Raw genomic sequence first — 255,658 nt, 5'->3', positions numbered from 1 at the left:
GCCAAAAACCAGCCTGAAATTTGTGATCGGCCTTGTTTCTGTTTCAGCCAAAACTGTCTGCATTTTCAGCTGGAATCAAAACAATACTATGCAGCCCCCACTCACTCCCTTTCTCCTCCCAGATCCACTGCCTTCTTCTTTGGCACCAGCCTCTTCCGGGGCTTACCATGTCAGACTCATTGGTGGTTGGTGGAGGCAGAAGCATGCCCATGCCTGCTCCTGCCTCAATATGGCTTTAGGAATTTCAGCATCAGTCTCGTGAGGCTGCCATTGGATGTCACAGCAGCTATTTTGAGATTGGAACTGGCACGGGCAGGAGCACTCCTCAGTTGCTTACTGTTAAAGAGTAATTCTATGAGGAAGTGCCTTAGGTGGCAAGAGCGCTATTCTGTGCCTAAATATGTGCATAGGTGCAAAAAGAACATGCTCTGATGTATGCTATCACTTAAATATCTTTTTGTTCAATTTGCCATGCATGTTTGCACACATACTTTGCATACATCTAGCTTTCTGCACATGATGAAATATCAGGTGGTGAAAATGCTATTGTGCACTTAAATATGAGCTTCACAAAAATTTATATGCAAAAGGTTTTTCAAAGCTCATATTTAAGTATAAAAGAATATGCCAATATGTGCTGGCATGTCTGCCCCCCCCCCCTTTGTCACAAGTTTTCCGCACATACAATTTGAATACATTTAGCTTGAGTATGTGATAAAAGGTTTGCAATAATGAAGTGTCACCAAACAGTTATCTTAATCAAAGTTTCCAAGTTTTATTAAAATGTGATATACCGTCTAAAAAATTGTCAAAGTGGTTAACATCAATCATATTTACAAAATTTTAAAATTTAAGGGGAACATACTTAAGGCTAAGCATTAAACCTAGACGTTGTGGCAGCTTTATGGGCAGAGGACCTGCAGTGTTCCCTGACTGCATTGCAGATACAGCGAGCACTAAAATCCATGAGACGGGTATCTGCTAACATTACACATTGGGAACTACAATTAAAGTTTGTTTTACGTCTTTTTATATCCCCCCTGCGAGCTTATCAGATGGGCATCACTACAGTGCATACATGTCCTAAATGTTCATGTAGCAATGCCTCTTTGGGACACATGTTCTGGTCTTGCCTACATATCTCCCAGTTTTGGCATCGTTTGAGACAATACACTACCTCCCTGTGAGGACGACGTTGGATGCTGGCCCCAAGAGCACTTTTTGGACACTACATCATTGCATCACCAAAACCCAAAGGTCTGACCGCTTTTCTTGCAAGGATGCTGCTCCTTGGTAAGAAAGCCATTTTGATCAACTGGTTGTCCCCTGAACCTCCGTCTTATGCCCAGTGGAGATTGTTGATGATTGTCCATGCCTCCCTGGAGCGTAGACAACTTGAGGACCTGGATTCTAAGCTTGGAAGGCGCCTTTGCTTTATCTGGGAACACTTTTGGATGGACCTTACTCCGCTCGCCTGTGGTAGACTTTTAAACTTATGATTATCTTTTTTCTCTCTCTCATTCCTGCTCTTGATTTGCTGATGATATGTGGGATTGGGGGGTGGAAGGGGGGGAGGTTGGGGTACTGGTGTATTTTGTGCACATAATTGAGAACTCTGTTCGTTTTTATATTATTTGCTGGCATTTTATTGCAAAATCTTAATAAAAAATATTTAAACATAAGACTAAGCACTAACAGGACTTAAACAATCAGGGACTTAAACAATCAGGGAAGAAGGGAGAAGTACAATATATAATAGGAAAGAAGAACATAAAAAGGTTAGTACATAAGGGGGAAGGGAGGATGCTCTTCCTTTGGTCATTTTATTCCATCCATGGGGGAGTTACATATTGTAGGTGTCTGTAAATAAGAAAGCTTTTAAAGTTTATTTAAAATCTGTCAGTGTGGGTCTCTTCATGTAAATGCAGGGGTAATGCGTTCCAGAGAGTTAGTGCTATAATAGAATTTTTTTCCTGATGGAGTCATAGAAAGTATGTCGTAGTAAAGGGATATTTAGGAGATGTTAATTACTGGAACGAAGGATTCTTGAAGAGCAATAGGGGATGAGAAGTCTGTCAGTGAAGGATTTTAGTTTTAAATGTAAGGAGTAGAATTTTATAAGTGATTCTGTGTGTGATTGATAGCCAGTGTGATTTTATCAATAGGAGCGTAACATGGTCAAATTTTTTAGCTTTGTATATTAATTTTTCTGCAGTATTTTGAATAATTTGTAATCTCCTTCATTCTTTTTGGGTAATACCTTGATATAAGGAGTTACAATAATCGAGTTGTGAGATTACCAGGGAGTGTAATAAGGTGTTAAGAGATGATGGCTTTAATAAGCTTGAAACTGATCTAATCATTTTAAACTTAAAGAAACTTTTCTTAACTACTGAGCTAATTTGTTCCTGAAAACTCAATTTGTCTTCTATGATAACACTGATGATTTTAACTGTATTGGAAAATTGAATGGTTATTTTAAGACAGATTGGGAGGACTAGATGTTTGCTATTATTCCAAGAAAAAATCATTCCCTTTGATTTTGACACATTTAAGACTAGCATATTTTTGATTAGCCATTGTCTGATATTTTCAAGTTTGTCATTAATATTTTGGATGTTTTTGCCTATAATGCTGTGCCCCTTTCTCTTCAAGCCCTGGTTAGTCAGCTTCATAAATGTTCATACTTTACATCACAAAGGGCCTCTTGCTGTTGACCTTCTCTTCTGATATTGCCTTAATTTGCTTTGTGTCATTGAAAACTGGCTAAGACCAGGTAAAACTGCGCTATTAGTGGAGGCCACCCTTTCTGACTTTACATTTATGCAATTTCCATATCTCAAAAAAATCAAGAACTTGATGACCCTGCCAGCTTCTAACCAATCTCTAATTTACCATTTTTTTCCAAACTCCTTGAAAAATATGGACCTCATCAAATTCTTCTCCCCTACTTGGACAAATCTCTAGCTTTGCAACCTCACCAAGCTAATTTTCAACAGTCTCATAGCACTAAATCATTAACTGCTCTGTATGAGAGTAGAATGGCACAGAATCATCAGTGTTCTCTAGACCTCTTCATTCAGCTTTGCTGATCATGATTGCCTTATTACCCACCTGCACAATCTAGGTATTTTGGACACTTTACTCACCTGCTTTAAATCATGTCTTTCTGATTAATCTTTTCAGATATCACACAAATGTTCCCCATCTTTGTCACACTATAAAATTTGCAGAGTAACTCAAGGGTCTATCCTTATGCCTAATTTATTCAATATCTTTCTTACTAATACTACTACTTATCATTTCTATAGCGCTACTAGACATATTCTTGCTACATTCCCTGCTATTATGTAGTTGATATTCAGATTTTTTTTATCGCCTTTCTCATCTGACATGACCACTGTTAGCACCTGTTTTTCAATTAGTTTCAACAAGACTCGGAGATAACTGTGTATTTCTTAATATATCAAAATGTGAAGCCATTCATTTCCCATTCCTCACTTGGTTCTTCCAAAACCTTCTTCTGTCAAGGTCACTCACTTTGGTAAATCAACATACTGTATATACTAAGTATTGTCTTCAACTCAAAATTGTCTTTCTGACCTCAAGTAGACTGTCCTATGGTCAGCCTTTGAGTTATATAGGATCCCTTCACTGAGTCACTTCTTGCTACTCAGTCTAAATGAACATTAATTTCCTTGTTATATTCCACTTTGAGTAATGCAATGTTCTTTACAGCAATTTGTGCCTCACGTCATGATCAAGGAGCCAAAAAGAAACTGCAGAACCAATGTACTTGATGTAGGCTTTTTATTAGAAAACGTTGTAAAAAAGGTACCTTATTTCAAAAGAAACGAGGCCCCAACACGGTCTGTGTTTCGATGATAAAATCTTCCTCAGGGGTCCGATCTTTTTTCCAAACAGAAAACGATAAGATTGTGGTGCCTTGAATGAAATAGTCACAATAGTGAGCGTAGAAGTGATCATCTTAGTGCTGTGCTTAGAATGACTTGAGCACCGCTTTGAGAAACTGCTCCTGAAAAGAGCGTGTACTGATGACGGCACTAGCTTGAGGCGCAGCAAAGATGGAAAAAAACACCTTCAGCTTATACAAGCAATGTTTTTCAAGATACTATACAATGCCAAAATGGTTTGACCATGAGTCACCTCTGTTTTCTGAACACTGGCATCCTGTTTCCACTTGATTCTTATGTTGGTACTTAAAGACTGCATTTCTTCTGCCCTCTATCCTACTTTCTCCATACTCTCCTCCAAATGGCTCTTTTAGTGCCCCCACTCCTCCCCCGCTCTCTGCCTTGATATTACACTAAGGTGAATCAGAGGCATTTAACATTGCTGTTATTTTTCCACCCAAAGACAATTAGGAAGCTATTTAAGATAAGTGAAAAGCTTTTTCATTTATATGGCTATTCTGAACAAAGCAGTAAGTAGCTCAAAAGAGTAGCTTAGTGGTTAGTGCAGTGGACTGTGAATCAAAGGAACTAAGTTCAAGTTTCACTTCAGCTCTTTTTTTTATTTATAATTCTGAGGCTTCCAGAAACAGAAAAATACCTATTGTACCTAAGTAAGACAGCCATAAGCATGACAAAAATAAAGTTATAATGGGGTTTGAACCTATCTCCCTTGGTTTACAATCCACTGCACTAACCTCTAATCTAGACTTCTATTCTGTAATGTCATGTGTGTGAACACACTGAATCGGAAGCCAGGGACAGGCCTCAACGATGGGACAAAAACACACAATGAAGATGTCGTGAGGACAAGATGTCAAAAGATCAGCCTTGGCTGATCTTTTGACATCTTGTCCTCACGACTTCTTCGTTGTATGCCATATGTGGCCATAATTTTGAAACTGATACCAGACAGACATTTGTGCCCATGGTGTTTTGTCATTCAAAAGTTGGATGTTTCATTTTGTATGTTTTCAAGTCAAAAATGTCCATCTCACAGTCATATTTGAAAAGGAAATCTAGATCTTTTTCCTATATGGATTATGGCTGTGAGCAGGGTGTTTTTTAGATGTTACGAGCAAGACCCTTTTTTTAACTTAGACTTTTTTGTAATTGCCTTTCATTATATGATATTGTAATTTTTTTTATAATCTCACATTATCCTTGATTGTTGTGTAGTAGTCCTTTCAGCGTGTCTCTTTATTTGGAGGGTTATGTACATTTGGATTTGATGTTACATGTGACATCACATTCTGTTACCTTGGTCTACTGCTATGGTACTCCTTTCTATTCAGCCATCTGGAACCCTAATTACTAAATTAAAAAACAAACAAACCTGGTAAAACAATGGTTATTACAACTTCCATATGGATACTTTACATAATCCTTACCCAGTTTATTCTCATTTCATCATCTACTCGGACTACTCTGCCTGCTTTCTCTTTTGGATTTTTTCTCTTTTTACTATTTTTATAGATTATAAACTGCTCAGTAAACTGCTCAGTAGCAGTAGGGTGTGACTGGCAAAATATCAAGCTTTTGTAAATAAAAATAAATATTCTGACTCATGTAGTGCTAAGAACATTTAACCACTCTATGATAGCACAATAAAAATATAATACATATTAAATTTAAATTATAACTGACTTAGAAGCATGAAGGAGGGATATACAGCATAACTTCAGAGTACTCCTTAGTTATCATGTGCACCAGTGGTACAGTTGCTGTTTATATTGTATGGTAAAGGTTCTTTATATGTACCATAAAGGCAGCCTACTGGCCCTCAGTATCCAGTGAAAGGCAGCAATGTCCTGGCAAGACCCAGACCACTTTAGTCAGAATGTGCTGTCCAAGGAGCGAGGAATGTGCCCTACACAGTGCCTGTGATGCCAAGGTCTCCAGTTGCACAGTCTAAGATAGAGAGCTCTGAAGCTCCTTCTGTGTTGACTTGAAGTGTTTGGGTTCCTCAGAGCCTTAACTGTGGTAGCAGATTGTCTCTAAAAGGTCTGTCTTCTTTCCATTAGCACATAAATGCTTTAGTGTAAATACAGAGCTTGTGCAGATGGGGCTTTTTCCAGCCTCAGTCTGTCACCCCTTCATAGTCAAAGTGTAGTGGCAGAAGCTGCCCGTGACCTGCTCACTGAATGGAGAATTCCGTCTGCATGGATATTAAAAGTCTCAATAACACTTTGAGCAGATGGGAGGAGATGGCTTTGTCCCTGCTCACTGGTGGAGTCAGAGTTCTGGTAAAGAACCATGCTGCTGGAAGACACTGCAGTACAAAAGAAAGATTGTCAACAGGCATATATGTTATGTTAAAGCTTTGTATCCCGCTAAATACCTACAACCAAGTTCAAAGTGAGTAACAATGCCAAATATATCACAATCTCAAGTACAGTCAATTAAAATGTAATTAAAAATTAACAGACAAAAAAGTTTGCAGTTTCTTTCAAAACATCATATGATCAGAAATTAAACAAATACAGTACTTAATTGTGTGGCCTTAGATTTTACCCCTTTCATCGACAGAAAAGACAAGCCAGTCATTATTATAGCTTCTATTAAAAGAACATAAGAGTTGAAATGTAGTTGGAAAGCTCTCAGATACATCCCTGTTCAAAGTTTTAAGATCAGACCACACAATTTAAAATACACCCTTTGATAGGAAGCCAATGAAGATCTACAAAGGAGTCACATGATCAAATCTAGTTTTCTCAATATATCAGTCTAGCAGGGGGTTTTTTCATGAGTTTCAGGGAAATACCAGAATAAAAGGAATTACAATAATCTACCTGAGATAAAACAGTTGATTGAATTAATACTGTAAAATGCTGAGAAAAAATAAGCACAAACTAAAAGTAGCTGTGTTAACTTGAGATTCAATACTTAAAAAGAAATCTAATAGTCTCCCCCAATATCTTAGGAATCCTGTTCACCTTAAAGCATAACCTGCCCACCATTTTAATTGATGTGAGAATGGATTCCTGGTTTAAGCAAAATCACAATAATTTGGATTTTTTTTCCACATTGAGTGTAAGATGATATTCTAATGACCACATTTAGATATTTTTTTTTTCAATAGTATGTATTTTAGCAAGTACATTGTAAAAATGTATTAGTGCTGAGGGAATATGATAGGATGTCCCCTGACTATCTCCAGTGTTTGGAAGGTGTGCCCAGCATAGCACATTCCCCAGTGTAGTCATCTTCCCCACCCCACCCTTACTCCTACACTCTGTTCACAAATGTATGCTAGTATATTCCAAGCAAACCTGTCCCCCCTCACCCTCTGCATTGTTTCTTACCAGCAGGGCTAGAGGTGAGCCGATGACTCGGTAGGTGGTGTATGGTAGTATCCTGGTTCTGTAAGTGTCCTGCCTGGGTCTGGGACATAGCCGTATGCATTCCAGCATTACCATGGGTCCCTGGTTCTGTGGTAAGTACCTGAATAGACATTTATTAAGTTCATATGTTAGGGTTCATCAGGATTCCAAATCTAAATCTGAAGGATAGCTGCTGGCCTATAGAAGGAGTCAGAAGAAGGAGCTTATAGAGATGGCCCCCCCTCCCCTCTATACAAAGCACTGCTGGGCTTAGTTCAAGCTGCTGGAATATTAGATGGTGCTGACTGGCACTGATCTATAAGGTAGCTTACAATAATGAATTCCCAGCAGCCTTGGATAGAGAGGAAAGCGTCCTTCGTCATCCCTCATCCTCCTTACCTGTTTGTTGGAGGTCAGGCTGGTTAGAGTGCTGAGATTGACTGCATCTGTGATCACCATGGTTTGTGGGAAGATGCTAGTGGGCGCATACTGGCCAATCTCTGGCTTATGGCTGTACAGAGCTGTGGACAAGAAATGAAAAATAGGAGAATACATCTCTACCGGGGGGGGGGGGGATCATTCTGCTGCCCCTCAATATTCTCTTTTCTCTCCTTATACACCTTCCAGAGAGCTCCGTTCCTCAGATAATCTACTCTTAGATGTACCCCTCTCCTCCACTACCAATTCCATACTTTGTTCCTTTCATCTAGCTGCCCCCTATGCCTGGAATAAATTACCTGAGTTTGTCCACCAAGCCCCTTCCCTTACCTTGTTTAAAAGCAGACTGAAAACCCACCTTTTTGATATAGCCTTCAATCCATAACCCTACTCCCCACTGCCCTCCAACCCAGCCAGCAGGTTAACTGTATCCATGACATCTTGTTTGTCTTGTCCGTTTAGATTGTAAGCTTTTTGAGCAGGAACTGTCTTCTTTATGACTAAAGCGCTGCGTATGTCTGGTAGCGCTATAGAAATAATAGCAGTAGATATTAGTCTCTAGTACATTTACTCTCCTCTGTCACTATCTCTGTGCAGAAGCTGTAGAGAGGGGCTTCACCCTTCAGTACTGTCAGCTCCTGTGCTGGAGATATGAAGAAGAGTTTATTATTTATTAACTGTCTTTTTAAAAGCTATTCATTCAAGGTGATGTATAGCAAGCTTTGGCTTTTACTGTTAACTCTCCTACATATATAAATAAACTGTATATACTTAGAATTTTTGGTTGTAACTCACTTTGGGCCAGGTGTGAACAAAGTGTAGCCAGAAAGAATTTTGGTGAAGTGGTAGATTAGTTAAATGCTTACCATGGGGACTCTGAAGTTGAGCCATAGTTGCCATGAATGGGCTCTGTGCCACATGACTCGGGACCTGATGGGCAAGGGACTGCTGAGGTGAAGGGTGGAATTGCTGAGAGAACTGCACAGGCTGCAGTGTGGTAAGGCTGCTGCCCACACTGTTTATCACAGGGACACTCTGTGCCTGGGAGGGTGTTAGACCTGCAAAGATAAGAACTATATCTAGGACACAGGAGAACCCAGACACCATTCACATACCCTCCAATCAGAGACATCAAACGGAAAAAAAACTATACGATGGCCTTCTAGCCACACAGGCAGCAAAACTAGACCACCAACTCTCCAATCTACTAATCGCGACCCCAGATTATAAAACTTTCAGAAAAGAAATAAAAAACTTGCTATTCAAAAAATCCATGAAGACTAACTAACACCGTATGAAACATTTCAATCCTCTGAAGCAACCCGCTCTACTCTACTAAATATCAAGGGCCATACAATACAGAAAACCAAGCCAGTTAATGAAGTTAGGTAGACCTGGTGAGCCTAATGGTCTTCATCTGCTGTCCCGTTCTAAGAGAGGTTTAAGGACAGAGGTGGAAGGGGCAGTAGTCAAGGCAGGCTTAATCATTAGGCAGATGAAATGGTCACAAAGCAGCTTAAGCTTAAGCTACTCTGTAACACCTCTGGACATGTACAGAAATCCTCTTCTGTAATTCTGAAATCCTCTTCTGTAATCCGCCTTGAACCACAAGGTAATGGCGGAATAAAAACCACTAATGTAATGCCATCTTCACCAGAAATACCATGGAGGCTGGTCATCAGCTCTGGTTTCTGCCAGTCTTGACCCTGGCAGTGTGAGGTTCACAGTAGTGCCTGCTTTCTGAAGGACTCTGCTGTGAATGTCCTCACTGGACATCTAGTTTAACATGTTTTCCTAGGTTGCCTTACCAATTACTAAGGTGGATGCACCAGTATTGGCGAAGCTTGGTGCCAGAGATGCTGTCTCACCAGCTCCAATTGCCATAACACCAGGTAATGAGGTCATGATGAGATTCTGTGTCTGCTGGCTCAGTACATGTGGGCTGTGCTCCAGGCTGTGCAGGGCAGTTAGTGTGCTGACAGGGGGCAGTATCCCACCTGGTGCTGAGATCTGTAAACAGAGACAAGGCAAAAAGCACAATGAGATTATCCAAAGACTACCTGAGAAGCTGCCACTAAAACTCAGGGGTGTAGCCCACCTAGTTTGGGCTTAGGCCTACTAAGGAAACAGTGGATCTTGACAATACTGGGGTGAGCAGGCTAGACTCCTGAGTCCTGCATCTCCTTCCCTAAAGGACAGCAGCAGCGATTCCCACATGCTACCTACCACTAACTGGAAGCCTCTCCTCTGCTGTGTTTTTCCCCCTCTGTCACACCTTCCTGTTTCTGCATAGGCAGGACATGGCAGAGGAGAGGCTTCCAGGTTAGTGGCAGGCAGCATGTGGGAATTGCTGCCGCTTACCCATTTAAGCGAGAGAGTTGTGAGTGGAGTGGGGTGGTGTGTGGGGGAAGAGAAGGAAGGAAAGATGCACATGGGCTGAGAGGAAGAATTGTTGGACATGGGGTGGAGGGGAGGAAAGGAGAGATGCAGCAAAGGGGTGAAGAGGGGCAAGAAAGGGGAAAATGTTGCATGTAGGGTAGAGCCTGGGGAGAGAGAGAGAAATGTTTAATATAGGATTTGAGAGGAGAGATGGTGTTTGGGAGAGGGATAAATAATGGACATAGGTGGGAGAGATGGTGCATGGGACAAGAGGAAGAAATGTTAGGCATGATGGTGGAGGGGAAGCAGGGAAAGAAACTGCATGGGGGGTAGGTAGAGAGATGTTTGACTCAGGTCACATAAGGAGAGGCAGAAATGCTGAAGATGGCAGAGAAAGGGAGAAAATGCTGCATGAGAGAAGAGTGAGGATAGGTGTTGGATCCAGGGCTCAGTGGATGGAGAGAGAGATGTTGGACATAGGGTGGATGAGAGGTAAGGAGAGATGCACAGGAGGGGGAGAGAGAAGAAAGAGGGAGATGTTGGATCCAGGAGCAGAAGGGAGTGATGGAGAGATGCTGGACAGGGAAAAGATGGGAAAATGCTGGACCATGGGGAAGAAGGCAGAAGGGACAGGGAGATGTTAGGCTACAGAGGTGAGGAGGAGAGAGAGGATAAAGGAGCAGATGCTGAGCTAGAAGAGTGGAGGGAGGAAGATGCTGGGAATGGTGGAACCCTATTGGAGAGACCAGGCGGGATGTCAAGGAAATAAATGAGAGGATAATGATTACAGAGAGTAAACAATATGGTAATGCAGAGTAGATTAAAGATGAATGGAAGGCTAAGGAAGGAATATGATGAGGGATTGGAGAGCTAGTAGGTGAAAGAAGAAGATGAAAATTTGATTGGTAGCTGAAAAAGGAGGAGAAGAAGGGTGAGAAGTAGAAAAGGGCTAAAAAGGAATGATCAATATATCAGAGGCAGGTATAGTGAGGGAGAAGACAGGAGAGGAGAGAAAAGACAAATAGCAGCCACTTGAAGAAGAATTAGTAGTTGACAGGCAGGACAACCTAAAAGAGAAACTGGAACCAACAAGATAGAAAAATTAAATATCCAGACAACAAAGATAGAAAAAGGTAAGTAGAAAAAAAGCATTTTATTTTGAATGTTTTAAATTGAATATGTTATCTTTTGGGAAATGTGCATAGTAAATGTTTTTGTATTATATTGCACTTGGGGAAATATTGATGTTTCTGCTTTTTAGTCCCAATTTGATTCGTCTGCTGGCAGACCCGTTGAAGTTTCAGTCTTATTAGGCATCAATGAGTACTGAAATCTTAGATGATATAGCACCCATGTGACTGAGACTTGGATGGATCCACAAGTCTGATAAGTGGTTTGATGATGAGCTCTTAACACTGAAGCATAGTTGTAGACAACTGGAGTGAGTTTGGCGAAAGCATATGAATTATGTTAATGGAGATTGTTGGCAGGAGGGGATTCAAGAGTATAAAAGAACCCTAAAAGAAAAACAGTGGTCATATTATTCAAGGTTGGCACTGTTATTGGGACACTAGAATTTTATTTAAACTGATGTCCGATCTCAACAATGTCAGAAGCTGTACATAAGCGCTGCAGAACCGCCCAATTAGCTGAGTTTTTTTTAGCTCTAAGATACTATCAATTAGGTAACACTTTGCTTCCAGTGGTTATATCAGAGGGGGAGAGCCACTTGTTGATAGGGGCATGCTGGTGTCCAGGGGACTTGGGCCCTAGCAATCTAACACTGGTCCTGACCCTTGCTGTACAGCTGGTGGGGATCTCCAAGCATCTCCAGCTGAGGACCTCCTTCAAAGATAGCCAGAATTCCCTTATACCAAGCTCTGCAATTGGCAACAGCATCCTTGAGCCACCAACTGAGTTTGCATAGGGTGCCAGCATCTGTGGCTTAGTGATGTTGCTGCTGCCTGCCAGTCCTGCCAAGCTTGGTAAAAGGGAGTTCTGGCCACTTTTATAGAAAATCTTCAGCTGACAGCTTGGGAATCCTCATTAGCTAAAGTATTTATTTATTTATTATTTTTAATTCTTTATTCATTTTTTAATCTTACAACAAGTGTACAAATAATAAAACATTTAAAATTAAATACATCACTTGAATTTATTTCTAGTATAACATCAAATAAATAAATTTATTCCCTTTCCACTCACCCTTTTCTTTAGCATTCAATCAAAAATATACAAATATAAATATTCTTTACTATTGATTAAACCTATAGTAAAACTTTAATTCACCCTCCTCCCCCCATTTGCAAATATACTTTCAATAAAAAATGGTGTCTACTCATTACAGTAAGTCGTCAATGGCCCCCAGATCTTTTTAAATTTATTATAATACCCTTTTTGAATAGCAATTATGCTTTCCATTTTAGAAATGTGACATAACGAATTCCACCAGAAGGTATAATTTAATCTACTGCTGTTTTTCCAATTACTTGTGATATTTTGAATGGCAACCCCTGTCATAATCAATAAAAGTTTATTGTTGTTTGATGAAATCTGACTTTTTGTTCTCATTGATGTACCAAATAGAATCATATCATATGATAATGCTACATGATTCTCTAATAAACAATTAATTTGGGACCTAATTGATTTCCAAAAGGCCATGATAAAGGGACAATAGAATAATAAATGATCTAGAGTCCCTGCTTCAAGTTTACAATGCCAGCATCTATTAGACTTAGAGCTGTCTAACTTTTGTAATCGAACTGGGGTCCAAAATGCTCTATGCAACAGAAAGAACCAAGTTTGTCTCATAGATGCAGACACTGTACACCTCATCCTCCAAGACCAAATTCGTGGCCATTGAGACGCAGAAATTTGATGCTTAATCTCAATGCTCTAAATATCTTTAAGGCCAGTCTTTGGTTTTTTATTTATAAATCCTGTTATCAATTTATACCACTGTGCGGCTTGGTGTCCCAAGAAGTCCTCCTGAAAGCACAAGAATTTCAGACTATATTGATTATTAAGATTCTTCCATTCAGGGAACCCCTCCTGAATAGCCTGCTTTAGTTGCAACCATTTAAAACTTTGTGTTTTATTAAGACCATATTTTTTCTGCAAAAGCTAAAGTATTTATATTTTGAGGCAGTGAGGGGCAGGGCAGAGAAAATCTATGCCCATTCTCTCCGCTTTATCACAATACCGCCCCCACCACCACCACCACCACCTCCCTTCTCTATCCTCTTCAGTCAGGAAGAAAAGTATGTACTTTATACTATGTCATGCTGGGTACACAGAATAGATTCCCAGTGGAGATGGAGAGGAGATAACAGAATAATTTAAAAAAAAAATCAGGTATAAGCTCAGAGGATCCCTAGTGGTAAACAGCTGAAGAAAGAGCCTGAGATAAATAGATTCTATAGCATTGTGTTCTGGTGGTTAGCCTTATGGGATTATGTAGCCTTGATATTCTTGGAATGTGAGTTGTACTAAATATCAAGGACCATACAATACAGAAAACCAAGCCAGTGCTCAGTGTTAATGAAGTTAGGTAGTCCTGGTGAGCCTAATGTTCTGTTCTAAGAGAGGTTTAAGGACAGAGGTGGAAGGGGCAGTAGTCAAGGCAGGCTTAATCATTAGGCAGATGAAATGGTCACAAAGCAGCTTAAGCTTTCTTCTTCAGGGTGAATGGACAAATTTCAAATAGTTTGTTTACTTAGGTAAATGGTTTTGGGAATTTAGATTTGAATTTTAATTACTCATCATTCCTAAACACGAACTCAATATGAGTTACAAGCAGGTACACACATTTATCTGTCAAAGTGGCCTTACTTATCTAAGGACTCCTTTTACAAAGCTACACTAGTTATTCCTGCACAGCAAATGCAACAGAACCCTTTCAATTCCTATGGGCTTTATCACATTTGACACATTGGAATTATAAGAACATAAGAATTGACATACTGGTTCAGACCGTAGATCCATTAAGCCCAGCATCCTGTTTCCAACAGTGGTCAACCCAGGTCCCAAGTACCTAGCTAGATCCCAAGTAGTAAAACGGATTTTATGCTGCTTATTCTTGAAATAAGCAGCAGATTTCCCCAAGCCATCTCAATAATGGCCTATGGACGTCTCTTAGGAAAGTATCCAAACCTTTTTTAAACCCTGTAAAGCTAACTGATTTCACCACATTCTCTGGCAATGAATTCCAGAGTTTAATTACATGTTGTGTGAAGAAATATTTTCTCCGCTCTGTTTTAAATCTACTACTTAGTAGCTTCATTACATGCCTCCTAGTCCTAGTATTTTGGGAAAGAGTAAACAAGCGATTCACATCTACCCTTTCCACTCCACTCTCCTCAGTATTTTATAGACCTCTATCATATCACCCCTGAACCCAAGCCGCTTTAGCTTTTCCTCATAAGGAAGTCATCCCATCCCTTTTATCATTTTCATCACCCTTCTCTGTACCTTTTCTAATTCCACTACATATTTTTTTGAGATATGGCGACCAGAATTGCATACAGTATTCGAGGTGCGGCCATACCATAGAGCAATACAAGGGCAGTATAACATTTTCATCTTTGTTTTCCATTCCTTTCCTGATAATTCCTAACATTCTATTTGTTTTCTTAGCCACTGCCACACATTGAGCTAGTGCGTCTTTGTAAAAGGAGCCCTAAGTTATATCTGAGGCAGTGGAAAGTGACATGATTTACCCAAGGTCATGAAGAGTGTCGGAGAAGCAAGATTGAAACCTGTTTCCCTGGTCCTTAGCCAGCTGCTCTGACCACAAAGCTCCTTGTACATTCAGACATGCATATGTGTACACATACACAAAAAAAAAGCATTTCCCACAGAGCACTAAAAGCGGCAGAAAGCAGTGGGAACAACAATAACAAAAAACCCTGCTGGTGAAGAACATATGACACTTCCAACATGTACAAAATGCGGCAATCAGATTTCTAAAAAAACTCCTCGCCTGCGGCCCTGTCTCCAAGGTTGTAGCATCGGCTCACTGGCTGCCCAAAGCCAAATGTCTTCAGGGGCCTGATGCTAGCGGTCAAATCCTTGCACAACATGGCTACGTGATGGCAAAACTTCCTACATATGTACTGAACAGGTCCCTCCGCTCCCAGGATGAAATACACATAGTAACATAGTAGATGACGGCAGATAAAGACCCGAATGGTCCATCCAGTCTGCCCAACCTGATTCAATTTAAATTTTTTTTTTTTCTTCTTCTTAGCTATTTCTGGGCGAGAATCCAAAGCTTTACCCGGTACTGTGCTTGAGTTCCAACTGCCAAAATCTCTGTTAAGACTTACTCCAGCCCATCCTCCTCCAAACGGCCATGCACAGACACAGACCGTACAAGTCTGCCCAGTAACTGGCCTAGTTCAATCTTTAATATTATTTTCTGATTCTAGATCCTCTGTGTTCATCCCACGCTTCTTTGAACTCAGTCACAGTTTTACTCTCCACCACCTCTCTCGGGAGCGCATTCCAGGCATCCACCACCCTCTCCGTAAAGTAGAATTTCCTAACATTGCCCCTGAATCTACCACCCCTCAACCTCAAATTATGTCCTCTGGTTTTACCATTTTCCTTTCTCTGGAAAAGATTTTGTTCTACGTTAATACCCTTTAAGTATTTGAACGTCTGAATCATATCTCCCCTGTCTCTCCTTTCCTCTAGGGTATACATATTCAGGGCTTCCAGTCTCTCCTCATACGTCTTCTGGCGCAAGCCTCCTATCATTTTCGTCGCCCTCCTCTGGACCGCCTCAAGTCTTCTTACGTCTTTCGCCAGATACGGTCTCCAAAACTGAACACAATACTCCAAGTGGGGCCTCACCAATGACCTGTACAGGGGCATCAACACCTTCCTTCTACTGACTACGCCTCTCTTTATACAGCCCAGAATCCTTCTGGCAGCAGCCACTGCCTTGTCACACTGTTTTTTTGCCTTTAGATCTTCGGACACTATCACCCCAAGGTCCCTCTCCCCGTCCGTGCATATCAGCTTCTCTCCTCCCAGCATATACGGTTCCTTCCTATTATTAATCCCCAAATGCATTACTCTGCATTTCTTTGCATTGAATTTTAGTTGCCAGGCATTAGACCATTCCTCTAACTTTTGCAGATCCTTTTTCATATTTTCCACTCCCTCTTCGGTGTCTACTCTGTTACAAATCTTGGTATCATCTGCAAAAAGGCACACTTTTCCTTCTAGCCCTTCAGCAATGTCACTTACATACATATTGAACAGGATTGGCCCCAGCACCGAACCCTGAGGGACTCCACTAGTCACCTTTCCTTCCTTCGAGCGACTTCCATTAACCACCACCCTCTGGCGTCTGTCCGATAGCCAGTTTCTGACCCAGTTCACCTAACTTCCTAACTTCAGCCCTTCAAGTTTGTTCAAAACACCCTCCTGGTCATGCCCTTCAACTGCAAACTGGCAAACGACGCTCCTACTCCCACTTTATACCAAGCCACTGGAACTGACTACTGCAGATCAGATCCCTTGAAGGACTCCTCAACCTTAGGAAAGCAATAAAAACACACCTCTTCACCTAACTCTCCTGCCCACAAACGATGGATTACAAAGAAATGCATATTGGTATTAGATCCCTACTGTGTGTCAAGGATAAAAACTTGTATTGAAAAATCTTGCATTGTAACTATGGCAAATTGTAACCTGTAAACTGTATATCATGTATATTGGTATTAGACCCCCCCTAGTATGTAACTAGTTAGGATAAAAACTTGTAAACTTGTACTGTTATTATGGCATAACTGTATATTATGTATGTTTAACCTGTAACCTGTTCTGAGCTCTTTGGGGAAAATGGGATCGAAAACATTAAATAGAAGTTTGAGCTCAGAGGACAAAAACCTAGTAATTCCACCACTTAGTATAATAAATACAAGACAAGATACGATCTTTGTGGTTACAGCTCCCAGAATATGTAATTCCGTACCATCATTTATTAAAGAAGAAAAATCACTAAGTAAATTTAAAGGACTGTTAAAATGCTGGTTGTACAAGGATGCTTTTGAGACCTAATTATCGGAGTCTCTTTTGATCCCATTCGTTGCTTAAACTCACATATCCTCTGTCTTAGGCTCTGAGAAATTGAATTAAAAATTTTTAAAAAAAAGTTCTTAATTTTCTATTATATTTTTATCAATACTTTTAATATTTCTTCCCTCCGTTTGTATTTTCCTTTCATGTGTCCTTTACTATACTTATTGTAGTTCTCCCTACTTCCCTTATGTATTGGTACGTCATGTCCGTGTGTGTTGGCTTTAGTTAATAATTAAGACCCTGTCTTAATTGTAAATCGCTTTGAATTAATGATATTGCGATACATCAAAATTTTAATGAAACTTGAAATAATAAATGATCCAGGAATCTCCAAGATAAAACCTTTTATTATAAAACACCTTATCATGAACAGTGGTTGAGCGATATAGACTCGACATGGGTCATGTTTTTGGCACAATAGCACTGCAAGATAGCCTCCTTGGGGATCATTTTCATAGTTGCTGCAGAGACTTCCCATTTGGTGAAACTTCAGAAAACTAGTTAAAACCAACCTGTTTAACCGATTTGTAACCAAAAACTCTTAGACCTTCCCCTGTACTCTTATTCACATGTACTCGATATCCCTATTTTTTTTGCTGACTGTCCAGCTCTTCTTGTTATAAACCGCCTCGAACTAATATGGCTTTGGTAGTATATAAAAATAAAATTATTATTATTAATTATTATTATTAATAAATAGAAGATTGTTTGTGATGGGGATTAACACTTTTGTGTTTGTGTGATATTTCTTATACTAGTATTTAAACCCGTTACATAAACAGGTGCTAGATTTCTCCCCGACCCAATGTCTCCCTTCTCCTCCCCACCCGCCATCCCACCTTTCAAACTGTTATTCAAAGTCGGCGACAGCAACAGCAGCCAAGTCCCTCTGGTCGGGAGCATTCACTCTAACCCTCCTGACGCGCCTTCCTTTTTCATGCCTGACAATCTGAAGGTAGGATCGTGCGGGACGCTGGACCGGAGTGGTGGATTGAGAGCCAGAGTCCCCACCACGTCTTTAAACTTTTGTGGCTAAAGCTGTCTCTCGCTTTGACTGATTGCAGTAGCGCTATATGGTGTGGGGGCTGTGGCTGATGGGAGTTATGAGGTCATCGGTTGTGGGAGGTCAGTATCACATTGAGGAGACGAGGGAATCGTCCGAGCAGGGGCAGATCTTCTGAGAGGAGGGGATTGTTAAATTGGGTCTGAAAAGGAGCAGTAAATATTTAGCGCAGCAGTTCGGTTTTTATAAAGTTTAAAGTTGCCGTGGCGGCTCCTTGCACGATCCCTGCCTGCATCAGAAGCCTTCTCCGACGCAGGTGCGGCTTGTGAGAGGAGTCCCCGCAGCATCTTTAAACTTTAAAATTCACTTCGGCCAGGTGTGAAATGTAACGGAGCCGGTAAGATCGCACATCATCGGGCCGCCACGGACCTACTGATCAAGAGAGGGTACAGCCGGAAACGGAAAAACGGCACTACCGGTTGAAGTTTATTTTAAAGTTTAAAGGTGCCGCCGCGGCTCCTCTCTCAATCGCTGCCTGCGTCGGAAGCCTTCTCCGACGCAGGTGTGGCTCATGAAAGGAGCCACCATAGTGGCTTTAAACTTTAAAATAAACTTCGGCCAGTAGTGCTGTTTTTCGTTGATGGAGGTCTGGGAGAGCAGGGAGGCCAGCGAATTTGTCTGCCCAGCGCTTTCCGATTTGTCTAGCGGCCACTGTCAAAGGTAAGCGCGCATACGCACTCCTGCCGGCCACGGACCTACTGATCACAGATCAGAGATCACGGAAGCACGCAGGTAAGAGTTCGCATGCGCGGCTAGGGTTTTATTAAATAGGATGTGTGAAAGTTAGGTCTATCCTGTTACAATTTTGGAGTTCTTATTTCTATTTTTGTTATGATTGTATCAAGGCGTGCTACAGGGGTTAGTGCGTCGGACATTTCATCACGCGCTAATCCCCATGGCAGCCTAAAATTCTAACGCCTTGTCAATGGAGGCTTTAGGTACTGGCATGGCAGGCGGTTTAACGCGCGGTATTCCACGCATTAAACCGCTACCGTGCCTTTATAAAAGGACCCCTATAAGTGGTAGGCGGTATAGTTTTAATAAACATATTACCTATTTGGGTTTTAGCACCTTTTTTGGTTGTTTATTGGATTCCTGATGAAGGCTATTGTGTCATAACACAGCTAATGTCGAGTACGTACTACCACTGTACATCATAAGAGTGTTTCATAATAAAATTTTTATCTTTGTGATTCCTGGATCTATTTTTGTTCCCATTGTTTCCTGCCTATATATATATATATATGCAGTTACACAAATTCTTAATACAGAATTGTTCTGGGAAGAGTAGTAGTTTATTAATTTTATTTGGTTAAATTTCTAGATGGATGCTTTACTGTACGATCATCATAGCATTCACTACAATACATTTCATAAAATCTCCAAATTCTAGACAAAAATTCCTGACTAAGCTAAACAAAAAATAATCCTCTAAAATTACAAACTATTTCTAAGAGCCATATAGGATTAGCAGAACATCAAGCTATGTGGAACTTATTAATAACCCATATGAGGAACGTCTGAGCAGACAGCACAGTTACTTACCGTAACAGGTGTTATCCAGGGACAGCAGGCATATATTCTCACATGTGGGTGACGTCATCTACGGAGCCCCGATGCGGAAGCATTTTCAAGCAAACTTGATTGAAGATTTAAGTTTGCTCTGCTGCTCCACGCATGCGTGCCTTCCTGCTCCACTAGGGGGTGCATCCCCTCGTGGTCTCCAGTTCACTTAACTAGCCAAGAAGCCAACCTCGGGGAGGTGGGCGGGTTGTGAGAATATATGCCTGCTGTCCCTGGATAACACCTGTTACGGTAAGTAACTGTGCTTTATCCCAGGACAAGCAGGCATGATATTCTCACATGTGGGTGACCTCCAAGCTTACTGAAGAGGGATGGAGGGAAGTTGGCAATTTAAGCAAATAGATTTCGCAACACCGATTGGCCGAATCGGCCATCGCTTCTGGACAGGGAGTCCAGACAGTAGTGGGAGGTGAAGGTATGAACCGAAGACCACGTGGCAGCCTTGCAGATTTCCTCAATGGGTGTGGACCTGAGGAAGGCTACGGAGGCTGCCATCGCTCGGACTTTGTGTCCCGTTACTCGACCATGCAGCGCGAGACCAGCCTGAGCGTAGCAAAAGGAGATGCAATCGGCCAACCAGTTGGACAAGGTGCGTTTGGAAACTGGGTGACCTAACCGGTTTGGGTCGAAGGACAAGAACAGTTGTGGGACTTTCCGGTATGGCTGAGTGCGTTGGAGGTAAAAGGCCAACGCTCTTTTGCAGTCAAGAGTGTGGAGCGCCACTTCTCCGGGGTGAGAGTGGGGCTTGGGAAAAAACACAGGTAAGACAATGGACTGATTGAGATGGAAATCAGACACTACTTTAGGTAGGAACTTTGGATGGGTGCGGAGTACCACCTTGTCGTGATGGAATACCGTGAAGGGTGGGTCCGCTACCAGAGCTTGTAGCTCACTAACCCGCCGTGCGGACGTGAGCGCGAGTAGGAAAATTACCTTCCAAGTGAGGAATTTTGGATGGCATTTGCCTAGGGGCTCAAATGGAGGTTTCATTAGTTGAGCCAGAACCACGTTAAGGTCCCAAACCACTGGGGGAGGTTTGAGAGGGGGGTGGACGTTCAGTAGACCCTTCATGAAGCGAGTGACTAAGGGATGGAGCGAGAGGGCTTTCCCTTCCAGGGGCTGATGAAAGGCCACAATCGCACTGAGGTGTACTCGAATGGAGTTGGTCTTTAGGCCGGAATGAGATAGTTGAAGTAGATAGTCCAGGACCAGGGGGACGGGGACCGACACCGGGTCCTGGCTGTGGGAGGAGCACCAGGTTGAGAATCTGGTCCACTTTTGGGAGTAGCAGGTTCTCGTCGAGGTTTTTCTAGAGGCCTCCAATATCTCCTTGACTGATTGAGACACGGGGAGAGCAGTCAGGGGGAGAGAAACCAAGCATTCAGATGAAGAGATTGAAGATTGGGATGTAACAGTGAACCCTGACCCTGTGACAGTAGAGAGGGAAACAGAGGCAGAGGCAGTGGATCTCTGGCACTGAGCTGAAGTAGAAGGGAAAACCACGGCTGGCGTGGCCAGCGGGGGGCAATCAGGATCAGGGTGGCTTGTACTGTTTTCAGGTGGACAAGGGTCCGCAGTATCAGCGGAAACGGCGGGAACGCGTACAGGAACTTTCCCTCCCAGTCGAGGAGGAAGGCGTCGGCCTCGAGTCAGTCCGGGGAGTATATCCGGGAGCAGAAGAGAGGCAGCTTGTGATTGTGAGGGGACGCGAACAGATCTATTTGAGGCGTCCCCCACCGTTCGAACACTCCTCGTAGGGGCTGAGAGTGTAGTGACCACTCGTGTGGCTGGAGGAGGCGACTGAGTCTGTCCGCCAGGCAGTTTTGTTCTCCTTGTATGTACACCGCCCGAAGGAAGGTGTTGTTGAGATTGCCCATTTCCAGAGGCTTCCCGACAAAGGGGCCAAGACCCTGTGCCCCCTTGTTTGTTTACGTAGTACATCGCTACTTGGTTGTCGGTTCGGATGAGAACCACTCGGTCGCGGAGTAGGTGTTGGAAGGCTACAGCTGCGAGGTAGATGGCCCGAAGTTCTAGCACGTTGATGTGGCAGCGACGGTCTTGTGCTGACCACATTCCTTGGGTGCGTAGGCCGTCCAGATGGGCTCCCCAAGCGTACTCCGACGAGTCCGTGGTGAGTACCTTGCTGTGGGGTGGGGTGAGGAAGAGCAAACCTTTGGAAAGATTTGAAGAGTCGGCCCACCAGCGGAGCGATCGTTGCAATGAAGGAGTCACTGTCACGGAGCGGTCTATCGGGTCCCGGTCTTGACGCCATTGGGACGCCAGGGTCCATTGAGGGATTCTCAGATGGAGGCGGGCGAATGGTGTGACATGGACGGTGGAGGCCATGTGGCCCAGAAGGGTCATCATCTGTCGAGCTGATACTGAGGTCAGCCGAGAGATCCTTCGGCTCAGACTTACTAACGCCTCCAGGCGCGGAGGGGGGAGGAAGGAACGGAGGCGAACCGTGTCCAGCGTGGCCCCGATGAACTGTAGGGACTGCGAGGGGCGTAGTTGAGATTTTGGGAAGTTTATTTCGAACCCCAGACTTTGTAGGTAGGTAATAGTCTGTTGGGTCGCTGAGATAACCCCTTCTTTGGACGGGGCTTTGATTAGCCAGTCGTCCAGGTAGGGGAATACCTGGAGGCCCTGGGAACGTAAGGTTGCTGCTACCACCACGAGGCACTTGGTGAAGACCCGAGGTGATGATGCTAGCCCGAAGGGGAGGACTCGGTATTGTAGGTGCCAGTCCCCTACTTGGAAACGCAAAAACTGGGCGCTGGCGGTTTGGGCTTTTGCCGGACAAGGGAGGCAAACGAGCGTTCATGTTCGGAGAGGCGTTTTGTCGCCGCCTCGATAGTGTCATCGAACAATTCCTTTCCCACGCAGGGGAGGTTAGCCAACCGGTCCTGTAAGTTGGGGTCCATGTCGACCAGGCGCAGCCAAGCTAGTCGGCGCATGGCGATAGCGAAGGCTGCTTCTCTGGAAGAGAGTTCGAAGCCATCGTAGGCCGCGTGGAATAGGTGAAGGCGCAGGTTGGAGAGGGACTCTAAAAGCAGGCTGAACGTTCCCTGCCGGGAGGCCGGTAGGTCAGTCTCAAAGGCTCTCAATAGTCCAATGAGATGTTTGAGGTATGATGTGAAGGTGAAAGTGTAGCTTTGCACCCTAGAGGCCATCATTGCGTTTTGGTATAGTCTCCTGCCGAACTTGTCCAGGGTTCGGCCCTCTCGGCCTGGGGGGACCGCTGCTGAGACCCGGGACGGGTGAGCCTTTTTCAAGGAGGATTCCACCAGCAGCGATTGGTGGGAGAGCTGTGGTTGCTCGAATCCCGGGTAAGGTACTGTGCGGTACTTGGCCTCCATTTTGGAGGGTACGGCCGTGACCATGTAGGGGGTCTCCAGGTTCCTGAAGAAGGCCTGTTGGAGTACCGGGTTAGGTGGTAAGCGAAGGGACCCTCTGGGCAGTGATGGCATATCCAGCTCCGCCAGGTACTCCTTCGAGTATCTGGAGTCGGACTGGAGGTCTAAGTCCAATGCGTGGCCCATGTCTTGGACAAAGCGAGTGAAGGATGGGCGAGATGTCCCCGGGGCCCCGTGCGGGGTCGGGGAACGAGATCTTCGTCGGGTGGAGAAGGATAAGGAGGCTTCCCTCGAGTATCGAGGTTCATGCTCTGATCCATGCTCCGAGGTTGGGGAAGCACTGTGAGAGTGTTCCGGGGTTGTCGATCTTCGGCGTCTCGAGGAGCCTCTCGGAGAGGATGCCGGGGTTAGGGGTACCGATCTATGTCGGATTGGTGACCCCGATCCGGACTCCCTCGGAGAATGTGTCCGAGGGGGAGTTCGGAGGATGCGCGGGTTGGAGAGTGATAACTCAGCCACCCTTAGTGGTCCTGTACGAGGTGTGGGAGAACGGCCTCGTAGGGCTGGTGAACCTCGGGCCTTCTTGGAGGTACGGCGGTTCGAGGTTTATGTCATTCTAGCCCGACGTTTTGCCCCTCGGCGGTCCGCAGAGGGGGAACGTCTCGGGCGTCTCGGCGAGGAGTCCGAGGAGGATGGGATGCGGCGAGGATTGCGCACCTTTCCTCGAGGTTGTTCGATGTGAGGCTCAGGCTGGTCTGGCACATTCGAGGTCGAGGCCGATTGAAACTGGGCCATTGCAGCGGACAGCTCCGACGTGATCATCGCTCGGAGTAGGTCCTGGAAGACGGGCACGGACAGCATCGAAGGCATGTCCACTGCCTCGGTGCGCTCCACCGGGGGCGACCTCGTATCAGAGTATTCCCGTGTGGTGGAGGCACGGCCCGAAGGCTTGGAGGGCTTGGACGGGGCTGTAAGCATGGGGCTTCCGCCATGCGTCGCCGTTGTCCCCGAGGCTGGCTTCTTCGCTGTTGCAAAACCTGAAGAGGGAAGAGGGGACTTACCCGGAGCCGAGGCTTTCTGTTGTCCCGAGGACTTCGGGGTCGAGTCTCGAGGCGATGCCGAGGTTTCCGGGGCTGAGGTCAAGGCCGGGGCCGAGGCCAGGGCCGACCTCGAGGCCGAGGTGGAGGGTTGGTCCGGGGTGAAGAGATCCGCCATGCGGGCTTTTCTTCGGCGGAGGGCCCGGTTTTGGAAATTAGCGCACTGGGGGCAGGAGTCGGTTGGATGAGTCGCCCCCAGGCAAAGGATGCACCGGCGATGCGGGTCTGTGAGAGAAAGAAGCCGCTCGCACCGGGTGCACTTTTTAAAGCCGGCCAAAGGCCGGGACATTAAATCGAAAGTAGCCGCGGCTCGATTAGCCACGCGGCCACGGGGACCCGGAAGCCTCCGGGTCGTTGAAAACGAAGCAGGAATCAAGTAAAAAGGTAAGGAATTCGCGCACAGCGACTTAATCGTGAAAAAAAAAGAAAAAATCGCGGTGCTAGAAGGCAGTTGGGGCAGAGCCTGAAAAACACGTCTTCTAGGCTCGTGGAAAATTTTGAACTGGAGACCACGAGGGGATGCACCCCCTAGTGGAGCAGGAAGGCACGCATGCGTGGAGCAGCAGAGCAAACTTAAATCTTCAATCAAGTTTGCTTGAAAATGCTTCCGCATCGGGGCTCCGTAGATGACGTCACCCACATGTGAGAATATCATGCCTGCTTGTCCTGGGATAATGCGCTTATATTCTCTCGAGGAGCGCAGAGAAAGGGGGGACATGATAGAAACATTCAAATACATCACGGGTCGCATTGAAGTGAAGGAAGAAATCTTTTTTCTTACCGGTCTGACGGCGTCAAGAGGGCATCCGCTAAAGCTCAGAGGAGGAAGATTTCATGGGGACACCAGGAAATACTTCTTCACTGAAAGAGTAATTGATCGAAGGAATGGTCTTCCACGACAGGTAGTCGAGGCCAGTAATACGCTCAACTTCAAGGAATGATGGTACAGACAGGTGGGGTCGCTCAAGAGGAATGCTTAATAGATGGATTCTCAAGGAAGGGACGGATGCTTAATAGATGCATTCTCGAGGATGGGAGGGTTCTTGAGTGGGCAGACTTGTTGGGCCATCGGCCCTTTTCTGCCGTCATGCTCTATGTTTCTATGTTTCAAATGTTAAAACTGATTGAGCTTGATCAGTTGTGCTTTGGTGAATGATCAGTTAAAAATAAAGCAGCACTAATTATGGATCTGATTTCGGATTAAGTATTAGACATGTTTATAACTGATACATAGTTAACTATAAGGAGGGTCCTATAGTAGACTATTTAAGGTTAAGCTTCAGACTTGTTAGTTCATGAATGAAGGCAATTGTCTGAAACTTAATTTGGCTAAAACTCAAGTTTTTGTTTATGTCAGATTTTTCATTTCTTGATTTTTCTACATATTTTATAATGGATGATGTGAATATTCCACTAGTGCAAGAAATTTGCTATTTAGGAGTTCTTTTGAGATTCAACTCTTACTATGAAACCACATTTCCATAAGATGATTCAAGTGGTATTTTACAAGCTGAAACTAGTTAGACAATTGAGGATTACTTATTACCTGCCAATTTTAGGATTGTAGTCCAAAGTTTAGTGGGATACAAAGCGAACTCCCACATTTTGACTGTTGTAATGGTCTGCTTATAGGGTTCCCACGGAGAATGTTAAAATCTTTACTGGTAGCACAAAATGCAGTGGGCTCGGTCATAAGTGGTAAATCAAGATTTGATCATATTTCGCCTGTGTTATATCAGCTACTCTGGCTCCCTGTTGAATGGAGAATTCAATATAAGATTTTGTTGCTTGTTTTTAACATTTTGTATAATCAAGTTTCAACCACTATTGCTTCCACCTTGAGGATGTATCAACCAGTAAGGCCAATGAGATCTGCTCAAAAGGATATGCTAACCCAAAATTTCACTACATTAGAATGGATATGTATAGAGCATCTACATGTTTGTACATTCCTGGAACAAGGTTATAGAATGGGCTTCTTGCACAGTTAAGAGCTATAAAGAGCATTAATGATTTTATTTTAAATGTTTAAGACCTTTATCCTGAAATATCTTATTAGATTATGTACTGTATTAGGAAGCAGTGGTCCAGTAGCTTGTCTTAAACAACCACCTCCTTCCTTGACCCCTGCCCATCAAAGACAACGCGGGAGGGGTCACATAAAAATTGTGAACTCTTCTCTTTCTAATAGACAACTACCAACAGCATTAAAAAGGAAAGTGGTGTGTCTTTTGCTAAAGAAAACCAAAAAACTAAGGAGCATATGTAATAACATCCCATACAGAAACAAAATATACCAGTAACTAGACTAAATTGCCATACAGGATATACTAATGAAATGAACAAAACAACAAAATATATATATGATTAATTAAATATGTGTAAAGTGCTCAGTACCTTCACCTCCTGCATAATGAGCTGCAAGTGAAACAACTAGGGATCATCATTGCACTGTTACTGTCCCTAACCAACCATTGTGTCAAATTACCACATCAGTGGCTCATCAGTGGCTGCTGGGACACCAAGTCCAACATCGGAGCAGCCAGTTTGTCAGTGAGATCTGCCTGCGGTCCTGTTCCACATGGCGTCCGACCCACCACTGTATTGGCTTTTTTTCTCTACTTCAGCCTCACCCCTCTCATTCTCTGTATGTCACTTGAGAGGGCCTCGGACAAAAAGCAAAGGGCTGTTCTCTAATGGGTTAGCCTAGGCCTAGCAAAAGGTTGGAGGGAAGCAAAGGGAGGAGGACAGCTGAAATGTTGGGCTCAGGCTTGGATATGAAGGGGGGAGAGAAGGTAAATGAATATATTTGAAGAAAGGAGGGGGTGGAATAGGCCTGCTAGATGGCTTCAAATTTGTCTGACGGAACTTATAGTTCTGATTTTATATTGTATCCCTGGACAAAAGCAAGACAAGTCCCTCCATGCAATGGCAGAAACCCAGGACTAGATCCATCTGTTGAGTCAATTTGCAGCATTAGGGTAAAGAGAGAAAGTTGGCATGCATCCATTTCCCTCATCACAATTCACACCGAGTCATAGGGTGACATCAAAAGTTCCTGGGTATAAGGAGTCTGGAAAGTGGGTCCCATGCCTCGGTTTCTGTCTTAGCCTGATCTGCAAACATGTTTTTGGATTATTTTCTTGATTTCAATAAGGTAGAACCTCTGCCTTAGATACTGACACTGCTGAATACTTCAGGGGCAGCGGGTTTGGTCCTGGTGATTTCCTTTTTTGTTTCGGCCTTCAACTCTGTCAAGAAGCTGCACTGGGATCTGGGACAATGAGCCTTTATTCAGAGCTACACAGCATAATTTTATATCCCTCTCCCTGATTTAAGCCAGCCTCAGCTAAGGATCATACAAATACACTGTTTCAGAGTAGGCAGTTGTGAACCCTGTGCCTGGCTACTAGGTTTCACTGATTTATGCTAAGGCTTCTGTCCCTCCAGCATCTTAAGCCTTTTTGAATGCCCTCATCCTGTCTGATTATAGCTGAGGTGGTTCTTCTGGTTATGGAAGTATTATAAGTCTGACCCTGGTTAGAAGGTATACTCGTATAGAGATCTATACCAGACCTCAGGTGAGAGTCTCCACCCCTTTACTCACCAACTTGGTATCTGTGCTGAGCAAGTTGTGACTAGGCTCCAGGCAGGATGGGGATACCTGATGCAGGATAGAGTGGGAGGTTCCCATAGTGCTGTTTCCATGGTGGCTACTGCTGCTGGAGGCGCCCAGCTCATTGGCATCTTCCTGTTTGAATCTCACCTCTACAGAAAGAAAGTGATAAAGAAGGCTAAGATGCTAATTATAGAACACTTCTCAACCTATCCAGAAAACTCAGAAGATGATCACAGATTTCAGAAAAGAGATCAGAAGAATCAAGTTCTAGCCTGACACAGAGAAAGAGGGGATAACATTTGTTTTGCTAAGAGAACCCTTGTGCATTTTGTGAGGCAAAAACCAAAGAAATATAAATTAAAACGGAAATGTTGCTCTGCATAATTCTCTTGGTTTTGTGTTGTCTAAACAGCAAAGTGCTGGAAGAAAGCAAAAGCTACCTTTCTGGTTAGGGTGAAGGGTGCAAACAAACCAACATTTGGCCTGCTTCCCCCCCCCCTTCCCCCCCACACTATTAAAATCCTCTTGTAGCTGATGTGGTGTGGGGTAGAAATTGGTCTGACCATGATCCGGCTGGCCCATTCTGTTGGGCTGCCTATGGAAATAGCATATTTTAGGGCTGCTAATTAGATAATGACATGGGGACAAATTTTCCCCATCTCCGCGTGATCTCACTATCTCCGTCTCATCCCTGTGAGCTCTGTCCCTATCCTTGCCCCTTTCCTGCAAGCTCTGTCCTCATCTGCACAAGCCTTAAGCACTTTAAAATCATGAGTAGTCATGAAGCAGCAGGTGGTCCCTGAATAGCAGGCAAGATGGAAGGTAAGTTTTGTGAAACAAATAACTTTGCATATTGCCAGACTGAACTTAAACCTCTTTATTTATTAACTGCTTTTATGAAGAAATTCACCCAAGGCAGTATACAGTAATTATAGCTTGACATAATGTACATTGTATTAACAGTCTAACAATAGTAAAATTACCCCTGTTAACTAAAATATGATCAACAAAGTGAGCAAATTAAATCCTAATAACAGGAATTTACCTTTGTTCTACTCCCCATTTTGCCCTGTCTGACTTACATTTCTTCTAGATTTTGAAAGAGGAGTGTGAATGGGAATAACCAAAGAGCTGAAACCCCTGAAGTAGTCTGAGGGTGAAATGTAGTCATATCAAGTTTTGAATAAAGGGTCTGAAACGTGAAAGATTTTGATGAGAATAGGACATTTTCTGTGAATTTAAGAGGATCCCAGAGACAATAAAAGATGGGAAGCTGGAAAACCACCCATATTTTCTACACCATGTATCTCTTCCATCAGCAGGAGATCTGTGAAGAACTTAACTTTCTATTCCACTGCAAGGGATATCTGGAGATTCCAATACAAGGGATCCTCAGAAACCCCACCTATCTATCTCATTATAGACTTCTGGAAACCCCATTCGTTCTGGCATGTACTATCTTCAGTCTCAAACCTATATATTTATAATTCTAAAGCTTGACAGGTGACAGCTAACAAATCAGTCTCCATGATCATATGGCCCGCCCCCCAAAGCATTTAACTTACCATGAGCTTCGCTTGGAGACAATGCAGAGGGTGAATGCTGCAGGCCTGCTGGGTTTTGAGGAGTTAATGGAGTATTGGTGCTAGGCTGTTGCCCATTGTATGTGTCCATAGCCAGTTTGTGACGAAATGCCTCTTCTTTCCTACGATTGGCAAACCAGTTGTAGACCCGCACCTCTGTGACTAAGTTAGATCCAAGGCCTTGAGCCTGGGAGGGTGACACACCTCTCTGAAGGCACTCTGCCCTATAAGCATCAACCACAGAGACAGCAATAAAGTTCTAGTGCTTGAGAAAACTGTAGCATAGTCATAGCATTGTTGTTATTACAGCAGAAGCAGAGAAATCCTGCGTGTCAAAACTGCAGAGAATGGAGAAACTGACCATAGCAGACATTTCCATTCTAACTAATTCAAAGTCTGATGCTAGAAAACTGGTCATTGTAATATGGGGAAAAAACACAATTGCATTTCCATCAGGTCAGTTTGGGACTATGACGCTATGACGGAGATGTGGAATCGGAACCTTTCTCCTCAAGAACAGATCTCAGGAGATGGGTTACGTCTTCTCATGAAACACCTTAAGCATCTGACCCACTCCATTGCTCTTCAAAAACAGCACTATAAATTCCTTTTACGTCTATATATTTCTCCCTATCGGGCTTATGTTTCTGGGTTTGCTTCCCATGCTCAGTGTCCCAAATGCCACTCTACTCCTGCTGGTCTGCTTCATATGTTTTGGTCCTGTGAGAGAATGCAAACGTTTTGGTCCTTTGTTGGATTATATTTACAGACTATCCTGCATAAAAGGATTCATTTGAGGGCAGATGGCTTGCTTTTCTCTCAGGTCTCTACTTTGGGATTGTCTAGGGGGGGGGGAGGAACTTGTTATTGCAAAATGCTTCTTTAATGGCTAAGAAATGTATTCGTTTATTGTGGAGGCAAGCAGATGTTCCCACTATTACTCTGTGGAGGAATGAACTGTTTACTTTGTTAAAATTTGAATATTTAGATATAAAAATGGGTGGGTCAGGTCAGTGGAGCAGGTTTAAAATAATTTGGTCCCATAGACCTATAAGTGCTCTATGAATTTTTGACACTGGAGTGCTTTGAAGGGGGAGGGGATTGTTTTCTATTTTGGTATTGTTTTCTACCTTTAAGGGGTCCTTTTATCAAGCCGTGCTAGTGGGGTTAGCGCGTCGGACATTTCATCACGCACTAATCCCCGCGGCTGGCTAAAAAACTAACGCCTGCTCAATGGAGGCATTAGCAGCTAGCGCGGCAGGTGGTTTAACGTGCGGTATTACGCATGTTAAACCCTACCACAGCTTGATAAAAGGACCCCTAAGCCTCTGTGACGGAACCACGCAGATAACTTTCTAGTGTCTGTTTTATTATTGACTCGTATTGTTGTGTTTTGAAAAATATTTAAATAAATATGGAAACCCTCCCACAATTGCATTGCTAATAGAGATGTTAGTACTAAGTGACTTTTGGTAGCATGTATCTCACTCCTGGGAATAGATACAAAAATTTTGGCTTGAATACTGGCAGATAGATTGTCGATTTACATGCCAACGCTTATCCATCCCAACCAGGTTGAATTCATAGGAGGAAGACAGGTGGCAGATAGGATCTGCAGGTGATGAATTTAGTCTGGTAGACAAAACGAACTGGGTACCCCTGAGTGGCAGTGGCAGTGGCGGTGGATGCAGAAAAGGCTTTCGACCGCATGGCTTGAAAATTTATGGCTGCGGTGCTAAGACATATAGGGATGGGGCATCATTTTATCTCCTGGATTATGAACTTGTACAACAGTCTGATGGCATGTGTCAAAATAAACGGGGCATATTCTACCCCATTTGAGCTTAAAAGGGGGGCAAGGCAGGGGTACTTGCTCTCTCCACTGCTCTTTCCTTTGGTGACTGAGTCCCTGGCGCAAAAGATTCGACAATTGGACAGGGTTTGGGATTATGAATTAATGAAGGGAAGCATAAATCATCTCTGTTTGCTGATGATATTTTGGCCATAGTGGAAGGCTCAGAGGTGTCACTCTTGGCTCTTCAGGACCTTAAGGCTGAGTATGGCCGGTTATCCAGTTTTAAGGCTAATATGAACAAGACGGAGATATTGAATATCTCAGTTCCAGCAACTGAAATCCAGGAGTTAAAGCATAAGGTTCCTTTTCGGTGGGTGAAAGGCCCAATAAGATATCTGGAAATACACATGGGGATAGATTGGACATCGCTGTTTCATCTCAATTATATTCCATTGGTCTCTTCACTCTTGCAGGATTTTGATAGATGGGATAAATTATACCGTTCCTGGATGGGCAGAATGGAGGTAATGCGGATGATGATCTTACCTAAATTTCTGTATTTATTTAAAGTATTGCCATGTTCAAGTTTAAGGCAGCAGGTGGTTTGGGTATTCCCAGTTTAGGAAAGTATTATCATGCAGCCCATCTTCGGGCAGTAGTAGATTGGCATGCCCTTCCTCTAAAGTTATGGGTACAGGTGGACCAAGGGCTTTTGGTGGGACCTAGAGGATTTAGAACTTTAAGATATCTCTCATGGGTAGGATTAGGGGATAGGGAATTGGCGGACATAGCTAATCCATTCACTTGGTTGGCCATTTGCATATGGAAAGTTGGTGGGTAAGGTCCAGGGCATCCATTTTCTTCCTCTATTGTTTGCTCCAGATTTTTTTACCAGGTAGGTAGGGAGGGGGGAATCTTTAAAAGATGGAAGCATAGGGGATTACAGTACTTTGACCAGCTATTGGATGGGGAGTTCATAAAAGCATTCCCTGAGGTTCAGAATCAGTTTCAGATGGAGTCGGGAAATGCAGGTGAAAAATTACCTTGTGAGGGCCAAAGTTGCAGAGTCTAATGCACTATGGTACTCGGAGTTTGAACTAAGTTTGGGGACCCTGGTGCAAAGATGGTGTATTTCTTTCCTGTATAAATTATTACACGAGGATAAGGGCTGGAAGTCATCCTACATGGTGGCTTGGGAGGTTGATCTCGGGATCGTATATACTCTGGAAGAATGGGAACAGATAACACTCCGAATACACCATATGGCTCCCCTACTGGTGGAGAATACACTCAAGTTTCTGGTGCGTTGGTATGTAACATCGGCCCTCCTCAGTAAAATTTCTAAATCATATACGGATAAATGTTGGAGGGGTGTGATAATAAGGGAACATTTTTTCATATGTGGTGGGGATGCCCGCGGATTAGGGTTTATTGGGAGCAAGTATTCTGTTATGTGAGTAACCTTCTTCAGATTCCTGCTGTAGAGAGGGCGGAGACAGCTTTATTGGGGGTAATGCTAGGGGGGGGAGGGAAAGACACTCAAGACAAACTGGCTCGTCTAGCTTTCATGGTAGCCAAACTGGTTCTGGCTTATCATTGGTGGAGCCCTATGGCACCCACATTAACACTCATGAGGAAAAAATTGGAGTGGGTGTATGAGAGGTATAGGCATGCAGATGGCAACAATTTGTGGATATTTGGGGAAGATATTTAGAGGTGGAGAGAGGAGTACGGTAACTAGAATATGGATGGGACTGTCTTTTCCTGTTTTGGGTATGTTTTTTTTTTTCTTTTTAGTGATTGTATTAATATAATAATAAGAACATAAGAATTGCCGCTGCTGGATCGGTTTTGTGATCCTTAGCTGTTCCTAGGGAGGGGGTGGGAGGAAGGGATGGTGGGGTTTGGTGGGATTCTAGGCTTAATTGTGGAACACAAATTGCAATAGTGTTTATTGCTGTTAGTTGTTGGCAATATGTGATAGCCACTGCAATGCTTAAGGGTATCCTAAGGTGATACTATTCACGATGTATTAATGACTGCCTGCAATGCTCTGTTCTTTTTTCAGTGTTCTGTATTTGCTTTTTCTATAAATAAAGAATTACAAACAACAAAAGAATCTAATCAGTTGGAAAGGTGAGATTTGCCTTTGCTGAACTCATTGTGACCATCATCCATTTTGTGCTGCACCAGTGTTAGGCTCAGTAGTCTTTAGTTTTCCAGATTGTCAATGGATAGGGTTACCATATGGGTCCAGAAAAAGAAGAGATTGAGACATCTGGGTTTTACTTCCATTGAAAGCTATGGAAGTAAAACCCAGATGTCTCAATCCATCCTCTTTTTTCTGGAGCCAAATGGTAATCCTTTCAATGGATCCCTGCAATCCCACGCACATATCTGAACTTGACTCTCTTGAGCTTCATACTAGAGGTCTGCACAGGAACGGGGATCGCGGGAATCCTGTGGGTCCCGCGGGGGTCCGGCGGGATTCCCCCCTAACCCACGGGACTCCCATGGGGACCCCCCTCTGGCCCACAGGACTCCCACAGGGACCCCACCTCTGGCCAACGGGACTCCCACGGGGATGGAAGGCTTTGGAAGCAGGGTTCGTCCATTTAATATAATGGACACGTCAGTCTTAGTAAAAGAAGGGGGTTTATAAGTTAATTATCTGAACAGAAAACAAAAAAAGGGTTCCACCAAAGAGATTCCACAAGGAAAACAGCAGCGCAAACACAAAAGAAACTGTGGAATTGATGATCCTGTCAGAAGTAATTGCTGCTTTTTATGGGGATGGGCATGGTATGGAGGTAATTCCTTGCGGGGATGGGTGGAGTCGAGAGGATCCTGACGGGGACGGGTGGGGACGAAGAGGATCTTGGTGGGGACGGAAAGGATCCTGGCGGGGACAGGTGGGGACGAGTGGGATTTCTCTACTTCATACCCTCTTGTCACCTGCCCATTTTGCTCTCCATCTCCTGCTCCTTTCACACTGCATCTCCTCTGCTTCCCATACCTTTTTGTAACTGTCACATTCTACCTCTCACATTCCCTTCTGTACCTGTTACACTCCTCCACCAGAGCTTCCCTCTCCTCCTTGCTGGGGTTCTTTTGTCTTTCATATGCATGGAATAAGATCTGCTGTGAAGCTGGACCCCACTTAAATCGATTTCTTCTTGCCTTCTTGGTAGGTATTTCATCCCCATTTGGCTCCTCCGTCAGCATTCCTTGTCCAGCATGTGTGAATTCTGTTAGTAGGAATACCATTAAATCCGACCACTTCACAGTTTTTCAGCATACATCATGATCCCTTTTCTTCCTCCCCCTTCCTTTTTCTTAGATTGTCTATAAATCATATCAAAGTCTCTTAGACCCTTGTGTTATATCAAGCATATGTAAATAAATAAAAATCCAGGAACATGCACTATGTTGTCCCAATCTTAATATTACCTGACCATGTCTATAGCACATGCAGCTCTGATATTGAGAACCCTGAGATCCCCTTATGTTGTTGTTATACCCCCTGAACTTGCTTCTCATTATAGAACCCGAGACTACCTATTTTATGGCAGGGCCTGAGTCTCCCTCTTTAATAATATGCCTTCCGTACCTCCCTTTCCTGCAGCAGAACATAAGACTGCCTCTTCTCTGGTAAAGCCCTACCACCTCTCCTTCCTGTGGCTGGGCCCTGAACTTTTCTCCTGTCACTGTTGCTCCATGCCCTTATGGTCGTACTCACGCTGAGCGATCTCTCGCTGCTTGCCCACATACCAGGCATACAGCGCTGCCCGCTTCTGGGTCTTCATTGGGGTACCCTTGTTGAGATGTTGGGACAGGTGTGACTGGTTCAGGCCTGTTGTGTCCACAACCTCTCGCTGTGGGATGTTGTGTTGAAGCAGATAAGACTTCACCATTTTTGCTACACGCCATGGATCCTCCCTGTAAACACAGTGAGGGCAGTGACTGCAGGAGAAATAGTATTAGTTATATGAGTAAGTGGACAGAGTCTGGCCCTGTTTGGGAAATGGTTGCCCCTCCCCTTTGGAGGGCTGGAGTGATAATTGCTGCAGAGATTAAAAACAAAACACAACAGAGTGATTCTGGTGGGAAAACAAAATCCTAAACCTGTGAAGAAGGGAATATTCTGTTTCTGTGGAAGGGGAAGAGTCTGAGCTCTGAGTGCACACTTACAAAGGTTCCTACTTTAAACATTCCTCTTTCTTCAAGAAAATCTAATTTGCTACAGCAGTGTTAAGCAAATAATTGTGGTTGCTGAAGGAACACATATTCTTTGTAAGTTTTTCTATTCCTGCTTGTGTAGCATACAAAAAAAGAAGGAACTACTGAAACAGTTTTCATTTTGCCAAGAAACCACAAGGTCTTTTCTTTTTGTGTTCTGAGCTCTGTGTCCCCATTTTGTTCTATAGTTGACTTGTTTTGATAAGAAACATTTGTTAAAAAAGAAACATTTGCTAGAATTTAGACAAACAAGACAGTATTATATGCCATAGTTATGGAAACTTCCCACTAACCCACCCCCCTTATGTTTTCTATGCTATAAATATGTATGCAGTACTCTGAATAAACGGGACATTTCTTTGGCCATGCAACTGCATGTGTGTTCTTTTCTTTCTAATGAGATGCCCCCCTTCCCCCCCCCCCCCCCCCGATGCATCGGTACCAGAGACAACAGAGTATGTGTGTGAGGCAGTATTGGGACCAGAACCTTTTCAGCTGCCATGTTTGTCTACCTATATAGTAGAAATAAAGGTCAACATATATGTTTTAGGTGAGATCTTTTTATTGGACTGAAATATCTGTGATAAGTTTTGGAGAGTTATCCTTTCTTCTTCAGATCAGTCTGACTGACAGTCAACATATTGGACCAGATTTATTTGAAGGGTGACAGGTACTTAGAATAATTCCCCTTGCAACTCTCCCTTCTTCTGTACCAGAGCTGCCTGAATGGAACCAAGCCCTTGGAAAGACATATTCTTTGTTACCCTTTTCCTTATAGTAAACCAGAACAATCTGGAGGGTGTCATGAATTTAAAATCAGGAGCAGCAGAATGCCTTTTTGTTTGGGGATGCTCATGCTCCTTCCCAGATTCTGCCCAAGCTCCGCCCCAGACTCCTCCCAAGCTCCACCCAAGACCCCAACCCCATAATAATAGTACAAATTGTAATGCCAGAAATCCTGGCTGTCCCACAGTGGCTGTAACAGCATCAGTGGTAGCAACGATGGTAGTAGTGAAGGCAGCCCTGAGAGCACAAAAGTCTGGGCAGTGGCAATGGCAGTCTGGTGGTGTGAGACACAGAATGTAGTAGGAAGTTATATGTCATGTGACTTCTACTCCTGGTTGAATTCTGCGCAAAAAAAATATCAAAGTTCTGCGCAAGAAATTCCAAAGGTCTGTACTAAAATTAGCAAATTCTGCAAATGTATTTGTCAAAATGTATACAATATTTATGTTAATTATTATCCATATACAATTTAAAACATTTAAAATAAAATGTTTTTCTTCTACCTTTGTTGTATGGACATTTTATTTTTCCATCATGTTGGTTCCAGTTTCTCTTTTCTCTTTTCCTGTCATCTGCTAATTCTCCTTCAAGTGGCTGCAATCCATTTGTATTTTCTCCTCTTTCCTGTCTATTCCCTCATAGCACCTGTCATTACATATTGATCATTCCTTGTTAGCTCTTTTCTGCCTCTTTCTTATCCTTATCCTTTTCACTTTTCAGCTACCTATAAAATTTCCATTTTCTCTCTCATTCCCCATTTCATTCCTTAATCAGACCTCCATTCCCTTTCATCTTCAACGTACTTTCTATTACCATATTTCTACCCTCTGTAATATCTATCCTCTCATCCATTTCATTGCCACCTCTCTTCCCCCTCAGGGTTCTACCATTCTCAGTGTCTTCCTTCCTTCACCTTTACAGTCCAGCATCTGCTCCCTCTTCCTTTTCTCCCCACCCTCATAGCCTGACATCTCCCCTTCTGCACTCTCTCCCATGGTCCAGCATTTCTTCCACTCTCTTCCTTCACTCCCATTGCCAGACATCTCTCCATCACTCCATTCTGCTCCTGGATCCAATATCTCCCTCCTTACTACTACTACTATTATTTCTCCTCCTCTACCTCCTGTGAATCTCTTCCTCCCTCTCATCCACCCCATGTCCAACACCTCTCTCATCCACTCCCTTGCATTCTTCCCCATGCAGTATTCTCTCCCTTCCTCTCTTCCACTGCTATATCCAACATTTCTGTTTCTTTCCCAATGCCCATCTCTCTCTCCCCTTGTGCCTTGTGCCCTGGGTCAAACCTCTCTATCCCCCTCTATGCACAATCTCTCTTTTCCTCCCCTCCATTATTATCTGCAACATTTCTCCCTCTCCCCTCACCATGCTTGTCTCCCTCCCCTCCTCCTGTGCCAGCATCTTTCCTTACTCTCACCCCTCCCCTCCTTCCCCTGTGCCAGCATATTTCTTTCCTTCCCTCTCTCTCTTTCTCGGACTCTCTCTCCCTAAGTAAGGCTTGCTTCAGTGGGTCACTGCATCAACAGTGATTCCCACATGCTGCCTGCCGCTAACCCAGAAGCCTTCCTTCTGTTGTGGAGAAGCTTCCGGGTTAGCGGTAGGCAGCATGTGAGAATCGCTGTCAATACCACAACCCAATGAAGTAACACTCTTGCTAAAGGAGATTCTGCACGGGAAAAGGGGGAAAATGCTGAACTGTGCAATTTTTTAAAAAATTTTGCTTTGCGTAGTCGTGCAAAATTCCACCAGGAGTAAACTTCCTACTGCCAATTTATGGGGGTGCCAAGGCACACATGCTCCTCCCCCTGTACTGACCCTAGTAAAAACATTCCCCCTGCACTCTTTCCCTGACATCAGCGCTGTCAGAAAAGAGCCAAACCCTTGGTAAACCATGCTCTTTGTTGCCCTCTTTCTAACAAGTGTATAAGTGCTATCTGGAAGGTGCCATGCATTTAAAATCATGCCCCTTGACATCCGAAAGTACCAGGCCATTGGGAAGCCATGCGCCGTGACACCCTTCCCATGGTCAGATACCAGAGCTTTTGTTTGTCTTTGGGGGTTGGTAGGAGCTTCAGAGATAAGGAAGCCATGTAAGGCCAAAGTCCACACTTGCGTTCTGAAAGTAAACATCTCCAGCTGTTTCCTGTCTGTTGCTTCTCAGAGGAAAAGCAAAGAGGGTTTAATTTAAAGAGGAATGGAAAGACATCCCCATACAAACCAACAAAAGCAGAATCTGAAGTAGCAACATACTTCTTTTCTGGCTTTATTGTTTCCTTTTTCATTTTATTTCTACTCTATCTCTTAAGGAGTGGAGGAATAGCCTAATGGTTACAGCAGGGGGCTGAAAACCAGGAATACTAAGTTCAAATCTCTCTACAGCATTATGATCTTGGACAAGTCACTTAACCCTCCCTTGCCTCAGATTCAAACTGATATTGTAAGTCCTCCAGGGTCTAGAAAATATCTACTCTACCTTGAGCCACCTTTAAAAAAGGTGTGAGTTAATTACGGATTCCCTCATTCTAAAGTAGTTTAGGTATTTTCTCATTTATTTAGAAAAAAAAAAGAATTTGGACTTAATACTAATATTGTACTTTGAGGTGTTTACTAAAATCTCTTTCTCTGGGCTTTTCAAGCTCCATATGTAACAGTGTGATTGCTGCCTAGGGCTTTAATGAAGGTGATAATTGTGATATTTTTTTCTTCCCAATAGGCGGTGGGGATAATAATGTTGAACAATTATTGTCTGTATACATGTGTAAGATTGAGGAGTGGATGGGAGAACAAGGTCTGAAATTAAATGTAGACAAAACTGAAATAATGTTTGTAGGAAAGTCAGATTATCAGCGGCCTACTGAGGTGAAAGATATTGATCATGTTCTTTCGGTACACAAGTCATTGACTATTTTAGGTGTAAGACTTGATTCTGGCCTGACAATGAATTTGCAAGTAACTAAGACCATTCAGGCATGCTTTGCACAAATGCATTTGTTGTACCAATTGAAACCAAGGCTTGCACCAAATGATTTTTGAACTGTTGTTCAGGCCATGGTCTTGTCGAGGCTTGATTATTGCAATGCTCTGTACCTTGGAATAACAAAGGCAAGATGCAGAGCATTGCAGGTTATACAAAATGCAGCAGCACGTCTGATAATGGGTTTATCTAAATATGACCATATTTCACCATATCTCAAAAAAGTGCATTGGCTTCCAGTTGCCTTCAGAATCCAATATAAAGCAGTGTTGATTTGCCATCAATTTATGTATGAAACATCCCAGAATTGCTTAAAAGTAATATACTCAGTTATACACCAAAAAGATCTTTGCGTTCTGAGAATTTAGCTTTACTGAAGACATCTGTGAATCCAAGACTTGTTGAGACTGGTAAAATGACTTTCTGTTGTGCAGGAGTTAAGTTATGGAACTCCTTGATGGACCAGAGACGAAATTGCTTTGAAAAAGGTAGGTTCAGAAAATTACTAAAGACACAGCTAATCGTAGATGCCTTTTTTTAAAGTTATTTTTGCTATGGTTGACGAACTATCCATGATCTTTATTATACACATTATGGTAATTCCCTGAAGATTGTTTATTTTATTACATGTCTATTTTATCATGTATTTGCTTTTATTATGTGTTCATTTTAAATATTGTGTATGTAAATTATGTAAATTGTTTAGTTTTAAATGGTATATAAATTTTTAAAATAAATAAATAAATATGGTGTGGACATCCTATGGTTAGTGTGATAGCAAGATATTAAGGCTTAGTGAAATAGTAAGGGTTTTCTAAGGTGATGTGGGTTGAAGGTATAAATGTGAGGCCCTGGATTGCCCCTTCAGGGAGACTTGGAGATTCCTCTCCCAGTCTCCCCTTGTTAAAAAGGAGCTCCTTATGCAGCTCTAATAAAAAAAAAACCAACCAACTAGTTTAATTGACCACTTGTAGATTGTATTTTACTTTTTGGAATTTACATACTTTCTTCAGTGGTTACTGTAGTAGTGATATACTCTCCTCTACCCTGACTCAATTAAACAAAAAAAAAAACTTGGTGGCTAGTGGGTACTCATCCCCAACCCCTCCCCAGGCCCAGTACCTTACATAAGGCAGGAGCGAAGCCCACCGTCTCCTGCCTCCTGACTCCATCTTCATGATGGCAACACCCAGCTCCACCTGGTACATTCTAGGATGCATTGGGCAGGGTCAATTTGCCATATAAAGGATTAACTTTTGAAGATGATGACGGCTGGAGGCAGGTGAGAGTGGGCTTCGCTCCTGCCTCATGTAAAGTACTAAGCCTGAGGAGAGATCTAAATGAGGTGTGAGTACCTACTAGTCATCAGGACCTTTTCTTTTTGGTTAGTTGTGTCAAGGTGGGTGGTTGGATGAGAGAGAGGAAGGGTGCCAGTAGGCACCAGGGATCATGTATGGGATTTGGGACGGGAGGGGGCTACTCATGTCAGGGGGTGCCACTATATACCATGGCTATTTTCAGAGGCTGGAACAGGAATTGGTCATGTTAAAGAGGAGGTGGCCAAAGAGCTTGTGCAAAACATATGGCCCAGGGCAGTGTGGTTGGGGTGGAGTAAAAGAGGGAGAGCTGCCAGACACCTGCTTCTCTCAACCAATCCTTCTGTGCTGCCCTGGACCTGGCAAAAACATGTCCCACACAAAGCATGCAAATAACACTTTTTTTTAATTTCTGCATAGCCACAGAATATTTAATGACCATATTAACATGCATTTTAATGTTGGGGGGGGGGGTTCAGTAAGGGTTTCTGTATGAGTTAACACCTGTGCTAAAACTCTTCCTGTATTCCTCAGTCAGTAAAACCCGTGGTTTAACCAGGTTAAAGCCACAGTAATGCTTTCTGTGTCATCTCCTTGCATTGTAAATCTTTCAGGGGCAAGGAATACTTCTAACACAGGCGTAAAGCCCAATCAGTTCACGAGTGAGTCAGGAATAAGGAGATGAGAAGATTCTGGAGAGACCCTGCAGAGGAGGAAATTAATACTTAAAAAAAATAAATTTAGCTGACACTTTCTCCTTGTTAGTTCAAGATGAGTTACAATTGTGAACTAATTCCAAGGAAATAAAACATTCCTTCTCTCTTCTCCAGGATCTCGCCACCTCTCTGTTCCTAACTTTCCTTCTTTTCCATCATGAACTGGCTGAGCTTTACTCCTGTGTTAGAGGCATTCTCACCTCCCTTTTGTTTCCTGAACAATAAGTAACCCAGGTAGTTAGTTATAAACTCATAGTGAACAAGGGGCTAGTTGATTATTTATAGCAACTTCTCAAATTTAAATGAAAAGTAAATATGAAGTAGTTGGTATTAAAGAAACCCTAAGGAGAGAGCTGAAATCAGAGTCCGCCTGCTCCTCCTGACTCCTGTGGGAGTTTGTGGATCTCTGCATGCATCTTTTATTGGGACCATAGAACGAAGGGTTCCAAAATATTGGCGATCCAGACATACTAGGCGAGTTACCGTACTCTGGACAGTTGATACACTGGACAATTACATTTTCCTGACCAAGGAAATGCAGACTCTTGGACTGAAGATGAACAAAGATGAGCCTGAAAATAAAAGAAAAAAGGCAAGCCTACCTCTGAGCATAGAAACCCCACTGACCGTACAAGGGAAAGGTAAGGCCACCTCTGAAAGGATAAACTATAGTGAAAGGAAGGGAAAGGTATAACCTCCTCTGGAGGCAGAAGTCACAGTGACTTTGGAGAGCCAAATCTTGAAGTGACTAAAAAAACTAGTAACTAAAAAAAAGATAGACAAATTCTGCTCAGAAGGGGAAAAGAGGAATAAGGCAGTTCAAATCCAGTATGTGATCAATTTGAGCTCAAAACAGGGTTGGCAAATCATTAAGCAAACTAATTGGTCACCTAGGGAGCAGTTTTTGGAGATAATCAAAGAGTATATATATTTAAAGGAATAGGTCCTCAATAGCCACACAAATGAAAAGAATCATCAGGATGTAATATTTACTCATACGAAGGGTGAGCAATTTCTCAAATATCTCAGTTTCCTGGATAAATGTTTTTTTTTGGGGGGAAATTATCCTCTTTACATAGACGTATAGGGAAAAAGTATGATGTGCATTTATGTTGCAAATAACTATGTTGGAGTAATAATAATTGTTGAGGTTAATTAGCAAAACCTCAGGGGGAAAGAGGCTAGGGACTTAACAGTTGCCTGGGATGCCTATTACTCTTGCCCTGGCCCTGCCCTCAGAGCATAGGAGCCAGCTTTATAGGTGCAAGCTTCTTTACTGTCCAGGAAGGGATAATTTGTATTGTAATTAGCATCCCCGATAAATCTGAAATGTTAGCACCTATGGCTCAGAGGGAGGTTGCAAACTGTTCAGGCAGAATATGATATATGATGTCTTCTGAGCTCAGAGGGAGGTTGAGTAGTGTGCAGGCAGTCTGAAATGTAATGAAGGGATGAAATACTTAATGAGGAGAGTTAGAAAAATTATCACTTTTCATCCAATGATAATTATCTTTCACCACCTCAAGCCTCCATCTTAATGCATTTGATAAATCATCAGATGTTAAGAATTCAAACACTGATTTATCTATTTTCTGTGCAACAAAAACAGATCTTACAAAGCAGCTGTATACGACATAACCACCCAGGCGTGTCTGAAAAAAAATCCCAGTATCCTAAGTATGCTGCAGCAAATGTAGATAGAGGGGACGGAGGCTACAAGATATCATGAATGAGAAAAAGAAAAGCTGAAAGTTACAGGGCCAAGGAGAGAGAAAATATTTATCCAGGGACAGGAATTTGAAAAAGTAAGGGAGAAGACAGTAGTGAAGAGGAAAAAGGTTCAGAGTTATTTCTTCTCATTCTTTCTGTTTCCTTATAAACATCACTTCTAGTCCATCCTGCTAGAATAAGGCAGTATATAAATGCATAGATAGATCGACGTTGTGCTCCTTTGCTAGTCATTTGGGAAGTCTCCTTAGTTGGTGAAGTGGTAGAACCTGAGGGAATTTTTTTCCCCCCCAATAAGGAGAGATCATTTTAATTTAGAAAAGAACACCACAGAAAATCAATTCCCTCCTCCCCCACCCTCTTCAGTATAAGTGATTCAGAGGCTTCAGGTCATGCACTTTCGTACAATGCTGTGCATGTTCTCTTAGGAACTGAAGTCACCTATAGTAATTATATAAACACGGAAGCTAGAGGAAATAAGTGATCATAGCTATAATAGGTAAAATGTAGGTGCTCTTAAACTGAATATCAACTGTGTGTAAGGAAACTTCTGCTTGGAGAGTGGGAGGCTGAGAGAAGAGCAGACAACAGAAGACGCCACCTTGCAGGTGCTAAACAGAACACAAAATGACCCTCTCTGGATACAGTGAAAGAGTTTATTCAGTATTGGGGGGTGCTGCACCCGCAGAGCTGGTCCTAATGGCACACAGTGATGGAAAGAGAGAAGTAGAGACTGGAGATGTGTGAGAGGAGAGCGGAGAGAAAGGAGAGAGGAGGAGGAAATGGATTGTGAAAAGAAGGAATATGCCCTTACTGTAAAAGTCTCTCCACCACTGCTTTCTGGTGGGCAGCTTCCTCAGGGTTCAGGCCTTCTAACTCCTTCATGATAGGAGGAGTATAATCGTCTCCATCCTCAGAGGACTCATCCCCTGACAGCCTTGGCTCTTCCATGCCATTTGATAAATCAGGGAGCTGGCCACAATGTTCCCCCCTCTGTAGCTGGCTCTCTCCCGTGAAGGCATAGTGATCCACTTCATCCAAAGCTTTGATCAGGGACTCCCGACTCAGCCCTGATCCAAGCAGTGCCATGACGAGCTCCTGCTGAAGGCAGCTCAGTCTTGAGTTCATGGCACACAATCCAGTCTCTTTCCACCTGGACAGGTTCTTTTCAGGCAACACCGATCCTTGCTGCCAGGACCCAAATAATAATGAATCCACTTTCTCTTCTTTCCCCCAAAGAGTCCTAAACAAGACCTAGTGACCAGCTTTCAACCCCCACAACTCTGCAGATAGGAGCTGATAAAGGGACCCTTGGCTGTCCGTTCTCCAAGGTTCATATTTATCTATGTGTTTAGCAAGTTACTGAACTTTGGACTTAACTGCAGGAGCTGTGCACAAAGTGCAGTGAGAGAGACAGAGTGGAAGAGGGCGGGAGAGAGAGGTCTGGAGACAGGGTAAGAGAGAGGGAGAAAGAACGAGAGAGGAGCAGATGTAAAGGGTGAAGGAAGAAATGAGTGACAAAGAACATGGGTGAGGGGGAAAAGGCAGATAGAAAGAAAGAGGGAGACAAAGTAGTAGAGGGACATAGAGCAGAAGAGAAAGAGGGTGAGAATCTGCAAAATTAAACACAGTTAAATTAAGGAAAGGGAAGAAGAGAGGTGAAGGGAGGAAATGAAAGAAAGAGAGACAAAGAGGGAATGGGAGGGAGACAAAAAAGTGTGTGAGAGAGAAGAGAACTAACACTAGATCATAAGAAAAGCCATGCTAAATCAGAAAGACGCTGATCACCACCAACATGGCTTGCTGGCTAAGTTCAGCAGCCAGATAGACCTGCCTAAAAAGCAGGTCTGTCTATGGCCCCTAGAACAAATCCAGGCAGCCAATGAATATCGGCTTAGCTGGCTATGTCTCAGCTGGCCAAAAACAAAAAAAAGAGAAAATTTAATGCTGATTGCTGGATATGGTGTCGACATTTAATTTCCAGTTTCACTGCAGACTGGGAGTGTGTGTGGTGCAGTGGTTAGAACTACAATCTTGGCAACCTGAGGTTGTGGGTTCGAATCCCGCACTGCTCTTTGTGACCCTGGGCAAGTCACTTAATCCCCATTGCCCCAGGTACATTAGAAAGAGTGGGAGCCCACTGGGACAGTTAGGGAATAATGCTTGAGTACCTGAATAATTTGTAATCTGCATAGAATTGTAGGATATGTGGAATATAAATTATTTTAAAAAGGAAAAAAAAGACTGCGGGAGACAGTCCGAATATTGGGTGGATAATATCTGGATTTGTGGGTTTCCAGAGTCTGAATAGCTTGCAAAATGCAAAGAAAATAGCCAAAACCTCTGCACAGCACTGCTGGAGCGCAATTCAAGAGGTATAGAGAGAGGTCCAGTCAGACTGGAGAGAACTCACTGGACCTGGGAAAAGGAGATCAAACCATGGAATTTGGTGTGTGTTTTGATGTAATTTGAAATAAAGCAGCAGCGATTAATCAAACCAAAAAAGACAAAAAAAAACAACTTTAAATGGAAGGACTGTGATGTGAAAATTTTCCAAGATTTGGCTCTAGCTACTCTATCCAAAGGAGAAGGAACATAAAAGGTCTTAAGCAGCTTTTAGATAAATGCAGTATCAGATACTAGTACTACTACTACTTATCACTTATATAGCGCTGAAAGGCACTGTACATTTTGACATTTATAGACAGTCCCTGCTCAGAAGAGCTTACAAACTAACTTGGACAGACAGACATGACATAGAGGGTAGGGGATGCAGAACCCAAGGTGAGGGGAGTTAGGAGTCAAAAGCACGCTCAAAGAGGTGGGATTTTAACTGGGACTTGAACACTGCCAGAGACGGAGCACGCTGTAGGGATTCAGGCAGCTTGTTCCAAGCATATGGCGCAACAAGGCAGAAGGGACGGAGTCTGGAGTTAGCAGTTGAAAAGAAGGGCACAGATAGGAAGGACTTACCAATACAAATGACTCTTTCCCTTTTTCATACTATTCACTGTTAATGGTGTGATTAAGAAAGCCAGAATGTTCTAGAGATGTCGGAGAGGGAGTTGGGGGAGGAGATCAGGTTACATGGCAGAGAGTAATAGCATAAGGCAAAAGACTTAGTAGACTCTCCAGTTTAGAGCAGAGATTGCCAGAGATGTGAAATCTGGAGTTGTTGATGAAGAAGATTGATTTGAACAATAATGGACTTAGAAGTAAGATGGTATGAGAAGGTGATGAATATGATTAAGATGCACCTTTAGAAACAATGCAGTCTGGGCAATGTGCAGGTTCTTGCACTGGTATTATATAATTAAAGATTGCTAGGAAGAATGAAAAGGCAAGCATGTGGAAAACGGGGATTAAGCGGAGTGTGCTTGGGGTTTTATGTGGAGGGGTCAGGGGTTGGGTGTTCCTTGGTGGATCCTTGGTGGGGTTCCTTACATGGTAAGCAGCAGGAAGTATGCATACAAGATAGGGATGGGGAGGGCAGGGAGGATGGTATGTATGGGAGGAATAGATTGAGGGAATAGAAAAAGGACTGGCTTAACCCTATATAGGGGGTTTTGGGTAGGAGTAGGATGGAGGTAATGGAAACTCCTTGAGTGGAATATGAATGGTCTGAATGCTAAAGTAAAAAAGAATGAGAGTATTTGATGAGGCAGATGCATTGACGTTCCAAGAGATGCACATATGACCTAGGAATGTGAAATTGCTATGGAATAAAACATTTCTCTGTTTCTATATGGCTGTGAACAATAGAGCACTTTGAAAGTATGTATGTGTATGTGTGTGTGTGTGTGTGGGGGGGAATTTATTACTTGGAGGAGAAAAGTCAAAATTCTGAAAGAGCTAAAAGACCGTCAAGGGAGACTGGATGGAGAGCAAGTGATTTTAATAAGACTCCATGCAACAAATTCTGGATAGGGAGAGTTTTATAAACATATGGGAGAAATATTAATGGGGAGAGGGGAAGGGAAGATAATCACAGGTGGGAGGGGCTTCAATTTTGTATTGAACAGAAAGGGTATATGGATAAGGCAATACATAATAAAAAAAATTAAATAAATTTCTGGAAATGTTAGGGAGGGTGGTTTTGAAGTGTAGAGGTTTAAAGAGAACTCAGCAAGCCAATATACATATTATTCAAAAGTGCATCAGCCATATTTATTGTGGTGGAGAAATCTATAGTTAGGAATATAGAAAGGGTGGGGGGTGGAGGCCATTTGATCTCAAAACATGCAGCTAACGAGTAACATTAACATGGGAAATGGATGGTAAGCAACAGTTTGCTAGACAAGGAGGTTATTTGTCAGTAGGCTAAACAGAAATTGGAGGACTATTTCGATATAAATAACAATGAAGAGGTATCACAAGCCACATTATAGGAGAGGATAAAAGTGGTGATCAAGGAAGAGTTTATTTCTATCACCTGTCCAACAAGAAAAGAAAGAGGCAGAAATAAATGGAAGAGTTACAGGGGAGCATTAGGGAGGAAACCTAAGGATACAGGCTCAAAGAACTTGAGAAAGAGAGACAACAATTATCTGCCTTGAATGCAGCAAGAATTGCTTTCCAGCTAGATATTGTGAAAGAACATTACCTATTATGAACAAGGGAATCAGGTTTCCGAGACGTTGGCTAATAAAATTAAGGCTGAAAAAATCCCAGCCAAAACCTTAAAGAAAAATATACCACAGGGTACTATGGGAAGAGGATAAGAGCATAAGCATTGCCATACTGGGAAAGACCGAAGGTCCATCAAGCCCAGTATCCTGTTTCCAACAGTGGCCAACCAAGCAGTAAAACATTCAAAAGGATTTCCAAGAATTTTATAAACAATCATATGGTAAAGATGAAGGAGAAGGAAAGAAGGTATTGAGGATTACTTGCAAAAAGTGCAATTAACCAAATTACTAGTGGAGAAAGCAGTTAATTTAGACAAAGAGATCCAGCATGGGGAAGTAGAATGGGCCATAAAAGATTTAAAAAAGTTAATGCCCTAGAATTTGATGGCCTACATTACAACATTTTACAAAATATTTTTAGTAGAACTAGCATTCAAGTGAAAGGACCTTTTTAATGCAATTGGGAAGGGGGGGGGGGGTGTAGCTGGGGCTTCAATAAAGACAGAATAAATTACAGTTTTGCCAAAGCCTGCTAGAGATCTGACACAATGTAGTTCATACAGGCCCATATTGCTGCTAAATTTAGACATTAAAATTTGATGAAGATTTGGCAAGGTAATCCCGACCCAGCCCCACCTCCAATCCCACCCCCAATTTCTTCAATTCATTTTTCATGTACACATAATATCTTATTAATTCATAATGGTAACCATAAAATAAAAAAAAAAACTACAAAGCACACTATACTAACCCCCACGGGACTCCCACGGGGACCCCTTCTAGCCAACGGGACTCCCACGGGGATGGAAGGCTTTGGAAGCAGGGTTCGTCCATATAATATAATGGACATGTCAGTCTTAGTAAAAGAGGGGGTTTATAAGTTAATTACCTGAACAGAAAACAAAAAAAGGGTTCCACCAAAGAGATTTCACAAGAAAAACAGCAGCGCAAACACAAAAGAAACTGTGGAATTGATGATCCTGTCAGAAGTAATTGCTGCTTTTTATGGGGATGGGCGTGGATGGAGGTAATTTCTTGTGGGGATGGGTGGAGTCGGAGAGGATCCTGACGGGTGGGGACGAAGAGGATCTTGGTGGGGACGGAAAGGATCCTGGCGGGGACGGATGGGGATGGGTGGGATTTCTGTCCCCGCGCAACTCTCTACACTATACACAGAGAAAATGTTAATTATCATTTATATTTAGGGGGGTTTCAAAGATGTCAAGGCAGATGACTTTAAAATATGCAATATCACCTCAGTAACTATAGAAAAATAGACAAATATAGTGCAAAATATAGACAGCAGATATAATTTCTCAAAACTGACACATTTTGATCACTAAATTGAAAATAAAATAATTTTTCCTACCTTTGCTGTCTGGTGATTTAATGAGTCTCTGGTTGCGTTTCCTTCTGACTGTGTATCCTTTCTTTCATTTCTTTCTTTTTTGCACTCAGGCCAAACAATTGTCCTTTTCTATTCCCTCCCTCCTTCCTTCCTATGTCCTTAGTGCCTCCAGTGCCTCCTTCCTATGTCCTTAGTGCCCCTTCCTGTGTCCTTAGTGCCTCCAGTGCCTCCTTCCTATGTCCTTAGTGCCCCCAGTGCCTCTTTCCCATGTCAGTGCCCCCAGTGCCTCCTTCCTATGTCCTTAGTGCCCCTTCCTGTGCCCTTAGTGCTTCCAGTGCCTCCTTCCTATGTCCTCAGTGCTCCTTCCTATGTCCTTAGTGCCCCTTCACATGTCCTTAGTGCCCTCAGTGTCTCCTTACCATGTCCTTAGTGCCCCTTCCTATATGTCCTTAGTGCTCCCAGTGCCTCCTTTCCATGTCCTTAGTGCCCCTTCCTATGTCCTTAGTGCCCCTGGTGCCTCCTTCCCATGTCCCCCTCACTGCCTTCCAGACTTTGTCCCACCCCCACTCCCACCCCCACTCCTGAAGCCACCTACCTCCCTCCCTCCCTGCCGCACCAAAGCCATCCTGCTTACCTGCCTCCCTCCTTCCTTTCCCCCCCCAGTCTGCCACTGCTGCTGCTGCTCTCCTTACCTCCCTGCTGCTTATCGCCGCCCAGAAGCCTCCTTCCCGATGTCAATTCTGACATCAGAGAGGACGTTCCAGGCAGCCAATCGCTGCCTGGCTGGCCTGGAACGTCCTCTCCGACGTCAGAATTGATGTCAGGAAGAAGGCTTCTGGGCAGTGATTAGCAGCAGGGAGGTAAGAAGAGCAGCAGCGGCGGCAGACCAGGGGGGTTTAAATCGGTTGCTGAAGGGTGGCTTTTTTTTTTTTTTTTTTGCACGGCAGGGAAGGACAGGAAGCGTTCACCTATCCCGTTGTCCACACGCACAGCTTCGGGACACTGTCCCTGAAAACGGGACATTTCGGCATCTCAAAGCTGTGTGTGGGACAGGGGATCTGAAAAAGGGACGGTCCTGTTCAAAACAGGACGTATGGTCACCTTAAGCATAGCGTCTGAGCAAACTTTAAAGGCAAATGGTAAGCAACAAACGTGCATGTGTCCGAACAAAACTGAAAGTGAGAGTACACATTGCCATCTGATCTTCTGTACCTAAATATGAGTCTTTCAAAAACTGGTTAGAAGGTAGGAAACAGAGGGTAGGAGTGAAGGGCCACTACTCGGACTGGAGGAAGGTCACGAGTGGTGTTCTGCAGGGCTCGGTGCTCGGGCCACTGCTTTTTAATATATTCATAAATGATCTAGAAACAGGAACGAAGTGTGAGATAATAAAATTTGCGGACGACACCAAACTATTTAATGGAGCTCAGACGAAGGAGGAATGCGAAGAATTGCAAAGGGACTTGGACAAACTAGGGGAATGGGCTGAGAGATGGCAGATGAAGTTCAATGTTGAGAAGTGTAAAGTTTTGCATGTGGGTAACAGAAACCCGAGGCACAATTATATGATGGGAGGGATGTTATTGACTGAGAGTACCCAAGAAAGGGACTTGGGGGTAATGGTGGACATGACAATGAAGCCGACGGCACAGTGCGCAGTGGCCGCTAAGAGAGCAAATAGAATGCTAGGTATAATCAAGAAGGGTATTACAACCAGAACGAAAGAAGTTATCCTGCCGCTGTACCGGGCAATGGTGCGTCCGCATCTTGAATACTGCGTCCAGTATTGGTCACCGTACCTTAAGAAGGATATGGCGTTACTCGAGAGAGTTCAGAGGAGAGCGACACGACTGATTAAGGGGATGGAAAGCCTCTCATATGCTGAGAGATTAGAGAACCTGGGTCTCTTTTCCCTGGAGAAGAGGAGACTTAGAGGGGATATGATTGAGACTTACAAGATCATGAAGGGCATAGAGAGAGTAGAGAGGGACAGATTCTTCAAACTTTCAGAAAATAAAAAAAACAAGAGGGCATTCGGAAAAGTTGAAAGGGGACAGATTCAGAACGAATGCTAGGAAGTTCTTCTTTACCCAACGTGTGGTGGACACCTGGAATGCGCTTCCAGAGGACGTTATAGGGCAGAGTACAGTTTTGGGGTTTAAGAAAGGATTGGACAATTTTCTGCTGGAAAAGGGGATAGAAGGGTATAGATAGAGGTCTACTACACAGGTCCTGGACCTGTTGGGCCGCCGCGTGAGCGGACTGCTGGGCGCGATGGACCTCAGGTCTGACCCAGCAGAGGCATTGCTTATGTTCTTATGTCAAGGTCAAACAATTTTTGCAAGGCTCATATTTAAGTGCAGAACACAAGAAGCTCCAATGAGTGCTGACAGGTGTTGATTAGGGAATCTTCTAGAAGTAGGGAGATCCTGTGGATTCTCTACAAGGAGAACTGTTCTAGCAGTAGGTAATGGAACCCATGTGGGAAGGTACCATACTGGACTTAGTGCTTATAAATGGGGAAAGTGTTTCTGATGTTATAGTAAGTGATAATTTGGCATCCAGTGATCACCACATGGTGTGGTTTAATATTAAGACAGGTGTAGAGAGGGCTCTTATTCAAAAGTGGAGGTACTAGACTTTTAAAAATAACTTTGATCAGATGGGGGATTATGTCAAGAAACTGTCTGGAAGGGAACATCTGGAAGAAGTAAGAAAGCAGTGAGCATAACTGAAAGGAGCTATTGTAAGAGCACAAACCATTTTGTATGAAATGTAAGAAAAAAAAAAGGCCACTTTGGTTCTTAAAAGTAGCAGCCAAGACGGTAAGGAAAAAGAGATTAGCTTTCATAAACAAGCAAAGATTGCAGAAAGAAGATAAGCAAAAATATCTGGAAAAGTTAAGAGAGGCTGGTCGAGTAGTCAAGAAAGCAAAGATGCAAATGCGGGAAAAAAATAGCCAACATGATAAAATGGGGAACAAGACATTTTTTTTAAGATATATTAGTGACAGGAAGAAGTGCAAAAGTGGCACTGTGAGACTCAAAGGTGAAGGAGAAGAATATGTAGAAGCTCCTAAAGATAATGCTGAATTATTTAACAAATATTTCTGTTCTGTGTTCACAGGTGAACTGCTGGGTGTGGGACCACAGAACAAAAAGCAAATAGAGCTGGGGGTGTGGTAGACCCTGATCAATTTTCAGAGGATTGTGTTTGTGAAAAGCCAGCTCTACTAAGGTAGAACGACGATGGGTCTGGATGGTATACATCTGAGGATACTGAAGGAACTTAGGGAAGTTCTGGCGGCTCTGCTGACTGACCTTTTCAATGCTTCTCTTGAGTCGGGAATGGTACCAGAGGATTAGAGAAGGGTGGATGTGATACCTTTACACAAAAGTGGAAGTATGGAAGAAAAAGGAACTACAGGCCAGTAAGTCTAAATGAATGGAAACACTTTTAAAACAGATAATAGTGAAGTTTCTGTAATCCAGCGGATTATAGGACCGGAGGCAATATGGATTCACTAGAGAATGATACCAAAATCTGCAATAGAGTAGACACCCCTGATGGGGCAGTGGTGCCCCTCCCCTGCCCTCTTCTCTGCCCCCCCCAATCATTTCCTTCCATGCACGAGTGCCCCTTCCCTTCCCTTGTACCTCTTAACGTTCCCAGCACGAGCAACAACCCCAATGGGCCAGCGTCGGCTCTTCCTCTGGCATCACTTTCTATTATGTATATGCCTGGACTGAATACAAAGATCACTTGGGCTGTGTACATATGCTGGGCCAGAAATTCCTTATATACATTGTCACAATTATAGACAGATGAAAGAATAATACCTTGGTCTATGCTACAAGAGGAGTATGGTCTCTTGGGCAAGAACTCATTTTGTTATATACAACTTCACCATCTCCTCTTTAGAAAGGCAAAAGAGGAACTATCTATAATTGGAAACATATTTTGAGCAAGCGCTAAGAATTGGCCCTAGCAGAGGATCAATTACCAGACTCTGTCAGGCCCTTTTACTTATATTTGACCCTATACAAAAATGTCAGCAAACTTGGGACAACAATATGACACTAAAACCTGGAATATTTGGAGATTTGCAGGTAACATGAATGAAAATGGGCATAAGATACTGCATTGATGGTATTACACCTCAGATCGTTTGTTTATGATATATGGGTCTGGCTCGCTGCACTGTTTGCGAGATTGTGGAGAAATTTGTACCTTCTATCATATACTGTATGGTGGACTTGTCCTGGGTGCAGACATTTTGGACATTGATTATGCAGAAATACACACAAGTAATGAAGCTGTCATACCTGTTTGGAGGCTCATTATTGGTTACTGCATGTGAGACTCAAACGCATCTCCAAGGAACGTTACCAGCTTGCAAAATGTTGTGTTTTCTTTTTTTTTTTTTTTTGTGGAGGGTAAACTAGTAATTGCAGCATACTGGAAACAAAAGGAATTACCATCTATTGAATATTTTTATGAAAAAGTGATTTTATTTGCTTGATGTTAAAACTTACAGCTATGAAAAATGGACAAAAACAACAATTCCATAAAGCACAGGATGATTACAATGACTGGAGAAACATACCATAATGATTTACACAATTGGGAGGAGGAGGACTGAAGTAGACTCAGCCTAACCTGTAACTAATGCTTAATCATAATGCTTAAGAGGCAGAAGCAGAACTGCCTCCCATGCTCCCCCTTCCTCCCCTTTCTTTCTTTTAAATTTGCTTCATGGGGGGCATGGGTCAGGGATATTGAACCACTGATATATATTGGCTGGATATATAATTGTCTTGTCACACTGAAGCTGTCCTTGCACCCGGTCCGTCCGGGTATGGCAGCGTTTGCTCGGAAAGCTGTAGTTCTGGGCATCAAGACAATTCTACAATGCTGGTTGTCCTCTAACACTCCGACTGTATCCCATTGGAGGACTCAATTGATTCAGCTGGCAGGATTTGAACGCTTGGCTATCTCTAATATGGACACCAAAGCAGGTTCCTCTTACCTTACTTGCTGGTTGCCATTTTGTTCTACGTTACAACCCGCTGTACGTAGCAGGTTACTTAATTAATTCTTTGAACGTTAGCTGAGGCATTGACTGTTCCCATGGGTGGGTGGGAGGGGGGTAGGGGGGGTGGGCATGAGAGATGATTGTTCCTGTGTACTGTTTCTAATATGTGTGTTTCCTTGCTGTGTTCAAAAATTAATAAACAGATTTAAACATAATTGTCTTGTTGGGTTTTTTTTTTCTTCTTTTCTGTACATTTGCAATATATAAATACAATATGATATCGTATCCACCAGCAAGGCTTCTTAGGAACTTACGCCCAGAGAGTATGTTTAACTTGAGACTACCTCTACTTTAGGAAGCAGGTGAAAGCCTGGCTCTTCTCCCAAGCCTTTAATACATGACTAACTGTACACTTATTCTAAACCTGGAATAGCTTGATACACACACTGTAACTTAGACCAGTTCCTCATATCTCATCTATACTGTATATCCCAACTGACTCTGCACTACCCATCATGTCCCCATCTATATATCTGCACTTAGTCCTCAGCTGCATGGTAAGCTGTATTGTAGAAAAGCTGTAGCATCATATCTATGTTATTTGAATGTTCTAATGCATGCTTAAAACATAGTAACATAGTAAATGACGGCAGATAAAGACCCAAATGGCCCATCCAATCTGCCCAATCCTACATGCTCCATAAAAATCAATCATTTCATTAAAGGTGTCCTTTTTCTTAGATATTTCTGGGCCAGAGACCCAAAGCCCTGCCCGGTAGTGTGCTTAGGTTCTCTAACTACTGGAGTTTCCTTCAAAACTCACCCCAGCCCATCTTAACCATTTCAGCCATCAAAGCCCTCCCCAGCCCGTCTCAACTGAATGTATTATGCTGACTGCTTTGACCCTCTTTTAGAAGAGGGTAAAGCAAGTCTTTTTAATAAACAATGAACATCATATTATACTGTATCTATGTTATTTGAATGCAGTGTTGTTAAATGTGTATAGTTTTGACATTGTTTCATGGTAGTCCTATTATCAGGTTTCAATTTGCTGTTTTCAAGTGTATCTCATTTATTGTATTTATGTTTATATTTGATTATTTTACTATTGTTATGCTGTTAACAAAAATGTAAGTTTTATGTTAAACTGTATCTGCTGTACACTGCCTTGAATGAATCTCTTCATAAAGGCAGTTAATAAATCCCAAGAAATAAATAAATAAACCTTGAGTGCATAGTTCCTCCCCCACACACACATTTGCCACAGGTTTGCCATGCATAAAATTTGCATACAATTTTTTCTTGTATGCTGCGGTATTACACTCTTGGTAGAAGCTATGTGCTGAGACAACAACAACAACTTACTACACTTCTCCCTCCCTATTCGCGGGGGTTAGGGGCAGAGCCAGCCCGCGAATAGGGAAAATTCATGAATAACTTTTGGGCCGGCTCTGACCCACCCCTGGACCTTACCTGGTGGTCTAGCCGTGACATGGGGCAGGAGCAATCTTCCTACACTCCTGCCCCATGAAGAGCCGTGCTGTGAGATCACAGGAGCTCACAGCATGGCTCTGCACGAGGCAGGAGTGTAGGAAGATCGCTCCTGCCCCACGTCACTGCTAGATCACCAGGTAAGGTCCGTGCTCCTGGGGCAACTGCTCGCCTTCTCCGCCTCCGATCGACTCCTCCTCCTCCAATTACCTCCCTCCTCCTCCGATCGCCCACCTCCTTGCCCCGATCCAAGTCCTGGGGCCATTTTTTTTCGATGCGAGCGATTATCGGGGGGGGGGGGGCTTGGGGAAAAAAAATTGCATATAATTGAAACCGCGAATGTCGAAACCGCAAATAGGGAGGGGGAAGTGCACACTGTACATGTAAGAGACAGTCCCTGCTCTGAAGAGTTTACAATCTAATTATGACAGCCACACAGGACAAAAGAGGAATCAGAACAAGTGCTCATGTAGAGAATTAGAGGAGGGGCTGATGAGAAGGAAGCATATAGGACAGGCAAATTTTCCAACCTGCAGCAAACTAAATCCAGTGCCCTGGCCGGAAGGCACCTGGAAGTGTGTGGACGTCAACACAATAATGTCACACACATGTGTGATGTCATCGCGTCGACAGCTACACATGCGCAGAGGCCCATCTTGCCGCATCCCACCAGTGGAGGGATCCAAGAGGTGTGGGGAGAAGAGGAGAGATGTGGGCCAGGAGGAGAGTCATCTGCGCCAGCTGACTTCCTACAGGATGCGCTTCTCGCCATGAGAGGCGCAGCCTATAGGCAGGTAGCTGGCATGGACGACTTTCCTCCTCGCCAGTGTGTTGCGGCACCCCAAAAATCTTAGGAGGCACACTGGTTTGCCGCAGCACACAGTATGCGATACACTGCCATAGGACGCAGGGGTAGGGAACTCCAGTCCTCGAGAGCCGTATTCCAGTCGGTTTTCAAGATTTCCCCAATGAATATGCATTGAAAGCACTGCATGCAAATAGATCTCATGCATATTTATTGAGGAAATCCTGAAACCCGACTGGAATACGGCTCTCAAGGACCGGAGTTCCCTATCCCTGGACAAAGGGAAGTCTGAACTTAGTGCTCAAGATGGGAAGGGGGGCTGAAGAGGTGGTAGAGGACCATTGAAGGGATTGAAACCAGGTATGTTGGTAGGGTTAGGATTTAAACGCAGTTTCAGACATCCATGCACAGCTCTACTGCAAGCCTTTCTGCATCAGGGTCTCTGTGACATAGTTTATAAAGACATGTGGTGAGGACAAGCTGGCAGTGGAATGTATTCTTTTTGTTTCCCTCTAGCATCTCTATTCTGAGCTCAGTGTATGCTATAGGAGAAGAGTCACAGAATATGAAAATTACTTACTTTAGCTGTGCGCAAATTGTACATATAAAATAAATTTAACCATTAAAACATACTTGATCAAAGTTGTTTAAAGGTGCAAATGTGTTTCTGATGGTCAGGAAAATGTCTCACCCTGGTACATAGGAAAGTAGGGTGGCCCTGGAAGAACTGGGAAAGTTCAGTGGATGGGATGTGGTTGCTGAACATCAGGGAAGTGGAGTGTGGATTGGAGTAGATAGTATCAAGGGTTTATTGAAAGGCTGCAGTTGCTCAATTTAGCCCCTAGAGGACGAAGCTCTAAAAAAGGAAAAATAGAGGGAAAATATCTGTGCCTCTCTGTACTTGAGGAGAAGAGGAGGGGTTTTCTCTCAGTGCTGGGACAACTGAGATTACAGGGCTTGGCCAATAGAGGGCTGAGTGATATCTGTGCTTTGTGGAATCAATCCATTAATCTTGTCAGAAAAATACAGATTCCAGAGGGTTAGAGTGAATACAATCAGAGTGGTTTTCTGTGCTTTGTGGAATTTATGAATCCTGTCAGAGTAATATAGGTATCCTAAACAAATGCCAACCTTAGATCAAGAAGATCCTTGCTTAATAATATCAGGGATAAAGACTGCAGGTCTCAAGTGCCCACGGTCAATTACCAGAACTAATCTTGGTTAATTGGCCATTCATGTGGGCTATCATTGATCTGAGTCTTTCCCTTCTATTTATACGTTTTTCACATTTATTTTATTACTGTTTAAACAACTATTTTATTACTGTTGTTCTTTATATTCAAAGGTACTATATGGTACTTAGCTCGGGTGTTGTATGTTGCCCAGCTTACTCCGCTGTTAACGCTTCCACTTTTAATGCTGATAAGCGATGGAAGATCTCCGTTTCGCTCTCGTATGGTACTGAGAGCTGCTTCAGGACTGAGCGTTGTATTGTAAAAGTTATTCTAAGAAAAAAAATAAAAAAATGTTTTTGTTTTTTTTAAAGATATTGCTATAAAATAATACTGTATAGCAGTATCTTTAAAAAAAAAACCAATAAAATAAAAAAAATAAACAAAAACATTTTGGCCAATTAACCATGACTAGTTCTGGTAATTGACCTGGGCACTTGAAACCTGCAGTCTTTATCCCTGAAATTATTAAGCAAGGATCTTCTTGATCTAAAGTTGGCCTTTGTTTAGGAGACCATAGTAGATATACTAGAAGAAACGACAAGAGTAATATAGGTCACAGACCACAGAGGACTGGACATTCATACGAGAGTTAAAGTGCTGTTGTGACTTTCCTGAGGAAAAGGGAGAGAAAATCTTGTACACTAATACCTTGTAAGTTAGGTGGAGGCACTAGGGGCATCAAGGATGCTGGTGATAATATCAAAAGAGTTATGTCTTTGTTATGATGGGCCAAGCAACAGAGAATTCCTTTGGCCTTGTTAGCCACAGATACATAAAAAGACTTCAGTTGTGTTAATTGGGTTTTTATGATTGCTATGCTTCAAAAAACAGGGTAGGGGATCACATCTGTGGTTGGGACCAATGTTCTCTTTAAGGATTGATGAGGTGTGTGCAAAAAAAAAAATGTATAAGCGACAAGTTACATACTCCACAAATTTATGAGCAAGCGCGCATGCGCACTCCTATCTGCGTGTTCTGTGAGGTGTAGGTCTGTGGCCGCAGGAATGCGCATGCGCAAGTCCCCAGCCTTACTGGTATGTTCATGCTGTTCTTCGGTCTCCTCTGCTCCTTGTCTTAGTGTATTTTTAAGCTGAAAGACGTGGCAGCGGCTCCTCTCACGATCCCCACCTGCGTCGGAAGTCCAATGCAGTCAGGGATCTTGAGAGGAGCCACCACTGCATCTTTCAACTTAAAATACACTAAGGCGAGCAGGGCAGACCGAAGCTTCAAAAAATATTTCAGGGGGCGGTGCAGAGCGGCGGATGGAAAAAACAAGGCTCCGAGGAGGACGCGCAAGCATGGCGTCGCCCAAGGAGAACGACACGCGCCGGACTCGCACCACTTCCGTCCCCTTTCGCGGTGCCGCAACAGCGCTTGGCCTGAGCCGCCGCCGCCGCTTCCTCTCACCTCCGCCTGCGCTCGATTCCAGTCGCACCCACTGCGTATTTTAGTGAGCGACACGAGAAAAATTATGAGCGACGCCAATGAAAATAGTGAGCGATTGCTCATGCACTCAGCTTAGAGGGAACATTGTCTGGGACTGGGTCATGTACACCAACCCTACCACTAGGATAAGGGTAAATGTGGGTTATTTGCAAGAATTTACTTTGGACTAAGAGATGAGACTGGGCTGCCCAGTGCTCCAGCCCTCCCCCCCCCCCAGCTATTTGCTTAAACAGTGGAATAGTTAGAAGCAGTAATTCAGAATGATGCAGGCCTTTTTTCTTTTTTAAACATATTTTTATTGAAAGTGAAAAAGGTTTCAACCAGACTTAAACAGAATACAAAGCTATCATGTTATGTGCGAATGGCATTTTGTTTACTTTAGCATTCCTGAGACTGAACTGTTTTCACCAGATTATGCTTGTTTTTTAACATCTTTGAGAATACTGGAGGGTCTACAGGTTCAAAGTAATTTATGATAAATCAGAAGTGTTTGGAGTATACCTAGATGAGAGGGGGAAGGCTTTTTGATGAGCATCCTTGATTAAGTGGGCTAAAAAGGCCATTAAAAATATTTGGGGATTTATTTAACCAGTGACTGGGGTGACATGTATCAGGTGAATTATAGGAAGCTGTTTCCAGCAATAGAGGAAGATTGGAGAACGTGGGAATCTTATATTTTTTCATGGTGTGGGAGAATGAATGAGCATCAGAGTTTTAACCACATCGGCCGGCAATAAAAAAAACCCTAATGCAGCTTGATAAAGAGGGGGGAGTGTAAGTCAGGTTCCTAACTTTAGGTGCCAACTTATAGAACCCCCCCCCCGAGTATCTTATGATTTTTAAGCATATTGATGCTTTTCAAGTTTTTATGCCTTTTTATTTTCATACCTAGCATGTCTTAAGATTAATTTTAAGTATATTAAAGTATATACAGAGGTGGTTTTATTCAATTTGATGATGATGTCTTTCTGGAGAGATGTGACAGGAATCAAGCAGGAGCTCTGAAGAATCCTATGGTGCCGAAGAGATGGGTGGAGTATCTCATAGTTGGGAAACATGAGAGGATATTAGTTTGGATTTGATGAGATCACCAGACAGGTATGTATCACTGTACAAAAATGTCTGTCAGGTGTTTGCACTGGAAAGCAGTTCATAAGCAATTCATAGTAACATAGTACATGATGGCAGATAAAGACCTGAACTGTCCATCCATGCTGCCCCAAAATCACACACATTACGAAGCAGAACCTTGGTAAAATCAGAGCACAGTTCATGCTGTATCAGTGCATAGCCACATGGGGCCTCAAGGACCTAAGCCCCCTCACATTTGGCTCTGTGTTCTCAAGGATGGCTGCGATGCCAAGCCCCGCCAGCCAAAGACATCTGCCTGAGTTGAGCATGCAGCAGCACATAATTCAGCAGGTGTGCTTTGGTCAGTTTAGGTTTACCTTAGCATGTGTAGGAGAGCCAAAACATGACTGCTGAATGAAGTGCTGCTGGAGGCGTGACTTAGGCGGGAGACATCTTCAGCTGGCAGGGCTTTGCAGCCCTACCACCAAAAATAATATTTAATTGTGATGGGTGGCTGCAATTGTGTGTGTGTGGGGGAGGGGGGAGGGTAGAACTCCTCAAAATGGACTTCTGGTTATGCCTCTGAAGCTGTATTGATACATGGCTTGAAGTTGCTGGTGCTGAGGTTGTTACTAGCTATATTATTCATTACCTATGCAGCGGTCTTACCCCTACAGGAGGAATAGGAGGAAAGGAGACATGCAACCTCGTGGTGAGTTGCCAGATATGTAGTCAATTTGGCTGTCTATTTATGGTTGAAAATTAATAAAAGTATAAGTGACATAAAACTAAACCAAAACACAAAATGCTGTGCAGGGTAAGGACTACAGCATGAAGAACTGCTAAACAGCATCTTCCAGCATTGACTGGTCAAGTATGTTCTAGGTCAGTGTTTTTCAACCTTTTTACACCTATGGACCGGCAGAAATCAAAGAATTATTCTGTGGACCGGCATCAGTCCGTGGACCGGCGGTTGAAGAACACTGGGCTAAGTTGTGAGCCAGACCCCGCCCATCTCTACCCAATCTCCACCCCAGACCCCGCCCCCATAATAGTACTAATTGCACCTTGCACGTCCCGTGCCTCATCTGGAAGCCTTCCCTCTGACGTTGCAACGTCAGAGAAAAGGCTTCCGGTTCAGGCGCAAGATGCCCGTGGAGCCACTGCCCATGGCTTTGTGCACTGAATCAGTTAGGAAGAGGGAGCTGGCTCGAAGATAACACCGCATCGATCGCACTGTGGACCGGCGGTTGAAGAACACTGTTTTGGGCCTGATGCATGTGCTGGCCCTGTGGACTGGCAGGAAATTTCTGTGGACCGGCACTGGTCCATGGACCGGTGGTTGAAGAACACTGCTCTAGGTCCACCCATTTTCTCATAAGCTTTGACTCCCAAAATGAACATGGAAATGCACTATGCAGTGCAAGTTAAAATGAGTAGGGCTGGACCAACTGTTGTTCTGGAGACATATCCTAAAAAGCCCAGCTTTCCTATGACACTGACATAACCTTGCCTTTTGCTTGTGAACCGTCCTGGTAAGTTACCTCCCTATGCGTCTTCTCACCTTCATTGTCTGAGATTAGTTCATAGCCTGTTTCTTCCCATTGTTCCTCTTTCCCCTTCCACCATAATGGCTTCTGCAATATTCTTCCTCCTGGTACTGACTTTTTCCAACCTCCCCCTTCACCCAAAAGCAATGAAGACCTTAACACCACATCACTCACTTTTTGAACCCATTACCTCACCCTCCTTTTTGTCTACCATCCTCTTCTCTGCCTCTTATTCAGCCATCTCCAGTCTCCCTGCGAGCATTTCGCCTGCGATGCAGCAGGCCCTCCCTTGCTTCCCCATCTTTCACCTGTATCTTCTTGCTCCTTCTTTTGCTCTCTTCTGGGGATATCAATACCAACCCTGGTTCTCTCAACCAACTTCCACCCTATTCATGCGGGTCACACCGCAATGTCACCAATCTTCTTTCTTTTTTTAAATCTTTATTCATTTTAAAGCCAAAAATAAGTGTAACATATTATACAGCCATTTTACACTTTAACAGTACTTTAATTCAATCAAAATAATATTCTATGACAAATACATATATCATTCCCCCTTTCTACATATCTAACAATGGCCCTCAAATTAAAAGTATCTTCCCATCACCCTCCCACCCACCCTTTTTTTTAAAGCAGAAAGTCTGAAATTTTACCAGTCTTATTTCTGTCCCCCTCCTTCTCTGCCCTTCTCATGTGCTCTGTGGAATACCTGCTCTGTCTCCAATAAGCTTGTCTATGTCCAGTAGCATAGTAAAGGGGAGGGGTCCATCCCGGATGCCATTTTAGTGGGGGCACTGGCATCTGTTCTCCTCTCTGCTCCCCCACTACCATGCACATGTGCCTCTTTCCTTCTCCGTACCTCTTTAACGTTTCCGGCAACCCCCAACCTGCTGCTTGCACCAGAGTCAGCTCTTCCTCTGACATCACTTCCTGGACCCGCACATAGGAAGTGACATCAGAGGAAGAGCTGACACTGGCGTGAGCAGCGGGTTGTAATTCCTGCTCACGCCGGGAATGTTAAAGAGGTACGGGGAAAGGGCGCATGCGTACGGCAGGAGGGGGCGGGGAAGTAGCAGATGGGAGCGGGAGGTAGAGAAGAGGGCAGGGTAGGGGCACCACTACCCTGGGCATCTCTCACCCTCATTACACCACTGTCTATGTTCACAACTTCTTCATCTCTCTTTCCATATGCTCACACTGAGACCTGGATCTGCCCAGATGACTCTACTTCGGCTGCCGCACTGTGTAATGGAGGTTACCAGTTCTCCCATATGCCTCACCCAGCTAGTCGTGGAGGTGGCGTTAAGCTATTGCTTTCACCCTCTTGCAGATTTCAACCCCTTATTCCACTACAGTCTCGCCACTTCTCTTCCTTTGAGGTCCACTATCCATCTTTTTGCACCTCTAACCCCATGATAAGTCCCTCTCTTCATTCCTCATTGACTTTGACTCCTCGCTTTCCCTCTTTCTTGAGCATTCATCTCCTTCCCTCATCCTTGGTGATTTCAACATTCGTGCTAACAACACCTCTGACTCCTAGGCTTCTAGCCCTAACATCCATCCTCATTTGATCTTCAGCTGTGCTCTACCACCCCTACCCACCAGAATGACTACTGCCTCGATCTTTTGATTTGATTTTTTAACCCTTCCTCCCAAAGGAGTTCAGAACAGGTTACAAGGTTACAAGCATTTTCCCTATCTGTCCTGGTGGGCTCACAGTCTGTCTAATGTACCTGGGACAGTGAAGGATTAAGTGACTTGCCCAGGGTCACAAGGAGCAATGCAGAGTTTGAACCCACAACTTCAAGGTGCTGAGGCTGTAGCTCTAACCACTGTGCCACACTCACTCTCTTGTCTTCTTCTCTAACTGCTCTATCTGATAACTTTCACAATCCATCACCCTCCCCACCCAGCCCCGGCCAATCTCCGCCTGTACATTTAGGAATCTTCAGGCCATTGACCCCGGCACTCTCTCCACCGCTATTTTGTCCCTCCTCTTTATCGCTATGCTCACAAGTCTGTAAATGAGGTTGTCTCCTCTTATAACACCATTCTCTCCTCTGTTCTAAATATCCTCATTCCCCCTACCCCATACTCTGTAAGGCACCCCAAACCTCAACCCTGGCTAAACTCTAAAATCTGCTACTTCATTCCTGTGCCAAGTCTGCTGAATAGCTCTAGCTCAAATCCTGCAAAACTTGACTACTGTAATTCTCTATTAATAAGTATTACACATAAAGAAAAAAAGCGCCTTCAGATAATTCAGAATACTGCCGTTAAACTCATCCACAACAGTAAAAAATATGATCATGTAACGTTTTCTGACTAAATCTCATTGGCTCCCAATTAACCATTGTATTACCTTCAAAATACCTTTTAGTATTCAAAACTCTTTCCACTAATGAACCTCAATTCATTGATAAATTACTTATCCTTTATAGCACTTCGTGTTCTCTCCAGCCTACTAATCAAAAGCTTATAGTAGTCCCTTCTTTGAAAGTTATTGGAACACGACGACATATGTTTTCAGTGATTGCACCGCAGCTTTGGAATGCCATGCCTTAGCATTTAAGAGAGGAAAACGACTTGAGTCGTTTTAAAAGTACTGTAATTTAAAATTTTCTTTTTAAAGATGCTTTTAATCTTTAAATTATGTTTAAACTTTACATTAGTTTCCTTCTTTGACTGCATTCTCCCCTCCCCTATTGTTTTCTCCATATATGGTTCTCCTCTGTACTTTAAAAATACTGAATTGTAGTTCTGTTCCCTCTTACCTTGTGTATTAGTCAGTCTGTAAGTCTATTTGTGTAACCCATTATTCTAAATTTTAAACTATATCTAAATATGTTTATATTTTTATCAATTTTGTACTTCGCTTAGTAAAACTAAATAAGCAATTCATCAAACTAAAATAAAACTTGAAACTTTTGATATACTTTTGATGTCTAGTAGTGCTATAGAAATGATTATTATTAGTAGTAGTATATCCAAACATAATGAATAAACATCTAATCCAGTAATTCCCAACCTGTCTTGAGGGATCCCCAGCCAGTCAGGCTTTCAGGATATCCACAATGAATATTCTTGAATATTCAAGTACCATTGGTTGCCCATATTTTGAATCAATTTTCAAAATGTATGTACAACACCTACTGTAGATCCCTGTGGGAACAACCTTTGTACCTGAATTGGTGGACAATACTCTATATACCTGTTAGAAGTCTTAGATCCTTACAGGATCACAAAGGGCTCCTTTTTACAAAGGTGCGCTAGCGTTTTTAGCGCACGCACTGGATTAGTGCGCGCTAGCCAAAAAATTACAGCCTGCTTAAAAGGAGGCGGTAGTGGCTAGCGCACGTGACAATTTAGTGTGCACTATTCCGCGCGTTAAGGCCCTAACGCACCTTTGAATAAGGAGCCCAAAATGTCACTACTAAATTTATTGAAAGCACATTGGGCTGCCATGAGGGAAAGGACTTTTTTTTTTTTGTCTTGCCATACAATACAATTTTCACAGCGGTTTACATAATTATGAAGATACAAATTATTAAATAGTATTATAAATTCTTGAAATAGATAGGTCTTTAGGTCTTTTTTTCATCTTAAAATTAGATTGCTGGTTAATATTAGTCGATAAGGTTTTCAAAAGTTTTGCTGCTTGATTAAGCTCATGTGGAGTTAAAAGATCTATTGTATCTTATATTCTTAATGACTGGATAACGAAAAGTGTCTTATTTCTCAGATTCAAAGATGGATTATTGGAAAAATTAAAGAGTTTAGGCATATAATCTGGAATTTCTCCAAAATGTATTTTAAATAGTATACAATAGAATTTTTATAAAGTATTCACCCTTCTATAGCTGGCCAGTGCAGTTCATGTAGGTAAGATTTAATCTTATCACTTTTCTTCAGTCTGAAGATTAATCTAACGGCTGTACTCTGTAGAATTTGGAGTTTTTAATTAGTCCAATTGAGACAAAACTAAAGATTGTACTAACAGGAGGAATTGATAATTGTCTAAATATAGTCCTTTCTAATCTTTCTGAGTTTCCAGAATAGACCAAAGACTATTTTATTAACAGGTTGACCAGAGGTAATAGTGAAAGATTATGATCAAAATTAACTCCTAATATTCTTATTACATTAGCCAGTGGAAAATCAATCTTATTTATGGTTATAACTTTAGTATCGCAATTCATGTTAGGAAGTCGATAATTCAACATCCAATTCTCTAACAACTTCATGCAATAATTCAGTTTTAATTTAATATTATTTAATGAACATGAAAAAGGAATGAGAACAGTAATATAATCTTCAAATATAAATGACATAAATTTAGCTTTTTCCAGAGTAAAACCTAAAAAATGCAGAAAAATATTAAACAGGGTAGGTGAAAGAGTAGAACCTTAGGGGACACTCTAAGGAAGAGACTATTCTTTGGATATAATTTTGGACATTTTTACATTAAGTTCTATTTAAGAAGTTTTTAACCCATCTTAAAGTATTTCTAGACAAGCCAATATCATCTAATAATCCAGCAGTCACCGCTTGGTGAACCGTCAAGCGGCCTTCCTCCAAAGAGGGAGCTCTGATCAGCCAGTCATTGAGGTACTGATGGACCAGCACACCCAGCTAGTGCAGATGGGCAGCCACCACCACCACCATGACGTTGGTGAATGATCTGTTAGCCAACACCAACCCAAAGGGCAGCACCACGAACTGGAAGTTCCTGAGAACATGGAACCTCAGATGATCCAGAAAAAAAAATATTGAGATGTGGATGTATGCTTTCAAGAGGTCCAAGGAAGCCAAAAACTCCCCCGTGCACCACTGTTGCCACCACTGAACACACCGTATCCAGCCAGAAACGCGGAACTCGCAGGAAGGGGTTCACTGCCTTTAGGTCCAGAATTGGTCTGCAATCTTCGGAGTCCTTCATTGGCATGATGAAGTAAATCGAGTATATCTCCGAGCCCAAGTCTCCTTTTGGGACAGGCTCTATAGCCGCCAGATCCAGCAACCTGCTCAATGTGGCTCGCACCTTGCTGGCCCTGTCCAGTATTCCCACAGGAGGGGACAGGAAGAATTCTGGCGGAGGCCAGAAAAACTGTAGTCAAAGGCCTTCCCTGAGCGCGTCGAGGACTCACTGGTCCGAGATTACCATTTGCCATTCCGGAAGGAAGGCCGAAAGCCGCCCCCCAAACTGGGAGGGCCCTGCCAGAGACCTGGTGTCATAATTTTCTCTAGGGTGGGGCAGAAGGCCGGGAGTAGGAAAACTGTTGGCGCGCTGTACCTCCAAAGCAAGGCTGGAGGGAGCTCCGAAACGCTGTCCTGCTGCCGGGGGTCCGGCGTACTGAGAAGTGCGCCAGAAGGGACGAAAATCCAGCCGTACCACACCCCTGGTTGGGCGAGGTCTAGAGCCAGGGAGCACCTCAGGATTATGGTTCTGAACACTGGCCATAAAGTCATTCTGGCCAACTAGGAGCGAACCTTTAAAAGGGAACCTGTTCAGCGTAGCCTTTAGCTGAAGTAGCACCCGACCACTGGTGAATCCAAGTCATTTGCCGAGCAGACCCTGAAGAAGCTCCCAGCTTAGTTCAAGATGCCATAGAGTGCGTCTGTTAAAAAATTCAGATGTACCCAGGCCACAAGGAAGTGGCTGCTGCAGCTTGCCCTCCCACCAGAGCGGAAACAGAAAGACGGTTGAGATCAAAATGCACTCTTCTGTCCTGAACATCCTGCAGAACAACCCCTCCATCTGAGGATAAAGAGGTACACTTGATGACCTGAGCCAAAGCTGAATCCACTGTCAGCGGGACCATGCGCTAGTTGAAATTCGATGCCATGGGATACAACTTCGCCAAGTCCAAGGATAAGGAACCTTCCCTGGACTCCCAAACTTCTAACAGCACTTCCGCCAAAACCGCAGTGCAGCAAGGAGGCAGACAGCGGAGGCATAGAACTCTGAACTGTACATACTGTCAGACCGCATGGTCTAAAACCAGGTTCCGTGTTCACAGTAGCCCAAAAATAAAGATGGGCAGGCGGCTAGTCATGAAGAGCCGGCACTCTGTCCGACGATCTGTAAGGTCTCGGAACCCATTGGTCTGGGTAACACCCAGATCCGCTAAGTTAGCCACCTCTGCTGATTCCGCCGACGAAACAGGAGACAGCAACGGCACATACACCAAAGCAGAAGCAAGGCAGAGACAAGCCGCCTGCTTTCTGGTACCCCAGGAAAGGAACAAATCATCATTTATTTCTACGTTCTGCAGCCAAGGCTGGAATAGATACACCACCCACGAGTTCAGCCTCAAGAGGGATTGTACAAGAAATTTACATTGAGCACAAATTGGCAACCAATGGGGTTTTGTCAAATAAGGGATAACACTATCATATCATATAGCCCCCTAAATAAATTTAGTTGCCATATTCTGTAGTAATTGAAGGTGATCTAAATCAGTGTCTGTGGACCGGTGCCGGTCAGCAGAAAATTCCTGCCAGTCCGTGCAGAGCCGGCGAGATCGACACACTTAAATTTCCTGCCGGGTGTATAGCAGTGCGGGACCAGTCTTGGGCTCACCGACTATGGTGGTGTTGGTGGCAGGCTGCTGTTCCACCCAGCCTCAAGCTCCAGGCGGTGCGCAGAACCGGTGTGTGGATTGGGGGCCATCAGCAGTATCTGGGCCTTCCCTCCGATGGCTCGCTTGTGCGGCAAGAGTCGCCCACTTGCGGGATGCATGCAGGCACTTGGCAGTTGAGAGGATGCGTCTGGGTGCAGCCGGTTGAGCCCATGCGTCTGTGGGGTCATGCCATGTTCGCTAGCTGCCACCGGGTTGTTGACAGCATCAACGGGTGAGCAAGTGGTGCGGCACTGGCCCTGAGCTTTCTTGTCGGTGGGCCGCTTACTCGTGGTGACTCAATGGCAGGGCTGCAGATAGGGGCCTCCGGCTCGTCTTGGGCGGCAGGGCCTGCAGTGCAACACTGTTTGTGTCAGCTGGGGGGGGGAGCCGCGAATGTGCAGGGTGCGCAGGAGTTTGGGAGCAGGGGTGAGTGAGATCATGGGGACCTTTCGACAGTGGCTGTCTCCCCTCCCAGCAGCTCTCATACTTGTCAGCGCAGTGATTCACTTCGGCAACTTCCTCTTTCCTCAGAGGCGGCAAAGGGCCCAAAGCTGCCTAAGTGAATCACTGCTGCAGGCAAGTACTGAGAGCTGGAGGGAGGGAAGGGGAGGAAGCCACTGTTGGGAGGCTGGGAACCTGCTGGATAAAGGGAGAAGCTGCTACTGGACCTTGAGGGAGGTGGAAGGAGTGATGCTGCTGGGAGGGGAGGAGGGGAAGGGATGGGAAGAGAGTTACTGTTGGATAGGGAAGGAGGGAAGGGAGAAGGAAAAAAGGAAGGAAACAGCTGGCAGGGAGATTAGAGGAGGGGAAGGGGTCAGGGTAAAATGGAGAGATCAGATGAGGGAAAGGGGAGAGACAGAGGAATAAGAAAGTAGAGAGAGATTGTTGCTAGAAAAGGGGTCAGCAGAGAAATGAGAGAGGGACAAAGATGCTAGATCTGGTTTAGAAGAGATATAAATGGAGAGCAGTGAAGATGGAATGAATCATGTAGAGAGGGGGCACAGGCTGGATGGAAATGGGAGAGGGGCACAAAGAAGGCAGATACCATATGGAAGGGGGAGAGGGCAGACAGTGGATGGAAGGGGCAGATGCTGGATTGAAGAGACACTGTAAGGAAGAGAGTGAAAAGAAGATGAAAGCAGAACCCAGAGACAACAAAAAGTAGAAAAAAATAAATTTATTTCTATTTTTGTCATTAGAATATATCAGATTTTAAATATATATCTTGCTAGAGACATAACTGGGGACTGCAAAGCCCAGGCAGTGCTTCTTTAGCTTCCAGCTGGCTTAGGGCTCTCTCTGACCAGGGGGCACTCCCCTAACACTATTCCTGTCATGTGTAACTGCAGTGTTCTGTTAGTATAATATTTCTATGTAGCATTCTGTAATAATTTGGCTTGTTCAGTTTTCTTGATAGTAGAGGGGATATATGTGAAGGGGAGGGGAGACAGGGGTTTTGTTGATCCTTGCTCTGTATTTTTGTATTTATAAAATGACAAAATGACAATTGTACAGAATATTGTTTCTTTTTATACTTTAATAAAATATGTTCAATATAAAATCATAACTGAGGCGGATGGGATCAGATGATTTGCGGGGACCGAGCTCGCGGAGACGGGGCAGAAATATTTTTTTAAAAAATTTCAGCCTTAGTAATTTGTCGGTCCACAAAATAATTCTTTTATTTCCGCCGGTCCATAGGTGTAAAAAGATCTAAACACCCTTTAAAATAACCAACATAAAAGGTTGCAATAATCAAGAGAGGACATCTGAACTGCTGCTTCTCTCTCCAGTAGTAAAGTGTGGGAGCTTGTTCCACCCTGTTAGTGTTGTCAGACTCTGCTCTACATAGAGGCAGCCCTGGGGAGGGTTTTATTTATCTGACCTGCTGTTTCTCTCTCCAGTAGTGGGGCGTGGAAGCTTGCTCCACCCCTGTTAGTGACATAAAACTCTGCTGTACTTAGAGGCAGCCCTGGGAAAGGTTTTATCATCTGAAATGCTGTTTCTTTCTTCAGTAGCAGGGTGTGGAAGCTTGCTCTATCCTGTTATTGACTTGACAGTGCTCTATTTGGGTTCTCATTATTGGATTAAAAAATATTAATACTAACTCAAAGTTCAAACCAGGTCAGTATAATAGAGTGGTTTTGCTTTTTTTTTTTTTTTTTTTTTTTTTTTTACTTTATCTGGGTTGGTTTAATTATTAGGGACTACAGCAAATTCCAGTATATCTTACTGTGAGGAATCAAATAGGGATTTAAAGATCCCCCTCCACATCATTTTTTTACTTGACTGTGCAAATCTAGGCTAAAATATAATTCTGACTCTTTCAAACCGCCAGGATGGTTGTCCTAATCTTCAGAGAAGAACCAAAATAATTTTATGCTCTCTTCCTTGATCAAGCAATTATATGGAGACAGAATACAGTTCCATTCCTTATGCCTATCTTAATATTCAATTGGTTAGAGGTAAAACAGTTTTAATCAAGGTCTGGTTGGTGGAGACTTTGTTACATTCAGCAAATTATCCAATATTTCATGAAATTTGTCCCTCAGGTTACAAGATAGTGCCTCTGTGTAGAGAGATTAAACTTGGCGGGGGAGTAGTGAGTATACTTAAATAATTAATAGAATTCAAAGTTCAATATACGAAGGGAATAGCTTGTCAGTTAAAAGATTCTTTAATATATATTTTATATAATCCTGGGATCTTGGGCCTCTGTCAGGGATGAATTTTATAAGTTTGTGTTTGAAAATTTGTCCACTGCTTCCTACTGTTAGGCGATATTAATTTACATTTAGAAAACTCTGAGGACCCTTCTACTAAGGACGTCTTAAATGTTCTTAAGCAATTGGACTACAGTATACCTAGCTTTTCCTCCACTCACTATCAGTGTTCCCTCTAAGCGGGCGGGTGTTGTGAGCAAACTTTTTTCACTGTGAGCTAAAAATATCGGGCGCCAGCAAGTTATGAGCCAAATAAATATGTTGCTTTCTACCACAGAACTTCCTTACGTTTGTATGGAATCTATCCCCTTTCAACTTTAGAGAGTGCCCTCTCGTTCTCCCTGCCTTAGCTACTAAGTCTATTCCCTTCAGTACCTTGAATGTTTCTATCATGTCCCCTCTCAATCTCCTCTGCTCAAGGGAGAAGAGGCCCAGTTTCTCTAATCTTTCGCTGTACGGCAACTCCTCCAGCCCCTTAACCATTTTAGTTGCTCTTCTCTGGATCCTTTCGAGTAGTACCGTGTCCTTCTTAAAGTACCAGTGCTGGACGCAGTACTCCAGGTGAGGGCGTACCATGGCCCGGTACAGCAGCATGATAACCTTCTCTGTCTCTTCAGTCCAGCATCTGCCCCTTCCATTCACTGTCTGTCTTTCCCTGCCATCTCTCCTCCTCCCCCCCCCCCCCCACCCCCCAATTTGGTCTAGCATCCATCATCTTCCTTCTGTTCCCCTCATGGTCTGGCATCTCTATCCTTCCCTCCCCCCTGTGGTTTTTAGCATATCTCTCTTCTCATTTCCTCCACTCAGATCTGATCATTCTCTGCTCTCTCTTCCCTTTTCTTCTCTGGTCTTCCTTCTCTATTTTCTGCCTCCATCTAAATTAAATTCTTTCTTACTATTTAGTCCCGTTTCCCTCTTTTCACTGTGTCTACACACAGCTTGTCACCCCTTTCCCTCACCCCTCCATTATCTTACTATTTTCTTCCCCCTTTATTTATCTCCTCCTTCCATCCAGTATGTGTTCTTTCCCCACTTCCATTCAGCATCTGCTCTCCCTTCTCAACTGACATCCATCTGCCTTCTGCTCTCTCTCCCTTCTTCTCACTTCCATCATCTGTCCCCTTCTCTCTCTCTCTCATCTCCTCCATTCCATCATCTGCCCCTTCTCTCTCTCTCTCTCCCCCCCCCCCCAACTTCCATTATCTGCCCCCCTTCCCCTCACCTTTGTGGGTCACTTTCTTTCCCCTGAGGGTGGCTCATGTCACAGGGGAAGCTTTGGCCGAGCAGAACCGCTTGATTGACAGTGGAACTTACTTGATTGATGTCGATGCTGGGGCCCGTTGCCGTTTGAAGGAAAAAAAAAAAGGTGGAAAAAAGGAACCTGTAAAGGCGAGAGGAAGGGAAACCTCCAGGACAGCTGCTTTTTGCCCTCCTTCAGCGGCCCAAGAGTTCAGACCAGCAGCGGCAGCTCTGTATGCTTTTAACTTCGGCACAGAGCTGCCCCTAATCAATAGTTTAGCGCGGTTTCATGAGGCAGCCTCGGGGCCTTTGATAGCCGGCCCGCTTCGATGATGCGATGTGGGCCGGCCTAGCAAAGGCCCCGAGGCTGCCTTATGAAACCGCGCTAAACTATTGATTAGGGGCAGCTCTGTGCCGAAGTTAAAAGCATACACAGCTGCCGCTGCTGGTCTGGAGGTGCGGAGACAAGGCAGGAGGCAAACGCGGTGGAAGGCAGGAGTCCCGGCGAAGGCAGGAGTCCCGGCACAGCGACTGCAACAGGAAGTTGCAAGTCAGCTGACGCCGGCCTTTCGTTGCGGCGGGGACCGAATCCTTCGCGGACCGGCAAGATTTTGTTTGCGGACCGGCGGTTGAAGAACTGTGCTCTACACTGTGTGCGCTGTGACGAGAAACTTGTGCGCTGCGAGGTAATATTTTGAGCGCCAGCGCACCCCAGCGCAGCTTAGCGGGAACATTGCTTAAAGACCATCACTTAGACCAGTATCTCTCAAACTTTTTAGCTCTAGTACACTAAGGCCCAGATTCTGTAAACTGTGTCCCGATTGTAGGCAGCTGTAGGCGTCCTACAGCTATCTAATCAGCCAATTGGGACACACGTTTAAAAAAGAAAAATGCTTCCCAAGGAGGCCGCCTATATTGAAGGTGCCTCTGGGAGCCTAGGGAGGCCCACAAGCCCGCCTAAACTCCCATAAGACTAGGCGGTAGCCTTAAGCGGACCTAGGCGACCTTATGCGTCTCCCTAGTAGAGTAGGAAACGCTTACAATGTAGGCCAGCATAAAGACAGCCTCTTAGACTGACCCTTATGGGAATAGATAACATTTAGGATAAATATATGCAAGTCAGCCTGTGTTAGGCGTCATATATGTTTCTAAGTTTTTTTTGCAACAGCCATGACATACCCTATATGCTTTATTATTTCATAATCTACTGTAGCACAATTCTAACCTTTTTTGAGTGGAGCCTCGCTGGTGTTGGAAATGTATGATATGCCTCTAAAGTCAAACTGCAGCTTGCTGGCTCTAAAATGGTGGACCCACATAGTCCGCTGAGCCCTACCATCAGCTCAGTGTAGTCGACTGAAATCAACGCTAAAGTCACGTCATTGGTTGAAGTTGCATTGGTTAAAAAACTTCAGCAACTATATGATCAGGCCGAAGATGCCTATGAACGGCTGGATAATGTTTGTCTGGAGCTGGATTGCAGTGAATGTCCAAACTGGAGGATCGATTTACCATGATGCAGCAAGAACATGGTGTGCTGAACAAGTAAGTTCTGGAGTTGAGAAATAAAGTTGATGATTTGGAGAATCACTCCCCTTGTAATAATTTGTGCCTTGTTGGACTACCCGAGTTGGTGGAGGATAATGATCTCATTGGCTTTCTTGAAGCCTGGATCCGATCATCTCTAAATCTTGGGGAACAAGTTACCAACTTCTGTGCAGAATGCAAAGTTATAAAGATCATGCACTATACCAAACGGTATAATTAACGCAATAATGTGACATAAATATAATAAAAATACAAAAAAATCAAGTTCATGGTGAGAGCAAACATACAGGTCCTTTTATGATAGTTTTTTTTATTGCCGGCCAGGCGGTAAAAGCTCCAACGCTTACAGGAATTCTACGAGTGTCACCCTGGCAGGCAATAAAAAACCCTAATATGGCTTCATAAATTGGGGGGAGGGGGATTGACATTTAGCGTTCTCTGTTCAGCAGCACAGCTATGTATAAGCTCACCATAATGCATCAATTTGAACAGGTTTGTGGCATCTCATTAAAGTGAATTGTGTCTGTTTAATAGGCAGTAAGGGCCTGATTCTATAAACGGCGACTATGTTAGGCAGCATTAGGCCCCCTAATCAAGGATGCCTAGTAACACCTAACTTAAATTTGTATACAACTAAATTCTTTTTTTTAATTGGTTAAACAGCATGGTAATTGACCATGCCATTAAAATTTTTTTAAAATTATCAATTAAGATTGCGTGTGGATATTTGTGTGGTACCTAGCAACACCTAATGAGGATTTAGCGGGATATAAGACTGCACATAACATGAATGAAAACCAATGGAAGAATACTCATCCTCAGATAAGTAGCCTTGAAAAAAACCCGATTCAGTGCTTTTAAAGATGTGCTGAGCCACAAGCTTAGGAGGAATTATATCAGCATATGTCTGTACTAGAAAATTCTGAGTGAGTGAGAGGAGTACAAGGAAGAGTCAAGTATCTTGCCAGAACATTAAGAGTAAAGCTGCTGCTTATACTATTATAAAGGATCATGGATTTGATATTTTGCCTTTCTATGGTACAACCAAAGCACTGCAATTTACATGTATTATATGCAGATAATTCCTGTCCCTAGTGAGCTCACAAGCTCAATTTTTTTTATATCTGGGGCAATAGAAAGTTAAGTGACTTGTCCAGAGTCACAAGGAGCTGAATTGTTGAAGTAATTATAGCTACCTTGTGTATGTACTCTATTGTGACTTGCCTTGGGAAAGGCGGGGTATAAATATAAATACCCTAAGGGTTTGTTTGCTACTGTTGTCTTGAATGATTGTTCCATTGAAGAGGAGTAGACTTATTTTGTGGAATCCCCGTGCCCTAGGGAAGATAACTAAAAAACCCAAAACCCAGAGTGTGAATGATATAGCATAAGAGAGACCTGGAAGATAACTCTTCACCCCCACCCCCCATATCTCAGAACTCAGCATCTTCTTGTTTGTGTAACCACAGATATCACTCTAGAACAGGGGTCCCTGTAGTAATAGAAAATAATACAAAGAGAAAAGGCAACAGGGAGAGAAAATCACTCATAAGCGTGGGAAATAGGATAGGACAATGAGCATAACACATACAGACTTTTTAGATTATTGAATTCCTGAGAACTTTATCATAAAGGAGAATCAGTTGTTCAGGGAAGGTGATCCTGTCTCTAGGGTCAGCCCCACCACTGGGCATCTACCTAGGGCAGCACAAATCTTTTTTTTTTTTTTTTCAGGAGGGGAGAGGCCAATACAAAGGTAGCCATCAGCTTGTCTAAAGAAGACCCATTGCAGGCTGGCATAGTGCTTTGAGCCTCTGTGCATGCTCAAAGCCTGCTGGGACCTGTACCCTCTGAACTTCCTGCACCAGGAGGAATGAGACTTCTTTACACTACAATACAATATAGTTCTTGTATTTTGCATGGTATCTACACAGCTCAGTGTGGATCACAGTACAAGAAGCTGGAATACCAAAACAATTACACATAATTAAACAATTAATACTTAATTTAAACTACAATAAAAATAACTTCCATCAAGTCCCTAACATAGATTTTCCTTGGTGCTGCCTTTGAGGTAAGGAAGAGATGTTACTAAACACTTTGGAGAGGGGAGGAGGCTAAATAACTTGGAAGTTAAAGGAAGATGTTGGGTAACCAAGAAAGGGAGGGTAGGGAGGAGAAATGTTGGATTTTTTTTTGAGGGGCTAAGGTAGGGAAAAGGATGCTGAACAGTTGGGGGAGGGGGCTAGGGAAACAGAGAGATAATGGACAGATTGTTGGACTATGGAGGAGTAAGGAAAGGAAGAGGACATGCTGGGCATGGAGAGGGGGATGGTGAGTAGGGCCTTGAACCATTCCTTGGTGGGTGAGAGGTATACAGCAGGTCACCTAGGGCAGAGGTTTCCAACACATGGTATGCAGTATCAGCATGTCTCCTGCAACTGTCCTTGCCGTCACTGCAAGTTTGTCCGTCCCCCCTCCAACCAGCAGCAAGTTGTAACTTGCCTGTACAGCTGCCAGCAATAGTGCAGCAATTTCATCTGGCAGCTTTGAGGCCTTTGCTAGGCCGGGCCTGCCTCCAAGGAACGAGGAAGTTACATCATCAGAGGTGGGCCCGGCCTAGCAACGGCTTTGAAGCTACCAGAGGAAATAACTGCACTACCATTGGCAGCTGTACAGGCATGTTAGAAGCTGCTGTTCAGGGGAGGGTGAAGTGGCGCTGCTGCTCATCGGGGTGGGGGGAAGAGAGGTGCTGTTCCTACTAGTGCTTATTGGGGGGAGAGGTGCTGTTGCTACTGCTGCTCATTGAGGGGGGGGGGAAGGAAAAGTGCTATTGCTATTAGGAAACAAGAAGGGTGAGGTGCTGCTGTTTGTTGGAGGGGAGAGGAGCTGCTGGACCTGGGAGGTCGGAGGGATAGGTGCTGCTGCACTGGGAGCAGGGGAGGTGAGAGAGACAGGTACTGCTGGACCTTGGAAATGGAAGGAAGAGGTGCTGCTGGACTTGGGTGATAGGGAGAGATGGGAGGGTAAGGTACTGCTGTACTGAGGGCAGGGGAGGTGAGAAGAAGTGCTGATGGGTTGGGGGCAACGGAGGGAGAAGGAGAGGTGTTGATGGACTTAAGAGTAGAAGAGGGAAAAGTGCTTTTGGATTGGGTAGAGGGCAGTGGAAAAGGAGAGCAAATGAGAGAGAGAGAGAAAGAGAGAGAATGGATCAGGGGAAGGTGGGACACTGGATTCAGTGAGGTAGAGATACTGTTTGCAGGGGGAAAGCAAGGCATAGAGAAGGAAACATTCAAGCCATAGAGTTGGGGGTGTAAGCAGAAGAGAGGTGATGCACAGAAGTGATAAGACATGGATGGAGGATAGGGACAGACACTCCATCCAACATTACAATGTTGGATGGAGGGGATGGGGACACAGAAGGGCAATACTGATCACAGGGGAACAAAAGGACAAAGACATTGGGCTCATTTTACGAAGGTGTGCTAGTGTTTTTAGCACACGCACCGGATTAGTGCGTGCTAGCTGAAAAACTACCGCCTGCTCAAGAGGAGGCGGTAGCGACTAGTGCGTGGGGAAGTTTAGCGCATGTATTCCGCGTGTTAAGGTCCTAATGCGCCTTCATAAAAGGAGCCCATAGAGATTAGATGCTGGACAGAATAGATAGGAATGCAAGAGAAGATGGAAGGTGGACATGGACAGAGAAATATGTCAGATGGACAGGACATGCTGCAAAGACAAAAGAAAAAAATGGAGAAAAACCAAAAAGACACTGCAACCAAAGCAAATGGATAAATAATATACTCAGACAACAAAAGTAGAAAAATTTCTTTCTGAATTCATTCATTGGAATGGTACTATGTAGAATCTTGTAGCAGTCCCATTGTTCTGGTTTCTCATTCAGGGGTGTCCAATGTCGGTCCTCGAGGGCCGCATTCCAGTCGGGTTTTCAGGATTTCCCCAATGAATATGCATGAGATCTATTTGCATGCACTGCTTTCAATGCATATTCATTGGGGAAATCCTGAAAACCCGACTGGATTGCGGCCCTCGAGGACCGACATTGGACACCCCTGCTTAGGTGTTATATTAGTGTTTTAAGACCTGATATAATATTTAAAGTGTTTTTTCCCCACACATAAGGTTGCTGCTCTTTGAGTCTTCGAAGTTATAATATGATAAGGTCCTCTTTTTTTTTTTGCACAAGTTTGTGCATAGTATTTTGCAGTAGACTCACCTGGCTAGTGGCAGAATTGTGTATCGGTCTTACTGAGGTGATATCAAAACATTTTAATACAGTTTGTGTAATATCAGTCAGAACTTTAGACACGTAGATTAGACTTTAGACTAGAAACTAGTATGTAGGTGTGTATGTCTGTAAGCCAGAGACCTGTATTTGCTATTCTTGCATGATGGCACAGTGCTTGTGCTACATGACAACCAAGCTTCCTCTGTATGTGCCAAACAGGTCCCTCCGCTCCCAGGATGAAATACGCCTCAAAAAATCCCAGTCATGCCCTGCAAACGGCCAATGTTCGTACTCCCACTTGATACCAACCCACTAGAATCAACTGCCCCCACAGATTAGATCCCTTGAAGGTTCCTCAACTTTAGGAAAGCAATAAAAACCTACCTTTTCACCTAACTACCCGTCCACAATAGATAGATTACAAAGAAATGCATATTGATACAAAATCCTCGGTTTATGTCACGTTAGGATAAAAATTTGTATTGAAATACCTTGCACTGTAACTATGGCAAATTGCAATTTGTAAACTGTATATTATGTATATTGGTATTAGATCTAAAAACAAGGACGAAGTGTGAGATAATAAAATTTGCGGACGACACCAAACTATTTAGTGGAGCTCGGACTAAAGAGGACTGCGAAGAATTGCAAAGGGACTTGGACAAACTAGGGGAATGGGCTGAGAGATGGCAGATGAAGTTCAATGTTGAGAAATGTAAAGTATTACATGTGGGAAACAGAAACCTGAGGTACAACTATATGATGTGAAGGATGTTATTAAATGAGGGTACCCAAGAAAGGGACTTGGGGGTAATGGTGGACATGACAATGAAGCCGACGGCACAGTGTGCAGCGGCCGCTAAGAAGGCAAACAGAATGCTAGGCATAATCAAGAAGGGTATTACAACCAGAACGAAAGAAGTTATCCTGCCATTGTATCGAGTGATGGTGCATCTGCATCTGGAGTACTGCGTCCAATATTGGTTGCCGTACCTTAAGAAGGACATGGCGTTACTCAAGAGGGTTCAGAGGAGAGCGACGCATCTGATAAAGGGCGTGGAAAACCTTTCATACGCTGAGAGATTGGAGAAACTGGGTCTCTTTTCCCTGGAGAAGAGGAGACTTAGAGGGGATATGATAGAGACTTATAAGATCATGAAGGGCATAGAGAGAGTAGAGAGGGACAGATTCTTCAAACTTTGGAATAATAAAAGAACAAGAGGGCATTCGGAAAAGTTGAAAGGGGACAGATTCAAAACGATGCTAGGAAGTTCTTCTTTACCCAACGTGTGGTGGACACCTTGAATGTGCTTCCAGAGGACGTAATAGGGCAGAGTACGGTACTGGGGTTCAAGAAAGGATTGGATAATTTCCTGCTGGAAAAGGGGATAGAGGGGTATAGATAGAGGATTACTGCACAGGTCCTGGACCTGTTGGGCCGCCACGTGAGCGGACTGCTGGGCACGATGGACTTCAGGTCTGACCCAGCAGAGGCATTGCTTATGTTCTTATGTTTAGTATGTGTCGAGTTAGGATAACCTTCCCCTCCCCCCAACAGTTTTACTTTAACTACGGCAAATTGTAACCTGTTAACTGGTATATTATATATGTTAACCTGTAAGACAATGAACATGTTCAGTATTTAGAGTGCTCAGAAGCACCTGCTGTTTTTTTATGCAGAAAATGAGGGCAGGATCACAGACCAATATATCACGAACCAAAGAACTACAGAAGGTAAAAAGAGAATGAGCATGCGCTGCGGTTGACGAGTCGTGCTCACGCTCGCTGAATGACGTTTGTGAGGCGCGCGTGCGCGTGGCGGTTGGCTTGCCGTGCTCATGCCCGCTGAAAGACGCTTGTGAGGGGCGCGCGCGCGTTTGCGACGCTGGGTCTCGCGCCGGAGCACAGACAGAGACAGGGTTGGTTCGGCCTCGCCTTTGAGTAGAAGCCACCCTACCGTGCAGCTCGAGCGGCTTGCCGCTTTGTTTCCCGTCATGCCGTGGCTGCTCCGGTGGTGCCGGAGAGCGGAGTGAGGGCTCTGGTTGTCTCATTCTGGAGGCAGAGTCGTGGGGAGGACGCCTTCTCTCACTGCTGGGGAGGCCGCGGCTCCTTGTTGTTCTCATAGTCGCCGCCATGTTGAGCTCGGAGCCGCAGAGTGGGCAGTGAAGCCGGGACACCGAGCGTCCGGAGCTCCGGAAACAGAGATTCCTGGACCTCGGCGATGCCAGTCGCAGCCATGGCTGAACAGACCTACTCCTGGTGAGTGTCCGTCCGCTCACACGCGGGTTACCGGGAGTTATGGGATGACACCTTTTAAAAGGCCTGGGATCATGGTTGTAGGTTGCAGCTGAGCCTCATGTCACGGTATGTTGCTGTCCGCTGTATGAAGAACACATTTCCTTTCTGTAGTGGGTCCAGAGCCATAAGAGATGACGTTTCTAAACGATGGGGGATGCTGAACCTAATGCGAGTACTCTTCCATGCTAAAGGACCTCTATCCTGATTCTGCTGTAGAATCTGGCAGGAGAAAGTGGCAGGGGCGATACAAACTGGAGAGCAAAACTAAATCTCGCTATGCTAGTGAGAGGTAATAGAGGAGCCTGGCTAAGATCTGCTTTCCAGTGTTTTTCCTTCACGCTGTATTGTCTTTGCTTTCCACTTTCTGGTTGTGTGTTTAAATCCGACAAGTCTGAGGTGACAGCAACATTGTTTGTTAAACGGGGTACTGAGTTTATGTGTAATAGTTGGACATGGGACTTTTATTTGTAGTGAAAAGTTTAGAAGCCTAAATTGGGATATTCCAGTGATAACAGAGTTAATTGGACCGTATATGCTGTGCTTTAACTGACTTTCTGGGTTTGCTTGAGTCATTCTGACTTTGATTTGTGAAGTTTATAGTTTTAATGTCAAGGGGAACCTGCTGAGCTAGTCCTGATTTTGTTCCATGTCCATGCCTGCATGGCGATATCATTCTGATTTTCCTATGGGAAAAAGACTGTACCTCCTTTAATATGATACGATAAAACCAGGATTGGATTAGCTTGTCCCCACTGACATTGAGTTATACAGTACTATAATACAGTAAGGTCAAGAACATAAGAATAGCCTTACTGGGTCAGACCAATGGTTCATCAAGCCCAGTAGCCCATTCTCATGGTGGCCAATCCAGGTCACTAATACCTGGTCAAAACCCAAGGAGTAGCAATATTCTATGCTACTGGTTCAGGGCAAGCAGTGGCTTCCCCCATGTCTTTCTCAATAACAGACTATGAACTTTTCCTTCAGGAACGTGTCCAAACCTTTCTTAAAACCAGCTACACTATCCGCACTTACCACAACCTCTGCAATGCGTTCCAGAGCTTAACTATTCTCCGAATGAAAAAAATTTCCTCCTTTTGTTTTTTTTTTAAGAAGTTTTTATTAATTTTTGAGAAATACAGACAATACAATAACAGCAAACAAGAACAACATAGGGAAACAGTCAGGTCTTTTGTGTTATTCCCTCCTATTGGTTTTAAAAGTATTTCCCTGTAACTTAGTGTCCCCTAGTCTTTGTAATTTTTGATGGAATGAAAAATCAATCCACTTGTACCCATTCTATTCCTCTCAGTATTTTGTAGACCTAAATCATATCTCTCCTCAGCCGTCTCTTTTCCAAACTGTACAGAGTAATTATTAATCACTAATAATAAAACCTTAAAGTGCATGCGCACTCCTACCTGCGTGATCCATAACTCTGTGGCCGGCAGAGAAATGTTAAAGCATGTGGCGCATGCACGTTCGGAGCATGCGCACATTCGGAGCGTGCGCGCATGACGGTTTACTGTGTGCTTGTTGCCCAAAAACAAAACAAAACCCCCCAAAAAAAGTAAGTGGGAGAAGGGGCACGATAAACAGACAGGCAGTGGGCAGGGACATTGACAGACAGAAATAGAGGAGGGCTTTGAAAAGGAGGGCAGACGCGAAAGAAGAGCAGCAGTGGTTCGTGCCAGTGGGCCAGAAGAGACCAGGAAGCCGGGATGGAGGAAGGGTAGGAATGGCGGTTTAGGAGCAGGTATTAGGGAGCAGGGAAGAGGGGCTGCTGAGCAGAGGGGAGATAAAATGAAGGGAGAAGGGCTGCTGCTTGACAGGGGGAGAAGTGAAGGGGTGCTGCTGGACAGGGGGGGAAGGTAAAACAAAGGAAGAAGGGCTGCTGATGGACAGGGGGAGCAGTGAAGGGGTGCTTGTTGACAGGGGGGAGGTAAAAGGAAGGTAGAAGGGCTACTGCTGGACAGGGGGAGCAGGGAAGGGGGTGTTGCTGGACACGGAGGAGGTTAAAGGAAGGGAAAAGAGCTACTGCTGGACAGGGGGAGCAGGCAAGGGGTGGTGGTGGACAGCCGAGGAAAGAGAGAGCCAGAAAGAAAGACAGACAGACAGAAAGCGGCAAGGAGAGAGAAAGAAAGACAGACGCACACATCTATTCTAGCACCCGTTAATGTAACGGGCTTAAAGACTAGTACTATATAACAAGCTAATAAACATGTCAAGAAGTTTTGGTGACATTATCTATATTTACAAGACTGACAACTCTGTGCTAGATATTTACTTGAGATAACTTGGTACAGTATGGCCCCCATATCTACGGTTCACCATAGCCTGAGCTCTGAGCACTCCCCTATGCTGTACCCCACCGTACTCACAGCCCCCCAGCCTACCTCCTCAAATCTTTACTGGCAGCAAGCAGCGTCTCCTGCTTGCACCAGCCTTAGCTCCCTCCTTCTGATGTAACTTCAAATGTGACATGAGAAAGAGGGAGCTCAGGTTTGTGCGAACAGCAGGTAGGAGATTCTTGCTATTGGTGAAGATTTGAGGAGGTATGCTGAGGGGTCTGTGGCCAGGGTGGGGTAGAGTATGGGGGGAGCGCTTGGTGCTCAGGCCATGGTAAACCACGGATAATTGTTACAGCATTCACTATTATCTGCAGTAGGACTTGGAACCTATTACCTGCGGCTAAGGGGGCCCTACTGTATACTGTATTATGATGGAACTCATCCCAAAATAATTTGCTGTGCACATACCATAAAAAGCAATGAATCTTGCTTTTAAGTCATGGTATGTTGGTTCTGAGATCAATCTCTAATTTTACTACTGATGCAGTTACTATCTTAATTCTATTTTGCCAAATACTGCTGCTTCTAAAGTACAAGGAATGTGGTATGTTAGACCAGTGTTCTTCAACCTTTTGACACCTATGGACCGGCGGAAATAAAATAATTATTTTGTGGACCAGCACCGGTCCGTGGACCGGCAGTTGAAGAACACTGGGCTAAGTCGTGCCCATCTCCACTCAATCTCTGCCCCAGATCCCGCCTCCATAATAGTACTAATTATAACACTATTTTTTCCATTCATTTTTCATATATACACACAATATAATTGTATTAACAACACATAATGCTTTTTAACATTCATTCCTACCAGAAAATAGATAACCCCATGCAAATGCAAGACCAAAAACTAAAAGTACTAATATTTACAAACAAACCCTAAGATGCAAGACTCTGCAAGCAGTACAACCCCAGAGGAAAAGAAACAAATGCATTTCTTCCTGAACAGACAAATCAATCACTAAATAAAAAAAATAAAAGCATTTCCCCTACCGTTGTTGTCTCTCTCCCTCCATGTGCCTTGCCTTCTGGTCTGCTCCCCGATGTTATCTTTGTGCCGGTCCACTGTGTGAACAACATAGCGTCTTCAGGCCAGCTCCCTGAGTGCTGCATTGCACAAAGCTGTGGGCAGCGGTTCCTCACGCGCGTCCTGCGCCTCATCTGGAAGCCTTCCCTCTGACATTGCAATGTCAGAGAGAAGGCTTCTGGTTCAGGCGCAGGCTGTGTGTATAGGAGCCTTTTCCCACGGTTTTGTGTACTGCAGCACTCAGGGAGCCGGCCCAAAGACGCTGCGTTGATCGCACCGTGGACCGGTGGCTGAAGAACGCTGTCTTGGGCAGGGCTGTGGAGTCGGTAGATAAATGTTCCGACTCTGACTCCTCAGTTTTTTGTACTTCTGACTCCGACTCCAGGTACCCGAAATTTACTCCAACTCCGACTCCTCAACTCCAACTCCACAGTACTGGTTAATTTTCAGATCGTTAAAATGGAATGTCAAGTTGAGAGCAATGAGCATTTTCGACACCACCTTCTTTTTGCTTTTAATCAAGGTTTTAAGGCTGCAGAAGCTGCTCGCAACATTTGTGCTGTGTATATAGTGGGTGCTATAGCTGAAAGATCGCTCGTGATTGGTATGCCCAGTTCAAAAATGGAGTCGGTAGATAAATGTTCTGACTCCGACTCCTCAGTTTTTTGTACTTCTGACTCCGACTCCAGGTACCCAAAATTTCCTCCGACTCCAACTCCACAGCCCTGGTCTTGGGCCCGATGGACATGTCCTGTGGACCGGTGGTTGAAGAACACTGTGTTAGACAACTTAGATGTTGCCTTTTGGAAATTTTATTCCAGTTTTCCTATTTTATTTGTTAAATTTATAACCTACCTAACAAAGTAATATTGAAGGTGATAACGTAAAGATTTATTATAAAATCCCAGATGCAATCATTAAAATATCAGCTTCCCTCTTTTTAACAATCCAGGGATGTAAACTTTCTTACTAGCCACTTTCATCATTCTCAAGCATGCTTAAACAACCCTTTTTCAAACATTGTAAAAGCCTAAAATATCAGTTCTCAGCCTTTCTTCTGTTACTTGTGACACAACTAATAGACCACAATTGACAGATGATGTTCCATATGCATGATATTCTGAAAACTAAAACCCATAACTGAACACACAAAAAAAAATCCTAAATATTGCCATTGTTAAAATGATGCAAGGCAAATAGAAAGTATTCTTAAATAAAATTTGTTTTATAAACTGTTGTTGAATGATTAATTTTATTTTTTCCAAAGAAAATAAAGTGAAAAGATTAATCGGTGAGAAATCTGGGACTGAAATGTTCCATATAGTTTTTTGATATGAGGTTTTCAAAATAAAATCACAGGCTCTCTGCTCTTTATAATAAGACTCCTGACACCTTACCACTCTTCCCATTCCCTTCGTTATTCCCAACAACAGATCACATACCCATAACTTGATTTTTTTCTGTTGTCTGTCCCATGCTATGGAACTCATTACCTCCTCATTTGTGTCATCAGACTTCTTTACAAAACTGACCTTAAAACCTTTACCTTTGAGGATGCTTTTCTTCATGTCTGGTTTCAAGGGGCCCGCAGAATGACTTAGAAATTTCCCTTACCTCTTTCTTTGCTGATCCCCTTTTTTCTGATTTTTCCTGTCAATTTTTGTAGTTCCAATCTCTTCCCACCTGTCTACTGTCATACTCGCTTTTACTCCCTTATCTTTCTCTCTTATACTATTAGAATTTTAAGCCGCTTGGTTATCTCCTCAATGTGCGGGATAACAAGTTCTAAATAAACTTGGAAACTTGAAATAGTAGGCAAATTCACGTTAAACTTCAAGAAACCTTTATGCAGTCTAGAGTCTATACAGTAACGATTCAAACAGAACCCTCTAACGGGAAGAAAAACATTGCAAACAAAGAATAATCCCCCCTGCCCCAAAAATAGAAGGGTGGGGGGGAGAGACAGCTCAAACAACACTGCACTAAAGCAAATGATTGTGATAAAGGAAAGCCCTCAGTCACACAGCTTGCACAGGGGAATAACCCCTGAAGCTCCAGCTGTCACAAGTATAAACCCAATGAAAGGTATTAACTGTGAAACATCCCTGGGCTAACCTTATGTGAATTAAATGTGATAAACCATGCGCTTAATCGGAGTACCATGTGAAGAGAGTAGAGCACTGTCATTTTTCTCGCGAGATCAGCAGCTCGGGGGCAGGATTCCATGCTTGCATTGATCATCTTAGGATGAGTGACCTGTAATCACATTTGAAGTTTGCGATTATCCCTTGTTTTTTGAGTGGATCCACAGATGCTGGCCTGTTGTGTGTCCTTTGCCCTGGGTTGCTGGTTCTTCCTTCACTTGTGACTGGTGGAGGCTACAGCAGACATTTCTGTCCTTTTCCCTTGCTCTTGGTAAGGGCAGTCTACCATACACAGATCTAGCATTAGTGTTTTCCACAGTGCACTTTCTTCTCTCATGGACTTGTGAGTTGCCTTCTTGGACAGTCTAGTACCTTCTTTGGGCCTTATTTTGTCTTCATATCCTTTCGCTGGCTAGGCTTTGGGTGCCATTCATCTGGACAGGGATGTTCTTTGGCTCTTAGTGATATGAGTTCTCCAATGGCCCTTCTATTGTTTTTTTTCTCGGGGAATGTCAGGTTTCTTGGCCTGGTATCTCTGTCTTTATACATTCTGTTCAGTGTCCCACCCTACTAAGTACTGCTTTGCTACATCCCACTCGTCTCTGGATTCATCTGCTGATGATGACAAGGAAGGAAAAATTATGTTCTTACCTGATAATTTTCTTTCCTTTAGTCACAGGAGATGAATCCAGAAGTCCACCCGTTCTGTGAATTCTGTTTTGCCCTGATTCCATAGAAATAGCCCTGTTTGCACACACGACGTGGATTCAACACTGGAGGAGGGAGTTCTGTGCCAATAGGACTGTTCGGCTGATACTACTGTTTTGTCATGAGGAATACTGGAGTCAACTTTGTGTTCTCTATCTCCACCTGTTGATAGGTGGACACAACCCACTTGCCTCTGGATTCATCTGCTGTGACAAAAGGAACGTAAACTATCATTTAAGAACATCATTTTTCTTTTTTACAGACACTCATTCTTGCTGGTATAATCTTCATATTTACAGCCAGATGAAGGTTTCAATTTTTGAAAAATAACATTTTAAGATTAGTTTAATAGTTATCTAAAAGTCCTGATTTAGTTATACTATTAGAAATACATAGATAAATGATTATAAATCAAAACCCTATAACAAGAGTTTTTTGGGAAACCAGTCAATTGAAGATCACCAACCTCCAGCAGAGAAACCAGCAAGTAGTACAGGAGATGTTACCAATGGACAAAAGCTAACAATATAGAATTATGTCTAAAACCTGTCACTTTTCTTTTTCATTTATCATTGATGGTGTTAGTTTAGTTATCTGTTGAGAAATAAAGACCTGGGTGGTGTTCTTGGTTTTTCATTGTTAGTTGGAATCATTTGAAGAAAGTTATTCAGGTCATCTTTTACAAATTGAGATGAGTGAGATGTATACGTGATTACTTCTCAGCTCCCAATTTTGGGTTGTAATCCTGAGTATTGTTATCCATACTTTGATAATCACAATGCTTTTTCTTGGGACTTCTCGATGAGTTTTAAAGGCTTTGGGGACTTCTCGATGAGTTTTAAAGGCTTTGCAGGTTGCATCTGCATGTTTGGTGACTGGATTCTTAAAATATGACCACATTACTCCTTTTCTGTTTAATCTTCACTGGTGGCCAGTCAAGTGGAGAATTAAATATAAAATTCTTTGTTCAACGTTTTGAACTTTTTGGTTGTTCCATTGTTGCACTGTGAGGTTAGAAGAATATAGATCATCAAATTTCTTTATATTCATTACCTCTGAAATGTGGGTACTGAGGAGCATGGGTTTTATTTTAAAAAATCTTTTAAAATAGGTTGAGGGGTGGTAGACTCGAGCAATGAAAGGAAATCCTTCTTTACGGAAAGGGTGGCAGATGCCTGGAATGCGCTCCTGAGAGAGGTGGTGGAGATGAAAACGGTGATGGAGTTCAAAAAAGCGTGGGATGAACACAGAGGATTTAGAATCAGAAAATAATAGTAAATATTGAAGAACTAAGACCAGTACTGGGCAGACTTGCATGGTCTGTATCTGTATATGGCCGTTTGGTGAAGGATGGGCTGGGATGGCGTAGATCAGACATGTCAAACTCTGTCCCGCGGGTCAAATCTGGCCCGGGGTGCATTAAAAGTTGACCTGCCAGACATTTACTTTTTTTGCTTTAATTTGGCCCACTGACACGAACCGCTGCTGCTGCTCTGACGTACGGCATCGTGTCTGCCTTCATCTGGTCTCCTCTTCCTCTTCAAAGCAGCCTGCTGAGGATTGCCGGCCTGCTGTAGCAAACCTCGCAGGCCGCTGTCAACCTCGGTAGCATGTTCCCTCTGACGCGATACTGTACGTCAAGAGGGGCGGGACCGCGGCAGAGGGAACGTGCTACTGAGGTCGACAGCGGCCTATGAGGTTCACTATAACCGGCCAGCGATCCTCAGCAGGCTGCTTTGAAGAGGAGACCAGGAAGCCAGGAGGAAGGAACAGCAGGCCCAATCAGAAGGTGAGACCAGGAAGAAGGGGTAAAGAACCATGAAGTTAATTTACCACTACTGAGTATTGATAATAAAATTTGCAGGAGAATCAAGGGCCAGATCCTGATGCCAAACATTGGTTATGGGAGCAACAAGAAAAACAAACACGTTTGCCATCAGTATTCCACACGTTTCTGGTGCACATCAGGGAGTTTGAGGTGCTCATGATGAGTAACAGGTCCTGTTGCGCAGAAATTGCCTATAGTGTTTATTCCAAGAACCACAAGAGCATTGTAGAGAGGACAACTTGCAATAAAGACTGCAAATCTCAATGCCAAACTTTAGAGTGAAGAGAATGAGTGGATGTTATAAAGAACATTCCAGGCTAGGTCCTCCACTGGAACAGATGCCTTTAGCAGCAGAGGAGATGGAAGGGAAGGGAGAAGGGGTGGGGATGAAGTAAAACAGAGGTGAGGGAGAGAGATGGTGAACAATGGGTTGGAGGGAGGGAAGGAACAGAAAGGGAGAGAAGTTGGACACAAGGAATGGTGTGGAGGGGGGATAGAGATACTGAATAGGAAGGTAGTTGGAAAGAGAATGTGAGAGATGGTGAACCCTGGGGTGGTGGGGAAATAGGGAGAGATGGATAAAAGGGTAGTTGAGAAAAGGAGAGATGGTGGATCTGGGGATTGTGGGGTCCATTGCTGCAGCTGCGTGGATGGAGATGAAAAAAAGGAAAGATGTCAGACTTCCGGGGAAGGGAAGAGAAACGGAAGGGGAGGACAGAGATGGAAGATGGATGGTTAGCACCGAGAATGAAGAAAACGACAAATAGGCAAGAGACCCTGGCAAGTGAGTTATCAGAAGACAACCAGAGCCTGGGACCAACAAAAGGTAGAAAAAATAATTTTATTTTCTGTTTTGTGATTGCAATATGTCGGATTTCAAATGTGTATCCTGCCAGAGCTGGTGTTAGATAGCGAGCGTGAACTAGGACCTAAATGAGAGAGGAAGTCTTTTTTATTTATTTTGTTTATACCACAGAGCCAGCATGGGGTTGGAGATATAACCCTATATTTCTACTAATACTAAGCCTTACACATTTAGGGGTCCTTTTATTAAGGTACGCATTTAGCGCGTGCTAAATTAGTTATCGTACCTTAATAAAAGGACCTCTAAGTATCTTAATTAAAAATTTGGCCCGTGTCTTAGCTTTTTTTCCAGATTTCAGCCCCTTATGTGATTGAGTTTGACACCCTTGGTGTAGATGGACTGGAGTGAGCTTTGACGGGACTTCAGTAGTTGGAACCTAAGAACAGTACCAGGCAGAGCTTTGGATTCTTGCCCAGAAATAGCTAAGAAGAAGAAAAAGAAAAATCCAACAAATTTTTAGATTGAATCAGGTTGGGCAGACTGGATGGACCATTCGGGTCGTTATCTGCCGTCATCTACTATGTTACTATGTATGGTAAGGTGATTATGGGGCAATTTTAGGTTTTACAGGGTATTTAAACTTTGATGAACAGATGGTATGATGTACTATACTATTGAGTCAGTGCTGATATAAGCTGCAAAGAATTGTCAGATTGTGTGACAAAAGTTTTTAAATAAACTTAAAGCAATTTCTTGTTCATCTACATACATAATCTATCCCACCAGGTGCTGGCTAGCTATCATCCTAATGTGCCATCTTACATAATTTCCAAAGCATCTAAGAATACACCTTAATTGTACAGGATGGTAGAGCAGGACTAAAGGAAATGAACAGATATGACTAAATTTCACTTTCCTTAACCTTTAACAATCCTATATTTCATTCTGTAACTCAAGAAATGGAAGTACTTTTGACGCTATCATACTGCTGTAGTTCTGAATAAATTTAAGGCTCACATAGATGCTTACTTAAGGCATAAAAGGTTTCACTAAAGAAGCCGAGGCATTTCCTCACAGCGCTAGACCTCAAGGAAGCGTATCTACATATTCCCTAGTATGGGGACTCAGCCTACTTCTCTGGATTGGTCTAGCACAGCAGTCTCAAACTCAAACCCTTTGCAGGGCCACAGAAAAAAATAGTTAATGTCTTATTAAAGAAATAACAACTTTCAATGAGGTAAAACTCGTTATAGTTTATAAATCTTTCCTTAATTGCTTCTGATAATTTCAGCTATACACAGCTGAAATCAATGAATCAATGCAACATGCAGAAAGATGCAGGAAAGCGCTTGTGTGAAGTTACAGCAGTGAGATGGGCAACATTCCAGAACAATGGTAACATATTAAGGGCCTCAAAATAGTACCTGGCGGGCCACATGTGGCCCCCGGGCCTCAAGTTTGAGACCACTGGTCTAGTAGGACTCAAGAAGAGGAAATTAGCAGGTATGAATACATTTCACCACCTAGCCCACTAAAGCTAGATGCCTTGTTGCTCTCAAAGTGTATCAGGAGTTTTGATGTGAGGGACAATCTAGAGACTAAATTGTTAATTGTAAGGAGGTGAATACACTCATTGTGTAGCTGAAAGAACGACATTCAGAACATGCTATAGAACACTAGTTTCTCTATCTTTGGCTTGACTAGAGGTTGGGAGCACTTTTACATAAAGCAGCCAGAAATAGCTGCATGACGCCAAAGCCATAATTGAAGTCTGTTTTGCTCCCGCCATGCTGGGAGTTCCCAAGTGTGGTCCTGAAATTTAGAAACTGTTTTTGGGTATTCATTTATCTCACTGTATAATAGAGAAGCATGTAGAGGAAGGGTTGAAGATTAAAGACACAGTCTAAAATTTATAATCATTCATCACTTTGCCAAATAATCACATGAACAAAAGATAGTCTCTGCATTTTGTGCATTAGCATGCCTATGGTGTTTGTAAGAGAAAAGGATAATTTTACATATCCAGCTTTAATTTAAACATTACCATAATGATAAATGGGTCATTCCACATGTCCACGCTCAGCCTCCTCCAAATTGAATTTCTTGTACAACCCTACTCTATTCCATATTGCATACTTTCGCTCCTCTGGACTGCCCTCCAATTCCTCAGTTGTCTTCCTACAAGCGAGACAGTAGGAGCTTGTATTACCTGCTCGTGTTTCTTTTCCTTAAATTCAGTCTTTTTTGATGAATTTCAGGTCATTCTTCAAGCTTCGCCAAGTCTTTCTTCATGTTATTTACACCATCCTGGATGTCTACTCTATTGCAGATTTTGGTATCATCCACAAAGAGGCAAATCTTACCTAACAACCCTGCAGCAATTTATAATAATAAAACGCTAAGCGCGCATGCGCACTCGCGCTGCGTGTTCCCTGTTCTGTCGGGATGTGGCGGCACGAGTGCGCATGCGCGCCAGACAAGCCTCCCTGCTCTCCACCTCACGCAATACGGCCCTACCGGCCGAAGTTTCTTTAGACGCTGCAGCGGCTCCTCTCATAAGCCCAGGCCCCGCTCCCTCTCACGGCGCTGGCGGCAGCTGCCGGGAGGAGGGCTCCGAGCCACTGAAGACTGTCCCTGATCAGCTTACCTGAAACGGTCCCTGACTCACAGACTGAGCTACCGCTATCGGCGGCCATGGGTGAACATGTTATTTTGTTATTTGGGCGAGGGGTATGTGTGTTGGTGGTGGATTTGGTAGCCCTTTGTGGATATTCAGTGGTTTGGAGTTCCTTCTTCCTCTCTCCCCCTGCCGATGGACAGACATGCAGCTGACTGTGAATGAGTATGTGGAATGCTTGGTTGGGTGAAGTATGGACTTTTTCATCTTGGGCCGGGGGGTGGTTTCCTGGGGGGGGACAGCGGGGACGGGGAGCTGGGGGCCCTGCTCATATCATTAGTGACTCCGTCGCTCCATCTCCCTAGGTGGGATGGGGCGAGAGTTGGTATTGGGGAGTAAGGGGGGGGGGTTGGGTTGGCGGTGGGGGGAGTGGGTTGGGTTTTGGGGAGCTGGTGGGTTTAGGGTAGGGGGGTGGAATTGTCATCCTTCAGTCATTTTGGGTGTTGTTTGCTGGGTTCTTCTACAGAGTTCCAAGTTTATTAAGTATTTGATTAATCGCTTATTCCAATTTCTAAGCGATGTACAAAATATTAAAATATTAAATTACAGTAATCGAAGGGAAACAAACTATATAAATGTGACTGACGCGACAAACAAGATACAAAAGGAATGGGATGGGAAGGAAATACAAATTTAAAAATAGTAAAGAAGACATGTAGGGAAAAACAATAGGGAAGAGGAGAGCAGTGCAGTGCGCATCAGAGAGCTTAAAAGCCAGGGTACAATTGAAGCGCCTGATCTAATCCAAATTTCAGGTTTGTAGACCAAATTTAATTTTATTAGTTGTCGAATGCATCTTTAAAAAGAAAGCATTTTAGCTTGCTCTTGAATCTATCCAAATTAAGTTCTTCTCGCACATGAATTGGAAGTAAGTTCCACATTTGGGGAGCAGTAACGGAAAAAATAGATTGCTGCCGGGTGTTTATAGTTTTAAGAGAAGGAACAATCAAGGGGCCAGGGAGAGAGGGAAAGGGGGCTGTTTTAGGAGGAGGGGTGTGCTAAAAAAAGCAGCCAAGGAGAGAGAGAGAAAGAAAGACAGACACATATCTATTCTAGCACCCATTAATGTAACGGGCTTAAAGACTAGTATCGTCTATAAAAATGTTAAAAAGAATAGGACCCTGGGTGGGTGGGAGTTCTTGGAGCATTTTCTATGGAACTGGCAGTTCTGATCTTGTGGTTTGGTTTTGAAAGTGCATTCTCTGTATTGTGGTTTATTGTTCTCTTTGTATGCTTTTAGCACGCTGTTCTGTTTTGTATGGTTTTTGTTGGAACTGAATAAAGATGAATATAAAAAAAATAAAAGAATAGACCCAAGAACAGAATCTTGTGGCACACCACTGGTAACATCCCTTTCCTCAGAGCAATCTCCATCGATCACTACCCTCTGTCGCCTTCCACTCAACCAGTTCTTGATCCAGCCCGTCTCTTTGGGACCCATCCTAAGGACACTCAGCTTATTTGTTAGACATCTTTGTGGAACACTGTTAAAGGCTTTGCACAAATCTAAATACTCCACATCTAGCACACATCCTCTATCCAGTTCTCTGTTCACCCAGTCAAAGAAATTGATCATATTTATCTGACAAGACCTACCTCTAGTGAATCCATGTTGCCTTTGATCATATATTCTACAGGATTCCAGAAACTTCACCATTCTCTCTTTTAAAAGTGTTTCTATTAATTTGCTTACCACAGAAGTCAGACTTAATGGCCTAATTCCCTACTTCTTCTTTACTTCCACTTTTGTGGAGAGAGACCACATCCACCCTTCTCCAGTCCTCTGGTACCACTCCTGACTCCAGACTCTTTGAAAAGGTCAGCAGAACCACCAGAACTTCCCTAAGTTCCTTCAGCACCCTCAGATGTACACCATTAATTGAGGATCATCGTTGTATCAGGTTATTTCAGGAAAAAATTATTAACTGTTCTAGCAGTTTTGACTACAAGAACTGATGATTCTTGATGGACACTAATATATGGCAAATTTTGAGGATTTAGTGTGTGGATGTGAAGGTTCCCCTGTATGTTTTTGCTTGTGGATATGGTTATTTAAGAAGGTTTTATAGCTTATAGTTTTTGTATGGTAACAAACATAATGAAAATATTTTTTTTATACACTTGTTAGAAGAATAACTTCTCTGTATAGTGTACCGAATAGTTATTGAAGCTATTGATTAGTATATAAACCCCATTTATCTATAAGGGATTAATGAATATGCATGAGAGAGATTTGCATGCCTACTATCTACTTTATAGGCAAATCTCTCATATGCATATTCATTAGGGATATCTTGAAAACCCAACTAGCTGAGGGTCCCCCAGAACCACTGCTCTAGGGTTTAGCCCCGACTGATCACCTCAAGGACTCCTCATGGCTGAGATGGGACAACTTGCCCCCTGTCTGCTGGTGGGGGTTGCAACCTGTTGGTCTGGTGTCTGGACTGGTCTAGTGGGACTCAAGAAAAGGAAATGATAATAGTATGAATAAATTTCACCTTAGCCTAAATGGCTATGAAAATTGACCTTCCCATAACTGATATTATCCCAGGACAAGCAGGCAGGTATTCTCACATATGGGTGACGTCATCGACGGAGCCCGGATGCGGACGCCTCACAAGCAGACTTGCTTGAAGAATCTCGAAGTTTTGAGTCGCCCACACCAAGCATGCGCGAATGCCTTCCCAACCAGCACAGGGCGCGTCTCCTCAGTTCTCAGTTTTCTGCGGAGCCGAGAAGTCCGTCTTTGACTCTCTGCGTTTAATTTCGTTCACTTTGTGCCTTCTCTCAACCGCGGTTTGTGTTTTTTTCTTCACGAATCGCTGTTTTATTTTATTTCTTTTATTTTAGTTTAAAAAAAATTTTTTTTCTTCTTCCCGTTTGTTTTCCGGGACAGGCCGCTCGGCAGCAGCCTTAGGGCTTCGACTTTGCGGCGGCTATTTTTCCGTCTATGTCCCGGCCTGCTACAGGCTTTAAGAGGTGTAGCAAGTGTCAGCGTGCGATCTCTCTCAAGGACCCTGTCTCAAGTGCCTTGGGCCGAAACATCATCCTAGGTCGTGCCTGCCTTGCCAAACACTTCAGCCTCGTGCATTCAAGCGTCGTTGCATTCTAGTGGACAAGCTTTTCGAGATGGAGTCTCCTACTAATCCCTCGACTTCGAAAGCGTCTTCGGCCTCGACTTCCATCGAGGCTCCTTCTGCACCTACTGCTTCCACCTCGAGCCTCATCAGACTTTCGTCATTTGCAGCGGCTCTTGCTTAGACGTCATCTGTATCTTCCCCTGTTTCCTCAGGTCAGATAGCTCAGCAGTCAGTTCCACCGGTGGTGATTAAAGTGTCCAAGACTTCTAAGTCGAAACACACTCACACTACCTCGAAGGAACCTCCAGCCAAAGCAGGTGGTCCGGTTTCAGACGTGGATCCATCCTTGCCGGCTTCTTTCCAGCCATGTTAGAAAAGCAGTTTATTCAATTCCTTACTAATATGGGGCCTAAACTGCTTCCTCTTATCCAGCCTGGGCATTCAGCAGACTCCCGCGAGGTCGAGCCGCTTCCTTTGTGCCAGTCTGAACTTTCACACTCTTTGCAGGGAGCAGAGTCTCTGCGAGTGACTGGTCTGCCATCCAAACACGAAAAGCAAGGAGCAGATTCTTTGCGAGTGCCTCGACGAGAATCTTCACACTCTAAAAAAGGAGCAGAGTCTTTGAGAGTGCATCGAGGTTCCTCCACCAAGCCTCTGGAGCTTCGATCTACAGCCTCTAGCCCTATTCATACATCGGCATCGGCTGCCTACGTCTCCGAGGCAAAATCTCCTCGATCCTCAAGATTTGGTTTCAGACACAGTTCTCACCGACATTCGAGGCCTTCATCGAGGCATCCTTCCAGGCATCGTTCTTCTCAGGACAGACCATCTTCCTCGAAGCCTCGATCTACTTCAACCTCAACCAAACCACCGACTCTTCGTTCGAGGTCTCCGAAGCCAGACCTCGAGGATGTTCCGGTCTCGATTGCCTTGTCCAAGTCACCAGGTTCCTTTGATGCCTTTTTCCATGCCGAAGCTGCTTCTTCGACCCAGGCTGCCTCGACGTCCTCGAGTCCTTCTCGAGGCAAAGCATTGGCAGATCAGCTATCTTTCTTGTCTTTCCTGCGACAGATGGCTGTAGACTCGGATGTTCAATTGGATACTGGCTCCAAATATTCTAAGGAGTATCTAGAAGTCATGCATCTTCCTCAACCTCCGGCAGTGTCTTAAGCTTCCACTTCATAAGCTTTTGAATTAGACTTTTGCTCGATGCATGGAAACACCTTTTTCCATACCAGCTGTTCCAGGAAAATCGGACTCTAGGTATAAAACTGTGCATCGCAAAGGGTTTGACAACTCACAGTTATCTCATCAATCCTTGCTTGTTGAATCTTCCTTGAAGAGATCCCATCCTTCCAAGGTCTATGCCACAGTTCCTACTGGAAGGGAGGGGAAATCTATGGACAATTTGGATGTCGCATCTACCAGAATGCTATGATGTCCTCTAAAGTCCTCAATTATAATTTTTATTTCATCACTTACTTTGAATTTCTTCTTTCTCTTCTACCAAAGTTTTTGGCTTATTTGGATAACCAAATGCATTTTGAGTTTCAACAAGTCATTGCTTCTTTTTCTCAATTACGTCTGCATCTCCTCCAATCATCTTATGATGCCTTCGAGTTGTCTGCCCGAGTGGCTGCTTGCTCTGTAGCTATGCGTCGTCTTACCTGGCTTCGTACCATTGACATGGACTCTAACCTTCAAGACTGCTTAGCTAACATTCCTTGTGAGGGTAACGACCTCTTTGATGAATCCATCGAGGCAGCCACCAAGAAATTATCTGACCATGAAAAATCATTTGCTTCTATAGTCAGACCTAAACCAAAGCCAGCTCCTGCCAAGCCTGCACGCCCTGCTGTTATCTATCAAAGGTGTTTTGCTCCAAAGCTGGCTCCTTATACTCGCCCTCCTCTGAAAAAACAACAACCTCAGAAGCAACAGAAACCCCAACCTTCTGCTGCACCTAAGGCTTCTCAGCCTTTTTGACTGTTTAAAGCAGAGCATAACCTCCACCGTTCTGTCTCTGTTTCCTTTTCCCCCTATAGGAGGTCGTCTCCATCATTTTTACAACCGATGGACAATAATTACATCCGACCTCTGGGTGCTTACCATCATCAGGGAAGGATACTCTATTCATTTCACTCAGATTTCACCAGAGCTTCTTCCAAGAGAGTATCCTTCCAATCCATCCCAGACCGCCCTTCTTCTTCAGGAAGCTCAAGCTCTGCTTCGTCTCCATGCCATTGAACCAGTTCCCTTGGAACAGCAGAATAGGGGGTTTTACTCCTGTTTCTTCCTTGTACCAAAGAAGACGGTGATCTGCGACCCATTCTGGATCTCAGGGCTCTCAACAAATTCCTAGTCAAAGAAAAGTTTCGAATGTTGTCCCTGGCATCCCTTTATCCTTTTCTCGAGCAGAACGATTGGTTAGGCTCTCTGGATCTCAAGGAGGCCTACACTCGTATCCCCATTCATCCGGCCTCCCGTCAATACCTCAGATTTCGGGTGGGGAATCTGCACTATCAATACAGAGTACTACCCTTCGGCCTGGCCTCGTCTCCCAGAGTGTTCACCAAGTGCATGGTAGTGGTAGCAGCAGCTCTAAGGAAACATGGTCTTCAGGTATTTCCCTATCTCAACGACTGGCTCATCAAAGATTCCACATCTCAAGGGGTTATTGTAGTGACCCAACGGACTACCTTGTTCCTACAAAGTTTGGGTTTCAAAATCAACTTTCCCAAATCTCAACTTCAGCCCTCTCAGAATCTACAATTCATTGGAGCTGTTCTGGACACTGTCCAACTCAGAGCATTCCTTCCACAACAACGTCTGGAAGCTCTTCTTCAACTCTTGTCACACAGTGTCTTCCCGCTCTTCCATCTCAGCGAGTCACATGATGGTAGAAACATAGAAAAAAGCAGCAGAAAAGGGCTATAGCCCACCAAGTCTGCCCATTCCAAGTATCCCCTCCCCTGAATTTACTCCCTTAAAGATCCCACTTGAGTATCCCATTTTCTCTTAAAATCCGTCATGCTGCTGGCCTTTATCACCTGGAGTGGGAGTCTGTTCCAATGATCCACTACTCTTTCGGTGAAGAAGTACTTCCTGGAGTCGCCATGAAACTTCCCTCCCCTGATCTTCAGCGGATGCCCTCTGGTGGTCGAGGGTCCCATGAGCCAGAAGATATCATCTTCTGACTCGATGCGTCCCGTGATGTACTTATATGTTTCAATCATATCTCCCCGTTCTCTTCTTTCCTCAAGTGAGTACAACTACAATTTTTTAAATCTTTCTTCATACGTGAGATCCTTGAGCCCCAAGACCATCCTGGTGGCCGTTCGCTGAACCGACTCGATCCTCAGCACGTCCTTTTGGTAGTGTGGTCTCCAAAACTGAACACAGTACTCCAAGTGAGGCCTCACCATGGCTCTGTACAATGGCATCATAACTTCAGGTCTCCTGCTGACGAAACCTCTGCGGAAACACCCCATCATTTGTCTTGCCCTAGAGGAAGCCTTCTCCACTTGATTGGCAACCTTCATGTCCTCACTAATGATCACCCCTAGGTCGTGTTCCGCCGTGGTCCTAACCAAGGTCTCACCATTTAGTACATAAGTTCTACGCGGGTTTCCCTTACCCAGGTGCATTATCTTGCATTTTTTAGCATTGAAGCCTAGCTGCCAAGTAGTTGACCATTGTTCCAGCAACAGTAGGTCGTGTGTCATATTATCAGGTAATAAGCTTTTGCCTACTATGTTGCAAAGTTTGGCGTCGTCGGCGAACAGTGATACCCTTCCTCTAAGTCCTTGCGTCATATCTCTTATGAATAAGTTAAATAGAATCGGGCCCAGGATCGAGCCCTGCGGCACTCCACTGATCACGTCCGATGCTTCGGATGGGGTACCGTTCACCACCACCTTCTGAAGTCTACCGCTCAGCCAATCCCCAACCCATGTAGTTAGAGTGTCTCCTAATCCTATTGATTTCAGCTTGTTCAGTAATCTTCGATGAGGGATGCTATCAAATGCTTTACTGAAGTCCAAATATACCACGTCCAGTGACTCTCCGGCATCCAGTTGTCTAGTAACCCAGTCAAAAAAGCTAATCAGATTAGATTGGCAGGATCTACCCTGGGTGAACCCGTGTTGGTGTGGATCACGCAGTTTTTCTTCGTCTAGGATTGTGTCAAGATTCTGTTTGATCAGTGTTTCCATGAGTTTACACACTATAGACGTGAGACTCACTGGTCTGTAGTTTGCTGTCTCTGTCCTGCAGCCCTTTTTGTGGAGTGGGATTACATTGGCAGTTTTTCAGTCCAAGGGGACCCTTCCTGTGCTTAGGGAAAGATTGAAAAGAACAGATAATGGTTCTGCCAGGACTTCCCTTAACTCCCTGAGCATTCTGGGGTGTAGGTTATCCGGTCCCATGGCTTTGTTTACTTTGAGTCTTGATAGTTCGTCATAGACGCTACTGGGCGTAAATTCGAAATCTTGAAACGGGTCTTTCTGGTTATCTCCCGTCTGCAGCTGTGGACCAGCTCCCGGCGCTTCGCAGGTGAACACTGAACAGAAGTATTTGTTTAGTAGTTCTGCCTTCTCAGAATCTGATTCCGCAAAGTTACCGTCTGATTGCTTCAGGCATACTATCCCATCTTTGTTTCTTTTCCTGTCACTAATATAGCTGAAGAAAGATTTATCCCCTTTCTTAATTTTCCGTGCTAGCTCTTCCTCCATTCGGAGTTTGGCTTCTCTGACTGCTGTTTTGACAACTTTAGATCTGTCTAGATAGTCCTCTTTCGCCCCCTTTCTGCCTAAATGTTTGTAGGTGATAAATGCGTCTTTTTTCTGTTTAACTAGGTCTGAAATTTCTTTACTGAACCATTGGGGTCTTTTGTTTCTCCTGCGTTTACTTACTGTCTTTATGTATCGGTCTGTTGCTTCGTGTAGGATGGACTTCAGAGACGACCACATATCCTCCACATTGTCAGATATTGCTTGTTTATGTAGCTCCTGATGGACAAAATCTCCCATGCGGTTGAAGTCTGTGCCTCTAAAGTTGAGAACCCTTGTTGCTGTGTTTGTCTTAGGGAAACCTTTCTTGAGGTTGAGCCATACCATATTATGGTCGCTGGAGGCCAGTGTGTCTCCTACTGAGACTTCTGTGACGCTATCTCCGTTGGTGAGAACTAGGTCTAGTAACTAGGTCTAGTAACGCCTGGTCCCTGGTGAGCTCCAATACCAATTGCTTGAGACGTGCACCCTTTATGGAGGTTAATATTCTTTTGCTGCTACCCGTAGTCGCGTAGAGTGTGTTCCAATCTGCATCTGGCATGTTTAAGTCTCCTAGCATTACTGTGTCCCTGCGCAGTGTGATGTTCTTTATGTCCTCGATTAATTCCATGTCTTTGTCCTCCTGTTGTCCCAAGGTATAGGCATTTTTCATTCCCTCTGGCCAGGTTCACCCAGAGGGATTTCCCGGTGTATTTAACATCTGTGATTCTGGTGGTTTTGATGCTTTCCTTAGTGAATAGCGCTACTCCTCCTCCCAATTTACCCTCTCGGTCGCAACGAAGTAGATTGTACCCTGGTATAACCATATCTCACCCATGCGATTCCGTGATCCAGGTTTCAGATATCGCTATCACGTCAAGATCGGCGTTTGTTATCTCAGTCTCTAATGCTAGAATTTTATTGCCCAAGCTGTGTGCATTAACATACATAGCCCTCCATATCTGTGAAGAGATTCCTTTACGAGCTAGTGTGGCTCCTAAATTATCAGTGATATTTCTCCCTGAATTATTGTGGATATCATTGGTACTTACCTTAGACTTGGTAGTGTGAGTGCGACTTGCCTCCTCAGGGTGGTTTCTTACTGCTCTGGGATATAAGTATGTACCCTCCCCCAACTTACCTAGTTTAAAGCCCTATGGAGTAGGCGGGCCAATCGATGTCCAAATACGTTTCTACCTCTTCTGGTTAGGTGGAGTCCGTCTGGTCCTTGTAGTCCCTGGAGCGTCTCGCCGTGGTTTAGGAATCCAAAGTTCATTTCTATGCACCATTCTCAGAGCCATTTGTTAGTCCGTTGAATACGCTCTTCTCTAGCTCTGCCTTTGTTTCTTACTGTAAGAATTGATGAAAAGACCACCTGTGCTCCTATCTGCTTCAACTTCTTTCCCAGCGCTCCAAAATCTCTGGGGATGTTCTCTGTGGCATTCCTAGCAGTGTCGTTTGTGCCTACATGGATGAGAAACATGGGAAAATGATCATTAGGTTTTAGAATTTTGTCTAGGCTAGTGGTACTTCTGGGTCACATGGCCTCCATAGTACACATGACTCCTTTTGCTAGACTTCACCTCAGAATTCCTCAGTGGACCCTGGCATCTCAATGGACTCAGGTTTGTGACCCTCCTTCTCGACACATTTCAGTCACTCCTTCCTTGAAGAAGTCTCTCTGTTGGAGGATGCTCTTTTCCAATCTTTCCAGAGGTTTGCTTTTTCAAATGCCCCCTCATCAGAAGGTCCTCACGACAGACTCTTTGACCTACGCTTGAGGCGCTCAACTTGGGGCGCTCTTCTCGATGGTCTCCATACTCAAGGCCTCTGGACCAGTACGGATCGTCGGTGTCATATCAATCAGTTGGAACTCAGAGTGATCTTCAAAGCTCTCCATGATTTTCACCATTTGCTTCACGACACGGTAGTCCTCGTTCGGACGGACAACCAAGTCGCCATGTATTATGACAACAAACAAGAAGGGACAGGGTCTGCCTCCCTTTGTCAAGAAGCTCTGGAGGTTTAGGACTGGGCAATCCGCCACAACACCTTCTTCAAAGCTGTCTACATTCAAGGGGCAAAGAATTGCTTGGCGGACAACTTGAGTCATCTACTGCAACTTCACAAATGGACTCTCCCTCCATTCCTCGCCTCTTCGCCACATTTTTTCACATTGGGGACCTCTTTGCAGCTCCCCACAACTACAAACTGCCTCAGTTCTGCTCCAGGACATACTATCCTCACCGCCTCGAGGCAGATACTTTTCTTCTGGATTGGACGAATCTTTTCCTCTATGCATTTCCTCCATTCCCTCTCATTCTCAAGACTCTGGTCAAATTGAAGAACGATCATGCCACCATGATTCTAATCGCTCCTTGGTGGCCGAGACAACCCTGGTACTCCCTTCTTCTTCAACTCAGCAGCAGGGAACCATACATTCTACCAGTTTTTCCTTCTCTGCTTACACAGAGTCAAGGATCTCTGCTTCATCCCAACCTGCAGTCTCTACACCTGACAGCCTGGTACCTCTCAACATAACCCCTCTTCAGTTTTCTCAATCTGTAAGAGACGTTTTAGAAGCTTCTAGAAAGCTTACAACTAGACAATGCTATCACCAAAAATGGACTAGATTTTCTACATGGTGTTTTTCTCATCATAAGGAGCCTCAGCATTCCTCCTTATCTTCTGTTTTGGACTATCTTTTGCACTTATCCAATTCTGGCTTCAAGTCTACATCTATACGAGTCCATCTCAGTGCAATTGCGGCTTTCTATCAGCCTATTGAAGGGAAACCCCTCTCTGCTCATCCGGTGGTTTCCAGATTCATGAAAGGACTTTTCAATGTCAAACCTCCTCTCAAACCGCCTCCTGTGGTTTAGGATCTCAATGTTGTCCTTACTCAGCTCATGAAGCCTCCATTTGAACCAATTGATAAGGCTCATCTGAAGTATCTCACTTGGAAAGTGGTGTTTCTCATTGCCCTCACTTCTGCTCGACGAGTTAGTGAGCTGCAAGATTTAGTTACTGACCCACCATTCACGGTGTTACATCATGACAAAGTTGTTCTTCGTACTCATCCGAAATTCCTACCTAAAGTGGTTTCAGAATTTCATCTCAACCAATCCATCGTACTTCCAGTGTTTTTTTCCAAAGCCTCATTCTCACCCTGGAGAATCAACTCTTCATACTCTGGACTGTAAACGTGCTTTGGCCTTCTACTTGGAACGCACCAAATCACACAGAACTGCTCCTCAACTTTTTGTTTCCTTCGATCCAAATAAGTTGGGCCATCCTATTTCTAAGCGTACCATCTCCAAATGGATGGCAGCTTGTATTTCTTTCTGCTATGCCCAGGCTGGATTACCCCTTCACAGTAAAGTCACAGCCCATAAAGTCAGAGCAATGGCAGCTTCAGTAGCTTTCCTCAGATCTACACCTATTGAGGAAATTTGTAGAGCTGCTACTTGGTCCTCGGTTCATACCTTCACTTCTCACTATTGTCTGGATACTTTCTCCAGACGGGATGGACAATTTGGCCAAACAGTATTACAAAATTTATTCTCCTAAATTGCCAACACTCCCACCATCCCATTTTGGTTAGCTTGGAGGTCACCCACATGTGAGAATACCTGCCTGCTTGTCCTGGGATAAAGCACAGTTACTTACCGTAACAGGTGTTATCCAGGGACAGCAGGCAGCTATTCTCACAATCCACCCACCTCCCCTGGTTGGCTTCTCTGCTAGCTATATGAACTGAGGAGACGCGTCCTGTGCTGGGTGGGAAGGCACTCGCGCATGCGCAGTCCGGGCAACTCGAAACTTCGAGTTTCTTCAAGAAAGTCTGCTTGTTAGGCGTCCACATCCAGGCTCTGTCGATGACGTCACCCATATGTGAGAATAGCTGCCTGCTGTCCCTGGATAACACCTGTTACGGTAAGTAACTGCTTTACAGTTGAGTAGAATCCATGTAGTTTAATTAAAACACCGTTTGATGTAACCAATGTAAGTCCTATCATGCATCAGTTATACATAAGTATAAAATTAATTTTTTTCTAATATGTATTTTACCCTTTTTATAGGGCATATTCTCTGGTGGACTCTAGTCAAGTATCCACGTTTCTGATTTCCATTCTTCTTATTGTCTATGGCAGTTTCAGGTAAGACTTTACAAGAATGCTTTACAATATTACAGAAGTATGTACAGCAAATATTAATTTCCTTAGCAACAGCAGCAGATGAATCCAGAGACTAGTGGGATACTGCACATCTACCAGTAGGTGGAGATAGAGAACTGAATTGCAGGTGCTCCTCTTGGATGGAACCCCTTATTGCCATTTAGTATGTTCTATCTCCAGTAGGTGGATGAATGCCAGTCTTTGGGCTCCTGGCTTTACTGACTGAAAGTCAAATTCACTGAAAAAGTGGATTTCACTACTGTTGCTATGGCTTCAGTTACTGCAGGGATGCCTGGCTGAGCGGTGCCAGCTTTGGGGCTTCTTCAGTGGTCTCTTCTCTTCCAATGGTCTCCGATGTCTCAGGATTACGATTGTCACCTTCGTTGGACGCCCCAGACCCTACGCAGCATCGATTGAGGCCAGGGGATGTCCCTTGTGATCCCGGAGTGGTTAGTGGACACAACACATGCCAGTCTGACCGGATGGGGGGCTTAGTGCCTGCAGGCATCAGCGCAGGGCATGTGTTCCCCAGAGGATGCTTGGTGCTCCATCAATCTGGAATTGAGAGTGATCAGATTTGCCCTTTTGGAATTTTGGAATCTGATTCAGGGCAGGCCGATAAGGGTCCGTTCAGACATGTGCCTACATCAACAGGCAAGGGGGCACGAGGAGCCCTCAACTAGCTCAGGAGGCTCGAATTCTGCTTATGTAGATCAAGTTGTGTCTTCCACTTTTGTCGGTGGCTCACATTGCGGGGTCAGCCAACGTTCAGGCGGACTTCCTCAGCAGAAATCCTCTAGATCCAGAGAAGGGGGGAACTGTCACAGGAGGCGTTCCAGCTCATAGTTCAAAGGTGGGGGCGTCTGGAGTTGGACCTCATGGCTTTGGCTTGAAATGCAAAACTTCCTCGTTTCTTCAGCAGATGTCGGGAACCGTCTTCCGAGGGGGTGGACGCATTGGCTCTCCCATGGCCTCCAGGGAGCCTTCTGTATGTCTTTCCCCCCTGGTCGATGATAGGCCGAGTATTACGTCGGGTTGCTCTCTTCAGGTGGAAAGTAGTCTTTATGTCTCCAGATTAGCCGCACTGCCCGTGTTATGCAGATCTGCTGCGTCTGGCAATAGGGGTTCCTCTCTGGCTGCCGGTAACACTGGACATGCTAACGCAGGGTCCGATATGGATGGATGATCCCTACCACTTTGGTCTTATGGCCTGGCTATTGAGCGGCTGAGGCATAAGGGATTTTTGGAACAGGTTATTTCTACTCTGCTGCAAGCAAAGAAAAGGTCTACATCCATGGCTTATGCCCGGGTTTGGAGAGTTTTTGAGTTATGGGGTAGTCAGCGGGATCTTTCCCATTTCCTGATTTCTCTGTCTCATATTCTAGACTTCTTACATGACGGAGTATCTCAAGGATTGTCATACAATTCCCTGAAGGTTCAAGTGGCGGCCATTGCCTGTTACAGGGGACGAATGTCTCACTCTTCCTTGGCTTCTATGCCTGAGGTAGTACGCTTTCTGAAAGTGGTGCAGCATCTTCATCCTCCTTTATGGAGGTCCTGTCCAGACTAGAGCCTTCGCCTGGTGCTTTGTAGTTTGCAGGGTGTCCCCTTCGAACCCTTGAGCATGGTTTCCCTCAAAGATATCACTTTGAAGATGGTCTTTCTGGTGGCTCTGCCATTGGTGCGTCAAATGTCTAAGCTGCAGGCTGTGTCCTGCAGGAATCCCTTTCTGTGTTTCGTGGCTGCTGAGGAGTCGGTACAGCCAGTTCCTTCCTTTCTTCTTAAGGTGGTTTCTTCATTTCATGTCAATCGGTCTTTGTTTCTTCCCTCTTTCAGGGAGGAGGACTATGGGTTGCGCTTCTGGACTTTGTGCCTTCTTGATGTGTGGAGGATGCTGTTACACTATCTTCAAGTTACTAATGAATTTATGCAGTTGGATCACCTCTTTTGTCTTCTTCTTGGGCCCTAAGAAGGGCTTGGCGGCTTCCAAGACTTCAGTGGCCCATTGGGTACGGAAGGCTGTTTCTTCTGCATACTTCCTGGCTGGCAAGCTGGTTAAACTGGATTTGTGCGTGCACTCCACTAGAATGGTTGTGACTTCTTAGGTGGAGTCCAAAGGCTTTTTCTTAGAGGAGATTTGTAGGGCTGCGACGTGGTCGTCCTCGAATACGTTCTCCAAACATTACAGTTTGGATGTGACTGCATGTGAGGAGTGCATTTGGTGCTTCGGTTATCATGGAGGCTGCGTTGGCTTCCCACCCTCCTGAGGATTGCTTTGCTACATCCCACAAGTCTCTGAATTCATCTGCTGCTGTTGCTAAGGAAGGAAAAATTATGCTTTACTTGTTAATTTTCTGTCCTTTAGACACAGCAGATGAATCTAGAGCCTCACCCATTCAGGATTTAGGATTTTTCTGAGGTTGCTTCCCATTGAGACGGTTTTTCATGTTGTTGTTGGTCCGTGGTTGGACTTTGTTCTGGGAAAGAAGCTTTTTTTTATACACATGCAATTGTGTGGTTCCTGATGCTTGGGCAAGGAGCAATACTAAATGGCAAGAAGGGGTTCCATCCAAGAGAAGCGCCTGCAATTCAGTTCTCTATCTCCACCTGCTGGTAGATGTGCAGAATCCCACTAGTCTCTGGATTTATCTGCTATGTCTAAAGGAAAGAAAATTAACAAGTAAGGCATAATTTTTCCATCCACCTTTAAGCAGAAATGGTGCAAACTATTTTTAAGCGGATTCTATAATACAACTGAATTCAGGCTGCAGCCACATATAGAAAATAAGGCTACTTTTGTATAAAATTAAGCCTTTATTTCATTTGTATAGGTTATATTACAGATGCTAAAAATAGCTATTAAAAAAAATAAAATGGGGCTTTACAAACATGCAGAGGGTTTTATTGGTCTATACCAGTGTTTCTCAACACGTGGTACGCGTACCCTTAGGAGTACGTGGGCCGCTTGTTGGGGGTACGCGGCCTGGCTGCTGTGGAGGATATTCCCGCCCATCTGTAGAAGCCACCACTGCCAGGGATCTCGCCCACCCCTGCCGCTGTTGGAAATCTCACCTTCCTGCCTGCTGCATCTGGGGATTCCTACCTCCCTCCCTGCCCACCCATCTTCCCCCTCACCCCCCCCCCCCGAAGCCGAACCAGTTCTTGTTTGAGCAACATTCACTCCTTCAGTTTTCAGCAGCACTCATTGTAGGGACGGCTCAGGCAGTGATATCTATGCTGCACGTAAGTAGCTGACCCGGAAACCTCTTCGATGTCATAGCTGATATCAGAAGGAAGGCTTGTTGTTCATCCACGAGCAGCATGTGAATCACTGATTGCACCGTCTCTGCAAGGAATGCTGCTGAATACAGAAGGAGCGAGTGCAGCTCGAACAAGAATGGAATCTGCTTCGGGGGTGCGGGCAGGGAGGGAGGGATCCTTAGCAGCGGCAGGGAGCGGGCAGGAAGGCGGGATCCCCGGAGGCAGCGGTGGCTTCTATGGACCTGTGGCTATTTATGTGTAGCTACTTACCTGCAGGGAGGGGTGCACAAATTTGACAGATGGAAGGGAGGGGGCATGAACATGGGACACAGAAGGGAGGGAGGAAGGGGCCCTAACTTGGGACATAGGAGGGAAGGAATAGAAAGGGAGAATTGTTGGGTATAAGTGTATGAGTGAGAGGGAAAGATGGTGGCACATGGGGAAAGGAAGAAAGGAAAATTGGTCATAGAGAGGGAAAGATGGTGGCACATGGGGAAAGGAAGAAAGGAAAATTGGTCATAGAGAGAGGAGATATGCATGAGGAGAGAAGGATGAGAGGGAGAAATGTTGGATATGGTGGTGGAGAGGGAACAGAGGGACGAAGGGGATTGCAAGGAGGAGGAATGTTGGACATAGTGATGGAGGGAGAGATGTGGCATTGTTCTGGAGAAGGGGTGATAGAAGGAGAAATGGGCATGGGGCTGGTGGGCAGTGGTGAAAAATGCTGCACATGCTCCAGGGGATGAAAGAGGGAGAAATGTTGGATGTGGCAGTAGAGGTGGTGGGAGAGATGCCTGGATCTCTCAAGACAGATGGACAATGAGAGAGAGGGAGAGAGGGAGACTTGTTGCCAATAGAGGTGGAGAAGAGAGGAAGAAAAGTTGGACTCATGGAGGGACAGAGAGAGTTGTTGGTTAGGAAGAGAATGAGATCTGGAAGAGAGGAAGCGTGCAGGAGGAAGAAAGTGTTGGATTCATGGAGTGAGAGATGAATGAGGAGGACAGAAAGGAAGAAAGGAGAAATGTCACACTCGGAGGGAGAGGACATAGAGCAAAAAATTTGAACTCTTGGAGGGAAAGAGATGTTGGTTGGGGGAGAGAATGAGAGCTAGAGGAGAGGAGGTGTGCAGGAGGAAGATAGAAGGATATTGGACTGGTGGAAAGGAGGGAGAAATGTTGGATGTGGCAGTAGAGGAAGAGATGCACCCTGGATCTCTCTCTTTCTCCACTCCCTTTGCAGCAAGGGAGGGAATAAGAGAGAGAGAGAGAGAGAGAGGGAGACATGTTGCCAATGGGGGTGGAGGAGAGAGGAAGAAAAGTTGGACTCGTGGAGAGACAAAGAGAGGTGTTGGTTGGGGAATGAAAAGAGATCTGGAGAAGAGGAAACATGCAGGAGGCAGAAAGAAAGAAATATTGGATGCACAGTCAGAAGGAAATGCAACCAGAGACTCGTGAAATCACCAGACAGGAAAGGTATAAAAAATTATTTTATTTTCAATTTAGTGATTGAAATATGTCAGTTTTGAGAATTTATATCTGCTGTCTATATTTTGCACTATATTTGTCTATTTTTCTATAATTGTTACTGAGGTGACAGTGCATATTTTAAAGTCATCTACCTTGACCTCTTTGAAAAAAAATCTGAATATAAATGATAATTAATATTTTTTCTGCGTACAGTGTACATTTTGGTTTTTTAATTTTGTGGTTGCCATAATGTTTTAAGATTATATTGTGTTACCTGATGATGTGCTTTTGCAGGCTGTCTGTAAGTTTGCCTGCCTTTCGCAAATATACCACCTTTTGGGAGCAACATTATAAGCTGATCTTCTGTTTGTATATTTTTCCTAAGAGGGCTTATCTTTCTGGGTTTTGTGAGTCAGCTGCTTGCCCTAGATGCCAGGCCCCTGAAGCGGGCTTGGGACATATGTTCTGGACTTGCCCCAATATTTGATCCTTTTGGAAAGCCATTTTTCTTTTTGTAGAGCGTATTTGGACCATTACAATTCAACGCTCTCCTTTGTTTTTATTTGGAGCTGTTCCCCATTATTATCCTCGTCAAAGGGGGGCTGCTGCTTTCCTCAAGAGGACTGTCCTTATTTACCTGAAATATATCTTGCTGAAATGGCTTGAGGGTGAAACACCGGATTATTCTCTCTGGCGGTGCCAAATGATTACTCTCCTGATGTGGGAACGAAGAGATGTGACGGACTTTTCCTCTCTCCCAGGGCACGTTTTTCAATGCACCTGGGAACCCTTTTGGACTACCATGACTCCCTGTTGATTCTATGTCTCTTTGTATTGCTATGTTACCATTGGTATGCCTGTATTGTTTGTATTATCTCATTGCATATGTTGGAGTTGTACTTGGGAGGAAGACCTGGGTATGGGGGGACGGAGGGAGTTGTGTGGGGGGGTATTGTACAACAAAATTTGAGCTTGTTTGCGGTTCCTTTTGTGTATTTGTTTTTTCTTGATGAGCTCAATAAAATATATTTGACTATAAGATTATATTGTGTGTATATGAAAAATGGATGGAAGAAATTGCATTACAATTAGTATTATTATTATGGGGGTGGAGTCATGGGCGGAGCTTGGGCAGGGGTACTTGGTTGATATTTATTAGACTTTGGGGGTACTTGGCTTGAAGAAGATGAGAAACACTGGTCTTTACCAACACATCTCAAACATTCTGAGTTTGCCTTTTTATTTCATTGTGATGTATGTTTTGAGCATATTTCAAATGTGTGTTTTCTGTTCCGCTCTAGGATTTTGAGACAGGCTATGAATTAAATAAAATAATAATTATTCCATTGGTTCTGGTGGGATAAGTAGATAGCTCAAACAAAAGAAGGAACAAAAATCTCCAGAGTCACAGCAACAAAACACAGAAAATGGAGTCCCAATAAATAAATAACTAAAAAAAAAAAAAGAAAATGGAGTCCCAACAATGCTCCAACCAAGGAAGTTAAGAGTACCGTATTTTCGCGGATATAACGCGCGCGTTATACGCGTTTTTACCTACCGCGCATACCCCTCGCGCGTTATATGCCTGAGCGCGGTATACAAAAGTTTTAAAACATAGTTCCCACCCCGCCCGACGCCCGATTCACCCCCCCAGCAGGACCGCTCGCACCCCCACCCCGAACGACCGCTCGCACGCGCTCCCACCCGCACCCGCATCCACGATCGGAGCAAGAGGGAGCCCAAGCCCTCTTGCCCGGCCGACTCCCCGACGTCCGATACATCCCCCCCCCCCGGCAGGACCACTCGCACCCCCACCCCGAAGGACCGCCGACTTCCCGACAATATCGGGCCAGAAGGGAGCCCAAACCCTCCTGGCCACGGCGACCCCCTATCCCCACCCCGCACTACATTACGGGCAGGAGGGATCCCAGGCCCTCCTGCCCTCGACGCAAACCCCCCTCCCCCCCCAACGACCGCCCCCCCCAAGAACCTCCGACCGCCCCCCCAGCCGACCCGCGCCCCCCCTGGCCGACCCCCACGGCCCCCCCACCCCCCTTACCCGTACCTTTGGTAGTTGGCCGGACAGACGGGAGCCAAACCCGCCTGTCCGGCAGGCAGCCAACGAAGGAATGAGGCCGGATTGGCCCATCCGTCCTAAAGCTCCGCCTACTGGTGGGGCCTAAGGCGCGTGGGCCAATCAGAATAGGCCCTGGAGCCTTAGGTCCCACCTGGGGGCGCGGCCTGAGGCACATGGGCCCAACCCGACCATGTGCCTCAGGCCGCGCCCCCAGGTGGGACCTAAGGCTCCAGGGCCTATTCTGATTGGCCCACGCGCCTTAGGCCCCACCAGTAGGCGGAGCTTTAGGACGGATGGGCCAATCCGGCCTCATTCCTTCGTTGGCTGCCTGCCGGACAGGCGGGTTTGGCTCCCGTCTGTCCGGCCAACTACCAAAGGTACGGGGAAGGGGGGTGGAGGGGTCGTGGGGGTCAGCCAGGGGGGTCGCGGGTCGGCTGGGGGGGCGGTCGGAGGTTCTTGGGAGGGGCGGTCGTTGGGGGGGGGAGGGGGGTTTGCGTCGAGGGCAGGAGGGCCTGGGATCCCTCCTGCCCGTAATGTAGTGCGGGGTGGGGTTAGGGGGTCGCCGTGGCCAGGAGGGTTTGGGCTCCCTTCTGGCCCAACTACACAAAGGTACGGGGAAGGGGGTGGGGGGGTCGTGGGGGTCGCGGGTCGGCTGGGGGGGCGGTCGGAGGTTCTTGGGGGGGGGGCGGTCGTTGGGGGGGGAGGGGGGTTTGCGTCGAGGGCAAGAGGGCCTGGGATCCCTCCTGCCCGTAATGTAGTGCGGGGGGGGGTTAGGGGGTCGCCGTGGCCAGGAGGGTTTGGGCTCCCTTCTGGCCCAACTACACAAAGGTACGGGGAAGGCGGGTGGGGGTGTCGTGGGGGTCGGCCAGGGGGGTCGCGGGTCGGCTGGGGGACGGGCGGAGGTTCTTGGGGGGGGCGGTCGTTGGGGGGGGAGGGGGGTTTGCGTCGAGGGCAAGAGGGCCTGGGATCCCTCCTGCCCGTAATGTAGTGCGGGGTGGGGTTAGGGGGTCGCCGTGGCCAGGAGGGTTTGGGCTCCCTTCTGGCCCAACTACACAAAGGTACGGGGAAGGGGGGTGGGGGGGTCGTGGGGGTCGCGGGTCGGCTGGGGGGGCGGTCAGAGGTTCTTGGGGGGGGGCGGTCGTTGGGGGGGAGGGGGGTTTGCGTCGAGGGCAAGAGGGCCTGGGATCCCTCCTGCCCGTAATGTAGTGCGGGGTGGGGTTAGGGGGTCGCCGTGGCCAGGAGGGTTTGGGCTCCCTTCTGGCCCAACTACACAAAGGTACGGGGAAGGCGGGTGGGGGTGTCGTGGGGGTCGGCCAGGGGGGTCGCGGGTCGGCTGGGGGACGGGCGGAGGTTCTTGGGGGGGGCGGTCGTTGGGGGGGGAGGGGGGTTTGCGTCGAGGGCAAGAGGGTCTGGGATCCCTCCTGCCCGTAATGTAGTGCGGGGTGGGGTTAGGGGGTCGCCGTGGCCAGGAGGGTTTGGGCTCCCTTCTGGCCCAACTACACAAAGGTACGGGGAAGGGGGGGTGGGGGGGTCGTGGGGGTCGCGGGTCGGCTGGGGGGGGCGGTCGGAGGTTCTTGGGGGGGCGGTCGTTGGGGGGGGGGGGGGGTTTGCGTCGAGGGCAAGAGGGCCTGGGATCCCTCCTGCCCATAATGTAGTGCGGGGTGGGGTTAGGGGGTCGCCGTGGCCAGATGGGTTTGGGCTCCCTTCTGGCCCAACTACACAAAGGTACGGGGAAGGCGGGGTGGGGGTGTCGTGGGGGTCGGCCAGGGGGGTCGCGGGTCGGCTGGGGGACGGGCGGAGGTTCTTGGGGGGGGGCGGTCGTTGGGGGGAGGGGGTTTGCGTCGAGGGCAGGAGGGCCTGGGATCCCTCCTGCCCGTAATGTAGTGCGGGGTGGGGTTAGGGGGTCGCCGTGGCCAGGAGGGTTTGGGCTCCCTCCTGGCCCGATATTGTTGGGGAGTCGGCGGTCCTTCGGGGTGGGGGTGCGAGTGGTCCTGCCGGGGGGGGGGATGTATCGGACGTCGGGGGGGGGGGCATCAGGCTTTCAGGATGGGGACAGACCTTCAAGGGGGGACAGGACTTCAAGGGGGGACAGTGCACGGAAAGTCAGGGGGGGTGAACGGAGAGTCGGGACAGCGCACGGAAAGTCAGGGCAGTGCACGGAAGTCAGGGGGGGTGAACGGAGAGTCGGGACAGCGCACGGAAAGTCAGGGCGGGCGAAAGGAGCGTCGGGCATCATGCGCGGTATACCCGTGAGCGCGGTATACAAAAGTTTTTGTACATATCATCGTGATTTCTGCACGCTATACCCGTGTGCGCGTTTTACACGGGTGCGCGTTATATCCCCGAAAATACGGTAATTGAAGTAACAATGTTTTTATTTATGTTTAGATGTTTTTTAATAATTTCCAATGTGCAAGCAAACAACATCAGCAAAAATAGAAACATAGAAAATGACGGCAGAAAAAGGCCACGGCCCACCTATTCTGCCCACTGATGACCCACCCCCTAACTTCCTCCATGAAGAGACCTCACATGCCTATCTCATTTTTTCTTAAAATCTGGCACGCTGCAGGCCTCAATTACCTGGACTGGAAGATTATTCCAGCGATCAACCACCCTTTCGGTGAAGAAATATTTTCTGGTGTCCATGAAATTTCCCCCCTCCCTGATTTTCAACGGATGCCCTCTTGTTGCCATGGGCCCTCTAAGAAAAAAGATACCTTCTTCCACCTCGATACGGCCCGTGACATATTTGAATGTCTCGATCATGTCTCCCCTCTCTCTGCGTTCCTCGAGTGAGTATAGCTGCAACTTACCCAGCCGTTCCTCATATGAGACCATCCTGGTGGCCATTTGCTGAACCGACTCAACTCTCAGCACATCTTTTTGGTAATGTGGCCTCCAGAATTGTACACAGTATTCCAGATGGGGTCTTACCATGGATCTGTACAATGGCATTATGACCTCGGGCTTACGGCTGTCGAAGCTTCTACGGATATAACCCATGATTTGTCTAACCTTGGATGAAGCTTTCTCCACTTGGTTGGCAGTCTTCATGTCTTCACTAATAATCACTCCCAAGTCTCGTTCTGCTGCAGTCCTTGCTAGTGTCTCACCATTTAGGGTGTAAATCCTGCATGGATTTTTGCTGCAAAGGTGTATGACCTTACATTTCTTGGCATTGAAACTTAGTTGCCAAATCTTTGACCAATTCTCCAGTAGGAGTAGGTCCTGTGTCATATTGTCGGGCACTGTGCTTTTGCCTACTTTGTTGCATAGTTTGGCGTCATCGGCGAATAATGTAATTTTACCTCGAAGCCCCTCTGCCAAGTCTCTTACGAAGATGTTAAATAGGATCAGACCCAAGACCGAGCCCTGCGGCACTCCACTGATCACCTCCGTCGTTTCGGAGAGGGTACTGTTTACCACTACCCTTTGAAGTCTACCTCTAAACCAGTCCTTAACCCATACAGTTAATGTTTCACCTAATCCCATCGAACTCATCTTACTCAATAACCTGTGGTGTGGGACGATATCGAACGCCTTGCTGAAGTCCAAGTACACGACGTCCAGGGACTCCCTTATATTAAGCTTTCTTGTTACCCAGTCAAAGAAGCTGATCAGATTTGATTGGCAGGACCTTCCCTTTGTAAATCCATGTTGATGGGGATCTTGTAGATTCTCCTCATTCAGGATCGTATCTAATTAGCGTTTGATTAGTGTTTCCATAAGTTTACTCACTATTGATGTGAAACTCACCGGTCTGTAGTTCGCAGCCTCCGTCCTGCATCCCTTTTTGTGGAGTGGAATGACGTTAGCCGTTTTCCAGTCCAACGGGACTCTTCCTGTACTTAGGGAAATATTGAGGAGCGTGGATAACGGTTCCCCCAGGATGTCCCTCAACTCCCTGAGCACCCTGGGGTGTAGTTTGTCTGGTCCCATGGCTTTGTTCACCTTGAGTCTTGATAGCTCATAGTAGACACTGCTGGGCGTAAACTCGAAATTTCGGAACGGGTCTTCCGAGCTTTCCCTTGTTTGCAGCTGAGTGCCAGAACCCGGAGCCTTGCAAGTGAAGACTGAGGAGAAGTATTCATTTAAAAGTTTGGCTTTATCAGAGTCCGATTCTACATAGTTCCTGTTGGGTTTCCCATCTGTGTTTCTGTTACTAATATACCTGAAAAAGGATTTATCGCTCTTCTTGATGTTTTTCGCTAGATTCTCCTCCATACGGAGTTTGGCCTCTCTGACTGCTGTTTTGACTGCCTTTGACTTGGCCAGATAGTCCTCCTTAGATTCCTGCTTTCCTGATTGTTTGCAGGAGATGAATGCTCTTTTCTTCTTTTTTATGAGGTCTGAGATCTCCGTAGAGAACCACTGGGGATTGTTGTTTCTTCGCCGTTTACTTAACTAATTTTATGTAGCGGTTGGTTGCTTCGTGTATGGTTGATTTCAGAGTTGACCATATTACCTTTACATTGACTGTTTCGGCTTGTTTTTGCAGTGCCCGATGGACAAAATCCAACTTTTGAAGTTGGTGCCCTTAAAGTTGAGGACCTTGGTTGATGTGTTTGATTTAGTGAAACCTCTCCTGAGGTTGAACCATACCATGTTGTGGTCACTGGAGGCCAACGTATTGCCTACCGAGACCTCTGTGACACTTTCTCCGTTGGTTAGTATCAGGTCCAGTATCGCCTGATCCCTAGTGGGCTCTAATACCATTTGTCTGAGTTTTGCTCCCTTTATAGAGGTTAATAGCTTCCTGCTGCCACTGGTCGTAGTGGAAAGTCTGTTCCAATCCACATCAGGCATATTGAAGTCGCCTAACAATACTGTGTCTCCACGCAAAGTGATATTCTCTATGTCTTCGATTAATTCTATATCCATGTCATCCTGTTGTCTTGGAGGTCTGTATACTACGCCAAGATACAGGCATTTGTCCCTCCCCCTAGCCAAATTCACCCAGAGGGATTCCTCGGTGTACTTGACATCTGCGATTTTGGTAACTTTGATGTCCTCTTTAGTGTATAGTGCTACCCCTCCTCCCATTTTGCCCTCTCTTTATCCCGGTATATCCATATCCCACCCATGGGAGTCCGTGAACCAAGTCTTGGATATCACCACCACATCTAGGTTGGCGTTCCTCATTTCCATCTCCAGTTCCAGAATTTTATTACCCAAACTGTGGGCATTAACGTACATAGCCCTCCATACCTTATGTTTGCTATGTCTCTGTGGAGATTTTCCCATTTGAATTAATTCAACTATATAGTACTGTTTGCAATGTGTGTACTTACCTCAGACTCAGAAATGTAGTGTGCACATACCTCAGACTCAGAAATGGATTGGTAACTAACCTCGCCAGGTTGGTTACTCACGCCAGTATGTGAGTGGGTACACTCCCCCAACTTACCTAGTTTAAAGCCCTATGAAGAAGGTGGGCTAGTCGGTGTCCAAAGACATTCTTTCCCCTTCTGGTCAGGTGGAGCCCGTCTGGTCCCTGTAGTCCTTGCAGCACCTCTCCATGGTTCAGGAATCTGAAGTTCATCTACTTGCACCATCCGTGCAGCCAGCCTTTTGTCCGCTGGATATGATCCTCCCTGGCTCTTCCCTTGCCCCTCACTAGGAAGATCGAGGAGAAGACCACCTGTGCTTCCATCCTCAGCTTCTCACCTAGGCTCCAAAGTCATCAGGTATGTTCTCCGGGGTGTTCCTGGCAGTGTCGTTCGTTCTGACGTGGATAAGAAACATGGGGAAGTGGTCATGGGGCTTGATGAATCTGTCTAGGCAGGCGGTTACATCTCGGATCATGGCTCCTGGCAGACAGCAAACCTCTCTTGATTGCATATCAGGTCTGCAAATTGGTCCCTGGGTGCCCCTCAGCAGGGGGGAGCTGATCTGTTGTCTTCGGAACCGTCTGCTGGACAACTTCCTGTACCTCATTAGCAGGTCCTTCCTGTAACAGCTGGAATCTGTTCCTCAAGGTGATTTGTGGGGTCGATGTAAAACTGCCCTGTATGTGAGAGAAAGAGACAGAAGAAGAGGAAGGTCTTCTGTGTTTGCCTGTGGAGGAAGTTACCAGCTGCCAGGAATCAGCGTCTCCAGCCTCTTCTAGTACCCCAATCGTTGGTTTCAAAGTTGCAGGTTTGGTCAGTTTGGGCATCTTGAGGATGGTCTTGTCTAGCTCCTACTCCGTCGATGAAGGCCTCATCTTCTAGGATGCTTCTCAGGTGCTTTACCTCCTCTCTCAGGCTCCTCAGCTCCTGCAAGATGTCTCCGTCTAGCTGATCCATCACTTCTGTCTGTGTGAAGACTGTAGTATTCTGCTTGGGGATGGCCTCGGTCTGTACAGAGACCTCTGTCCTCCATCCTGGCTCTCCCTCCGTCTGCACGTAGATCGTGGCCATCCCCTGGATTCCTTCGGTGACTGGACTGCCGGTCTTGATTGTAGTCTTGTGGCTTCTAGTTATTCCTGCCATTTAAAAAAATTTTTTTTTTTTTTTTTAATTGTTTTAGATATTTGTTAGTTAGTTATAGCTGCCTGTTCGTTAGTTAGTTAGAAAGTTCTGCCTGTTAGATAGTTTGGAGGTCTAACTGTCGGAGAGTTTATAGGTTTGAAGGATAGAGGTAGGTAGTTAGTTAATTGTTAGTTAAGTCTGCCTGTTTGTTAGTTGGCTATAAGGGTCTGCCTGTTAAATAGTTTGAAAATTTGAAGGATAGAGTGACTGTAAAGGTCTGCCTGTTTGAAGGATAGAGTGACTATTTAGGTCTGCCTGTTGCTTGAGAGGTCTGTCTGCTTGTTGGCTAGTTAGGAAGGTCTGCCTGGTTTGAGAATTTGAAATAAGGTTTAAAAGAGAGTCTAAAAGTTAATCAGCTAGTTGTATGTGCCTGGTGATTGTACTCCGCCTTGTTCTGTGTTGAGTCCTTACCTTGGCGGTTATCCAGAGCCCTTCCTTGAGGCCCTTCGCAAAGGCGCTCTCGCTAAGGCGAGCGCCTTTTCCGCTTGCCTTTGCTGCACACCAAACAGCTGCGTGCCGTTGGCTCCTCCCCTTTTATGGGGGAATTCGGCTGGTGATGTTGGGGGGGGGGGGTAGGCGGATTTATCTCTCACCTCTAACCCTTGACTCTGCTCGGTCCGCTCCTCTGACTCTGCTTTCTCCGCTCTGCTTTCCCTTTTGCTTGTCCTGCTCTTTCCGCTCCGCCACGTGCTCTCTGCTCCGCTTTGTCTGCTTGTCTCTCCGCTCCTCTCTGTCTGCCTGTCTCTCCGCTCCTCTCCTCTCTGTCCGCCTGTCTCTCCGCTCCTCTCTGCTCTGTTCGCTCTGCTCACCACTCCTCTCTTTCTGACTGTCTCACCGCTCCTCTCTGCTCAGCTATCTCCGCTCAACTCCTACTAAATTTCTTTCAGCTTCCTCCGCTCTCTGCCACATGCTCTGGGTTTAGCTGGGCACCACCTATCTTTCTACTTACACTTACAAATGTGCACACATGATATCATTACCCCCCTAAAAAAAAAAAACCCATCCCCCCAAACAAAAACAAAAGAGAGAAATCCCAAGGACAGGAAACCCAGGAATATTCATGTTATGAGTTCAGTAATCGACTTCTAGCAATAGGCGTAAGACTCAGCCAGAAGCGCTCCCAAATCCAACAGAATCTGCGGCCAGGGCCAGTGTCTAAGTCGGAAAAATATCTTCGCTCTAAAGAAGCATGAATGATCATCAATGATCTCCACTGACTGTAAGTCGGGGGTTCACTGGCCAGCCACTGGGACAAAATTGCCTTCTTGCCGAGCAACACAAAAGCTAAAAGACCTTTAAGTTTAGGAGAAGCAATAATATAAAAACCAAATAGTGCTCTGGGGGTCAGAGTCCACCGTCTACCCCAGAGTGCAGTGGTGTAGTGACCCAATCGCTGCCAGAATTGAAGAATGCGCAGGCATGACCAGAACATATATCCCAGCGAGGCGTAAGCCTGATTACATTTCTGGCAGTGATGTACCTAGGTTATGCCCATCCGACATGCTCGTATGGGTGAAATATATAAGCGAAAAATAAACTTAAGTTGTAATTCCCAGTGTAGTACGTTGGAGGACAGTTTCCTCATATTTTTTACCACTTATACCTGATGAGTAGTAAGCTCACATTGGAGGTCCTCTGCCCAAGTAGCTGCCAAAATGTCAAAATTAGGACCTGGTTGACAATCTCGAATGTCCACATGATGATAATGAAGTGGAATCCTTTGTTGTGCAGACAAACTAAACATCTCCGATATTGTCTCCTGACAAGTGTTTGTCAAATTACCAGCAAGTAGGGAACAAACATAATGTCTAGCTTGTAAATAGGCAAAAACATCTGTGCCTAATAGTCCAAATGTACGTTGCAAGTAAGCAAAAGAGGCCAATTGACCCCCTTCAGTGTTCATTTGAAAAATAAACTGTGATCCAGATGTGGCCCACCTCTGAAACAGATTGCATACCCGGTAAAAAATCCCCATTTCCCTGAAGTGAGAGAAAAGGTGAAATCTTAGGTGACAGCTTCAAACAACCACACATCCAACGCCATATCCTTCGTGCTGGGGCAAAGACAGGATAGCATGTCACTACAGAACGGAGGGCCGGTGTTGTAACATGTAAAAAATAACTAACATGATAAGGGGATAACAATGACAATTCTAGTTCAGTAACAGAAAAATAAGAAGTACCCCGAAACCAATCATTAATATGTCACATTTGGCATGCCATCGCATACCAATGAATATTTAACAGTCCATAGCCCCCCAATCTCTCGAAAGACAGAGCCTAACAAAAGTCAAGCGAGGCTTTTTGCCCCCCTACACATATCTTTGTAACCCTCTAGTAAGTTTAACCCTATGGGCAGGTGACAATAAGAGGGGAAGAACCTGAAAGCAGTACAGCCATTTAGGGAAAAGTACCATATTAGAAAGGGACACTCATCCCGCTACCGATAGAGGAAAATTTTTCCAAAGCTGTAGGCGTTTCAAAGAGTCCTCCAGCAAAGGAGAAACATTGCAAGCATATAAGGTAGAAAGGTCACGAGGCAACAACACCCCCAAATATTTAATAGAGGTCTGTGCCCAAGAGAACGGAAAAGCACCCTCCCAAATGTCTTGTATTGTAGAAGGAATGGCCAAGACCATAGATTTTTGATAATTAAGTGTGAAGCCAGAATAAAACTGGAACTCCTCCAATGAGTTCAAAAGATGGGTAATAGAAAGCTGTGGCTGAGTCAGAATAAATAGTAAGTCATCCGCAAAGGCTAATACCTTAACCGTCTGGCTAGGAAACGCCATGCCCACTACATCTGGATCTTTAGATATAGTCCGCAGGAAGGGCTCCAAATAAAGCAAAAATAAGAGCGGGGACATCGGGCAGCCCTGTCGGGTCCCACGGCCAATCGGGAAAACATCTGTTGTAATCTCATTAACTAAGAGCCACGCTACCGGGCCTCTATATAGAGTCCTAATTGCCCGTGCATATCAGCCAGAAATGCCTAAATATTCCAAAACCTCAAACAAATACTTCCAATCTACTTGATCAAAAGCCCTGGCCGCATCCAGACTAACCAATAACAGAGGTATATGCCTGGGATTGAGCATGAGCCATGGCCAAAAGTACCTTATGGACATTCTGTACCACCTGTCTACCCTGCACAAAGCCCACCTGTGCGGGCCCTATAATGCCAGGAAGGAGAGAACAATATCACTTATAGTCCAGTCACACAGAATACGTTCTTAAGTGCCTATGGGGTATCAGCCTACCCTCAGAGCAGCATAGCTCTTAAAGGGTTAAGTATTCATTTTTTTTTTCCACCGAAGGCATAATCCTCACTATTTTCATATTTTCTTATTTTCTTTAAATACTGATAATTATATAAATAGCGTCATAAATACTTTGTTTCTGTTCTTCAATAAATAGTTTCATTCAAAAAAGTTTTAGTTCAGTGCCAGAACGCCGCGGCCATCTTTGGTAAGCCGACGGCTTTATGAGTAATGTGAAACTAAATAGGTAAGAGAGCTCCGTATAGTGTTTAGGAGGGTGGATTTGTATGGGTTATAATTGTTATTAATATTAGGTTTGTGTATGTTTTTAATTTCAGCCTCCCCATGCCTTGAGAAAGTGAGTGAAACGCTTTGGTCGAGGGGATTACCAGTAATGGCTGGAAAGTTAAGTTAAGTGAACTATCAAAAACTTTTTTCAATGAAACTTTTTTGAATGAAACTATTTATTAAAGAACAGAAACAAAGTATTTATGACGCTATTTATATAATTATCAGTATTTAAAGAAAATAAGAAAATATGAAAATAGTGAGGATTATACCTTCGGGAGAAAAATGAAGAATTAACCCTTTAAGAGCTATGCTGCTCTGAGGATAGGCTAATACCCCATAGGCACTAAGAACGTATTCTGTGTGACTGGACTATAAGTGATATTATATAGATTAATAAATAAAGAGCAAGAACATTGCATTAAGGAAGGAGAGAAGACAGGCAATCCGCCAATAAGAATGTTTTTATTTATATAAATGAATTGTGCCACAAAATTTTAAAATATAGTTGATCCAACATGGTGTGTGTTGGCTCAAAAGAACCTGCCTCAGCGATCAAATACACAATACAACAAGTATCAGTGATGTAATGGACTTCATTGAGACTCGATTCTGAAAAACACCAAACGTCTTAGCCAAGCAGAATGTGTAGAAGTTGCAGTCAAGACATATATTTTGATAATTTCTTCCTTCGTCTCCCTGGCCCTCCTTAATCCAGCTGGATTAAGGAGGTCCGGGGAGAAGAAGGAAGGAATAATCGCAATAGAGTGGGCTGGGGAGGAAGTGATGTCAGCTCCGATGATGGCAGCTAGGAGATGAAGCTCCATTGGGGATTGAGTTATTTCTAAACCTCACCTCTTTCTTCTTGAGTATTGTGGAAAACGATTTGGCTCTTTGTGTTTTTGAGTGCATGGCTTCACGATAGAAGACTGAATCAGGTAAATCTGCCCCCCAAAAGTATGATAAAATGACTAGTAAAAGGTCTAGCTCTGACGATTGTAATGGATCTAAGATAACAGCTATAGTTGAAACAGAGGGGGAGGAAGAATCAGCCTCTGATTCTGGAGATGGACAAGCTGCTTGCACTAGACATGAGCTACGTAAATGGTTCACAGATCTTAAAGAATAGTTTCAAATCGTTCGAGAAATGAAATCTACGTTAGCAGTTAAAAAAAAAAAAATTGCTGATTGGAAGGTAGATTGGCTAACTGTGAAGATCACGTGGAAAGTTTGAGTTCATTTTATGACTCGTATAGTACTGACTGAAGATCACGTGGAAAGTTTGAGTTTGTTTTATGAATATAGAGTTTATGGGACAGAGTTGAAGATATTGAAAATCGATCTAGGAGAAATAACATCAGAATCCGAGGAGTCCCAGAAGAATCAGTATATAAAGATTGTGTCTCCATAGTGAAAGAGAGAGCCCGGTTTTTGATATTTTCTGCTGGACAATTGGATAATTTGCTTGGGGAAATTAAATTTGAAAGAGTACATTGATCTTCGGGAGCTCCAAAGGCTAATCAATTTTGGGATATAATTGTTTGTTTTCACGCATATGCTGTTAAGGAAGAGAGTATTAGCAGCGGCTAAAGTTCAATTTCTCCTCTTTTGGAAAATGTTTATCTTTTGAGATATATCAAGATCTTGCTTCACTGACTTTACAATGCAGAAGGGAGTTTAAAAGTGTGACTTCCTTTTTACAACTGCGGAATACAAATATAAATGGGGACACCCATTTAATCTTAGCTTTACTATTGATGGGACTACAAATAGGGTTACTACCTCTCTTATGGCTTGGAAGATTGCAGCCGATGGGAATTAAAAATCTGCTGAAGGACTATTGCTGAGTTATCTCAACAGAAATCGTCTCTTTAGAAAGATGTGACGCGTGTATACTGAATGCACTTGTATTGCAAGACCTTGCTTGTTTAGAAAAGTCATTACACTCCAGCAGTGTCGAGAGAGAGAAGAACCATTGGCTCAGTTGTGATGATGTGAAATGTATATAATGTACCATATCTACTTTTATCATGCTCAGATTTGGTATTAGAGTCCTTTAAGTACCTTTAAAAAATAAGGCTACATTGTTTAATTTATCCTTTAAGTCTGCCTTTGATAGATTTTCACCTATTCAGTCTTGTTCATTTTCAACCACCTCAAAAAAAAATAGAGCCCCTTGGTATTCACAAGAATTAGCACTCTAAACAAGTAACTTCGGCATTTAGAATGCAAAGGTGTCATTCCTTAAACCCTGAAGATAGAACAGTTTAAAATAGGGCAGCAACTTTCAAAGCCGGCCCGAATATTATGTACGTTTTTTTTTAATATTTGCGGGCTGGCTCTGCCCCTAACCCCCATGGATATGGAAGGAGAAGTATATATAAAGGTATACAGGTAAAAGAACTTAAACAATTACAGCTAATTCAAAATACTGCCATAAAACTTATAACCAGCCACAAAAAATTTGATCATGTTACTCCATTACTTAAGGCACAACAAAGGAGTCATGAGGATGAGATGTCAATAATTCAGCCACGGTTGTAAAGTTCAAAGTTCAATTTATTGATAGTAGCACTGCGAGGACTCGACTCCTTTGTTGTGCTTTGTTGAGGACTCCTTGGGCTCCCTTTTTGATGACTCCCTTACTTAAATCAGCCCATTGGCTACCTACAGAATATTACTTATAAAATCCTTTTATTAGTTTTTAAAATTCATTCTACAGATGTCCCTCTTTTCCTTAACAAATTTCCTTTTCCTCCCCTCCCCATTTAGATTGTTTTATTCATGTATTATTATATTGTACCTTGTCCTATTGAGCTTCCCCTGGCTGAGCCGAGCTTTGCTCCGTTTTGCTCTCTTGTCCTTATGAGACCCTGGCTGGGTTCGGTTGGAGGGGTTGTTGATGTTGTTCTGCAAATTGTTCAAAACACGGCAATAAAACTAATCTATGATGCTCGGAAATTTGATCACGTCACTCCACTCTTCAAAGACGCACACTGGCTTCCTATTTGCCAGCGTATACAATATAAAGTTTTACTACTTATTTTTAAAAACTTGATTTTCAAAGAACCTCAGTGCATTTCTAAAATGCTAATTCCCTATAGCTCCGCACGCGCACTTAGGTCATCTTCCCAAAACTTATTAGTTATTCCATCTTTAAAAATTATAGGCACCCGAAGATTAGACATGTTTTCAGTCGTGGGCCCCCAATGGTGGAATTTATTGCCCCAATATATAAAAAATGAAAAAGACATTCCCTCTTTTAAGAAATCTTTAAAAACATTTCTTTTTAAAAAGATTTTTAATACATAAAAATTTTGCTTTTTAATAAAATTTTTTCCGTTTCAAGAATTTTACTACCTCCTCAATGTTTTACCCTTAAATGTGTTTCTTATTATAAGATATGTAACTTTAACCTCCCTTTCCTCCCAATTGTTGTCTGTCTTGTCCAATATCTAATGTTTATATATTTTTTGTATGTTTTTATCTTAATTAATTGTATTTTAATGTACATCGCTTTGTATAAAGATATAGCGATTTATCAAATATTTAATAAACCTTGAAACCTTGAATGTCTATATCTTGTATTTGGACGTTTTTAAATTTCTGATGTAGACTTTGTATTGTGTCTGGTTGTGACCTTTTTCACTTTCAATAAAAATGGTGTGTTTTTTTTTTTTTTTTTTTTTTTAAAAGATTGTTTTATTCAGTATTAGAGTGCTGGATGGAGAAATGTCAGACACTAGATTGAAACACTCCGGTGACAGCAAAAATAGTGCACCAAAAAAGTAAATAAGTTGTTTTGCAAGAGCAGGTTTTCTATTTGATCAGGATGTAAGAGATATCATGTTTCTTCAGAGCAGCCAATGGAGAACATCACTAAAATACAGGTCATTCATAAGGGAACCTGAAGCTCAACTCATTAATGTTGAGAAATATTTGACAGTATCATTACACATGTGAGGGTTGCCTTGATAGTTGGTCTTTGCAAAGAGTATTTTCCATCTTATTCATAACAGGATTAGCTAAAGTGGCATTAAACGTTCCCTTCAGCATCGTGTCCTTAAAAACTGAACTGAGAGTCTTGATGCTCAGCTAGAGCTGGTTGCCACTCCTACTTCCATCAGCTCTAGAGCTCTGCACAAATCCTCAGTGGTCAGTTCTTCTTGCAACTCCATGGGCATCTCATGGTCAGTTGCTAGTAACTCTGAAGTGGCTTTAGCTTCATCCACTTCCATAGGCACTTAAGCATTACCCTCGCTTGAGCCAGGCAGCTCCTTGTCAAGGAGAGCTCTAAGCTTCCTCACTAGCCTTCCCCTTAGCAAATTTCCAATACCTTACACTCCTTCCAAAATACCATATTTTTCGCTCCATAAGACGCACCTAGTGTAGAGGAGGAAAAAACAAGAAAATAAAAATTTTAAAGCAAATGGTGTACCTTGCCTGCCTGCCACTAGGCCTACTCTGTACCTCCTCTGGTGGTGTAGTGGTAGGCCGGTACAGGGCAGGCCTAGTGGCAGGCAGGCAGGCAGACAGCCCCCCACCCCGGGTACCTTTTCTTTTTTTTTTCCAGCGGGTCAGGCAGGCAGACACCCCCGGTACCTTTTTTTAAAAATTCTGGCAGTCCAGGCAGGCAGACCGGGGGGGGGGGGGGGGAATTATGGAATTTGCTTCCTAGTCATCTTAGATTACAAACCTCACTAAATATTTTTTGAAAAGATCTTAAAACATTTCTATTCACCGATGCTTATTCATAAGCATTTTATAATTTACTTATATAATACAAGTACTCTAGAACTCGCCAGTCAGAGCATATAGACCTAACCTCTTGTGTTTTCCCTTTTTCCTCCTCCTTTTCCTTCACAAATTGTAGTTCTTCCCCTTTTGTTTATTATGTATTATGTTATTTTTATTTGCTTTTTTATACTAATTTGTACTGTAAGCCTCTTAGATATGATTTGATTTGCAGGATATCAAAAATAATAAACATGAAACTATTTTATAGACCTCTGTATTATATCTTCCCTGAGCTGTATTTTCTGCAAGCTAAAGAGCCCTAGCCACTTTAGCCGTTCCTCACAGGGAAACCATCCTATCCCTTTTATAATTTTTGTCATCATTCTCTATTTTTCTAATTCTTTTATATCTTTAACTGTATTTAAAGATCCCTTAAGAGGCAGTGCCTTATAATTTAAATTGATTGGACACACATTTTCTATAAAGACAACAAACATAAAATCCTGCAAAGTTTTCTAAAACTTTGATGTGATGATGAACTAAAATTTTATTAAAGTTTTGATGTTACCTTAGTAAATCCAAAACAGTCCCTCTGTTGCAAAACACCATGTAGAAACACACTCACCTTACCATGCCATAACAGCACTAACTTCCAAGACTCAAACAGCAACAGCATCATCTGTGAAAAGGCAGCATTACACCCTAAAACACCAGTACATCGCCTAGTGAAAAACAGAACAAATCTCTACACAGAATCTACATGCTAGCAGAATACTGCAACTTGGTCACATATGTAAAACACAAAGACCCTCAACAAACAGGAAACGAAGAATGATAGGTTAGTAGTAGAGATATGAGGGCAAAACCCCCCACAAAAAACTGTAAACCTCAAGAAGTTGCTGTGCATATAAAGCTACTAGAGAAATAGAAAGTGAAATACAAGATAAGAGATGCACATTTCCCAAAGCTGACATATTCCAATTAATAAATTCACAATGATATACTTTTTTCTACCTTTGCTGTCTGAGCATTTTATTTTTCCAAATTTTTTAATCCCAGTTCTCTCTCCATCTTTTCTGTTTTTTTCCTAAATCTTTTCCAGGTTTCCTGTTGATTTGACATTTCCTCTATTTTCATGTCTGCCATCCATCTTCCCTTTGCATCCCTGTCTGTCCTGTCCAGCATCTTCCCTCTGTGTCCTAGTCTCTATCCCTGTCTTCTCCTCATATTCAGTATCAGGCCTCGGTGTCCCTATTCTTCACTGGGTCCAGCATCTCCCCTCTGTGTCTCTATTCTTATTCTCTTCTATGCTGACTGAAATTGGGGTCCTCAGTTTTGACCAAAACTGAATCGGCTCTTCCCTCCTGGGCCAGCCACAGCCCCTCTGCTGTCCACCCCCCACCCCCCCGTCCCGTGTCACCCAGGCCTACCAATTTAAACTCTTTTCTGGGCAAGAGTAATTCTCATTCACTCTTGCTCCCGTTGGTTCCTCAGTCATTTTGGCTGCCGAAACTTCCTATGGCAGCCTCACGAGACTGCTGAGGGCAGGCCCGATGGCCATTTTGGGATTGTAATGTATAAGCATGAACAATCTCCAGTTGCACTGCTTATGCTGTTCCAGACCCAAAAGTTAGGCCCAGGTAGCCCTGAAAGGGAGGAGGCACCATTAGACCATCATGCCCTGGGAGGCATTAGCATTTTTCGCTGAAACATGAACCTGAATTTTGACTTGGTTTTGACCTCTAATCTCTTTTGTGTGTCCATATCCCCTCTGCCCTGGTGCAGCTTGCCCTCTGTTTCCTTTTTCCTGCCCTCCCCCCCTTTCCCTTTTCTCTCCATTGGTCTAGTATCTATCCCCATTTCCTCCCTGGTCTGCTTTTTTCTTTCTCTTCTAACCCATCCCCCATGGTTCTCCAAACTTGTGGTCACGGACCAGCAACAATAATGACAAACCTCCTCTGCCACATTCCACCCACAGGAAGTTGCATTAGAGGAGTTAGGATGCAGCAAAGAGGAAGGTTCCTGGTTCTGGATGGAAGCAGTATGTTATCATTGCTACTGGCAACCCACTGTAAGTTTGGATGACTGGAGAGGAGGGGCAAGCTGTGGAAAAACTGGAACACGGAGGGTTTGGAAGAAGAGATGATGGACCTGCTTTGGGAGGGGGGGGGGTGGATAGAGAGAAAGAGATGCTGGATTGTGGAAGTAGGGAGTCTGAGAGGAAAGTGTACAAGTCAAATGGGTGGCTCTGGGCTTTTCGTTGGCTTGCTCAGTGGTAGCTATGCATCTGATATGGATTGAGCAAAAAGGGGACAACCTTGTGTTGGTCATGACACAGGTCTATTTGAGTATCCTAGAGAAGGATTACCATATGGCTCTTGGAAAAGGAGGATGGATTGAGACATCCGAGTTTTCCTTCCGTTGAAAGCAATGGAAGTAAATCCCAAATGTCTCAATCCATTCTCCTTTTTCTGGAGCCATATGGTAACCCTGCAAGACTGTCTGAGGGACTGAAGAGCTCTGAGCTTGTGATCTGGTTCCAATTACAGCGAGCATAATTCGTTCCAGAAGCATGCTTGTAATGCAAAGCGCTCGTATATAAAAACAAATTTCCCGTAGGAAGTAATGGAAACTTGGATGATTCGTTCCACATCCCAAAAACTGGCTGGTGTGAGGGAGAAGTTGTGCGTGTAAGTATACGGTGTACCGGGTAACTTTAAATTATGACTCCTGACGCAGCCATCTTTTCAGCGGCGCACCAGGAGAAAGAGGACACACTGCCTAGATAATCCTGCCTGCCTGTGCTTATCTTGTTCCAGTGACGGCTTCGGCATCAGGTGGACATGGCGCGCCGGTTTATTTCTTCCCTCCCAGTAGGAAGAAGACGGCTCCATGGCAGTACAGAGCTCCAGGATTGAGACCGTTGCTGCAGAGAAGGGGAACCCTTCAGAGGGCCTGTCATGCACCAGCCTTACCTTTCCCCCACGGTCTATGGACCGCCAGTTTTATTCCGGCAATCTTGGTTCATGCACACCGAACGGTGTGCTGGTGCAAGGGATGGGTATTGCGCGGTGGATATTCCCTCCTAGCGTTGGCGGCCTCTCCCATTTGCTCAAGTGCCGGGAGCCCTTCTGTGCCTCACTGTAGGAAATAGGGCGTGTGCTGGCCGCTCCAGCTTTGCATTCAGTGTGCAGGTGAATGTTCAATTTTCAGTGTCTGGGCTTTGTTGGCAGAGGACAGCAGTCGGTGGCTGAGGAAAATGTGCTCATTGGGAGTCGCGCTCATCAACGTGCGTGCGTGACGCGCTTGTGACGTTCTTGCTGTGCGTAAGTACTCGTTTAGCGAGACAACACTCATTTACCGAGTTAAAAAATTAAGAAAGTGTTTAGCTTGTCTTGTAAAACGTGCACAAACCGTGTTACGTGCTATTTAAGGTTTGACTGTACCTAGATTTAAGTGACCTGGGTTTTTATGCATTGAGACATTGCAAAGTCCCAAATCTTGCTATTTTAGAGCATAGGCAAAAGGAATGTGCACCTCCTTGTTTGTTGACATAGATCATAACAACTTTTATTATTTATTTAATGTTGGTTGTTTGGATTTAACTTGCACCTTTTCATTTGTAGCTCAAGGTGCATTACATTCAGGTAAACTAGATCTGTGTTTCTCAACTTCTTCAAGCCAAGTACCCCCTAAGTCTAACAAATATCAACAGAGTACCTCCACCCAAGCTCTGCCTCAGATCTGCCCAAGCTCCGCCCCTGAGCCCACCCCCATAATAATAGTATTTACTAATTGTAACGTAATTTCTTCTATTCATTTTTCATATGCACACAATATAATCTTATTAATTCATAATGGTAACCACAAAATTAAAGAAAACACAAAGCACAGTGTATACAAAGAAAATGTTAATTATTTGTATTTGGGGTTTTTTCCAAAGAGGTCAAGGCAGATGACTTTAAAATATGCAATGTCACCTAAACTAAACTAAACCTTGGGTTTATATACCGCACCATCTCCACGAATGCGGAGCTTGGCACGGTTTACAGGAAGAAAGATGAGAGAGGAACTACAGTGGAGAGATTAAAGAGTTAGGTGTAAAGGGGGAAGGTGAGAGGCCTAAGAGGGGAGAAGTGTTACAGTTTTGAGAATAGCCAGGTTTTTAGGTGTTTGCGGAAGAGTTGAAGGGAGCTTGAGGTTCGGAGAGGGGAGGTGAGGTTATTCCAGATCTCAGTGATTCTAAAGGGGAGGGATGACCCAAGTTTGCCTACATGTCACCTCAGTAACAACTATTGAAAAATAGACAAATATAGTGCAAAATATAGACAGCAGATATCTATTCTCAAAACTGACACATTTCGATCACTAAACTGCAAATAAAAATCATTTTTCCTACCTTTGTTGTCTGGTGATTTCATGAGTCTCTGGTTGCACCTCCTTCTGACTGTGCATCCAATATTTCTTTCTTTCTGCCTCCTGCGGGCTTCCTCTCTCCGGTCCTCATTCACTTACCCAACCAACATCTCTCTTTGTCCTCCAGGAGTCCAACTTTTTTTCCTCTCTCCTTCGCCCCTATTGGCAACATGTCTCCCTCTCTCACTGTCCATCTGTCTTTCATTCTCTCCCTGCTGCAAAGAGAGTGGAGAAAGAGTGAGAGATCCATGGTGCATCTCTCCCACCCTCTCTACTGCCACTTCCAAATCCCCCGGATCATGTGCAGCATTTTTTACCACTGCCCACCAGCCCTCATGCCCATTTCTCCTTCTATCACCCCTCTCCAGCATAATGCCAAACCTCTTCTTCCATCACTATGTCCAACATTCCTCCCCCTTGCATCTCCTTCAATCTGTCCCTCTGTTCCCTGTCTTCCACCATATTGAGAATTTATCCCTCCCATCCTTCTATTCCCCATGCATCTCTACCTCCCTCCTCTCTCTTTGCCCAATTTTCCTCTTTTTTTCCTTTTGCCATGTGTACCATCTCTTTCCTTCTCACACATTCATGCACAACAATTCTCCCTTTCTATTCCCTCCCTTCTATGTCCCAAGTTAGTGCTGCCTTCTGTGTCCCATGTTCATGCCCCCCTCCCTGCCTTGTCCCAAAATCGTGCCTCTCCTATGTCCCATCGTGCTCGTTCCCCCCATCTTTCTCCCTTTGTCCCTTATTCGCTCACTCCAGGGCCGCATTTGCTTTCTTCAGGGCCATCCAGCTGGGCTGCTCCTTCTGCCTTCAGCAGCACTTGTTGCAGGGACTTGCAGGCAGTGGCTCACGCTGCACAAACATAAGAACATAAGAATTTGCCTCCACTGGGTCAGACCAGAGGTCCATCCTGCCCAGCAGTCCGCTCCCGCGGCGGCCCATCAGGTCCGCGACCCGTGAAGTGGTTTCTGACCACTTCTATAACCTACCTCAAGTTCTATCTGTACCCCTCTATCCCCTTTTCCTCCAGGAACCTATCTAAACCTTTCTTGAACCCCTGTACAGAGTTCTGGCTTATCACCTCCTCCGGAAGCTTGTTCCATGTGTCCACCACCCTCTGAGTAAAAAAGAACTTCCTGGCATTTGTACTAAACCTGTCCCCTTTCAATTTCTCCGAGTGACCCCTAGTGCTTGAGGCTCCCCACAGTTTGAAGAATCTGTTCTTATTCACTTTCTCTATGCCCTTTAGGATTTTGAAGGTTTCTATCATGTCCCCTCTAAGTCTCCTCTTCTCTAGAGAGAACAGCCCCAGTGTTTTTAACCTGTCAGCGTAAGAGAAATTTTCCATACCTTTTATCCATACCTCTGATGTCAGCAAGAAGGTTTTCAGGTCAGCTATGTGCAGTGTGAAAGAGCTGCTAATGCGTCTCTGCAAAAAGTGCCGCTGAAGCAGTAAGGAACAGCCCACCTGGAAGGGAACTGGGAACCCCTGCTGACCCAGAAGGCTTTCCTCCGACGTCATCTCTGACATTGGAGGGAAGATTTCTTGGTCGGCTTTGGTGGAAGGGGGTGGGAGGGAAGGAGGGCATGGGATCCCCGGCGGCAGAAGTGGCTTCAGTGGACGTGAGGGGCGGGCAGGCAATAAGGAGAGCATGGGATCCTTGGTGGTGGCAGCCATTAAGGAGGAAGAGGGGTGGGACACCCGTGCAGTGCCACGTACCCCCAACAATAGCTCACGTACCCCTAAGGGTATGTGTACCTCGTGTTGAGAAACACTGCACTAGATATTTCCCTATTCCCAGAATGTTTATAATCTAATTTTGTACCTGAGTAATAGAGGGTTACATTATTTGCCTAAAATCACAATGAGCATTAGCAGTGCGACTTGAGCCTGATTTTCCTGACTGTCAGCCTAATGCTCTGGCCGCACAGGTGTCAAAATTGGTCCTTGAGGGCCGCAATCCAGTTGGGTTTTCAGGATTTCCCCAATGAATGTGCATGAGATCTATCTTTCTTCCCTTCTTTCATTGTATGCTAATAGATCTCATGCATATTCATTGGGGAAATTCTGAAAACCCGACTGGATTGCGGCCCTCGAGGAGGGACTTTGATACCCCACTAAGCCACTTTTCCACTCCTCTTGATAGCTAATCTAGTATATTGATCCTGAAGTGAACAAAATACTACCCTGAGCTCTAGATCAGTGTTCTTCAACCACCGGTCTGCAGAAATTTCCTGCCAGCCCATAGAGGGCCGACATGTGCAACGGGCCCAAGACAGTGTTCTTTAGCCACTGGTCCGTGATGCAATCGATGCGGCGTTATCTTCAGGCCAGCTCACTTTTCTTCAGTGCCGCAGTGCACAAAGCCGCGGGCAGCAGCTCCTACGCCTAAACCTGAAGCCTTCTTTCTGATGTCGCAACGTACTTCCAGATGAGGCATGGGACGTACAAGGAGCCACTGCCTGCGGTTTTGTGCACTTTGTCAGTGAGGAAGAGGGAGCCGGCCTAAAGATAACACCGGGTGGCGACATAAAATGGCCAGGTGGGCGCAGGCCAGAATGGCACAGAATGGAGGGAGGAAGACAACAAAGGTAGGGGGAATGATTTTATTTTTTAATTTAGTAATTGATTTACATCTGCTGTCTGTATTTTACACTGTTCAGGAATAAATGCATGTTTCTTTTTCTCTGGGGTTGTACTGCTTGCAGAGTCTTGAATCTTAGGGTTTCGTTTGTATATGTTACTACTTTTAGTTTTTGGTCCCATATTTGCATAGGGGTTATCTGTGTTCTGGTAGAAATTAATGTTGAGAAGCATATGTACAGTGTGCTTTGTGTAGTTTAATTTTGTGGTTAACCATTATGTGTTGTTAATAAGATTATATTGTGTGTGCATATATGAAAAATGAATTGATAAATGGGTGTTACAATTAGTACTATTATGGGGATGGGATCTGGGGCGGAGATGGGCGGGGTCTGGCCCATGACTTAGCCCAGTGTTCTTCAATTGCTGGTCCGCAAAATAATTATTTTATTTCTGCCGGTCCATAGGTGTCAAAAGGTTGAACACTGCTCTAGATGATTGATATGCAGCATTCATTCTGTTTGCACTGAAGCTACCTGTTTTTGCTTGGGAGCATCTATTATCAGGATACAAAATACTCCATTGGTGCAAAGGTGACATTCACTTCAAGTTCTGTAATCCACCTCTGTAGCATGGTCTTTGATAAAGGAGACAGACAAATTGTTTTGGGTTTTTATTTCAAATGCCAGCTTGTAATCTGCCTAAAATGTTAGATAATGTGGAATATATAATAATTTGAGTATTATGTGCAGTTTAAATTGCTGCATTTCATAAAAGATATAGAAGAATTAGAAAAGGTACAGAGGATGATCAAAATGGAGATGTAATGATCTTCATATGAGGAAAGGCTAAAGAAGTTAAAGCTCTTCAGCTTGGAGAATACTGAGAAGAAATATGATATTATTCCTACTACTCGTAGATCTTAAAAAATCTTGAGTGATACAGAATAGTTTAAGATGACACAGCCATTTACTGTTTCAAAAAATACAAAGACTAGGAGACACTGGAGAAAATATTTTTGAGCTCATTGCATAATTAAGCTCTTCATAGAAATGGTGACAGAGGAATGGTGGGAAACTACAGGACACTAAGCCTCACTTCAGTGGCTGGAAAAATAATAAAAGTGCTAGTGAAGTAAAGGATAGTAAACTTTTGTAATCCAGCGCATGGCAAGATCGGAGGCAACATGCCTCCTAGAGGATGGTGCAGGTAGAGACATGCGTTTTGATAATAATTAGTACTTCTGGATTTTAGGGAAAAATCATGTCCTTTAATTCCTAGATCCATGCTCACACCCTCAATTATACTGACAAGTAACAGACACAAGGCCCAAGTGTTAAAAAATTAAAAAAAATTGCCTCTGGGCATTCCAAGCCTCATTCTGGCCCTCTAATTATGTCAGTGAGTTCTAAGCCTCATCTGGCATCACTAGAGATTTTGAGTACACTCCTGCGGAAATCCTGTGATCTCCATTTCCATGCAGCACTCTATTCGGAATATGAAGTAGAGTGTAGTAATTGTATGTACTCGAATATAAACAAAGATTTTTGGGCCAAAAAATGGCCCAGTGGGGGGGTCTCTGTTTATATTTGAGTCCTCTGATTTGGGCCCTCTGCTCCTACTCAGACCTGATGCAGGCCTCCTATGGGCCTGCCTGAAGCTCTGGTGATCCAGCGATGAACTGAGACAGGAGTGATCCTTTTCACGCCCTTTCCTGGCCAGCTATAAACCTCCCTGACCCCTGTAGACCTTGCCTTTAAAGCTCTGGTGGTCTAGCCTTGAAGCGGAGCAGGAGCATAGGAAGATTGTGATCAAAAATGCTTGCTGTGAGTTCCCGCTGAAGTCTCATGAGGATGCAACGGGAACTTGCAGCAGGCATTTTTGATCATGGCTCTCAAAGGGCAGGAGCTTAGGAAGATGGCTTCTGCCTTGCTTCACCAGGTAAGGTCTACAGGGATTAGGAAAGTGGGAGGGAGGCAAGGTGGTTTAGAGTTGACTGGGAGAGGACGCAGAAAGGATCGCTTCCACTGGACCACCAGGGCTTCAAGGAGGACTGCAGTAGGCATCAGTGGCTGGGAAGGAAGAAGGGAGGATAGGAGGTCTGGGTACAAAGAAGGGCATTTGAATATAATTTCCCCCCCCCCCCCCCCGGTTCATATACGAGTCAACCTTTTTTTCCTCCTCTTTTTGGGGGAAAAAAAGGTTACTTCTGTTTATGTTGAGTATATACAATATACTATTTGTGTCTTGGGATAAGTAAGATTACCTTTGACTGTGGTAACTCCCATGGGTTGAGATAACATTTCATTTATGTAGCAGTAAAGGCAATGATTATTTTGTCAGCTTTCTGTTTTATTGTGGTGGTTACTTTAAATACAGGCCATTAATAAAATTTCCAGTGCAATAGGTGTGTCATTCTGGACACATTCTGGACAAGCGGGTTATCTCTCCATGGCCGCGAGCCATATGCAGAAGGAATCCACTCCAGATTTTTTTCTGTGATCATCCTCCTTTACCGGAAGCTCTACTGCCTTTTCCTTTCTGCATGCGAGCTGGAAGGAGTGTTTCTTGTACAATCCCACCTTATTTCGGGACCAGTAGGTTATTTCCGCCTACCTGCCAGGACTTTGTAGGAAGCCTCAAACTTCAGAGACTTAAACCCCTCCCTCTATTACCTCATCACTGTCCCTGTAAGCATCAGTTTTCCTTCCTACAAGCCAGGCTGTAGGAGCTTGCCTTTTCTGCTTGTGTTTTATTTTGTGTAGTTTCAGTCTTTGCATTTGCGGTTTTTGCCTGCATTTGCGGAGTTTCCCTGCGGAGAAAGCTCTGACTATGGGAAATTGCATACCTTTGGAAAAGTCTGCTTCTGGGGGGTTCCCTGCTTGTTAGTAAACCCCCTGGATAGCCTGCACATCAGATTGGGGCTCAGGGACTGTTCCCTTGGGAGCTTGCTCATCCCAGATTCGTCCACTAGTGGGTCGAGCGCAAGCTGCATGGTTCCACAGAGGCTTACCCGGTATCAAAGCCAGACTGCATTCCTCTGTCAGGTGTCTGTGCGGTTTGTCCAAGGGTGGTGGAGGTACCCGGCCATGGAGACCAGCCGGTGGGGCAGTCAGAAGACTTTAAGTCTAGCTTTCCAGCTATTTGAGCCAGAGGATCTCCCTGTGAGCTGCTTCAGCTCTGTCTGCAGTGTTTTCCAGTCAGCGTATGGTTCTGTGAGTACAGGCTGACAGCCTGAATCTGCGATTTGGGGGATGGGGGTTGGGGGGTTTCCCTGCATGCCCTACCCCCACCCCTAAAATCCTAAAATCGTTGTTTTTGAGGGTTCTCTGTGGTTTTCCCATGCTATTTTTAGTCAAAATAGGCATCCTCGGTGGCCATCTTGGATTTTTCCAGATTTGATTTTAAAGTTATTTTTTATACTTGCCAGCTTCATTTTTGAAAGAAAACCACATAGATGACCTCCCCAGGGCAGAATGTCATAGATTCATGCCTCATTTGCAGTGGATGGCTGTCAGATGCACAGCCGTGTTCCACGTGTGCTGCAGCCCATGAGGGGTGCGAGGCTTGCCCAGATTCGCTGCGTTCAACCTCCAAAGAGTCTTCTAGCACCTTCTGCCCTGACTCCTGTGAAAATAGTATCAGGGAACCCTTGGTGTGAGAAGGCAACGCTACGGTGAAACACAAGCATGTCTTGGGAGATAAACCTCGTAAATCTTCCAAACAGTCCAAAACTGGTACGCAGGGGTCAGCTCCCGCTATTCAGGATGAGTTTTCCCTGGATTTTAACATACTTTATCAGGCATACTTGATTAAAAAGTTTCGGCCTGTTTCCCTTCCGATGGCCTCCGTGCCAGTCACAGGGACCCCTGCTCCTGTGGACCAAGGTCTTCTCTTGCCTCACCTCGGGGGTGCCAGCAGATAAGCCAGTAATGCCCACAGTTGTGCCAGATATGCTTTCCATAGCTCTGCTTTCACAGGGGTTTGCAGATGTGCCAGATCTGGTGGATCTACAGAATCCAGATCATTGTAGAGCTCCTGATTTGGGGGAGGATCCCATTTTGTGCAATTGTTCAAGCATATGCATCTTATGGATTTGATCTCTGAATCTCTCCAGGAATTAAAACTACAGTGCCCTGCATGACCATCACGGATTTTGATGAAACTTCATATGCAGAGTCCACCATGTCTCAAACGAACTTTGGTAAAGTTTTAGTTTCGCCTGTGGAATATTTGTGGAGATATAGCCATTTGTTTGACCCCATACCACAATGAAATACAGTACGACAATGACATTCTGACAACTTTGAGACACAATATTTCCCGAGCTGTGTTTCCAAAAAAACTGAAACTTAGCTACCCTGCACAACTTTTGGAGCTCTATTCAGTGCTACCAATAATAATTTTTGTCGAGCACTGAGTGAATGGCTGAATTACAGTAAACTTGGCCAAAAAAATTAGTATTCCAAAAAAAGTCAAAGTTTGACATTACTTAGCTCCCACAATAATTGAGCAATAAATGCGAAATTTGGCGCATAATGTCTCAGTACAATATTGTTTTCATAAGTACAATTTCAACCTCCAAGCTCTTTCCATTAGTTTACAAATTAAGTGTAAAGTTGCTAATTTGTGTAAAAAGGCCAAAAATAGGGTATTTTCAGCCTGCTTTTACAGAAAAATACCTTTTAGAAACTCTTTCAAATCAGTCTCATTAGAGCATATTTCAAACCCCCTAGAATGAGTGACATCAGGGCAGGCATTGTCTGATCTGCGTGGTTTACATACAAGAGCATGTCATCGGCAAACATGCTTATACGAAATTCGTTGGAACCCATCCGAATACCCTCCAACCCCGCATCCTGACGGATGCGAGCTGCCAAAGGTTCAAGCGAAAGTAGAAAAAGGAGGGGCGAGAGGGGGCATCCTTGGCGTGTGCCGCGACCCAAAGAGAAGGTATTAGAAAGGCTACCGTTCACCAAGAGTCGGGACGTGGGGCAATGGTATAGCGCCAACAACCAAGCAAGAAAGTCCCCCTGGATCCCAAAACGAGCCAGCGTGCGAAATAAATGAGGCCACGAGACCATATCGAACGCCTTTTCCACATCCAGGCTAGTAATGAGCGCCTGGTCAGAAAGTGCGCGAGGGTGTTGTAACACCGCTAGGACTCGGAGGAGATTCATGGAGGCGTGCCTGCCCGGGACAAAGCCGACTTGATCTTCGTGGATGAGTACGGGTAAGAATTTATTGAGGCGCGTCGCCAAGATGCTAGCCAAAAGCTTTACATCTTGGTTGAGAAGTGAAATGGGGCGGTATGATCCTAAAGCGTCAAGGGGGCGCCCAGGTTTGGGAAGAATTATGACATGCGCTTGATTATGCGAGTTCCCAGGAGGAGTGTCGCTACGGAGTCCCATAAAGTATTGTTGTAAGGAGGCCAGTGCCGGAGGATCTAATAATTTATAAAATTCTGGGCCAAAGCCATCGGGGCCTGGTGTTTTAGCCAACTTGAGCTTTTTGATGGCAGCCTGCAGTTCTTCTCCCAGAATAGGGCCATTTAAAGCAAGACTGAGATTCCATCAAGGTGGGTAGACAGAGGCCCCGAAAAAAGCGCTCACTTGCAGTCTCATCATAGGGTTGCTCGGCATACAGTTCTGTGTAGAATTGTACAAACTGTTGTGTGATAGACGAGTGAGTAACATGCGTGACGCCACAATTATCCTTGATAGAAGTAATGGTGTGACGGGCGTTGTGCGGGCGCACCAAATTCGCCAATAGTCTCCCTGTTTTATCCCCCCATCGATAGAGTTTGTATTTGTAACAGTATATATTGCGAGCGGCCCTTTGATCTAAAAGTAGGTTAAGTTTTGTCTTAACGTCTTGCATGGCTTGTTTGGAAGTGTCGTCTAGCCGTGAAATATGTAGAGAGCGATAGCTGGCAAGGTCCCGCGATAAGGCCAAAAGTTCCCCGTCCCGTTTCTTATTCCGTGATGTGGTGTAAGCCAATATATGGCCTCGCATAACCGCTTTAGCCGCCTCCCAATATACAACGGGGCCGACATCTGTTACTGAATTAGTGCTATGAAACTCCTCCCACCTCTTTTGAAAAAAGTCCCGAAAGTCTGCGTCTTTGTAAAGGAATGGGGACATCCGCCAAATACGACTCTCCGTCTGTGATCCGAATTGTAAGTCAAGGCTTAATAGAGCGTTGTCAGACACTAAAGGTGGGGAAAGACTCGCCGCCGACAAGTGCGGGAAGAGAGAGGCTGAGATGAGAAAGTAGTCAATGCGCGAGTGAGACAGATGGGGGTGAGAGTAGAAGGAGAAATCAAGTTCAGAGGGGTGCAGCGTGCGCCAAGTGTCCAACAGATCCAGCTCCTTAATGAGAAAGTGCACCCCTCTAGCAAAGTGTCCCTTTGGCACCGGCTTAGCCGGCCTACGATCCCACTGAGGATGTGCAACAAAGTTGAAGTCGCCTCCCATTATGACCGGTTGAGGCATAAGAGGTGCCAAGTGGCCCACCACTGATGCGAAGAAGGCCTGAGAATATGTATTAGGTGCATAGATATTACACAAGAGTAAAGGTTTACCCCATAGTTCGCCCACGAGGATAAGGAACCTCCCATTGGGGTCAACAATTTGGCTATGCAGGTGGAAGGGTAAATTCTTATGTATGAGAATTGCCACCCCGCATTTTCGAGAGGTAAATGATGCAGAGTGTACCTGTCCCACCCACCCCCTACGCAGTTTCCCATGTTCCACAGAGCTCAGATGGGTCTCCTGTAGGAATGCTATGTCAGTGTGTTCACGCTTAAGATATGCTAAGATTTTAGTACGCTTAATGGGTGAATGTATCCCATCTACATTTAAGGATTTAACACGCAATTGTACCATTTAACCGACATATATATATATGAAGCATACAGATAATAACCAAAAGAGGAGTGGTAGAGGCCGTCCCAGCCTATGCCTCCATCCACTCATGAGGTATCGAAGTGACTTGCTCAAACCAAAGTAGTGATTCAGCAATGAAGGATTCATACAAACATCCAGACACCCCACAGGCATACCCCTCATGCGCACCTGAACTATACACCCATACACACCCTCAAGCAAGTTCCAAGCGAGTAACCACCAGAGACAACAAGCATACAAACCCAGACAAACAACCACACATTCCACAGGCACCCGGTCACTCATTCGCCCCCCCCCCCCTCCCAGCCCACCCAACAGACATCACAGCAAGGAAAATCCTCGCTAAACCCCAACTCTGAAAACAAATCAACAGGTAGCCCTGGGCCGCGGCACTGCGTGATGTGGGCTACTCCAACACGGCCAAGACTCCTACACAGAAGAAGCGTCTCAGACCCATGTGTAAACAACAATAACTGAAAAGGAAAATGAAATCAGATGGGAGCAAGTTAGTAACACCCAATCCCCCAAAAGAAAGGAACCCTGCAGAAGCAAAGAACATACAATGCAAGAAGAAATAATTATAGCTGATAAGGCCTATAAGATAAACATGGCTCACAGATACTCCTGAATAAGGTCAGCCAGAGCTTGTGCACAGCAGTACATCCAAAACAGGAAAACAGGGAGTCCAGTGTGTCAAACAGCCCCGCCTAAGCAGGAGTAAGAGGGCCCAGTATCATGCAGGAGCAGTCCCCGACAAAGCACTGATGTCCAATCTTCGCCACAATACCACCACATGCCAGGAGCAGACAGCTCTAGCGTAGAGCCACCCAGCACGAGACAGTACTCCTGAGAGAGCCGCCCTCAGCACACTACAGCATAGTGAAGAATCTTCATGACAGCAGCAACAGCAACAGTTACAGCCCCCCGCCAGTCTAGGTGCCCAAAGGATAACAAGATAACAAGGCATATGGGGGGCTAGATTGCGGACCGATGTAGAGAGGGGTCCCCTACAGATCAAGAGACCCCCCTGTCACCACGTGCAGCAGCAGGAAGAGATTTGATGAAGCTGTCCAACGCCTCCGGAGTATCATAAAAAGTAGTAGTATTGTTGTAAGATACTCGGGCCCTAGCTGGGTACAAGAGGGTAAAGCGGATGTTGCATTTGAAGAGCTCGCTGCAATAAGGCGCCATGGCCCGGCGTCTAGACGAGACCTGAGGGGAGAAGTCTTGGAAGAGAAGAATCTTGTGCCCCTCAAATTGCAGGTTCAGATTTTTGTCGCGTCTGTAGGTAGCTAGCTCCCTCTCCTTCAAAGCGTAATTATGGAACCGTGCAATGACCGGCCGGGGTCTGGCTTCGTCATCTCGCCGGGACCCCAGTCTGTGGGCGCGCTCAATAAAGAGCGGTGCCGGTGTTTCAGGCAGGCCCACAGCCTTAGGCAGCCATTCCTCCAGCCAGCGTCGTAGGTCCACGTCACGGACAGAGTTAGGGACCCCCACAAACCGTAGATTATTACGCCGGCCTCTGTTCTCTTGATCTTCGAGGCGCTCCAACAAGGTCTTGTTCGTGGATTCCAACGTGCGCAGCCGTTCTTCGTGATTAGCCACAGTGTCCTCCTGCTGAGCGATGCGGTCCTCAGCCCTCTGCAGCCGTCCAGCCTGAGAGTCAAGGCTTTCCTTTATGCCCTCCATGACGGTCTGGATGGTGGCCAATTTATCCTCCATGACCAGCGTGAGGGATCGGGTCAGCTCCTGAACTGCTGCTGCCTCTAGAGTAAAAACAGGCGCCTCGTGGCTGTCCGCCATTTTGGCGTCCGTTCCTCTCTGTCTATCTCTCACAGTGTGTGCTGGTTTAGCGGCCATCAACACGTCCCGAAGTAGGGAAGAGGGCGAAAAGATGCGGCCGCTCGAGGGACACCGAAGCTGTTTTTAAAATGGGACTGCCGGCCAGGGAGAGCTGCAGATTATAGCAGAATATATGCGCGCGGCCCGGAGCTACTTAGAGGCACGTCCGTTCACTCTCCCGGCATCACGTGCCCCAGCTGCATTTTATCCCCCCCTTCTAATAGTGTTTGGTCTACGGGAATGGGGGAGGGTCAGACACCGTGTCTGGTATCCTGAAGATCAGCGTTGAAGAGGCATTTCCAGCATGAGGCAGTAATTCTTCTCCTTTCTAGCAACTGTAAAGAGCTGAGGCAGGCTGCAGCTCATTGCCAGCACAGGTCACAGTGAGTAAGGCTTTTACAGCCTATGAGGTGAATCGGGGAGGGGGATCTGAAAAAAAAGTTTTTTTAGGGTTCTTACATATTCCTCTTCCTTCCCTCTCCTGAAAAATCCTAAATTCGCCGTTTTTTTACTTTAGTTGGTGGGGTGTATTTTGGGTCTTTTTTTAGTGTTTTTAGGTGTGAAAATCTTTATGCCGGCCATCCTGAAATTTTAGCAAGCTTTGTTTCAAAAGTTCCCTGCACTTCCAAAACTTCAATTTGTGCCTCAAAACTGCTTGAGATGGAGTACTTGGGCTCTCTTACCCCAGATTCACACCACAATTGTACAAATTCTGTGCCTCAAGAGCATCCTTGCGCCATGCGACGTGGACCAAAGAGGCAGGAGAGGCCAGCTTAACCTCTTCTTTGCGTACTAAGATGACAAAAAGGGTGGCTAGCCTGCTGGGGTTGTTTTTTTCTGTCTTTGGGGCCTGGAAATGGTGACCATTCCACATGAAATGCAAAGTTGAGTCATCACAGGGTGACTCAGTACTCCCTGGGACAGATGCCTTCTTGGACTTCTTGAAATTTTTGTGGAAACTTTTCATGAAAGCCATGCTCCTACACAGTCCTGCTGTGCATCGGACTTGCCCCGTTGAGACATAGCCTCCCAAGGTACATCTTTACAGTCTGCCGCTGTCCAGGAATTGGAAAGCCTCTCTCCAGGTGATACTTTGATGAGGATAATTTTACTAATCCCTTATTTTCTGCAGATGCTCCTCCTGTGGCAGGGAACCCTAGACCATACGCTGGCACTTTAGATCCTATTTTGGCTTCAGAACCTGGCGACAATTCCAAGATTCTGCATTGTTTACCAAGTTTATTTAAGATTTGATGGATCGCTTAATCAAACTTCAAAGCGATGTACATAGCTAAAATTCATACATCTTTCAGGGGAACAAACATACCACATTTAACCATAAACAAGACTTATGCATAATGAGTCTCTGCACGAGCTGAATTTGGACACAGCCAGCTCCTTCTACCTCCTCCTCCCTCATGTGTTAAGTGAGGGTTCAGTCCTCAGCATTTCCCTGGCATCCAGACATTAATGTTTTGATTTCAGAGTGGAATTCTCCTGAAGAGTCTCTCAAAAGTAGTGAGAGCCATTTCCAGGCTGTATCCTATGGCACAGGAATGTCAGCAACTTTTTTAGTCAGCCTAAAGTAGATTCCTTGGTTGCAGAGATCACTAAGCGCACCTTCCTTTTGTGCGAAGGCGGTGTGGTGCTCAAGGATATTCAGGACCACAGAATTGATGTTCTCAGACTTTTCGAGGCAGTGGCTTTGAGAATGAAAGCTGCCTCAGTAGCATCCTTTGTCACTCGTGTTTGTCTGTCTAGCTATGCATGTTGGAGAGTAAGGGAGATGATCCCCTCAGCTACTTTTATCTGGTGTGCATTATGTGGCTGACGTTCTGAATGACATTATATGGGTCCTGGGTAAAGCATCAGCTTATTCCATTTCTGCTCATAGAATGCTCTGGATCAGACAATGGGCTGGTGATTCCACTTCCAAAGCTACTCTGGCCAGACTCCCTTTTAAGGGGCAACTTTTATTTGGAAAAGGCCTGGATGATCTTATGAACTGCATGGTGGACCATTGCCCTAAGATCCTGTATGATAGTATACTCAGAACCACTAGAGGCTCAGAGCACTGTAATTTTCATAACTCCTGGTGCTCTCAACAATTTTCCAGTTCTACATCACAGAGATTCTTCCATGTCTACAGGTAGAGGTTCTATGGATCCAGGCGTAACCAGGCTTCTACTTCCTGTACTGCTCCATCTTCCAAGAAATTTCAATGATGTCAGGCTGAGGGAGGCTCGTCTTCCTATAGGGGGCAGGTTCTTGGCATTTCTGCAGGTCGTAGACCAAAGGTAGGGAAGTCTCTCCAGCTGAGATTTGTAGATTGGCAACTTGATCCACTCTATACACAGGGTGGACATTGTAGCAAGAGAGGACTCTACCTTTGGTTCCTCCACAGTCAACCTGTCATAGATTTCTGGGACTGCTTTTGTAGGTCCTGCTTGTCTAGAATGACACACCTATTGCACTGGTGTGTCATTCTGGACCCCCACACTGTCCTTCCTGTGTCTACCTACTGTCTCATTCTGTTTATTCTTCTCCAAGTATATTTCTTGGATGCCAGTCAGCCCTTTGCTGCTCTTGGTGTCTACAGGGGTATTATCTGAGCTCTTTTGATGCTTCTGTTGGCTGTAACTTGTTTGTTGAGTGTTCAAGTGTTATGTTTGAGCAGAACAATTGATTTATTTGGGAAATTTCCCATTTTTATCTCTACTTTAAATTATTTCAATGGAGCTCTTGCATGCTTGGGTACTAGCTGCAGGTGGCAGTAGAGCTCCCGGTGAAATAGGAGGATCACAGAAAAAAATCCGGAGTGGATTCCTTCTGCATATGGATCATGGCAATGAGGAGATAGCCTGTTTGTCCAGAATGACACACCTATGGTGCTGGAAAAGATATTATCAAGGTAAGGACATACCGAATTTCCCCATGTATAGGCCGCGGCCTATACATGGGTTTTACAAACCGGCTCTTCAAAACATGCTGGCTGCTTCCTCCAAACACGCTGTGCAGAGCAGGAGTGATGTTTGCAATATCAAGCCTTGCCCCGCGCCCTTTCTGATTGGCTGCCATCGCGAGAATTGATGGCAGCCAATCAGGAAGGGTGCAGGGCAAGGCTTGAGATCGCAAACATCACTCCTGCCCTGCACAGCGCATTTGGAGGAGGCAGGCAAGGCCATCCAGGAGGATTACCGGCGAGGGGAGGTATTTAGGAGGGGGGGAATGATGTATAGGCTTCCCCATTGTATAGGCCAATTTAAGTTTTAAAACTCTTAGATAAGCCGTGGCCTATACATAGGGGCGGCCTATACATGGGGAAACAAGGTAATCTCTTTTTCTGAGTTAAGAAACTGCTCTCATGTAAGTTAGTTATTCTTTTGTTTGTTTTGTTTTTGCAGGTCTCTTAATATGGATTTTGAGAATCAAGACAAGGAGAAAGACAGTAATAGCTCTCCAGGGGCTTTTAATGGCAACAGTCCCAATAACAGTAAGAGTGGTGCTTCCTCTTCCCTTATATTTTCTAGTTTATTTTACTGCCATAGCATCTTTCAAGCCCATCGTGACTACAAAAACTAAATTTTTTAAAAAGTATATCAAATATGTGTTAGAGCATTTTTCTTAATTAAAGTCAAGAATCAAAAGATTTTCTGTGTAGAAGGGAAAACTGCTAATCATCAAGGCATTGGGATGGCTAGCTGCTAACTCTGCTGATAACTTTGTGTCAAGTTAGGATGTAAACTTGTATTGTAATTAAGTCAAATCCAGTGTAAATCGTAACCTGTTAACTGTATATTATGTATGTTTAATCTGTAACCCGTTCTGAGCTCTTTGGGGAAAGTGGGATTTAAAATGAATTAAATAAATAAATGACTATTCCCCCCCAAAAGCAAAAAAATGTTTCTTACATTAAGCAGCAAGGGAAATGCCTTTAAAACAAATAATAAATATTTTTTCACGGAATGAATTGTTAAACTCTGGAGCTCATTGCACAGAGGATGTTGTAACCAAGGTGGATTTGATTTAAATTGACTTAAATCACTAGTCAGAAGAACTTGATTTAAATCATGCATTATGAATGGATTAATGGAATTAATTTACCAAAAAATGTAAACATTGCATGAATATACAGCCACGTGCTACATAATTAAAAAGTAATCCATATTTCATGATGAATAACTTTTGGACTATAATGTATTTTAAATAGAAAACTATCGATAGTTTTCCTTAAATGTATTTTAAAAAATTTTATTTAAATTTTAAAAAAATAATAATTAATTTTTATCTACTCTAGTTGTAACAGCCGTTAGCATAGCTGGGTTTAATAAAGATTTGGACAAGTTCCTGGAGGAAAAGTCCATAATCTTCTATTGAGAAAGACATGGGGGAAGCCATTGCTTGCCTTTGGTTAGTAGCATGGAATGTTTCTGCTATTTGGGTTTCTGCCAATTACTTGCGGCCATTGTGGAACAGGATACTAGGCTAGATGGACCATTGGTCTGACCCATTATGGCTATTCTTAATTTCTTATGTAGACTCCTAAGCCAACAACTGATTGATTCTTCCACACCCAACAATATGGGGGAAATTGATGATACCCAAGAATAAAGGATGCATTTATTTTCTACTAGATATGCCTTCCATAAAAACAATTTAGCTCCTCTCCCCTGAGCATTACAAAAAACCCAAATATCTAATAAACACATTCTGGGTTCCAAAGGAATATTCTGATGAAGCATACTTTCTAGAAATCTTTGAATTCTCTTCCAAAAATTCTGAATGGTGGGACAGGCCCAAAAGACGTGAAAATATTTGTGAACAGTGTAGCTCATCATATATGAAGAACACTGTTTCAATACATACTCAGTAAATATTTGTCAGTTTTGAGCTTTGCGGTTAATTTTGTTCATCAAGGAAAGATTCATTTACTGCGGCTTATTCCTGTGCCAAAACTCACTAATACGTAGTAAATAATTTTGTTCATCAAAGCAAGATTCAATCGCATAGCTCAAAATTGACAAAAAAATGGGCTGAGTTTCAGAAAAGTGTTCTTTATTGTGATTGCAAAAAAATATATAAACTTCACTTTTATGTAGAAACAATCACTTAGCTCTATCTGTCCATAGACTGCTTCAAGCATCAAAAGTCCCAAAAAAATCTCCGCTTCCAAATGAGTGACTGATTTCAATATCTTGGACATAAATTAATGTGTATTAAGCCTCTTTCAGGGAATCTAATCTGCAAAGTAAAGTACTTGTTCAGACAGGCTCTCTTAATTTAAGAGGAACTTTGGATGCTAGTGGCATATAGAGTGGAAAATGCTGTTTTTAGTATTGTTTAATTTATTATGTATACAGTGATACCTTGGTTTGCGAGCATCATTCAATCCAGAAGTATGCTTGTAATCCAAAGTGCTCATATATCAAAGCAAATTTCACCATATAAAATAATGGAAACTCGGACAATTCATTCCACATCCCAAAACTTGTAGTAAGTAGACGCAGAAGGGGCAGGACACAGCAGAAGAAAGGTCCCCACATTGGTTTGAAGCACTTTCACTGCAGCCCTACTGCCACAAACAAAGTTGGAGGAGCACGAGGGCAGACAGCTCGAGGAAGGAAAACAACATTTCTGCAGCTGGCCTTCAAACGTCGTCCGATTTAGTAAGAAACTCGCCCAACTGGTAATAGGACTGGGGATGCAGATGTAGGTGAAGCAGCAAGAGAGAAAAAAGCGAGGAGAAAGGGGAGAAGCTATGAAAAATAGCAGGATAAAAGAAGAATGGAGAGGCAGGCTGAGAAATAGCAAGAGGGAAAAAAGGAACGAGACAGAATGTGAATAGCAGACATGCCAAGTCGCAGCTTAAGGGGCCTTGTCTCACCTTTGGCTCCCTCCTCTCCAGCAACTTGGCTCTCTGTTCCATACCCGTTCTTGGGCTTCCGTTCCCATAAATTGTGCTCGTTTGAAGTGCGGGCTGCGGGGTTCTATACTTGCTACGCGCACCGTCCCACCAAACAATCGCGTATGCGTACATTACGTATAGACATGCAAAACATCACTGGTGTAGTTGGATATAGTATATAGTAGATAGAATGGTGGGATCTTGAATAGTGGCGGCTGCATATTATATCGCAGGAGGTGACTTGGTAGGGTAGAGCATTATATGATGGGTAGTATAAAGTGCAACAGTTCACGGTAAGGTGGGCGAAGTGCATCGCAAGAAACAGCAGCAAAGGTGACCAATTGGTGCTCAGTCTCTTTTTATTGTAATTGACTCAACACAATCGTGTTTCGGCCCAACAGGGCCTGCCTCAGGAGTCTTGTGATTTGATCATGATAGATAAAATGTACAAATTCACAATATTCTTTCACTCATTGTAAGAAGTACCACTCTTTGTGAAACCAACGTGTACTGCTGACTGCTGCTTAAAGGACCAGTGTGTACTACTGTCCGTACCTAAGTGAAAGTATTTCCTTGGAAAACAAACAGGAGAGTCTATGGTTGGGGTACTCAGTTTATATTTGTTAGACTTCTCTGCTGGCACACCCTATTGGCATTTCAGGGCCTGTCCAGAGGACCGTTGCGCATGTGTGGATGTCAACATGATGATGTCACACATGCGCGTGATGTCATCATGGTGATATACGTGCCCTTCTGAGTGCCTTGAGCCATGGCCACTACCTTTAGTGTGCCCCGGCTGGAGAAAGTTTGAGAGACACTGCATTAAAGGAAAAATAGCGCCTTCTTAAGACTAAATTAAACCCCAACACCTCAAAGATTACATTACATTACTATTTTTTTTTTTTACAGAGACTCCAGTAGATAGAACCTATGCACACTACTGGGCAGGGCTCTGGGTTTCTGGCCCAGAAATATCTAAGAAAAAGGACCATTTAAGCTAATTGGTCAATTTATGGAGCATGTGTGGTTGAACAGACTGGATGTGCCATTCGAGTCTTTATCTGCTGTCATTTAATATGTTATGTTATGTTACTAGGTTTTCTATCCCGCCAATACCTTTCAGTTCTAGGTGGTTTACAAAAAAGAATTGGTCTGGGCATTCCCAGGAAACTTACAAAGTTGATAGAATGAGCTTACAAGAATTGATGGATAGCATGATCGATGGGATTTGGGGAAGGGTTTATAAGATTTTAGATCATTTGACAAATTTTTTGAAAAGTATAGTTTTCAGTTCTTTCCTGAATGTTTTGTAGTTGGTCGTCTTGGTCAGTAGCTTGGAGAGGTGGCAGTCTATTTTCGCTGCTCTGGTGGCTAGTAGTTCGTCATATAGTTTTTTGCTTTGAATGCTATTTGCTGGGAGATGGGTGAAGAGAGCCTGTGTTCTCCTTGGTCTTGATGTGTTATTTCTGATTAGGTGGTTGTTTAGGTAGCTAGGACCAGTTCCATTTAGTGCCCTGAAGAGGGTGCAGAAGAATTTGTATTGTATGCTTGCTTGTATTGGGAGCCTGTGTGAGTCTTGGAAAGTAGTGGAAATGTGATTGTATTTTTTAAGTGACTATATCAATCTGAGAGCTGTGTTTTGCACTTTTTGTAATTGTTTTAAAGTGTAGGCGGGGCATGACAGGGTATAGAATGTTACAATAATCCAGGAGTCCCAGGATTAGCGCTTCTCTGAATTGTTATTTGTTGAATTATTTTTGGATTTTTCTTAGGTTGTACATGGTTGTGAATGTCTTCTGGACCGTTTTTCTGATTTGAAGTTGCATGGTGCAGCCCTTGTCTATCATTATTCCCAGCAGTTTTAGGTTGGGTTGTAAGGGGTATAGGGATAGAGTTTCATTCTAGGTTTATTATGGAAGGTGTTTTTTTCTAGAAGTAGGAAATTGGTTTTGTCTTGGTTCAGCTTTAATTTGTAGTCTCTTGTCCATTGTGATACTGTTTCTAGTGTTGTGTGTATTTTGATTGTTGTGTCATTGGTGGATTGGTCAAAAGGCAGGATAATAATAACATAATATTGTGCTTCTTAACTGAGTAACCAAAAGTTCAACGCAGTTTACAAAAGATTATAAAAAGCATGTTACATAAAATAAGATGGTTAGTTAGTCAGTTAAATATTAGAGAAGAGATAGGTCTTTAGTTGTTTTCTAAAATGTCTATAGCAGGGCTGTCCAAGTCCGGTCCTCAAGATCTACTGGCAGGACAGGTTTTCAGGATATCCACAATGAATATGCATGAGAGAGATTTGCCTGCATTGCCGCCTTGGTATGCAAATCTCTCTCATGCATGTTCATTGTGGATATCCTGAAAACCTGGCCTGCCAGTACATCTCGAGGACTGGACTTGGGCAGCCCTGGTCTATAGGAACGAGTTGTAATCAATAGTATTCGAAAGTCATTGTCATACAGAGCTGCCTGAGATGCCAAAGTGTGGTTAAGAAATTTCTTACTCACACAACCCTGGACAGATGGAAAGTTAAACAGAGGATGAGTTCTTCTACTATGTCTATATGAAGCCAAAGAAAATCTGTTGACTAGATAAAAAGAAGCTATACCATAAATAGCCTTATAACAGAAACAGCCTAATTTAAATAATACCTGAGCCTCCAAAGGCAACCACAATTCACAATAAAAGGGTGTAACATGATGGTGATATCATCTGCGTAGCTGTATGAAGTTATGCTCAATTTGTCTAGGCATTAGCCGAGTGTGGCTATGTAAAGGTTGAAGAGTGTTGAGGATAGTGGCGAGCTTTAGGGGACTCCGCAGGGGTTGTTCCATGTTTCAGATTTTTCTTTCTTTGTTTTGACTATATTTCCTTGAGTGGAGGAATCCTTCAAACCAGTTGTAGACTCTGCCTGTGATTCCTATTGCCTCCAGTGTTTGTAGTAAGATGTTGTGATCTGCCAGGTCAAATGCTGTGGTGAGGTCTAGTTGAATGAGCAGCATTTTTTTACCTTTGCTTACTGCATTTTTCGGACCAATAAGAAGCACTTTTTCACTCCCGAAAAGGGGGTGCGTCTTATGGACCGAATACACTGCACCCCTGGTACCTTTTTTTAGTGGCGGTGGTCCAGCCCGGTCTCCTGGATGGCTGCCTGTGTCTTAGAAGAGCGATGCAGGAGCGCGACCTTTGCACTTCCTGGTCACGTCGCTCTGTGATTAGCTGCAGTCAGTTACTGGCCGATCTGTGGCTCTCTTAGGGTCTTTAAGGATTGGGGTTATGATGATCTTGGAGAGATCTTGTGGGAATTGGCCTTCTGTGAGCATGTAATTAATCCGTTGCAAGAGGTGGGTGGTGCAGAATCTAATGCTGGCAGCTTTTAACAGGTATGGGGACAGTGATTGAGGTTGCAAGCTGCATGATTGTATTTTTTGTAAAGTCTGTCTAGGTCGAGCCATTGTATGTCTTGGAAGTCCTAACAATTTCTGTATGTCATGCTGGATTCTTTTTCTGTGGGTGGTAGAAAAATTTCTTTGAGGTCGTTTGGGGTCCTGGAGAAAATATTTCTAGCAGTTCATATTTTATTTCAGAAGAATTCTGCCGGTTGGTTGGCTGTGGGGGGAGGGGTATTTTTGGTAGCTAAGAAGGGTTTGGTGTCTGAGAGTTCCTTTAGTAGTTTGAAAAGTTTTTTGGTGTCTTGGATTTCTGTGCCTATTTGATTGATGTAGTATGACTTTCTTTTATCTTTTAGTACTTGAATTTATAATTAGCTATCAAAGGCATAAGTAGTCTGTATTTTAGCTGCATAGCAACAAAAAAAACATGAAGGCAGATAATACCATATAGCCTATCTAGCATGCCTAACCATGCCATCTACTATCCCCTCCTCTCCCTTAGAGATCCAAAGTACTGACAGCCCTTAAACAAGAACTTGGTAGTGGTGGCTAGCAACTAGCTAAGGCACATCATTGGGAGTGGCTTTTGAGAAAGTATCTCATCACAGGAGGCCTAACTACTGTACTCTATTAAAAGGAACATTTTTGGAAGAGATACAGTCAATAGAAGATTGATGCTAAATATATTGGACTATTACCGGTGATCTGTATTTTCTTATTCTTGCAGGTATCCAGACCATTGATTCTACCCAGGCTCTGTTCCTTCCAATTGGCGCCTCGGTTTCTCTTCTAGTCATGTTTTTCTTTTTTGACTCTGTTCAAGTGGTCTTTACAATATGCACTGCAGGTGAGTGTTTTATTTTCCCATCATAATTAGGTTCACAGCAGCTAGACAGTCAAAAGAAATTGTGTAGCAGTCTTTTGGCTTTACTAACATTGCCTAGGACTGATAGGAATGATACTAGGCTTATAATGGAGAAAAGTGAGTGCTAATTTCAACCAAACTTGGTATACATATCACTTACTATCTGGGAACAAACACTGTGGGGGTGGGAAGGGGGTGACATGTAAAAATTATCGAAAACCCCATAGTGTTTTAGGGCTTGCTGAGATGAATACTTAGCATAACTTTGAAACACATGGAGAGATTTCAACCAAACTTGGTATATATGTCACTTAATATCTGGGGAAAAATACTGTGGGGGTGGAAAGGGGTAAAATACTGTGGGGGGGGCGGAAGGAGATGACATTTAAAAATGATCAAAAACGACATTTTAGTGTCTAACCCATAGTTTTCGGGCTCACTGAGATGAATACTGACACTTCCAATGCCGTTTAAGTCCAAGTTCAGCCCCATAGAGAGGAACATTCCTGTGGGACATGGGGTGGGGGACATTTTGTGCCAAATAAACACCTGGGCAACTCCGAATAATCAGCTAGACTGTTATAAAATCTGCATCTTTTGCAAACAAGTTCTATGTATATCAGCTTAGAAAAGTTCTTTGATTTTCTTTTTTTTTCCTTTCTGGATAAGCAGGCTAAGTCTCTAGTTTTTATTTTAACAAATTTGTATGTTGATTTGTTCCTTACCTTGAGCTGTTATACATTAAATAAATAAAATCGACCCATAGATGCTTGTTGTCATCTAAAAGCACTGAATGCAGTATGTGCATTAGCTAACTCAAGAAGAACCTAGAAAGTATTTCTGCATTTGTGTGGTTGGTACTGCACAAGCACATGTGAAGGAAGGCCCTTATTTCATGGAATACATCGGATGATCACTTTGTCTGTTTGTAAGGCTCCTTCCAGTGTTTAAATGGATATGGTTACCTTGCACGTGGAAGTAGTCAAAAGCTTCAATGCTGGAAATCCTATTGTAGGTAAAGGTAGGTGTAGTCCATCAAATCCTAAAATCTTCAAATGAAGATTATGGATATCTATTTAACTATCCTTCCCATGGATAAGGGAATGGAAAGCAGCTCCTTAATTTGAAAAAGCTTAAATTGTATCAATATTTAGTTATGGTAGTTCAAAAGAAATCTAAAACCACAGTCCCATGTATAATTTCCATTAGAAAAAGATCCACAAATCTTCTTCTTAGCTATTTCTGGGCAAGAATTCAAAGCTCTGCCCAGTACTGTGCTTAGGTTCCATCTACTGAAGTCTCAGTCAAAGCTCACTCCAGCCCATCTAAACCATCCCAGCCATCGAAGCCCTCCCCAGCCCATCCTCAACCAAATGGCGATTTATAGACTTGAGATTGTTCTAAAACTAGTAATTTCCAGTATCTTCCTCTGTCACAATTTGGTATCTGTTTGAAACAATGGCTCTTAACTGACAAGAGGAGTGACCCTTGAAGAACTCTCTCTCTCTCTCCTTCCCTCAGTACTAGACAGCAGAAGAGGAGGCTGCAACTTGATACTTTCCTTCCAGTACTATTTAGAGAGGGCAGCTTATATTTGGCCTACCACTCCTCCATCAATGGAGGAAGAGCTCAGCCATAACACATGGAGCCAGAGCTAGTGCTGAGTCATAGTGGGAGCTCTGCAGGACTACATATACCCCGTGTGCGATCTCAGATGGAGTAGTGAGAGCATGGGTTCCAGTTCTTTGCAAGCATGATCTATGATGTTTTTAAATTCAAGGCTGCTAAACCTAAGCACCAGATCCCTTTATTTAGTTGCTATGATGACCTTGTTTGTGCCTGGGTTTGTTGAGCTATGCTATTTTATGTGACTGAGAATGCCATGCAGCACCTATGCCTCTATGGTGCCAACCACATGTAAGCAGAAAAACCGTAGGCCTTCCTTTAACTAGTTCTTATTTTGTATTTAATGCTGTCAGAGAAATCTGTTTACTTCATCTCTTTTTGGGGTTTTTTAACCTCTGATTTAGCATAAACTGTGAGGTTATGTTGTGGTGAATTAACTAGCAAAGTAGACATCTGTACAGGAAAAATGCAGTTTTTAATTTCTCCTTATGGACTAGACTGGAAGTGGTACAAGTTATTTGATTATTTTACTGTAAACATCATTCTGATGATTATTTGTAAAGCAGTATATTAAGCATTTATTTATATGTTAAACTTAGCAAATTTTTTTCCAGTTCTGGCAACGATAGCCTTTGCTTTTCTGCTGCTCCCTATGTGCCAGTATTTAACACGACCCTGCTCACCTCAAAACAAGTAAGGCTCTTTCCAGGTATTTGCACTTTTGCTTCTTCTGTTGTTTGGATCTCTGTCATTAAACATGCATCATGTGTTAATTAAAAGGATGTCAGTTTGCCCTCACTGTAGTTAGTGAAGGTTGAAAAGCTGTCAGGCTATGGCAGGAAAACTGCTGCCAATTTCACAGACCTGAGGTAGCAAAGATGAAGCAGGGATAGTTGGGGAAAGTAAGGAATTTTTCTTTTCTTTTTATTTCCAAGCTGCTATTTGACTAAGAGTAGGGCCAGTCATAAACTCTCCTTTTCCTCAGCATCCCTCCAGACTGGCTTAGATGGATGGGTTATGCTCACCTGCCAGCAGATGGAGACTGAGAACTGCAAAAACTCTGTAGGAGCCATCCCTTCCAGATTTAGTAGTTCTCAGCCTCCAGCAGGTGGAGGACATGGTTAGCCTGTGCCGTCTTGACTGGTGCAGTAGACCTTAAAAAAAAAAAAAAGTCTTTTTAGAGATTCTAAATTGAACTATAGATGTCCGCTGTAGCCATCTGGCTTCTTTCTAATAACTCCTTTGTTGTCAGGTGTTTTATAGAGGCTGTGACCTGTGGGGGTTTCAAGGTGCCCCAGGGGTGTTAAACCTGAATTAGAGAATGACACGGGGAAAAAATTTGTCCCCGTCACCGCCCCGTCCCCAGCCGACTATCCTCTGCACCGCCCCGTCACCGCCATTCCCTTCACCGCCCCGTCACCGCCACTGCCATCCTATTCACCGCCCCGTCACCGTCACCGCAGCATGCATAAAAGCCTTAAACAGGTATGATTTTATATACTTATCTTTATTAACATATAAAGGAAACATACTTTACAACTTAGTTAACTATACAAAAACAAAACAGAACCTGTACTTTTAATTGTCCTTATTTTTTAACCCGTGGATGAACAACAAATCATCCACAATCTCTGGATTCAATCTAGTTCTCCTTTCTTCCACAGTCCTTCCTGCAATAGAGAATGCCCTCTCTGAAGATATGCTGGTAGCTGGAATGCACACCCCTGACCCCCATCCCCATCATAATAGTAAATAGTACTAATTGTAATGCAATTTCTTCCATTCATTTTTCATGTACACTACTGTATATAATATTAATTCATTATGGTAACCACAAAATTAAAAGAAACACAAAGCACACTGTATGCAGAAAAAATATGAATTAATATTTGTTTCATTTTTCAAAGAGGTCAAGACAGATGACTAAAATATGCAATGTCACTTCAGAAACAACTATAGAAAAATAGACAAATATAATGCAAAATATAGATAACTGATATAAATTCTCAAAACTGACACATTTTGATCACTAAATTGAAAATAGTAATTTTTCATACAATTTTTCTATCACTAATCTTCCCCCACCCTATATATATTCCGCAGGTTTTCAAAGAGGTAAAGGCAGATGATTTTATGCAATATCACCTCAGGAACAACTATACAAAAATAGACAAATATACCCCCTCCCCTTTTACTAAATCGCAATAGCGGTTTTTAGCGCAGGGAGATGCGCTGAATGCCCTGCACTGCTTTCGATGCTCATAGGCTCCCTGTGCTAAAAACCGCTATTGCAATTTAGTAAAAGGGGGCCATCGTGCAAAATATAGACAGCAGATATAAATTCTCAAAACAGACACATTTTGATCACTAAACTGAAAATAAAATCATTTCTCCCACAAGTGGACATGCTTAGTTACGTCAGCTCTATGGCTGCTTTAACTGTAAGGTGCCTGAATCTAAGGCTATATGCTACCATTCTGTAATGGAACCTGGGAGCCCATTCACTGCTATAGATATAGGCGTTCCCTGTACAGTCTCAGAGTGCCTACGAGGAAGAACCCACTTGGAGAATTGCCCCTTATTTTTTTTAAGGATTATAAAAACAGAAGCAATAATGTGAAAAACAAAACCCAGCCTTAAAACAGGCTGAATTAATTTGTGAACCATTATTTAAAGGATACTCAGAAAAAATATTGTTTTCCCTTAACTTAAATGAAATAAACATATTCCTATCCATCATTTGACTATAGCTAAGGGCAAAAGAACCTCATAGAGCTGCAGTGAAATAGAAAAGTGATTTTGTTTTACTGTAATCTCTGCATTAAGTAGATTTGCACACCCCAAGCTCCTTAAATCCTGATGCACTTCTAGCTTTTCCTGTATCAGACTTTGCAAGATTAATAAATGGAGCATTCTTCTGCCTGCCAGTTAAAGGATGAAAAAAAAAAAAGCCTATAAAGTTCAAATCACAGCTTGACTAAACTCAAACTTTTTTGATTTCATTCTTTCTGGCTGACCAGGTTGGGGAAGGGGTAAAACGCGGACCTCACGGACCTGACGGACCTCGCGGATCTAAACCCGTACCGCCTTAAAAATCTGAGGTCCGTGTCGGTCCATGTCCGTGGCGAGAGCAAGCAGAATCAGGTCCAATGTCCGTGCGTTTTTTTTTTCTCAAATTGTATACCACTACACTTGCTGCTTTTACTTGCTTCGGGCCTTCCTCGTTGCTGGGACCTGCCTACTTTCTGTTTCTGCAAAGGCAGGACCCGGCAGCGAGGAAGGCCCGAAGCAAGTAAAAGCAGCAAGTTGTAAGCTTCCCTCTGGGGCTCTATTGTGTGCGTGCTGGCTTCCCTTCTCTTCCCTCCGTAACCAGAAGTAGCGTCCCGGGGGGGGGGAGGGTGAAGAGAAGGGAAGCCGGCACGCACACGATAGAGCCCCGGAGGGAAGCTTACAACTTGCTGCTTTTACTTGCTTCGGGCCTTCCTTGCTGCTGGGTCCTGCCTTCGCGGAAACAGAAAGTAGGCAGGTCCCGGCAATGAGGAAGGCCTGAAGCAAGTAAAACATGCAAGGCAGGCGTCAAAATTTTCGGCGCGAGTCAGCCCGGGAAGGAGCAGGATTAGCTGGGGGGTCATCTAAATCAGCCGGGGAGAACACTTACTTGTACCTGACGAAGTTTTCAGGCTTTCAGCTCCTCCCAGTGAAATGAGTGAAAAGTGAATCCAATCGAGCAAAAAGAACTGACCAATGAAGAGCCTGTATATTAGGGGGCAGAGTCAATGCGGCAACGTGCAAGTCGGGTAGAGAGTTGGAGGAGACAGACCACATGGCCGCCGGAAAAAATCTGACACCCGGTCCCGAACCAAAGACACACGGTGAAGACAAGGTAAATAGCGGTACATAGAAGGGGGTACATTTGCCTGCGGGGACAAATCTTTTCACCGTTTTTGCGGGCGGTGAAAACTTTTGTCCCCGTGTCTGCGGCGATTTGGCTATGGAGTCTCCATAACAAGTTTCAAGTTTATTCATTATTTGATTAATCGCCTATCACTGATTACTAACCCGCAGCCAAACCGCAGCCACGCCGCGGTTCCCTGCGGGGATCGCTCCCCGTGTCATTTTCTAACCTGAATGGCCAAGTACTTCCTCCCTTACCTCCCTTCACATCCTGGTTACTTTTTTCTCTCTGCAGGGTTTTTGTTTGTTGAAGATTATTTTTGTGCTGCAGAGGTCTATACTGGGACCGGTACTATTTGACTTATTTATAAATGATCTGGAAATTGGAATGACGAGTGAGGTGATTAAATTTGCAGATGACACTAAACTGTTCAAAGTTGTTAAAACGCATGCGGATTGTGGAAAAATTGCAGGCAGACCTTAGGAAAATGGAAGACTGAGTGTCCAAGTGACAGATGAAATTTAATGTGGACAAGTGCAAAGTGATGCACATTAGGAAGAATAACTCAAATCACAGTTACCCAATGCTAGGGTCCACCCTGGGGGTTAGCGCCCAAGAAAAGGATCTGGGTGTCATCGTAGACAATGAAACCTTCCATACAATGTGCGGCAGTGACAAAAAATCTAGAAATTATTTTAAAAAGGGATAGTTAACAAGACTAAGAATGTTATAATGCTCCTGTAAGCTCAATGGTGCGACCTCATCTGGAGTATTGCGTTCAGTTCTGATCTCCTTATCTCAAGAAAGATATAGCGACACTAGAAATTACAAAGACTTAGGGTCATTCAGTAAAGCATGGAAATACTTTTAAAATAAATAGAAGGAAATATTTTTTTTACTCAGAGAATAGTTAAGATCTGGAATGGGTTGCTAGAGGATATGGTAAGAGCAGTTAACATAGCTGGTTTTAAAAAAGATTTGGACAAGTTCCTGGAGGAAAAATCCATAGTCTGCTAATGAGATAGACATGGGGGACGACACTGCTTGCTCTGGATTGGTAGCATGGAATGTTGCTACAATTTGGGTTTTTGCCAGGTACTTATAACCTGGATTTGGCCACTGTGAGAACAGGCTACTGGGCTTGATGGACCATTGGTCTGACCCAGTAAGGCTATTCTTATGTGATTGCAAGTAGTGCAGTTATGATCTTGCAAAGTAGTTTATATAGTAAATAGAGTGCTGCAATTAAATGCTTTTGATAATGCAAAAGTTTAGCGATAATTTGTCTGTAAATTTGGGATAATCTCCTTCGAAATTAGCCTCTCTGTGGAGATAAACATCAGTTGTCACTCAAATGTCCTGCAAAGTCAGGCATAATGAATGCACCATGGCTTTTACTTTGTTTTCTTTAGCTGAGATCTATGTGTGCAGAGGCTATTTTGGTTGAAGGTGAAATATGGTCTTTGTTATTTAAATTATAATATATATTCTGGCTTGGATACTACGGTATTTAGGTGAAGAGAATTTCCAGACTCCCTTAGATATGATAAAGAGTAGCATTTTAATCAAACTTGTGGCATGAAGAAACTATGAGAGAAAAACCTGCAGTGATTGTTTTCAAGCACAAGTACTTGTTAGCTTATAGTGTTAATAAGGAAATATTACAATGAAATGAAGTTTATATATTCAAATATAATTTGAAAAATATATCACTCTTGATCTGGACTCCTTTACCCTATTTTAGTAAGAATCTATATCTGCTTGTCTTTAATCAGTTTTATAACTAAATTCAAGATAGGGAAACATCTTTATGCTCCGTTCTTTTGTTACTTTTTGCACAGTTTGGGTAAGCATAAAAAGCTGGTGGTAATTATTTTTTTTACACGTTCTCACAAAGTTCCTGTTTCAGAGGATATTTAATTATATCAGCTTGAACTTGGGAACCTAAACATGCCAGACTTGTTGAGAAGTCCTTGTTAAAATGGTTTTACCAGTTGTCAGACTGTGCTATAGTGATGGGGCTGGAGTGTAATAATCTCCTATGGGATTTCTGACTGCAAGCTCTGGCAATCCCCAGTAGGACTCATTGGTTCATGTTCACACAATCAAACTTTACTTTTTAGTTTTGGTTTTAGTTGAAACAAGGTGATAAGTTTTATCTGCAGTTTTGGTTTCGGCCGAGAGTGTTTACACAGCAATAGCGGTTTTGGCTGAAATTAAGAGGGGGGGTGCATTTTTGATTGACCTCTGTCCATGGGTTGGGTCATCAACTGTCCCAAGGTCCATCTGATTCTGTCTCTGTTGCTCGGACTGTCTGTGCATGCTGTCAGCAGAAAGGATTGGCAGCATTTTAAGTCTACTATTTCTAGATGGATTAAGGAAGCCATTGTCTCTGTGTATCTACTCAGTGGTCCCAGATACCCTCAAAGTGCACTGTACCAGAGAGAAAGCAACCTTGTGGGTGGAAACCTTGTTGGTACAAACTCAGGAGATTCTCGTACTCAGAGAACATGAAGATACTCACTCACCTGTAGCAGATGGTCTCTGATGACAGAAGGATGCTTATTCTGACTGCCCCATCCATCTTGTCTTGGAGTTGAATGCCATTCAACTTTAGTATTAGACTAGCATGGTCCCTTGCTATAACAGTAGGTGGGAAGATGGGAGCTTGCACAGTTGCATGCTTCCAAAGACTCCTGGAAAATAATGCTGGGGAGTCTCTGTGCCAGAGCTGTGTCTGTGACATTGCCCATCAATGTGAATATCCTTGGAGTACATCTGCTACAAGTGGGTAACTTCACTTTCTCTATCCTCTTTTGTAATTCGTCCTCCTCTGCTCTTTTTCCTCTCTCATTCCCACTCCCCAAGTCTAATCTCTCTCTCCTTTTGCATTGATACATGTGATTCTCCATTCATAAAACTCTCAAAAGAACAAAATTAATTATTCAGATTTAATATACAAAACATTTCAAATTTATGCTGATGTACCATATAAGTACAGCAAAATCTACCCTGAGCTGTTGAAGAACTCTGAACATTATGATAAGCACAAACCAAAAGCCAGTCTGTTTCCATTTAAAGTTTTTAGAAAACATTTGGTTTAGATTTCAAATTGTTACTCATTTTAAAATCCTTGTTAAAGATGAGTTATTATTTAGGTCACATAGGTATATATCTTTCCCAGAGAGTTTATAATAAGAATAAGGAAGATTTAGAGCTTGCTTATGTGACCAATATGGGTGCCAGAGTGAATGGAATTTAAACTTCATCACCTGTCAGTACATAAATTATACTTGGTATGTTTGGAGCCAATATTCTTAATTGTGTTTGTTTGCAAATTTGTGAGTATTTATCAGTGTTGAGTATTTGATTTTTCAAAATTGGTTTAATTTGAGGCAATATGGTGTAAATAAGCCGTCAGCTGATTGCTTTTTTTTAATGTGTTGCTGAGGCATGGGAGCTATAGCCAAAATTCCTTGACTTTTTTAATGGATATATGTTCTTTGCAGGATCTCTTTTGGATGTTGTGGCCGCTTCACAGCTGCTGAGCTGCTCTCTTTCTCACTTTCTGTCATGCTTGTCCTTATCTGGGTACTAACTGGTCACTGGTTGCTCATGGATGGTGAGTATACAAGCCGTAGGAAGCTGCATTGTTTCTTGGGAAGTAGAGGAATTCACTTTGTGTCTTTCTATATTTAGAGCAAGTAAACTTTAGTTGAATCACAAAAAAGATCCAATCAGACTTTCCCTGGTTGGGGGAGCTCACTTTTTTTATTGACGTGAGAGGCATGAATTAGTTTCAGTGGTATTGTGGAGAGAGAGGTTTTGTGCTTTGTTGTGATAGAGGTGTTTTGTCTTATATCATGGTGGTCCAGGGGAGAGGAATTGTACAATAACTGTAGCTTAATGAAGGAAAGATATGAAATGTGATTTAGTGAGAATAATGGTATTTGGGGGGTGGGGGAATAAAGGAGAAAGTACTGTATGTGGTGACTCTATAGGGACTGCCATCAATATCAGCTGCTTATTGTTTTTCAGCCCTTGCAATGGGCCTGTGTGTAGCCATGATCGCTTTTGTCCGTTTGCCAAGCCTGAAAGTTTCCTGCTTACTACTCTCCGGGTTACTAATTTATGATGTCTTTTGGGTAAGTTATTTTTAAAATTTTAAAATTTGCTTTTAATTATTTACAAACATCATTGTTAGGAGGCAAGTGCACAGCCATGCAAGGGCTAAAGAATCTCTGCTCTGCAAAAACAAGGAAATAAACCCCATGAGGAAGCAACAGAAATGGTGCAAATGTACACATCAACAGAGATAAATTAAAATGAATAAATATTTATTGAAAAGTACAATAGAACAGTCTGTTATATATATTAAATCCAATTTGTATTGTAGACCAGACACGGTTTGTGTTTCGGTGGGGAAGTCTTCCTCAGGGGTATAAGACACATTTTTACAAACACTTCCCCAAAAAGTTTGTACTGCTGCTTATTCCCTTGGCTGGACTTATTTTATCCAACTCACTATACCAGCAATTGTTGATGTCATAAGAATTCCACCTATTAGATGTGTCTTATACCCCTGAGGCAGGCTCTAACGCAGAAACACGGACAAATTGGATTTAATATATATTAGAGACTGTTCTACTTTTCAATAAATATTTGTTTATTTTAATTTATCTCTGGTTGATGTGTACTTGCACCATTTATGAAGCTATGCTTAGGACATTCCAAATTACAGAATGGAAGCTTCAACCTCCAGCAGCAATCTTGAGAGGCTGCCATGGGAAGTCACAGCTGCCATTTTTTTCAGCATGGCAGAAGGGGGCAGGAACAATTTGAGATGCTCCTACCCTGAAGATAATACTAGGTCACTATGTCCTTTACAAGGTAGGTCCGGTATGGGGGTGAAGGGAAGAACAGAGGGGTGGGCAGTTTGGGAAGGGGCAAATGTTTTGGGGGTGGGGAGGGGGAACTGGCCTGTAAATTCTGTTGGTTGTTGGAGGGATGAAGCTGGCCTGCAGTGGGAGGGACAGGGACAGAATTTGTTTTCATTTATATCAAACTGACCTGTGGACTTCAGCCACAGATTGGGTTTTAGCTAGAACCAAAATCACTGGCTTTGGGTGGCCTCTAGTTCTGATTGAACTGGAAATTCAGAAGTGCAAGAGGAAACTGCCAAGCCATAAGAATAGCCATCTAGTTCAGTATCTTGTTTCCAACAGTGGTCATTCCAAATCACAAGTACCTAGCAGAAACTTATATAGTAGCAACATTCTATGCTACCAATCCCAGAGCAAGCAATGGCTTCCCCCATGTGTATCTCAAAAGTAGACTATGGACTTTTCCTCTGGAACTAGTCCAAACCTTTCTTAAACCCAACTACGCTAACCACTAATGGTTTAACTTTTCTTTAAGTAAAAAATGATGATGTAATATTGTGTACTTGATGTAAGATGAAAAATGAATAAAGAATTAAAAAAAAAAAAAAAAATTGCCTCCCTGTTTTAAAGTACTTTATGAAAAGGGTGAAAAAAAAAAAATCAATTCTTGATTACCCATTACTATACCATTCAGGATTTTGTAGACATCAATCATATCCCCCCTCAGCTGTCTCTTTTCGAAGCTAATGAGCCCCATCCTCTTTAGTCTTTCCTCATATGAAAGGACTTTGTCCCCTTTCTTATTTTGATTGCTCTTCTTTGAACCTTTTCTAATTCTGCTGTATTTTTTTTTTTTTTTGAGATACAGTGACCAGAATTGTGCACATTCCTCAGCAACTGCAGCAGATGAATTCATCTGCTGCGTATAGAGGAAAGAAAATTAACAGGTAAGAACATAATTTTTCCATATTCAAGGTGAGGACGTACCATGGAGCGGTACAGAGACATTGTAATATTTTTGGACTTATTTACTATCCCTTTCCTAATAATTCTTAGCATCTTGTTAGCTTTTTTTTTTTGTTTTGTTTTGTTGCAGCCACACACTGAGCAGATTTCAGCATAGTGTCTACAGCAGGGATCTCAAAGTCCCTCCTTGAGGGCCACAATCCAGTCGGGTTTTCAGGATTTCCCCCAATGAATATGCATTAAAAGCAGTGCATGCACATATATCTTATGAATATTCATTGGGGAAATCCTGAAAACCCGACTGGATTGTGGCCCTCAAGGAGGGACTTTGAGACCCCTGGTCTACAGTGACACCCAGATCTTTTTCTTGGATGCTAACTCCTAAGGTAGACCCTAGCATAAGGTAACTATGATTTGGATTATTTTTTCTGATGTCCATCACTTTGCATTTGTCCACATTAATTTTTATCTGCCATTGGGATACCCAGTCTTCCAATTTCCTAAGATCTTCCTGCAATTTTTCACAGTCGTCCTATGTTTCTTTGAATAGTTTTGTCTTGTCTGCACATTTAATCACCTCACTTGTGCCATTTTCCAGATCATTTATAATATGTGATGTCGACCACTGCGCAGATTTTGACAGTATTCTAGCTCCAGGTCACAGAGGCCTTCCCAGACGTAACCAGTCCTCCGTTACCCGACTGGCTCCCTCAGCCACAAAGTCACAATGATGCCAGGTCAGAGGCTGACACACTGTATATAGGCCTGGGCCCGTAGTTTGTCTGACCGGTGGGCCTTGGACATAATCTAGTTAAGCTACTGGCTGAAATTTCCCAGCCTCTGACAGATTGGTTTGTGAATTCTCCGGTGGAATGCCCAGAACAGGCTGTCAAGGTGCAAGCCATGGTCCACTGATTGTTAGAGATTCAGGCCATAGAGCTGGTCCTGCCTGAAGACTCAGGCTATGGCTGCTTCTCCATATACTTCATTGTGCCAGTGAAAGGCTCTGATGATTGGAGACCCATCCTGGACCTTTTGCATGTGAATGCTGCACTCATTGTGCTGTGCTTCCACATGGAGATGGTTCATTTCATCATAGCGATGGTTACCCTGGGGAAGTTCCTCACCCCTCTAGATCTCACAGAGGTGTACTTGCACATTTCCATCTTCCTAGGTCATAGAAAGTTTCTCAGATTTCATGTACTGGAAAATCATTATGAGTTTCAGCTCTTCCTTTTGGTCTGGTGGCGGCTTCTCGCACATTCACCAAGGTGATGGTGGTAGTGGCAGTTTACCTATGCAAGTTGAGTTTACAGGTCCATTCTTACTTGGACAACTGGCTGATCAGAGCTCCCTCGTTTTCTGAGGTTCAGAAGACTGTGGATCAGGTTCTTCAAGTCCTAGAAGACCTGGGCTGAATTGTGAATTATAGGAAGAGCCTTCTGACGCCGACGCAGTCCCTGGAGTATTTGGCTGTCTTGTTCAACACAGCAGTTGGCCTTGTTTATCTACCAGAGGCACGCAGACAGAAGTTATGCTCTCAGATTTTTTGTCTTCTGGACAAGGCTACTTTGTCAGTGTGGGACTATTTCCAGGTCCATGACAGCTGCAATCGATGTAGTGCCCAGCAACAATCCCTGAGGGACTCCACTACTCACCCTTCCTTCCTCTGAGCGAAATCCATTAACCACCACCCTCTGGTGTCTGTCCGTCAACTAGTTTCTAATCCAGTTCACCACTTTGAGTCCTCACTTCTACTTCAACTGAGTGTTAAAGATCCCATCCCATTCCATTACAAATCTTCCCATCTCTGCTAACTCAGAGCCAAGGCTCTCTTCTTCATCCAAATCTAGAGTCTCTACATCTCACAGCCTGGGTCCTCTCGCCGCACATTCAGAAGACTTCAATCTCTCTGCTCCAGTAGAGGCTATTATAATTGCTCCCAGAAAGCCCTCCACTCAATGATGTTACCACTTCAAGTGTTCGCACTTCACTACCTGGTGTAGACACCACTAGTTAGATCTACCTGCTTACTCTCATCGGGTTTGGACTTCTTTTGCTCCTCTCAGACTCTGGGCTAAAAAAAATCTTCAGTTTGTGTTCATCTCAGTGCTATTAGCTCTTTTCATATTCCTTTCAACAGCAAACCTCTCTAGTTGCACATCCATTAGTTTCCTGGTTTATGAAAGGACCCATGAATTCCAAACCTCCAGTCAAACCTCCTCCAGTTGTTTCGGATTTTATCGTCATTCTCTCTACTCTAATGAAACCTCCATTTAAGCCTTTTGTGACTATGCTTCTAAAGTATCTTATCTGGAAGGTTGTCTTAATCTGTAGCACTTCAGCTCGTCGAGTCAGTGAACTCCAAGCGTTGGTCTGTGATCTACCTTACATAGTTTTCCACCATGACAAAATAGTTCTGCAAACTCATCCTAAGTTTCTTCCATAAGTAGTCACAAAATTTCATCTTAGTCAATGAATTGTGCTACCTGTATTTTCCCAAAACCATATTCTCATCCTGGTGAAACTCCACTCCATACATTAGACTGCAAACATGCTTTACCTTACTACCAAGAACGAACTAAGCCATAAAAGCCTTTGCCTCAACTATTCATTTCCTTTGATCCTAACAGATTAGGAATTCCAATAACCAAAAAAACAATTTCTATATGGTTAGTTGACTGCATCTCATTTTGCTATGCTCGAACTAGGCTGCCCCTAGAGAGTCATGTAACAGCACACAAAATTAGAGCAATGGTTGCTTCAGTGGCTTTTCTGTATTCCACTCCCATTGAGGATACTTCATCCTCCATTCATACTTCACATCCCATTACTGTCTGGAGACTCATTCCAAGCGGGATAGTCGATTCAGCCAAATAGTTATTCAGAATTTAATTTCAACTTAGATGCCAACTACCCATCATCCTGTGGTTTTAAGCTAGGGAGCCCTACATGTGAGAATATGCTGCCTGCTTATCCTGGGATAAAGCACAGTTATTTTCCTGTAACTGGTATTATTCAGGGACAGCAGGCAAATATTCTCACACCTTCCCACCTCCCATAGTTGACTTCTTAGCTTGTTCACTGAACTGACGAACACGCATGCCAGCGACGGGTGGGAAGGCACTTGTGCATACGCAGTAAGGGCGGTCTCGAGACTTCTAAAGCAGTTAAAATGACAGTACACTTTAGCACTGACTGTACCGGGCTCCATGGATGACGTCATCCTTATGTGAAAATATCTGCCTGCTGTCCCTGCAGGTAAGTAACTGTGCTTTCTCTGTGAATAGTGTGATCCAATAGTCACACACTCTCACCCAGGTTGAAGCATGCTTTTTGAAATAGACTGTAAGATAGCAGTTACTAGTGACAGCGCAAGTGCTTCAGTGCAGTTTCAGAGCTGGTGCCATTGTGTGATGATACCAGCTGTGTGGTTGTAGGATTTCACTGTCCACAAAACATCTGTTACAGATATGTAAATTTGTTTTTCATTTTCCACAATTCTCTTACGGTCTTGATCCCCAGTGCAGCTCTTGTAAAGGATATTGAAGTATTAGCAGTTACCAATAGTTGAGACTGAACTCTGAGGACTTTCTTAGAGATCAGACTCCGCAGGTGACTCTTGAGGGGAGGTATGCTGACCTAACCCTCAGTAAGCTTGGTTCTAAGAGAGAAGTTGTAGAGGCTCAGCATTAAAGATAGTTTTCACAGCAGCCTGTGAATTGCTGTCTGCTGTTGTCTACCCATCCTCCCCACTGCCTACCCAAACCTAGGCAGGGTTGAGCGATTTAGATTTGTAGTTAACTGGGTTATCTTCAGGGGGAAAAAGAGAACCTATTCTGAACGGATGGACTCCAACTTAACCGGGATGGAACCAGGCTGCTGGTGCTAATGTTGAAAAGGAGATAGTACCACTGACTGGTTCTTTAATATACCTCCTTAGAACTTAAAGTCTCAAATTCTGAATGATGACTTCTTATTTATATATTCCACCGAAGCTCCTCAGTAAGCCACACTTAAACTCTCAACAAGAGAGCCTGTGTGGTGACAGTCCTCATCAGAGCTTAAAAATCAGTGCTTTCTCTATATCTAATTTATTTTTATAAAGTTTATTTTATGCAACCTAATTAAAGTGCCAGTGCTTGTTCTTAAAATCAGTTTTATAGATATATTCATAAATTGAAACTTAGCTTAAGAATTATTGCTGTTTCATTCCCCACCAACGCATTTCATTCTTCTTCAGGGTCGGGGAAAGTACTGAAAAAAACAATACCTATTAGGTTCCCATTATCTACTAAGTCTACAAATACACCATACTATGAATTATAAACTATATACTGGATTACCAGAAATGTTCAGGCTGTCAGCATTTAGCTTATTCCAACCAAAATCATGCTGGGATTATCAACATGGCCACGGCATTCTAAACAGAGTTAAAGAACCCTCAACCTACCCACATGGGCCCATCCACCGATCAAACAGCTGGAAAAATCATCCAATCAGGGACTGAAAAAATTCCACCAATCAGAGGCTGGAAAAATCATAGCTTTTACAATGACACTCCCACAAACAAATTTTTGGATCTATTTTTATAACAAGAAGTAGTACAAATAAAATTGCTTGTAAAAAAGAAAAAAAAATAAATTTATTTTATATTTTGTGATTAGAATATTACAGATTTGAAATATGTATCTTGCTAGAGCTGGTATTAGACATAACTGGGGACAGCAAAGTCCAGGCTGTGCTTCTTTAGCTTCCAGCTGTCTTAGGGCTCTCTCTCTCGACCAGGGGGCAGTTGCCCTAGTTGCACTCCCCTAACATTATTCTTGCCATGTGTGACTAAAGTATTCTGTTAGCTTGATTTTTCTATGTAGCATTCTGTAGTAATTTGCTTTGTTCAGTTTTCATAATAGTGATGGGGATATTTTTGAAAGGTAGGAGAGATGGGTTTTGTTGAACCTTGCTCTGTTTTATTTGTGTTTATAAAATGACAATTGTCAGGAGAAGCTTCCGCCCACACACATACACGACTGTAGGGCGGCACAGGCAGGCTTTGCCGGCATCAGTTTCTTTTCTAAAGCACCACGAAGGTAAGGGGGAGGGAGGGAGATAGATATTGGCTGGAGGTAGGGAGGGAGGGAAGGGGCTGCATGTCTTCCCTCTCTTAAGTTTCTTTATGCCGTGAAGGTAAGGGAAGGGAGGGAGATTCTCGGGCCACTGAAGGGCGGTGAGGTGGCGAGAGAGAAGGGTGGATGCTACGGGGACGGGACGGTGAAGGGGACGGCAGGGATGGGGGACGTGGCAGTGAAAGGGACAGCGGGTTCGGAGATGGGGCGGTGAAGGGGATGGCTGGGATGGGGCAGTGAAGGGGACGGTGGTCCAGTGACGGGGACATATTTTTTTCCCCGTGTCATTCTCTAGTTAGAAGTGTAAACCAGGCATGGAGGATGATCAAAAATACCATCGTGGAAGTGCAGACCAGATATATTCCACGTATTAACAAAGTGGAAAGAAGAAAAAATGAGAGCCGGCATGGTTTAAAGGCGAAGTGAAAGAGGCTATTACAGCAAAGAAAATATCCTTTAAAGAATGGAAAAAGGATCCCAATGAAGAAATTAAGAAGAGACATAAGCACTGGCAAGTTAGATGCAAAGCATTGATAAAGAAAGCTAAACTAGAACATGAAGAACAACTTGCCAAAGAGGCAAAAATTTATAGTAGCACTTTTTTAGGTACACCAAAAGCAGAAAACCTGTGAGGGAATCCATGGGACCTTTGGATGATCAAGGAGTATAAGGTGTGCTCCAGGAGGATAAAGCCATAGTGGAGAGACTGAATGAATTCTTTGCTTTGGTCTTTACGGAAGATGTAAGAAATCTTCCTGAACTGGAAATGGTTTTCAAGGGTAATGCGGTGGAGGAATTGAAAGAAATCTCAGTGATCCTGGAAGATGTACTAAGCCAAATTGACAAGTTAAAGAGTGATAAATCACCTGTACCAGATGGTATACATCCAAGGTTACTGAAAGAACTCAAATATGAAATTGCTGATCTGCTGTTAAAATCGTCTGTAGTACCTGAAGATTGGAGGGTAGGCAATGTTACGCCAATTTTTTAAAAAGTTTCCAGGGTAGATTTGGGAAATTACAGACCGGTAAGCCGGATCTCGGTGCCAGGCAAAATAGTGGAAACTATTATAAAAAATAAAATTGTGAAACACGTAGACAAACATGATTTAATGAGACAGAGTCAACATGGGTTCAGCCGAGGGAGATCTTGCCTCACCAATTTGCTTGATTTCTTTGAAGGTGTGAATAAACATGTGGATAAAGGCAAGCCAATTGATGTAGTGTATCTAGATTTCCAGAAGGCTTTTGATGAAGTTTCTCATGAGAAACTCCTGAGAAAATTAAAGAGTCATGGGATAGGAGGCAATGTTCGATTGTGGATTAAGAACTGATTATCGGACAGAAAACAGAGGGTAAGGTTGGTTGACCATTTTTCTCAATGGAGAAAGGACAATAGTGGTGTGCCGCAGGGATCTGTGCTGGCACTGGTGCTATTTAACTCATAGAAACATAGAAGATGACGGCAGAAAAGGGCCACAGTCCATCAAGTCTGCCCACTCTAACGACCCCACCCCCTTGAATTTACCCCCCTAGAGATCCCACATGTGTATCCCATTTCCTTTTAAAATCTGGCACGTTGCTGGCCTGAATCACCTGAAGTGGCAGTTCATTCCAACGATTGACCACTCTTTCGGTGAAGAAGAATTTCCTGGCGTCGCCATGAAATTTCCCACCCTTGATTTTCAGCGGATGCCCTCTTGTGACCGAGGGACCTTTAAGAAAGAAGATATCATCCTCCACCTCAATACGGCCCGTGATATATTTAAACGTCTCTATCATGTCTCCTCTCTCTCTACATTCCTCGAGTGAGTATAGCTGTAATTTATTCAGCCTTTCCTCATACGGGAGGTCTTTGAGTCCCGAGACCATCCTGGTGGCCATTCGTTGTACCGACTCAACTCTCAGCACATCTTTTTGGTATTCTGGAGGCCACATTACCAAAAAGATGTGCTGAGAGTTGAGTCGGTACAACGAATGGCCACCAGGATGGTCTCGGGACTCAAAGACCTCCCGTATGAGGAAAGGCTGAATAAATTGCAGCTATACTCACTCGAGGAACGTAGAGAGAGAGGAGACATGATAGAGATGTTGAAATATATCACGGGCCGTATTGAGGTGGAGGATGATATCTTCTTTCTTAAAGGTTCCTCATTTATAAATGATCTAGAAATTGGAACTATGAGTGAGGTGATTACATTTGCAGATGGCATTAAACTTTTCAAAGTTGTTAAAACACATACAAACTGTGAAAAATTGCAGGAAGATCTTAGGAAATTGGAAGATTGGGCATCCAAATGGCAGATGAAATTCAGTGTGGACAAATGCGTAATGTATATTGGGAAGAATAATCCAAATCATAGATATTAGATGCTAGGGACCACCATGGGTGTTGGTGCTCAAGAAAAGGATCTGGGTAAAGCCTTCTGCCCAATGTGTGGTGGCAGCCAAGAAGACAAACAGGTTGCTAGGAATTATTAGAAAAGGGATGGTTAGCAAGACTAAGACTGTTATAATGCCTCTGTATCGCTCCATGGTGCAACCTCACCTTGAGTATTGCATTCAGTTCTGGTCTCCTTATCTTAAAAAAAGATATAGCGGCACTAGAAAAAGTTCAAAGATCGACCAAGATGATAAAGGGGATGGAACTCCTCTCATGTGAGGAAAGACTAAAAAGGACATAATGTTATAAAATTACAAACATAGTATGGAATAGGCTACAGTACGGAATAGGCTACAGAGTTATAAAACTAATACATTCAGTAGTGCAAGGATACAGTTCAGGTGATTGATACATGGTGCAAAATTGAAGGGTCTGTTTGCAAGGGGAAGGGAAGTGAGAGAGAGGAGCGGGCAAGTGTTACACTAAACACTTTAATTGCAGATACTGGGATTGTTCTGCTGAAAACTGGACTTTACTAAGTTTCCTAACCAGTGACAAGACTATCTAGTATGGGAGACCTTTTTTATTGTATGTGTTATGGAATCCAATATAATAAAACCCTTAGCATGCATGTGCACTTCAAACTCAGTGGGTCCGTGATCCATGGCGCTGTGCCCGCACATACACAATGCCTACCTCAGCTGATTTCCTGCCCCGATCTCCTACGCCGATTCACTTCCTGCCTTCTGACTAGCTGCCGGGACGCCTCTTCTCACCCCTGGACCAGCATTGGCAGCAGCCGCGGGCCATTTGCTAGGCCGGCCCACTTTGATAATGCGATCTGAGCCGGCCTAGCAAAAGCCCCGAGGCTGCCTGGCCTAGCAGATGTTGGACAGGGGGAGCAGGCAAGGAAGAAGGGGTGCTGCTGGACAGGGGGCGCAGGGAAGGGGTGCTGCTGGACGGGGTGAGGTAAAAGGAAGGGAGAATGACTACTGCAGGACAGGGGGAGCAGGGAAGGTGTGCTGCTGGACAGGGAGGAGTTAAAAGGAAGGGAGAAGGGCTATTGCTGGACAGAGAGAGCAGGGAAGAGGTTGCTGGACAGGGGGGAGGTAAAAGGAAGGGAGAAGGGTTACTGCTGGACAGGGTGAGCAGGGAAGGGGTGCTGATGGACAGGGGGAGGTAAAAGGAAGGGAGAGAGATAAATAATGGTAAAAGGAAGGGAGAGAGACAAAAATAAAGACAGATATAAAGAAAGAAAGGGGGCAGGGAGAGAGAAAGAAAGACAGACATACATAAAGAAAGAAACAAATGCCTAAGTCTACACATCTGTTCTAGCCCCCGTTAATTTAACGGGCTAAAAAACTAGTGTGTTTAATAATTTTGTATGTTATTTGTAAACTACCTAGGTGTTTAGGTGGTGTATAAATTTTTAAATAAATCATAATAAATAGTATGTGTGTAGATTGAAAGTGGCATTTATCCTTTCACTGCCTTAAGTGACAAAAACATAAGATATACCATACTTGGTCAGACCAAAAGTCCATTGCTCTGTGTCCGTGGTCTATTCTGGAAAACAATATAAAAATACTGTGAGATAAATGTATGGCCTACTGAATCCAGGGCCTAACCTAATTGGAGTCCTTACCCGCTGAGGACAGGCTCTGTCGGTCCCTTGAGCGGTTGACACCTGGTGCCTCTACCTGGGGAAGAAAAGCATTAATGGGTGTGTTTACCCTCTTTTCCACTAGGAAAATTTCAAAAAGACTGCTGTGAACAAGGTTGTCAAGGATTTAACAGTTTTATTGAACTCTATATACAGGTTCTACTATACAGGTATATACAAAGGTGTTGAAAGATTTCCAGTGCTTAAAGCTTTGTTTTGAGATAACCACTGAAATGCATAGAAAACTATAAACTCAGTTTAAAACCAACTTGCTGAACTCAATTTCTTTGTCTTTAGCCAGCACTCTTTTAACCAATTAGTTCAGCATCCTTTTGGTCTAAGCAACTCTTTATTCCTCTCTGTCACTCTAGGCCAGGGTGTCAAAGTCCCTCCTCGAGGGCCGCAATCCAGTTGGGTTTTCAGGATTTCCCTAATGAATATGCATGAGATCTATTTGCATGCACTGCTTCCATTGTATGCTAATAGATCTCATGCATATTCATTGGGGAAATCCTGAAAATCCAACTTGATTGTGGCCCTCGAGGAGGGACTTTGACACCCCTGCTCTAGGCTGTATGGGTGTGGCAGTCTCGCCTATATCCTACTCCTTAATCCTTCCATGTGTCTTTCCCTAGTTCTCCCCCACCAAGTCCTCAAGTCTTCCTGGGGCTACCTGCTGTGCTGGGCTCCCAGTTCTAATCTCCATCCTAGGTCTCCAGGGTATTCCGCCTCACCCTGAGCTGCTCCCAAAGACCAGTTGCCTTGAATACCTCCCAAGAGTTGCCAGTCTTCTCTTCTTAGGTGTACCTAGGGGTACTGCTATGGCCCAGAATACTAGCTCTTAACAGAGCTCTGCAACCAGCAGTATCAGGGTTTTCTCAATAGAGGGCAACATCCTGGCTTAGCCAAAAAGCCAAGCACAGAATCTGAATATCTGAGACCTGAAGACTCAGATCCCAGCTCCCAGTCAAAAGGTCACTGTCAGTATGTTCCTCTTTTATTATGGTGAGTAAATTCTCTGACCCCTCCCCCTGATTAACTTCAGTTATTTTTCCTCTCTGTATGCTTACATTCTCCCAGGACAAGCAGGCAGGTATTCTCACTAGTGGGTGATGTCATCCAACGGAGCCCCGATGCGGACATCTCACAAGCATACTTGCTTGTAGAAACTTTTAGAAGTTTCGAGTTGCCCACTCCGCGCATGCGCGAGTGCCTTCCCGCCCGATGCACCGGGTGTTTCTCCTCAGTTCTTTATCTTCCGCGGAGCTGAGAAATTTGCCTTTGAAACTCTCTGCACGAAGTTCCTCTTTTGTGCCTTCTGTGCCCGCGGGTTTGGGTTTTTTGTGCTCATTCCTGTTGGCTCACGTTACGTTTTGTTGTTTTATAAAAAAAAAATTTCGTTCGATCGTTCAACCGGGCAGGTTGCATGGCCGCGGCCCCACGGCTTCGACCTTGCGGCTGAGCTTTTTCGGTCTATGTCCCAGCCTGTTACTGGTTTTAAAAAGTGTGTCAAGTGCCAGCACGCGATTTCGTTGACGGACCCGCATCGACGGTGTCTTCAGTGTCTCGGGCCTCAACACCTTCCGAAATCGTGCCGGCCTTGCTCCATGCTCACAGCACGTGCGTTTAAGCGTCGCTGTATTTTGTGGGAGTCGCTGTTTGGCATGGAGGCGTCTCCGGTGCTGCCCTCTTCCCAGAGCGCCACGCCTTCGACTTCCGATTCTACATCTTCGGCCTCGAGTCTGCTCAAGCCTGCCTCGTTCTTGCCGGCTTCGACCTCGATGCAGGCTGCGGTGTCTTCCGATGTCTCTTCAGGTCAGATAGTGCAGCCTCCTATCCCTCCAGTGGTGCTTAAGGTGCCCAAGGTCTCCAAATCCAAGCCCCCTGGCGGCCGAATGACCGACGTCCGTGCAGGAGGTTCCATTTCTGATGTGGATCCCTCTTTGCCGGCGTCGTTTCACGCCTTGATGGAGAAGCGATTTGTTGAGCTCTTTACCAAAATTGGGCCGACGCTTCTCTCCCAGATCCAGCCTGGGCACGCGGAAGCCTTCCGCGAGGTTGAGCCACCTCCGGTGCCTCCTCGGCGCACACTCTCGCTGCTGGGAGCAGCGTCTCGGCGAGTGTCGGGTCTGGCTCCGGGACATGTCTCGCAAGGAGCAGAGTCTTTGCCCATGCCACCTTTGGAGCCGATACTCTCGATCCATGGCTTGCCTGGTCCGGACCCTTCTCTGCGATGCCGGGCCTCGAACCTTGGGGAGCGCCTCGGGGGGCCTCGTCTCAGCCTCTGATGCTTCGATCCATGGCCTCCAGCCCCATCTACTCGGTGGCTGCCTCGTCTGAGCATCACTCGCCTCGTCGCTCGAGGCCTGCTTCTCGACACAGCTCCGGTCGTCAATCGAGGCACTCCTCGAGGCATTCATCGAGACATGCCTCGCCTCGTCGGAAGCAACCTTTCCGGGAGTTTTCTCCGGAATACTCACCCCCCTCCTCCCATGCCGGAACTTGAAGACTGCAGGGGTTCGTTCTCTCCGTGCCGGTCCTCGGCATCGGCGGACCAGGCCGCCTCATTGTCTTCGAGCCTGCCTCGAGGGCCGGCTCTGGCGGACCAGTTGTCATTCTCGTCCTTCCTGAGGCAGATGGCAGTGGATCTGGATATCACCCTGGATTCGGGTTCCAAGTTCTCGAAGGAGTATCTGGAGACGATGCATCTTCCTCAACCTCCGGCCGAGTCTCTGCGTCTGCCTCTACACAAGCTTCTGGACCAGACTTTCATGAGATGCTTCGAGACCCCGTACTCCATCCCGGCGGTCCCGGGGAAGTTGGATGCTCGATATTGCATGGTGCACCATAAGGGCTTCGATGGGGCACAGCTCTCGCACCAGTCTCTCTTGGTTGAATCCTCTCTGAAGCGGTCTCATCCCTCCCACGTCTATGCTTCCACTCCTCCTGGCCGGGAGGGCAAAACCATGGACAGATATGGCAGGCGCATCTACCAGAACTCGATGATGGCTTCTCGAGTCCTCAATTACAGCTTTCATTTCGCAATCTACTTTGAGTTTTTTCTCTCCATTCTTCAAAAGTTTTTGCCCTATCTGGACTCTCAGGCTCGCTTTGAGTACCCGGAGGTGCTGGCATCATTGTCCCAACTCCGCCTGCAGATGATGCAATCGTCTTACGACGCTTTTGAGCTCTCGGCCAGAGCGGCGGCCTGTTCGGTGGCCATGAGACGCTTGGCGTGGCTTCGCACCATTGATTTGGACCCGAATTTCCAGGACAGGCTGGCGAACGTTCCCTGTGCGGGAGCGGACCTTTTCGACGAGTCCATCGAGGCGACAACGGAGAAGCTATCCAAGCATGAAAAATCTTTTCAATCTATTCTCCACCAGAAGCCCAAGCCTGCCATCTCTCGTCCGTCTCATCCTCCTATGATTTATCAATGGTGCTACCCGCTGAAGCAGGCCCCCGCCATTCGGCCACCAGTGAAGAGGCAGCATCAGCAGAAGCCCCAACAAAAGCCTCAACCTTCTGCTGTCCCCAAGGCTCCCCAGCCTTTTTGACTGTCTCGTAGGGAGCATAACTTCCATCGTTCTGCCCTCCCCGCTTTTGCCCATCGGAGGTCGTCTCCATCATTTTTACCATCGATGGCCGACTATTACCACCGACCTCTGGGTCCTTTCCATCGTAAGAGAGGGATACTCTCTTCAGTTCCATCATGTTCCTCCGGAACATCCTCCAAGAGAGTATCCTTCCAACTTAACTCAGACCGCCCTTCTTCTTCAGGAAGCTCAGGCTTTGCTCCGGCTTCGTGCAGTCGAGCCGGTCCGTGTGGACCAACAGAACAGGGGTTTTTACTCCCGGTACTTCCTTGTTCCGAAGAAGACGGGTGACCTGCGTCCTATTTTGGACCTCAGGGTGCTCAACAAGTTCCTGGTCAGGGAGAAGTTTCGCATGTTGACCCTGGCTACTCTCTATCTCCTCCTCGAGCAGAACGACTGGTTATGCTCCCTGGATCTCAAGGAGGCCTACACTCATATTCCCATCCATCCGGCCTCCCGTCAATACCTCAGATTTCGGGTGGGACACCTTCATCTTCAGTACAGAGTGCTTCCTTTCGGCCTCGCTTCATCTCCCAGAGTCTTCACCAAGTGCCTGGTTGTGGTGGCCGCAGCACTTAGGAACCATGGTCTGCAGGTGTTTCCCTACCTCGACGACTGGCTCATCAAGGATTCCACGTCTCAGGGGGCCGTCCGGGCCACTCAGAGGACAATCTGGTTTCTACAGAGTCTGGGATTCGAGATCATCTTTCCCAAATCCCATCTTCATCCTTCACAGACTCTCCCCTTCATCGGAGCTGTTCTGGATACTGTTCAACTCAGAGCGTTCCTTCCTCCTCAGCGCCTGGCGGCGCTTCTTCATCTTTGTCACTCGGTCTCTTCTCGCCCGTCCATCTCGGCGAGAAACATGATGGTGCTCCTGGGCCACATGGCCTCTACGGTTCACGTGACTCCTTTTGCCAGACTTCACCTGCAGATTCCTCAGTGGACCCTAGCTTCTCAATGGTCGCAGATCTCTGACCCTCTGATCGCTGGTGGATGCTGTCTTCCAATCTTTCCAGAGGTTTGCTGTTTCACATGCCTACCCATCAGAAGGTCTTCACGACCGACTCCTCGACCTATGAATGGGGGGCTCATCTGGACGGGCTCCGCACCCAGGGCTATTGGACGAGTGCGGATCGTCTGTGCCATATCAATCTCCTGGAACTCAGGGCGATTTTCAATGCTCTCAATGCTTTTCAGCATCTACTTCACGACATGGTGGTCCTCATTCGTATGGACAATCAGGTCGCCATGTATTATGTCAACAAGCAGGGAGGCACGAGATCGGCCTCCCTCTGTCAGGAAGCTCTGAAAGTTTGGGATTGGGCGATTCGCCACAACGCCTTCCTCAAAGCTGTCTACATTCAGGGGGCGGACAATGCCTTGGCGGACAACTTGAGTCGCCTTCTACAGCCTCACGAGTGGACTCTCCATTCCACGCCCCTTCATCAAATCTTCTCTCTGTGGGGAACGCCTCAGATAGACCTCTTTGCAGCTCCCCACATCTTCAAACTGCCTCAGTTCTGCTCCAGGATCTACACTCCTCATCGTCTCGAGGCAGATGCTTTTCTTCTGGACTGGGGGAATCTCTTTCTGTATGCGTTTCCTCCGTTTCCTCTCATTCAAAAGACTCTGGTCAAGCTCAAGTCCGACCGGGCCACCATGATTCTGATTGCTCCTCGGTGGCCCAGGCAACCTTGGTACTCCCTTCTTCTGCAACTCAGCAGCAGGGAGCCCTTCCTTCTACCAGTGTTTCCATCTCTCCTTACGCAGCATCAGGGATCTCTGCTTCATCCCAACCTGCAGTCGCTACACCTGACAGCTTGGTTCCTCTCAGCGTAACTTCCCTTCAGTTTTCACCAGCTGTGCGGGATGTTTTGGAAGCTTCAAGGAAGCCTGTTACTAGACAATGCTATTCCCAGAAATGGACTAGATTCTCTACTTGGTGTTTTTCTCAGCACAAGGAGCCTCAACATGCCTCTTTGTCCTCTGTTTTGGACTATCTTTTGCACCTGTCTCAATCTAGCATCAGGTCTACATCGATCAGAGTCCATCTTAGTGCAATTGCTGCTTTCCACCAGCCTTTTCAAGGGAAACCTCTTTCTGCACATCCTGTGGTTTCCAGATTCATGAAAGGACTTTTCCACATCAGTCCTCCTCTCAAACCGCCTCCAATGGTTTGGGACCTCAATGTTGTTCTTTCTCAACTTATGAAGCCTCCATTTAAACCTCTTAACAAGACTTCTCTGAAATTCCTCACTTGGAAAGTGGTGCTTCTCATTGGCCTCACTTCTGCCCGTCGAGTGAGTGATCTTCAAGCATTGGTTGCGGATCCGCCCTTTACAGTGTTTCATCATGAGAAGGTGGTCCTTCGCACTCATCCCAAATTCCTCCCCAAGGTGGTCTCGGAATTTCATCTGAATCAATCCATTGTTCTTCCTGTGTTTTTTCCAAAGCCTCATTCTCATCCTGGAGAATCTGCTCTTTACACTCTGGACTGTAAATGTGCTTTGGCTTTCTACCTGGAACGCACTAAGCCTCACAGAACTGCTCCTCAACTTTTCATCTCCTTCGATCCGAACAAGTTGGGACGCCCTATCTCTAAGCGCACCATCTCCAACTGGATGGCGGCTTGTATCTCTTTCTGCTATGCCCAGGCTGGATTACCCCTTCACAGTAAAGTCACAGCCCATAAGGTCAGAGCAATGGCAGCCTCTGTCGCTTTCCTCAGATCGACACCGATTGAGGAGATTTGTAAAGCTGCCACTTGGTCCTCAGTTCATACCTTCACCTTACACTATTGTCTGGATACCTTCTCCAGACGGGATGGACAGTTTGGCCAAACAGTGTTACAAAATTTGTTTTCCTAAGTTGCCAACTCTCCCACCATCCCATTGTGATAAGCTTGGAGGTCACCCACTAGTGAGAATATCTGCCTGCTTGTCCTGGGATAAAGCAGTGTTACTTACCGTAACAGTTGTTATCCAGGGACAGCAGGCAGCTATTCTCACGTCCCACCCACCTCCCCTGGGTTGGCTTCTCTGCTAGCTATCTGAACTGAGGAGACACGCCCGGTGCATCGGGCAGGAAGGCACTCGCGCATACGCGGTGTGGGCAACTCGAAACATCTAAAAGTTTCTACAAGCAAGTATGCTTGTGAGTGTCCGCTTCGGGGCTCTGTTGGATGACGTCACCCACTAGTGAGAATAGCTGCCTGCTGTCCCTGGATAACAACTGTTACGGTAAGTAACATTGCTTTATCCCCTTTAGTGAATACTGCTTCCCTTCAGTGAATAATTAACATAAGGTGGTGCCCACTTCCCTCTCTGCTTAGCTCAGTATGTATCAATTTCAGATTGCTACATGGTGGCTGCCAGGCAAAATGACAGTAAGAACCAGCTCTTATTTTCTCAGGTAATGCAGACAGAGAAAATTTGCTTTTGAAACTCACGGGGGGTGGGGGGGTGTTCATTTAAATGCCTAGTCGCCATTCTTAATTTCTTAATATTCCTCCTTGTTCCAGGTGTTTTTCTCAGCCTACATCTTTAATAGCAATGTAATGGTGAAAGTAGCAACACAGCCAGCTGATAACCCCCTAGATGTTTTATCCAGGAAACTCCACCTGGGACCAAATGTTGGTCGAGATGTTCCCCGTCTTTCTCTTCCTGGCAAACTTGTATTTCCAAGGTAAGATATGCAACTTTTAATTGTCTAATCAGACTCTACTATCACAACTTTCATTGCCTCCAGCAGAAAAAGGAGGTATATATGAGGGGAAGATAAGAAACTAAAATTTATAGCCACTTGGAATTTTTTTTTTAATTATTCAACAATTTTTAATCATATTATAACCAACAATCAATCAATTAAACAGAATAAAAGAAGTTCCAGCAATAAGATCACAGGCTTACCAACCCTTGATTGCCTAGTTCAGTGGTCGGCAAACCACGGCTCTTTAGACACTTGAGTGCGGCTCTGCCAGTAGCCAAAATTTTCCTTTACAGAAGTGTTCATGAAGAAAATCAAGTGTATATTTATAAGATTATATGAATTTTTCTGATAAACTTGTTGTAATATGCAAAACTGAATAAAGAAATTTTTTTTTTTTTTTTTTAAAAAGAAGGGCCCTGACACAGCAGCTGTTCTCACAAGCTGCCGGCGGCTGCCCCAAAGTTTTCCCTCTGCTACAACTTCCCGTTTCTGACGGGGCAGCCGCCGGCAGTTTGTGAAAACGGCTGCCATCAGGGCTAGATTAAAGTATAGGGCCCAAAATGATCAGGGGGGCCTGCCGGTGTGGTGCTTTAGGGCCGTTTGGGCATCTCCTTCACCCTCACTGGATTCGCAGTAGAGTCATTGCCCTGCCCCCCAGCATCATTGTCCCGGGCTCCCCCCCCCAACATCATCGTCCCGGGCCCTCCCTGTCGACCCTCCCACTACGAGAAGACAGACAAACCTCCCTCCAGCACTCGTCGGCAGCTGCAGCACTCTAAACAGGCTGCTTCTCAGTTCGCGGCTTTCTGCTGGTGATTTCCTCTGCCGCGTCGCTGATAACATCATCGGCTGCCGACGAGTGCTGGAGGGAGGTTTGTCGGTCATCTCACAGTGGGTTGGTGGGGTTTACATGGGAGGGAGAACTAAATGTTCCTTTTCAGAGGTGCCCCGGCTACAGGGAGAGAAGCAGTCTGCCCTTGGTGCTCCAAGGCCTGGCATCTTTAACTTCTTTGGGCAGCAACAGCGTTTACAATTAGTTGCTGTTGGCAGCTTCGGGCCTTCCTCTCTGCTGAGTCCTGCCTACTTCCTGTTTCCATGAAGGCAGGATCCAACAGAGAAGAAGGCCTGATTGTGAATGCTGCTGCTGCCTGAAGAAGTTCATGATGCCAGGCTTTGGAGCATGGGGTGACAGAAGGAGGAAAGGGAGCAGGGGGGAGAAAATTGCTGCACCCAACTGGAGGGAAAGGAAGGAATGAAAGGAGATGCCAGGGCTTGGAGGGAAGGGAAGGATGAAGAGATGCCAGGTCATGGAGGGAAGAGAGGAGGTTAGGAAGAGATGCCAGGTCATGGAGGGGAGGGAGGGAGGAAGAGATGCCAGGGCATGGAGGGAAGAAATGCCAGGGCATGGAGGGAAGAAAAGGAGGGAGGAAGAGATGCCAGGGCATGGGGAAAGAGAGGGAGGGAGATATGCCAAAGCATGGAGGGAAAGAGGAAGGTATGCCAGACCAAGGGAAAAGGAAGGAGGAGATGTCAGAGCATGGATGGGGAGGGAGAGATGAAAGGAAAGGAGAGAGATGCCTGGGAATCAGGGAAGGGAAGGAGACAGATGCCAGAGCATAGGGGAGGGGTTGGTGACAGAGAAAAATGGAGAGGTAGCATAGCTGAAATGAATCATGTACAAAAGAGAGAAGGGGTACAAGATAGACAGTTTATGGAAGAAGCATAGAAAGAAGGAAGATGCCTTATGGAACGGGGAGAGGGCGTAGAGTGGATGGCAGGGGAAGAGAGAGATGGCCTACATGACAGAGAGAGAGAGAGGGCAGACATGGAAGAAAGTCACAGCATATGGCTGAAATGTCAGTTCTAACTACCCAGACGCAACGAGGCCTGGACAACTGCAATAATCAAGACGCCAGCCACAGTAGCCTAAGAAAACATAATCAGTCATCCCGAACAGCAAATCAGAGGTCCCAGCTTCTTTTTTCTGCTTTCCCGTCTTCTGTAAATTCTTCTGTTGCTGTCCATTGGTTCCTCCTACTATGGTCCAACATTTATCCCTTTCTCATCTTTCACCCCTGCCCACCAGCCCCATGCCCAACATTTCTCCTTCTATCACCCCTCTCTTGCACCATGCCACATCTCTTCCTCCATTCCCTTCACCACTATGTCCTACATTCCTCCCTCTTGCATCCCTTTCAATCTGTCCCACTGTTCCCTTTCCAACATTTCTCCCTCTCATCTTTCTCTTCCCTATCATCTGTACCTCCCTCCCTCCCTATGACCAAAAATTCTCCTCTTTCTTCCATTCCCCATGTACACGACCATCTCTTTCCCTCTCACTGACACACCCATGGCCAATTCTCCCTATCTGTTCCCTCCCCCACCTTAGCATCTCTTTCCCTCTCTTCCTCCATCCTCTCTCCCAAGTTCATGTCTTCTATGTCCAAAAACGCACTCCCTCTTCACCCCCTCCCTTCTGTGTCCTGTGTTGGCCTCCCACATTCGAGTCCAGATAACAGCAGGGGTTAGAGGCAGCTCGAGCCAAGAGGCTCGTCTTCTTTTCCTGCCTGCAGCATGCCACACGTAGCCGACCTGGAAGTCTTCCCCTGACGTCAGAGCTGACATCTGAGGGAAGGCTTCACATCAGTCACATGCAGTGAAACTTGGGATCACCAAAGATGAAACTTCAAAAATTTTTCTGGGTCAGACCATATTCTAAAATTGTGCAATCAATGCAGAGCACAGCTTATCAGTAACTTATTTCTTTGGTTCTTAATGTATATAAATTCTACCCAACTCCATATGGAGCAGCATTGAGTGGGCGGAGTTTCATACTGAAGGAGAGAGCAAAGAGCAGAGGTAGATTTGAGAAGACGGAGTTCTCCTCTATACTAGCACTTTGCTCTCTCCTTGAGCATAAAACTCCACCCACTCAATGCAGTTCCTAATGGCAATGACCATAGCAACAGAATTGAAAGGTAGGCATCCCTGGGCAGTTAGCTGGGTTTGCCTTGTTGTAGCTATGCCCCTATGTACAAGCCTTGTGAAAATGGAAAATATTCATTTGAAGGCTCTCTCAATGTCTATGCCCCTTTTTCTAGTAGTAGCAGCAGCTGACTCCACGAAGGAAGTGACATTAAAAACCTGCAAGGTTGGCGTGGCTTGGACGCGAACGATGACGGTTGGGTGAAGAAACAGCTCCATATAAACAGGCTTAATTTTCAAGAAAAAAACTACAAAAAAAGCAAGATTTTACATTTAAATTAAAGTTTTCCTCTTTAAATCGAGTGGGAGAGAAAGGGGTGCCGTTTTGAGTGAGAGTTGGGAGTTAAAGTGCCGTTTTTCTTTCCGGGAGATGAGGTGTGGTGTGGAGGGATGAGTCCGTCTTGGATATTGCCTGAGGAGACTGATTCAAGGCTTCCTTTCCCCTTTGGCACGATCTGAGTTCGGCGGTGTGAAGCGCCGGAGGAGAGGTTTCCCGAGTGGGATTCTGCGGGCGGTTGCTCGGAGCGCCGCGATTGCTTGGATCGAAAAAAAAAATCTGTGCTAGTTGTTATTTGAGAAACGAGGTGTGGAGGGCTGAATCCGTCTCAACTGCTGACAGTGCCGGTAAGATCGGGTCTCCGCTGGCAAAAATAGCAAATCGGGTCCCCCAGATAAAGCCGGCAAGATCGGGTCCCGCTGATAAAGGTGGCAAGATCAGATCCCTGCTGACAGAGCCGGTAAGATCGGGTCTCCGCTGAAAAAAAAAAAAAACAGCAAAATCGGCAAGATTGGGTCCCCCTGGCAGAGGCAACAAGATTCACTTTTAAAAATTACCAGGGAATTACCAGTGAAGCCGTGAGGCCAGGGAGGCTTTCCTTCCCCTCCTCTTTAGCACGATTTCTGGCAGAGAGCAAGAGGAAAGATTTCCCGAAGGTGGGGGTTAACAGGCAGTTGCTCGGTGCACCACGACCGCGGCCATCTTGAATCGGAAAAAAAAAAAAAAAAAAAAAAAAAAAGAAATTTCTACAAAGTCTGGATCTGCCTAATGACAATGATTAGTTTTTTGAAATGCCTGATGCCTGTTTAAATCAGGGAATGGGCTTTGAAATAGCTGTCCTCTGCTGGAAATGAAGAGAGATCTGCAGTAAAAGCTACTTGGCAACGGTTTTTTTTTTTTTTTTTTTTTAACTATTTCCTTGCTGCCAACTTCAAAAATAAACTGAAGGATTACTATAAATGTTAATCTCTCCTGCTATAATTCAAGAGACTCAGATATAAGAGACTATAGGTTTTTGGGCTCTGAGGAAGGTCAAATAAAAGGATTGGTAATTTCTTTGACCTGAAGAAAAGTGACATTGAGACAGTTGTGACAGTTGAGAGACACTGAAATACATATACATCCACATTGAAAGATTAAAGTAAACATATTGGATGGAATATTGCTCTCCTCAGTAAAAGCTGCGATTGGGCTTGTAAGAGGAGAGCTAGAACAAGAAGGCTGCAAATTTTTTCAGGATAGATGCTAACAAGAGTCTGCAATAGAGCCTAAGACAAATAACTTACAGTTGCTTTAAGAATACTGAAAAAAAAGGGGAGTGGCTTTGTTGAATGGTTGGATAAACGAATAGCTCCTTATAAGCAAATATATTAAAAATATATTAAAAAGAATTACTACCAAATATTTTAAAGAAACTAAAATATATATTGAAATATGACTTCAACTAAACAAAATAAAGCTGACTTAGGAGCTGGAACATCAGGAAGCAATAAGAGGTCGAAACCTGAGCCAGGTACACCCTCTAAAATCCCATTACCAACAGAAAAAAATCTGGATGTTATGGAAGAACTAAGACAAATAAAAGAAATTGTCTTAGATAGTAACAAAAAACTACAAAAAGCAATGGAAGATGCTGCAATCCTAACTAAAAGAGTGGACATTACTGAGAATAGAATTTCAACATTAGAAGATATTACAGAACAATTAAATACAGACATGAATCACAGCAAAATCATATGGAAAGAAATAACAGAGATAAAAAAAAATCTTGAAGACAGCCGGAATCGTGAAAGACGGAATAATTTAAGAATAATCGGATTACCTGAAGGAGTGGAAAAGAATGATCCGATTGCATTTCTTGAAAAATTTCTACCTAAAATACTACCATTGAAATTTAAAACGGAACTGGAAATTGAAAGAGCCCATAGGATTCCAACACAAAGAAATAACACTCAAACAGGTCCAAGAACTTTAATTTTCAAACTTTTAAGACACCAACAAGCAATTGAAATATGCCAATTAGCCAAGGAAATCAAAAATCTTAAATGCCAAGATTCAAAAATATACATTGTCCCGGACTTTGCAAAAGAAACAGCAAAAAAAAGAAAACAATTCTTAGACATGAGACCACAACTAAGATCTCTAGGAGCTAGATTTGGGCTCCTGTACCCGGCAATTATGAAGGTTACCGTTGCTAACAAAACGCAAAACTTTACAGATCCAGAAAAACTACAGGAATTTATAAATCAAACTGAGCAACCTATGACAATCTAAAGAACAATTAATGGGTTCATACTAAAGTCTATTGACGATTAAAGATAGATCAAAACGGAAAGCAATGGAAAAAGAACACACAAGGATCAAATTAAAGACTTAAACAACTTGCAACATTCTCCATAGAAAACAAGAAAACTGAAAAATATAAAAATTATTCAGAATAAATAGAATAAACTGAATGGCAGGAACGTAAATGATTTGAAACACATCTCCGAACTCAAATGACGACGAAGAAATTTTCTTCAACAAACTTAAAAATGTACTGATTGAATCCGAAATTTTGAAAGCAGAGTAATAGTGAGAAAGAAAATCATCCTTCAATCACAAAGAATATTATAAAAAAAAAAAAAAAAAAAAAAAAAAAAAAGATGAAGTGATTGGTTTGTTGTATTTCCGGTTAAAGGTGGTACTTCAGGTTTAATTTTGCGTTTCAGATACATTAAAATGTATTTCAATACGAAATATATGAAAAGAATAAATCTGAAACGCAGATTTTATGTTCTACCACCTGAAAAGAAATGAATAGTAATTGAAATGTTATTAGATATAATTGATTTAATATAATCATTCTTATGGATTTAAAGATATACAAATACAGAAAATAATCTTTCAATACATAAGAATGAAAACTTTTTATTTATTCTTATAATTAATAATAAAATAAAAGAAAATATACAAAAATAGGGGAAAAAATGGTAGTACTTAAGATAATTATTAATAGCTTGTGGGAGTTATCTAAATCTAACCTCAACCTGCGTATCCAAGTTTTCGTAATTAATAAGGGGGGGAAGGGAGGGATAAGAGGGATGGGAGGGAATAAAAGGGAAATATATAAGGAAATCATGGGAATAAAGGAAAAAAGAGAAATGAAATACTTAAAACATTGGGAAAATATACATAATTTAATACCTGAAAATTTAAAAATAAATGGATATTAAAATTATGTCTTTAAATGTTAACGGTCTAAATCATATGATAAAAAGGAAAAAAGCCCTATCATTTTTAAAGAGACAAGATGCTGATATATGCCTTATACAAGAGACCCACCTCTCACATATAGAATCTAAAAAGCTAGAAGGAGGCTGGGTCAAACAGTGTTTTTTCTCACCAGCTATAGGGAAAAAGGCAGGTGTTGCTATTTTAATTAACAAAAAATGCTCTGCTTCATTTAAACTAAAAGCTTCAGATAATCATGGAAGATGGATAATGGTGGAAATGAATATGGGAAATACTACCATGACGTTAATCAATATATACGCCCCTAATTCGAACCAAAATGAATTCTTTAAAACTCTTCAACAACTGATCATACCACTGGCTACTTCAAATCTTATAGTAGCAGGGGACTTCAATGCTGTAATGGATCCTTTATTAGATAAAAACCCAGGTAGAGTTATGAAATCTATGGGACTAGATAATTTGATTCAATCTTGCGATTTAATAGATATATGGAGAATACTTCATTTTGATGGTCGGGAATTTTCTTTCTGTTCTCATGTTCACAATTCTTTTTCAAGAATAGATTATATCTTTACTTCAAAACATCTTGTACATCAAGTGACACAAGCAGCCATTGATCCAATTATTCTATCTGACCATGGTGGAGTGTGGATCAAAATTAAAACTACAGATCAAAATAATAACAGACCAATTTGGAAAATGGATAGTACATTGTTGGTTGACAAAAATTTTTGTGAAAATCTTCTAACAAAAATGAAAGAATTTTTTCAAATAAATGATAAAGATGATATTAACAGAGAAACTCTATGGGATGCCTTTAAGGCAACCATTAGAGGACAAATAATTTCTTATTCGGCTTTTCTAAAAAAACAAATTAAAAAACAATTTTTAATCTTAGAAAAAGAGATTAAAAATTTAGAATCAAAACTTATAGAAAAATGGGAATATTCTATTCAACAAGAATTATTAAAATTAAAAGGTAAATATAATGAAATCTCATCTAAGATGATTAGGAAAGATTTATTTTCTCAACAAACATTGTACTATGGTAATTCAAACAAATCAGGAAGAATATTGGCAAACTATCTTAAAGCGAAAAAAAGAAAAACAAAATTAATAGCAATAAAAGATGAAAATGGAAATACATATACACAAATTGAACCTATTTTAAAACAATTCTTAAAATTCTATAAATCTCTTTATTCTTCCGAAAATTATCTAAATAAAGAAAAAGATGGTTTTGAATTTTTAAAAATGTTAGAGGGTCCAAAAATTCCTGAACATATAAAACGAAGTTTGGAAGAACCAATATCACAAAAAGAAATAGGAACAGCTTTAAAGTCTCTTAGAGTTGGATCCGCTCCAGGTGGTGATGGATATACAGTGGAATTTTATAAAACATTTCAAAACTTTTTATTACCCTATTTATTAAATCTTTATCAATATCAACTCAATAAAGGTTGTATTAAAGGCACTATAGCAGAATCTTTGACTATTGTTTTGCCAAAGTCCAATAAAGATCCCACTTTGGTATCAAACTATAGACCAATATCTTTAATAAATGTAGATGGAAAATTATTAGCAAAAATACTTGCGCTAAGATTAGCTAAAGCTCTCCCCCATATAATAGGTATGCATCAAACAGGATTCGTTGCTCAAAGACATTCATCTCATAATACCAGATTAACATTCCATATGTTATATTTAACAAAGAAAATGAATGAACCTACTTTTGCAATTTCATTAGATGCAGAAAAGGCCTTTGATAGAGTAGAATGGCCTTTTATGTATCAAGCAATGGAATGGTTTGGTATAGGTCCTGGATTTATACAAATGATACAAACAATGTATAGCTCCCCTTCTGCTAGACTATATATTAATAATACGTTTTCAGAAAAATTTAATCTACAGAGAGGAGTTAGACAAGGATGTCCCTTATCCCCTTTGCTGTTTGATATTGTTTTAGAACCCTTAATATTAGCTATCAAACAAGCTAAGGAGATACAGGGTATACCTCATTCAGATAAAGAATATAAGATATCTGCTTACGCAGATGATTTATTACTATATCTGAAGAATCCAGAATCCACCATTCCACATCTACTTGAATTGATTGAGAAATTTGGAAATTTTTCAGGATATAAAATTAATTGGAATAAATCAGAAATTCTTCCACTAAATATACATTGTACAAAAGGTTTATTTGATACATTCCCTTTTGTTTGGAAGGAAGAATATATTAAATACCTTGGAATTTTGATAACAAAAACAGTAGATGAAACAATGAAAATTAATGAAAAATGCTTATTACAAAAAGTAACAGAAATATGTGAGCAATGGAATCCTTTGCATTTATCTTGGTGGGGAAGAGTACAAACTGTAAAAATGATGATTTTACCGGTAGTATGTTACCAAATGGGGATGATACCAGTTTTCTTTCAAGATTCGTTTTATACAAAAATAAATAGGACTTTGACAAAATTTATATGGCTTAATAAAAAACCAAGAATTGCTCTAGCGTCATTACAAAAACCAATTAAAGAGGGAGGGGTAAATTTTCCCAACTTTTATAGGTATCATCAAGCCTATATCTTACGTCATGGTATGTATTGGATCCTCCCAGAACCCACAGATAATATTCCAGACTGGTTTTGGCTAGAATGGAGGCTTATGTTTCCATTACGTCTTAATCATGTAATTAGTATCAAAATGCCAAGGTTATACAAAGATCATAAAATATTTATGGATACCTGGAAAACTCTAAAATACATAAGTAATCTTACTCAAATTCCAATTAGTAAATCAACCAACCAAACTATATGGCTAAACCCCAAGATCAAAATTGGCGGTTTTAAAGTCATCTGGAAACATTGGATGATAGCAGGCATTCGCACTTTGGATGATGTAATTAAAAATGATAAATTGCTGGAGTTTTCACAATTGCAACAAAAATTTGGTCTCAATAAAACACAATATTTTAAATGGTTGCAATTGAAGCAATCTATTCAGAAAGGGTTCCCTGAATGGAAAGATCTCGCTAAATATCACAGTTTGGAATTCTTATGTTTCCAGATGGACTCAATAGGTCACAAAGCCGCACAGTGGTATAAATTAATATCCGGATATATAAATAAAAAACCAAAAAATGGTCTTAGAGACATTTGGAGCATTGAGATAAAACACCAAATTAGTGCATCTCAATGGCCACGACTTTGGTCTTGGAGGCTAAAATGTACGGTGTCAGCATCTATGAGACAAACTTGGTTTTTTCTTCTTCATAGAGCTTTTTGGACCCCTACTCGTTTACAAAAAATAGATAGTTCAAGATCTAATAGATGCTGGCACTGTCATATTGAAATTGGGACATTAGATCATCTTTTATTCTTTTGTCCATTTATCCTATCATTCTGGAAATCAATTTGGCCCCAAATTAACAGAATGTTAGAAAATCCAGTAGCCTTGACATATGATACTATATTATTTGGAACAACTATGAGAGCAAAAAGCCAAATTTCATCCAGTAATAACAAACTTTTATTTATTTTAACTGGAATTGCAATACAACAAATTACATTCAATTGGAAACAACATGATAGATTGAACTATATGTTCTGGTGGAATTCGGTATGCCACATATATAAAATGGAACTCGCTATTGCAACACACAAAGGATACATGAATAAATTTAAAAAAATATGGGGACCATTAACCGATTTTTGTAAAGAAGGATAATTTTTCCCATAAATAACACTGGAAACATCTGAAGACCGTTAACATGATTTCTCTAATGAACTTTTCCCATGATAAGATAATTGTTAAGAGGGAAATGGGGTGGGTTTTTCAATTTTGATTATTACATACTAAATTAATATTTAAAAATGTACAATAAAATTGATTTATGTATTATTGGTTGGGAAGGAGGGTGGGACAGGGGATTATTATATTAATGTTATACTTGATATTAATATATGAGTTAGTCAAGTGTGTATTTAAGTTTCTATTGAGTTTATTTGTAACACTTGTTGTAACACAAAAAAATGAATAAAGATTTAAAACAAAAGTCAAAAAAAAAAAAAAAAAAAAAAAAAAAAAAAACCTGCAAGGCAGAGGGCTTTTCATGTGTTTTCTTTCACAGAGAACCTCCCACCGCATCACATGCTACTCCGATCGATGCACTCTGTACAGTGTGGGGGGGGGAGGTTACGGTTCTTCTCCCTGCCCTTTTTACCTGCTGCTGGAACTTTCAACTGCTACTTTAAGAGAGAAAAGCTGTGCAGGTCCGCCAAGTCACATAGCTTAGCAGTGTCGACATTTGGCCCTGCCTTTGGCGAAGCCTTTCCTTCGGCGTTGGAGGAAGACTTCCAGGTCAGCTATCTGTGGTATGCTGCATGCAGGAAAAAAAGAAGACGAGCCTCTTGGCTTGAGCTGCCTCCAACCCTGTAGGATCCCTGAGATCATGAGGGGCTTCCCCATGGGATCCTGTGACCCGAGAGTGCGTCCCCACAGGATCCCTGTGACCTGAAGGGGGAACCTACGAGATACCCATGGGTCCCGCAGGATTCCTATCATCCCCGTTCCCGTGCAGCTCTCTACAGTGAAGTAAGAGAGATACAGAAAAAAAAATCCTGTGTGGATTCCATCTGCAGATGGTTTGCAGCCATAGGGAGATAACCCGCTTGTCCAGAATGACACACCTATCTACTGGAAAAGATATATCAAGGTAAGAACATAATCTCTTTTTACTCATGTAAACGGCTACTTATTTGAGTAAATTATACTTATAAAAATTGCTCATTTGCAGCTTCTCTTTGCCACTTTAGACAATCACCTAGTCTGCTGATGGTTAAGCTGGCCCTGTAGTCAAAAGAGCAACACTGCTGTAGCCCTCTTCTCCAGTGAAAAGCATGGAACAACAACCTACTGTTTTAATTCCTGCCTGTTGGTTATTGTAGAGCAGTGGTCTACAGTCTTTTTCATGTAAAAGGCTGCAGTGTGAATATGAAAAAACTTTGAGGGCCACCAAAAATTTTCAAGCTTGCACATATTCATTTTGTAAATCGCCTTGATTTGTTTAATTAAAAATTAATACTAATAGTGATATCTATAACATTTCAAGGATATATTTTAAAAATCCACTTCATTATCCCAGGACAAGCAGGCATGATATTCTCACATGTGGGTGACGTCATCTACGGAGCCCCGATGCGGAAGCATTTTCAAGCAAACTTGATTGAAGATTTAAGTTTGCTCTGCTGCTCCACGCATGCGTGCCTTCCTGCTCCACTAGGGAGTGCATCCCCTCGTGGTCTCCAGTTCAAAATTTTCCGCGAGCCTAGAAGCCGTGTTTTTCAGGCTCTGCCCCAACTGCCTTCTAGCACCGCGATTTTTTCTTGTTTTTTCACGATTAAGTCGCTCTGCGCGAATTCTTTACCTTTTTACTTGATTTCTGCTTCGTTTTCGACGACCCGGAGGCTTCCGGGTCCCCGTGGCCGCGTGGCTAATCGAGCCGCGGCTACTTTCGATTTAATGTCCCGGCCTTTGACCGGCTTTAAAAAGTGCACCCGGTGCGAGCGGCTTCTTTCTCTCACAGATCCGCATCGCCGGTGCATCCTCTGTCTGGGGGCGGCTCATCCAACCGATTCCTGCCCCCAGTACGCTAATTTCCAGAACCGGGCCCTCCGCTGAAGAAAAGCCCGCATGGCGGACCTCTTCACCCCGGACCAACCCTCCACCTCGGCCTCGAGGTCGGCCCCGACCTCGGCCCCGGATACCTCGGCATCGCCTCGAGACTCGACCCCGAAGCCCTCGGGACAACAGAAAGCCTCGGCCCCGGGTAAGTCCCCTCTTCCCTCTTCAGGTTCTGTAACAGCGAAGAAGCCAGCCTCGGGGACAACGTCGACGCATGGCGGAAGCCCCATGCTTACAGCCCCGACCAAGCCCTCCAAGCCTTCGGGCCGTGCCTCCACCACACGGGAATACTCTGATACGAGGTCGCCCCCGGTGGAGTGCACCGAGGCAGTGGACATGCCTTCGATGCTGTCCGTGCCCGTCTTCCAGGACCTACTCCGAGCGATGCTGTCCGCTGCAATGGCCCAGTTTCAATCGGCCTCGACCTCGAATGTGCCAGACCAGCCTGAGCCTCGCACCGAACAACCTCGAGGAAAGGTGCGCAATCCTCGCCGCATCCCATCCTCCTCGAACTCCTCGCCGAGGCGCCCAAGACGTTTCCCCTCCGCAGACCGCCAAGGGGCAAAACGTCGGGCTAAAACAACAGAAACCTCGAACCGCCGTACCTCCAAGAAGGCCCGAGGTTCACCAACTCTACGAGGCCGTTCTCCCACGCCTCGTGCGGGACCACTAAGGGTGGTTGAGTTATCACTCTCCAACCCGCGCATCCTCCGAACTCCCCCTCGGACGTATTCTCCGAGGGAGTCCGGATCGAGGTCACCAATCCGACATCGATCGGTACCCCTAACCCCGGCATCGTCTCCGAGGGGCTCCTCGAGACGCCGAAGATCAACAATCCCGGAACACTCTCATAGTGCTTCCCCAGTCTCGGAGCATGGATCAGAGCATGAACCTCGATACTCGAGGGAAGCCTCCCCATCCTTCTCCACCCGACGAAGGTCTCGTTCCCCGACCCCGCACGGGGCCCCGGGGACATCTCGCCCATCCTTCACTCGCTTTGTCCAAGACATGGGCCACGCATTGGACTTAGACCTCCAGTCCGATTCCAGATACTCTAAGGAGTACCTGGCGGAGCTGGATATGCCATCACTGCCCAGAGAGTCCCTTCGCTTACCACCTAACCCGGTACTCCAACAGGCCTTCTTCAGGAACCTGGAGACCCCCTACATGGTCACGGCCGTACCCTCCAAAATGGAGGCCAAGTACCGCACAGTACCTTACCCGGGATTCGAGCAACCACAGCTCTCCCACCAATCGCTGCTAGTAGAATCCTCCTTGAAAAAGGCTCACCCGTCCCGGGTCTCAGCAGCGGTTCCCCCAGGCCGAGAAGGCCGAACCCTGGACAAGTTCGGCAGGAGACTATACCAAAACGCAATGATGGCCTCTAGGGTGCAAAGCTACACTTTCACCTTCACATCCTACCTCAAACACCTCATTGGACTATTGAGAGCCTTTGAGACTGACCTACCGGCCTCCCGGCAAGGAACGTTCGGCCTGCTTTTAGAGTCCCTCTCCAACCTGCGCCTTCATTATTCCACGCGGCCTACGATGGCTTCGAACTCTCCTCCAGAGAAGCAGCCTTCGCTATCGCCATGCGCCGACTAGCTTGGCTGCGCCTGGTCGACATGGACCCCAACTTACAGGACCGTTTGGCTAACCTCCCCTGCGTGGGAAAGGAATTGTTCGATGACACTATCGAGGCGGCTACAAAACGCCTCTCCGAACATGAAAGCTCGTTTGCCTCCCTTGTCCGGCAAAAGCCCAAACCGCCAGCGTCCAGGCCGTATAGGGCCCCTCCGCGCCGCTACCCACAAAAGTCCACCCCTGTCTTCTCGCGGCCCCCACCCAGGCGTCCGCAAGCCCACCACAGGGCCATGCCCAAGTCCCAACCGCCTGCGACCACCAAACCATCCCCGTCCTTTTGACGGGACACGCGGAAGGGGCCGGGCCCCCTCCGCCATAGTCCCAGGCCTCCTTCCCATCGGGGGTCGACTCAAAGCCTTTTACCCTCGCTGGGAACAAGTCACGTCGGACGCATGGGTCCTTGGCGTGATCTCATCAGGGTACTCTCTCAACTTTCGGGCCATTCCCCCGGACAACCCCCCAAGGAATTGCCCTCCAAACCGGACTCAGCTACCCCTACTTCTCTCCGAAGCCCGAGACCTGCTTCGCCTGAGAGCAGTGGAGAAGGTTCCCCCCGACCAACGGGGGAAGGGCTTCTACTCCCGTTACTTCCTGGTACCGAAAAAAACGGGAGACCTACGCCCAATACTAGACTTGAGACGCCTCAACAAATTCCTGGTACGGGAAAAATTTCGGATGCTCTCACTACCGACACTCTACCCCCTGATCGACGAGGGCGACTGGCTCTGCTCCCTCGATCTCAAGGAGGCGTACACACATGTCCCAGTGCACCCCGCTCACCGCAAGTTCTTGCGTTTCCAGGTAGGGGACTGGCACCTACAATACCGAGTCCTCCCCTTCGGACTAGCATCATCACCTCGGGTCTTCACCAAGTGCCTCGTGGTGGTAGCAGCAACCTTACTTTCCCAGGGCCTCCAGGTATTCCCCTACCTGGACGACTGGCTAATCAAAGCCCCGTCCAGGGAAGGGGTTATCTCAGCGACCCAACAGACTATTACCTACCTACAAAGTCTGGGGTTCGAAATAAACTTCCCAAAATCTCAACTACGCCCCTCGCAGTCCCTACAGTTCATCGGGGCCACGCTGGACATGGTTCGCCTCCGTTCCTTCCTCCCCCCTCCGCGCCTGGAGGCGATAGTAAGTCTGAGCCAAAGGATCTCCCTGCTGACCTCGGTATCAGCTCGACAGATGATGACCCTCCTGGGCCACATGGCCTCCACCGTCCATGTCACACCCTTCGCCCGCCTCCATCTGAGAATCCCTCAATGGACCCTGGCGTCTCAATGGCGTCAAGACCGGGACCCGATCGACCGCCCCGTGACAGTGACTCCTTCATTGCAACGATCGCTCCGCTGGTGGGCCGACTCTTCAAATCTTTCCAAAGGTTTGCTCTTCCTCACCCCACCCCACAGCAAGGTACTCACCACGGACTCGTCGGAGTACGCTTGGGGAGCCCATCTGGACGGCCTACGCACCCAAGGAATGTGGTCAGCACAAGACCGTCGCTACCACATCAACGTGCTGGAACTTCGGGCCATCTATCTCGCAGCTGTAGCCTTCCAACATCTGCTCCACGACCGAGTGGTTCTCATCCGAACCGACAACCAGGTAGCGATGTACTACGTAAACAAACAAGGGGGGACAGGGTCTTGGTCCCTTTGTCGGGAAGCCCTGCGCCTCTGGAAATGGGCAATCTCCAACAACACCTTCCTCCGAGCGGTGTACATACAAGGAGAACAAAACTGCCTGGCGGACAGACTCAGCCGCCTCCTCCAGCCACACGAGTGGTCACTACACTCTCAGACCCTACGAGGGGTGTTCGAACGGTGGGGACACCTCAAATAGACCTGTTCGCGTCCCCTCACAACCACAAGCTGCCTCTCTTCTGCTCCCGGATATACTCTCCGGACCGGCTCGAGGCCGACGCCTTCCTCCTCGACTGGGAGGGAAGGTTCCTGTACGCGTTCCCGCCGTTTCCTCTGATATTGCGGACGCTTGTCCACCTGAAAACAGTACAAGCCACCCTGATCCTGATTGCCCCTCGCTGGCCACGCCAGCCGTGGTTTCCCCTTCTACTTCAACTCAGTGTCAGAGATCCACTGCCTCTGCCTCTGTTTCCCTCTCTACTGTCACAGGGTCAGGGTTCACTGTTACATCCCAATCTTCAATCTCTTCATCTGAATGCTTGGTTTCTCTCCCCCTGACTGCTCTCCCCGTGTCTCAATCAGTCAAGGAGATATTGGAGGCCTCTAGAAAAACCTCGACGAGAACCTGCTACTCCCAAAAGTGGACCAGATTCTCAACCTGGTGCTCCTCCCACAGCCAGGACCCGGTGTCGGTCCCCGTCCCCCTGGTCCTTGACTATCTACTTCATCTATCTCATTCCGGCCTAAAGACCAACTCCATTCGAGTACACCTCAGTGCGATTGCGGCCTTTCATCAGCCCCTGGAAGGGAAAGCCCTCTCGCTCCATCCCTTAGTCACTCGCTTCATGAAGGGTCTGCTGAACGTCCACCCCCCTCTCAAACCTCCCCCGGTGGTTTGGGACCTTAACGTGGTTCTGGCTCAGCTAATGAAACCTCCATTTGAGCCACTAGACAAATGCCATCCAAAATTCCTCACTTGGAAGGTAATTTTCTTACTCGCGCTCACGTCCGCATGGCGGGTTAGTGAGCTACAAGCTCTGGTAGCGGACCCACCCTTCACGGTATTCCATCACGACAAGGTGGTACTCCGCACCCATCCAAAGTTCCTACCTAAAGTAGTGTCTGATTTCCATCTCAATCAGTCCATCGTCTTACCCGTGTTTTTTCCCAAGCCCCACTCTCACCCCGGAGAAGTGGCGCTCCACACTCTTGACTGCAAAAGAGCGTTGGCCTTTTACCTCCAACGCACTCAGCCACACCGGAAAGTCCCACAACTGTTTCTGTCCTTCGACCCAAACCGGTTAGGCCACCCAGTTTCCAAACGCACCTTGTCCAACTGGTTGGCCGATTGCATCTCCTTTTGCTACGCTCAGGCTGGTCTCGCGCTGCATGGTCGAGTAACGGGACACAAAGTCCGAGCGATGGCAGCCTCCGTAGCGTTCCTCAGGTCCACACCTATTGAGGAAATCTGCAAGGCTGCCATGTGGTCTTCGGTTCATACCTTCACCTCCCACTACTGTCTGGACTCCCTGTCCAGAAGCGATGGCCGGTTCGGCCAATCGGTATTGCCAAATCTATTTGCTTAAATTGCCAACTTCCCTCCATCCCTCTTCAGTAAGCTTGGAGGTCACCCACATGTGAGAATATCATGCCTGCTTGTCCTGGGATAAAGCACAGTTACTTACCGTAACAGGTGTTATCCAGGGACAGCAGGCATATATTCTCACAACCCGCCCACCTCCCCGAGGTTGGCTTCTTTGCTAGTTAAGTGAACTGGAGACCACGAGGGGATGCACCCCCTAGTGGAGCAGGAAGGCACGCATGCGTGGAGCAGCAGAGCAAACTTAAATCTTCAATCAAGTTTGCTTGAAAATGCTTCTGCATCGGGGCTCCGTAGATGACGTCACCCACATGTGAGAATATATGCCTGCTGTCCCTGGATAACACCTGTTACGGTAAGTAACTGTGCTTTTTGGATTGCCAACAATATCAAATTCCATAAATGAGACACCTGAGAACACATATAAGAGATTGTTTACAGTTACTATAGTATATCAAGTGGGCAAGATTGAAATTCATGCATTTCAGCCAACTGTTTAGGGCCTCAATGGAGGATGTCGGGGTCTGCACGTTAGAGACCACTATAGAATAACTCAATCCATCTCTTAAAAGCAACATCAGAATTAAACTTGGAAAGTTTGCCTTGCAAAAAGTTCCATTCCTTGAAGTGAAAAAGCCTTTTCAATATATAGTGTTAAATTTCTAGCTATCTAAGAACTAATTTATTGCTTCAACAACATTCCAAAATATCCTAATTTTGAAATTGGCTGACCTAATTAGAATGAAAGGAAGTAGTTAACTTTGTTTCAATTTAGTTCCACAGGTAGCCACTTCTCCATGCTGGGGATTGGTGATATTGTGATGCCAGGCCTCCTCCTCTGCTTTGTCCTGCGTTACGATAACTACAAAAAACAAGCCAGCAGCGACACATGCAACACATCAGGGCCTGGGAACATTTCTGGGCGGATGCAGAAGGTCTCCTACTTTCACTGCACTCTAATTGGATACTTTGTGGGTAAGTATGGCAAGTTGTAGAGCAGGTATGTAATAACACATGGGAAACCAGGGAAGGAAGACAGATGGGTATTCATTAACTTGAAATTTGTTATGGAGAGCCAAAATGGGGAAGGTCAGAGCAATTAGGAGATGGGGGATGGAAGAAAATTGTGATTATTAGTGACTTAAGGCAAGAAGGAAACATCTCAGTCCTTGTGCTTTTTGGTTTTACTTTTCCTGGCAGGTTTGCTAACTGCAACAGTAGCGTCTCGTATTCACCGGGCTGCACAACCTGCCCTGCTCTACTTGGTACCATTCACTTTACTGCCTCTCCTCACCATGGCTTACTTAAAGGTGAGAGGCATCTCAAATATTGAATTCACAGCTCTGTATACAGTAGCCTGTCCATTATCTGCTTGCGTTGATTAAACCATTTACATAGTATTAGTTGCTTGGAGTGGAGGTGTATCCTAATGGTCGGAGTAGCAAACTGAGAACCAGGGAAACCTGTTTCAAATCCTACTGTCACTCCTTGTGATCTTAGGCAAGTCACTTAACCCTCCATTGCTTCAGATTGTAAGTCTTCCCCAGACAGGAAAATCCTTTGTCACACATGAGGATGACATCCTGATGGCACAGATATGGACATGTTTTCTGGGAGATTTTTTGAGTCTTCTCCAGGTATGCAAGGTAGTTCTGCATTCCTTTCACTCACTGTATAGCATACCTTGCCACATCATTTTCCATAGTGAATGTTTTCCTTGCCACATCATTTTCCATGTGACTCCTTCATCAGTTATGGGGCTCATAATCGAAAGAGAAAAACATCCAAAAACCGGCCTAAGTCAGCACTTGGACGAACATTTCTCAAAAACGTCCAAGTGCCGATAATAAAACTGGGTTTTGGACGTATTTCTAAACGACCTAGGCCTTCATAGTGCCACTGAACGACCAAAGCTAAACGGGGCATTTCAGGAGGCGTGTCGAGGGCAGAAGTTGGGCGGGACGTGGGCCGGCTTAGACTTAAGTCATACAGCATGTATAACCGAAAGTTATACAGCCCACGATCGACGGAACTTGGACGTTGTGACTTAGACCATATAAAACATGGTCTAAGTCACAAAAACCCACCTAAAATCACCAGATAAGCATTGCAAACACATAATACAGATCCCCACACACTACCCCAGTGATCACCAACCCCTCCCCATCCCCATAATAATTTTAATCATAACTTTAAAATTCAGCCTCCAGACCATCATCACCTGGCCGCCTGGCATAGGAAAGCATAGTCGTCCAGCCCAGAGGCAGCTTAAGTCGTCTTGGGGGTGGGTTAGGGACTCATGGAGAGGAGGACCCATACCCATAAGCTCCTGTAATCACTGCATTGATACTTAAACATGTGCACTCCCCTATACACCCCCAAAACCCTTTTGTACTGGCATATAAGTAGCTCCTGCAACCATAAGGGCTATTGGGGTGGTAGATAAGTGGGTCTAGGGGATTCTGGAGGTGGTTTGGGGGGCTTATCATAACCTATAAGGAAAGGAGCTGTAGTGAGGAGAAGACATGGCACCCTTTTTGTGAAGTTCACAGCAGTGCCCTGTAAGGTACCCCACTATTTAGGTGGCATGTCTGGGTGTGCAGTCCATCACTTTGCAGACCCCTCCCACATCCAACAGGACTTGTTCTAGGCGTTTTGGACTTGGACGGAAAGTTGGATGAAAATGTGGTATAAAGATAGACAATTTAGTGGCTTGGATGATCAGATCGGCAGGACATATAATTAGACGATTTTCAAAACGAAAAAAAAGTTGGACGTATCTTTCGAAAATGTGTCTTAAGCTGTTTTTTACTTTGGACGACTTGCGAGATGGACATAAACGGACTTAGACGTCCCTTTCGATTATGCCCCTCCACGGGTTTTACTGAGTTAATTCCAAAGCTATATTTCTTCCTATTTCTCAAGTCCATCATGCCTTTGTGTTTAATTTACTAGAGAGCTTTTAAGGCAGTTTTAATTTTTTTTGTCATTTTGTCATGTGGTCTTTTTTGTCTATGACTTCTGACAGTTTCTTTGATCTTGACACCCCCACCTCTTCTGTTTGGTCATATAACAGTATACAAAGATGTTCAGTTTCTATACAAATCATATAAGGAGACCATTCTGAACCCTTTATTTGTTGATTATCATATGTGAGCAGATAAAGGATTTTGTGCTATAATTTCTCACACATCTTAAAACAACAGTCCAGTATAAAATTAGGAATTATTTTTCAGCTTGTATTTATTTCCTTTTGGAAGGTTGCTATCAGAGTGTTAATGGTAAGGGGAATTCTGTGCAGTGAAGCCTCTTCAGTGGAGAATGCCCAGTATTGTATTGTTTTCAAATTCAACATCTATATTTGCCTATTGCCCGTTATGATTAATCTTTTGGAGTAGAATGTCATCTTTTTGCAAATAACAACCAAATAGTTTTACCAGTAATAAAGGTCAAACACTAGCCATTCAAAAAAGTTTAACTGCTGCTTAGAGCTCGTATCTGGTTGGTACTGTATAAATTTAAATTTAAATTTGGAGAGAAAAACAGAATTGTTGTATCAGCTGAGGGCAAGAACCATTGTTTGCATGTCTGGAAATTGCACACATGAAATTTATTCCTAATGAAATAGTGACATCTTTGGGACCAAAGTTGGATGATTATTTATCTACAGAAGACCAGGTTTCACAGTTTGTGAAAGTAAGCCTTATAGCATTGCTCTAGATTCCGTAATTAAGGCCATATTTACAGAAAAAAAAGTGAAAGAGCTAGGGTGTATATGGGATAGTATTGGAATGGTTCATAGAATTCTTGAGTAAGAGAACATATAAAGTAAGGAAGGATCATAGGAAGTCCCAAACATGGAAAGCTTTCTGCGGGGTTCCACAAGGCTCCCCACCGTCCTTATTTAATGTATACATGAGCGCCTTGAGTAAGCAGTGTTCTCCTTCCCACAAGTACACACTTTTTCCTGTTCAGATGAGTTTTTCTCCTCTGCATAGCCAAAGATTCCTTCGCTGACTCATTGCAGCACATGTCGAAATTGGTTGAAGATCTAAGTGGATGGTTGCAACAAAACTTCCTCAGACTAAACAAACAGAAGACAAAGGTGCTTTGGTTCAGCGGCTACAACTCACTACTGCACTCAGAACTAACACTTCAGACGAGAAACTAACAATAGAACATTGAAGGTGCTAGGCGTAACACTTGACTCCGATCTTACAATGAGAGAGCAGATTGCCTTACTGGCCCAAAAATGTTTCTTCAGACTGAGGCAACTGAGGGCGATACAATCATCCCTGAGTCCAATCAACTTTAATAATAATAACAGCTTATATATCGCAATACCGTGAAGTTCTATGCGGTTTACAAAGATTAAGCAAAGGTACAAATTGATTGACTTTAAGAGGGGAGGAAGAAAGAGGGTTAATAGGACAGGATAGTAGCTCAGGCAGTCTTACTCCCTGGACTATTGTAACACTCAACATCCTGATGAAAAGTCTTAAGAGATTGCAGTTATTCCAGATCACAGTGGCTAGACTGATCCTTCGCAAGACCTAGTTTGAGAGGGCCAGTCCACTACTGGCAGAGCTGCACTAGTTGCCAATTAAGAGCAGAATCCAGTTTAAAGTTGCATGTATGATCCACAAGGCTATATATGGGGAAAACTTGACCGAACTAATATCAGCCATTCAGATCACGCTTTCCTTCTGCAACTCAAGAATGACTCGGCATTACAAACTGCCTCTGCTCTCTCCACGTCAAATCTGGAGAAAATCACTTAGAGTCCTCCTTTGCGTTCCAGAGCCGCAAGATCTGGAATTGCCTTCTGGCCTGTTGGCTGTAGATCCCTTCCTACCTTCTATTCAGGAAATCACTAAAAACATATCTATTCTCATTGTAATCCAGGACTTGAACTCTATATTGTCTGATCCTTGATGTTACTGTTATAAAACCTTATTAATCTTATGTAAGCCACAATGATTCCTAGCAAACAGTTGCGGGGTATAAGAAACAATATGGTATGGTATGGTTCTATCTATGCATTTGATGGTTCAAACATTTAGATTACTGTCGCATGCTTTTATTGAGGATTACTGAAAAATAAGTTCAAATGATTTACTAATTTTGCAGCTGTGCTTTGAATAATTGCAGAGCAGCAGGGAGGTGGGAGATGCAACCATGTTTCTCCTCTGCTTAAAGAATTACATCGGCATTCTGAATTTTATAGCCAATTCAGAGTTGCTTCACCATATTATATAGCATCTTTGTTGTGTCCCTATACCACCCCCATGGTTACTGCAATCCTCCCAACAGTGTTCTTATTAGCTCTGGATCATTCAGAAATAAGACTAGGAATAGTATTTAAATGTTTTGCATCATCACAGTAGGACATTTTGCATTGAATCTAAACTAAACTAAACCTTAAGTTTATATACTGTATCCTCTCTATAAAGATAGAGCTCGGCACGGTTTACAGGAACTTTAATATAAGGAAGGAAAAACATAATAAGAATTAGTTTTTGGATGGATCTGGTAGTATCAGGTCTCACAGAATTCCAAGATAGTGGAAGTAGAGGAGGAAGAATGCCATGCAGGATCTTGAATGTTAGGCAGGCACATTTAAAGTGAGCCCTAGAAATTACTGGAAGCCAGTGAAGTTTTGACAGAAGTGGGAAAACATGATCAAATTACATATTATCAAATTTGGTTTTTGCGAAGATCAATCTAGCCAAAGTATTTTGGATCTGCTGAAGTCTTTGAAGACTTTTCTTGGTTAGACTTAGATAGATGTAATTACAATAGTCCAGCCTGGAAAGAATGATTGTACAAGGACAGCAAAATTAGAACTGTCCTATTTAGAATTCAGATAACTTAGACTTGAGGATTTTGTTCTTGCTTTTATATTTTTCCTTATGTTACTGTACTTATCAGTGTTGTACTTGCATTGCAAACCACTTCAGAACCTTGTGGTTGGGAATGGTGTATCAAATTGTAGGAAGAAATCTGTAGTTTGAGAAAATTTCTGAAGACTACAACAGAGAGGGCAGCTGGAAACATCAAGAAATGTTCAGACTGCAGGGAGATGATGTCCATAATCATCACAGTACCTGCTTTAAGTACCTGAGCAAGGATCTTGATGTGTCCCACTGTAGTATCTGCTGCTGCTGCTGCTACTACTAATCATTTCTATAACACTACCATAGGGACGCAGCAATTAGCACACAAGAGATGGTCCCTTCTTGAAAGAGCTTGCAATCTAATTATGACAGACAAACAAGATAAATGGTGAATCAATACATGCTTCTCAGGTAGGGAATTACAAAGGCAGATAGTAGAGGACTAAAGAGAAATTGACAAACAGATATAGGTGCTTTGCAATTGGGTTGAATTAGGATTTGTCGGGGGTGATGTAACTGCTCTAGGATATCAATGAGGGCTATCAAAATCTTCAAAAACATACACTCTTGTTTTGAGAAAATGATGTTGCACATAGATTTGTCTGCCTTTGTGTGAGAGTTCCCTTTGATCATCTATTCATCCCAAAAAAGAAGCACATGATTTTCTAGTTAGCATAAAAATGCCTTGATAGACAATATATTTTGTGATTATGAGTGGACTTGATAGGTCATAGGCAGCATGTGGTGTTGATGGTATTGAGAGGGAGAACCAGGCATCAGAATTTACATATTCCTTCTATTCTTTTGCAGTAAGAGGACATTTCAGTTTCTGCAGTTCATGTGCCCAGTAATATGTTTAGGGGTATTTTTATTTTGCCTTTCTTTACAGTGGTCATTAATAGAGCTCCGGAAAGTCTCTTAAGTTTCAAAACTCTTATGGCTGAAGTATCTCTTTCACTGGTAGTACATCAGCCCAAAAGGTCTGAGAGCTCCAGGCCCTAATAACTTATCCACCCTTTATACATCTGAAGTTTCTGACTCAGATAGTATCAGGTTTTTGCCTTATCCTCAACATTTTTCCTAAGGCTCTATATCAGAAAGAATTAACCCTCTTCATTTTAGATGTCAGGAGAACCACTGCCTTTTATCTGCTTAAGTTAGCACTCTAGATGAAAGAGGATAATACTGTCATATCCTTCTCCTCAAGTGAAAAGCATTGAAGCTTACTGTTTTAATTCCTACTCTGGCTTAATGTACAGGAAATCAATACATCTCCTAAACATAAGACCTGAATTCAACATGGGAAGAATGCTTTTAAATACTTTAGGAAGCTTTCTGAGCCTTTTCTTTTTACTCCAGCAGGCTTGGTATTGCTGTCTCAAACTGAATAGCAGCTTGTATATCATTTACTTAATGCCCAAATGGGTCTATCTATATGATATGTTGAAGCCCGTAGTATCAAGGCTTTGACTGCTTGCTTTAGCTGCTTCTCTCCGATCACCTTCTATTAGAGATAGCTAAAACTTCAGCGTAGGCATACATTGCCATCACAGTATTGTCTGTTACTAACTTTGATATAATAGGCTTTTTCATGGCTAGGACCTACTCTTTTTTCTTTATGGTTATCTTCCTTCAATTAAAAAAAAGAGGATTCAAACCTATCAAAAGCATTACGAAGCCCTATGGCAGTTTTGATACTTTTTCCTGTTCTAATTTGTGGCCTTTGTGTCTAACTATATAGTGAATTGTGTGTTTTCAGAGAAATCGAAGTTGCTTACCCGTAACAAGCTTTCTCTGAAGACAGTAGTTGACCTGTTACACAATCCCTCTATCTTCCAATTAGCTTAATAAAAAATTAGGCATGCTGCCTTGCACAGGGGTATAGTAAACTACTATATATGACTGCAGAAGTCTGTAAAACTTTTCCTGTAAAACATGTCCATATCAGTTCTATCAGGCTGGCATCACCTGCATTTTGTGAATATACTGTTTTTGAATTATTATGAATGTTTTAAATGTTAACCGCTTAGGTATAGGCGGTTTAGAAATTTTAGAAATATATGGTAAATGTTATCCAAAGATGGCAGATCACCAATTACAGGCAACCAATTTTGTTTTCTCAAAAGTTTACTTGTTAAGAATATACATTACTTCAATAAAACATGAGCATTCTTACAAAAGGCTAAAGCCTATAATATGTAGTAAACGCCCTTAACTGCACTCCTTTTGTTTTCAGGGTGACTTACGCCGTATGTGGTCTGAACCATTCCACTCCAAGTCCAGCAGTTCCCGTTTCCTTGAGGTATGATTGGAAGGAGGAAATGACAGAAGCACATGTGTGCACAGACATACAGGGCTGAATGTGACTTCGGTCCTTTTCTCTTCTGGCAGTTTTAATTTCTTCAAGCCCAGACATGGTACTTGCAGTGGTACCAGCTGATGGAACTGTTGCTCAAAGGTTCTGGGATGGATATCTGCTTCTTTATCCCCTATCTCTGTGGAAATTGAGAGACTTTGTACAGTTCTATTTTTCACTCACTTTCTCACCCTTTGGGCTGTTGATAGACTGAGCATCATGTGTTTCATCCGGAGTTTGGGGCACCTTTGCAATATAAAACACAAAAAAATCTCAGCATTTTGTGAACACTAAAAAGGACAGATAGAAGAAAGCAGAACCTTTTGAAGATGCCTCATTGACTTTGGGACCAGAATACAGTCTGGGAGAGCAGGGCATGGATGCTTTGACCAGCTCCAGCTGCCTTTTTTTAAAATTTGATCTAGTAAAATATTTCCTGTGGCGTGAAGTGACTCTTAAATCCACAGACATTGAGTGAATTCTTGCAGTATACTTATAAGAATTTGTTGTAATGAATTCCATCTTCAGCCAGATATTGTGTTGCAGTGAACAAGAAGCGAGATTGTTGTGAGACTGAGTATGTCTTTCCCTTCCTCCCTCCTTTTCTCTTTCACACACACACACACCTGCCAAGATCATGCTGTGTAGCAGGCGGGGCTTGCTGTGTAAGTTTTCGCATGTCTAGCAGTTTTCATGGCTTTTCCTGTATATGAATAATCCAGCAAACTGCTCTTTATCCACCAGTGTAGTCTTTGTACTGATGTATTCCTGAACTTTAGTGACTCTATTTGGTTTATTATCAATGTAGCAAACTAGGCAAGAAAACGAGTTGAAAAGCCCTTTGTTTTTTTTCAGCCTTCTCTCACAGTTATTTAGGACAGGGATCCCTTTTATAACCAACTCATGGTCTAATGCAACCTGTAAAAAGTGTTTGGAAGGCAGGCCTCTGTTATAAAAAGGAATTTTGTGTAGTTTCATGGACTAATGCATGTCTGACAATGCCAGTTCTCCTGCTGTCCACTTCATAGTAATGTATGACTTGTAAATATATTTTTCTGTTTTCTAATTTTGTTTTGTATTTTTTAGCATTTTGTTTTATTTGTGTGATGTATTTCTCCATTTCCGTACACCTTTAAAAGAAAATCAGAACTACACCTTTTGCTTTTCTTGTGATTGTTATCAAACTGCTCTGTCTTAGAGGCTGGAGAAAAAGAATGAGAGTCTACTACAGTGGCTGCTCTGCCTGGGAGAAGGGGGTCTGGGTGATACAGAAAAATTGTTCACAATATGCAGAAGTCTTTGAAACCTACACTTGCTATTTGCTAAAAGTTGGGCTTGACATTTATTTTTGTTGACCATTTTATTTTCAAAAATGGTCTCAGTGGTTTACAGCAAATTAATAAAAATTTCCAGTGCAATAGGTGAGACATTCTAGACAAGTGGTTGTGTTCCAATGGCTGCGTACCATATGCAGAAGAAATCCACTCCTGATTTTTTACTCTGCTTTACTTTACTGTACTCTTTGGCTCCACTTCTGTTTTTCCCTTCTGCAAGCGTGCCAGCAGGAGTGTGCTGGTTCTGCTCTCTCCTTTTTTTATTGTTTTATTTGGTGGTTTTTGTCCCTTTTTCAGGATTTCTTTAGCTCTTCCTGCGTAGAAAACACACAGACTTCGGTCTGTAGCTCACAGACCAATCCCTGGTGGTACCTGTCAGCCAGCCTGCATCTGCATTTGAGGAGTTTGGGGCTGTCCCTACTCTTTTCTCTTACTGCCGAACGAAGGTTTGAGCGCAGGCTTAGGCATACCTTGGAGACTCAGCGGTGTCTCATAGGGTGCCTGCTGCATTTCTCACCTCTGCCCATTCCTCAGTGCAGCGGTCGGTCCGCAGGGGCAGAAGTGCAGTCAGGCACAGAGTCTGACTGGCAGCCTGAAGATCAACGTCAAGAAAGCATTCCCAGTATGAGGCAGTGATTCCCTGATTCCAGCTATTGTAAGAGAGCTGAGGCAGGCTGCAGCACATTTCCAGCACAGATCACAGTGAGGTGATTCGGGGGGGAGGCGGGGGTCTGAATTTTTAAGTTTTGAAAGTTTCTGCATATCCCTCTGTGTTCCCCCTCCTGAAAAATTATAAAATTGACATTTTTAAAGTTCACAATTTTGGTGCGAATTTCTTGTCATGGCTATCTTGGATTTTTAGCAATCTTTTTTTCAAAGGCTTCCTGCTTCTCCAAAACTGCAATTTTTGCCTCAAAACTTGTTGGGATGGAATCCTTGGGCTCTCCTGGTGTGAATTCTTGCCAAGATTGCACACATTTAATGCCTCAGGAGCGTTCTTGCACCACGTGCTGCGTAGCTGGGAGTGGCGGCAGCACAAAGTTTGCCCTTTCCCCTGATTAAACAGGTGACTAAACACTCAGCTAGCCTGGAGGTGCTGCCTTCTTTGTTTCCAGGGCTCCGTACGACTGATAGTTCCATGCACAAGGTTAAGTCATCCAAGGGTGACTCTGCACCCCAGGAGCCAGATGCCTTCTCAGACTTTATGAAATATTTGTGGAATGAGTTTCACAGCAGGCATGCTTCCCCTGCGCAGTCCCGCTCCACCTCAGATACGGTGTTGCTTCTATGGGCATGTCCGCCGCTGTTCTAATGCTGCCTGATCCTGATATGGGTGATCCTTATGATGATGACCAGCTCGCTGATCTCTTATTCTTTTGCGCAACACTTCCTCAGACAGGGGACCAAGGACTGTATTCTGGCTTTTCGGAGCTCTCAGCTTTAGAAACTGGGAATGATCCCATGGTTTTGTGTTTAAGTCTGCGTCTTTGCTGGATCTTATTTCTGAGTCTTTGCAGGAGTTGAATTTGGTCACTCAGCTGACTCCATACACTTCTTCCTCTTGGCTTTGTGGTGTATGTTTGTAGTCTTCCACCTTTCCCTGGCACCCTAATTTGATCATTTTAATCTCAGAGCAATATGACTCTCCGGAAGGTGCTCTTAAGATAGCGAGGGCCATGTCTCATTTTTACCCTCTGGCACAAGAGTGTCAGCAGCTTCTGGGTCAGCCTCAGGTGGATTCTTTGGTTGCGCAAGTGACTAAATGCATCTCTCTTCCTTGTGAAAGTGGTGTGGTGCTTAAAAATATGCAAGTCCGCCATGTGAACATAATCCTCCAGAGGCTTTTTGATGCAACTGCTTTGGGCATTAAAGCTGTCTTGTCTCAGCTGTTCACCCTGGAGAATGATGCTGTTGATCCTCCTCTGCAACTTCTTTTGGCTGGGGATGATTATGTGGTTGACACTTTCTATGATCTTATGTGAGTTCTGGCTAAAGTATCAGTGTACTCCATTTCTGCTCACAGAATGATTTGGATCAGACAATGGGTTGGTGATTCCACTGCCAAGGCTACTTTGGCTAGACTTCCCTTTAAGGGGCAGTTATTCTTTGGCAAGAGCCTAGATGACCTCATGAATTCTGTGGTGGACCGTTGCCCTAACACCCTGCCTGATAGCAGACCCAGACCCTCTAGAGCAGTGGTTCCCAAACCTGTCCTGGGGGACCCCCAGCCAGTCAGGTTTTCAAGATATCCCTAATGAATATGCATGAGAGAGATTTGCATACCTGTTACTTCCATTATATGCAAATCTCTCTCATGCATATTCATTAGGGATATCTTGAAAACCTGACTGGCTGGGGGTCCCAAAGGACAGGTTTGGGAGCCACTGCTCTAGAGAATCTGGACCCTCTTAATTTTCTTGACTCCAGGCATTCCCACCCATATGTGAGTGCCACCCTCAGAGATTTTCCCAAAGGCTACAGGCGAATCCAGCTATCTGCCTTCCATTCCACATCCTCCACCAAAAAGGCACAATAACACCACGCTGAGGGATGTTCCTCTATGAATTAGGGGCATACTCCGCTTTCCTGCCAGCCTGGGTTCGTATTTCGTCTGATCAATGGATCTTGTACATTATTCGGTCAGGCTACAAGTTGGAATTTGCCCGACCTCTGACAAATTGGATTGTGGACTCTCCCGCAGGAGTGCCGGACAAGGTGCTCAGAATGCAAGCCATTGTACAACACTTGATTGGATATTCAAGGTATAGAGCCAGTGCCGCCGACCTCTCGGTCTCAGGCAGATACACTATATTCTTTATCATGCCAAAGAAAGACTCCAACAATTTGAGATCTATTCTGGATTTTCAGCATGTAAATGAAGTGCTCAGGGTTCCACGTTTCCACATGGAGAATGTGCACTCTGTCATTGCAGTGTTGGCCCCAGGGGAGTTCCTCGCCTCCCTGGATCTCACAGAAGCTTACTTGCACATTGATATTTCCGGCCCACTGAAAATGTTTACGATTTCATATTTTGGAGACTCATTACCAGTTCTCCGCTCTGCCCATCAGGCTGGCCTTGGCTCCCCATACCTTCACCAAGGTGATGGTGGTTGTGGCAGCTTATTTATGGAAAATGGGTCTGCAGGTACCCCTTACTTGGATGACTAGCTAATCAGAGCATTGGAGCATATTCTGATGTATATGATTTACTCTTCTGAAATCTAAGAAATCGTCTATTGTGTCTGCCTACGCTAAGGCGTGGAAACCTTTCTAACATTGGTGCAACCAAGAAGTGTGGAGCCATATTCCACTTCTATTTCCGTAGTGCTAAAATCCAGATAATGTTGAACAATAGGCGCTTGTATTTGTTGTCTCCTTAAAGTACTTCTATGTTCATTCAGTAGGATACGTAACTGCCTAATAGTCTGCCTAACATATACTTTTGGGCACGGGCACACTAGGCAATACACCATGTAATCCGAAGTACAAGTTGTCCGATGCCTCAAAGCATATTGTTATAAAACTGGATGAAGTAACCATGATCCCACATTGTCTGGATTTTAGCCATGATTTCTTTCAATTAAAATGCTATGTTATTGACCAAGTAGAGCCCAATACACGGGGTGGGAACTGACAATTGGTGTTACAGCGAAGAGAACAAAGGTGGATTCACGAACTGAGGTCTGTCATTCCGACGGGACTTAATGCAAACATCGATTGGTTTTACTTTTATTAACTGGATATTGTTTTGACTTTTTGGAGGAGTGGCCACATTATCAGGAGCCAATCCAGTACTGGCGTGATGAGGTAAGCGATCCAATGAGGATAGCCCTAAGCTCCCTCTGCATGAGTGATGCCGAGGTGAATTATTGGAGGATCCCAGGTTTAAAACTGCTGAGTAAGCCGCTGGTGAAACAGGACGCGGAGGAGATCGCGGTAGCAAATAGCACAGTGAGTACTGGCATTATTCTCTTTCTGCAAAGTAGAGAGAGTCGATTTTAGAGACGAAACAGAATCACATTTTGTTTTACAGAAAACAGTGTGAAGAAGCGGGGTGACAGCAAGCCCTGAAGAAGAGGCAATGAACCGTGAAACGTTGGTTTTAGAGAGACGTCACGTTTATGCTTCAACATTTGTAACAGCATTGCTAACTAAGCGAATAGTGTCCCAAGCTAAAAACATTTGGTCTAGCGGCAAGAATAAAGTCTTCACGGAAGTTTTTATAGCCAATGATGTGGGTGGAGGAGGTTTGAGCACGTATAGCTCTGCCTAGACAAACCTGAAGCTTTATCTTCCATTTAAAAGACATTACCCTTGGCTATTAAGTGGAGCATTTTTTCTGTTGTTGTAGTTATACATTATCCACTTCACAGACATTGATATAATATTACTGGGTTACATAAGGCCATTTCATCAGCCTACATTCTTTGTGGTAAACAGTCTCCTGTGTCTGTTTAGGCGCATTCTACCAGAAGCATGGCCTCTTCGTGGGCCAAGGCTCAAACAGTCTTCCCTGAGGAGATCTGTAGGTCCACTACTTGGCTCACTCTGCACACGCTTATCAAATTCTACAGAGTGGATATGGCGGCAAGACGAGACTCTGCTTTCGGGTCCTGTCAGCCTGTTCTAGCCTTTTAGGACTATTTTTGTACATCTCACATGTCTAGAATGTCTCACCTATTGCACTGGAAAAGGAGATTATGTATTTATCCTGGTAAGCTCTTTTCCAGTAGATAAGTGAGACATTCTAGACTTCTACCCTGTCCTTCCTGCACCTGTCTATTGTTTCACTCTGTTTAAGCTTCTCCAAGTTTATTCTTGGATTTCATTCAGCCCATGGACTGGGAAAAATCTGTATATATGTTCCTGTTTTATGCAGGGCTCATTTCTGAGCTCCTTTGAAGCATTTGTTGGCTAGTTGCAGTTAATGTTCGCATATTAATTCTTGAGCACAACTGTTTTTTATAGACTTGATTGCCATGGATATCTCTACTTGCCGTTTGGTGAGGTGGCTCTCGGTGCTTGGGTACTAACTAGAGGTGGAGCCATGGCATACAGTGAAGTAGAACAGTTACAGAAAAAATCTGGAGTGGATTCCTTCTGGAAATGGCATGCAGCCATTGGTACACAACCGCTTGCTAGGATGTCTTACCCTAGTAAGCTCTTTTCCAGTAGATAGGTAATTACATAATCTCCTTTTAGCATACCAAATATAATAGAAGAAACCTCCCATCCATTCCCCTACTTTCACTGTGTATAAACTCCTTAGCTTCCCTCACAATGTAACGAAGTTGCTAACCATAAGAACATAAGAATTACCATACTGGGACAGACTGAAAGTCCATCTAGCCTGTTATCTAGTTTCCAACAGTGACCAACCCAGGTCCCAAGTACCTAGCTAGATCCCAAGTAGTAAAACATATTTTTTGCTGCTTATGCTAGGAATAAGCAGTGGATTTCCCCAAGCCATCTCAATGTAGCAATGTTCTCCAAGGACAGCAGGATGCATATTCACACTGATGGGTGACATACCTATGGAGCTTCACAAGCTTTGGAAGTGTGCTACTGTGCTTGTCTTCCCACCCACCATCTGCATGGCACCAACCAGTCTAATAGTAAAGCTGGATGGAATTCAACTCCAAGGGAAGATGGGCAGAGCAGTATGAATATAAATCTGCTATGGGTTAGTAAATGATTTTTGTGAGAACAAGTAGGATGGTATATTCACATTGATGAAAATCCCTAGCTACCAAAAATGAGCAAGGAATAACCAACTGTTTATAGACCGCTTCTGTTCGAAGCAGTTTATATTCAGGTAATCTATTTCTTCCTGTCCCAACAAGCTCACATTCTAACTATGGTACTTGGGGGCAACAGGGATTGAATGACTTGCCCAGGATCACAAGAACAGCATGGGGCTTGAACTCATAACCACAGGGTGCTGAGGCAGGGGTTCTAACCACTAGTCTACTCCTTCCTCCTTCTCAAATAAGCGCTATGTTCTCTTGATAACCTGGAACCAAAATGAAAAGGGTGGAATTACATTCTAGACACCAAATAAGTTCTGAAAGATTGTCAAAATCAACTGTTGCATTGGGAGTTCTGTTCTAGGTAGCAGTAAGATGTGAATATGTGGACTGATAACCACGCTGCAGCTCTGTAAATATGTCCTATACAGCTGATCTCAGGTAGGTTACTGAAGCAACCATTGCTCTAACATAAGCTCTGATTTGACCCTCCAGATTCAGCCTGTGCTGGGTATAAGTAAAGGAGTTGCAATCTGCTAGCCAATTGGATAATGTGTGCTTACTAATGGCAGGCTCCCCTTACTCCCCCACTCCTGTAGGGGTTAAAAGAAACATAAGGCTGGGTGGCCTGGCTATGGGCTTTAGTGTACTCCAGATAGAAGGCCAAGGCCCTTTTGCAGTCTAAACAGTGAGCTTTCACTGGGATAGGCAATGGGGTTTTGGTAGAATATTGGCAGAACTGACTGTTAAGATAGACCTTTAATAGTACCTTGGACCTCTGACTCTGATGTAATAAATTTTTGTGTAAGGTGGATCAGATACTAGAACCTGGAACTAATTTATCCTGCATGCTGATATAACTGCCTCCAAAAACAGAACCTTCTAGATTGGGTACTTCAGTTGATAGATGTCAAGTAGCTCAAAGTGAGCTTTGGTCAGCTGGGTGAGAATGATGTTGGTATCCCATGAAACTGTGGGAGGCTTGACAGGGGTAAACTTTAAGCTCCTCATGAAGTGAATGACTAAAGGCTGAGCAGAGATGGACGTATCTTCTCCGTGGTGATTAACTCCAGTTGCACTAAGGTGAAGCCTTACAGAGAGAATTAGAAGGATTCAAATAGTTTTTATGTAGAATGTGAGAGAGAAGATCTATGGCCTTCCACCTGCACTTGAAGTTATATGGCCTAGTGGGATCTCTCATGCAAGCAAGCAAAACCCGACATGTCCTGTGCGTTGGTGCCGGTGCCCGAAGATCGGCCTCCTCTTCTTGCTGGGCCTTCAGCATCTGTGCATGCTCAAGGCCTGCGAGTTCATACTCTCTCCGACATGTCCTTCTTGCTGGGCCTTCAGCATCTGCGCAGATGCTCAAGGCCCAGCAAGAGGAGGAGGCCGATCTTCGGGCACCGGCACCAACGCACAGGACATGCCGGTGCCAGTGCCGAGGCCCAGATGACAGTAAGAAGCAGGTTTGGGTGGGTCTGGGGGACTTCAGATTGCGACGGGGGGATGCCGAATCGTGGCGGGGAGGGATCACGGGGGGCGCCGCTTGCAAATCGAGGCACGCTCGGTTTCCGAGGCACCGATTTTGCGAATGTTTTGCTTGTCTTGCAAAACAATCACAAACCGGTGCACTCATAAACCGAGGTACCACTGTAGAACTGTGGAGGGGATGCCCCATTCTTAGGGGATATTGTGGGCTATACCCATGTTCAGTGATCACTCATGACTTTTCATGATCCAACTCAGCCTGTCTGCCAACAGTTGTTCTTCCCTGCCAAATAAATGTGCTTCCTGATATAATATATTGCAATCTGATTGGATGAGAATAGCTTTTGGCCCTTAACTCCAGGAAGATAATCTGGTGGTGTCTCTCCTGGGCAGATCACTGACCCTGGGTGTAGAGCCCATCTACATGACCTCCCCAGATTAGGCTGAATGTATCTGTTGTCAGTGTTTCAGGTGGATGAATTTGGAATGTCTCTTACCAAATTGATTCAACTTAACACATCTTAAACAATTGCCAACTGAATTAAGTGATTAAATCCAAAAGCAGCTTCTGCATTTTTAAAAAAATTAATTACTGTTAAATTACATAATTTGTGTCTTGTCTGTTTTTGATGTGGAAACAAGAATCTTGTATACTGATCAGATTTGTACCATCTGCAACATCCTTCTATAATGTGCCCAACTGCTCAAGCATCTTACTGCAGCAGATTCGTCCATTGTTGCTGGCATCAAGGAGCATTTTCAGCATTTAATAGACATTTATTTTCCTGTTCATCCACTCCACTCATATCTGAAAGACAATCCAATTACCTTCCCAGATTATGTAAAACAGGCAACTGAATTTTTGGTAAAGTTGTACCAAATCCAGATTGAAATGGAAGGCTCTTATTTCTGTTTTATAAACAGTTATACACAATATTGTCCCTTTTTGTACTTTAATACAAAGATTTAAATATAAACTCGTGTTGAAATGAAGACAGAGTCCACAGCGGTGGGGATGGGACAGGGCTGAGATGGGGGGCTAACTTTGTCCCTGTGTCATTCTCTAATAGTAGATACCATGGATAGGCAGATTAGATAGGCCATATGGTCTTTATCCGTTTTCATTTTTCTATGTTTCTTGAGGGCAGGAGTGACAATGATGGCATCCACTAGGTTCCCCATGGCTAGTCAATTGGACCACTCTGAAATAGATACGGGTGAGAGTTGAGGCAATGCAAACTTTGGCATCTACTGAGCTGATACCAGGGTTTCCATGCAGTGGTCTGACCAGAATTGTGTCTAGCAGGGCTCCTATGAACTGCAATCTTTGAACAGCATTAGAATTGAGATGGGACTTACGATAGTTGATAACAAATCATAGCAGCTCCAGCATTCAAATAGTTCTGCACACAGATTCTTGCCATCCTTCGTTTGATGTGCTGTTTACCAGTCAATCATCTAGGTAGGGAACTCCTACTCTGCATAGAAATGTAAAAAGACGGGGAGCTGATGTGAGGCAAAGCATCAGGATGTAGTACTGGTAGTAGTGTTTCCTTAATTGAATCTGAGATACATCCATTGAATAGCTTGGTCTTCAGTGATGATGGTGGGTGGGAAGATACATGCATGTTTGGTGGCATGTTTCCAAAGCTTCTGAAAAACAAACCTAGGAAGCATTTCCGTGTTGGGGGCTCCATCAGAAAATAAAGGCAAAAAAGTTGGTGTTCTGAAATATTAAAAAAAAAACAAGAAGAAGAGTACAGAAAAGGACTACTAGGTGAAACTAAAAGAAGCCAAGAGTGAGATACATCTGGCGAAAGTGTAAAATGTAAAAAAGGTAGACAAATTTTTTTCAGATAGATCAGTGAAAGGAGGAAGATGAAAAATGGAATTGCTAAACTAAAAGATGCTAGGAACCGATATGTGGAGAGTGATGAGGAAAAAGCAAACGGGCTAAACAAATACTTCTGTTCTTTGTTCATGGAAGAAAATCCTGGAGAAGACTGAGATTGTCTGGCAAAGTTACACGGGAAAATGGAGTAGATTCTGAAGGTAGACAAAGCAATATTAGTCCTGAACTGGTCCCTCCTTAGCTTCATTTCGTGTCCTCTTGTCCGTGTCAAATTGGACAATGTAAATAGTTTTTTCTGCTCTATTTTGTCGATTCCTTTCAGTATTTTGAAGGTCTCGATCATATCCCCTCGCAGTCTCCTTTTCTCAAGGGAGAACAATCCCAGTCTCTTAAGTCGATCCTCGTATTCCATTTTCTCCATACCTTTTACTAGTTTTGTTGCTCGTCTCTGCACCCTCTCCAGCAGTTTTATATTCTTCTTTAGGTTGGGAGACCAATGTTGGACACAGTATTCCAAGTGGGGTCTCACCATTGATCTATAAAGCGGCATTATGACCTTCTCCGATCTACTCGTGATTCCCTTCTTTGTCATGCCTAACATTCTATTTGCTTTCTTTGCCGCCGCCGCACATTGTGCTGATGGTTTCAGGGTCCTATCTATCAGTACACCCAGGTCCTTTTCTTGGGTTACAGGATCCGATTACTAAAGATAAATCTTGTCAAATGAACCTGATTGAATTTTTTGATTGGGTAACAAGAGAGCAGGATCGAGGATATATGCTAGATGTAATTTACTTAGATTTCAGCAAAGCCTTTGACACGGTTCCTCATAGAAGGATCTTAAACAAACTTGAAGGGCTGAAGTTAGGACCCAAAGTGGAGAACTGGATTAGAAACTGGTTGATGGACAGATGCCAGAGGGTGGTGGTTAATGGAAGATGCTCGTAGGAAGGAAAGGTGAGTAGTGGAGTCCCTCAGGGTTCAATGCTGGGGGCCAATCGTGTTCAATATGTTTGTGAGTGACATTGAAGGGTTAGAAGAAAAGGTTTGCCTTTTTGCTGATGATACCAAGATTTGTAACAGTACACACAGAGGAGGGAGTGGAAAACATGAAAAAGGATCTACAAAAGTTAGTGGAATGGTTTAATATCTGGCAACTAAAATTCAATGCAAAGAAATGCAGAGTAATACAATTGGGGATTAATAATCGGAAGGAGCCGTATATGCTGGGGGGGAGAGGCTGATATGCACGGATGGGGAGAGGGACCGTGGGGTGATAGTGTCTGAAGATCTAAAGGCGAGAAAACTGTGTGACAAGGCGGTGGCTGCTTCCAGAAGGATGCTGGACTGTATAAAGAGAGATGAAACCAACGGCACAATGTGCAGCAGCCTCGAAGAAAGCAAACGGAATGTTGGGTTTTATTAAGAAGGGATTACAACCAGGACAAAGGAAGTCATCTTGCCTCTGTATCGTGCGATGGTGCGCCCACATCTGGAGTACTGTGTCCAGTATTGGTCGTTGTACCTCAAGAAGGACATGGCAACAGTTGAGAGGGTTCAGAGAAGAGCGACGAAAATGATAAAAGGTATGGAAAACCTGTCATACGCAGACAGGTTGGAGAGGCTGGGGCTCTTCTCACTGGAAAAGCGGAGACTCAGAGGAGACATGATTGAGACTTTCAAGATCCTGAAAGGCATAGAGAGGGTGGAAAGGGACAGATTCTTCAGCTTATTGGGAACCACAAGAACGAGGGGGCACTCTGAGAAATTGAAGGGGGACAGGTTTAGAACCAATGCTAGGAAGTTCTTTTTCACTTAGAGGGTGGTGGACACCTGGAATGCGCTTCCGGAGGTTGTGATAGGACATAGTACACTACGGGGTTTCAAAGAAGAATTGGATAAATTCCTGAAAGACACGGGGATTGATGGATACAGATAGAGGTAGAAAAAGGTTATGAAAGGGTACAGACAGAAGGATAAGGGGGGTTAAAGGGTTTAGACAAAGACCACCTTACAGGTCATGGACCTGATGGGCCGCCGCGGTGAGCGGACTGCTGGGCGCAATGGACCTCTGGTCTGACCCAGCGGAGGCAACTTCTTATGTTCTTATGTAACCAGTAGAACGACGAAAGTGTTGATGCCCCTGTACAGGTCGTTGGTGAGTTTTGGAGACCGTATCTGGTGAAGGACACAAAAATGCTTGAAGCAGTCCAGAGGAGGGCGACAAAAATGATAGAAGGTTTGCGCCAAAAGATGTATGAGGAGAGACTGTAAGCCCTGAATATGTATACCTTAGAGGAAAGGAGGAACAAGGGAGATATGATTCAGACGTTCAAATACTTGAAAGGAAAATGGTAAAACCAGAAGACATAATTTGAGGTTGAGGGGTGGTAGACTCAAGAGCAATGTAAGGAAATTCTTCTTTACGGAGAGGGTGGTGGATGCTTGGAATGCGCTCCCGAGAGAAGTGGTAGAGATGAAAACAGTGACGTAGTTCAAAAAAGCGTGGGATGAACACAGAGGATCTTGAATCAGAAAATAATAGTAAATATTGAAGAACTAAGGCCAGTACTGGGAAGACTTGCACAGTCTGTATCTGTATATGGCCGTTTGGTGGAGGATGGGCTGGGGAGGGCTTCAATGGCTGGGAGGGTGTAGATGAGTAGGAGTGAGCTTTGATGGAGACTTCAGTAGTTGGAATCTAAGAACAGTACTGGGCAGAGCTTTGGATTCTTGCCCAGAAATAGCTAAGAAGTGGAAAAATACCCAACAAATTTTTAGATTACATCAGGTTGGGCAGACTGGATGGATCATTTGGGTCTTTATCTGCCATCATCTTCTGTTATTATGTTACTATCACCCATCAGTGTAAATATAGTATCCTGCTTGCCCTCAGAGAGCCAGTGGGGCATTTCCCTCTAGATCCTTTCTAGAATGGATTTCTGTTTTCTTTATCTCCTATGCTTGTGGAAGTTGAGATGCTGTGTATAGTTCTCAGGCCATACCCAGGCAGTGAAGTTTTCAAGATATCTTCAATGAATATACGTGAGATTTGCATATACTGCTTTTCTTATATGCAGCCTTTATCTCACGTTTTCTGAAAGGATATCCTGAAAGCTTGACTGGATGGACTGATTCAAACATTACTGTTCCAGATGGACAAGTTTTAAGGTCAGAAATCTCTAGAACAACTGGTGCTAACAGTAGAAATGAAAGAGATACCATTTAGGCATGTCTGAAGTAGGTGGGGTGAGGGAGACTGTAGAGGTGAGTAAAAAAATGTTAACACTGATATTCACTTCTAGACATCAATGACTACTAGTGGATCAAATTTTATGGATATCCCTAATTTATTTTTTATTTAAGAATATGTAAGAAAGATTTGCATGCCTACATCTTCCCATTGTATGTAAATGTGAAGGGAACTAGCAGAGGTGTAGATGGTTACAAATGATTTCTTCCCTAGTAACAAGCAGTGCACACCACAGCAAGTATAAAGGGAAGGCTGAACTGTATACAGGTTAGATATAGTGATATGAAAATTAAAATAAAGATTTAATTGAACTATAATTAGACAGTTGAAATCAGTTTTTGATACTAAGGCTGTGTTGACATATTTTTAAATTATTGTAATATTTTTGTGCAGACTTTTCAGCAATTTTTTGTGACAAATACAGATATTCTAGAATGTGGCAGCAAGATTTGTATCGGGGGAAAACTATGGAAACGTGCTAGAACTTTGTTGATTAAATTATACTGCCTCCCCATGAAAGAGAGTGCCAAGTTTACATTTTTAAGGTCTTGTTCTATCAGAAACTCAGGTACTTAAAGATTAAAATTAAGTCCTATATGCCTCCTCAATCTTTGATCTGCTCAAGGGAATGTGTTGGAGGTTTCAGGATTAGAAGAAAAATATAAGGGAAGTAGGATTATAGTAAGATTGGAATCTAGTCTTATAGTATTCAGAAAGAAATTAGACATATGTATTTTATCCCCTTTATGTAAGAGGATTGGGTTACATACATTATAACAGTGATCTTACCATTCAACATGTTTACAAATTATATTTATATGAAAAAGTCCTCCCTTTATTGTATATGTATGTACATATAAATATATATAATACATACACACACACACAATAAAGGGAGGACTTTTTCATCTTAAATAATAAAATGCTAGCCCGCGTATGCGCAGTAGCGAATTGTGTTCCCTGATCCCTTTTCTGTAGTGGTGTGGCCACACGACTGCGCATGCGCGCTTAGTACGTCACTGCCAGAAGACGAACCGTCACAGAGCGAGTGAACGCCGAGTCCTGTGGCACATCCGGATTGTGAGCAGTCCTGCCCCTGTTAAACCGGCTGGCAATAACAAAGTCAGATGCCATGGGTTCTTCCCTTTTGCCAAATTACTAAAGGCTCTGCCGGTCTCGATCCTGAGGGGCGGAATCGAGACCGGCAGAGCTTATAGCGATTTAGCAAGAGGGAAAGCCCCCGTGATGTCTGGCTTCGTTATTGCCAGCCGGTTTAGTGGGACCGAGACAGGACCGAAGGCAGGGCTGCTCACAATCCAGATGCACCGCTGGCTCATCACTCCCCCCAACTTCCAGCGGCCGCCAAACAATGCCTTCCTGCCATGATCCATGAGGGAGAGAACAACGCAGCCAAACGGACCGCGGGAAGGGAAAGGGGGGGGGAGGAGGGTTTCGAGGGAGCCGGCTGGCCGCATAAATTATTTTAATTTGAAATCTGCCACCGCCGCGGCTCCTCTCTCATCTTCTGACATAATATAAGTGCAGCGGCAGCGGCTTTGAAAACGGCTCCCTTAGTTCTTCGATGCATTTTTTTTTTAAAGTTTAAAACTGCCGCCGTGGCTCCTCTCACGATCCTGGCCTGTGTCAGAGAAGGCTTCCGACGCAGGCCGGATCGTGAGAGGAGCCGCGTAGGCATCTTTAAACTTAAAAAAAAAAACAGCAAAGAACTAAGAGAGCCGTTTTATCTCCATGCTGCTACGAAGGAACAGGTGAGGGGGAGGGAAATTCTGATGCACAGGGAGCAGGCAGGCATGGCAGGCAAGCAGGGGGTAGGAGTGTGCTGGGGGCACACAGCAGTCATGGGCAGGGGATCACAGAACAGGCAGCCATGGCTCAACAAGGGGAGAGGAAAAGGGGGCTGCTTTGGGGTGAGGGGTTTGCTGGGCCAGACAGCAATCATAGGGGGGAAACAAAAGGGGGCCACGGAGCAGGCAGGCATGGCACAAAAGGGGGCAGGGGCATTGGGAAACGGGGCTGCTTTGGGGGGGAAGGGTGTTCTGGGGGCACACACCAATCATGCTGGGGAAGAGAAGGGGGCCACAGAGAGATAGGCAGGCATGGCGCAATGGAGAAATACAGGCAGGGCGCAAGACAGACACAGACAGAAAGAATGACAGACAGACAGCATCCAAGAACAGAGAGAGAAAGGAAAAAAAAAAAACCAGTCATCTACTCTAGCACCTGTTGGACAGGGGGAGAACGAAAGAGATGCTGGACAGGGGGTTGAAGAAAAGGAACGGAGGACTAATGTTGGACAGGGGGAGAAGGAAAGAGGTGCTGCTGGACAGGGGGGAGGTAAAACAAAGGGAGAAGGGCTGCTACTGCCTAAGGAGAGTAGTGAAGGGGTGCTGGTGGACACATGGGAGGTAAAAGGAAGGGAAAATGGATAGGGGGAGCAGGAGATGGACAGCCAAGGAAAAAGAAAGGCAGAAAGAAAAAAAGCGGCTAAGGAGAGAGAGAGAAAGAAATAAAGACAGACACACACACATATGTTCTAGCACCCGTTAATGTAACGGGCTTAAAGACTAGTATAAATATAATTTGTAAACATGTTGAATGATAAGATCACAATTATAATGTATGTAACCCAATCCTCTTACATAAAGGGGATAAAATACATGTCTAATTTCTTTCTGAATACTATATATATATGCAAGTGTTTGTGTGTGTATAGATAGATAGATTATATATATTTATATATATATATATATATATATATATATACACACACACAAACACTTGCATCACATTATTATGACCACCTGCTAATATGCCGAATAACTGCCTCTGGCAGCATGGCTAGTTTTCAGATGCTGTGGGAGTGACTCAATAGGATGGTGGGTGGTGTGACAGTTGCTGATGGGTGTGTGGTGGTGGTTCCAGTCATTGAATGTCCCTAATGTGCTCAATTGGGTTAGGGTCTGGGGAATGATGGCATCCGTACAGGATGTGGACTATAGTGCCCACAAGTATTTTTCAGTTTATTTTGGTTTCTTTTTTTCATTTTCGAATATATTTTTGTCTTTATTAGTCAAATTTTGATAGTTTTCTTTGATTTATTTAATATTGTAAAACTGTCTTAACATTATTATTGACAATATTGGTGGTTTGGAATTCAACCGTCAATGGTTATGGTGGTGAGGCCTTATACCAAGAACCTACCTTGTTCGCAGGGAATGTGGCATTGCTTTATCTCCTTTTTTTAAGGGTTCAGACTCTATGCTGGCTTTGTTATATGCCAGCTTTATTCTGTGCCAGTGTCGGCTGTCTCCTTCATGCCATCTGTTTTCTCCTCCATGCCAGCGGATGTCTTCAAGCCTTCCTGCTTCATGACAATTTTGGGTCCAAGCCTTCTGTGTTGTGCTGGCTATTCCACCTTTGTACAGGCTGGATCACAGAGGATGCTGCTTGTGGCAAGTCCTGGGCTGCAACAACAGTCCTTTGGGGAGGAGTCTGGAAGTGTTGTCCAGCTGTAGAGAGACATTGTCCTGATGACAGTGAAGGGACCTATTTCCAGCTTATGGCCTGAATATCAGTTTGAGTTCCAGAGGAGGAGGAGGAGGATCCATCTCTTGCAAAATGAAGTGAAATAATTATTCCTTGTGGACAGTGTCTTTAAATCTGATTATTTTATTTTTCTTTTTTTAATTTATACTTTTTGTTTTGCTATGTTTATTTTTATTTTAGGGGGAGGGTGTATTTTATATTTTATTCTCTATATTTTAACATTTTTAGTAAGATTTTAGTTGTATTACCAGTATATGATTTGTGAGGGGCTGTGTGTAATAGGTTGAGGTTGAATGTAAAATGAGATTATTTTCTTGAAGAATGCATTGTAACGCCATGACAACAGCCCATTCAATTAGCTCTGTATTATTATACCACTACAAAAGCTTATCTTTTGTAGCACTATTACTAAACTAAACTAAACCAAACCTTAAGTTTATATACTTCACATTCTCCACGGAAATGAAGCTCGGCACGGTTTACAAGAACTTAAAATATAAGAAAAGAAAAGGTTTACGTGAGCTTATATATAGCATGGAAGAGTAAGGGGGAAAATAGAATTACATGTTAGAGAAGAGCCAAGTTTTCAGTTGCTTGCGGAATAGTTGGAGAGAGCCCAGGTTCCGCAACGGGATAGCAAGGTTGTTCCAAAGACCTGTGATTTTGAAGAGAAGAGATTTTCCCAGTTTACCTGCATAGAGAATACTGTGTAGAGAGGGGAAGGATAGTTTATATCTTTGGGCGGGTCTGGTGGAGTTATGGGCTTATCATGTGGTCAAACACTATTAGTAAACTCTGCCTATTTAGGTTAATTAGCAAAGTTTTCAAAAGTTCTGAGTAATTTGTACTTAAGATCTAAATGTATGTTAACTAATTCACAATTTTATATTCTTGAGGTATTGGTGGTATATAAATAAAATGAATTCTCTGAGCCACTGGACGCCAGTGCAAATCGGCCAACAAAGGGGACACATGTTCCCTACTAGAAATACCACCAATTACCCTTGCTGCTGCATTATGGGCTATCTACAGTGCCCTTAACAACACTTTTTTAGAAGTCCACATCAGAGAGCATTACAGTAATCAAGGTACAGTAGTACAAAGCACTGCCTAACTTGATAAAGAAAGCAATCCTCACAGTTTTAGTACCAAATGAGTCTTAAAAAAACATTGTCCTAATTACTGAGGCAATACAGAAACATGACGGCAGATAAAGGCCAAATGGCCCCTCTAGTCTGCCCATCCACACTAACCATTATCTCTTTCTCTCAGAGATCCCACTTGCCTATTCCAGGCCCTCTTGAATTCAGAAAGTCTTTGCTTCCACCTCCTCTTCCAGGAAACACTTCAACACATGACCCCAAAAAGAAAGGGAAAAGTCTAATAACATCCCCAAACTTTTTATCTGCTGGTGAACCAGAATTAAAATCCCATCATATTCAAAAACTGAGGGGGTAGCATCTGGATGCTGAAAAACACAGAATTTTAGTTTTATAGACATTTAGGATGACAATAAATGGAAACCCTGAACCACAATCATTTTGTTTTGTCTTTAAAATCACCAAGCAACAAGAGGTAAGAAAAATTATTTTCATTTTATTAATTAAAACATGTTGGTTCTGGTAATTTACTTCTGCTGTTTGCCACTCAGTATAGAAGAAATTGTGAGGGGGAGACGCTTTATCTAATTAAAAATTTTAATCACAATTAATTGATGTGTAGCCCTAGTTATACTGCACCAATTATGTAGTTCCTTCCCTCCTATCTCCTACCCTTACATTCCCCCTTTTCTTTTCTATAAGTAAATTGGAATTCTCTTCATTTAATTTCATGTTTTAACTGCTCCAATGTTTTCCTTAAAGTTTAGTAAACTGTAGTACTTGATCAAAATGCGTTCTTTGAGGACTCATCCAACTCATGGAAAATGAATGCAGAAGCAAGGACCAAGCTGAATAGTTTGCTAGTGTCATTCAGTGCAGATGTCAAGCGCAATACAGTAGCTCATAGGATGAGGTTTGCCTGTCCTGGTTTGAGGCATACCAGCATCTTTGTAACAGAACTGAATACAAAACGCTAGCCACTTGGCTATAGCTTAGTTTATTAATGGTTGGGGCTTGGGCCATACTGGATGTGGAGGTGCAGAGACTGCGGAGTAGTGGGGTGTGTTCTCTCCTTATTCCCCTATATTTCTTTGGTCTATAACATAATACACAGAACCCATTCCATAGTATTTAATTGTTTATTAAGTCATTTATAAAGATACATTTTGAGTGTGAAAAAATAGTATGTCAAACTTTGTTAAAAGTCAAAATGACTTGCTTCAGGCACTGAAAACAATTTGCATTTCTCAGGTGTATAGGAAAATGAAATGTGTAATTTCATTAATTCTGGGCTATAGTCAGTCTAGAAGTTTTTGTAACATATGTAGAACATAGCATATGCTCACGCTCTGTGGGCTGGAGAGGAGAAGAAAATAGACTAACAGTCGAATCTAGACCATAGCCAACCCTGAGCTGTTTCCTCTTTTGGGTTTTCAGGGTTGTATCAAAGTTTCATTTGTAGTAATATAGGGTTCTCTAGTCTCTAACTGCCCCTGTCTGCCTTATCCAAGTGCCAAATCATTATGCAGTGGCTAAAGACACTACCTATATGTACATGCATCAGTCTGACAAGGCTTTATCCTGTATGGTAATACAACTTTCATGGTGCACTGATGTGCCTTTACTCACGTATAGGATGGTAGAGAGTAGTGCAATGCCATCTTTATATGAATAGAATAATTGCAACCACCCAGTTATAACATGTCCAGTGAACTGTGTTTCGTTACCAGGAAGGATCTTTTATGTTTAGCGCTAAAGGCAAAACCTGCCCCTCCCCATGATGCATTTTCTCTTTACATTTCACTCTTTAAGTGGCACTCAAGGCACTTGCTGCTGCCTTGATTAAGGCCATACAATTTAGAGCCTGGGCTCACTTTTCTATAGTTCACAAGCTACTGGCTAGTTAGGTTCCAGGATTGGGTTCGGCTAGCCACGGAACTCCTTTAGCAACTGTCCAGCTATTACTAGTCTCTGAATTTCACTAGTTCCCTCGTAGATCTCAGTGATGCGAGCATCCCGATAGTGTCGCTCAGCTGGCATATCAGTCACATACCCCATTCCTCCCAGAATCTGGATGGCCTAAAATGAGCAATAAAGTGTAAGCACAGAGACCATACACCAGACCCCCCAACTACCTGTTAAATATTACCTGATGTGAAATAGCAGTTGCTGCTTCTGATGCTGCTAATTTTGCCATTGCTGCCTCCTACAAGAGAATACTATTGTAAATTGTTTTGTTGTACTGCACATTTGCTTAGACTTTTCATCAATTGGCACGTTGCCTTATTCTGTGTAACTTCAGAACTCATTAATACAAGGTGTTTTGAATCTGACAAAGCACCCTCCCCGTTGCTGGGTAGACTTCTACTTTTTGACAGCATAGAGCTCTGTAGCATAGTAGGACATCTCCACAGTATACCTCCAACTTTCAAGCTACAAATGAAAGGTTATTAGCACCGAGTTGATGTTTAGTCATAGTGGCAGGCAACAGATAAACCCCCCTAACCTTGCAGCCACACACACACTGCAGCTCTCAACCCTTAATGTGATTTATAGTGATATTTTATACAATATATTAAATAGATGATTTTTAGCATAATTTAACATTTTGGTGAACTCCCTAGGCTATATTTATCAAAATATGGTAAAGGCAATCCTCTATGACCTTGTATATGCATAGATGTCCAGCACAACACAATTTGTACTTTGTATTTATATTCAGCAATTATAAGATAGGAATGTTAGCTTACCTTCATACTATAAATACTGGAAATCGTAGTAGCACATAAGAAGGGCTATGCTAGATAAGACCAATGATCCATTAACCCTAGCATACTGTCTGACAGTGACCAATCTAGTTCACTTAGTAGCTTGCTAATTTGAAAAAGAGTCTTAATGTTTCTCACACCCAGATAGTTTTATGGTTTATTTATTTATATCCCACCCTTGTCCAAGGCAGGTTACAAAATTACATCCATATATATTATTATAACAAGTAAACCAATATAACACAAATTACAAACAATAAAATTAAGTAGGCGACCAGCACCCTACATTCATCTTATACACCAAAATCAGACTCTGTATTTCATCTAAAAAAACTGAAGCCTCTTTAGTAAACGCTTAAAATTCTGCAAATTCTGTTGTTGGCGTAAGTACAAAAGGAGTATATTCTATTGGGCCCATACAAAAGAATATACCGTCTCTGGACACTTTCAATCTAATATCAGTGTTCTCCCCAGGAATTTTTTCCAGCCGGGTGGGGCAGGACGAGGAAATTTGGTGGTGGGGAAAATTAAGGGCTCCTTTTACTAAGCTGCAATAGCGTTTTTAGCGCATGCAGAATTGCCACACTACACGGCTAGAACTAACGCCAGCTCAATGCAAAGCGCCCGGCTAAAAGGCCCTAGGGAGAACACTGAATATCCTTAACAGATGGAATTTGTAATTCTGCAGATGTAAGAGGTGGAGAGAATTTGTTGCAACTATAAGGATTTCTCTCCTGCTGTTTACCTTTCTTTTTCTGCAAATGCTCACTTCCCTGCAGTAATGGCTATATTCTGCTGCAGGGTTCCTGTTAAGTGTCCTGTTAATATATTGCAGTACAGAATCTTTGTAAGCACTATGCTTGCATACCTTGCTGTAAGGATATCAGTTCATATAAGATGTCTTGAGCCCTTTGCCGTCATACCTTGATATAGGGTTTCTTGTTGTCCTTTAACATGGCTGCTCTCCAGGTCAGTAGGCGAGCACTCTCCAGAGCCAGTGACATATCTGCAAGTTTGAACTACAATGAAGAGACTTTCAGAACTCAGTATGAAGAGTAGCACATTGAACTAATATTCGTTCAAGGTGTGCCCCTCCCACTACTGGGAAGCAAGCACCTGCAGGGCAAGGAGGAAAACATGTCAGCAGACAGAACACTAGCCACAATATTATGAACATGGTTGCTTTTTTATCTCAGTAGTAGCAGAAAATCATACCTGAATAGCTTGTAGTTTGCTGATTGAAGAGCCAAAGGCTAACCGCTTCTCAGAGTAGTCAATAGCACAGTCCAAGGCTGCTTGGGCTATCCCAACTGCCTGTGAGGCAATGCCAATTCTGCCAGAGTCGAGAGTTTTCTGGAAAATGAATTAAAAATAATGCAACAGCAGTTCTAGCCTTGAATATATCTAAAAAAATATAGATAACATGGCACACAGAAGATACTGTCCTAAGCTGGCACCTATGCTCAAGGTACGGTACCCTTGTCAATTTGCTAACTTCTGGCTTCCATCTCTTGCATTATGGCAGGCCAAGAGAATTTCAGGGTCAGTTTGCCAAAAAAAGCTAAAATATAATATTTTACAGGCCTGCTTCATGGCTCAAATTGCAACTACTGAGCACTGCTAAGTGGAATGCCCCTTGTTCAATCACAGTCACTTTTCCCACTATGAAAGTCAGGAATGGGGATTTCCCATAGTCAGTGTTTGGAATCCACTGGGGGGAAAGGAGAGTGTAATCACTATTCAAAGTTGACATAAGTTTTTCACCAAAAAACACTGCCACAAAAACAGATTTATCTATTGTTAAAACCAGTCACGATGGATATCCCCTGGCCTGGTTGATCCACTTATAGAACACGTTTAATAAATGTGTCCAGTGAGAAATATCTGCACTCAAAACCAAAAAGATGTATTTTAATCTCAGTAAGAAAGCAAAATCTATCACCTTCCTTGCAAATAACAAAAGCAGATGAGGGTGGTGGTATGGTAATCCTCAACAGGAACCAATATATTACAAAGAGAGACAGCAAATACAGTATATGATCCACAATTTTACTCCCTTCTTGAAAATGATCCTACAGGGAGGAAGTGACTCCATCACACTCATTGGCTGCTTGAGATTAGCTCCGAGCAATCCTCAGTTCTATCATTTGAAAATCACAGCACTCCTGAGATTTTAGTTCTTGGAGGGTGTTATAGTGGCTGCAGTATTACCTGATGTCTGGCTAAGTACAATCCCCAGATTTTACTGAGCTCAGTTATTTGGGGAGCTGCACTGCTAATTCCATGGTAGAACAGGCCTATCCACATTGCAGCCATCTACACAGGTAGCAGTTGAAACACAGTTGGATCTCTTTGCAGACCAAGCCTCTCCTCAATCCTCAGGCTATGACCCAATGCCTGACTACAAGAGATAAAAAACTGAAAGCAATAAGATTGGAGCTAATCAAGCTGGGGGCAGATTTGCAAGGAGAAATCCATGAGCTTGGACATAGGCTGGAAGATGTAAGGTCCAACTGGATGAACATGTGGAGACTCTAAGTACAATAAACAACTTACTGAGACTCCAAGTTCATTAAAATTTTCTATCCCGCCCACACCAAGGGTCATAGCCTTTTGGGCAGTTTACAGTTTAAAAGCCAAATAATTTACATAAACCTATTTAAAATAAAATAAAAAATAAAGCAAATAAAATAATCTAAATAAAACTAAAAAATTTTCCAAAAACAATAAACAAATCAAAATCTCATACTGCTTCATAACATGGACAAAATTAGAAGATTTAGAAAATAGAAGCTGCAGGTGTAATTTGCAGTTCCAAAGTATTCCAGCAGTTTCCAACTTACATCGACCAAAATAATAAAGGGAATGAACTCCTCTCCTATGAAAAAAGGCTAAAGAGGATAGGCTTCTTCAGCTTGGAAAAGAGATGGCCGAGGGGAGATACAATTTCTACAAAATCAATCTTGAGAGGTGTAGAACGAGTAAAAGTGAATCAATCTATTATTATTTCAAAATATACAAAGACAGAAAAGGACACTGATTGAGGTTAAATGGAAATTACTTTTAAATAAACAGGACATAATATTTTTTTTCACTCACAGAATAGTTAAGCTCTGGAACTTGTTACCAGAAGATGTGGTTACAGCGGTTAGCATAACTTCCTGAAGGAAAAGTTCATAGTCTGCTACTGAAACAGTCATAGGGGAAGCCACTGCTTGCACTAGGATCAGTAACATAGAATGTTGCTACTATTTGGGTTTCTGCCAGGTACTTGTGATCTGAACTGGCCACTGTTGGAAACATGATACTGGGCTAGATGGATCACTGGTCTGACCCAGTATGACTATTCTTATTTTCTTTCTCCGACAATTCTTTCTTCACATCTTTTTTTTGTAATATATGTACAATCTGTTCTTGTTATTCATGATAGTCTGGTTCCTGAAAAAGTTCATGAACCATGAAATTTTGGACAACAAAATGCTGTGTCCAAGGGGAAAAACAGAGGTTAGGTTCCAGCAGTACATTTTATACCTCAAAATAGCGTAACATGAATAATGAATCGTTTAGGAAAAATAGGGTTAGGTTCCTGCATGGGACAGCATTTGACAAAAACCAAAGTAGAACATTTAGAATATTACAAACATCTTTTTTTTTAATTTGCAGTACTGCTTACAGAAGTAACATTCTTAAGCAAAATAATTGCACAGAACAGTGCTGGAAAATAAAATGAATATAGTAATGTACTGTACAGTATTGCACAACTGCAGTAAGCAATTAAGGCCCCTTTTAGAAAATCAAGGTAGTGATTCTCTTGTGACAAATGCACCAAAGCCCATAGGAACTGAATGGGCTTTGGTGCATTAGCCACTGGGCAGAAGTATCAAAGGTCTTCTATTTTGTGCTTTGATTTTTGACAGGTAGCCATTACTGTTTGCTTTGCCTGCTAGCCCTCTTTTTACCACTCTTTTCACTCTTTTAATCTTTTGCCATGATTAACAGATATTTAATGGGTTCAGCTTATGAGAGGGTGGTGAAAAGTTCTCAGCCCAACCAACTTCCTAAATTCTGAGCATTATTTTGCCACTGTAGCTGAAAAGAGTGGTATTTAATTTTGAAAGTGCAAATTTGCAGAATCGTAATGCTATGTTTTATTGTTGTTTCAGATCATTGATTAAACCATGTCAACGAAAAGCGTGGAACTTCAAGCCGTCATGAAGTTCCTATTCCTGCAGAAGAAAACTCCAAAGAAAATCTATGAATATATGATGCAAATATTGAGTGACAAATGCCCATCAGACACCACAGTGGAAGAAGTGGTGTGCAAACTTTCAGTGTGGAGATTTTGAGACTGAAGATGCAGCAAGATCTAGGAGGCCTCAAATGGTGTAACTCCTGAAATTGTTGACCATGTCCATGACCTGATTTTGGCACATAGTGAATATCATAGGTGAAAACAATTGCCAAGACACTACAGCTATCCAGGGAACATGTTGGGTGTATAATTCACGAGCAGCTGGGTATGCAGAAGCCGTCAGCCAAGTGGGTGCCCAAATGTTTGAATGCTGAAGAGAAACAACATCAAGTGGACACGTCCAAGTTGATTTTGCAGCATTCCAGTGAGCTGGTGCCAACTTTTTGATGAAACATGGCTACACCACAAATAGTCCATGACAGACAAACGGTCCATGCAATGGAAGCACTCAGGTTCTCCCAGGCCAAGGAAATTCAAAACCCAAAAGTCATCAGGAAAGATTATAGCCACAGTGTTTTGGAATCAGGAAGGTGTTGTAATGACTATCTTCTAAGGCAGGGGTCCCCAACCCCTGGACAGCCAGGCTGTAAGAGTCTATCCCTCCTTCCCATCCCGCATAGCGAAACCCCGCCCACCGTGAACAAAACAATCCTTCATTCTGAAAAGCAGCGGCAGCACTGCAGGCTGCTTTGCTGCCTTCCCCAGGGTCTTCCCTCTGCCGCTGCATCACATGGAGCTGTTGTGTTTAACAGTTCATGCTTTCATTTCAGCAAGATAAGTACTATTTTAGAGCAACAGTAGAATTATTGCACTACTTCAAAATTGTGTTATTCACTGCACTATGGGAGTGGTCCAGGAATGTTTCATAACCATTACCCTGTTGGGTTTAATTTATCGACAACTCTTTTGATTAGAGGGATATTATGGAGTTCCCCTATCCAGAGTTGTAAAAACAGAGGACCCTCCCATATTCACAAATTAATTTATAATATTATGGTGTGCTTGATTGCACTAGTGGTCATTCTTCTGCTGCTCCTCTAATTTAGAAACGTCAGAGGGATTATTTTGGGGATTTTTGCTGCGTCACTGATGACATCATAAGTGACACAGCGGCAGAGGGAAGGCAGCGAAGCAGCCTTTTCAGTGCCGCTACCGCCACTGCTGCTTTTCAGAACGGAGGATTGTTTTGCTCGCAGTCGGCGTGGTTCTGCTGTGCGGTATGGGAAGGAGGGATGGAAGCAGCCTGTTCAGTGTTGCCGCCACTTTTCACTGAAAAGCAGCAGCAACACTGAACAGGCTGGATGGATGAAAAGTTTTCATAACGTTTTCAGCGGTGGAACACTGAACATGCGGATGGATAAAAAGTTTTCAGAATGGAGGTATGTCAGGGCCTCGCGGTTGGAGGGACATTGGGGTTCTGCTGCATGTGGGAGATGAGGGAGAGATGGAAAGGTGCTGCACAGGGAGATGGGTTGGCAGGGTCCTGCTGCACAGGAGGTATAGGAGAAGAGATGGAAAGATACCTGATGATGTCATCAGTGATGCGGTGGCAGAGGGAAGGCCCCAGCGGGGAAGACAACAAAGCAGCCTATTCAGTGCTGCCGCCGCTGCTGTTCAGAACAGAGGTATGTTGGCCTCGTGATGGAAGGGTCGGTAGGGTTCTGTTGTGTAGGATGGAAAGATGTTGCGGAAGGGGATCTCTTGCGGCCTGGCATGTCATTGTCTTCCATTGTCCCTAGATGGAATCGTCTGGTTTCAGGAAAATAAGCTGAGGGCTCCCACTGATTCTACATTAAGGTCAATTGTATAATTTCTATTATGATATTATATCTTAGTAATAATAGAAATGTAAAGTATATTGTATATAAAACTGCCCTATGAATCTGCCCTGAATCCTCCTCACCCCTCCCTTATCGGTCCCTGGAAAAATTTGTTTCTATAAAAGTGGTCCTTGGTATCAAAAAGGTTGGGGACCACTGTTCTAAGGGGCCAAAATTTTATGAAGAATACTACTGTAACTTGCTGTGCCAATTAAAGAAGGCATTGAAAGAAAAAAAGAAGGAGAGGGAAACTATGGAGAGTTCTCTTTGCAAGACAATGCACCTGGTTTACAAGGCTAGCAAAACGATGGATGTTGGGATTTCAGTGCATAGACCAATCCACCCTACTCACCAGATTTTGCTCCCTCTATTTTCTGTTTCTAAACCTTAAAAGGAATTTGAAAGGATGACAATTTGAGTGATTCGGAGGCAATTGCAGCAGCAGAGCAGTACTTCAGGTGACCAAACATCAGAGGGGTGAATATGTGGAATAACTTGCAAGTATCTTGCTCCATGTCATTTCTTTCTTGGTTGGGCTGAGAACTTTTCAGCACCCCAAGGATTGTGCTGGTATCCATTAGTGTTTGCTTTTACCCATTAGCCCCACGCTGGGTTGTTTTACTTTTTACTGCTCTCTTTACACATTCTTTTATTGTAATTAATGGATGTTTGACAGGTTCTGCATGATATTAGCGACTGGCTCTTTCATGGATTGTACTGCAGCCAAGTGTGTAGTTAGCCTTTAAATTGAATTTGTATGTTTTTTAGGGCTGTATATTAAATCACAATTAAAAAATTTAAATGTGACTAATAATTAATCACGTGCTGCCCACTTTCATTTGACCTGGCTGCCTCCTTTTAAACACAAGAAGTAAGAAGTAGACAGGCTGGGTCAGAGGGAAAGGCCTGGTGCAAGCCGCAGGCAGTCTTTCAGTAGGGCTGCCACTGGCTGCAGTGTCAAAGACTGGTTTAAGGGAGGCGGGTCATTGAGCTGCAGTAGGCTGCAGTAAAATAAAGATGCTGCATCATATGTGGGGAGGGGTGGGAGAAGGCGAGTGCGAGAGAACACTGGACCTAGGGCTGGGGGAGGGAGAGCAAGTGAGCACTGGACCTGAGGCTGAAGGGGGTGGACAGAGAGCACAGGACCTAGTGGTGGGAGAAAGGAAGATCTTAGAGAACTCCCTAGAGATCTGGACCCCCTCCCTTGGTCTTCAGGTCCCCTCCAAAGCTGCAGTACCTGCTAGCTGAAGCCCCATCAGCCAAAGAAATCAGAGCTGTCCCCTTCCTCCTCATACTGTGTGCAGAAGGCAGCAGCATACATCCAGCAACCAACACTTGACACACCCCAAACATGCTTAGTTCCTGCATGAACTGAATATACTTGGGCAATGCTAGCATCGGTGGCTGGAGGCACTCCGCTGACTTCCTTGGTCTTGAGACAGCACAAGGAGCTCTTTGGCAATGTATTTCTTTGATTGATGAGGCTTCGGCATCCCCAACAGCAAAAGTATGTTGCCTAACTTGGAGGAGGAAGTATGTGGCCCCCCAATCCCTTCCCTCTGGATTACTGGCTATGCCCCGCTTTAAATATTTTAATTGACATGCAGCCCTAATTTTTTTTTTTTTTAAGCTTTCATCATGGCTTTGATTTGGCATTGGGTTTGAATATCTCTTTGCTCTTATCATGATTTATTAAAGTGTCATATAGAGACACAACTATGAAATTGTTCCATCCATTCACACAAATAACTAAGCTCTCCCCTTCTTTCCCTCCCCCACCCTTTGTTTTTAGCTTTGTATGTATGTTGTTATTCATGGTCTATTTCTTTTCAGGATACCATTCCCTCCATGTTTATATTTATATAGATTTTTTTGTTCTTTTTAGTATTGAGATACCGAGTAGAGAATGACACGGGGAAAAAAATCTGTCCCCGTCACCGCCGTTCCCTTCACCGCCCCGTCACCGTCACCCCTTTCACCGCCCTGTCACCGCCACTGCCATCCCATTCACCGCCCCGTCACCGTACCCCGCTGCATCCATATAAGCCTTAGTACTGTAATATTTAGCTTATTCCTTTCTTATAAATCAAAGTTCCTGCTGCTGAACTAGAGAAAGAGATGTTCAGCTGGCAGGGCTTTGTTTATAAATTTTTATCAACACAAATAATATACTATTTTATCCTAAAGCAAAAAATAAATAAATAAATATAATTTTTTTTTCTACCTTTGTTGTCTGGTTTCTGCTTTCCACATCTTCTCATTCAATTCCTTCCATCCACTGTGTGTTTTCTCTCTGCGTCTTCCATTTGCTGTTACTGTGCCTCTCCCTTCACCCCCCCCCAAATTGGTCTAGCACCCATCTTCTTCCCTCCGCTCCCCCATAGTCTGGCATCTGTCTTCTTCCCACTCTGTCTTCCACATTTCCCTTCGGGGTCTGTTCCTCTCCACCCTCCTTCAATGTCTGTCCTATTCTTTTCCACCACCACCCTTCCCTCCCTCCTTTACCATCTGTTCCTTTCTACTACCCTTCAGCTCCTCTTGCGTGGCCTATCTATCTACCTTCCTCCCTCTTATTTTCATGGCACGTTACAATGTAATTTGTGCAAGCCACTGGAGCCTGCGAGCTCGGTCCGTGTCGCATCCCCACAAACCATCTCGCTTCTGTGCTCCTATTTTCTCCATTTCTAATATCTCCCCTATGTATCTGTCATTGCCCCCCCCGTGTCCATATACCATCCCCATGGCATGTCCCCTTTATGTCTCTGTCCCTATGCCCCGTGCACATAATTTCCCCTCTTTCTGTTACCTTCCTGTGTCCAGATTTCTCCTATCTTCCTCTTCCATACCAGTGTGTCTCTTCTTTTCAACCCCATCTAGCTTTTTCCCCTCTTTCTTTCCCCCCCCCTGGCTTCTAGCATCTGGCTTACCTGCCTATCCTTCCCTTTCTTTCCTGCTGTGGGTTTTTCTTTCCGTCTTCATCCCCTTGGCCCAGAATCCTTTTCCCTTTCACTCCCTCCTTCCAGTTTGAGCCGGGAACACGAGCGATCTCACGGTCCCCGCAGCCACCACCCAATCGATCCTACTGTTTAGCAAGCTCTCTCCCTTCTCCTCACTTTAGTTTGTAGGTTTTCTTTTTCGGCGACCTGCACGCTTTCCCAAAGAGCCGCGCACACGCAGCTGCTCAATGTTCAATCTTCTGCTCTGCTGCAACTTCCTGTTTCCTGTTGCGTCAGAGCAGAAGATTGAAACTGAGCAGCAGCGGATGCATGGCTCTCTGATAGCATGCGGGTCGCCGAAAAAGAAAACCTACAAACTAAGGTGAGGAGAAGGGAGAGAGCTGGCTAAACACTAGGATCGATTGGGCAGGCGGGTGTGGGCTGCGGGGACCGCGCGATCCTTCATGCCTCACTGCGGGGACAAGACCATTCACCGCCCCACGGGGCGGTGAATGGCCTTGTCCCCGTCGCCGCAGCGACTGCTAGTTTTCGTTCCCCGTTTCGGCGGGTCACCTGCGGCTAAACGCGGTGGCGGCAGGTAAACCGCCACCATGTCATTCTCTAATACCGAGTGCTATGGATTCTGGATTTCTCAGTACAAACTATGTGCTGCTTTTTTTTCTCACTGTGCATTAGCTTATTATTTTGGCCAATATTAGACTGCTTTTAGTTATATCACTTTTAAATTTACTTCAAAGCCTCGTTTTATCACACTTTTTTGTCTCGTATACAATTTCAACACACACTTGGTCAAGGGTCTGCTTAACTGTATGGTCAAACTGTGTAATTCCACCATCACATCAATTCTCAGGTCTCACCATAGCAATTTTGAAGCCTTGTCCCAACTGTCCCAGCAGGTTTTCTTTTGGGATGCAGCAGTCTTCAAAGATCAAATTGGCTGTAGAACTTGCTCGAATTCCTAATTTGTCTTCTTTCTTTCCCAAGGAAAGTCCAGGGGTTGGCATGGGAACCATAAAAGCACTAATACCCTGAATCACACAAACATTAAAAAAAAAAAAAGAGAAAATCCAAAAGTTCCCTTTTGCAAAAGAGATAACGAAGTAGATTCACCAGCAGAATTTGCAATAAATGACCTGGAGAATAAGATCCATTCAAATTTCATCCTTTATTCACAAACCACTGCAATAGGGGCTCAACAATGCAATGTAATAAGGCGAAAATGTTAACAGAATTCAAAGCCTGGACTAGGCGCAGAGTATCCTTCACTAAGGGAGAAGCAAAGGAGTATAAACCTTGGGATATGCACAGAGGATCCTTAACTGTGGGAGGAGACATAGTAAAGGGTATAAAGCCTGGATAAGAAGAAGGGATTTTTAGCTGTGGGGAGAGAAGAGAGGGGTGTAAATCTTGGGATAAGCACAGAGGATCCTATAGGGGGGGGGAGAGGGCTATCAAGCTTGGGATATGCACAGGATTCTTAGCTGGGGGGGGAAGAGGAGACGTGATAAGCACAAGAGCTACATCTCATCTTCCCTTCCCCTCCTGCAGTCCTACAACCTTGAAGTGGGTCTCCGGCAGCTGCAATGACAATAATCTCCCTCTGTCCAGCCCTGCAGACTTCCCTTTGCTTTATCTTGTCCACAGAAGTTGCATTGAAGATGTGAACCACAAGGTTGGAGGATTAGGGTTAGAGGAAGAGAAAAAGACTGCTGGGGAGGGGATGTGTGTATGGAAAGCACGCAGTCAGCCTGAGAGGACGTGCTGGTACAAAAGCAGGCAGCCCTGGGAGGTGGAAGAGTATAAAGCTTCAAATAAGCACAGAAGAGAGGGTAAAACATGGAATATGAACAAAGGAATTCAGGCTGTGAAGATGTGAAAAAGTGAGACAGATCAAATGGAGACTAATGCAAAACAGGAATTAAACTGGGCAGATTTAATGAACCTTACATTCCTCATATGCGTCATATTCTTTGACTGGGAGACACATCCTTGATCTCTCCTCAAACTCCATCTGAAGCCTTTCAGCATACTTTACATAGTTACTCAAGGTATGAGTGAACAAGTTGTATAATTGTTAAAGGAGTGAGCTAAGAACAAGGAAATCTAGGGTTCAAATCTCACTACTGCTGCTCTGTGACCATGAGCAAACCACTTAACCATCTGTTGCCTCAGAACAAATTTAGACTCTAAATCCTCCAAGAACAAGTATGGTAGTTAACACACCTTGAACTGGTACAAGCCAAATTCAAAAAGGAAATCTAAAAGCCCTCTCAGTCTCTAGAATTTGTAGCATTAAATTTAAGAGAGCTTCTCCTCTCTTAGAAGGTTTCACTGGCTTCCAATCAGTAAGTGGATAGAATTTAAACTGGCATGTTTTGAATTTCAAATCTCTATGGTCAAGGTCCTGAAGAATTGACCAATTTGCTTTGTATTCCAAATTACAGTCATAATTCTTGGTTTTTAAATATGTACGAGGGTTCTCCAAAAAGTTTCTGCACATTCATATTTTTGCGGAAAATGGTTGGGGTGGGAGAAGTGGTAAGAGGAAGTGTAATGCTGGGAAAAATGTATCGCAAAATAGAGTGATTATATGGAAAAGTGATGTAATTTACTTTTGAGATATTTAATAGTGCAGAAATTTTTTGATGACCATGGGTTATCATCAGTAAAAAAATGCTTCTGTGTAAGACTCAATTTGAATTACTTTTTTTATATCAATAGGCAAAGTTTGGAATAATCTCCCTCAACAATCAAGACATTTCTTCCTATTTTCTTTTTCACAAGACTCTAAAAAAAAAATGTATATACTTTGTAATTATTGGTATTTTGCTCATGCTGTGTTAACTATGATATATTAGTTCCCTCATTACTGAGTTGTTGTTTTTTTAAATATAGTCTGCCATGAATCTTACAGAAAATTGCGAGGAATATAAAAATTAGAAAATAGAATAGTTTGTGGCTGGCCTACCCCACTTATTCTAGTACTATTAGTACTATAAATTCTAATATGGAGAACTGCATCAAAGAGGGTCTTACCTTATGTTTGAGGGATTTGTCTGTGGTGGCAAATACAACTGCAGCAGAAGCTTCCCAAGCATTTGTAATCCAAGCTTTGGTACCGTTTAGAACCCACTGATTCCCTTCCAGCTGTGCAACTGTAGAAGCAGCTCCTGCATCACTGCCATTTCCTATACAATGAAGCCATGCAAGGAAAATAATGCACAGACCTTGTACTGCACTATTCTGTTGTATCCAATCACATTTTTAAATTGAGTTACAGAGCAGTCAGAGAAAGCAAAGCTTAATGTATTCATACAAAAACACTGGTTCCCAACTCTAGGCCATTTCTGGAGAAACCAGATCCAGTACTGATCAGTGAATAAGCTAGGCATCAGTCAGTCACTGCACACTAATATGCAAACCCACATAGTCTTCACTCACCTAATGTCATTGTTTGGCACACCAGAGAGACAACTCTCCATGCAAGTGTTACACAAGAACCTGTAGATTGTATACTCCTCTCCTGACAACTGCATGTGACAGCAGGAATCTTTCCTCCACCTGTTACCCATCAATGTGATCCAACTACATCCTTTGGTACAAAACAGGATACCCCCACCCCAGTATACAATACCTGGTTCACTCAGAGCAAAACACCCAATTCTGTCCCCACTGCAGAAAGGTGAAATCCACTTTCGCTTCTGATCTTCTGAAGCAAATGCCAATATTGGACCTAAATACAGTGACTAGAAGAACAGAGTAAATATAAAAGCACTAGATAGAACTTTCTGAATGATAGAATTGGAGGAAGGAGAACAGTAGAAAAGGTCTCACATTATTAACACTCATGATTACACCTGTAGACGCACAGCCTCGGCTGATTTCCTCCAAAGCAATGGAGTATGCCAGATAATCAAGACCTGCACCACCATACTCCTGGGGGACATCCATGGCCAGCAGTCCCAGTGCCCCCATCTTCTTCACCTGCACAAGAAAAGTAAAGAAAAGGATAGGACATGTCAACTGTCAGCAGGGAAAGGAGGGTATGATGGGCTGGTTCTAAACAAAGGGAAAAGGAAGGAAGAAAGATTGGTGGACAATAATAGGAGGATTGACTTGAGCACGGAGTGAGGAGAAAAATGATAGATTAAATACACTTCAAAACGCAGCCTGGTCATGCCCTTTGACGGCAAACCGCCAAACGACGATCCTACTCCCATTTCATACCGAGCCACTGGAATTGACTGCCCCCACAGATCAGTTTCCTTGAAGGACTCCTCAACTTTAGAAAAGCAATAAAAACATATCTCTTCATCTAACTCCTTGACCTTGACCCATGGACCACAAAGAATTGTATACTGGTCACGTAAGGAAAACTTAAATTGTAAAATCTTGCACTGTAATTATAGCAAATCTAACCTGTATATTGTCCATGTGTGTCAAATTAGGATAAAACTTGTACTGTAAGGATAGCCATGGCAAATCATAACCAGTAAACTGTATATTATGCATATTAATATCAGACCATGTATGTACCAAGTTGGGATAAAAATTTGTATTGTAATCTTGTACTGAAATTATGTATGTTTAACCTGTAACATATTCTGAGCTCTTTGGGGCCAACAGGATAGAAAACAAACTAAATAAATAAATAAACAAACTGGCTGCCTGAAATCAAATATCTGCTATATACAGATCTGGACATGTTTTAAATATATTTATTGGGATTTATTAACCATCTTTTTCATGAGATTCAACCAAAGCGGTTTTACAATACAATGAATAGTACAGTGTTCCCCCGTGAATTTGCGGTTCCGATCATTCGCGGTATTTTCCGACCGCGAAGGGGAAGCAGGAGAGGGCAGCTGGAGCACCGTTGAGTGAAGGAAATCACTCGCAGTATGCTCTGACCACCTCTTCCTGTACTAAAGTCAGACCTCACCAATCAGGAGCTGCATGTCAAAGTAGGTCCTGATTGGTGAGGCCCGACTTTAGTACAGGAAGAAGCGGTCAGAGCATACCGCGAGCGATTTCCTTCACTCGACAGCACTCCAGATGCTCTCTCCTGCCTCCCCAGACGAAAAACCGTATTTGCGTTTTTTTGATATTCACAGAGGTTCCTGGAACGGAACCCCCGCAAATATCGGGGAAGTACCGTAATCAGGTTCTCATAAGTATTTTCCCTATCTGTCCTAGTCAGCTCACAATCTAACTGTGGTACCTGGGGCAATGGAGAGTTATGTGACTTGACCAGGGTCTTAAGAAGCAGGGCTGGGATCAAAACCTCAAAGTGCGGAGGCAGCATCTCTAACCACTAGGCTCTTCCTCCAAATTATGACTACAAACATATTAACCACATTTGTACAGTAAAGTGGATATCAAAAACTAGAGTGTCCTAAGAAGAGAGACAAAGGAAAATTATAATGTCTGATCCAAAAAAAGATCATAAAAGAGTGATCTGGGGAGGATTTCAGTGTCTACAAGAAACATAGAAACCTAAAAGAAAATTAGAAGGACCTCAAAATCTCAAATGCCAATTCAAATTCTTCCTAAACAAGAAGTTAAGAACATTTTATACACATCTCCTAGTAGAGTTGTTTGGGAGAGGGTCTGCTAAACCAGGGCGGGTCAGAGGTTGTGCGTTAAAGTACAAAGATACAGACCCCACAACTCTCCTGCAGCGCTGGAAGCGCAAGTGTGTAGCTTTGCGAGTAAAAGGCTACTATGGAGTGGTTGTTAGAAAACTTTGAGGGGGGTTTGTGCAAGAGGACTTTATAAAAGGCTGCATGAGCCAATTGAACTGTTTTGAACTCTGGACTTTTAAATATTGATTTGGGATTTTTGGTGTTTTTTTTCCTGACAGAGCCACTGGCTCTGGAGTAGTGCCACTCGGGCACTGTATACTCAGCCTCATTATAGCTGCTGAGATAAGGGAAGGCCTGTTGAAGTAGTTGGAAAAGCCTGAACTTTTGGCACATGGACGCTGTAAGCCAAGGGGGTGTGTGCACATCTCTCATTGTTACTTTTAGTGAGAGGTGAAGCCACCTAAAAAGACTGGTGAATCTGAATAAAGTATTACCCTTGGAATGGGTGCATCCTGACATCTGTTTTTGTAGGTTTTTTTTCTTTTGAAAACTTGAAAGGAATCTTTTCTAATCCACCAGCAGCTACTTCCAGATTGAAGAGCTTAAAATTCTGTCACCAGCCAGCCCCAGACCCTTGCTGGCAGGGTTGATCATTGACAATACAGGAGCTGGCTATCGTCCACGTATACAAAAAATGAAAACCAATGGATTGGCACAGGGTCATCAATGGAGCTAAGAAAATGTTAAAGAGAAGGAGAGATAAGTGGCAAGCCTTCCCTTTCCCGATGCATTCTGGGATGCACCGGGGAGAAGCCTAAGGCTCTCATTGGCTCAGATGCCTAAGGCCACTCCCTTCTACCTCCCACCCCCACTCAAAGCATCCCCTGGAAGGAGTACTCAATTCCTCCTGCCAGAACACCCCCTGAAACAATCTCCCACTCAACTGTGATAAGCAGAAGGGATGCCCACTTCTTCCTGCCAGAACACCTCTCCACCATCTTGGATGAGCAAGTGGGTGGAGGAAACCTATGCCTTTGAGAATAATAGGTCCTCCATTTCCCTCCACAGAACAATTCTAAAAGGAGGAAGTTACAGAAGGTATGGGCTGGGACAGTGATGTGTTATTAGTATGTTTCTTGATAACTTCAGCGATCTCCTCTGCGTTTATCATCAAAAAGATTATCACCCCAGCAAGTGAATTCCACCAGCTTCTTCCGAGCCTCCAGTTCCGACGCATGCAGCCAGGTAAGCTGTACATCCTGATACCCAAGGCAAAGATGCCTTCTGCCCTCCTTGTTTGGCTACTAGCTGGCAGAGCTCTGCAGCCTTCTCAGGTGGTAGAGAATCTGCAAACTGTGCTACACTGCGCACCAAGTTCCGCAAGTGAATGCTCATGAAAAGCTGATAATGTATGTGGGAGGTTAACACAGCATTCTGAAATGCCTTTCTCCAAAAAGACTCCAGGGTTTGAGCTTCAGAATTCCTGGCTTTTAAGAGTAAATTTGACCATCATAGAACAGTGATGAAGCTAGAGCTTCTTGAATCTTGGAGCCTTATTCCACAAGTTAGCCTTCTTATGAATAGGTTGCACAGGGGGTGGTGGGGGGAGGCACTTCTACTGTTTCATCTATAGAGACTTAAGGACACTATGCACAAGCACTGTGCCAGGAGGAATGCCTTAGGAGGAGCATCAAAGTCAATTATGTCCAACAACTCAACCCTGGGCTTATCCTCGACATCCAACTGAAATGGGATAGACTTGGCCATCTCCCACACAAACTCAGTAAAGGAGAGCTCCTCAGGGGATAGCCACCTCCTTTCATGGTGAGGGGATGGATCTAATGGGATACCAAGAGACCTCTGGATCCTGATCAGACCACTCCAGAAGCCTGACTCGGACTCAAATATGTTCTCTCAAGAAAAAATTTGGGTCTGTGCCTGGGTAAGTCTACTGGGCTTCTGAGCTGCTGGCTAAGCTCTGGGAACGAGCACCAAGGGACAGGAGTCTTCCTATGCTCTGAGAAAGCTTCCTCTCCTGAAAAATGGACAATGACAGTTTCAAACGGCACCTACTCCAATACTTCAATGCCCCAGTATCAACACTTGGCGAACAGGCAATGCATGGGCCTCCAGTATGGGTCAAGGCTCCTTCAAGGCCAACACCAATGCCGTTTATACCTCAGGCTAATAATGTTTCCCATATACAACAGTTACAAGTACCTAGGAATGTTAAAATCGGACAACTTTTCCCCTCTTACTCTTCTCTTCTAAATATAAGTTCATGTAAACCTTTTTTTTCCTTTTCTTCATATATTTTAAGTTCTTGTAAACCGTGCCGAGCTCCACATCCGTGGAGATGATGCGGAAGTTTAGTTTAGTTTAGATAGTACAGCAGTACCCGTTTCCGATTAAAAACTCCAAGAAACTGCACCCCCTCAAAAAAATTACAACTCTTCACCACTTTTACCCAAAACAACCCTGTGCACCATCTTCACCTGGGGTCTCCGACTGCATTAACTTCTACTATCACAACTCTGACGTACAGCCTTCAGCCAAAATCAGTGTCCATCATCTAAGAGTTAGCAAAAAACACAGATATAGTGAAAATCCAATTATAATAATAAATCACACAATCATATGAACTGTGCAATAAGATATTAATTGCATGTACACAGGCCAAAAACTCAATATATCAAGGATGGAAAAAGCCTCAGATACAAGCCCCTCCCACCATCCACATATGGATATAAGGTGTTCAGGCTAAAACCTCATAGGCAGAAAGAAACCATCCTTGATATTGCATATTTATAACTTAGGCTCTATGTGATGCAAAAACTAGTCATAAAATAGCGTATTTTTCAGACCATAAGATGCACTTTTTCCGCCCCCCCAGTACCATTTTTAAGTGGTGGTGGTCCAGCGCAGTCTCCTGCTGGACGGCTGCCTCTTTGCAGAGTGACATATGATGCAGGAGCTCGACCTTTGCGCTTCCTGCCTGGTCCCGCACCACTCTGTGATTGGCTGCAATCAGTTACTGACTGCAGCCCATCACAGAGTGGCGTGGGACCAGGCAGAAAGCGCAAAGGTTGTGCTCTTGCGTTATACGTCACTCTGCAGAGAAAGGCAGCTGTCCAGCAGGAGAACGTACTGGACCACCGCTACTTAAAAAAGGCACCGTGGAGGGGGGGGGCTTCGGGCTGCAAGTGGCTTCTTCGGGCTGCAGGCTTCCCAGCACCAGGCACACTTGTGTAGAGGAGGAAAAACCAAGAAGAAGAAAAATTCTGAACCAAATTTTTTCTCTTGATTTTTCCTCCTCTACAGATGGGTGCGTCTTATGGTCTGAAAAATACAGTAGATGAAAAAACTTCAACTTATCTTGCAAAGCCAACCGGTACACCAACATTGGCCAGCATTTCACATTACTGCTGCCTCAGGATGTATCAGTACAGATTGGTGGCTTCAAAACGGGACTCTCAAAAGAAAGCCTTCGTGCACAAAAGATCTGTACTGATACACCCTGAGGCAACAGTAATGTGAAACACTGGCCAACTTTGGTGTACTGGTTGGCTTTTCCAGATAAGTTGAAGTTTTTTCATCTATTTTGTTACACTCTAGTTTTTGCATTGCACAGAGCCTAAGTTATAAATACTCAATATCAAGGATGGCTTTTTCTGCCTATGAGGTTTTAGCCTGAACACCTTATATACATACGTAGATGGTGGGAGGGGCTCGTATCTGAGGCTTTTTACATCCTTGATATATTGAGCTTTTGGTCTGTGTACATGCAATTAATACCTTATTGCATGGTCCATGTGAATGTGTGATTTATTATCATCATCTAAGAATTAACAGTCACCTCAATGGACATCTTTGCTCAACTCCCCCGACGGACATATTTATGCAAAGCTATCACATGAGTTTCAATACACACTATCAGCAAACATTACTGCCTGGATGTTCCAAGCACTTAAGACCTATTTAATTATTTATTTAGTTTGTTTTTATATCCTGTTCTCACAGGAGAGCTCAGAACTGGTTACAAGTTTACATACATATTAAAGTGAATTTATGTGAGGTGATGGCAAACATGGCATGGCAGGACATTGACAGAGATGGCAAAACAGTTAAAGCATGGTAAAACATAACATGACAAACTTGGTATGGTGAGACAGCATGATGAGCATTGTGTATGACAAAGAACATAGCCTGACAAACATAGTATTTTAAGTGTGCCTAACATAGCGTGGTAACCATAGTTTTATATATACAAGCATAGCATGGCGAGCATAGTTTGATAAAAATGGTAAACATATTATATATACAAATATAGCATGGTAGACATAGAGGCTCATTTTCAAAGGATTTAGACATACAAAGTACCATATTGTGTCTAAGTGCTTTGAAAATGAGTCCCTTTGTATACAAGTATGGCTAACCTGGTATGATATGTAACATGGTAGAACCTAGTGTGGTAGACATTGGACGGCAGTTATTGTATAGTGGGCACAGCATGAGAATTTGTAGCATAGTAGACATAGTGTAGCAAATATAGTATGAAAGATACAAGACCTAGCCTTCAATCAGGCATGTTTCACAATCTTTTTACCTACTGACCACCAATCACCGATATTGCATTGAGATGCTAAAGACATCAGAAGTAACCAGTGGTGACCTACAACTTGGGAATCCCCATTCAACATTCCTGCATCTCCTCTGCTTCACTGTGCAAAAAGCAAAGCTGCTTATTTATAACAGGGGGTTCCATAAACAAAAGGAGAATGCACAAATGTTTCCTGGGGTGTCTGATCAATGTTGGAGATGTGGTAATGCGGTAATGCTGTAGGGTCTTTTTTACATATCTGGTGGGATTGTTTGGTACTACGCCCATTTTGGAGGAGCGTGGTTCATACTCTGGCCGAATTCATTGGCGGTCCGGTGTCTTAATAAACATGATATTTAAAAAAAAAAAAAAGTAAAGAGCCATTTTATCTAAATATTTGACCCAATATTTACAAAAAGCTGCAATGGGTAGAGAAGGGGTTTGAAATATGATTTTTTTTTTTAATGCAATATGCATTTAACACAAAACAAAACTTCAAGAACTTACAGAAAATAAAGAAAAACAATGTAATGAGATTTTTGACACCATTTCCGCACAGAGGAGTTTCATGTTCAGTGAATAGTTGGAAGTCTCCTTCCCTCCCCAAATTGCGGTCCAGCATCTAAGTCCCCATCCCCTCCCCCTCACGGCCCTAGGGTATCATATAGCCTTGGGCTAGCCCTGAGTTACAGTATATATAATAATATAATTCTTAAAGCATTCTTGCTGATAATTGGACTGTAAGATGCTCCATAAAATCTCAAAGAATGGCCAGTTAGGCTTTAATTAATGCTGTTGCCTTTCATAACACAGAAGACTACAATTTACTTTCACAGCTTGCTAACACTTGCATTTGTCTTTACACTGGATCTGAAATATGTTTCAATGATTTCAGGTTAACCAGGAAATCGCATGCTTTTCTGGCACAGGCTTCTAGAAAGCTACTTAGAATAGACTTTGACCTTGATTCTGCAAACCTCCGGAGGTGTCCAAAAGTTGTTCTGTTGCAAAACCAGGCATGAGTCAGCTTGGGGGAGGTTTGGCTTTGTCCCTCAGCTCACCCATGTGCATAATTTTATACAAGTCTGGCCTCTCTGCAACTGCCACCTGCCCCCAATGCAACATACCTGGGACCTCCCAAGGCAGCAACAGGCAGTGGCCAGCAGCACTGTGAACAGGCTGCTTGTGGCCACCCCACCAGGGCCTTCCTTCTGCCATGTCATCAATGATGACATCAATGACACAGCAGAGCGAAGGCCCTGATAGGGTGGCTGTAAGCAGCCTTTACCGGCCAACCACTGCTACTATTGCTGCCTTGGGAGGCCTGCCGGTATGTCTGTAAGTGGTGTGATAAGGGGGAACAAGGGACAGACAACCCATGGGACCATCTTGGCGGGGGCATCAGCACTTCTCCTTGTCTCCCCCCATTCCATTCCCCCCTCCCCCTAGCGTGAGCAGCAAATTCAACCTGATGCTCACGCTGGCTGCTCACACCAAGAAGGGAAGGGGTGACAGGGAAGAAGTGGGAGCTGGAGAATGTGGGTGCCACCCACCCTCGCTACACCACTGTCGGGTCAGGAAGAACCACAGCCACATAGTGAAAGAGGCACATATCACCGACCCCTGCTCTAATAGAAGAAGAAGAAAAAAAAAAAAAAGAAAAAGAAATGCCTGTTATTATAGGAAAGATGGGAGAGGTCTCCCAGCCCAGAAGGTGAAAGGGGAATCTATAGTCCTAGCAGCACAAAGAAGAGGAAAAGAAGAGATTAAAACAAGAATACATAAGACTACAAAGTACAGAGGACAACAGGATGCATAGTAGCACTGGGAGCAAGAAAGAAAAGGCAGTGCCTGTCTGAAGTAGGTAAGGATGGAGGTGATTACTGTCAGGTGGTCAAAGAGAAGAGGCGAGAAAAGGACAGAGCCATAAGGGCAAGAGAGGGCTTACGTGCTCTGCAGGGAAACGGTGCTCCCGGTCCAACTGGGCCGCCACAGGAGCCAGTTCCTTCTCGGCGAAGGCCCGACACGTTTGACGCAGCATCTGGTGAGTCTCTGGCAGCTCGGCCACGGTGTGCAAGCGGCATGGAGAGGAGCTGCAAAGCAGAGCTGAACACAACGAGCGAGTAAGCGCGAGATTAGGACGCCTCAGCCGAAGGGGTAAAACGCGGACCTCACGGATCTAAACCCGCACGTCCTTAAAAAATCTGAGGTCCGTGTTACTTGTACTTACTTTCTGCCTCTGACAGACCTGGGTGACATTGTTAGCGCTGACGGATCCTAATACTTTCCCCTCCCTTAAATTGTCACCCAGGTCTGTCAGAGCCAGAAAGTTAACTACAAGTAGCACGGACCTCAGATTTTTTAAGGACGTGCGGGTTTAGATCCGCGAGGTCCGTGTTTTACCCCTTCCCCCTTCACCATAGTGCACCCGTCACAGCTCCCCTCCCCCTCTCAGCAGAAAGCAACTTTCAAAAGTAATTGGGACTATTAAGCTCAAGCCAAATGAACGCCACGGTGAAAGAATCTGCTCGAGCCTGGAGTAGTGCTGAAGCCAATACTTATGTTGCCCGTCATTCTTCGACGGCTTCTCTCCTCACGTTCCCCTCTCACCTCTGCAGGCAGCGCTCCGCATCAGTTTTGGTAGTCGGATAGTCGCCATTCCCTCTCTACACTTGACCCCCCCCCAGCTATTTCCGACGCCTTTTCGCTAATACTTCCGGTGGGAAGCTGCTCAGCCTGCCCTAAACCTACGTTGCCAAGTACAGTCGACTCCGCTTAAGTGCACGCCCCTCGGACCGGGTGGCCGCGTGCGCTTATAGGGGGGGTGGAGGAGGCTGTAGATAAGCCGGCTCAGTTTTATTGCGGGTGGCCTGTTGGAGCCTAAAGTACGGGAAAGCTGTGCCCTAGTGCTTGAATGGAAGCGGAGCACTCACTTTCCCAGCTGTCCCAGCGCTTAAACTGGCGCGTGAAGCTCATCCATTCCCAGTCAGAATCTGATTGCATTTAACCAGAGTGAAGGTAAGGTGAAAGAATAGAGGTTGGACCTACTATGACAGGGGTGCCCACACTTTTTGGGCTTGCGAGCTACTTTTAAAATGACCAAGTCAAAATGATCTACCAACAATAAAATAAAATAAAAAATAATAATCCACAAAGCACACTGTACGCATAGAAAATGTTAATTATCATTCCTGTTCCGGGATTTTTTTCAAAGAGGTCAAAGCAGATGACTCTATGCACAGTCACCTCAGTAACAACCATACAAAAATAGACAAATACCCCCCTCCCTTTTTACTAAACCACCATAGCAGTTTTTAACATAGGGAGCTGCGCTGAATGCCCAGCACTACTCTCAACGCTCATAGGCTCCCTGCACTAAAAACCTTTATTGCAGTTTAGTAAAAGGGAACCATAGTGTAAAATATAGACAGCAGATATAAATTCAGACACATTTTGATCACTAAATTTAAAATAAAATAATTTTTCCTACCTTGTTTGGTGATTTCATGAGTCTCTGGTTGTACTTTCTTCTTCTGACTGTGCAAATCTTTCTTCCCTTCTTTCAGCCTGTATGCTTCCTCTCCTCCGGACCTCATTCCCTCCCCCAACTTTTTCTTCCTCTCTCCCTACCCTTTCTTTCTTTCTCTCTTCATGCCCCCTTTCTTTTTTTCTGTTTCTCTTCTTTCCTTTTGTCTCCCTGCCCTCCCCCAAGCCACTGCCGCTGCCATCGGGGAACAGGCCCCCAAACCACCGCCGCCATCCAATAACAGGCCCCAAAGCCGCCACCCCAAGCTCTCCCTGCTTCCCTGCGTCGGGCCTACCAGCATCCCTCTCCCCGACGTCAATTCTGCCATCGGAGAGGAAGTTCCGGCCCAGTCAGGCAGTGATTGGCTGGCCCGAACTTCCTCTTCGACGGCAGAATTGACTTCGGGGAGAGGAAGGCTGATTGGCCGGTAGATCGCCAAGACAAAGTGAGTCTATCATGGAGCCCGGGATGGGCTCCGCGATCGACTCACTTTGCCTTGGCGATCTACCGGTCGATCACGATCGACTTATTGGGCACCCATGTACTATGACATCAGTGCGCATAAGTGGATTGTGTGTTTATCCGAATTGCAAATATCTGGAGTTTATGTCCATTGACTTTTTTAAAAAACCAAGAAAAAAAACGGGACCATGGTGGTAGCATGCGCTTAAAGACATGCACTTCGGTGGAGTCGACTTTAGATCTCTCTGTATTTGGGATGGATGGGGGGCTTTGAAATTGCTCTTTTTAAGGTTACAGGGGGAGCAGTTGGTTTTCTATGTCCTAAAATAATCCTGGAGTTCAAATTTCTGCTGCATTCTGAGCATGAAACTTGCCCGCCTTATTCTTTTTGTTTCAAATATTTATTGAACGTTTAAATTGTTATAATACAAAAGATTCAATAAATATATACAAGTTTATACATAAATACATATATACAATAAATATATACAAGTTTATACATAATAAGGCACCAAAAACTGAATAAAGAAATCTCCAAACTACACCACTGCCTCTCGGAAATAAAAAGCTGGATGTCCCAAAACAAACTTCAACAAAATGCAGCGAAAACCATGCTCCTCTGGATATAGAGAAGTGACCCCAAACTCACCCACTCTTGGGAATTGGCCACCCTGATGGCCAAAGGCAAAGTACGCAGCCTAAGGATGATCCTTGATGGCGACCTCTCGCTCTCTTACCATATCTCCCAAATAGTATCTGCCAGACTTTGTGTGCCATGCAATCTACCATATTATGTCTGAGAGTGTTGCGCAGGGGTTAGAGCACCCTAAGGTTGAGGGTTCAGACCCACACTGCTCCTTCTTGTGATCTTAGGCAAGTCACTTGATCCCAAAAATAAATGACTTGAAAATTTGTGATGTCAAGATCAGAGGAGTTCTTTAAACAGAGCAACGTTTTCAGCCTCTGAAAAATTGATGATTATGAATGGGTTCTTTCAAGTTTCAGCATGAAGAGGAGGAAAAGCCTCAGAAAATAACCTGTCACGCCAAATTTTAAGCAGATTATTTGAAACACAACCTCTTTGACACAAAAACCTCCTCAATAATGTTTCAGTTCGTTTTCAAAACCCATTCAATATATTTAAACGTAAACTTCAAAGCAGATGACATCCCACACCCACAAAAGTGAATGAATCCCATACCAAAAAACATGTCTTCACTTTTCGGGACTGAAGAACTCTCACTCTCTTCCACACGGGAACCAGGTGTAGGCAGTTCTGGATATCACTTAGAGAATGACACGGTGGCAAAATTCATCACTGTTCCCGTCCCCGCGGATAACCGTGGGAAATAATCCCATGTCATTTTCTAGTGTCTACTTCAACCTCGGTCCTTCTACACCAGCATTCTTCAAAGCAAAGCTTGCGGGTCAGTGGTTGTGGCCATTCATACTCTGATTCTTTCTTCTTTCCTTAAAGAATGACATGAAGATGGCTTCCCGCAGTTATCCGCGAGGACGGGAACGGTGATGAATTTTGTCACCGTGTCATTCTCTAATGTCACTCTTTGCAAGAACGCTGACTAGTGGCGTAGCAAGAATGAGAGGTGCCCAGGGCGGGGATGACCCTCCCCTGACTCCCCCCCCACCACACACTCCTTCCCTGCCCCCTTCCTACGACATACGTGCCATTTCCCTTCCCCATACCTCTAATGTTCTTTGCATGAGCAGGAACCCCAAGCTACTGTCGCATCAGCAATGGCTATTCCTCTGACGTCACTTCCTAGCAGCTGGTCCAGGAAGTGATGTCAGAGGAAGAGCCGATGCTGGCGCAACAGCAGGAACATTACAGAGGTAAGGGGGTAGGGAAGTGATGCGCGCACAAGGCAGTGAAGAGGACGGGTGCCTATGCCCTCACCAAGATGGCTCCCAGGATAGACCGTCCCCCCTTACTATACCACTGATGCTGACCCACTTCCAGGCTTCAAATACTTATAAAGATGCTGAGCCTAAGCCGACGATGGCCAGTCAGCATATTGCTATGGCTGCCTCAGGGCTAACCAAGCTCATCTGGCTTGAATACATGCTGCTTTTTCTGAACAAATGCCCTCTTGAAAACCAGAAACACACACTCAGTTCAGCACATTATTTATTTATTCAGTTTTCTATACTGTTCTCCCAGGAGAGCTCAGAACGGTTTACATGCATTTATTCAGGTACTCAAGCAGTTTTCCCTCTCTGTCCCGGCGGGCTCACAATCTAACGTATCTGGGGCAATGGGGGGATTAAGTGACTTACCCAGGGTCACAAGGAGCAGCATGGGTTTGAACCCACAACCTCAGGGTGCTGAGGCTGTAGCTTTAACCACTGCGCCACACTCTCCCCTCTATGTACCCTGTTTGTGATCTCTCTAAGTGGCCTGCTTACTTTTCATTGGCCTACTAGAGTTGTGCAGACGCTTCCTTTTTAAATTGTGTATTTCCTGCATTTGAGTGACACTTAGTGAATCTAAAACCATACCCCTGAGGCAGGCCTCTATTTAGGAGGCCGAAATATGGACTGTGTCAGGTCATTGATTACAATACTCCAAAACAGGACTTTCTGTATATTTGGATTTTTTCATGTGGTTTTATATGTAATATGGTTTTAAATTGATTAATACAAATAAAGATTGTCTACCCCAAGGTTGACATGGTCTATACTGCTCCCCACTTGTTCTTCTCTTGTTTGACTTTACGTGGGGTTTTTGTTCTACCATCTCTATTGCACTGGAAATAGGGTTTATAGCTAAAAATAAGGCAAACTAGCCAAACCCAGGATAAAGAGATCTATAGATGCAAATCTAAAGGTAGAGATATCCCCACAGATCCTTAACCAAAAAAGTAGCCTAATCTTGAAAAGAAAATGGTATTTTCAATAATCATTTGTTTCTGGAGCAATAAAACATAAATACTGGCTTTTAGTAAACTGCTGTAGAGCTTCTTACTGTGGGTCAGCGAGATAAATTCTCTAACATTCATAGGAACTGAATGTACATCAGAGTATTTACCTCGCTGGCCCATGGTAAAAACCTCTACCATGGTTTAGTAAAAAGAACCCAAAGTTTGTATTGTATGTAGAGTAGAATAACATACAGTACATACCCGTTGGAAAAAAATGCTTTCTTTTTTTTTTTAATGTGCCACATTTTAGTTTCATGGAATGTCTCCTGTTAGTACTTTTTGACAACTTAAATAGCCATTCTTGTACAATCCCACTCTTCCTGAACAAGTGGGTAGTCATTTCCATCTCACAAGATCTCTTGTAGGAAGCTTCATTTACATATTTTGATCCTCCCCTCTTACCTCAAGACTGCCCTCTGACTTCCAGTTGTCTTCCTACAAGTGAGACAGTAGGTGCTAATTAGAGAATGACACGGTGAAAAAATTGGTCCCCGTCACCGCCCCGTCCCCATCTCACCATCCTCTGCACCGCCCCGTCACCGCCATTCCCTTCACCGCCCCGTCACCGCCACTGCCACCCCATTCACCGCCCCGTCACCGCCACTGCAACCCCATTCACCGCCCCGTCACCGTCACCGCTGCATACATAAAAGCCTCAAACGGGTACGATTTTATATACTTTTCTAATATCTCCCCTATGTATCTGCCATTGCCCCCCCCTGTGTCCATATTCCATCCCCATGGCATGTCCCCTTTTTGTCTCTGTCCCTATGCCCCATGCACATAATTTCCCCTCTTTCTGTTACCTTCCTGTGTCCAGATTTCCCCTATCTTCCTCTTCCATACCAGTGTGTCTCTTCTTTTCAACCCCATCTAGCTTTTTTCCCTCTTTCTTCCCCCCCCCCCCCCTGCTTCTAGCATCTGGCTCACCTGCCTGTCCTTCCCTTTCTTTCCTGCTGTGGGTTTTTCTTTCCGTTTTCATCACCTTGGCCCAGAATCCTTTTCCCTTTCACTCCCTCCTTACAGTCTGAGCCGGGAACACTAGCGATCGCACGGTCCTCGCAGCCCCCACCCGCCTGCCCAATCGATCCTAGTGTTTAGCCAGCTCTCTCCCTTCTCCTCACCTTAATTTTCAGGCTTTCTTTTTCAGCGACCTGCACGCTTTCCCAAAGAGCCGCACACGCGCGGCTGCTCAGTGTTCAATCTTCTGCTCTGCTGCAACTTCTTGTTTCCGGTTGCGTCAGAGCAGAAGATCGAAACTGAGCAGCAGTGGGTGCGCGGCTCTCTGATAGCGTGCGGGTCGCCGAAAAAGAAAATCTACAAACTAAGGTGAGGAGAAGGGAGAGAGCTGGCTAAACACTAGAATCGATTGGGCAGGCGGGTGTGAGCTGCGGGGACCGCGCGATCCTTCATGCCTCACTGCGGGGACAAGACCCATTCACCGCCCCGCGGGCGGTGAATGGCCTTGTCCCCGTCGCCGCAGCGACTGCTAGTTTTCTTCCCCGTTTTCGGCGGTGACCCGCGGCTAAAATGCGGTGGCCGCGGGTAAACCGCCACCGTGTCATTCTCTAGTGCTAATCTTTTCTGCTCTCTTCTCTAAACTGTTCAAAGTTTCTCCATGGGGAAGTTTCTCCATAGGGAAGTCATTCCATCATCTTTATCATTTTGGTTTGCCATCTCTGTATCTTGTCTAGTTCCATTATATATTTTTTCTGAGATTGGATGACCAGAACTAGACATGATAATTGTGATGCAGTCAAACCATGTATTGATAGATGTTACAGTATAATATTATTCATTATTATTTTCCATTCTTTTCTGACTAATTCCTAAGGCACTATCTCCTTTTTTGGCTATTTTCACATACTAAGCCAAGGATTTAAACATAGTGTCCATGGTAACCCCAAGATTCCTTTTTGTGTGGTGACTTTTAATATAGAGCCCAGTATCATGCATCTGTAATTAGGATTATTTTTCCCTATGTATGTTTTTGTATTGTCTAGTCTATTTTGGGTCCCGGGTTTGACTCACAGACAGTGGAAAGTAAGATGAGACAAGAGCCAGGTGGTGCATAAAAAGTATTTTTTATAAGTAAAGTCTTTTACAAATATAGAGTATAAATTAGATTTAGAGCTGCTTCTGTGTGTGTATGTCTATGTCCTGCCTGTATGAACGAGAGCAGAGAGAACTTATGCCCTGCCTTGTGAATGGGGTGTATGTATTTCTGAATGGTGGGTGTATAGATGTGAAGAGGCAAGAAGGAGCAAAAAGAATGAGCAAGAGGGAGATCAAGGTACTGCAGCCTATCTTTATAGATTTGAGTAACTTCCTGTTATAATTTGGTATCTGTTTGAAATCATGGCTCTCTATTGACAAGAAGCTCCTGTCTTTAAGAACAGGTCATTGGAGCCATTCTGTGTCTGAATTCCTTAAGCACCTGTTCTTATCACATCTGTTGAAATTCCAGGGCTTTGCAGGATACTCACCAGTACTATGCAAAAGGTTCTCTGTTAATCTCAAGTACAGTACTGGTCTTTTAGGAGTCATTTAGTAGCATTCTAAGGTCTTTTGTTAGACTGAATGGGCAGGGACCATTCAGTCTAGCTACAGACATTCCCAGGGTCAGATTTGTTTAATATATCCCAGAATCTTTTGCTTGCACTCTGGACCTGCCAACACGCAGTAATGTAATATTGACATATATCAGTTTCCACATTAAATATCATGTCACTTACATGCTGTTCCAATCTGTCTCCTGCAAATCCTGTTTATTCATGGTTTAAGAGCTTTGAACAGATTTGTGTTACCTCATTAACTGATCCCATCCAGGTTAAAAAAAAATATAAGTTCAAAGAGGGATCACATGGTGCAGCAACTAGGACATGTTTCAGAACCACTGAGGGCTCTACACTGTCCAGCCCCATCCATTTGTCCAAGATGGGTTTTACTTTTATTTTTTCATAAGATTCATGTCAAGTAGTTTATAGACAAATGTATTACCCAGTTGGGTGGCTCAGTGACTTCTAAAGCACAAAAGAAAGATAAAAACTGCTGAGGAATTGAATACTGCCAGTCTATGGTTATAATCAAAGCTGTTTACATATTATAAATGTAATGTAATGTAATGTAATTTATTTCTTATATACCGCTACATCCGTTAGGTTCTAAGCGGTTTACAGAACATTAAGATTAGAAATAAGAAAGGTACTTGAAAAATTCCCTTACTGTCCCGAAGGCTCACAATCTAACTAAAGTACCTGGAGGGTAATAGAGAAGTGAAAAGTAGAGTTAGAGGAAAAATAAAAATAAAATAAACATTTTAACAAGACAGCATTGATATAAATACTTTGGAAGGTAGAAGAGAGGAGAGAAAGGAATAGAAGCACTTGTGTTTTATCTGGGGAAATGGAGGGTTAAATGAGTTGTCCAAAGGCACAAGGAGCTACATTGGATCAAACCAAGCTCCCCAAAGAAAACAGCAAGAGGGGCTTGGCTGCTTTATCATATCACCTCTCATTGCTGTTTTTTTCTGGGGTCAAGAGGTGACATGTGGGGCCACCGAGCCCCTCTTGCTGTTTTCTCTGGGAGAGATGTTTATCCCTGGCAAAACTTTCAATTGAGAAAGAGCTACTTCTGACTTTAAAGTCAAATATGAAATGCTTTGATGATATCACTGAGAATTTTATAAAGAGGAGGATAGAGTTTCAGTTTAAATAAGCATTTTCCGAAAGCTCTTAGCTCTACTACACTTCAGTCCAAGACACCATTTAGT

General features: G+C 43.9%; 3 protein-coding genes across 7 annotated transcripts; 1 reads left to right on the top strand and 2 right to left on the bottom strand.

The window, feature by feature from the left end:
- Positions 1-4,830: 4,830 nt before the first annotated feature.
- On the bottom strand, positions 4,831-44,441 carry HNF1A (HNF1 homeobox A). Its single transcript, XM_033956726.1, has 10 exons — positions 43,895-44,441; positions 35,043-35,242; positions 34,365-34,551; positions 29,491-29,732; positions 27,914-28,074; positions 9,541-9,742; positions 8,599-8,790; positions 7,694-7,815; positions 7,277-7,415; positions 4,831-6,243 (listed from the first exon to the last, which is right to left on the bottom strand). Exons 1-10 carry the CDS (start codon positions 44,206-44,208, stop codon positions 6,074-6,076), a joined length of 1,929 nt encoding a protein of 642 aa, XP_033812617.1. The 5' UTR covers positions 44,209-44,441; the 3' UTR covers positions 4,831-6,073.
- A 35,432-nt stretch (positions 44,442-79,873) lies between these two features.
- SPPL3 (signal peptide peptidase like 3) lies at positions 79,874-205,790 on the top strand. 3 transcript variants are annotated; one of them, XM_033955250.1, is made up of 11 exons: positions 79,874-80,330; positions 103,838-103,915; positions 144,698-144,786; positions 151,321-151,440; positions 153,699-153,777; positions 160,489-160,601; positions 161,018-161,124; positions 179,119-179,282; positions 197,159-197,358; positions 197,584-197,693; positions 204,517-205,790. In XM_033955250.1, exons 1-11 carry the CDS (start codon positions 80,293-80,295, stop codon positions 204,586-204,588), a joined length of 1,170 nt encoding a protein of 389 aa, XP_033811141.1. In that variant the 5' UTR covers positions 79,874-80,292; the 3' UTR covers positions 204,589-205,790. The 3 variants fall into 3 exon arrangements, with proteins under 3 accessions (XP_033811141.1, XP_033811143.1, XP_033811140.1); XM_033955252.1 differs by lacking the exon at positions 79,874-80,330 and adding an exon at positions 80,413-80,435; XM_033955249.1 differs by lacking the exon at positions 79,874-80,330 and adding an exon at positions 80,537-80,658.
- An 18,312-nt stretch (positions 205,791-224,102) lies between these two features.
- Positions 224,103-248,004, bottom strand: ACADS (acyl-CoA dehydrogenase short chain). Of its 3 annotated transcripts, none has more exons than XM_033955502.1 (10): positions 247,893-248,004; positions 246,908-247,065; positions 238,609-238,758; positions 238,409-238,520; positions 237,811-237,962; positions 235,632-235,802; positions 226,961-227,098; positions 226,669-226,764; positions 225,127-225,183; positions 224,103-225,056 (listed from the first exon to the last, which is right to left on the bottom strand). In XM_033955502.1, exons 1-10 carry the CDS (start codon positions 247,960-247,962, stop codon positions 224,904-224,906), a joined length of 1,257 nt encoding a protein of 418 aa, XP_033811393.1. In that variant the 5' UTR covers positions 247,963-248,004; the 3' UTR covers positions 224,103-224,903. The 3 variants fall into 3 exon arrangements, 2 of the variants coding, with proteins under 2 accessions (XP_033811393.1, XP_033811394.1); XM_033955503.1 differs by lacking the exon at positions 247,893-248,004 and adding an exon at positions 247,570-247,711; XR_004540393.1 differs by lacking the exons at positions 224,103-225,056; positions 225,127-225,183; positions 226,669-226,764 and adding an exon at positions 231,521-231,784 and having other exon boundaries at positions 226,963-227,098.
- Positions 248,005-255,658: the final 7,654 nt, after the last annotated feature.

Source organism: Geotrypetes seraphini, chromosome 8, assembly GCF_902459505.1.
Source record: "Geotrypetes seraphini chromosome 8, aGeoSer1.1, whole genome shotgun sequence".
Classification (NCBI taxonomy): domain Eukaryota; kingdom Metazoa; phylum Chordata; class Amphibia; order Gymnophiona; family Dermophiidae; genus Geotrypetes; species Geotrypetes seraphini.
This window is presented reverse-complemented; position numbering and strand designations above follow the sequence as displayed.

Bases quoted from the DNA above. Each gene is read 5' to 3' on its own strand.
- SPPL3 (XM_033955249.1), top strand. From the start codon at position 80,552: ATGCTAAAGGACCTCTATCCTGATTCTGCTGTAGAATCTGGCAGGAGA. The intron at 80,659-103,837 runs GTAATAGAGGAG...CCCTTTTTATAG, and splicing joins TCTCGCTATGCTAGTGAGAG to GGCATATTCTCTGGTGGACT. The intron at 160,602-161,017 runs GTGAGTATACAA...ATTGTTTTTCAG, and splicing joins TCACTGGTTGCTCATGGATG to CCCTTGCAATGGGCCTGTGT.
- HNF1A (XM_033956726.1), bottom strand. From the start codon at position 44,208: ATGAACTCAAGACTGAGCTGCCTTCAGCAGGAGCTCGTCATGGCACTG. The intron at 28,075-29,490 runs GTAAGTTAAATG...TTCTTTCTGTAG, and splicing joins GTCTCCAAGCGAAGCTCATG to AGGTGAGATTCAAACAGGAA. The intron at 7,416-7,693 runs GTAAGGAGGATG...ATGTCTATTCAG, and splicing joins GCCTGACCTCCAACAAACAG to GTACTTACCACAGAACCAGG.
- ACADS (XM_033955502.1), bottom strand. From the start codon at position 247,962: ATGCAATCAGATTCTGACTGGGAATGGATGAGCTTCACGCGCCAGTTT. The intron at 235,803-237,810 runs GTAAGACCCTCT...TGTGTGATTCAG, and splicing joins ACAAATCCCTCAAACATAAG to GGTATTAGTGCTTTTATGGT. The intron at 227,099-235,631 runs GTGAGACCTGAG...TTCATTTTCCAG, and splicing joins AAGGCTTCAAAATTGCTATG to AAAACTCTCGACTCTGGCAG.